Source organism: Moschus berezovskii, chromosome 9 (assembly GCF_049115385.1).
Source record: "Moschus berezovskii isolate FMDL1 chromosome 9, NW_MosBer_1.0, whole genome shotgun sequence".
Lineage (NCBI taxonomy): Eukaryota > Metazoa > Chordata > Mammalia > Artiodactyla > Moschidae > Moschus > Moschus berezovskii.
Window position 1 is genome coordinate 68,069,556 of NC_142468.1, and position 276,057 is coordinate 68,345,612.

Sequence of the window (276,057 nt, forward strand, 5' to 3'; positions counted from 1 at the left end):
GTTAAATAAACAGGGTGACGATATATAGCCTTGACATACTCCTTTCCCAGTATGGAACAGTCCATTGTTCCATGTCTGGTTCTAACTGTTGCTTCTTGACCTGCATACAGGTTTCTCAGGAGGCAGGTAAGGTGTTCTGGTATTCCCATGTCTTGTTGTGATCTACACAGTCAAAGGCTTTAGTGTAGTCAATGAAGCAGATGTTTTTTTTTTTCTAGAATTCTCTAGCTTTTTCTATAATCCAGCAGATGTTGGCAATTTGATCTCTGGTTCCTCTACCTTTCCTAAATCTAGCTTGTACATCTGAAAGTTCTTGGTTCACACACTGTTGAAGACTAGCTTGAAGAGTTTTGAGCATTACTTTGCTATCATGTGAAATGAGTGCAGTTGTGCAATAGTTTGAACATTTTTTGGCACTGCCATCGTGGTTATCCGGGTCATTAAGATCTTTCTGGTAGAGTTCTTCTGTGTATTCTTGCCATTTAAGATTATTTTTTTGCCACACTGCACAGCTCTGGGATCTTTCTTAGTTCCCTGACCAGGGATTGAACCCAGGCCCCGGCAGTAAAAGCACGGAGTCCTAACCACTGGACAATGAGGAAAGTCCCAATGCTTTCAATATTTTATTTTCCCCAACTAGAGTGTAAACTGGTACATATAGAACAATGGATAAAAGGCATTTAATTGTAACGCAAACCAGAAGAGCCAGTAACTTAAGCCCAATGCTGCTGATCTCTCCATTGCCTCTCTGGTTCGTAGGAGATACTTCCACATTCTGGAGTTCTCAAATTCCCCAAAGAGCATTACTGTTTATAACTTTGAAAGCCACCTGATGGCTAAATAAAAGCTTTGTAATGGAAACACATTCTAAAGAAAACATTCCTTAGGAAGAGCCAAAATGACAAGTTCCAGGAATGAGGGAGAAAAAGGAAAGAAATTCTCTTCATTATTGTGTAACTTGTTGGGATGCCATCCATAGTTTGCTTTTTAAGAAGCCAATAAAATAGCAAAATCTTGATAGAGGAAAGGAAATTCATGCTTAATTCTTCTTTCTGAGGAGAAGAACTTAAAAGAAATAAAATGAAGATATTACATGTATGAATAGCATGTACTCATACTTGCCTTTAAAAAGGAGATAACACTGAACCATTGATGTAAAGCTTCCTCTATGCAGTGTCTCACATAGTAGGCTTCATTTGTGCATTCGTTTTGGAGCCAGGCACTGGGCTGGTGTTGGGGAATCAGAGATAAAGGCACAGTCCCTACTCCCAAAGAACCTAGAGTCTAGTAGGAGAATATTATAATTGAAATAATAGTTATGTTTAAGGTATACCAGTGAATTGATGGTGGGGTTTGGGTTGGAGGAGGCAGAGTAGCCTTGGATAGGAGATAGCACTTGCCCTTGCAATTGTGTTGTGTGTCAAAGGGCTTCATAAGAGCTAGGGGAAGGGTGCATTTTGGCTAAGAAAACTACATGGAGTTCACTATTATAAGAGAGAAAAACATATAGGGTGTAATGGTGAGAGGTAAGTCTGGGAAATAGGGTCCATGCCTCTGTTAGGGTTTTTTGGTCATAAGCAAAAGAACTAACTGGGCTAATGTAAGCAAAAAGGATTTATTGGAAAGATGACTGGCTCATAGTATTGACGGGAAAGCTGGGAACTAGGCTTGGAAATAGGATTGGGGCAGCTGCAGAATTCTAGGCAGCAGGAACTACTCAACTGTCTGTCAGAGTGAGTGCCAATACATTTTTTTCTATCTCTGCGTAATTTGAATCAGGACTCAAAATCCTGAGAGGGTATAACTGACTTTATATCATAAATCCATCCATCCAGGGCACCTTGATTTATTTTTTTGCCAACATTGTCCACCGTGGGGAAAAGGTGATTTGCAAAAGGAAAGTGAGTGCCCTGAGGATTTGTCTTGTTGAGTTTATGTTTTATCCTATAGACTAAAGGAGATCATTGAAGAATTATGAATAAGAAACTAAGATGATCAGAAATGTAGATTTTAGATCATCCTGGTTTAAATTAGAGGATGGACTGAAAGGGGGCAAGAATAGTATGACGGAGACTTGTACACAAACTCTAGCATTGATTGGGGGAAATGTTGAATATTTGCATTTGATAGGGATATAGAAGTTGGTAAGCAGGCAGGAGGAGAAGGGGACAGAGAATGAGATGGCTGGATGGCATCACCGACTCGATGGACATGAGTTTGAGTGAACTCTGGGAGTTGGTGATGGACAGGGAGGCCTGGCGTGCTGTGATTCATGGGGTTGCAAAGAGTCGGACACGACTGAGCAACTGAACTGAACTGACTGAAGCTAATGAGGAATATGCTTTTGAAAAAGATATATAATAAGTAGAATGAACTGAAAGACCAATTGAATATGTGTAGCAATCAAGAAGAGTCTTGGCTGATTCCCAGGTTTCTGTTCTGAATATCTGTTTGAAAGTTGGTACCATTTATAGACAGAATCCATTGAGAGGGCAGTTAGAGGAATAGTGCTTCCATAGAAAGTTGGATTTTTTATACGTGTCCCATTTAGGATACATTGGAATTTTGAAATTGATATATCTAATAGGCAGTTGGATATATGGGGATAGAGAGCAGGAAAAAGATTTGTGCTAGAGAGCTTTGGAGGGTATTACTATGTAAATTGTCTTTGAAGTCATCGGACATGTACCATATTTTCTAGGCTTTGAGTATGGAATATAAAAGAAAAGGAATGAGAATCACATTCTAAAAGTAGGGTAAGGAGAACAAGATACTCACAGATACCAAGAAGGGGAAGACAAATAGGAAGAAAATTCATGTAAACCAGAAAATAACTCACTTGTGGTTTGATGAACCCTTATTGTAAACATATCAGTCACAAACTGTTTTTAGGAGCTTTACTAAGATATAATTGACATACCATACAATTCACCCATTTAAAGTATACAATTTAGGACATCCCTGGTGGTCCAGTAGTTAAGAATCTGCCTGCTAATGCGGGGGACCTTGTTCGATCCCTGGTCCAGGAAGACTCAGTATGCATGGGGCAGTTAAGTCCATCTGCTCCAGCTACTGAGCCCACACTCCAGAGTGAGCAAGAGGCAATGACTGAAGCCTGTGCACCCTAGAGCCGATGATCCACAGTGAGAGAAGCCACCACCGTTTCCTGTGCATGGAACTGGAGAAAGCCAGTGCGCAGCACAACCAAAAATAAGTAAATAAATAAATATTTTAAAAACGAAAGTATGCAGTTCAGTTTTTTAGTATATCCTCAGGGTTCTAATTTTAGAACATCTTCTCTCCCCTAAAAGAAACACCATACCTGTTAGTTGTTACTCCTCACCTCCCTCACACCTCTCCTCAGACCTAAGCAACCAACAGTCTATTTCATATAAATGGTATCATATACCATGTGTTATTTTGTGGCTGGCTTCTTTCACTTAGCATAAATTTTCAAGGGTCATGCATGTTGTAGCATGTACCAGTACCTCATTCCTTTTTGTTGCTGAATAACCCTGTGTTATATAGATATCCCATGTTTTATCTGTCTACTCATCAGTTGATGGATTTTTAGTTTTTTTCTACTTTTTGGCTATTAAGAATAAAACTGCTATGAACTTTCATGTGTAGGTTTTTGTATGGACATGTTTTCATTACCTAGGAGTGGTATTGCTGTATCATATGGTAACTATGGGACTCCCAGCTGGTTCCAGTGGTAAAGAATCCACCTGCCAATGCAGGAGACACAAGAGTCATGGGTTGAATCCATACACACCATCCATCCATCCATGGTAACTATACATTTGACTTTTTGAGGAACTGCCAAGCTGTTTTTCAAAGTGACTGTGCCATTAACCACAAATTATATTAAATATTTCTTTAGTTAATACTTTGGATTTATAATTACTTTTAGGAGATAGGCATTTGAATAGCTTACTAAAATAAGATGAACACCTTTGTAGAAATCACCCAGGTCACGCAATAGGACTTTGCCAGCCATCTTAGTATATCCTTCAGATGCCCCAAATCCATCACAGTTTCTAGCTTCTCTCTAAAAATAGCACCATTCTGATAATTGTATTATATATACAGAAGTTTCATAATAGTGATCCTAGAACCACTACCACCACCAAATTATGATTACTGAAAATATTTTCTGCCTGTATTGTCCTCATCCTCTGCACATTTTTTGATAATCATGTTATATCTACATTGTCGGATCATATAGCTGTTACATACTATAATTTATCTCTTATCTTCATTTAGTCTTAGTTCTACAAGGAGCTATGTAATTAATGTTTACCACTGGTTCTTACAGGGCTTCCCTGGTGGCTCAGAGGTTAAAGCATCTGCCTGCAATGTGGGAGACCTGGGTTCGATCCCTGGGTTGAGAAGATCCCCTGGAGAAGGAAATGGCAACCCACTCCAGGATTCTTGCGGGGAGAATCCCATGGATGGAGGAGCCTGGTGGGCTACAGTCCATGGGGTCGCAAAGAGTCAGACACGACTGAGTGACTTCACTTTCACTGGTTCTTATGTCAGTGACTCTCGAGTCATTTTGACTGTCTGAAGCTCTTCCTCTAGTAGAATCATTAGCAAAGATTCATGGGAGCAATAATGCCTGAGTTCCTGTTGTTGTTTAGTTTAAAAGTCGTGTCTGATTCTTTGGGACCCCATGGACTATAGCCCACCAAGCTCCTCTGTCCATAGGATTTTCTGGGCAAGAATACTAGAGTGGGCTGCCATCTCTTCTTCCAGGGGATCTTCCTTGACCTAGGGATCGAACCCTCATTTCTGGGTCTCCTGATGATGTAAAAAATCAGTTTTTCTGGATATAAAATCCTGGATTCATATATTCTTGTCTTGAGTGTCTTAAATATATACTCCATTTTCTTCTGGCACAAAATGTTGCTATTGAAGTCAATTATACTAGTCGAATATTATTTCGAAGTATGTCACGTGATGTTCTTGCCTAGATGCCCAAAGTATTTTTTTTTCTTTTTCTTTAAAGCCAAATACTTTTACTAGATTATATCTTGGTGTTGGTCACTCTGGATCATCATTTTCAGATACACTGTATGCTTTTCCAATGTGTAGTTTTAAGCTGATTCATTTGTTTTTTATTCTAGAAATGTTAGGGGAAGCATCTGATTGAAACCGCCCACCCTGGCCAGGCACCATAGTAACTATTTGCATGAGTTGTTTTATGACAGGAGGTCCTGGTACGGAACAGGGAACTAATAAGCCTCCACCAACCAGAAGAGCTCCAGAAAGGTTAAAAGGAGACACCTCTTGTCTGGACCACCTCCCAGAATCCTTCTCTTTGGCATCCATCTTGGCTGAACAAGGCGTGCACCACCGGGAAGGACTCTGAGTCAGAATGATTGGCTAAGGACAACCCAGAAACTAATCCCATCACCATAAAACCTGAATCTGCAAGTCATGTAGCAGAGCTGTTCTCCTGGATTCCCTTACCCTACTGCTGTCCACCCGGGTGCCCTTTCCCAATAAAATCTCTTGCTTCGTCAGCATGTGTCTCCTCAGACAATTCATTTCCAAGTGTTAGACAAGAGCCCAGAACAGAAATGCTACCTTGAGTAACATTGTTCATATTTATTCTCTTCCCTTGTTTTGCTTTTATTCTTAGAACTCTTCTTTTACCCATGTGTTGGATTTTATTTGCCTGTCTTCAATATTTGTCATTTCCTCTCAAATCTTTTTAATTTCTTCCTGTCTTTTTTATTTAAATAATGTTCCACCTTTTCATCCTCCTTTTCTTAAAATATCCCTTGTGTTGATTTTTTCCTGTATTGCATCTAGTTTAGTTTTTTTTTTTAATGATTTTTTTATGGTATTTCTTTTGGGGGCTTATATCACTTCATTTTTGAATATTTATAATTCTTGTGTTTTTTCATATATAATATGTTTAATGCCTTTTATCATTTTATGCATTGGTACATTAGAGTATTGATCTGTTTTTTGATTGTGTCCTTCTGGCATGATATCATTGGTATGTTATTCTGCTTCTTACTCTCTCTCTTTCTTTTTTTTTTTTTACAATAAATTTGTATGGGATTTGAGTGGCACACTTTTCTGTTGCCCTTATTTATGTAAAATTAGTTTTCCTAAAATTTTAGGAGGCTTGATTCAGTCGGTTTTTTGCCTTCACAGAGCTCCCTGTTTTGTTGTTTTTATATAATGTTAAATCTATGCTGGTTTGTTTTTTGAGATTTTCTGGCTCTTTTTTTCCTATCCCACTTTTATTTGGAGTTTCTCTTTCCTTCTTTTTTGTTTTACCTGCCCCGTTCAGTTTTGACTTCATTTCCAGCAATTTCTCTCCAGTGTGGGACTCTGTGCTAGGAAGGAGTCAGGGTTGTTTATTTTCTAGAATATGGGAGGCTGAACTTCTCCAGCCTATAACAGCTTCATACTGTGAGGTCCTTACACTCACTTGCTATTGGAATGGGCAAAACCCCTCTTGGTTTCAGACATTGTTTTCAAATTGGCCCTTACCACTTTCAGGTGAATACCTATTGGCTATTTTAAGGGTTTCTTCTTAAGTCTGTCAGATGCTCCATTGTTTCTCTCTTTTTTCTCTTATATGAATGCTAATGGCTCTTAGTGGTTTGTGTCCATCTGTTTGTAGTGTCACCTGCTGTATGTTTGAAATTTTCTTTAATAAAATGTTGGAGAAACATCACTGAACTCAGCAAGACAGCTAGGTCCACAGTTAGATACTTTGCTATAAATTTTGTTGTAAAAAATAAAAAAAAAATAAATTTTGTTGTAAATATTTTTCAAAGGCCTTGGGCTTTGTTGTCTAATTATTCTGTTTTTGTATGGGAATTGGGGAAGATATAAAAACTGAGCCACTGAGATTTCTCTGGTGATCCAGGAGTCAAGGATCTGCCTGCCAATGCAGGGGACACAGTTTTAATCCCTGGTTCAGGAACTAAGATCCCACATACTGCAAAGACAGCTAAGCCTGTGTGCAACAACTTCTGAAACCTAGGAGCCCTAGAGTCCATGCTTTACCCCAAGAGAAGCCACCACAATAAGAAGCCCACGGACTGCAACTGGAGAGTAGCCCCCACTTGCTGCAACTAGAGAAAGCCCAAGCACAGCAACGAAGAGCCTGTTCACCGTAACGAAGACCTCGTGCAGCCAAAAATAAATAGAAATAAATTTGAAAAACATTAAACAAATAAACAGAAACTATGCTAAAGCTGAAACTCCAATACTTTGGCCACCTCATGCGACGAGTTGACTCACTGGAAAAGAGTCTGATGCTGGGAGGGATTGGGGGTGGGAGGAGACGGGGACGACAGAGGATGAGATGGCTGGATGGCATCACCGACTCAATGGACATGAGTTTGAGTGAACTCCGGGAGTTGGTGATGGACAGGGAGGCCTGGCGTGCAGTGATTCATGGGGTCGCAAAGAGTCGGACACGACTGAGCAACTGAACTGAACTGAACTGATGCCACTATAATCACTGTTGCCATCTTCCCAGAATCTAGGTATATATGTGTATTTTCACTGAGAAGTGTAATCCTGTGGCTTCCTTCTTGGGGATATTCTCTCTCAGATCACTTGTTCTGAGGAAAGTCAGGTGCCATGTTGGGAGAACACTCAGGCAGTCTCGTAGAGAGGTCAACCTGGCAACAAACTGAGAACTCCACTCAATAGCCTGTGAGAGACTATGTCCTGCCAACAATCACATGAGTGAGTTTGGAAGTGCATCTTCCCCAGTCAGGCATTCAGGTGACTGCAGCCCGTGCCAGCCAATTGATTACAACCTCATGAGAAGCTCTGAACCATAACCATTCACCTAAACTGATCCTGGATTCCCAATCCTCAAAAACTATGAGATAACAAATATTTGCTGCTTTAGGCAGGTAATTTGGGGAATATTTTTTTACTCAGTAAGCAATAACAATTATGAACAAATGATCCCACTTTGTGGGCCTAGCTGTCTTACTGAGCTCAGTGACATTTCTCTAACATTTTATTAAAGAAAATTTCAAAATACAGCAAAATCAAAAGAGTTTACAGAGAACACCTATACCCACCACATAGATTTGATTACTGTTTTCCTGTGACTTTTAATGACATCATATAGAGCTTATAGGAAAACATTCTGTTGGTAATATTTCAAAATGTTTACAGAATTATGTACTCCAGGACCACCACTTTCCAAGGCAAAATGTTCCTCCTATTATTTCTTTTTATTTATGTATTCTTATTTTTAATTGAAATTTATTTTATTGAATTTTCCATCTGTTGATCCTCCCATCATGCCATGGTGAATAAATCTGTTCCCTTTCTGAAGTGGCAGCCCTTTGACTCTGGAGACAAGTGGTAAGACTTCTCTGAATCCCCCTGTCACCCAAGTCCATTTCTTGCCCTTTCCTTATTCTCCTGCTCTGTTTTTTCTCAGCTAGTTCTGGCTGATGGGAAGCTCTAGTAGAAGGTTGTAGGGTGAGAAGCAAAGACATTCATATCTCTATCTTTCTGCCCTGGGTGGTATCTCCAACATTGACTGCATCTGTTCCACGGCTTCTTTACCAGCCCAACAGACCTGCCATAGTTTCAGCTTCTACGAGGTGATCCTGACCCCAGTAATACCACTACTTCATTTAAAAATACATATATATAATTGTATTTATTTATTTATTTTTGGTTGTGCTGGTCTTTGTTGCTGTGTGGGCTTTTGTTCAGTTGCAGCGTGCGGACTTCTCATTGCTGTGGCTTCTCTTGTTGCGGAGCACAGGCTCTAGGGCGCACAGGCTTCAGTAGTTGTGGCGTGTGGGCTCAGTAGTTGTGGCGTGTGGGCTCAGTAGTTGTGGTTCCCAGGCTTTAAAGCACAGGCTCAATAATTGTGGCACACAGGCTTAGTTGCTCTGTGGCATGTGTGATCTTCCCAGATTGGGGATTAACCCATGTCTCCTGCGTTGGCAGGTAGATTCTTTACTGCTGAGCCACTAGGGAAGCCCACCTTCTTTTTGTTCCTCCAGTCTAGGTGTAGTAGAGTCTTCCTGCTGTTAATAATCTCCGGGACTGCCTCACCATCCACTCTTGGCTTATCTCCATTAGCTGTGTAATAAATTTCCTATATTAAATTCCCTCTGTTTCATATATTTAGAGTGCTTTCTGCTTTTCTGGTTAAATCCTGGCTGATATAGGGGCATACCACATAGTTTTTGAAATATATTCTAAGAGGGTACAAGCAATCATCTATGATTTCTCCCAGAGACAGGAAATTATATTTCATGGATTTGTGTGGTCATATCTGTGTCCTGCCACCCATGTAATGCCTGGAGGTATAAGAGAAACTTGTCTTCAGAGACGCAGTTGGAATTAGATGAGGAAAATTTGCAAGGATATTGCAATACCAAGAAAATGGTATTGAATATATTAATGAATTATAACTTTAGGAAGGGAAGTGGTCTTTGGAGTGATATCTAATAAATAAAATTAGACAAAACTTCATAACCAAGGAGGGATTAGAAAATTAAAGTCAGGCAGATGACCAAAAAGCTGAATGTCCATTGAAAATTTCCCTTCAGTAAGGACAGAAAAAGGCCCAGTCATGTTGAACTGTAAACAACAGTACTATCATATGACTCACTGCAAATGTTTAAAAAACAACATGGAAATCAAAGCATTGCCCATTAATAGTGCTTCTCATTATATTACATGGGTTAAATATTCTCTTTATTGTAATTTTTCTAAAATCTCAACAATGTATCATTTTATTTTCTTTCATCTCCATCTGTACTGCAGGTGCTGAATAAGTAATAGGAATTAGGGAAGAATGAGGAATAAATATATGAATTTCAAAAAATGTTCCTGGAAATCATCATGCAACAATGATCTCAACCTTAAATAAAATAGTGGAATAAATATTTAAAAAGAAAAAATGTGCAAGCCTTTAAAGGATGAAGGAATTCTGACTAATCAACAGCAGTGATTAATTATAAATAGTGGACATTGCCAGATTGGTGTGAGTGGTTTTCTGGGGGGTTTTTGGATTTTAAATTCCAGGAACAAAAAGAAAAGAAGTATTAGCTATTCTAGATTGGGCGGTCAGTAAAGTATTTTAAGATAGCATCTTGTGAAATCTCAATTACGAAATTAATTTATAGTGATTTCCAGGTGAGAGTGATAACTGGAAACTTTAAAAGAAGGTTTAGAGGAATAAATGAGCAATGGCAGGGAATTTTTTACAATTTTTTAAATTGTGAAATAAACATTTATATAATAGAAATGCATTGTTTAAAGAAAAATCTGAAATGAACACCCAGGTCAAGAATTAGCATATTACCAAGTAGCATAGAACCTTACCTTGTTTCCATTTTCCATTTCAACTCCCCATCCCCAGAGATAACTATTATTCTGACTTTTATGGCAATCATGTCCTTGCTTTTCTTGACAGTGTCACCCTCTAACTATGAATTCTCTATCAGGCAAGTAGCTTTACCTGTTTTTGAACTTTATATATATGAAATCACATTGGATATATTCTTTTGTATATGGTTTTTTTGGGGGGGAGGGGACTGTGGGATCTCAGTTTACTGACCAGGGACTAAGCCCCATGTCACTGCAGTGAAAGCACTGAATCCAAACCACTAGATCACCAGGGAACTCCCATGTATCTGGCTTCTTTTTACTCAATATTATTTTGTTGTTATATTCTGTGAGTGTATGTCTCATTTTCATTGCTATATGATATCCCATTTTGGTATATACTAGAATTTAGCTATCCCATTGTTGTATATTAATTTTGTTGTAGTAAACAACCCTTTAATTTCACTGGCTTACAATAACAAACACTTGTTTCTTGCTCTTGATAGTGTAAACTGTATCAGCTTTGGTTCTTTTCTGTGTGTTTTTTCATTCCAAGACACAGAATAAAGCAGCAAACTCTGTCTGCTGCTGCTGCTGCTAAGTCACTTCAGTCGTGTCCAACTCTGCGTGACCCCATAGACAGAAGCCCACCAGGCTCCCCCGTCCCTGGGATTCTCCAGGCAAGAACACTGGAGTGGGTTGCCATTTCCTTCTCCAATGTGTGAAAGTGAAAAGGGAAAGTGAAGTCACTCAGTCATGTCCGACCCTTAGCGATCCCACGGATTGAAGCCTACCAGGCTCCTCCGTCCATGGGATTTTCTAGGCAAGAGTACTGGAGTGGCTTGCCATTGCCTTCTCCGAAACTCTGTCTAAGACATGCCTTTTTGTGGAAGAGATAAAATCTATAGCTCTGAAAGAAACTCGTGGGTCTAATACATGTCTACTCTGCCCATAGTCTATTGGCCAAAGCATATCTCATGGCCAAACCAAAAATTAATTAGGTGATATGCATAACCCTTCCACAGGAGGCATGGAAGTCACATGGTGAGGAAAGATGTATAGTTTTCTAAATAGGAAATATGGTACAATTCATCACCACTATCTATGTTCTTGTATTTGGTTATCACAAACCGTCTTACTGTGAGTTTCCTTGTGTATGTAGCCTTGAACAATTGAGCATGAATTTCTTCAGGAATGGAATTGCTAGTTATGTGTATTTTCTTTTTTTTTTAGCTTTTTATTTTATATTGTAGTATAGTCAATTAGGAATGTTGTAATAGTTTCAAGTGGTCAGCAAAAGGACTCACTCAGTCATACATATACATGCATCCACTCTCCTCCAAACTCCCCTCCTATCCAAGCTGTCACATATCACTGAGCAGAGTTCCCTGTGTTAGACACTAGGACCTTGTAGGTTATCCATTTTAAGTATAGCATGTTGATCCCAAACTCCGTAACTATCCTTTCCCCCAGTCCTGCTCTGGAAACCATAGCCTTTTTCTCTAAGTCCATGAGTCTGTTTCCATTTTATAAATTAGGTTCGTTTGTATCATTGCTTTTTAGATTCTGCATGTAAGGGATGTCACACAGTATTTCTCCTCTGACTTACTTCACTCACTATGACAATCTCTAGGTCCATCCACATTGCAGCAAATGGCATTATTTCATTTTTTGTAAATGACTGAGTTATATTCCATGATATAAATATACTACATCTTCTTTATCCACTCCTCTGTCAATGAGCATTTAGGTTGCTTCCATGTCTTGGCTAGTATAAACAGTACTACAGTGAACGTTGGGGTGAATGTATCCTTTTGGACCATGTTTTTCTCTGGGTATATGCCTTAAACCTAATATTTATTTATTTTGGTAGCACCAGGTCTTAGTTGGTGGCACGCGGGATCCTCTTTCGTTGTGGCATGTGGAATCTTTAGTTACAGGGTGCAGAATCTTAATTGTGGTATGTGAACGCTTAGTGGTGCCATGGGGGATATAGTTCCCTGACCAGGGATCATACCCAGGCCCCTGCACTGGGGGCGCAGGGTGTTAGCCACTGGACACCAAGGAAACCCCTTGGTGTATATTTTCAACTTTACTACATATGCCTGTTTTTCAAAATGTTTTTACATACCAATCAACAGTGTACAAGAGTTCCAAATGTGCCACATCCTCACTAACTACAGGCAAAAGGTTTTGAATTTTAGGTAACCTATATTCTGGTGAGTAAATGGTAATAGCTCATTGTGATTTTAATTTGTGTTTTCCTAAATATTAAAGCCAAAGCCTTTGACTGTGTGGATCACAATAAACTGTGGAAAATTCTGAAAGAGATGGGAATACCAGACCACCAGACCTGCCTCTTGAGAAACCTGTATGCAGGTCAGGAAGCAACAGTTAGAACCGGACATGGAACAACAGACTGGTTCCAAATAGGAAAAGGAGTACGTCAAGGCTGTATATTGTCACCCTGCTTATTTAACTTATATGCAGAGTACATCATGAGGAACGCTGGACTGGAAGAAGCACAAGGTGGAATCAAGATTGCTGGGAGAAATATCAATAACTTCAGATATGCAGATGACACTACCCTTATGGCAGAAAGTGAAGAGGAACTCAAAAGCCTCTTGATGAAAGTGAAAGAGGAGAATGAAAAGGTTGGCTTGAAGCTCAACATTCAGAAAACAAAGATCATGGCATCTGGTCCCATCATTTCATGGGAAATAGATGGGGAAACAGTGGAAACAGTGTCAGACTTTATTTTTTTGGGCTCCAAAATCACTGCGGATGCTAATTGCAGCCATGAAATTAAGACGCTTACTCCTTGGAAGGAAAGTTATGACCAACCTAGACAGCATATTAAAAAGCAGAGACATTACTTTGCCAACCAAGGTCCGTCTAGTCAAGGCTATGGTTTTTCCTGTGGTCATGTATGGATGTGAGAGCTGGACTGTGAAGAAAGCTGATTGCCGAAGAATTGATGCTTTTGAACTGTGGTGTTGGAGAAGACTCTTGAGAGTCCCTTGGACTGCGAGGAGATCCAACCAATCCATTCTTCCAACCATGTTCATTGGAAGGACTGATGCTAAAGCTGAAACTCCAATACTTTGGCCACCTCGACGAGTTGACTCACTGGAAAAGACTCTGATGCTGGGAAGGATTGGGGGCAGGAGGAGAAGGGGATGACAGAGAATGAGATGGCTGGATGGCATCACCAACTTGATGGACATGGGTTTGAGTGAACTCCGGGAGTTGGTGATGGACAGGGAGGTCTGGCGTGCTGTGATTCATGGGGTCGCAAAGAGTCGGACACAACTGAGCAACTGAACTGAACTGAACTGAAATATTAAAGAAATTGAACACTGCTTTACACTCTAATTGACTAGGAATTTTTAAAGTGCCTATTCAGATCTTTTGCCCATTTTTCTCCCACTCTTGTTTCCTTTTTCACTTATCAAGGTATCCTTTGATGAGTAGAAATTTTTAACTTTGATGATGTCAAATATAAAATTTTCTTTCAGTTATGCTTCTTTTTCATGTTTAAGAACATTTATACTCCAAATTTCTAAAGATATTTCCATTGCTATGTTCTTTTTGTTTTGCTGCTCACATTTAGTTCTGTAATACACCTGGGATTGACTTTTAAATATGAGTATGGATCCAGTTTTACTGGTTTTTCTATACAGATTCCTGATTGTTTGGCACTATTTATTGATAAATTGCATTACCGTTGAAACCATACAACTCAGATTGGGACTTGAACCCATGGTATTTTAATTGAGATCACATACCTGGTCTCAGGATTTAATGAAGCCCAGGTTCTTGATGTCTCATCATGGAAAGAATTCAGTGAGAGACAAAGTGATAGGTAAGAAGTGGAGTTGTTTAGAGAGAAACACACTCCATAGAGTGTGGGCCATCTCAGAAGGCAGGAGGCCCCCAAGTATGGCATGGTTAGTTTTTTACAGGCTAATGAGTGGGAGAATTACTTTAATTATTTGGAGAAAGGAGCAGAGATTTCCAGGAATTGGGCCAAAGATTTCGCTCTTTGTTGGTCAGCCTCAGAGCTGTCATGACGTTGGTGGGTGTGTCAGGGTACTACAGTGAATATACGAGGCTCAAGGTCCACTGGAAGCCAAATATTCTGCCACCTTGGACCTAGTTGGTTCTAACCAGTATTTTTTAAAGTAATTTTATTTATTTATTTTTGAGGATGCTGGGTCTTCACTGCTGCATGGTCTTTTACCTAATTGCGGTGGGTGGGGGCCACTCTCTAGTTATGGTGTGTGGGCTTCTCCTTGCCGTGGTTATTCTTGTTGCAGAGCATGGGCTCTGGGGCGCATGGGCTTCAGTAGTTGCAGGTCATGAGCTCAGTAGTTGTGGTTCCAGGGCTCTAGACCAAAGACTCAATAGTGTGGCTCACTGGCTTAGTTGCTCCGCGGCAGGTGGGATCTTCCTGGATCAGGGATCGAACCCATGTGCCCTGCGTTGGCAAGTGGATTCTTTATCACTGAGTCACCAGAGAAGCCCCAGTTCTAACCAGTTTTTATCACGTCATATGGTTATGTCATTCTTTTAAATGTTGTACCCTGTGCTCTTCCCTCCTATTTCACTCCTACTATCAGATATCCAGCGTTGATACACTCTGGCATCCAGTGTCAATGTCTGCTGCAGAGTTCTCTCTTTTGTTGATTGAGTATATGTCAATAACACACTATCTTATTTATTATAGCTTTATAATAGATGTTGGTATTCCAAAACAACTCCTTTTTATTCTTCAAAAGAACCTTGGCTCTCTTTGGCTTTTTGTATATCCCTAAATTTGAACTGAACTGAACTGAACTGAAAAATGTTAAGCTTGTAAGTGCCACAAAATTTTTAAGAGTGTTGACTAGGGTTGCATTGAATCTATAAATTGCTTTAGGGAGAATTGACATTGTTACTAAATAATGAACTCTAAACCAGGAACTTGACATAGTTCTCTATTTATTTAGATTTTTTTTCAACACCTCTCTCTTTTATACTTTTTCCCATAGAAGTCTTACATATCTTTTATATCTAGAAGATTGTGTGGTGTATAAGAGGTACTTCATAAATGTTTGTTGAATAAATGAATAGGTAGATGGATAGAGACCACAGGTAGATTAGTAGTTGCCAGGGGCTGGAGGGAAGAAGAATGAGAGTGACCAATACTGGACACAGAGTTTCTGTGTAATGGAAATGTTCAGGATTTGGATAGTGGTGATGATTGCACAACCCTGTGACTATACTAAAACTCATTGAATTATACATTGTACAAGGGTGAATTTTGTATATAAATTATATCTAGAATTTTTAAAAAGGGGTCACAAAGGAGAGTAAGAGGAAACAGCTTCAGTGGAAACATGAGACATCAACGGTAATGTAAGGGGTATAAAGATGTTTGAGCTCTTTGATTCTGTAATCCTACTTTTAAAAATCAACTCTAAAAATTAAAAATGAAGTGTATACACATATGTTAACCACAGTGTTATTTGAACAGTGAAAAAATTTAGAAATAGCCTAGGGATTATGGGGCTGAAACAGTTTACCTTATTGGGCTTGAACCCATGTTCTGGGACTTGAATCCAGACAAAAGTCAGACTGGGACTTGAACCCATGTGCCTGGAACTCAGACTTAGCCAAAATCCTGCTTGTGACTCAATCCACAACCTTTTAATTAGAATAACTCACCTGATGTCTGGACTTCCTAATGGCCTGGGACATATCTTGGGCTTTTACTTATAGCTGTATAGTTAAGCAAGCCTACTTCATTCCAGGACATTCCAGTAGCTTTCTTGAGCTATCATTAACTTACAGTGGTCTCCCAAAGTTTCCTAGGTTTCCCTCTCTATCCGTAGTCCTCTACTGGGACTTCTACAACTACCTGTATAACTGTGCTATTCTATCCTTATCCAAAAGAGTTAAATAAATTATGATAAACCTACATGATGGAGAAGGCAATGGCAACCCACACCAGTACTCTTTCCTGGAAAATCCCATGGATGGAGGAGCCTGGTAGGCTGTAGTTCATGGGGTCAGGAAGAGTCGGACATGACTAAGTGACTTCACTTTCATGCATTGGAGAAGGAAATGGCAACCCACTCCAGTATTCTTGCCTGGAGAATCCCAGGGACGGGGGAGCCTGGTGGGCTGCTGTCTGTGGGGTCGCACAGAGTTGGACACAACTGAAGTAACTTAGCAACAGCAGCAGTAAACCTATATGATACATCATTAAAATATTTTTGAAGAATTTTTAATAATGTGGAAAAATACATATACTACATTATGTTTTAGAAAGCAATGATCAGAATTATAAATCAAATTGTTTTTAAAAATCTATAGTAGAGATTCCCTGGTGACTCAGTGGTAAAGGATCTGCCTGTCAGTGCAGGAGACCTGGGTTCGATCCCTGGTCCAGGAAGATCCCACATGCCTCAGAACAGCTAAGCCAGTGTGCCACAACTATTGAGCCTGTGCTCTAGACTCCAGGAACTGCAACTACTGAGCCCATGTACCACAACTGCTGAAGCCTGTGCACCCAAGAGCCCATGCTCTGCAACAAGAGAAGCCACTGCAATGAGAAGCCAGCACACTGTGACCATAGAGTAGCCCCTGCTTGCCACAACTAGAGAAAAAGCCAGCACAACATCAAAGACCCAGAACAGTTCAGTTCAGTCTTTCAGTTGTGTCTGACTCTGCGACCCCATGGACTGCAGCTTGCCAGGGTTCCCTCTCCTTCACCAAATCCCAGAGCTTGCTCAAACTCATGTCCATTGAGTCAGTGATGCCATCCAACCTCTGTCGCCCCCTTCTCCTCCTGCCTTCAGTCTTTCCCAGCATCATGGTCTTTTCCAGTGAGTCAGTTCTTCACATCAGGTGGCCAAAGTATTGGAGCTTCAGCACAGCCAAAAGTAAATAAATGAAATTATTTTTAAAAATCTATTGTAAAACAAGATAGGAAGAAGATGCACCCAAATACTATCAGTGGTCATCTCTGCATTGTAAGATTGCGGGTTTTTTGGGGGGAGAGTGTTGTGCATTGTGGCCTCTGAGATCCTAGTTCCTTGGCCAGGGACTGAACCTGTGAGCTTAGAGCTGAAGCTTGGAACCACCTGTAACTACTGAACCAGGAAATCCCATGATTTTAAGGTCTTTATCTAATTTTCTGTAACAAACACATAGTAATACTTTTTGAACCTGCAAAAGAGCAATGTGTACTGAAAAAAAAATCATGTATCTTGAAGGTAGATAGTGTTAAAAGCTGGAAGGAAGGGTACAATGTCAAATATGTGTTCTTAGTTCCCCACTTGATTCCATTCCAAGGAGTTCTTAAGTCATTGTTGAGTATGTGCCGGAGAGGGCTCTGGCTTGGAATTGCCGCTGTTGTCTTCTACATTTAGGATGTTTGTGATGGCTGAGTTGCTAATGTTTTTCAGGCTGGTATGTCTCATTTATCTGGGTTGATAGAACTGAGGTAGTTCTTGAGTGGGAGTGGTATAGTCTTACAGCATTTTTTCTAAAAAGTGATTTCCCTGAAGAAGAGAGAGAGCTGATAACTCCTACTCATCCTTCAACTCTTGCTCAGGTATTCTGTCCTTCAGGAAAACTCTGTCCCACCACCCACCCCAGACTGAGTTAGGTATGTCACTTAGCTCCCCATGCTTACCACTATCTTTGTATCCATTGCATTGAGTCATAATGATTGATTGGTTATGGAGTCTGTCTTTATCAAGCTATACTTTTTAAGGGAGAACCAAGCTTTGCTCAACTTCATACCCAGTCATCATGTACATGGTTAGTATTTGGTATGTTTGATGAATAAATGGGGATTGAATGCATGAATAATGAAGAGTCTGTACGAGATGGCAGGCTGGTGAGAGTGGAACAGGATGTGACAGGATATTCAGAGAGGGGATTTGGCAGGTGGTCACACTGGGGAGTTAAGGGAATGTGTATCAGATTTTAGAGGTGAGACTCTCGGACAGACCAAATGGCACACTGGGAAAGCCTCCCCTGTGTTGATACCTGCCAAGCGGGAATGACAGGGATTTCTATGGTGGAAAGATAGTTTCTCAAGCCAGTGTTTTCACAGTCACAGGGCTGCCACCATCACAACCACCGTGCGCTGATTTATAATAGAGATTTCTGGGCCTCCTCTCAAGCCCTTCTAGTTTCTGGTACTGGGTTCAAGGACGCTGCCTTTGAATAGCTCCCCAGGTGGTGTCCTAAAGTGTGGGTCATCTGGAATAGGTGACTGAGTGATAGAATCTGAACCCGCTGTAATAATTTGTTGTGCAAAACTGTGTAAAGCTCCTACCCATACAACAAACACTGGGACTTTACCCTCTCAGTGCTCAGGAAGTTTAGGATGAATATTGTCACCTTGCTTATTTAACTTATATGCAGAGTACATCATGAGGAACGCTGGGCTGGAAGAAGCACAAGCTAGAATCAAGATTGCCGGGAGAAATATCAATAACCTCAGATATGCAGATGACACTACCCTTATGGCAGAAAGTGAAGAGGAACTCGAAAGCCTCTTGATGAAAGTGAAAGAAGAGATGAAAAGGTTGGCTTGAAGCTCAACGTTCATAAAACAAAGATCATGGCATCTGGTCCCATCCTGAGAATACATGTACTTAAAAAGTAGGTGTAAGCCCAGCAAGCATAGGATCTATTTGGACATACCTAAGTGTCCAGTTTGACTGGGACTGAGAATTTTTTTCTCCAGCGATTGATGAAAATCGTCTTAGAAATCTCCAATTTGTTATATATTTTGGCCACTCTGTGCAGTGTGCTGAGTATTGTGAGAAATTAGACATAAGCTTTTATGTTTAACAGTCCTAGAGTTAGAAAAAAATGATGTGTGAAAATAATTGTTGCAGTGGCACAGCTCTCATATTCACCTGCTGGGACCTTCTAATAAGGACCTTAGAATAGGGGAGATCAGGATCGAGCAGTGGGTGCTTGATGAAGCACCATCATTGAGTCCAAAGAACATAATTTGGGGGTTGGTTTCTGAAGGTCCCAAAGTGAGGGGTCAGGACATGGTTGCAGGATTTCTCATCAGTGTCAGGCAGGAGGTGGATGGACCCCACCCCCACCCCAAAGCGATTGGAGACTCGCAGGACAGATAAGACAGGAGGCTGAGCTCTGCACAAACCACATATTTCTCATTCTCAAAGTCAGGAGACCTCCCCAACCACACACGTGCAGAAAGGCTCCTTAGAGGTCAAAGGAGAGTGATGCTAAGGCATGCTCTATCGATAGGCCTTTTCAGTAGAATCCATCTTGGCTAAGAGATGTGCATGCACACTTGGGAGGATCCAGATATATACCAAATATGGACTCTGAACCAGGCAAATCAAATTGATTGGCCAAGGAGACCCAAAAGAAATGCCCCATAAAAGTAATTCAAATTGCCACGTGGGCACAATTCAGGGGTTCTCCCTCTGAGTCTGCCCTTGTGTCTATCTACACATGATGCTTAGTCATTTCAGTTCAGTCACTCAGTTGTGTCCGACTCTTTGTGACCCCATGAATCACAGCACGCCAGGCTTCCCTGTCCATCACCAACTCCCGGAGCTCACTCAAACTCATGTCCATCAAGTCGGTGATGCCATCCAGCCATCTCATTCTCTGTCGTCCCTGTCTCCTCCTGCCCCCAGTCCCTCCCAGCATCAACATCTTTTCCAGTGATTGCAGCCATGAAATTAAAAGACGCTTACTCCTTGGAAGGAAAGTTATGACCAACCTAGATAGCATATTAAAAAGCAGAGACATTACTTTGCCAACAAAGGTCCATCTAGTCAAGGCCATGGTTTTTCCCATGGTCATGTATGGATGCTTAGTCACTAAGTCATGTCTAACTCTTTTGCAACCCCATGGACTGTAGCCTGCCAGGTTCCTCAGTCTATGGGGATTCTCCAGGCAAGAATACTGGAGTGGGTTGCCATACCCTCCTCCAGAGAATCTTGCCAACCCAGGGACTGAACCCTGGCCTTCTTCATTGGCAGGCAGATTCTTTATCACTGAGCTAACGTAAGTAGCCATAGGTGTAAGGTCGGACCCCGGTGGCCTTCTTGGCTTCCCCTTGCCGGTCCCTATCTTGGCTCCTTCTTCCCCTCTCCATCCCCCGCCGGAGGGAAAAAGTCCCGCCAAACCACTGAGGAATTTCTGACGTAATAACCCTCTGCCGAGATCTATCCCCCCCTTCCTGACCTCCAGAGTGACCAACCCGGTCTAGCTGATCACTCACAATCTCACATTCCCGAGCTTTACCTTATCTTAGGCCTGTCCAGGTTTTATGATACCACTTCCTGCCCTGAAGGCATAAAAATTGCACCCTGCCTTTGTTCCGGGCAAAACTCCTCGTGGCCATTCTTGCAGTCAGTGGGTTCTGCCCAGGAGCGCACTGCCAATAAAGCCTGTTACTCTCCCTTGGTGTCTGGGTTATTTCCTTACAGCTTGAGACGCCCGTTTCCGCGACCTTACAATAGGTAAATACAAACTTCTAATATTCACTCCCTCTGTTGGAGATTTGCTTAACATAGTGATAAATTATGCTTTCCTGTTACCTTTAGTTTCATCCTGGAATCTTGGCTCATTTTATCCTCTCTTGCAGTTGGCACATCATCAGTGCCAATTAGCTTGGCCTTGTATTTCACACCATCACCTTTGAATCTGGCCCAAAGATACTCATCTGTCTTTTTGGTGCCTTTCTTCTTTTCCTTCCCCTTTTCTTTATCCACACATACTATTTTTCCTCCTAATAAATACTTTGTTTCACTACTTTCTGTCTTTGTGGAAATTCTTTTCTGCAAAGCTGAAGGGCCAGGGCCTTGTCACTGACCACTGGTCTAGTGACTAGGATCTGGTGCTTTCACCACTTCAGTCCAGCCTCAATCTCTGGCCAGAAACCAAAAACCTGTTTCAGGCTGCTGAAGGCTGAGGCCACCTGAGATCAAGTGCAGATTTGAATCAGTGTAAGCAATACTGCAAGAAAGGGTGGTTTGAAACTGTGTAAGGGGTCAGAGCTTTCGCTGAGAAATAGGCTCCAGGGGCAGGCTGTAATCCTGGAAGGAAACTGGAGTGAGAACCAAAAACCTAGGGAGAAGTCTTTGTCTGGATTGCCCTTGGCGGGGTAAACAAGAAGACTCAATTCAGTGTTCCTGCAGACATCCAAGACTGTTCACGCCAGGCTGAGGCCAGAAGACACATCCTCATTAGAAGAAAAGAAACAGAAATCGTGCCAGGCAAGATCTTCATTGGAGCTGATGGGACAACATCTGCAAGAGCAGGCTCTCAGTGCCTACAGATGTCTGAGACAGGGGCTGGAACAAGCAGGAAGCAGTTCATGAAAGAGTACAATTTCTGCATCAGACAGGTATAGATCCAATTGGATGAATTAACAAGAGAGAAAGGGGAAACAAAAGTTTCATGGAGGAGTGAGAATTTGAAAAGAATTTGAGAAATCAATGCGAAGTATGAGAAATGAAACTTACTGGTCTAAGTTAACAAGGTCACATCTGGATCCCTTCTCATGATTCAAATTATGTAAGCAATTCATCAAAATTGTAGCCTAGTGACAGTTATTTTCACTATTTGTATGCAGTTGAATCCTAGATTTTTTTCAAAAACCTGAAACCAAGCTGGAACCTTTGAGGGGCCCTGGGTACATATCCTCTCTATGTTCCCCATTTCTTGTTTGTAGGGAATAGGCTTCAGCCCCCTAGACCTTCCCTGAGTTCCAGAGGGCAAATTCAAACAGTTGCTAATCAGGGAAGTGAAGGAATGCCGAAACAAAGGAGGAGCAGTCAAGAAACAATGTGTGCTCAGTGGCTAAATCCTGTCCAACTCTTTGTGACCCCAGGGACTGTTACCAACAAGGTTCAGACTCTGTCCATGGGATTTCCTAGGCAAGAATACTGGAGTGGGTTGCCATTTCCTTCCCCATGGGCTCTTCCTGACCCAGGGATGGAACCCATGTCTCCTTCATTGGCAGGTGTATTCTTTACCACTGAGCCACCTGGGAACTCCAAGAGTTCATACAGGGAATCGAAAGAGGGTGAAAATCCTTTTGGGTTTGCAGTAGCTGGAACATTAACAGAACAGGCTGAGATTTCAGCAACATAATTTGCCCCCCTTCCCCCTTGGTACTTTATCTAGGTCATCACAACAGTCTTCTGTTAATTCTAATATGCTGCTTCATAACTGCAAGCTGCACAGCCCGAAGTCCTGTAATTCTTGTCATTGCATATGGGACAAGTCCTGTAAGAGTCAGTAGGCTTAAAAAAAAAAAAGAAGAGAGATGACAGAAAGGACAAACTCCCACCCACTTTACTGGGAGAAATGGGGAAAATGTCAAGTGATATTATATGTCACTACTGTCAATGAACATGGTCATTTGTGCCCACACTTTCTCTTATTCATATTAGTATTGGCCTTTAGGCAGGCATATGTCCCAAAGTGATTCTTGGCTTTGCTTTTACTACAAATATTTTCAAGTATTTACTCAATTAGTGATCCTTCTAGGTGTGTTTACTTCATATATCTTAATTCTCTTAATGGAACACAGAAGAACACAAAATAAGTCAGTGACTTACCAGGTAAGAAGACTCGGCAAGTTTTACTTGTTTCTTCTTCTGGAGAAGTTATGTTAAAATTTAAGCAACCACAAAACTGGAAAAGGACTTCTATCTAGGATATATAAGGAATTCTCAAACTCAATAGCATAAATCAACTATACTTCAATTTAGGGCAAGGTCCTGTTTCCTCAGGAAAGAATATACATAATAATATGTTTGAGTTTTTCAGGAGCTGAGGCCCCCATCCAGGTGGAGGATGATAACACCACCCTGTTACGTCACCTCTAACCAATCAGAAGAAAACCACGTAGACACACCCTGCAGCCCTCAAATTTTGCCCATAAAAACTCTTGCCTGAAAATCATTGAGGAGTTTGCGTTTTTTGAACCTGATCACCCATTCTCCTTGCTTGGTCCTGCAATAAAATTTTCTCTGCTCCAGATTCTTTGAAATGTTTATTTGGCTTCACTGTGTGACACAAACTTGTGTTCGACAACAATTTTTGAATATATACCATTTTATTTTAGTGACTTTTTTTCCTGGTATAGAGACAGGAAAGAAGGGAGCAGGGCACAACAGTTAAAAGAATGACACAGCTATTGAGGATATGACAAAAATTGGTTAGCACCAACTAGGCCCAAGATGGCAGAAGATTCGACTTCCAGTGGCCCTTGAGCCTCATTATATCCTATTGCAATATATTAGCATGCTAAATGACTCACCCAAAGGTGCCATGACAGTTTCAAGGCTGTCCATAAAAGGCCAAAAATGTAGGTGGTACCCAATTCCTAGAAATTACCATCCCTTCCCTGAAAATAGTTGGAATAATCCTCCCACGCATTACTGTAGAAATTACCCAGCCCATAAGAACTAACAACCCCAAATGCCAAGGCTTGCTCTGTCTAAGAGAGATTGCATTCTGCCTACAGAATGTGTATCTCTCTAAATAAATTTGCTTTCACTTTACTCTGGCTTGCTTGAATTCTTTCCTACATGAAGTCAAGGACCCTCACTTGGCAGCCCATCCCAGGAACTAATCCCAGACCTGGGAAGTGACCATCATCTTGTTACCCCTTCTCCTGTAACATAATCTTACTATACGTACACAAATAGCTCAGTTGGTAAAGAATCTGCTTGCAATTCAGGAGACCCCAGTTTGATTCCTGGGTCAGGATGATCCCCTGGAGAAGGGATAGGCTTCCCACTCCAGTGTCCTTGGGCTTCCCTTGTGGCTCAGCTGGTAAAGAATCTGCCCACAGTGCGGAAGACCTGGGTTCAATCCCTGGGTTGGGAAGATTCCCCTGGAGAAGGGAAAGGCTACCCACTCCAGTATTCTGGCATGGAGAATTCCATGGACAGTCTATGGGGTTGCAAAGAGTGGGACACAACTGAATGACTTTCACACTCACACTACATCCACACCCAGATTCTACAATTGTCACCTTATTTTTTGATGGTTTTCAGAGGAAGTTAAACACAACAGAACACTTCACCCCAAACACTTAAACACCCGTAATATTAAATGTGCCTGACTCCATATTAGGTGCTAGGGGTAAAGAGCATGCCTGCCAATGCAGGAGACTTCAGGGATGCAGGTTTGACCCCTGGATGGGGAAGATCCCCTGGAAGAGGGCATAGCAACCCACTCTAGTATTCTTGCTTGGAGAATCCCATGGACAGAAGAGCCTGGTGGCCTACAGCCCATGGAGTCTCAAAGAATCAGATATGACTGAAGTGACTTAGCACACACATAATCATCCTATTAACCACCCTGTAGCATCCTAACAAGTCTTCTAACGCCACCATTCCAGTAGGAATTTTCTCTCCTCCATCCTCTGGAAGCAACATCTGTTCTTTTTCTGTCATAGTTAGTTTTGCCTATCCTGGAAACTCACGTAAGCATATCATACAGCATGTACTCTTTTCTGTAATGCCTCTTTCATCTAGTGTAATGTTTTTGAGATTTATCCATGTCGTCCCATATAATTTGGTCTTTTTTGTTGAAGAATAGCATTTCATTCTATGTTTATACAATAGCTTATTTTTCTTTGGTTTGAATGTTTTTTATTCAATTATACATAATGTCAGATGATAGAAAAGTTACAAGAAGAGCTCAAAGAATTCTAGATATTCTTCATTCGGCTTCTCCAAATGTTAGCATTTCCCTACACTTATTTTATCATCTCTTTCACTCTCTCTACTTCTTTTCTCAATCATGTTGAGTCGCAGACATGACATCCCTTTACTCTGGAATACTTCAGTGTATATCACCTAATAACAAAAAAGAAATTCTCTCATGTAACCAGAGTACATTTAACAAAATCAGGAGATGAGAGTGATATAGCACTATTTTATAAGCTAAAGACTGTGTTCAAATTTTGCCACTGTTTCAATAATATCCTAGCATGAGAAAATCTAAAAATGTCCATTGCATTCACTGTCATGTCTTTTTAGTCTTCTTTATTCTGGAACAATTCCCAAATCTTTCTTCATATTTCATGACAATGACATTTTGAAGAATATAGGCAAGTTATTTTTAAATTGGGTTTTTATTTTGAGATAATTCTAGAGTTGCATGCACTTGTAAAGCATAATGCAAAGAGATCTCATATATCCTTCACCCATCTTCTCCAATGGTAACATCTTGCCAAACTACAGCACAATAACAGAACCAATACATTGACACTGATAAGTCAAGATTCATAACATTTCCATCTCCAGAAGGATCCCTCATGTTGCTCTTTTTGAGCCTCCCCCTTTTTTTCCCATCCCTAGTCAAGGCTATGGTTTTTTCAGTGGTCACGTATGGATGTGAGAGTTGGACTGTGAAGAAAGCTGATCACCGAAGAATTGATGCTTTTGAACTGTGGTGTTGGAGAAGACTCTTGAGAGTCCCTTGGACTACAAGGAGATCCAACCAGTTCATTCTAAAGGAGATCAATCCTGGGTGTTCATTGGAGGGACTGATGCTAAAGCTGAAACTCCAATACTTTGGCCACATCATGCGAAGAGTTGACTCACTGGAAAAGACTCTGATGCTGGGAAAGATTGGGGGCGGGAGGAGAAGGGGACGACAGAGAGTGAGATGGCTGGATGGCATCACCGACTCGATGGACATGAGTTTGAGTGAACCCCGGGATTTGGCGATGGACAGGGAGGCCTGGCGTGCTGTGATTCATGGGGTCGCAAAGAGTCGGACACGACTGAGCAACTGAACTGAACTGAACTGAACCCTCCTTAACCCTGATAAGTAGTAATCTGTTCTCCATTTCCATAATTTCATCATTTCAATGACGTTCGATAAAAAGAACTATGTACTATGCAACCTTTCGAATGGGCTTTTTTCTTTCACCATAGTTCTCTGGAGAGTCATCCATGGTGTGGATATACTATGGTGTGTTCAATCATTTACCTGTTGACAGACATCTGGGCTGTTTCCAGTTTTTTCACTATTATGAATAAAGGTGCTCTAAACATTCCTGTTCAGGTTTTTACATGAATGTAAGTCTTTATTTCTCTGGGATAAATGCCCAGGAGAGAAACTGCTGGGTCACATGGCAATTACATATTTAGTTTTTGAAGAACTACCAGATTGTTTTCTACAGTGGCTGTACAATTTTGCATTCCAGCAGCAATGCATGAGTAATCCAAATCACCAATAACACTTTGTACATACTGTCTGTATTTTTTTATTTTAGGAGTGTGAGTAGGGTGAGGTGGTACTTCATTGTGATTTTATTTTGCACTTCCCTAATGGCTAATGCGGAGAAGGCAATGGCAAGCCACTCCAGTACTCTTGCCTAGAAAATCCCATGGATGGAGGAGCCTGGTGGGCTGCAGTCCGTGGGGTCACTAAGGGTCGGATACGACTGAGCGACTTCACTTTCACTTTTCACTTTCACACATTGGAGAAGGAAATGGCAACCCACTCCAGTGTTCTTGCCTGGTGGGCTTCCGTCAATGGGGTCACACAGAGTCAGACACGACTGAAGTGACTTAGCAGCAGCAGCAGCAGCAATGGCTAATGATGTTGAACATCGTTTCATATGTTCATTTGCCATTTGTATATCTTCTTGGTTGAAATGTCTCATCATGTCTTTTGTCCATGGATTGTTTGCTTTCGGATTGTTTCCTTTTTACTGTGGAGTTTGCTTTTGTTGGAGGAAGAGCTAGCATTGTTTTCTTTTGACTGGTAGATGTTTAGGATGATCCAGTCAAGGAAGAGCCCTTATTACAATGTGAATGAAACCCAAATCCTTTGCATACTGATGCAGACACTGATGGCATGCACATATTTCTGGATCAAGCCTGTAGGTTTAGGGAGCGTGGGCAGCAAGAGTGAGAACCTTGACTGAATTTTCATGTGTGACTTCAGTAGAACTGCTGCCAACACATCTTGTTTTCATGGATGCAACAAGGCAAAAGGCTATTGGTCAGTTTTGAGAATTTTTTATATGTTCTAGATACTTGTATTTGTTGGATATGTGGTTTGTAAGTATTTTCTTCCAGTGAAGCATGCCTTTTCATCCTCCTGACATGGTCTTTCATAAAGCAAAACTTTTTTCATTCTGATGAAGTAAAATTTATCAGTTTATTTTAGGGATAACATTTTTTTTTAATTTTAGGGATAACAATTTTAAAGTCTAAAAACTTTGTTTTATTTTATATCCCAAAGATTGTCTGCTATATTTTTCCTAAAAGTTGTTTAGTTTTATAGTTTACATTTGTGTCCATGATGGATGGACTTTATGTTAATTCTTCATGTGACATGAAACTTAGGTCAAGGCTTGTTTTTCTACCTGTGGATATCTAGTTAACTGTAACACCATTTGTTGAAAAGGTTTCTTCTTCCATTGATTTACTTTTGCAATTCAGATGGAGTCTGTGATCTTGAATTAGGCAATGCTTGCCCAGGTATCACTCCAAAAGCACAAGCAACAAAAGAAAAAATGTGTAGTAATTGAACTTTATAAAAATTAATATCTTTTGTGCATCATAGGATACAATGCTAGATTTACACCCAAGTATTTCTTTCTCTTTTTTTTTTTTTGAGTGACTTAAATGGTGTTGTATTTTAATGTCAGTGTCCACATGTTTATTGCTAGTATATAAAAATACAATTGATTTGTTTATGGTTATCTGGAGACCTTGATGACCTCACATGTTGGTTCTTAGATTTCTTTCTTTTTCTTTTTTTTTAGTAAATTCTTTGGTTTTTCTTTGTAGATAGTCATGTCATCTCCAAATGGGACAATTTTATGTCTTCCTTTCCAGTTGGAATAACTTTTATTTTCTCGCCTTATTGCATTTCTTGAACTTCTAGCACTCTGTTGTTTCTCGTATTTCCTCTTTATATATTTAGAACATCAGACAGTGATTGTCTTAGCACATTTGTGCTTCCATAACAAAATACCATAGACTGAGTGGCTTATAAACTATAAACAACAGAAATTTATTTCTCACAGTTCTGGAAGCAGAAAGTCCAAGATCAGGGTTTCTCTGTTTGAGTTTCTCTGATACTCTTTCATGATTAGATTAGGGTTACACTACTTTATCCATAGTTCCACAGAAGTGCATCATAGCAGAAGGCACATGCTTTCAATTAGTATTATTACCACTGATGTTAACTTTGTTAGCTTTGATCAGTTGGTTAAGGTGATATTTCCCAGGCTTTTCTACTATGAAGTTACTTTTTTACTTTTTATAGTTAATAAGTATTTTGTAGGAAGATATTTTAAGACTGTGTAAAGAGTCTGACTAGTCAAGGCAATGGTTTTTCCCGTGGTCATGTATGGATGTGAGAGTTGGACTGTGAAGAAGGCTGACCGCCGAAGAATCGATGCTTTTGAACTGTGGTGCTGGAAAAGACTCTTGAGAGTCCCTTATACTGCAAGGAGATCCAACCAGTCCATTCTAGAGGAGATCAATCCTGGGTGTTCATTGGAGGGACTGATGTTAAAGCTGAAACTGCAATACTTTGGCCACATCATGCGACGAGTTGACTCACTGGAAAAGACTCTGATGCTGGGAAAGGTTGGGGGTGGGAGGAGAAGGGGACGACAGAGAATGAGATGGCTGGATGGCATCACCGACTCTGTGGACATGAGTTTGAGTGTACTCCGGGAGTTGGTGATGGATAGGGAGGCCTGGCGTGCTGTGATTCATGGGGTCGCGGAGAGTCGGACACGACTGAGCGACTGAACTGAACTGAACTGAAAGAGTCTGACTTAGCAACTGAACAACAACAAAATATCTTCTTATTCTTCAAACTTTCACCAGCCAGTTTGAGCATCATATATTGCCTGAATCAATTATGATGACTTAAAAATTTTTTTATTAAAATAGTTGATTTAAAATGTGTTCATTTCCAAAAAATACATTAGTTTCAGGTATACAGTAAAGTGATTTAGTTATACATATATACGAATATATAAATATACATATATTCTTTTTTACATTTTTTTTCCTTTATAGGTTATTACAAGATACTGATTATAGTTCCCTGTACTCTACAGCAGGTCCTTGTTGGTTGTCTATTTTATGTACAGTAGCTTGTAATTATAGGTTTCAAGTGATGCTTTTCCTGTATTTAACCAGTATTTCCCATACTGACCTTAAGTTACCTCCTATTTCCCTGTGATATATCTTTATTCAAAGACAACATGACTGTCTATGTAGAAAATCCCAAAGAATCTACCAAAAAGCTACAGATCTGTAAGTGAATATTACAGTGTTGTAGGAAGACAAGATTTCTGTATAAAAATCTATCATATTTCTATAAAATAGCAACAAGCAAACAGAAATTAAAATGCTAAAAATATCATTTACAAGAGCAAAAAACCCATGAAATACTTAGGGGTGAAACTAAGTAATATGTACAAGATTGGTATTAATATTTTGAAATTACAATTGATGACATAAAGAAGACAAATAAATGGACAGACATACTTTGCTTATGTATTGGAAGAGTGAATATTGTTAAGCTATTAATTCTTCTCAAGTTTATCTGTGAATTCAACATAAATACTATCAGGGTTCCAGTAGCCTTTTTGGATAGAAATTGGTAAGCTGATTCTAAAATTTACATGAAAAAACAAAGGATCTAGAATATTGTACAAACAATTGGAAATCCATATGTTAAAAAAAATGAACCTTGACGCTTGCCTTGTAACAGATCAAAACAAACAATCTGATATTAAAAATGGGCAGAGGAGCTGAATAGACATTATTCCAAAGAAGACATACAAATGATCAATAGGTTCATGAAAAGGTGCTCATCATCAGTAATCATCAGGAAAATATAAATCAAAATCTTGTTTTATATGTTAAAATGATTATTATAAAACAGACAAGAGCTAACAAGTCCTGGTGAAGATGTGGAGAAAAGGGAATATTTATGCACTATTGGTGGGATTAGAAATTGGTACTGCCACTATGAAGGAGCTTCAAACACTTCAAAGCAGAATTACTATATTATCAGTAATCACACTTCTGAGTATTCCCAAAGAAAATGAAAACGAGATCTTGAAGAGATACCTGCATTCCCATGTTCATTGTGGCATTATTCATAATAGTTAAGATATGGAAACAACCTAATTTTGTTTGTCTGATACTTCCTCTTAGTTAGCTTAATAGTCAAGTTATGAGCAGGGAAAACTTTAAATGCCTTGAACCTATAATTCAGACTTTTTCAAAGGGCTGTGTGTGTGTTTGAGGGGCATGCCTTCAGTGTTATAGATTGCTTTTTTGGTCTTAAATACTGTCACTGGCAAACCCGATTAACAATTCCGAGGGAATAAAAATAGAATCTGGATAATAAAATAAATTTTTTTTTCCTCTTTGTGCTTAGTCTAGTCTTGCTCATTGGTTGCCACATGCCTTCATAAATGGAACATATACCTGGATGAGCCCTCCTTTTCCACTGGAGACCTACCTCAAAGGAAGTCCTGCCAGGTTGTTGGATATTGGTTGGAAATTAGTCACACAAATACCATAAGATTCAACCCAAATAAGATTTCTGGTTCAGGAAATTTGGAATCAGTGCCGAACTGTTAATGGATTCCTTGAAAGACAAAATTGGCGGCATCCAATGGGGCAGACTGTGATGTGACTGGGGGTCCCCCTTGAATTTATAATAGCCTGTGCTTAAGATAGTCCTTCCCCAGTCAGAATATCCCACAGGTTAGACAGGACTGCCTCAAGAGCCAGAGTCGTTTAGGCATGTTAGTTCTTAACCTACTTGGTCTATTAGGAAGTGGCACAGCTATCTGAGTCAAGGGTCTTCTCTTTTCTCCTTTCAACCAAAAAGAAGGAGTTTTAGACTTCACACCATGTGAGTGCTAAAAGCACGAGGGAGTTCCATGGGGTGCTCAGCAGGTCACTAAAGCATCTGGTATTCTGTGCTGATACCAGGAGGAGAACTTGTGGAACCTCAGTTGATAATCACCCAAGATTCGCCTGCCAAGCAGAGGGGCCATGTAGGCAGTGAGTGTTTCTTGTCTGGCCAGCAGCTCACAGGTCTTCCAGGTACTGGAGTTCTTGGTCTTACAAAAGGCTCCCAGGGCTCCCCTGCCTACTTCAGAGAAACTCACACCATGCAGCAGGGATTAAAAAAAAAAAAATCTCAATCATAATAAGATAAAGGAAATCATTAGAAGCCAACAAAACCTTTCATCATTCCTAGAGTGCCCCAGGGAATATCACCAAATCTGTACTACTACTGGTCCTGGGTGATTAGAAAGGAATGCAATCCTGGTCCTGTTTAATTTCCCAAAGTGACCTAGACATGAAGTGAAAACTTCAGAAAGTGGAAGCAGAACCAGATAGCCCTCCCTGCCTCTCCCCTCAGCAAGGTTACCTACCAGGTGTTTAATAACCAAGTTATAGAGGAGGAAATGTCAGAGGATAAAAGGGCCTGGGGGTATCAGCAAAGGCCTCAGTTCAGTTCAGTTTAGTTCAGTCGCTCAGTCGTGTCCGACTCTTTGCGACTCCATGAATCACAGCACGCCAGGCCTCCCTGTCCATCACCAACTCCCGAAGTTCACTCAAACCCATGTCCATCAAGTTGGTGATGCCATCCAGCCATCTCATTCTCTGTTGCCCCCGTCTCCTCCTGCCCCCAGTCCCTCCCAGCATCAGAGTCTTTTCCAGTGAGTCAACTCGTCACATGAGGTGGCCAAAGTATTGGAGTTTCAGCTTTAGCATCAGTCCCTCCAATGAACACCCAGGATTGATCTCCTTTAGAATGAACTGGTTGGATCTCCTTGTAGTCCAAGGGACTCTCAAGAGTCTTCTCCAACACCACAGTTCAAAAGCATCAATTCTTCGGTGATCAGCTTTCTTCACAGTCCAACTCTCTCATCCATACATGACCACTGGAAAAACCATAGCCTTGACTAGATGGACCTTTGTTGACAAAGTAATGTCTCTGCTTTTTAATATACTATCTAGGTTGGTCATAACTTTCTTTCCAAGGAGTAAGCGTCTTTTAATTTTATGGCTGCAATCAGCATCCGCAGTGATTTTGGAGCCCCCAAAAATAAAGTCTGACACTGTTTCCACTGTTTCCCCATCTTTTTCCCATGAAGTTATAGAATGGGCATTCACAGAACCATTAGAATATAAACTGCATGCACAGATTCTCACCCATTCCTTTCTATATGTTCCTGAATGCCCTGTACCCCTGTATATCATACAAACATTCAGGCTACTATCCACCTAATGGGAGACAAGCTGGAGATTAGTGTTTCCCTAGACCAAGGCACAAAGAGATAATGGTAATTGCTGAGGAAAACCTTACCTAGGCAGAACAAGTGGACCTCCTAGGAGTAAATCCCGAGGTTTGCGCCCACGGATAGGGGTGTGGGTAGGCTAGTTGTAGGAGCCAGTCCTGTGATTGTCCATCTAAAACCTGGATATACATTGTCCCAGATTTAGCTCAAATATCACAAACTAGGGTGACCTATCTAGGCTTCATTCTCACAGGTCAGAGAAGCCTACTCCAGAAAAGAAGTCATTTGCAGCCTCACCTACCCTAAAACTGGAAGATAGCTTAGGAGTTTCCTTAGGATGGCTGGGTTTTGCCACATCTGGATCCCTAAATATGGTCTAATATCTAGGCCTCTATATGAAAAGTTGAAAGGAAAGAATGATCCCTTTGAATGGGATTGAAACTGTGTAACTCAGACTGGGATTCGAACCTTAATTCCCTTGAATGGAACAACTCAAGTATGCTCTCCAGGTAGAAGAAACCATGAAAGCTCTCATGGAATATAGTAACCAAGAACTGTTCCTTCCCACCAGCACCTAGGTGTATCTAAAAACCCTCAAGATCAGCTCCCTCCTAAGTAGAATGGACCCCACTTGGTGATTCTGAGAGAGGAGGGAAAGTGGCTGGATACAACTGCTAGATAAATGAAGAATGGGTGCAGCCGTTAGGATGCAATAAAAACTGGCTGGAACCAAAGTGACTTCGAGAATATTTCTGTCATTGATCTTTAGCTCATTATGCCTTCATTGTAATACTAAAAATCACTCCCCCTTTTATTCCTTGACAGTTTCAAGGTAGACCATAAAAGGCCAAAAGTGGATAGTGGCCCAGTCTGCTAGACAGCCCATTGTGTGTGTGTGTTCTGCTGCTCATTCGTGTCCAACTCTTTGTGACCCTATGGATTGTAGCCCACCAGGTTTCTCTCTCCATGGAATTCTCCAGGCAAGAATACTGGAGTCGGTTGCTATGCTCTCCTCCAGGGGATCTTGCCAGTCCAGGGATTGAACCCACATCTCTTGCATTGGCAAGTAAATTTCTTTACCACTGAACCACCTGGGAAGTCCTAGATAGCCCATCACTGGCATGAATTCAGTGTCTCCTTGGGCCTCACATTCCAGACTTGGTTCTCATTGACTGACTCCTTCTTCTCACTAACTTTCTCTCAAATTTACAAGTTGGATCTTGAAGAAAGAAAACAAAAAACCACAGACATTAGGGAAAAGATGGAACACATAAATGCTCCCTTCTGGTTAATGTCCCCATCCTCTTTGAACTCTGCTCCAATTTGTTTTTACGATCCCAGAGATGGAGTTTGGTAGGGCAAAGGGTACTGTGGAAAGTGTGTTGTTGATGAAATGCAACGTAGTGTCGCCTTGAGGTGAGGTGAGACTGATCACTCTGGTGAGAGAAGAGCCTGAAACCCAAAGAGGACTTCTAAGAGTTGACTGTGATGGAGAGGATGCTGGAAAATTGCCTGAATGTTTCATGCTTTTCATAGGATGAGTGAACCTGTGAAGAACCAGCTGGATTTGCCCTTCTGGGAGTAAGGGGTTTGCTTTCTCTGAGACTTGCTTTGAGCACATGTCAAAGGGAAATAAGTACGTGGAAATTCTTCTAAACCCTGCCCAATATGCTTCTGACATGGAGAAAGAAAATAGGCTGGTTGTAGAAACAACCTAGCTGCCCTGGTTGCTCAGCGGTAAGGAATTTGCTTGCCAATGCAAGAGAGGTTTGATGCCTGGGTAAGGAAGATCCCCTGGAGAAGGAAATGGCAACCCTCTCCAGTATTCTTGCCTGGAAAATCCCATGGACAGAAGAGCCTGGTGAGCTACAGTCCATGGTGTCTCAAAGAGTCGGACACAACTTAGCAACTAAACAACTGCAGCAACAACAGAAACAACCTAGAACTTGTAATTGGGTTTGTCTCTTGCTTGAAATCTTGAGAGTACAAATGAAATTATAGAACAGAAGCAGAGTCACAGATGTAGAAAACAAACCTATGGTTACCAGGGGATAAGAGGTGGGGGGAAGGATAAATTGGGAGATTAGGACTGACATGTACACGCTGCTGCTGCTGCTGCTAAGTCACTTCAGTTGTGTCCGACTCTGTGTGACCCCATAGACGGCAGCTCACCAGGCTCCTCCATCCCTGGGATTCTCCAGGCAAGAATAGTGGAGTGGGTTGCCATTTCCATCTCCAATGCATGAAAGTGAAAAGTTAAAGTGAAGTCGCTCAGTTGTGTCCGACCCTCAGCAACCCCATGGACTGCAGCCTTCCAGGCTCCTCCATCCATGGGATTTTCCAGGCAAGAGTACTGGAGTGGGGTGCCATTGCCTTCTCCGATGTACACGCTACTACATATAAAATGATAACTATACCTGCTGTATAGCCCAGGGAGCTCTACTCAATACTCTGTAATGGCCTACATGGGGAAAAAAATCCTAAAAAAACAACCAAAAAATGAGCAGAGAGTAGATGTATATACACGTGTAACTGATTCACTTTGCTGTACAGCTAAAACTAACACAACGTTGTCAATCAACTATATTCCAGTAAAAAAAACAAAAAAGCAAAAACCCAAGAGTCCTCTCTTCTCCTTCAGAGTCCATTGTGCATGCATGGTTCAGCTCCAGCCTTCTTTGTCATGTCACTTCTAGTGCTGGCATGAAGTCAAACTGGTTTCTCCCTTTTTTTCGATCTGACACACAACAGTCCCCAGGCATTCATTGCCTGCACTGGCAAAGAGAAGAGATGATGAGTAACTATTCATTCTATCCCTGACATCTGTCTGGATATGGTCTAGACTTATGGGGTATGAATTAGATTAGGATAGGTGTGGAACATGTACAGGTACTCAGGATTGCTAGGGACCAACTAAGGAATACTCTTCTGGTCTCACAGGACCTTTAGATTTGGGTTAGAACCAGAATGGCCTCTGGGCTGTCCTATTATACAAATCATAACCATGCTGGGATTATTCTGAACAGTTAAAATATGGACACATCCACTATCAGACTAATTTAAGAACACCTCTAGTTGTTTTACTTATTTTTTAACTGAAGGATAATTGCTTTACAGAATTTTGTTTTCTGTCAAACATCAAAATGAATCAGCCATAGTTATACATATATCCCCTCCCTCTTGAACCTCTCTCCCATCTCCCTCCCCGTCCCACCCCTCTAGGTCGACACAGAGCCCTGTTTGAGTTCCCTGAGACATACAGCAAATGCCCATTGGCCGTCTATTTCACATATGGTGATGTAAGTTTCCATACAGCTCACCCTCTCCTTCCCTCTCTCCGTGTCCATAAGTCTGTTCTCTATGTCTGTCTCTCCACTGCTGCCTTGAGGGTAAATTCATCAGTACCATCTTTCTAGATTCCACATATGTGTGTTAGTACACGATATTTATCTTTCTCTTTCTGAGTCACTTCACTCTATATAATAGGTTCTAGGTTCATTCACCTCATTAGAACTGACTCAAAGGTGTTTCTTTTTATGGTCGAATAATATTCACCGGGAGTTGGTGATGGACAGGGAGGCCTGGCGTGCTGTGATTCATGGGGTCGCGGAGAGTCGGACACGACTGAGCAACTGAACTGAACTGAACTGAACTGAATATTCCATTGTGTGTATGTACCACAACTTCTTTATCCGTTCATCTGTCGATGGACATCTGGGTTGCTTCCATGTTCTAGCTATTGTAAACAGTGCCATAACGAACACTGGGGTACACGTGTCTCTTTCAGTTTTGGTCTTCTCAGGGTGTGTGCCTAGGAGTGGGATTGCTGGGTCATATGGAGGACACCTCTAGCTTTTTGTTGTTGTTGTTGTTCTGCATTAAGCGTTGTCCAGGAAAAAAAAGAGGGCCTTTGAGGATGTTGCTGGGGAGATCTGGTCTCTAAGTTCTTCATGCTGCTCCTTTTCTGTTTTACAGCTTTCTTGAGATATGTTCACATACTCATCAATTTAAAGTGTGCAATTTAGCAGTTTTAATATATTCACAGCTATATGCAATTACCACCACAATCTATTTTATTTATTTATTTATGGCTGTGCAGCATGGTCTGCAGGATCTTCATTCCCCAACCAGAGACTGAACCTCTGCAGGGGAAGTGCAGAGTCTTAACCACTGGACTGCCAGGGAAATCCCTACAATCAATTTTAGAATATTTTTATCACCTCAAAAAAGAAACCCCATACACTTTAGCTATTATTGTCTCTTCCTACAACCTCCCCTGCCCTAAGCAACCACTGATCTACATTCTGTCTCTTGAGCTTTGCCTATTCTGGACATTTCACATGCATAGAATCATGTAATATGTGGCTTTTTGTGACTGACTTCTTTTACTCAGTGTAATGCTTTCAAGGTTCATCCATGTTGCAGCATGCATCAGTACTTCATTCCTTTTTATTACTGAATAATATTGCATTGTGTGAATATCCATTTGTATACCCCTTCATTGGTTAATAGGCATTTAGGTACACTTTGACTGTTAGGAATAATGTTGCTATGAACATTTGTATACAAGTTTTGATATGTTTTCATACGTGTCTATACCTAGCAGTGGAATGCTGGATCAAATGGTAGTAATGTACTTAACTTTTTGAAGAACTGCCAGACTGTTTCTACAGTGGCTACACCATTTCACACTGTTTTTGTCCTTTATTTCTAGTGTTCCACTTACCTACCCACATGGTGGTTTTCATAGTCTTCTGACTTCAAGGTAGAAACTGAGACTATCAAATCAGATAAGATATTTGAAAGCACAAGCCACCTGAAATATATTACTGGCATCAGAACTATCCACTGCACCTACCTTTAAGGCACTATTAAAAATTATCTTTCTATAGATATTTAAATATATCCTCATAATAATCTAATTCTCCCTGTTACATCTTTCCTATTATAAAATAACTACAAAGGAGAAAAGACGCTAAACATATAAAGCTATTTATAAAATTTTCTATAGGCCATGTTTTATCACTCTTGGCTAAATTTATTTATTCCTTTTTACATCCTCCTTCTTGCCAGGCTTCTGACTCTAGCACCAACTTAAAAGGGATCTGTTGTCATTATCATTAAATATATTGAATTTGTTTGGTACTTTGACTGTTTTACATATATCTTAAAATTCCAGCGTGCCCTAAGGAGATAAAAATCTATGCATTGTACCTCAGAGCTTTTCACCACAATGCTCTGGATTTCTTTCACATGTCTTGAGTCAAATCCTGGATTTACTAATTGACTAGATTTGTGATTTCAGACAATCTCTTTTAAGTTCTTTTTTTCATACTATCACCTTTACAGTATCATATGAGATCATGAATGTGAATGGAATATATAACATTAGTACCAGATATATGTGGAGGTTTTCTTAATCAGTTTAGCTATGCATGTCTTATCTGTAGATATTAAATGCTGAGAAACTTGCTGTGAAAGATACTATTTACAGTTAGAAGTTATTTGCTGTTTCCCTCAACTTGGCCAGATTGCCTTTCTAGAAAGAAAGTATCTTTAGTAACAAGCTTCTCTAATTAATTCTTTATACTTCTCAAAGATCCTCCAACAACTGCTTTGTTTTCCTTCTCAGAGGACTTGAGTTTCCTGCTGACATTCATTCTACAACTGTCAGGACATTTCATTCTCCATTCTGAACAAGACTCTCATCCAGTATGATTTTGGCTGCTCCATGCTTACCATGTGATAAAACTCATTTCACTATTTCATTTGGGATAGTTCCTGCATCAAATATTTCTAAGTGTTCACTACCAATCATCACAGATAGTGACTGCAGCCATGAAATTAAAAGATGCTTGCTCCTTGGAAGAAAAGCTATGACAAACCAGTTATGGCCAATAACCATCAGTTTCTGGCCCTTGCTTTAATGTTTCAAGTGTGTACATTACAGATACCAGGCAGGATGCCCTTGTTCTTCACTTTACTGTTTTCCCTGGAATTCTTGTTAGCAGTCAGGATGGTGGGAAGTATCCCTTTTCTGGATGGAGCTGATGGTTGGTGGGGGCAGTTTCATGGTTATTATTGCTCATATGGTTGCCTTTCTTTTTCTGCTACATCTGAGAAGTGGTTGAGTTTAGACTTCCAGCTCTTCCCAAGTGAAGTCCCTCTGTGTCTCCTGTGATTTCAAGTTAGGTAATGAATTTGAAAAGAGTATGTCTGTTTGTAAAAATTAATTAATTTTTGGCTGCACTGGGTCTTCATTGCTGCAAGTGGACTTTGTTAGTTTTGGAGAGTGGGGGGTTACTCTCTCGAGTTGTCCTGTGCGGGCTTCTCATTGCGGTGGCTTCTCTTATTGCGGAGCACAGGCTCTAGAGCACAGGGTTCAGTAGTTGTGGCCTAAGGGCTTAGATGCCCCATGGCATGTGGAATCTTATCAGACCAGGGATTGAACCCCTGTCTCCTGCATTGGCAGGTGGATTCTTAACCACTGGACTACAGTCCAGAGTGTGTCTTAAAATAGTTTTGTACTCTCATGTAAGTTCCTGCATATCCCTAATTTTGTCACGATCGGAATCTATGAACTAGTGGACTAATTGCTGTGGTTATAAAAAAAATTCTCCAAAGTGAAAAAGAAAACCAGAACATTGTGATTCCAAAGTCAATGGAAGACTCTTTCAATAATGGAGATGAATATAGTTGAAAAGGTAAATGGAATTAAAAAGTATTTAACTTTTAATTTGAACTGTTAGGCTTATAGAGAATGTGGAAAAAAGATTTTCTGTATCAAGATTGCCAGGAGAAATATCAATAACCTGAGATATGCAAATGACACTACCCTTATGGCAGAAAGCGAAGAACTAAAGAGCCACTTGATGAAAGTGAAAGAGGAGAGTGAAAAAGTTGGCTTAAAGCTCAACATTCAGAAAATGAAGATCATGGCATCCAGTCCCATCACTTCATGGCAGATAGATTGGGAAACAGTGACAGACTATTTTTTTTGGTTCCAAAATCACTGCAGATGGTGACTGCAGCCCTGAAATTAAAAGACCCTAACCCCTTGGAAGAAAAGTTATGACCAACCTAGATAGCATATTAAAAAGCAGAGACATTACTTTGCCAACAAAGGTCCATCTAGTTAAGGCTATGGTTTTTCCAGTGGTCGTGTATGGATGTGAGAGTTGGACTATAAAGAAAGCTGAGAGCCAAAGAATTGATGCTTTTAAACTGTGGTGTTGGAGAAGACTCTTGAGAGTCCCTTGGACTACAAGGAGATCCAACCAGTCCATCCTAAAGGAAATCAGCCCTGATACACATTGGAAGGACTGATGTTAAAGCTGAAACTCCAATACTTTGGCCACCTGATGTGAAGAACTGACTCATTTGAAAAGACCCTGATGCTCGGAAAGATTGAAGGCGGGAGGAGAAGGGGACTACAGAGGATGAGATGGTTGGATGGCATCACCAACTCAATGGACATGAGTTTGAGTAAACTCCGGGAGTTAGTGATGGACAGGGAGGCCTGGTGTGCTGCAGTCCATGGGGTTGCAAAGAGCTGGACATGACTGAGCAACTGAACTGAACATTAGCACAGTAATCAAAACAAGGGAATGAACATTAGTACAACATTAGGAACTAAATTAGAGACCTTATACACGTGTCAACAGTTTTCCCACCAATGTCCCTTTTTCTTTACAGGATACCATATTACATTTAGTTGTTATTTCTTCCTATTCCCTAGCAGTCTATAATTGCCCTGAGATCTTTCCTTGTCTTTCATGATCTTGACAGTTTCAAAGAGTATTGAGGAATTATTTTTTGGAACATCCCCCAATTTCAATTTGTCTAATGTTGTTTTCATGATTGAATGAGATTATACATTTTCAGCAAGAATACCAAAGAAATGATCAATGATCAGGACTTAGCACTTCCATTGCAGGGGCCAGAGTTTAATCTCTGGTCAGGAACTAGGATCCCAGAAGTTGTCCAGTGAGGCCAGAAAAAAAAAGAATCCAAGACTACTTGATTGGAAAAAACTGAACTTTAATGTGAAAGTCATAGATGAAAGATTAGAGTTGTATATCAAAAGTTCTAGGACAGAATGGGGAGGGCGGGTAGAATAATGCTATCCCCCCAAGGATATCCACCAAACATGTGAATAAATTAAATAGAATGTGATCAACTATGAGCATGCATGCTCAGTCATGTCTGGCTCTTTGTGACCCCATGGACTGTAGTCTGCCAGGCTCCACTGTCCATGGGATTCTCCAGGCAAGAATACTGGAATGGGTTGCCATTTCCTTCTCCAGGGGATCTTCCCCACCCAGGGATCGAACCCACGTCTCTTGCATCTACTGCATTGTCAGGCGGGTCCTTTACCACTACTGCCACCTGAATATATTAGGTTATAGATAAAGGGGAATTAAGGTTGCAGGTGAGCTAAAGGTTGCTAATCAGTTGATTTTAAAATAGGAAGATTGGAGAAGGAAATGGCAACCCACTCCAGTGTTCTTGCCTGGAGAATCCCAGGGATGGTGGAGCCTGGTGGGCTGCCGTCTATGGGGTCGCACAGAGTCGGACACAACTGAAGTGACTAGCCAGTAGAAGTACCATTTTCTAGATTCCACATATATGCATTAATACACAATACTTCTTTTCCTTTTTCTGACTTACTTCACTCTGTATGACAGATTCAAGATCCAGTTTATACCCCATTTGATGGTGGGGTATATCAAAACCAGAAGACCTTGGCTGGTGAACTTTTTAAGCTTAAGAATAGAAAAACTTAAGAATTACTACCAAAAAATGAATCAGTATCAATTTTTTAAAGTAAGAGTGTAGAGCAGTGATATTTTCTTCAGCATATGATCCTAATATACTTGAAACTGAAGAGAAACTTCATATCCTATGCCTTTATTTGTTTAGATCTTATAATTCATCAAGTGGGTTTTTAATGTTTTTAATTTTCGACATTAAGTCTCAAAAATCATATTGAAATTTTTAGAGATATTTTCACGAACACTCCATCTTTTCCTCAAGTCATTACTTCAAGTTTTAAAATAAAATCCTTCTAGGTAAAAGAAAAAAAAATAAAATAAAATAGGAAGATTATCCTAGATTATCCGAGTGACTCTGTTGTAATCACAGGGATCCTTAAAGGGTTAACACTTGGTCTGATGTGACACGAGAAGGACCCAAACTGTCATTTCTGCCTTGAGATAAAAAGAAGGGCGGCAGAACCCAAGGAATGAAAGTAGCCTCTGGAAGTTGGAAAAGGAAACAAATTCTTTTCAGGAGCTTCCAGAAAGTAAGGCAGCCCAGCCAACACCTCGATTTTGGTCCAGTTTGAGACTGTCAGACTTCTGACTTACAGAATGTAGGCTAATAAATTTGTGTTAAGCCACTATTCGGAAAAGGCAATGGCAACCCACTCCAGTACTCTTGCCTGGGAAATCCCATGGACGGAGGAGCCTAGTGAGCTACAGTCCATGTGGTCCCGAGGAGTCGGACACCACTGAGCGACTTCACTTTCACTTTTCACTTTCATGCACTGGAGAAGGAAATGGCAACCCACGCCAGTATTCTTGCCTGGAGAATCCCAGGGACGGCAGAGCCTAGTGGACTGCCGTCTATGGGGTTGCACAATCGGACACAACTGAGGTGACTTGGCAGCAGCAGCAGCAAGCCACTATTCTGTAGTAATTTGTTAGCTCAGACAAAACAAACTGACTACTTACATCTGAACTTTAAGGGACTCTATATCTTGGTCCCTCCCTAGTTTACTGACTTCCCCCCCTTTATTCTTTTCCTTTTGATTTTGGCTCCAGTCAGCTGGTTGTTACTTAAATATTATCCCAGTCGATTTTAGGTGTTTATGTTTCTGGGTATGTGAAACATAGGGTTCTAAATAAATTTTGTTCTTATACAAAATTGCCACTCCCCTGTTAATCCTGAAACCTTGTTCCCATTCTCCCCTTCTCCCCACCCTTCTCATACAGGATATAATTCACTTTAACTTCTGGTGTATTCCCGGGATCCTCCCCCTGACAAATGAGCAAGTGTTGACTCCTCTCTCTGACAAATGAGTATTTGTGTGTGTTCTTACATCCCCTTGTCTCTTTCACAAAGGGTGTACTTTTTAAAAAATATTTATTAATCTGCATCTTGTCTTAGTTGCATACATGGGATCTTCGTTGCTCCACTACATGCAGGATTTTAGCTTCCCCAAAAGGGACTGAATCCTTCTGCATTGCAAGGATTCTTAACCAGTGGACCACCAGGAAAGTCCCCAGAAAGTGTGTACTTTTTCCTTTAAGCAAATTTAACTTTTCAAAGTCCAGCGAATTTGGCACAAGAAGGCTACCTATGACTTTAAGCAAATGTTTTGTTTAAATGCTAAGGGCCAGAATTAAATGAATTAAAACGAGACATGAGGGAAATGAAACAGAATAGTTTACTTTCAGTAAATTCTTCTAATCCTTACCTGCAATTAGACTGTACACTAGGTACTTCTCATCACAGATGCTGGTAACCGAGTTGCATTAATTTTAGTAAATGTGGGCAGCAGAGAGTGCCAACTGTTGAATTGGCACAGACAGGTCAATTACTCCCTTTCCGGAGGCTCATTGGGTAGGTGTTAGAATACTGAGACATTTCTGATGACGGGTCTGTGTATTCCCAGATGCTTGAATCCTAAAGCCTTCACTTAGGTACCTTGCCCAACTGTGCCACAGCATCGCAGTTTTGGTCGCTGAGCCCAAACTGGAGCCCCAAACTGTGTTAAGAGTGGTCCTACAGAGCAGGGCCTTCCCCACAATATACAACCCTGCCCAAAGGGGCCAAAAACAATGTAAAATATCACACCTGAACCTATACCTTTCCTCAAGTGAACTGAGAAGTGTTTGGTAGCCATTAACAAACTAATCACAAATACCCTCCCACTTCCATCTGCAGCAACAAACATTCCCAGGATCCCGGGCCGTTTGGACTGACGTTACTTCCGGGAAAAGTAACCTTTCTTTGGCGGTTGCAGATCAGAGAGGTCTCGCGACATTTGCTCCCGCGAGATCTGCTTGCTCACTCTAGCGATGACATCCTCCTCCTCCTCCCCGCCGCCTTTCGGCAATCTTCGCCAGTCCCAGCCCCGACCAATCTGCCCTCAGATGGCATGGATCAGGGTCTTCCCCCGAACCCCGGTCCGCGCGGGGCGTCAGGCGGCAGCGGCGGGGTGCGAGCTGCACGAGGCCGACAGCAGCGGCACTGCGGACGGCCACGGGCTGGCGACGAGCAGTGAGCGTGGGCGGGGCGGGGGTAAGACTACTGAGTAGCGGCTCGATTGTTCTGGCCTGGCTATGGCGCCTCTCCTCCCCCCCGCCATGGCTCCCCGTGTCCCTGCTCCGCTCCTCTCAGTGAGTGAAAGTGGCCGCCGCCGCCGCCGGCCCAGCGCCCGCAGCCGCCTCAGCGCCGCCGCCATCTTGGGGTCCCAGGAGCCGCCGAAGGAGCGAGCTAGGAGCGTCCACGCCCAACGTAGTCACCGTCCCACGGCCTCAGAGAGCGAACCGCGGCTCCACCGTCGGCGGGGCGACCCCCCCCTCCGGACCCCGCCCGCACCCCGCCCCCCCTCCGCCGCCGCCGCGGCGGCGGGGCCCGGCGGCCCGAGGTGAGGCGACTAGACGTGGGCGGACGAACGGAGGGGGGGTTGTGTAGGCCCCGTTGCGCCCCTCTCTGTGGGCGACGACTGGGCCGCGTCTTAAAGGGGCCGTCGCCCCCGGCCCTGGGATTTGTTGGGGTTAGTAGGGAGGATGGGTGTGGACACTCCTCGCAGGGTTGGGACCTCAGGGATCTGGGCCTTGTTCTTACTCTCTCCTACCTCGGGAGACCCGGGGTCACGCGGTGACCTCGGCCAGCCGAGAAAGCCCGTGGGGCGCCCACACGTGAGGAGTGTGTTAGACCAGGTGCACGTGGGACCCGGTGGGGCGGTGTCGGCTAACACGTGTGTGGGTTTGGGGGTGGGGTGGGGCAGGGCGGGGGCTGGTTGGGCTCGAGTGGGAACCCGGTGTGGACTGCTCTATTTGTCCTTTTAAACACATGAGCTCTAAGGGCTTGATAGTGTGTCAGTTTATGGAAGCGAGTTGGGATCTGGGTGAATGGTCCGTTTTGCTTGTTGGTGTTGGCTGGGTGCAGCCTAACACGTGCGCACACTTAGGAGTGTGTAGGTGTCACCCCTTCTAGGCTTTTTGGCCTTTGTAGGGCGTCTAGGCAAGTGTCATCCAATTTGACGTTCCTTCTTGAGGTCGCTGTTGAAAACTCCTACTTCCGTAATCAGCGAGGGTGGAAGCCCCCTACAGTTTAGGAGTGAGAGGTTCTAGGAAGGCACTCACTATTTTAGTTTTAACAGCCAGCTCTGCCGAATTCTTTGATTCAAACCCTGTCTAGTTGTATGTTCGTGTACTTAACTTGTTGGTAGAATGGAAGAAGACGTGAGGTGGTTGACTTTGCTAAGATCTCAGGTACCCAGCTTACTTTTCCAGTCAATGACTTTCAAGATTTCCTTTCCCAAAGGGAATTTTCATTGTGGTTTACAAGTGGCGGCTTTTTGTTAATCATTTTTAAGGTAACACCTTTAGTGAGATATAGTTCACAGACCAAAAAGCTCCGCCTTTTAAAGTGTACAATTCCATGATTTTTAGCATACGAATTGAATTGTATAGCTAGCACAGTGAGTGCACTGCCTAACTGATCACTCCAAAAAGAAGCCCCCTTAACAGTTACTCCCTTCTCTTCACCCAGCCCCTAGCAGTCACTAATCTCTTTTCTGTTTTTGTAGATTTGCCTACTCTGGATATTTTATATAAACAGAATCATACAATATGTGTCCTTTTGTGGCTGTCTTCTTTCACTTAACCATGTTTTCAAGGCTCTTTCATGTTATAGCATGTATCAGGACTTTGTTTCTTCTTGTTGCCAATTAGCGTTCCAATTCTGGTTGTGTTTTATTCTTGAAATTCTCAAGCTCTTCCTATAATACATTTTACTTAGTTATTATATATGGTAAAAGTCGCATACTTAACTAGATTCTAAAATAATTTTTAAGAGTTAAATTCCATTGTTTTAGTTTACTATGTTTTATTCCTCTACAATTTGTTTCAGAAGAATCCAAATCAATTTTTAAAGGTCTGTTTTTTAATAGGAAAAAACTAATGTAAAGAACACAAATATGATTAGAAATTTTATGACTAATAAAAACATTTTGAGTACATCAAGGTACAAATGTGATTCAGTCTCAGCTACAGACCCTAAAACTGTGGTGTTATAATTTCACTTAGTGAAAGTTTGTCATGATACTACCAAGGGAAGGTATCATTAAACAGTTTTTGACTGCCGTTAACTTGTGTAGACATAGGACTAGGGAAGGACTAATAGGCATCTTTTCTGCCCACAAGGTTAAAACTGGCTTGGGGATAACATAAAGTTCATACAAAATACAAATGCTGGGATACATTGAGTTTTAGAGTGGGTAAGATTTAGATAAGATTGGTAGGAATTGGATAAGATTAATAGGAAACTCTGAATTTGTGTAGGAAAATAAGTGAAGTTGGTGACAGGTTTGCTTCTTAAGCACAAGGATTTTGATACACTAGGTCGTAGCCCGTACAAGACTGAGAAGAGCATAGTTGTTAATACTTACCAAATACCTTATATGGGCACTGATCTAATCAGCAGGGCTCCTGTTCTACCTCATACCGTCACCTTGGCAGTTAGGATTTCAGCATATGAGTTGGGAGAGTGAAGGGACCTAAATCTTTGAACCATGGCTGTGCTTTAAATGAGAAATTTCAGTTGTAGAAGCACTGGCTTCGCTTGCTAATTGTAGTTCAGTAGGTTTGCTTAGAGTTGAAAAGTTGGTCACAAAGAAGTTTAATGCCTGGGTTTTTAAGTACATCAGAGAGATTTCCATATGTGTTAGGTCAGAAGTAGGGTATCAGTAATAGCCAACGTCATTGACAAATTAGATGTGGAAAAAATCACTAGGACTAAATGCTGTCCTTTTTTTTCTTTAAAATTTGGCACACATCTTGTGGTATTTTAGTTCCCCAGCCAGGAACTGAACCTGAGCCCTTGGCTGTGAAAGCAGAGTCCTAACCACTGGACCGCTAGGGAATTCCCCATATTTTAAACTGTCTAAAAGACAATGAATAAACTGTGTGACATGCCTTTGTAAACCTTCATTACCAAGGTTTGGTAACTGTGTGATGGTGTCGGAACAGTATCCTTACATTATTTATGTGCTTTGAACCCCTTTTTAGTCTAAAGAAACCGGTGAACCCCTTCTCAGAATTTGATTTTTCAAATGTATAAAATATAGTTCACGTTATAACAATTAGTGATTGTCCTGCTCATACCGCTGTGGTATGCTTCAGGAACTACATTCAGAATTGAAGAAGATGTTAGTTTCAGTTATAGGTTAGTGAAAATAAGGATGTACCTTTTTTTCCATCCAACTTCTTGGACCCTAGTTTAAAGAACCTTTGCTCTAGAGAGTCCAACATGTAGCTAAGTCTTTTTATATGCATCAAACCAGTGTTTTTTTTTTTTTTTTTTAAGAAGTAGAAGGATTGTTGGCTCAAATTTGCATTCACATGAACAGGACTTTTGAGGGGAAAAGCGAGTGATAATTTAGCTGAAGAGAAACCTGGCTGTATAATAGAAAGACACTGGTTTTGAACTTAAAAAGACTTGGGTTTGAGTCCCACTTAGCACTGAATAAGTCAGCGAACTTTTTGTTTCAGTTCTCCATATTTGTAAAACAGGTACAATAATTTTCACTTCTGAGATTAAATGACATATCAACTATAAGACAGCATATCGAGAAATGTTAGTTTAGTTTCACCTTTGAAGAACATATCAAAAACTTTAACATACGTTTAGTTTTGATTTGGAAGAGGAAACTTATGCAGTAGGAAAGAACATGTATGGCATACAGGGTTTTCTCAGGGTATTCATGTTTAGTGTTCACCTTTTTGTACTGGTATTAAAATGATTCATATTTCTTATAAATATAAACAGATAAGCTGCCTTTGCGTTTGCATGTGACAGCTACCTTTTCTGGCAAGAAGTTAGTTAACTGAGGAGGATAAACTGGGTAAATCTTTGATTCCTTGTTCATGATCAGAAAAATGGCTAGTGAACATCAATATGGTAAAAAGAATGCTAGGCCAAGTGGTCAGTTTTATCTCTGAGATTGTTGTCTAAATATTACCAGAAAGGCTGTCAACGAATTTGTCACTCCTGGAACTTTGTTGTTGATCCGGTGGTTTAAGACTTCATGCTTCACTGCAGGAGGCACAGGTTCAATTCTTGGGGAGCTAAGATCCCACATGTCTTATGGTGTGTCTAATAAATAAATAAATAAATGTTTTAAAAAGTCACTCCTCAGGTATGAAAAATAAAATTTAGAAACGGACTGTATTTGTATTATCTTGGTAGAAAACCACAGTGTATTCACTCTTAAATTATTACACCTCAAAGGAGAACAAATTAAGCAGGAGGGAAGTTTCCAGTATAAATATTGAAGGCAACAGTGAGGCTTTCATATAAAGATAAATTTGATTTCACAATGGAGTGATGAAGACTGAGGTGGACTGTCATTAAATTGTTAATCTGGAAAATTAGAACTAGCTTGAAAGATGAATATTGTTAGATAGGTGTATAATGAGTGGTTTGTTTATGAAACTTAATAACACAGAAAGTGGTTAAAACTCATGAACAGACCAGACCCAATTTGAATATTACAAAGCCGGAGAGTTTTCCATCTCTAGTTCATTTCAGGTCAACAACTATTTAATGATACTTGAACCTAATGGTTTATGAAACTCCTTATTTTGTTCATTCATTCACTCAATATTTATTTATTGAACACATACTGAATGTGCTTTGATCCGCCCAACAGTGATTTGTTGAGCATCTGCCACACTCAGGGACAGTGGTAAGACTCTGTTGGGCATGTACAAATTAATTAATCCAATTGTATGTATATATATTGGAGAAGGAAATGGCAACTCACTCCAGTCTTCTTGCCTGGGAAATCCCATGGACGGAGGATCCTGGTGGGCTACAGTCCATGGGGTCGCAAAAGAATTGTACTTGACTTAGTTTCTGAACAACAACATGTTTATGTATGGAGAGTACAGAGAGGCTCTGCAAAGAGAAACAGAATTGTGCACACTCTTAGAATGCCATTTTTTGTTTGTTGTTTAGTCACTAAGCCATGTCTGACTCTTTTGCAACCCTGTGGACTATAGCCTTCCAGGCTCCTCTGTCCCTGGGATTTCCCAAGTAAGAATACTGGAGTGGGTTGCTATTTCCTTCTCCAGAGGATCTTCTTGACCCAGGGATTGAACTCACATCTTCTGCATTGGCAGGTGGATTCTTTACCACTAGTCACCAGGGAAGCCCTAGGGTGCCATGGATAAGTGTAAAAGTATAAACCTAAATGTTTCTCTTGAGGTGCTGATATAAATTACTAGTACTTAGGTTTTTTTGTTTGTTTTAATATAGTGAAACATTCTTTTCATTTGTTTAAAGGTCCTAATCTGCCTTGTTAACAGAAGCATTGTCATCCAGTGGCCTTGTAGTATAGCCAGACCCCTTTTAGATGCTAGAGCCAGATGACCTGGGTTCAAATTTTAGCTCTCTTATTAACTGTGTTGCCTCTGGAAAGCGGTTTAAGCCTCAGTTTATTCATCTTTTAAATTAAGATAATGGAAATACCTACTTCACTCACTCACTTGCTCACAGAGACCTAAAAATTCTTACAGTGGAATCTGACAAAGGGTGCGCTCAACAAGCGTTAGCTATAATTGTAAGTACCATTTTGTTTTGACAGTTTAATCTAGAGTTTGTTTTAGTTTGTAAAGTATTGAAGTCAGAAACTTGTATTATGAATAGAAAATATCTCAAGTCTTTTTTTAGGTAACAGGTAAAAATACATCAGTAAAGAAAATCATTAAAATGCATTAACCTTGTGTTTATGTAATGAATACCAGTAGATAGAAATATCTTTCTATTTAAAATCATAGCTCAAAGAGATGATGTTTTACAACATTAGACTTTTTAGTTCAGGGTCTAAAATATTTCTGTCCAGGTTGTCATTCTAACGTTAGTAATAATTTGCCTTTTTTTAGAATCATTCTTAGAAAATAATTAAGCCAGACTCTACAGTAGGGATTGGGAAAAGTTTTCTGTAAAGGGTCAAATAATAAATCTTAGGCTTTGCTGGTCATGTTTTCTCTGTCTCAGCTACTCTTGTCTGCTATTGTATTGTGAAAGCAGTCATAGTCACTATGTAAATGACTGAGTGGGACTATTTTCCAGTAAAACTTTATGGGCACTGAAATTGTAATTTCATATAATTTTCATGTGTCCTGAATTTTCCCCAGTTACTTCAAGACTTAAAAACCATTCTTATCTGTCAGGATTTATAAAAATGGTCAGCAGGCTGAGTTTGACATGCAGGGCATGCCAACTCCTGTTCTAGAGTCTTGGCTGTGTAACTCTCTGGCTAAGTGATCTTGTGCTAGTTAATATTAAGCCTTTAATTCCATCATTTCAATAGGGATAATACATAAAAGTATTTACTTTATATATAGAGTTGTTAGAAATAAATGAAATGATCCATATGAAATGCTTAGCATCATCCCTGACACAAAGTGTTTAATAAATGCTATAAATTATTGTCATCTAGTTGAAACTCCCTCATTTTACACTGAGACTCTTGGGACCCCTAAAGGATAGCTATTACTGTTAAAGTCTGTATGGCTTGTCAGTAGCATTAAACTTAAAAAACTTGACTTCACCTTCTCTTTCTGCTGAACCATGCTGCTTCCATAGAGGATTGTAATATCATTTGATTCATTTAAAATACTGCCTGATAAAATTATTCTGTTGGCTATAGTAGTGGTGGATGCATGACTTTATGCATTTGCCAAACTCGCAGGGCCTTTATAGCACAGAGTAAACTTCAATATGTCCAAATTAAGCGAAAATCATTTTGGAGGTTGAAGAATTCCAGGAAGGAATGCAGATTGTGAAAAGAGAATGTAATAATAATATAAATGTATGAAACCACTTTATTAAAATTAGGAGGAGGGACATGCTAACCTAAGTAACCTTGAAAATGAGTGGACTCTTAAGACAAGGAACTGCATATGAGCACTGTAATCTAATTGTTACAGTTATGTTCTGTGAGATTACCACTTAATTGTGGTACTGAAATTGAGGCTGCAATTGAACAATTAAGTAAATGGATGGTGGGAGACAGACTACTTACTGTCGAGTAAGAATTTACAGATAATCAAGGGGAGGAGGCTAGAATAATCCTTGTGGTGATGGATTAAAGTTGGAGTCATCAGTATGAATCCGTTTAGCTTGATACAGATACAGGTGGTTGCATATACAAATTTTTAGAGGCACATACATAACATGGGTTTATATACACACAGGTATATTTCTGTGCTCTGTGCAGAGAAGGTTAAAAACCTAGGAGCACACCTAGTACCCACATCTTGTTTTCTTAAACCATTATGTAGTAAAAGGAACTGGAGCTCCTTGGAGAAATAGCTAACTCTAGGTTTGATACAGGAAATCTACAAGATGAGCCTGGAGCATCTTGTGCCAGAAGGTAAGGAAGTACTACAGCTCCCACCACCACCATTGCACCTTGATGAGGATATGTCAGAGGAGCACAGGGACCAGTGGCCAAAACTCAACGATTTGAGCAGCAAAATAAAGCAGCATTGGATTATAACCCATAACATAAAATCAATATTGATGACTCTCTATTGATCTAAATAAATGATTGAATAAATGAATATACTGCTTGGAATACTTCATGAGCATGGCTTTATGCCCTTGGAGCCTCTGCTTGTTGGAGGTCTTCTGACAATATTGGAATAGTTAAATATGTGGGAGTTTGGAGTCAGACTTGTTGGATTCCAGTCCTAGCTCTGTTACTTTTGGCTCTGTGACCTTAGGGGAGACCTTAAGCTTAACTTTTTTTTTTGTCTGTAAAATAAGGGTTATAGTGTTGTCTGTGTCATAAAAGAATTAAATATGTGAATGTATATATGAAGTGCATATGCAAATAAAATGGCATCTGGTTCTCAATAGATTGTGTGTACATAGTCTTATTGCATTTGATGCAACAAAATAAAAAATTTGAATTCTCAGTTGGAATCCCTTGTGATGAAGTTCCCTCACCCCCAGGCTTCTTGAATAGTTAAAAAAGTGTTTATTGGACACCTAGTTTGGTGTAAACATACTTGCCTTGTTTATAATATCTGTGTATATTATAAAATGAAGATAATGTAAGTAATTATATTTGGTGTTAATAAAAATATCGCGTCTTAAGTGACTGAAATACAGTTGAAAAGCAAAAGCTGTTTAGTATACAGTTCACCTCATGCTTGTTTACAGATGGTTCACTGCCAGGATGAATTACCTGAACTTTGATTTCTCAGACTTCCTTTGGTGAAGACAGTTTTACACAGCTTCTCTGTTACCACCCACATGCTTACTGTGTTCACCCCCAAAATGAAAACTGACTTTTAGTATAGGAAAACTGATAGAAAAGTCAATTTTACAATATTGGCTGGTTATGAATGTCTCTTACCTTTTTTCTCAATAATAAACTCTGACCATTACTTTTGTAATAATGGACAGTTAACTATATGGAACGGATAACTAAGTTATCGCAGCTCTTTGTGAGAATATCTGTTTTTCGCAAATATCTATCAAGTAAGCTAATGTTAACTTTCTTTTGAAAAGAAATAAACTGAATTGCTCAAGATTTTGGGCCTGTGGATTCAGTTCTTTAATTTCCCTTTTACTGTTACATATATTTCTCAGCTGTCTCACTCCCTGAAAAAGGTAAGTGTTTTCATGAATTTACCTGTGAAAGTTGTTAAAGTCACTAATTCTTCAGTAAGAGGAATCTTTTAGCTTTGTTTTCAAAGTTTTAATTTGATAAATTGTCATTAATTTAGATTGGGTTCTTTTCACCAGAAGACTTGTGAAATATACTAGGGACCTCTAACATAGCCTAACATAGAACAGTTTTTTTTTAAATTACCATGTGAAAGGTCCACAGGCTACCGCAGGAAGCATTTCCTCCCTTTTGGATTTTTTTGATTTAGATTCTAATTAATTCTTAATCAATGGGGATTAAACTTGTTTGACCAGATGTCATGTCTGTAGTGTATACTACAGAACTCCCTATAGGCAGTTGTGCTAGCAATTTATTTCTTTTATTATTTTGATAAAATGCAGTTTGTTCCCTGTCTTGATGAAGATGCTATTCTAGGAAGCTGAAATGATTCTTTACCTAGAAGAAAGCAAACGCATTGTAATTGACGTCATCCTTGGAAACATACTTCATTTTGGTATATATTCTGATTTTATTGGGGAAGAAAAGTAGGGAAAGGTAAACATGGAAAGTACCTTTTCTTTCTCACAATATTCCTATAAGATAAACAAAATATTTTCTCTTTGCTATTTTAGAACTGTCTGGAAGGGCCATACTTTTTTAGCCAGGAGTTCTTCATTCCATTTAAAGTGCAGATGTAGGGAGTTCTCTGGTGATCCATTGGTTAGGAGGTTAGGACTCTGCGTTTTCATTGTGGTGGCCCAAGGATGATTCCTCGTTGAGGAACTCAGATTCCGCAAGACAAGTAGCAAGAACCATCCCCTCTGCAGTCCCCCCCCCCCAAAAAAAAAACAACAAATCCATGCAGGTGTAATTTTTGACTCTCAAACTTTGATTTGGGGAAACCCTAGGTTTATTATCTCTATGCTCGTATAGTACAAACTGTTCCTTTGGTTGAGCAGGTGCTTTCTGGCCTTCCTGTCAGCCTATGTAGAGGGCTCTGTCAGCCTGTGCTCTTTGAGGACAAGGTTTTTCCCTCCTGTTCAATTCTGGGACATAGTGGCTTCTTTAACTTTTTAGTGCATGTTCAGTGGTTTGAATGGAAAGTTTAGGTTCAACTAGAATATTTAAAGAGTACCTAATGATTTATTTTCCTCTTAACTTGCCATGTGTAAAGTGACCAAATACTGTTCAAATGTGGGTACTTTTGGAAGTGAGGAGAGAATGTTGGTAATTATGTTTCAGACAACAGGCATAAAATTGAACTGTCATGGGCAGACCCACTCATAGGCTCACTCTTGTCTCTCTGTTTTATCATGGCAGAGTCTGTGGTAAAGAATTGGGTGGTGAAGAATTGGGGTTTTTGAGTCACTGGTGATACATCTGAGTTCTAATTCTAGCTCGGGCAAGTTATTAAACCTAACTAAAATGAGAATACAGCTTAAATTACCATGAGGATTAAATGAGCTAGTATTATTAAAGCACCTGGGACAGAAAAGCCCGTCACGCCAGTGTGCTCTTGTTCAGTGATAGGTCCCTTGTCCTCCTCTCATCACCTCAGAACAAGAGTTGTACTTCCAACTGAGGCTGGCTTTGAAAGTTTTTTTAATGGTTAAGGTTATGTGAAACATTTCAGTGAATGCAGAAATGTTTTTTGGCTGAGCCATTGAGTTTATTTTTTGTTACAGTTGTATAATTATGGTGGGCAGGAAATAAATGCCGGAGAGTCGGACACGACTGAGTGACTGAACTGAACTGAGAACCTAATTACTCTTACTCTTTCAAAGCATTCATGAGAAAAAATTTTACCCCGATTATTTTTTGTATAATTCTTAATGATATTTTAATAGATTTTAATAGTTTATAAAATATAAACTATATAATATTTAATAGTAATGGAAACAAGGTGCTGGTAATCTTTATTTCAGCTAAATGGAATGATACAAAGACATTTTATTGGTTAGGGAAAAGGTGATTTAAATGAGAATTTTATTAAATTTCTTGTCAGTATATTGTACAGATTATGTATTTTGGAATTTGGTTTATTTTCCCATATTTTTTATATTCTGCAAATTTAATCCATTTTAATTGTTTGTGAATTTTTAAAAAGGAAACTAAAGAAAAGCAGTTTTTGTTGTACTTTGTGCATTAGTACAAGGATCTACACTGTAAACCAAAGAGGGGAGTATTCAGGTACTAAACTTCCAACTATTTCTGATATTGCATATGATTTCTTACTTAGTAAACAACAGATAATAAGGTAATACAGAAAGACCTAGGGTAAAGAACAATCACAATGATAGCATATCCAACTAAGAGAATCCAACTAAGAGAAATGGCAGTTACTTAGTTGGCCGATTTACGTATACAGTGAATTGTTGCTGCCTGTAAAATATTGGAGAGTTAGGGAAGATATTTGGAGAAGGCAATGGCAAGCCACTCCAGTACTCTTGCCTGGAAAATCCCATGGGTGGAGGAGCCTGGTAAGCTGCAGTCCGTGGGGTCGCTAGGGGTCGGACACGACTGAGCGACTTCACTTTCACTTTTCCCTTTCACACATTGGAGAAGGAAATGGCAGCCCACTCCAGTGTTCTTGCCTGGAGAATCCCAGGGACGGGGTAGCCTGGTCGGCTTCCGTCTATGGGGTCACACAGAGTCCGACACGACTGAAGTGACTTAGCAGCAGCAGCAGGGAACATATTTTAACAGTAGGGAATACTGGTTAAGCATAGCAAATGTTAATGGGAACTTTTAGTATCTGTGTTACCTGGTACTGGAGAAATACAAAAAGTACTTTAAGGGCAGTGGCTAGAAATTGAATCCTAATCTGAAGAGCAAAAGGGAAAGTGTAATGAGGATCTTCTGGAGTAATTCTGAGTGGCCTTGGAACCCAGCAGACTTATATGAGAATCCTGGTAAGACTTGTGTTAGAGGGAATTTGCACCTTTATTTGGTGTGGATATGGCAAAGAGGGCCTCTGCGACTTATTACATATAGTTTGCAGTAATACCTTTTCTCTGCAGACTGATTTTTTTTTTTAATACTGTTACAAACTGATAAAGAATGAAACCAAGCAAAGAAGGACTAACTAGTTTTTTTAAATGCAGAAGTTTTTAATTTTGATGAAGTCAGTTTATCAATATTTTCTTTTCCTGTGTGCCCTATCTGTTAAATTTTTACCTACTCCAAAATCACAAGGATATGTTTTTATGTTTTTTTAGAAGCTTTACCATTTTAACTTTTAAGTCTGACTTGTCTCTCACATCACTTTTGTGTATGATGTGAAGTGTAGGTGTTGGAAGTTCAGTATCTCCTCTATATAGATCTCCAGTTGTTCCAGTACCATTTGTCAAAAAAAGCCTTCCTTTCCCTATTGAATTGTTTAGTGCCTTTGTCAAGAACAGTGTGACTGTGTAAGTATGGATCTCTTTCTGAACTCTATTCTGTACCGTTGATTTGTCTATCCTCTGCCAATGCAGCACCATCTGATTACACTGATTTCAAGACTCACTGAAAGTTTCAGTGAACTCCCAACTTTAGCCATCTTTTCTAAACTTGTTTGGACTATTCTGCATCCTTTATATTTCCATGTAAAGTTTAGACTGAGCTTGTCAGTGTCTTCAAAAACTGGGATTTGATTGAGAAATCTATAGATGAATTAGAGAATGTACATGCAGGATGTTATAGTAATACATATATCTGACAAAAGAATTATATCTGTGATATATCAAGGACTTATATAACTCAGTGATAAAAAGACTGAAATTTTCTGAAATGTGGTTGAAAAACTTGAACAGACATTTCACAAAGGAATTTATACAAATGGCCATTAAGTGTATGAAAAGGTACTCAACTTTATCAGTCATTAGGGATGTACAAATTAAAACCACAGTGAGATGATATTATAATACAAAGTGTTGACAAAGATGGGAAGCACCTAGAACTTACTCATTGTTGGGGGGTGGGGAGTATAAAATAGTAGAACAACTTTGAAAAGTTGTGTGGTGGTTTCTTTTAAGAATAAACATACCTACCTATAACCTAGCAATTCCATTCCTCAAAATTTACCCCAAGAGAAATGAAAACCCAAATATCCATCAACAAGTGAATAGATAAATTGTGAGTATATTCATTTTTGTAATGGAGTCTGATTCAGCAACAAAAAGGAATTGTATGTAGTAACTGTATGTAGTAACATGGATGAATCTCAAAAACATACTCAACCTCAAAGAATTCAGATACAAAAGTATATATACAGTATTTGTTATTGTCCGACTCTTTGTGACCCCATGCAGTCTGATTCACTTTATATAATAAATTTCTAGTCTTACAGTGGTTCAAGGTGAGGACTTAGGCGTCAGATTGTTTGGCTTCAAATCCACATTCACTATTAAAAGTGGTATGAACTTGAGCAAGTTACTTAACGTGTAAGCCTTTGGTTCCTTATCTGTAAGTGGGATAATGATAGTAATAATCTTTTTAAACAGAATTGTCCGGTAGGTTCTGTGTGCTCGAGGTATTATACTACTGTTAGAATTTTGTAAGACCCCTCCATATGATATTTAAATGTGTATAGTGTTGCAAATAATTTTTGCTTATTTTTAAACTTTTTTTATGTGCAAAATTGGCACATTGTAACATTGAGATATAATTTCTGGTTGATAAAAGTCACCATTATATGTAGTTTTAGTGTATTCATTGGTTTTAATATATTCACAGAGTTGGCAGTAGTCACCTCAGTGTCAGAACCTTTTCATCAGCCCCCAAAGAAACCTCTGTTTATTAGCAGTCACATTCCATTTCCCACTTGTTTTTTAGTCACTTGGTAGTATCTGACTCTTTTGAGACCCCATGGACTGTATCCCGTCAGGCTGCTCTATCCATGGAAAAAGGCAGGCAAGAATACTGGAGCGCGTTGCCATTTCCTTCTCCAGGGCATCTTCCCGAGCCAGGGATTGAACTTGTGTCTCTTGTGCCTGCTGCTTTGGCTGTGAATTCTTTACCACTGAGCCACCAGAGAAGCCCCTACTTAACCCTGTCCCACACAACCACTGATCATTTTTTGTTTCCTGTAGAGCTGCCGTTCTGGATACCTCGTAAATTAATCAAACAATATAAGGGCTTTGTTGACCTGCTTGTTTACTTAGTATAATGTTTTTAAAGTTCATGTGTGTTAAAATGTCTGTTAGTAATTATTCCAACTCTTTCTAATGCCAAAAAATATTCCATTGCATGGATATACCACATTATATTTATCCATTCATCAGTTGATGGACATTAGTGTTGTTTCCACCTTTTGGCTGTTGTGAATATTACTATGAAGGTTCAAGTCTTAACTTTTTTTGCAGACGTATATTTTCGTTTCTCTTGGGTATACCTAGAAGTGGATTTGCTGGGACAAAGGTAAACATGTTCAACTACTTGAAAAACTATTAGACATTTCCTAAATGGCTGCACCATTTTACATTCCCACCAGCAGTGTACGAAGGTTCCAGTTTCTGTATATCTTTGCCAACACTTGTTACTGTCTTTTCTATTATAATCATCCTAGTGGGTTTTATTGTGGATTTACCTTGTATTTTCCTGATCTCTAATGATGTTGAATCATCTTTTCATGTACTTTTAGCCATTGAAATATCCCCTTGGGAGGAATATTTATTCACATCCTTTTCCCATTTTTAATTAATTTAAAAAAATTGTTTTGGGGTTTGCCAAACAGCATGGGGGATATTACTAGTTTCCTGACCAGGCATGGAACCTGCCTTCGCTGCACTGGAAGCGCAGAGTCTTAACCACTGGACTGCCAGGAAAGTCCCCTTTATCCATTTTTAATTTGAGTACCTTTTTATTACTGTGTTTTAAGAGCTTTGTAAACTATTCTGGATGTCAGTCAGTTCCTTTGTAAACTATTCTGGATGTCAATCAGTTCCATGATTTGTAAGTTTCTTCTCCTATTAGTGAATTTTCAGTTTCTCGATAGTGTCCTTGAAAGCACTAAAGATGCTAAGTCCACTTTATCTGTTTTTCCTTTTGTTACTGTCGCTCTTGGTATATTATCTAAGAAACTGTTACCTCATCCAAGGTCATGAGGACTTTTTCGAACTTTTTCTTCTAAGAGTTTTATACTTTTAGCTCTTAAATTCAGGTTTGTAATCTCTCTTAATTTTTTGTGTGTAGTGTAAGGAGGAGCCCCAACTTCATTCTTTTGTATGTTGCTGTACAGTTGTCATTGCGCCGTTTGTTCAAAAGGCTGGTCTTTCCCCCACTGGATTATCTTGACACCCTTGTTGGACATCAGTTGACTCTTAAGTGTAAGGGTTTATTTCTGGACTCTCAGTTGTTCCATTGATCTATGTTTCTGACCTTATGTCAGCACCATATACCTTAATAACTACTTCAGCTGTGTGGATAATTTTAAAATCAAAATGTGAATTCTCCAACTTTGTCATTTTAAAGATTATTTTGGCTGTCCTAGGTCCCTTACATTTCCATTTGAATTTTATTTTATTTTTTATTTACTTTTTTGGCTACACTGTGGCTTACAGGATCTTAGTTCCCTGACCAGCAATGAAACCTGGACCACAGCAGTGGTCCTAACCATAGCAGTGTTGAGTCCTAACCACTGGATTACTAGGGAATTCCCTGAATTTTAGAATCAGCTTGTCTGTTTCTTCAAAAAAGGCAGCTTGGATTTTTTATAGGAATTAAATTTAATCTGTGGATTGTTGAGATGTTAAAAATGTTAAATCATTTGATCCATGAACTGTGGGATATTGTCTTTTTTTTAGTTCTTTTAATTTCTTTCAACAGTGTCTTGCAGTTCTTTGGTTAAGTGTTTGTTCTTTTTGATGATAATGTAAGTGCCTTTTTCTTGGTTTTTCTTTCAGATTGTTTGTTGCCAGTATATAAAAATATAATTGATTTTTGTATATTGATCTTGTATCCTACAAGATAACTGAGCTTGTTTATTAGTTCTGATAATTTTTTAGAGCATTCCTTAGTGTTATCTATTCTATGTACAAGATCATGTCATCTGTAAATATAGTTTTACTTCTTTCTTTTCAATCTGGGTGCCTGCCATCACTCTCTCCCTTCCTTCCTTCCTTTTCCTAATTGCCCTAGCTAGAATTTTCAGTCCAGTTTTGAATAGAGGTTGTGAAAGCAGACAACCATGTCTTGTTCCTGATCTTAAGGGGAAGCATTGTCTTTCACTATTTGGTATGGTGTTAGCTCTGTTTCGTGTTAGTGTCCTTTGTCAGGTTGAGGGAGTCCCCCCGCGTTTTTTTTTTAAAGTTTTTTATATTTTGGCAGCACTGTGTGACCTGTGGGATCTCAGTTTTCCAGTCAGTGATGGAACCTCTGCCCCCTGCAGTGGAAGCATGGAGTCTTAAACACGGCTGCCAGTAGTTAAGACTGTTCCTAGTTTGTTGACTGTTTTATTTTGAAATGGTGTTGGATTTTGTCAAATCAGTTTTCTGTTTCTGTTGAGATGATCAAATCGGTTTTGTGCTTTAATGAGGTGTAACACATTGATTTGCAGGTATGACACCAACTTTGCATTCCTAGGATAAATTCTACTTTAGTAATAGTGTGCAATTCTTTTTATATGTTGTTGGATTTCGTGTATGATGCAGTTAACCCTTGAAAAACATGGGTTTGAAGTGCATGGACTCGCTTATATATGGATTGTTTTCAATAACTGCATACTGCACCATCTGTGGTTGGTTGAATCCATAGATGCAGAACTGTGGATATGGAACTTTAGGTACAGAACTGCATGATATGTGAATTTTCAACTGCAAGGAGGGTCAGTGCCCCCAAATCCCCATGTTGTTGAGTATTCAGCTGTATTTTGTGGAGGATTTTGTATCTATATTAAAAGGGTTATTAGTCTATATAGTCTTTCCTTGGTATCCATGGGGGATTGATCCCAGGATGGCCCCTACAAATACCAGAATTTGTGGAAGTTAAGGTCGCTTCTATAAAATGATATAGACAGCCCTCCATATCCGTGGGCTCTGTATCTGGAATATAGAGGGCTGACTGTAGTTTTCTTGTTATATCTTTGCCTGGTTTTAAAATCAAGGTAATGCAGATGTCATAGAGTTTCGTTTCTGTTATCTGGAAGAGTTTGTGAAAGACTGGTATTAATTCTACTTTAAATGTTTCGTAAAATTCACTGGTGGGGCCATTTGGCCTGGGTTTTTCTTTGTGGTTGGAAGCATTAAATTTTAGGTGATTGTATTCATCACACTTTTCGTTTTTTATTCATTAGATCATACAGAAGGATCCATATCCTGAACCCTGCTGTTTCCTCATTCAGAGTTATCAGTTCAGTTCAGTAAAGAAAACTGTCTGACTCTTTGCGACCCCATGGACTGCAGCATGCCAGGCCTCCCTGTCCATCACCAACTCACAGAGTTTACTCAAACTCATGTCCATCGAGTCGGTGATGCCATCCAACCATCTCATCCTCTGTCATCCCCTTCCCCTCCCGCCTTCAATCTTTCCCAGCATCAGGGTCTTTTCCAGTGAGTCAGCTCTTTACATCAGGTGGCCAAAATATTGGAGTTTCAGCTTTAGCATCTGTCCTTCCAGTGAACACTCAGGACTGATTTCCTTTAGGATGGACTGGTTGGATCTCCTTGTAGTCCAAGGGACTCTCAAGAGTCTTCTCCAACACCACAGTTCAAAAGCATCAATTATTTGGCACTCAGCTTTCTTTATAGTCCAACTTTCATATCCATACATGACTACTGGAAAAACCATAACCTTGACTAGATGGACCTTTGTCAGCAAAGTAATGTCTCTGCTTTTTAATATGCTGTCTAGGTTTGTCATAACTTTCCTTCCAAGAAGTAAGCATCTTTTAATTTCATGGCAGCAGTTACCATCTGCAGTGATTTTGGAGCCCCCAAAAGTAAAATCTGCCACTGTTTCCCCACCTATTTGGCATGAAGTGAGGGGACCGGATGCCATGATCTTAGTTTTGTGAATGTTGAGCTTTAAGCCAACTTTTTCACTCTCCTCTTTCACTTTCATCAAGAAGCTCTTTAGTTCTTCTTCACTTTCTGCCATAAGGGTGGTGTCATCTGCATATTTGAGGTTATTGATATTTCTTCCAGCAATCTTGATTCCAGCTTGTGCTTCTTCCAGCCCAGCGTTCCTCATGATGTACTCTGCATATAAGTTAAATAAACAGGGTGACAACGTGCAGCTTTGACGTACTCCTTTTCCTAGTTGGAACCAGTCTGTTGTTCCATGTCCACTTCTAACTGTTGCTTCCTGACCTGCATACAGATTTCTCAAGAGGCAGGTCAGGTGGTCTGGTATTCCCATCTCTTTCAGAATTTTCCACAGTTTATTGTGATCCACACAGTCAAAGGCTTTGGCATAGTCAGTAAAGCAGAAATTGATGTTTTTCTATTGCCTTTTCGATGATCCAGCGGATGTTGGCAATTTGATCTCTGGTGCCTCTGCTTTTTCTAAAACCAGCTTGAACATCTGGGAGTTCACGGTTCATGTATTGCTGAAGCCTGACTTGGAGAATTTTGAGCATCACTTTATTAGGGTGTGAGAAGAGTGCAGTTGTGCAGTAGTTTGAGCATTCTTTGGCATTGCCTTTCTTTGGGACTGGAATGAAAACTGACCTTTCCCAGTCCTGTGGCCACTGTTGAGTTTTCCAAATTTGCTGGTATATTGAGTGCAGCACTTTCACAGCATCATCTTTTAGGATTTGAAATAGCCCGAATGGAATTATATCACCTCCACTAGCTTTGTTCATAGTGATGCTTCTTAAGGCCCACTTGACTTCCCATTCCAGAACGTCTGGCTGTAGATTGGGGATCACACCATTGTGATTATTTGGGTCGTGAAGATCTTTTTTGTACAGTTCTTCTGTGTATTCTTGCCCCCTCTTCTTAATATCTTCTGCTTCTGTTAGGTCCATACCATTTCTGTCCTTTATTGATCCCATCTTTGCATGTAATGTTCCCTTGGTATCTCTGATTTTCTTGAAGAGACCTCTAGTCTTTCCCATTCTATTTTCCTCTATTTCTTTGCACTGATCACCGAGCAAGGCTTTCTTATCTCTCCTTGCTATTCTTTGGAACTCTTCATTCAAATGAGTATATCTTTCCTTTTCTCCTTTTGCTTTTCACTTCTCTTCTTTTCACAGCTCTTTCTAAGGCCTCCTCAGAGAGCAGTTTTGCTTTTTTGCATTTTTTTTTCTTGGGGATGGTCTTGATCCCTGTCTCCTGTACAGTGTCACGAACTTCCATCTATAGTTCATCAGCCTCTCTATCAGATCTAGTCCCTTGAATCTATTGGTCACTTCCACTGTATAATCGTAAAGGATTTGATTTAGGTCATACCTGAATGGTTTAGTGGTCTTCCCTGCTTTCTTCAGTGTAAGTCTGAATTTGGCAATAAGGAGTTCATGATCTGAGCCACAGTCAGCTCCTGGTCTTGTTTTTCTGACTCTATAGAGCTTCTCCATCTTTGTCTGCAAAGAATATAATCAATCTAATTTCGGTGTTGACCATCTGGTGATGTCCATGTGTAGAGTCTTCTCTTGTGTTGTTGTATTTCAGAGTTAGAGATATTTGTAAATCATGTGCAGATTCCTTGTTTAGCATTTAACATAGTCTGATACTCATAAGTCCATTGCAGTTTATCTGTACATCTCTTAAATAACTTCCCATGTGTGCTTTTTATTGTGGTTATTTATATTCTAGCTTTACATTCTCTGTTAGACTAAATTCTCTGAAGGAAATATCTTTTTCTACACTGAATTCAGCAATTGAATAGCTGAGTGAGTGAAATGTGACTTTAATATTCATGTGAAAATAACATCTCCATTCTTTTTTGGTCTATTTCTATCTTTAAAAATATTACGAAGTTTATTTATTTGGCCTGATCCTGCTATTTGTGCCATAGCCCTGCAGATTATTCATGTAGCCTGTGGCTCTGAACTCAGTAAATCACATTCAGTCATAATAGGTTTGGGTTACAGATAGCCTGAGTTATGGAGGAGTGCAGGTGGGAAATCCAGTTGTTCTGTTACCTTAATATTTGGCCTTTTAGAGCTTTAACCTATAACCTGCTATAAACTGTCTTCATTACTTAAAATGCTTTAAAACTATAGTTTTCACAAGAGCTGTACTTTAATTCAGCCTTTTCTGTACTAATACAGATAAATTTAGGAATTATTTCTTTTTAAAAATTTATTTATTTTTAACTGGAGGAGGATTGCTTTATAGTATTGTGTTGGTTTCTGCCATATATCAACATGAATCAGCCGTAGGTATATGTACGTTCCCCTCCCTCTTGAGCCTCCCTCCCACCAGGAATTACTTCTTAAAGGCAGTTATGATTGAACTGTCTTTAGATATCTGACTAAATCAGTGATTCTCAATCTGGTCTTCTTTTAAATATTTTGATGAGTGATTTTGCCATAAAATTGTGAAATAAATTGAGAATTCCTCTTGGAAAGAGACTAAGCACATTAGCATATTGGAAATGTGAAGAATCTTAAGTCTGACTTTAATGCATTAATATTCTTAGTGAAAGTGAAAGTCGCTCATTCCTGTCCAACTCTTTGCGACCCCATGGACTACACAGTCCATGGAATTCTCCAGGCCAGAATACTGGAGTTGGGCAGCCGTTCCCTTCTCCAGGGGATCTTCCCAACCCATGGATTGAACCCAGGTCTTCCACATTGCAGGTGGATTTTTTTACCAGCTGAGCCACCAGGGAAACCCAGGAATGCTGGAGTGGGTAGCCTATCCCTTCTCCAGCAGATCTTCCTGACCTAGGAATCGAACCAGGGTCTTCTGCATTGCAGGAGGATTCTTTACCAGCTGAGCTACCAGGGAAACCCGAAATTTTTAATATCTGTGGTCATTTATTAATATCGAGCTAGTACTCAGAGAAGCGAACTTTGGGCAATGATTCTCTAAATGACTGGTGTGAAACTAACTTGGGTCAATATTTATAAAGAGAAATCAGGGGTGGAGGATATTATGGAAGGTCTAAATGTTTAGGTCTTATGACAAATACTTAATAGCCAGAATTGTAATTGTAGTATTTTATGAGGTGGTTGTGATATCACTGGAAAAGACTCTGATGCTGGGAAAGGTTGGGGGCGGGAGGAGAAGGGGACGACGGAGAATGAGATGGCTGGATGGCATCACCGACTCTGTGGACATGAGTTTGAGTGTACTCCGGGAGTTGGTGATGGACAGGGAGGCCTGGCATGCTGTGGTTCATGGGGTCGCGGAGAGTCGGACACGACTGAGTGACTGAACTGAACTGAACTGAACTGTGATATAGGATGTTATTACCATTGCTGTTAAGAAATAAAGATTAGAACTCACCCCTTTCCCTTAAAAAAACAAAATTTAAACTAAAAACTTTTTCTTAGATTAGGCTACCATTGAACAGAGCCTGTTAGCTCACCCCTATTCAGAAATAGGATGGCTTTCCCTGTTAGGTCTTTCATTTGGGGGAGGATGGAAATTCTCAGCTAAGAATTGGCAGTTGGTGCAGGTATCCTTCAGCTTCTTGTCTAGAAGTAAGGCCTTGATTTCTTCTATCCCCATATTTATCTAAGCTTGCCTGAGAGACAAATTTTATGGAAGATTCCCTGAAGGGTATTCAGTTCATGCATTCTCCTGTTGTTGTTCAACAAATAATGAATGATTGAATCCATTCTGCTTAAGTTTCTGTTACCTGACTTTTTTAATCTTTTGATGTATTCTTTAAACTTTTATCCGCAAGTCTTGTGTCCAGGATGGATGTGGAGGCCTATGGTCATTGACTACAGATTGTCTTTATATAGAAAGTAACATTAGAACTAGAGTTTTGTAGCCTTGAGATTTAAGACTGTGTTTTGACAAGCAAATTGATATGGTCATTTTTAAATATCAGAACCAAGTAGATTCATTAGATAGGGATTCTTTGCCCAAATAGTTTAGCAAGTTTATTTAGTAAGGGAGCTAAGGCATACATGTGTATGTACAGTTAGTCAACTGTAAGATCATGTAAGTGCCATCCTTTCTGTAAATAACCATATAGATGTTCAAAGAAGAGGAAAGTTTTAGCTAAGAATAATCTGTAAGTGTTTCCTGGAATAGGGTATCTCATTTTGTCTTTGAGAGATTTCATCTCAACTTGGTGAGACTTATTTTACAGAGATGTTATTTATAGGATAAGGGCAAGGCAGTATCCATAAAGGCATAGCAATGATTAGAGAATGCAAAGCAGTCAGCCTAGGACCATACATGAACATAGGTAGGTAAGTCTGATGTATGTGGGTTTGATGTGAAGGCGGATACTTTACCATGGGTATCAAGCTTTATTTGAGAACTAAAGGGTGATCACAGTCCAAGTTGCAGGGTAATCAGGATTAAAGAGCCGGAGTTCACGGTATGGACCAGGTCACTCAGTGGTGAATTGCTCTGACATCATGTATTAATAGTTCTTTCATCCTTTGAAATTGCAGTGAGAGCCTGTGGTTACGTGAATCTTAAAAGGCGCTCTTCACATGAAGATGGGGATGGATCTGACAGGAAGTTTAGAAGCATTTTCAGGGTGTTCTTCATTTGTATATGCTACTGCATTTTCTACTTAACAGTGATTAAAACGGTAAATTTTGTGTATATTTTATGACAAAATCTAATCAAGCACTTTAAAAATATTAATTTATCATCATAAAACTTCTTGTGAAGAACTTCATACACCTCCTCCTTCAGTCTTGTGGAAATAAGAGAGTGCTATTTCACGTTTGCTGTTTCAGCTGTCAGTGGTGATACGCTATAAAGGTGATTCTGGGAGAATCAGATGGTAGGATTGGGGTGTCCCAAGGGGGCACGTTGAGCATTGTAAGACCATAAAAATAACTGATCTTTCCTGTACTTAAGGTTTTGAGTTCATGTTTACTATTCAGCCTAGATACTAAGGAATTATTTAAGAAATAGTTCCTTTTGAATCACCTAGTATTTCTTTGTAGTCATACCTTCACAGTCCCTTAATTAAGATCATTTTTTATTATCAGGCAAATTAAGTAAAGCATAATATCAATTATTTTGTAATAAAACCTTAGGAGGGAACCAAGCAGCAATTTTTTCTTTTTATATGGAACTATAAGCAGAAGATATTAAGAAGAGGTGGCAAGAATACACAGAAGAACTGTACAGAAAAGATCTTCAGGACCAAGATAGTCGTGATGGTGTGATCACTCACCTAGAGCCAGACATTTGGAATGTGAAGTCAAGTGGGCCTTAGGAAGCATCACTACGAACAAAGCTAGTGGAGGTGATGGAATTCCAGTTGAGCTATTTCAAATCCTGAAAGAGGATGCTGTGAAAGTGCTATACTCAATATGCCAGCAAATTTGGAAAACTCAGCAGTGGCCACAGGACTGGAAAAGGTCAGTCTTCATTCCAATCCCAAAGAAAGGCAATGCCAAAGAATGCTCAAACTCCTGCACATTTGCATTCATCTCACCCTAGTAAAGTCATGCTCAAAATTCTCCAAGCCAGGCTTCAGCAATACGTGAACCGTGAACTTCCAGATGTTCAAGCAGGTTAGAAAAGGCAGAGGCACCAGAGATCAAATTGCCAACATCCGCTGGATCATGGAGAAAGCCAGAGAGTTCCAGAAAAACATCAATTTCTGCTTCATTGACTATGCCAAAGCCTTTGACTGTGTGGATCACAATAAACTGTGGAACATTCTTAAAAAGATGGGAATATCAGACCACCTGATCTGCCTTTTGCGAAATCTGTTTGCAGGTCAGGAAGCAACAGTTAGAACTGGACATGGAACAACAGACTGGTTCCAAATAGGAAAAGGAGTACGTCAAGGTTGTATATTGTCACCCTGCTTATTTAACTTATACACAGAGTACATCATGAGGAATGCTGGGCTGGAAGAAGCACAAGCTGGAATCAGGATTGCTGGGAGAAATATCAATAACCTCAGATATGCAGATGACACCACCCTTATTGCAGAAAGTGAAGAGGAACTCAAAAGCCTCTTGATGAAAGTGAAAGAGGAGAGTGAAAAAGTTGGCTTGAAGCTCAACATTCAGAAAACTAAGATCATGGCATCTGGTCCCATCACTTCATGGGAAATAGATGGGGAAACAGTGGAAATAGTGTCAGACTTTATTTTTTGGGTTCCAAAATTACTGCGGATACTGATTACAGCCATGAAATTAAAAGATGCTTACTCCTTGGAAGGAAAGTTATGACCAACCTAGACAGCATATTAAAAAGCAGAGACATTACTTTGCCAACCAAGGTCCGTCTAATCAAGGCTATAGTTTTTCCAGTGGCCATGTATGGATGTGAGAGTTGGACTGTGAAGAAAGCTGATCGCCGAATAATTGATGCTTTTGAACTGTGGTGCTGGAGAAGACTCTTGAGAGTCCCTTGGACTGCAAGGAGATCCAACCAGTCCATTCTAAAGGAGATCAATCCTGGGTGTTCATTGGAAGGACTGATGCTAAAGCTGAAACTCCAATACTTTGGCCACCTCATGCGAAGAGTTGACTCACTGGAAAAGACCCTGATGCTGGGAGGGATTGGGGGCGGGAGGAGAAGGGAACGACAGAGAACGAGATGGCTGGATGGCATCACCGACTTGACGGACATGAGTTTGAGTGAACTGCGGGAGTTGGTGATGGACAGGGAGGCCTGGCGTGCTGTGATTCATGGGGTCACAAAGAGTCGGATATGACTGAGCGACTGAACTGAACTGATAGATGATTAATCATACTGTGTTAGTTTCAGGTGTACAGAAAAATGGTTCAGTAACACAATAAATCCTTTTGTTTATTTTAATGCAGTGATGTGTATCTTTTTTTCAGTACTTCTAACTTATTACCCTCCCTCTTTCCCCTTTGGTAACCATAAGTTTGTTTTCTCTGTCTGTGAGTCTGTTCCTGTTTTGTAAATAAGTTCATTTGTATTATTTTTTAAATTCCATGTATGTGATGTCATAATGTTACTTGTCTTTCTCTGTTTGCCTTCACTTAGTATGATACTCTCTAGGTCCATCCATGTTGCTGCAATGTATATACCACATCATCTTTATCCATTCATCTGTTGCTTTCATGTCTTGGCTGTTATGAATAGTGCTATGAACATTGGAGTGCATTTATCTTATTGAATTAGAATTTTCATCTCTTTTGGGTATATACCCAAGAGTGGTATTGCTGGATCATATGGTAACTGCATGTTGTTTTCCATAGCAGATAAACCAGTTTATTATATTCCTACCAGCAGAGTAGAAGTATTCCCTTTCCTCCATACCCTCTTCAGCATTTATTACTTGTGGACTTTTTGAGAGTGACCGTTCTTATGGGTGTGAGGTGATACCTCATTGTAGTTTTGATTTGCATTTCCCTGATAGTTAGCATTGTTGAGCATATTTTCACATGCCTGTTGGCCATCTATATGTCTTCTTTGGAAAAATGACTGTCTAGGTCTTCCAAGTAGCAGCTTGATGTGCTTTAATTTATATGTATATTAAATGTGTTTTATTATTATCTAAAACGGGATGACAGAGAATGAGATGGCTGGATGGCATCACTGACTCGATGGACATGAGTTTGAGTGAACTCCGGGAGTTGGTGATGGACAGGGAGGCCTGGCGTGCTGTGATTCATGGGGTCGCAAAGAGTCGGACACGACTGGGTGACTGAACTGAACTGAAGATAGTTTTGCTTTATTTTTTTAAATAGTTTTTTTTGTTGTTCTTGTTACTTTTTTAATTTGGCTATGCTGGATCTTAGTCACAGCATGTGGGATCTAGTTTCCTCATCCGGGTTTGAACCTGGACCCCCTGCACTGGGAATGCAGAATCTTAGCCATTAGACAGCTGAGGAAATCCCTTGCTTTATTTTGTTTATTTGTTTTTATTTTTAGTTGCACTGCATCCTTGTTACTGTACACAGGCTTTCTCTAATTGTGGCGAGAGGGGGCTACTTTTTGTTGCAGTACACAGGCTTCTCATTGCAGAGGCTTCTCTTTTGTTGTAGAACATGGGCTTCAGTAGTTGCAGCATGTGGGCTCAATAGTTGTGGCCCATGGGCTTAGTTGCTCTGCAGCATATAGAATCTTCCCCCAGGCCAGGAATAAAATGCCTGTCCTCTGCATTGGCAGGTGAATTCTTATCTACTGTACCGCCAGGGAAGTCCCTTTGCTTATAAACACCAAGTTTCTTTGAAATCATTTGGAATTGGTACATGTTAGGCCTCATTTGAAAAGTAGAATGTATTGAAATCTTTTATTTTAAAAAAAGAATTTTTATTTAAAAGTTTTTTATAAAGACTTTGATATAAAGTATTTTAAGGATTTTTAACATTGTTTACTTTGTTACTAAGGCTGATATTTTATATACCTTGAAATTCACCTTGTTTAAGTTACAATTCAATGATTTTTAGCAAAATTATAGAATTGTGCAACCATCACTACAGTGTTGGTTTAAAACATTTCCAACTTGCCTGAAAAAAGATCTCTAGTATCCATTTGTAGTCACTCCCCTTTTACACCTCCAGCAAACCACTGTCCTACCTTGTGTATCTATAGATTTGTTTTTCTGGGTATTTTATATAAATGGAATCTTACAGTGTGTGGTCTTTGGTGTCTCCCTTTTATTTAACGAAATTTTGAGGCTCCTTCATGTTATTGCACATATGAATTGTTTATTCCTTTTTATTGCTGATTAGTATTCCATTGTCCAGGCCACATTTTGTTTATCCATTTGCTATCTGATAGACATTTAGATTATTTCAGTTTTTGACTATTATAAATAATGTTGCTGTGAACATGCACATAAAAGGCTTTGAATGGTGGATGTGTGTTCTTATTTCTTTTGAATAGATAGCAAAGAGTGGAATTGCTAGATCACCTGGTAGCTCTGTATTCATATTTTCAAGCAACTGCCTAACTTTTCAGTAGTGGCTATAATATTTTACATTTTCACCAGCAATGTATGAGGGTTTCAGTTTCTCCACATCTTCCCTAGCAGTTATTATCCTTTTACCAGAATCGTTCTAGTGGGTGTAAATGGTATCCCTCTGTAATTTTAATTTGCCGTTTTTGAGGTTGAGCATCTCCATGTTCTGTTAATCATTTGTAAAATATCTGTTCATATTTTTTACTTAGCTTATTTAGTTGCCAGAGTTCTTTATAAAGACATATCTGAAATTATGAGTTTTTTTTTTTTTTTGTAGAACGAAGTTTTATTGTTTGAGGTTTTACACCTGGATCTCTGAACCATTTTGAATTTGTTTTTTGCATGGTATGAGGTAAATGGTTTAAATTCAGTTTTTTGTATGTGTTACATATTCAGTTGTCCAGCACAGTTTGTTGAAAGGACTATCCTTTCCCCCGTTGAAATTGCCTTGGCACCTTCATTGAAAATTAATTGTCGTAAATATGAGGTTTATTTCTGGATTTTTCAGATCTATTTCATTGGTCTGTGTGGTTATCCTTATACCAATATCACACTGTCCTAATGACTGTAGCTTTCTTTTTTTTTTTTGACTGTAGCTTTCTTATAAATACATTTAAAATCAGGCAGTATAAATCACTCAGTCCTGTTCTTTTTCAGAATTATTTTGACTATTCTAGGTTCTTTGAGTTTCTGTATCAATTTAAGAAGCAGCTTGTCAATTTCTGGGGGTGGGGGGCGGGGAGGAGAAAAGACTGCTGGGATTTTGATAGGGATGCGGAGAGTTGACTCACTGGAAAAGACTCTGATGTTGGGAGGGACTGGGGGCAGGAGAAGGGGATGACAGGGAATGAGATGGCTGGATGACATCACCGACTTGATGGACATGAGTTTGGGTGAACTCCGGGAGTTGGTAATGGACAGGGAGGCCTGGCGTACTGTGATTCATGGAGTCTCTAAGAGTCGGACACGACTGAGCGACTGAACTGAACTGAACTGATGTTAAATCTGTAGCACGATCGGGAGAATTTTTAACATTCTCTTAGAAAATGAAGGGAGTATGAGACAAAGATTATATTAGGAAAAATTTTAAAATCTATAATAAAAATAAAAAGGCCCCTTCTCTGGTGGCTAAGTGGTAAAAAATTTGCCTTCAATGCAGGAGACCTGGCTTCGATCCCTGGGTTGGGAAGATCTCCTGGAGAAGGGAATGGTAACCCACTCCAATATTCTTTTCTGGAGAATCACATCGACAGAGGAGCCTGGCAGGCTACAGTCCATGGGGTCACAAAGAGTCCGACATGACTGAGTGACTAATGCTTCATAATAAAAAGGGAAGACAACTCAAGATAAAGATATTTTGGTTTCCTTTAAAGATTATACCTGAATTTATTGGATTATCAACTTTACAAAATAATTTACTGTTAATATTTGTTGAGTACTCACTGTGTAGCAGATGGTGGGCTAATTGCTCTGTATTGTCCCATTATTTAATCCTGGCTCAACCCCATAACTCTTTAAGGAGACCCAGTTATAAGGTAGAAGGTGTTACATGAAAGCCAGTTGGGGGAAAGTTGTCATGTTGATTCTCTAATGAAATGTCCTGATTCTAACATTCTCCTTAACAGCATAAGGTAGCAAAGAAAATGCTCGGGTTTCTCACTCTCGCTTTTATTCTCTTTGTTCCAGTTTTTAAAATTATCTCTATATATTTAATGGCATATTTATAAGAGAGTGTATAATACTTTGCCAGTGAATCTAATCCCTTGTAAATGGATTACAATTACTACCTCACATATATGTATGAATGTAAATACAAAATGAAAAAAGGAAGTAGCTGTTGGGAATTGTGATGCTAACAAGTGCTCCTCTATGAGATGTACAACAGTGAATTTATGGTACAGATTTGGATAGTTGTGAGTAGTTATTAATTGTAGGGTGAAAGAGAATTGAGTGTAAATTTAAGGCACTGCTTCAGAAAAGTATCATGAATTTTCGTTATGACAGATGACAGTATTTCTGTATTTTGATTTTTTTTCATCCTTTTAACTTCTGCCTTTGTATTAGGAGGCAGTGCCTTATCATCTGTAGACTTATATTCTGGTTTCTCTTCACATTGATAGCAAGCAGGCAAAATAAAGGGAGAGGGAATAGCATTTCATCTTTTTACTACTTATCTCCTTTCTGCAGCCGTGCAGTCGGAAACCCTTGTGCATGAAGACAGATTTGTTCTATGGCCTCGGAGTTGGGTGCCGGGGACGATGGCGGCTGCACTGAGCTGGCAAAGCCCCTCTACCTTCAATACCTGGAGAGGGCCCTCCGATTGGACCATTTTCTGCGACAAACATCAGCTATCTTCAACAGGAATATTTCTAGGTATGGTATTCCATCTTCCCAATGTCATGTTTTACCACATTTCTGATTCCCGTTATTCCTGTAGATTTCAGGGTTAAAATAGCTTCCTGGTTTTAGAATGTTTGATTTTTTTTTTCCTTCTTTCTTTCAAATAAAATACAGTAACCTTAACCAAAGGATCAATTTCTTCTGTAAAGTGTTTAGTCTACTCACCATAAATTATAATATTTTGCTGGGTCAGTTTTTATTGTGGATTCATCATTCTTTAATTTGTAGTGATGAAAGTGAAGATGGACTGGATGACAGTAATCCTCTATTGCCCCAGTCTGGGGATCCCTTGATACAAGTTAAGGAAGAACCTCCAAATTCATTGCTTGGTGAGACTTCTGGAGCAAGCAATTCTGAAATGTTAAACACATACTCATTGAATGGAGTTCTACAGTCAGGTCAGTGTGGTATGAGATCCCTTTTGAACTATCAGTTCTCTTGGGGCAGTTGTCCTTTCTTTTTTTTTTATTCTTTGTGTTTCTTTACACAGAATCAAAATTTGACAAAGGGAATTTATATAACTTCTCTAAGTTGAAGAAAAGCAGAAAGTGGCTAAAGGTAAGAGAGAAGGTAGAACATTTATAATTTAAATAACCAAATAAAATTACAAATAGAAAAGTAACTGATTAATTTCGGTACACTGGCAGAGATTTTCCTAGACATGAGTCTTTTATTCTGGGTGGTGGTTTAAGAGATTATAAAGAAAAGTCTAGAGGACTCAGCAAAGTTCATTTTAACAAAGGGCTGTGCTAAGCATGGCAGTAGAGAAATAGATAAGATCCTTGCCTTTACTGGCTTGTAACCACAATTTATTTTTTATTAGTACCTGAGTAGTTAGTTCATTCAGCAGATGTTGATTGAGGCATCCTGCCTTGGGCAACATTATTGTACATAGATACATAGAGTTCCTACCCTGAGTAGCTTACATTCTAATGGAGGGAGTAAGCCTGTACATCAGTAAATAGTTTCTTTAAAGAGGTAACATTTTAGTTGAATGATCAGAGAGAACTCTGTAAAGGTTTAAGATAAAAGCATTTCAGTAAGAAGGAACACTGGCAGAAGTCCTGAAAGAGGAAGCAAGTTGGTATGTTTGGGGAAGTAAAGAAGGCTGATACAGCTGGAGCACAGTAAGAGGATAGTAGAAGCTGAGGTTAGATTCTCATGTTGGGCCTTGTACACTGTGTTGAGGAATTTGTATCTTAACTCTTGTTACAGTGGTAAGCAATTGGAGTATTTGTAAGCAAGGGAGTGACATAATCTCATTTACAGTCTTACAAGATTACTGTCATTAGCTCGATTCAATTAAGGATAGCCTTTCTTCTAATGAAACTAATTATTTCTCTGTTTTATACTTTTCTTGTGAAGAGTTCAATGAAGTTTAAAGTTATCCTTTCATTTTTATCACCAGGGCATTTAAAAGACTCAGTAAAGTCCTAATTTGCTTCATATCAGTGAGGTTTTAAACTGTTGGGAGTACAGTAACCTCTATGCTTCGCCGTCACATTTTTAAAAATCAAGATGTAATTCACATGCCATTAAATATTCCCATTTATAATTTAATAATTTTGAGTACATTCATAAAGTTATTGCAGCCATCACCACTGTCTAATTCAAGAGCATTTCATCACTCCAGAAAGAAATTCTGCTCATTAGCAGTTAGTTACTCATTCTCTACTTTCCCCAGCCCTTCACAACCATTAATCTGTTTTCTGTCTCTTTGGATTTGCCTATTCTAGACATTTCATATAAACAGAAACATTAAATGTGGCCTTTTTTGTCTGGCTTCTTTTACTTAGCATACTGTTTTCAAGGTTCCTTCATGTTGTGGCACATGTCAGTACTCCTTTCTTCATTTCAGTTGCCAAATAATACTTTGTTATATGGATAATACCACGTTTTGTTTATCCATTCTTCAGTTAATGGATTTTGGGGTTGTTTCTTCTTTATCAGCCATCACAACTAGCATTCTCTATTCCCTTTTATGCTATACTAGTGTTGTAGCTTTTGTTCAGTTTTTTTGTCTTGGAATTTGACATCTAATTAAAGTATCTTATGTGTAGTTTATGTACTAAGTGAAATTTAGCCTTGTTGCTTTTGATAGCATTTCTCATGTTTTAGTGCCTTTTACTTGGGGATCAGTAGGTTTAATTGATATCTTTTTGTTTTTCAGTTGAATTGGTAAAGAATAGTATAAGGGAAACTAGAATGATTATCCTCCAGCTGTTTTTGTCATTTTGAAAACTGGAAAAAAAAATCCTTAGATTATGAAAGTAATTGTTTCATATCAGAGATTCCATTTCCATTTCCGCCCTTTTTCAGAGCATTCTGCTGAGTGATGAATCCAGTGAGGCAGATTCTCATAGTGAAGACAATGATGAAGGAGAAGAAGAAGAAGATGATGACGAAGAGGAAGAACTCAGTCTCAGCAGAGAAGATCTTCATAATATGTTGCGACTGCACAAATATAAGAAACTTCACCAGAATAAGTATAGTAAAGAGAAGGAGGTAAAGAGTTCCAGGAGAAATCTCAGGTTTTCATGCTGGGCTTTTACTCTCTGGTTTATATTAATTGTAACTGTATCTTTGTAACTTTATATTTAGATGGTGCTTTAGTTGTTCTAATAATTGAAAAACATTTCACATGCCAAAAAAGTTCAGTCTTTTAATGTACACTGTTCAGTTGTTCTTGGTATATTCTAGAATTTGTAACTGTCATCTCTATCTAATTTCAGAGTATTTTCTCCAGAAAGAAGTCTCATTCCCCTTAGTTCTTGCTCCTTATTCTGGTTTTTTTTTTTTTTTTTTTTTAATAGTTTTGGCTGTACCTTGTAGCTTAAGGAATCTCAGTTCCCTGAAAAGAGATTGACCTGGATCACAGAATGAAAGCCTGGAATCTTAACCACTTGGCCACTAGGGAGCTCCCCTCTCATTCTCTTCATTCCGCTCTGCTTCAGGCAGCTATCAATCCACCATTTCTCTATAAATTGCCTAGCCTAGACATTTTGTACAAATGGTACATGTAGTGCTTTATGTCCAGCTTCTCTCACTTAGCATAATGTTTTCAGAGTTCATTCATGTTGTAGCATGTATTATTAGTACTTCATTCCTTTTTATTACCAAATAATATTCTATTGTATGGACATACTATATTTTATTTATCCATGCATCATTTGATGAACTAATTGGATTGCTTCTACTTTTTGAGCTTTATGGACCATAGCTATGAATATTGAGTTGTTTTACTTTTTGGCTCTTATGAGTAATACTGCCATGAAGATTTGTGTATAGGTTTTCTGTGTGAGCATATGTTTTATTTCTCTTGAGCATATGCCAAGGAAAAGAATCACTGGGTCATATGGTAACACTGTGCTTTTGGGGCAACTGTCAGGCTGTTTTCCAAGGCAGCTGCACCATTTAAAATTCTTATGGTTGCTTTTTTAGTGCAGTTGTTTTTTTGAAGGTGTTTCTATCTTGGAAAAACTCCCTTTCTTCACATAATAGCATTAGATTGATGATTTAAGTGGCAACTATTTGAATGCTGTTATCATGCCTTCTGATTTTTGTCAGAAGTCTTAACACTTTGTACATAATGAGCCAAAGTTAGTTTAGAAAGCTTTGAATAATATGTTAAAAGTTATAAACCTGTAGAAGTGACAGATAGTAAGATATATGACTTCTGACTTAGACAAGGAGTTCCCTCTTAAAGTACAGTGCTAAGGCAGTTGGTATTCAAAATATTGGAGAAGGAAATGGCAACCCACTCCAGTATTCTTACCTAGAGAATCCTGTGGACAGAGGAGCCTGGGGGCTACTGTCCATAGGGTTGCACAGAGTTGGACACGACTGAAGCGACTTAACATGCATGCATACATTGGAGAAGGAAATGGCAACCCACTCCAGTGTTCTTGCCTGGAGAATCCCAGGGACAGAGGAGCCTGGTGGGCTGCCGTCTATGGGGTCGCACAGAGTCGGACACGACTAAAACAACTTAGCAGCAGCAGCAGCATTCAAAATATTTGTTTTGTTTTGTTTTTTTTTAATTGAAGTAAAATGCACATGTGAAAAAGTTCAGATTTTAAGTTTACAGTTCGATGAGTTGTTTTAATAGACCTTGTAGTAGTTCTTCACGACACTCTTCTATGCCAGGTTCAGTCCTTGAACAATTCATTTGGCTATCATTCAGGAAAGAGATTCAACAATAGACTACCTAATTTTATTTATTTATCTTCATATTTACCCATTGAGCTTTGGAGGTCAATTTAAATGAAATGTTTGAAAAGATTAATTACTCTTTGGAGAGAAGAAAGTAGATTATTTGTATGTTTGAATTCTGGTAACAAAAACACTATGTATAATGTTGTCAGACTCTTAGTGAGAAATGAAGAGAGAAGACTTCAAACAATGAAGAATTGGATGACTGGGGACTATTCAAACCAAATATAAAACTAAGAGCTGGGAAAGCAGGTGTTAGGAATCTTAGTAAATCTAAGGACCTATTGGTAATAGAAATATGTTTGTTTCTTGTTGATGAATTCAAGAGGAGACCTTTCTGCAATGACAGATATATGTCAGGACGAAGTAAATACTCTGGTGGAGACTCAGAATTATGAAGAATTTTTGTTTGTTTTTTAAGTTATTTCAACAACTTGCTGTGTGCATAGCCAGTGAAACCATTTTGTTTTGAAGTTAAGGAAATAATTCCCTTTGATGTATTAGATCTTCATTGGTCTCTTTGTGGGAAGAATACTATGGTTTTTCCTCTGGAACGGCTTTTTTTTAATAGAGATGATTTGAAGACTGAGCTATAAGAGAGACGGGCCCTTCTAAGCATCATTTCTTTGCCTGTTTTAGTTGCAGCAATACCAATACTACAGTGCAGGGCTGCTCTCCACCTATGACCCTTTCTATGAGCAGCAGCGGCACCTTCTAGGACCCAAAAAAAAGAAATTCAAGGAAGAAAAAAAACTTAAAGGTAAGCATATTGACTTGCCTTCTACCTTTACTCATTCTTTGTTTCAGGTACATTTGGACTTTGAACATAATCCATGTAGTAGAAATTTGCTTCATCTGAAAAACCTTAGCCTCCTTTATCTCATTACTGGTTTTAAGTATTACAAAACTTATTTTGTATTTGGTTTGTGGTCTTTTCTAGAATTATGAAGACAGGAGAACTATAGATTCTTTGCCAGAGGTTTAAGCTGATTAATTTATTCCTTTCTTTTCTTCTACATATTCTCTAGTGAAAATATTCTGGGAGAGGAAGAAGTTGGTTACACAGGGAGGTATGAGGAGTAACCGGAAGTATTTGAAATAAGTTATAATCGTTGCTGTATGTAGTGATTTAAAATAGATCACCTCCTGATCTTCAGAAGTGTTTGTTAGCATGTTTGCCAGGAAATTTCTTTTCCTCTCTTGAGTTCCAAGCATCTGGAAATCAGGAAGCATATAGGAAAGGAAAGTTTTAGACTCTCTGTACTATGCAGGTTTTATTCCCCTAAAACGCTATTCAGAAAAACTCTTCTTAGTCTTCTTCCCTTGTTTCTTCCACATCTTCCTTGTTTTCCTCTCTGTAGTCTCTCATCCTTCTTCCCTTCCCTTTCAAGCTAGGTTTTTCTTTCATGTATAACTTTCTTCTCACAGATCTTAGTGTCATATCAGCAAATGCATTATTTCTTTCTCTGTTATTTTTTTTTAGTCACCTCACATTGCCACCAAATAGAAATGTTTCCTTCCTTCTGATATTACTTGAGCTCATGATAATTCATAAGCCTCCCTTCCTATTGTTGGGTTCAAAAGAATTCAGTTCTGAACATTCTCTTATTTCTCATTCATGTAAACAGAGGGAGTATCCAGTGTTCTTTTCCAAGGTATTGTGATCTTCTTCTTGGAATATTCATGGGCCTGGATAGATGAAGGGATAAACATTGCCAGTCTAAGTGGAATGAGAAAAGAACCTTGATTTTTCTTAAAGTGATATGGTGGTTTTATGTTCTCCTGTGGAAGAGAAAAAAAGCAACCGAGAGTCTGTTCCTTTGCAGCTAAGTTGAAAAAAGTGAAGAAGAAAAGGCGAAGAGATGAAGAACTTTCCTCTGAAGAATCCCCTCGTCGCCACCACCACCAGACCAAAGTCTTTGCCAAGTTCTCTCATGATGCACCTCCTCCTGGCACCAAGAAGAAGCACTTATCCATTGAGCAGCTTAATGCCCGTCGCAGGAAAGTGTGGCTCAGCATTGTGAAAAAGGAACTACCAAAGGTAAGTCAGTGCCTCCAGGTAGGATTTTCTCTGCCTGCCCTCCAAAAAGAAGCTGGGAGAGCTGGAATCTTTCACAGGTTCAGGAAGAAACTATTGGAATCAGGAGAATCCTGGATAGTTCTCTCTTTGGTTAATTGATTTTCTAGAATTTGATCAGGATTCACAAGAAACTGTTGTGTTATGCTCTTTTGCCAAAAAAATGGAGAGAGACCTCTTTGAGGAAGGAATGCAGTTTTCTTACATAAAACAATAGAGATTTGACAGCAAATTTTAAAGTGATAATACAGGAGATTAAAACAAAATGATGGAGATGTGTTTTCTAGACACCGTAAACATTTGGATGTTACTGAATAATCACAGGTATTAGAAAAAAATGTGAATGATTAGGAAAAACAAGTATAAGCATTCATTTTGCTCTTTTAATTTGTTTAAATGTTTTAGTTTGATTTACTAATTTCAAACTTAAAAGTTGCAGAAATAATGCAAGGAATGTCTCTATTCCTTTACTTAGATTCACCAGTGGTTTGCATTTTATTCAGTTAATTGCTTCATTATAAATTGAGTACAATCTTAATTGAAATATTAACAGGATATTTCATGAGTTTAGAAGCTGATTCTAAACTCTATGGAAAAAGTCAGTATGCAAGAATTGCTAGAGAAACAGTAAAAAACCTTTCCAGGCGTTGAAACATACTATAAAATCTCTGCAATTAAAATAGAGTGATATTGACACATGAATAGGCAGATAGACTAGTGGTACATTTAATAAGTGGTGCTGGACAACTAGATAGCCATTTCAAAAAAAAGGTAAAATTAGGTCTGTCTCACACATATACTCTAAATGGTTTTGGGATGTCAGTGTAAAAAAATGAAATCATACAAATATTAGAATAAAATGATTGCATTTCTGTCTAATTTTTGTGTAGGAAAGAGTTTATAATTCAACATCCAGAGATAATATAAGAAAATACTCTTAAATTTGACCACATAAAAATAAGCTTTTGCCTGACAAAAGACAGCTGACAAATTGTGAGACATTATTTACATTGAATACTATAGTTACAAGGCTATTGTCTCTAACACAGAAAGAACTTAAAAATTGAGGGGGAAAATTACCACAGATTCAGTTCAAAGTATCTCATAATTGGGGTAATACAAATGAAAAACCACTTAGATACCCTAGACAGAAATAAAACTATTTGTCACCTATCACACTGGCAAAAATTTTAAAATACAACAATTCATTCTATTAAGGAGCCTCTGGGCAAATAGTTGCTCTCATGCATTACTGCTAGGAATACAAATTAGAACTGTATTAGGGGGAAAGTTGGCAACACCTACTAATCTACAGATGCATTTACCTTTCAAATCAGTACTTCCACTTCTAGGAATCTACCTTAAAGTAACCACACAAAAATACATGTAAACGAGGTTATTCATTGTAGCATTATTTGTAATTGCAAAATAATGAAAACAGTCTAAATGTCCATATATGGGCTTGAATTAAACGATGACAGGTCTACTCAGTGGATTATCATACTGCTGTTAAAAATAAAGAATGAGGAAGACCTCTCTGAGCTGATGTAAAGTAATTTCTAGGGCATACAGTTAAATGAAAGAGGCAAAACATAAAAAGGTAAATACACCCTTCATGTGAGAACACGGGGAATGTAAGAAAATGCACAAATACCTGTTCAAAAGAAATTCAAGGATGAACCAGAAATTAAAGTGATTGACTCCTTATAAAGGGCAGGTGGGAAAAGGATAGAAAGAACGGAAGGAATGGGAACAGGGTAGCAGGGATGAGGAGGAAGAAATCTTTGAGCATATCTTGTACAAGGCTGATTTTCAGAACCATACTAATGTTTTACATGTCTCTGACATACTTCAAAATAAAATATCAAACCAGTCAGGATGTGGCAGGAGACAGAGGTTAGGGGGATGTGTGGGCAAAATGGAATAAAAATAGGAAAAATATGCTTAACTGTATTAGAAATGAGTAATACAATCAAGTTACAGGGAGTGTGGAATAAGCAACTCATATAAGTAACTGAGGGAAGTAGTATTTTGATCAGATATGAAAGGGTAAGGACTGAAGGAACTATCCGTAAATGCCATGATTGACATAGAAAAAGTGTTTCTCCCAGAGGTCTAGGTTAACAGTTTTGAAACTACTTTATGTGTATATTAGCATTGAACAAATAAGTAAATATATTGTAGGTGAGAGCCAGTTTTTCATTGCTGGAGAAATAAATTAAAAGTAAGGAAGAAGGGGAAAGTTAAAATGAAACCCATGAAATTTGATTGGAATCAGAGGTGTCAGTATAAATTCATGGTTTTATACACATAGCCAGATACAGAGATATACTTGGGTGTGTATGTATGTTTTTTTTTTCTGCCTCTAGTAGCAGTGACACCCTAGTAACAATGAGGATACCTGGCAACCAGGTCTTGGTTTCTAAACAACTTTTATTCTCTAGTAAAAGGAGTCAGGGCTCCTTAAAGAAGTACCATATTCCAGAACTCAGCAGGGAGAATACAAAATGAACCTAGGGAATTTTTTCTGGTCCAGCGGTTAGAACTTGGTGCGTCAATCCCTGGTTGGGATACTAAGTTTCCACAAGCCACACAGCACAGCCTTTCCCCCCGCACCCCCCACCAAAAAAAAACAACTAGCATAATGAACCTTAAAACACTTTTAAGTTCCGCTAGAAAGTAAGGAAGTTCTGAAAAAAGCTGGAGGGGAAGGAGGGGTTTGTCAAAAGAACACAGGAACAAACTTGAGGGACCACTTCATGGCCAAAGTTAGAATAATTTGAGCAACAAAATAATAATGATACTGAATTTTAATCCATAGAATAAAAGAAATATTTATCAGCCCATACTTCATAAATACCTGAGTAGACAGAGGTGTAGATGGAGCATCTCTACCTTTCAGTATGAAATTCAGTTAATAAATATAGAAGAAAAGAAGAAAATAAAATTATCCTTACACAGATACCACAGTAATACTTGTTGTAGACTAGATGCATTTATGAATGCTAAAATTAGAGGGCAGAAGAGAAGAAAGAATTCATATAGCCTAAAACTGGCAGAGTGCACCTTATCAAAATGACCAAAGTAAATATCACGAGTAATATAAATTTTCATACCATGAACTCCTTGATGTGGTGCACTGGGAGGAATACATTATCAATGCCTCATTTCTCTGCTTTTCTTGCTGAAGTGCATAATGTCATTCCAGTCGTGAGGAAACACCAGAAAACCACACACTTTGCAGAATAACTGTGCTTTTCAAAAGTGTCAAGGACATGAAAGAGAAAGATTGAGGAAATGTTACATCCAGGAACAGATTAAGTAGAAGAGCAACTAAATGAATGCATTGTGGGATCCTGTTCTAGGATCTTGAAACAGAAAGGTGATATTAGTGCAGAAATTCTTGGCATTCAGATAAGACCTGCAATTTAGTCAATACTTGGCTGGTGTTTATTTCCTTAATAATTGTACTATGATTATATAAGTTGCTAAAATTAGGGAAAGCGGGGGTGGGGAGTAGTAAGGGAACTCTATTTTTTTGCACCTTTTCCATAACTCTAAAGTTAGTTCAGTTCCCTCACACTGTTTACAAAAATAAACTCGAATTAAAGACCTGAGAAGATCTGATAAGATATGAAACTATGAAACTCCTAGAAGAAAACATAGGCAGAACAACCTTTGACATAAATTGTAGCAATATTTTTTTGGATCTGTCTCTTAAGGCAAAAGAAATAAAAGCAAAAATAAACAAATGGGACCTAATTAAACTTAAAAGCATTTGCACAGCAAAAGAAACCATTGACAGAATGAAAAGAAAACCTACAAAATGGGAGAAAATATTTACAAATGATGACTGGCAGAAGGTTAATATCCAAACTATATTCACAACTCAGTATAAAAACATAGTAGTTTGAACCTGTTAATCGCATATCACTATCTTGTTCCCTCTCTTCGCTCTTCTTACTAGTAACCACTAGTTTGTTCTCTACATCTACGACACTGTTTTTGTTTTACTGTATTCATTTGTTTATATTTTAGATTCCACATAAAAGTAGAATTTATTCCGCATAGAGTAATTGTCTTGCTCTATTTCACTAAGCATAATACTGTCTAGGTCCATGCATGTTGTTGCAAGTGGCGCACGTTCATCTGTTGTTGGACACTTAGGTTGCTTCCATATCTTGGCTATTGTAAATAGTTCTGCTATGAACATTGGGGTGCATGTATCTTTTTGAATCAGTTAATATTTTTATTAAATAATTGATGTATTTGTTTTCCCTGGATATGTACCCAGGAGAGGGATTGCTGGATGATGTGCTAGCTCTGTTTTTAGTTTTTGAGAAATCTCCATGCTGTTTTTCATTGCAACTCTACCAGTTTATATTCCCACCAACAGTGTGCCTTTTCTCCACATTCTTTCCAACATTTGTTATTTGTGGTCCTCTTGATAGTGACCATTCTGACAGGTGTGAGATGCTATTTCCTTTTTGTTTTGATTTGCATTTCTCTGATGACTATTGATGTTGAGCATCTTTTCATGTGCCCTATTGACTTGGTATGAACATTCTTAACGGGAAAAGTTTAGAAAAACTTATTTCATGTATTTCATACCTGGTAAAGAGCTTTCAGATGATAAGGAATTCAGTGAGTATTTTAGGTTTTTATCTTTAGAATGGCAATAGCTGCTTTAGAGAAAGTTTTTGATAAAAGCCCTAAAAAATTCTTTAATCAGACAGTCTGAGGTGGGATTATTATAGAAATGACTTTCAGGCCCTTTGTGTAACTTTAAGCCTATTGTTTCTTTATAGTTAGGAGGAGAGTTCTTTAATAATCAGAGAGCTGCTAGGCTCTGTCTCTTCTTTTCACATCAAATAAATGGGCTGTCATGGGAAATCAGGTTTCTTTATTGCAGATGGTTGTTTGTTTTTTTTTAGTTGAAGTGGAAGATATAATAAGCAGCTTGAGACTTGGTTGTGGGCTGCTGAGTCATCTTGTATTAGGTCTACCTTGGAATTTATGTTGAAGAAGATGAGGTCAAGTGGTGGTGGAAATTAAGGTGTAGTGGCAGTGGGTGTTCCTTGGCTGGAGGTGGGACTGGAGTCACAACTGAGAGGCTAGTTCACCGTTCTCCTAGTGATTTCTGTATGTGAGTGCCCTGCTGTCTCAGCTTCTTTGCAGATGGGCCTTAGAAAGCAATGTCCTAATCAGGGTGGTGCTAGAGTTAGTATATATTGTTACATTTTCCTAGTTCAAGCCTTAAATATAACTTAAATTCTTCCCAGAAACAGTATACAGAAGATTCAATCTAAGGCAGACGGGACCAGCTTATTCTTTTTAACACTGCTTTAGGACTTTATGTGTGGTTCTGAGTTGGTATGTTTGGATAACTCTTGGAAGTGATGTGTCTTTTTTAACTGAAAAAGTAATGTACTTTGAATATGCTTGGTTTGACCTTTTTTAAATCTTCATGGAGATCAATAAATGACAGTGCCGGTCTATACAATCTTTTTTTCAAAAAGGAATCCTAATTGAAATATTATTTTAAATATTTTAGGCCAACAAGCAGAAAGCTTCAGCTCGTAACCTGTTTCTCACCAATAGCCGCAAGGTAAGATTATAGTTTTATATTTCCCATTTTATGTTTTGCTGAAATGTGTTCTTGTTATTTAGATCTGTGTTTGCTATTCTTGTCTCTTGTGACCTGTTGATAATTAATAGTACTTGAGAGAGTTTCTAAATGTTTTCAGTCTATTTTAGAAATAAAATTGCTCTTCCTTGCCTTTCTGGTTTTCGTAACTTTTTGGGTAAGACCATAGGCCACTCTTAAGTCCTTGGTCAAACCATGGCATCATCCTGTGCTCAGACTCTTCATCTAAGAAATGGTGGTATTAATACTTTGCCATAGACGGAATTAATACAATTTTGTCACTGACTCAATTGACATGAGTTTGAGCAAACTCTGGGAAATAGTGAAGGACAGGGAAGCCTGGCATGCTGCAGTCCATGGGGTCGCAAAGAGTTGGACTGAACTGAGCAACAGCAACAACAGCACAACTTTGTTTGAGTGTTGTGAGAATTAGATGAGGTAACCTTACTAGTTGTGTGTCCCTGGGCTACTCACTCATCCTCATTTTCTCATCTATATATATAAAATACCAACTTCATAGGGTTTTTATGGAGAATGAATTAGTTACATTAAACTTAGAATGGTGCCTGCTGCTGCTGTTGCTTCTAGCATATAATAAATATTGACAGCTCTTTTTCTTTTTTTTTAAGTTTTTTGGCCACACCATGTAGCTTGTGGGATTTTGGTTCCCCGAGCAGGAATTGAACCCCCAGTGCCCTTGACAGTGAGAGCTTGGAGTCCTAACCACTGGGATGTCAGGGAATTCCCAACAGCTCTTATTAGTAATGTGTTTAATAATACTTCAAAACTTCCTAGAACATTGTAGGTTACTATATATTTTTTTCGTCTTCTAAGGTCTGTAGATTTCTCACAGACCTGGGACTAGCTCACACTCCTATGCAGGGACGTTAATCAGATTGGAGGAGAAAAAGATACAGCCATGGGAGGACGATATATGCACTGGGCAGGTTGAGGGATGCTGTGGTTTAGAGTCCAGGGAGAACTAGCCCCAGTGTTGGGTCCTCCTCCATTGTGATAATATGTTGTCATCTGCAGCTCGCCCACCAATGCATGAAGGAGGTGCGTCGAGCTGCCTTGCAGGCCCAAAAAAACTGTAAGGAGACTTTACCTCGTGCCCGCCGCCTCACCAAGGAAATGCTTCTATACTGGAAGAAGTATGAGAAAGTGGAGAAGGAACACCGCAAACGTGCAGAGAAGGAAGCCTTGGAGCAGCGGAAGTTGGATGAAGAAATGCGGGAGGTAGGGCAATAGCATGAAAGTTTGAAAACCGTAATTGCTGCAGCCATATTGAGAGATTGTTTTACATTTTGTAAGTTATAAATCTAACCAATGAAACCATCCAAAAAATATTTTAAGACGTAACTTTGAGGATAGTGATTTTAGTCCAGTAAATCAGTTGTTTTTATTTTTTAGTAAGGTCTTCTCCCTGGCCTTCACCTCTCTTTTGTGTTAATTTCCTATATTCTTTGTAGCCTTATTCTTTTATTTCTGGAGGACATGTGCCCCCCCCCCCCAAATTAAAGGAAGGAATGAAAGCAAAAGAGAACAGCTTATAGTTTAGCTTGGCTTGGTTTCAGGTGCTAGCTGTAATTTCAATTTGTTGGAAGATCAGGACTGATTGCAGTTTTCTGAGACCCATTCTCCTACCTGCTTTTCTGTTTTAACTTGCAGTCAGTTCTCTTGCTAAGCTTGATATCAAGTGAGCATATTATTTAGGTAAGCAAGAGGAGAGATTAAGAAGACAAAGCCTTTGTGATGCCATTGGTAAACCCATTGGGATGAGTGGAAGGACAGTTGAGGTCTGGAGAAGGAAAGGAATTGGAGGATTGGATATTTTCTTTCAGGTGTAAGTAGTACTCCTGTCAAAACAGCTGTGGAGGCCCTTTTGAGTTTTGCGTCTTCCCTCCTGTCTCATGCCTTTGATGGGCAATATAGATTTTGCCCAGTTTTCTTAAGTCCCTGGGCAATGTGTATTTTTACTTGAAAGGCAAACATGTTTTGAGTTAGTAAACTTTTGATGCTGTCGGAAATACTTGCTCACTGAGTTTAGAGGCATTTGAGTTAGTCATAGATCTTGAAATTTTGAAAGTGACTTGGCTTATAATCTAGGTTTGTGAGACATTGTCTCAACATGTTGGTAACTAACTGATGAAAGTTTCATCTGATTATATTGACTTCCATCTTTTTCTCTGAGTTTCTGAATTAAGACATTTTTTGATGGATCCTTATTCCCTTAATTTGCCTTCTTTATTTAAACACATAGTATTTTACTTCCTTTCAGTACAAGGGAATGTTGCTTTTTTGTTTTAATTTAGAAAGGTTTTCTTGACAGTAGTTTAGCTTTAGAACATGAAAATCCATATACTTTATGAAAAGAAATCTTTTTTCTCTCAAATTTTTTTCCCTAATCTGAATCTGGCTAAAGTGTTTAAAAAAACAACCCTAAGGAGGTCTGGTTTTATGTCGCATACTTTGGGACTTATTTCCTTCCTTGGCCATGTTCCTTATTTTAGTAGTTTTTCTTTTGTACAGGTGGATCAAAGATAACTCAAGTATACTTCATAGGAATTTTACTATAAAATAGTTCATGCAAAATAATGACCCTTTGATGTAATTCAGTCTTTTGGATCATTTGCTTACTCATTTTACTGTTTATCTTGAAGAATGATTTTTACTGACGTAATGATTATTTTTCTTACTAGGTAATTTCAGAGGCACTTTGAATTTATCCTTCTCATTTTTTTTTAATTATGTGTTTGAGATATTGTATTTAGTCTATATTCATGTTTTGTAGCTATCGTTATCACAGACGAACAATGGGTTGTTTTGGGCAGTGTTTTCTTTTTTTCATAGGCTTCTTAGTCTCAGATACTGCCTGCAGAATAATTTATAGCTCTTGGTCACTTTTTTTGACTTTCGATGTTAAGAGTCTTGGACACACATGTTTTTAAAAATAAAGCTGTACACGTGTATTTGTCACCAAAGTTATTAGATAACATGTCGTTTGAATTTAGTTGGTATCGTAGTGCTGTTAAAGAAAAGTAAAGGAATAAAGAATTAAGCATTTTAGACAGCAGCTTAGTGGAAAAAAAGATTTCATTTTGTGAAGGAGAGCAAAACATAGGTTATTTTTAGGCTATAAGTGAAGATTATTCCTGGCTTTTAGTGCCACTGTCTTGATTATAAATAAAATTTTTTCATTAACAATTTTTCCCTTTCTAAAGGTAAAATATTTTTAAAGGGGTTGTTTGCAGATTATGTATAGCTTTAGTGAATGCTGTCGACTACCCTTGTATGTGATTGATGATCTGACTCTTTTCACTTTAAACTTTTTTCCTTTTAGGCTAAGAGGCAACAGCGAAAACTGAACTTCCTGATCACTCAGACAGAGTTGTATGCCCATTTCATGAGTCGTAAACGAGACATGGGTCATGATGGGATCCAGGAAGAAATCTTAAGGAAACTGGAAGATAGTTCTGCACAGAGACAAATTGACATTGGCGGAGGGGTGGTAGTTAACATCACACAGGAGGATTATGGTGAGTCCTGATCAGAAATTAGAGAAAGGAGATACCCCACATTTTTTCATATCTCAGGTTATATTCATTATTAATTCTTGTAGGTTTTGTCTTGTTCAATAAGTAGTTTGATCAAAAGGGAACTTTATTTTAATTGGAGTAGGGAAAGTATGAATGTTTCTATAAAATAAGCATATAAAAAACCTTTATTGAAGAATTTAAAGAGGAAAAATTGTGGTTATTTGATCTTGCAAATTTGGGAAGATTTTGTGTTTTGATTTGTTAATAGAAATAAAAGATATTTTATCAGAAGAATGCCATGTCTTTGTCTCTCACATAGCAGGATTCTTGGTGATATAAGTAAAACATGAAAAGAGACTATTTCGATACTTTTGTGACCACACAGAGAGGGAGGAATTGGTATAAAGTTTGAGAGGAATTTCACAGAGAATAGTGCTCAAGATCATGTTGAGTAAGAGAAAATGAGAGTGCTTCAGATTATCTTGGGATTTAAACATTCTCTATTATTTTCTTTTAGAATAATTTCACCCAGTATAAATATATTACAATTTTGAATCCTCATTGTCTTGCTTTTCCTGACTTTAGCATTGCTTCGTGCATGAAATGCAGGATTGGGAAACTGGAGCTCAGTCTCCTGGTGGCTTTTGTGAGCTGACTTTGGCTCCTGGAGACCATGGGAGCCCCCTGCCTCCATTACCACTTCCAGGTCCTTACCTCAAGTAACTAGATCCTTTTCTTCTCCCTCACCTTCTTTGAATTTAGGGATAAGCGAAATGTGGAGTCAGGGATCCACATATGGTAGTGTAAATTGCATCCTTGAAAGAGGTCATTAATGAGGTGTTATAATCAAAGTTTTTCCCGTTTCAGATAGTAACCATTTCAAAGCCCAAGCCCTGAAGAATGCTGAAAATGCTTATCATATTCATCAGGCTCGGGTGAGTCTTAGAAATGAATTGTTGGGTCCTGGAAATACCCTTACAGCTTTTCACTTAGGTAGTCTTCCTTTAAGCTTAATCATATTTTCGATTAAAAACGTTGTTGAATGTGTGTGTATGTATAAGACTGTATTGGATGGTGATTGTAGCTCTATTTACTTTAGAATAATAGTAGGAATACTTGAGGGAAGATGGGAAACAAGCTTTCACTTTTCTAAGCTTTAAAAATGTGTTGACTAAAGCTAAGAGAGTTTTTCTGTTTTTTTTCCTATTGTCCTCTCCAGTAAGTATGTATAATACCAAGTGAAGTGCATGAGTATTTTAGTGAAAAATACCGCATTCTTGATTGTTAAGAAAGCTATATCATGCCTTAAAAATGCTAAGTTAGCACATTCTTTCACTTTGGTAATAACTTGCTTATTCATGATACAGTGACATGAAATCAGAAAGAAACTACAGTTAAATTAAGTAAACATTAATTAAACACAATTAAGTAAACACCATTTAATACACTGCATAGGAGCCCCTGTGTCACTTTGACAGAATCCAAGTCAAGGATAGAGACAAACTCAGGCTATTCCTCACAAACCCTGACCAATCAAATAGATTTATATCACATTTTTAATAAATTCATTGATGAAGCAAGTAATTACGTAATATGGCTTAGTGCCTGTCTATCAAAAGCGTATTCCTAGTACAACTGTTAAATTAATTTTGAAATAGTAGTAATATACTTTAATGTACGGTTGACCATTAAGTAACCGGGAGTTCGTGGTGCCAACACACCGTGAAGTCAAAAATCTTTGTGTGACTTTACAGTCAGCCTGCCGTGTCTATTGATCCACATCCACAGATTTAACCAATGGCAGGATCATGTAGTACTCTTGTACATATTTAGTGGAAAAAGTGTTCATGTCAGTTGACCTACATAGTTCAAACCCTTGTTGTTCAAGAGTCAGTTATATCATGCTTTATATATAATATGATATATTACATTATATTATCAGAAAGTTTGTTCCAGCCAGCACAAGATAGATACATTGGCATTATGAATTTCATTTTATTTTCTTCTTATATTTTTCTTCTAATATACTTTTATTTTCCAGACAAGGTCATTCGATGAAGATGCAAAAGAAAGTCGAGCAGCTGCCCTGCGGGCAGCAAACAAGTCTGGCACTGGGTTTGGGGAGAGTTATAGCCTGGCAAACCCATCTATCCGGGCTGGTGAGGATATTCCACAGCCTACAATTTTTAATGGCAAATTAAAAGGTTATCAGCTGAAAGGCATGAATTGGTTGGCAAATCTCTATGAACAGGTGAATTTTAGAATTATGTGCTACCCCCTCTGTTTTGTTTGTAAATTATATATTGTGAAACGAGCACAGGATGATGTTTTAGATTTCATCCTTTAAAAAAAAAAAAGCTTTGTCTTTTGGCAGGAATCAGAAAGATGTCTCTATTTCTAACCTGGAAACTTTATTGGGAAATGTTTGTATCTTGCATAAAATTTGTCTTAAGTGGTCTTAATAAACCTGATTGCCTTTGTACCTGGATTAGATTAGCTGAAAAACTGGGTTTGCCCCATTTGTCTCATGTATCATGATTCAGAGTTGTAGCTTGGAACTGACAAAAGGAATCATTACAGTAGTGAGTAATAGTGCTGAAACTGGGTATCTCTAGTCACTTTTGTTTGAACAGGTCTGACATTTGGGTAGTTCTTTTTGGCAGTAATGCAGCGTGAGAAAAAACTCTGTTTTTTTTTTCCAGGGTATTAATGGCATTCTTGCAGATGAAATGGGCCTTGGTAAAACAGTACAGAGCATTGCCCTCCTGGCCCATCTGGCTGAGGTGGGTAGATGCATGCAGTCTTTTCATCTTCCTCTCTCTCAGTCCTAGGGCTATTTTCTACTGAGCCATTATCAAGCACTATGCTAGATTCTGTAGCATACCACGACATTAGGTCTTGGTCCTTGCCTCCAAAGCCTTTACACCATGATGCAGTGTGGCGAAGCTTTCTAGTTTTCAAGAATATTAGGACAGGTTTTGAGCATATGTGTTTTCACTCCCTATCTCCTGCTTCTGTTGAGAACCACCAGTTTAGTGACAAAAACACTGTAGTTAGTTAGATCAGAAGACCTGGTTTCACATCTAGGCTCTATGCTTACTAGCAGTGTTAATTTGGACAGTTCACTTAGTTTCATTTGACTTCCCTTTAACTCTCTGAGGTTTAGTTTCCATTTCTGCAAAGTGGGGCTCATACCTACCTTACAGGAATTCTGTAAGAATTAAATGAGAAAAAAATGTGTGAAGTCATTTTGAAAAAAGCAAAATGCTCTATTCCAATTATAGTAATATTGTTGTGATCATCTAGTATGAGGAAAAGCAACACTTAAAAGTTAGTATGTCATAAGTGCTTTGTGAATGATACAAATTAGGTCCTGTAAGAGGTGGGAGGAGTGGGAGTAATTGCTTGCTATTTTTTTCTCAAGATGTTACTAGCAACTTCCTTGTTTGTGTTACTGTAAAATAGAATATTATTTTTCTTAACATATGATATTATCATTATTATTGAGTGTACAGGTATGAGAAATGGGAACCATTTCTCTTGTTACAATGCATTGCCTATTACACTATTCTTGTTGTTAATTATAATTTTGAGTTAAATTTCTTCAGTTTTCCTACAATTAGCTGACACAGATTTTCTCTTTCAGAGAGAGAACATTTGGGGACCTTTCTTAATAATTTCGCCTGCATCCACACTTAACAATTGGCACCAGGAGTTTACTAGATTTGTTCCTAAATTTAAGGTAAAAATCAATAATAATTTTCTTTTTAAAATAAACATTCTGACTCCATATTTGCTGCCTTCCTTAGTTACTCATAATATCTTTTAATTCTTGCATTTTTTTCAAATAACCTTGCATACACTTCATATTGAAGTTACTGATGGGAACGATTAGAGACCATGTTGCATTCTTCTTTTTTATGAGAAAGATGAAGTCTAGTTTGAGTGATTTTGCTGCATTGGCCACATGAATTGTAGCTCCTAGCTATACTGCCATAATAGAAAGTATCTATGTTGCTGACTTAATGTAGGTTTTGATAAATCATAATCAATTCTCTTGACACTCCAAAGCCACCTCTTTGGTATTGGTCCAGGTTATAATGCCTAGTGTAACAATGTGAAAGTTGATTTTAACTAATGTAGAGGTAAAGAATTGAGATTGATATAGAAAGTGATCAGCAAGGAAATATGTTACATCAAATATGGACAAGATTTAATTATGCAAGGTTGTTGGGATGTAAGAAAGAATGGATAGGATTTATTATCTTATTTGCAAGTAAAAAGAAGGAAAAGTTAAATACTTGTTTTATCTCTAAAGGAATATAATGATAATGAAGTTGCATGTTAAGGAGGATTTTATGGAGATTATGTATCAAGAGATATTGACATGATCTCTGATCTTGGGTCTCCATAATAAACAGGGGTTCCATGCAATTTAAGAGGGCATGGGAGCTGTTTTTCTGGCTTATGCTTTGTGAGGAATAGGGACATGTCTGAGATATTCTACTTTGGGGCACCTTTGTGTCTGTGGCCCCACCTTTGTGGCTGAATTAATAGACCTAAGAACTGGTTTTTTTTTTGTACAGTTCTTCTGTGTATTCTTGCCACCTCTTCTTAATATCTTCTGCTTCTGTTAGGTCCATACCATTTCTGTCCTTTATCGAGCCCATCTTTGCATGAAATGTTCCCTTGGAATCTCTAATTTTCTTGAAGAGATCTCTTGTTTTTCCTATTCTGTTGTTTTCCTCTATTTCATTGCATTGATCACTGAGGAAGGCTTTCTTATCTCTCCTTGCTATTCTTTGGAACTCTGCATTCAGATGCTTATATCTTTCCTTTTCTCCTTTGCTTTTCGCTTCTCTTCTTTTCACAGCTATTTGTAAGGTCTCCTCAGACAGCCATTTTGCTTTTTTGCATTTCTTTTCCATGGGGATGGTCTTGGTTCCTCTCTCCTGTACAATGTCACGAACCTCCATCCAGAGTTCATCAGGCACTCTATCTATCAGATCTAGTCCCTTAAATCTATTTCTCACTTCCACTGTATAATCATAAGGGATTTGATTTAGGTCATATCTGAATGGTCTAGTGGTTTTCCCTACTTTCTTCAATTTAAGTCTGAATTTGGCAATAAGGAGTTCATGATCTGAGCCACAGTCAGCTCCTGGTCTTGTTTTTGCTAACTGTATAGAGCTTCTCCATCTTTGGCTGCAAAGAATATAATCAATCTGATTTTGGTGTTGACCATCTGGTAATGTCCATGTGTAGAGTCTTCTCTTGTGTTGTTGGAAGAGGGTGTTTGCTATGACCAGTGCATTCTCTTGGCAAAACTCTATTAGCCTTTGCCCTGCTTCATTTCGTGCTCCAAGGCCAAATTTGCCTGTTACTCCAGGTGTTTCTTGACTTCCTACTTTTGCATTCCAGTCCCCTGGAATGAAAAGGACATCTTTTTTGGGTGTTAGTTCTAAAAGGACTGTGAAGAAAGCTGATCGCCGAAGAATTGATGCTTTTGAACTGTGGTGTTGGAGAAGACTCTTGAGAGTCCCTTGTACTGTAAGGAGATCCAACCAGTCCATTCTAAAGGAGATCAATCCTGGGTGTTCATTGGAAGGACTGATGCTAAAGCTGAAACTCCAATACTTTGGCCACCTCATGCGACCAGTTGACTCACTGGAAAAGACTCTGATGCTACGAAAGGTTGGGGGCGGGAGGAGAAAGGGACGACAGAAAATGAGATGGCTGGATGGCATCACCAACTCTGTGGACATGAGTTTGAGAACTCCGGGAGTTGGTGATGGACAGGGAGGCCTGGCATGCTGTGATTGATGGGGTCGCGGAGAGTCGGACACGACTGAGCAACTGAACTGAACTGAAGTACAAGGCATATTATGTATATGGTTTTTAGCTTGGCCAACTCATTCTAAGGAGGTGAGGTCATTCTAAGGTAATTTGTTGAGTATTTTCTCTATAGAGTGTTTTCACATTGAATATGGAGCGCCTCATGTTTTTTTCTGCTCTTTTGTTGTTGCATGGTAAACAGTTAGGAGGTCAAAAAGTTAAGTCTTAAAATTTTCTTCGAAACCACCTTCAATATTTCCTTCACAGGCCAATAGATGGCGGCAATGTAGTACTCCTTAACGTAATTGGTACCTCTCCTTTGACTTTATACCAGTGCCTGAAATTGAGTTTTCATTTGCATGTTGAGCTTCCTTTTGAAGCTCTGGTTTAGGGGTCAGTAAAATAGGACTTCTGGGCCAGCTGAAAGTGTGCAGTTGAGTAGTATTAAGTACATTTGTTGTGATAATCACTGCTGTCTGGTTGCAGAATTTTATCATCCCAAACAGAAATCTCTTTCCCTATTTCCCTTTCCCTCTAGTCCCTGTCTACCACACATTTTCTTATGTCTCTGAATTTGCTTATTCTGAATATTTTGTATACCTGGAATGTGGCCTTTTATGTGGCTTCTTTTCACTCGGCAGTTTTTTCAAGGTGTTCGTCATGTTGTGCACTTCATTCCTTTTTCTGATTGAATAATATTTAGTCATAATATATATTATAGTGAGTATAATACAGTGAATTTCTGGGTATACTGTATTTTGTTTATCCATTCATCTGTTGATGGATATTTTGATTGTTTCTTTTTGGCTATTGTTAATAATACTGCTGTAAACATTCATGTACAGGTTTCTGTTTGAACAGTTGTCCTCTTTTCAGTTCTTTTGGGTATAACCTAGGGGTGGGAATGCTATCACTTTTTATTTAATTTATTGAGGAATTCACCTCCTGTTCTTTGGTACAGCTTACGAGCTAAGAATAGTTTTTTTTACTTTTTAAAATTGTTGCTTATAAAAGAACAATATTTCATTGCAAATGAAAAATGAAATTAAAGTGCACATATATTATGTTTGATACATATATTACATAAATATTAAATTTGATTATTTGTGGCAGCATTGACATCACAACGGCAGAGTTGAGTAGTTGTGGCAGAGACTGGCATACAAAGCTAAAATTACTATCTGGCTATTTATAGAAAAAGTTTGATGACATTTGGTCTATTAATTCATCGTTTCTATTGCCATTATTCCTTTAAATTGTTAGAAGTAGACATTACTCAAGTTTAAGGTCTGGTTACATTCAAAATATACTTATATCTATTATGATAACATCTAAAAGTGCTGGAGAAGATTCTTGAGAGTCTCTTGGACTGCAAGGAGATCCAACCAGTCCATTCTAAAGGAGATCAATCCTGGGTGTTCATTGGAAGGACTGATGCTAAAGCTGAAACTCCAATACTTTGGCCACCTCATGCGACGAGTTGACTCACTGGAAAAGAGTCTGATGCTAGGAGGGATTGGGGGTGGGAGGAGAAGGGGACGACAGAGAATGAGATGGCTGGATGGCATCAGCGACTCGATGGACATGAGTTTGAGTGAACTCCGGGAGTTGGTGATGGACAGGGAGGCCTGGCGTGCTGTGATTCATGGGGTCGCAAAGAGTCGGACACGACTGAGCGACTGAACTGAACTGAAAAGTTCATTTTATTTGGCAACTGTCTAAGTAACACTGGTTTTGTGGTTCTAGTATGATTAGTGCCTGTGACCTCCCTCCTTTTCCTCACAAAGTAGGATTTACACTTTTTTTCTTGACTAATGTACCACTTTTCATTCCTAAAATTGATTATTCAATATGTTTTCTATTACATTTATTTCTACTCTTTTTTATTCTTTTCTTACTTTTTTGGGTAAACTTCTTTATCTTTCTGTCATTTTGAGATGGAGCTTAAATGGTTTATTTTCAGCTTTTTCTAATGTTTATTCAAGGATATTGTTTTCTTAGCATGACCATAGCCATCCAAAGGTTTGAGGTGTCACGTTTTTATTATCTTAACATTCAAAATACTTTCCAGTTTCTCCTTCAAGTTCTTATTTGATTCATGAGTTACTTAAAAGTGTTTTACTTATTTTCTTAACAAAGGATGATTTTCTAGATATCTTTTTGTTATTTATAGCTTAAATCCACTGATGAGAAAATATGCTTTCTATTATTAATTTAACCCTTTGAAATTTGTTGAGCTTTGCTTTTATGGCTCAGCACATGGGCAGTTTTTATAAATGTTCCTATGTGTATTTGAAAATAGTTTTTCTGCACTTGTTAAGTACATTGCTGTATATATGTTAATTAGGTCAAGTTTGTTAACTTGTTGTTTACTGTTACATCTTTACTGATTTTTTTTTTATCTGCCTGTCCTATTACTGACTGAAAGAGGTGTATTAATATTGACAGCAGTTATGGATTTATACATTTTTGTTTTCTTTGTCTGTTTTTGCTTTGAGGCAATGAGATGTACACAGATTTACAATTTTATCTTCCTGGTGAATGAACTTTTTATTAATATGAAATTCTTCCTTTAAGAAGGAAAATCTTAAAATCTACTTTCTTTGATATTCACTAACCAAACACTTTTTTGGTTAGTGTTTGCCTGCCCTCTTTTTTCTTTTAACTATTCTGAATCTTTATATTTAACATGTATTTCTTTTATTTGGAATATCTGTGCTTACTTTTAATGTAATTATTGATATGCTGCATTTAAATCTGTTGCCTCTTTGCTTTCTTCTTTCACCCGTTTAACTTTCCTTTTTTCCCTTTGAGTCCTTTTGAATTGATTGTATTTTATCCTTTTTTTCTTTCCTTTATTTATTATTTTAAAATATTATTTATTGGGACTTCCTTAGTGGTCCAGTGGTTGAGACTCTGCCTGACAATGAAGGGGACATGGGTTCAATCCTTTATGTAGGAAGATTCCACATGCTCCAGGGCAACTGAGCCCTGAGAAGCCCGTGAACCACAACTGGAGAAAGCCCATCTGTAGTAAGGAAGACCTTGCACAGCCAAAAATAAATAATATTTTAAAAATAATAAAGTATTATTTATTTGGCTGCATTGAGTCTTAGTTGCAGACCGAGGGATCTTTGTTGGATCATGCAGGATCTTTTGTTGTGGCGCATGGACTCTCTAGCTGTGGTCTGCAGGCTCAGTAGTTGTGGAGCACAGGCCTCTTGGCTCCACAGTGTGTGGGATTTTAGTTTCCCAACCAGGGACTGAACCAAGTTCCCTGCATTGCAAGGTGGATTCTTAGCCACTGGACTACTGGGGAAGTAGTAGTATTTCTTCTCCCTTTTAAACTTGCTGATTATATATTCATTCTGTTATTCAGTAGATTCCCAGGAAAATACAACATGCATGCTTAACTTTCTCAAAAAAAAAAAAAAAATACAAGTTAATACTGTTAATACTTTTCAGATAGTAGAAAGACCTTAGTATAGTACTGTAACTATACTCCCCTTCTGTAGACTTAACACAGTTGTTTTTGTATATATTTTATATTTTAAACGCCAGAAGACATTTTACTATTACTTATACTTTTGAAATGATTTAGAATTATTCATATTATTCACATTCATTTCTCATTGATCTTCATCCCTTCCTGCATATTTGTCCTTCCATCTCTGAGATTTTTCAAAAGAACAAAACATACCAAGCTATGGATTAAAGAAGCACTTTGAATCCCATAACAATAAAAAGAATGAGAGTTACATCTAGGTACATCACAGAAGTGCTGAGTTTTGCATTCTTTTGTTTCTCTGTGCTTTGGTCTGGATGTTGCCTTCTGACGTCTCTTGTAGCTCACTAATTTTCTCTTCAACTGATTCAGTCTATTGAACTCATCATTTAATTCTTAATTCTAGTTATTTTTTCAGTTCTAGAAATTCCCTTTGGTTCTTTTGTAATTTCTAGTGTAACACTGAAGTTCTAAATCTCTTCTTAATTCTGTGAACAAACAAGCATTTGTTTAAAAGTTTGTTTCTAAAATTTTTGTTTTGGTTTTGTTTTAATGCCAAATATATAGGAAAAATTTTGGAGATAATTGTAGGCTCTGGATGTTATTTTCTTCTTCCAGAGAGAGGATTAATGTGTATTTGGGGTTTTGTTGTGGATTTTTTTGCCTACAGTAATTTTTTTCTGGGACACTAATAATCCAAAGCCCCATTAATCTAAGTCAGGAGTTGGGATGAATTGAAGCCAGGTTTCAAAATCTGATAAAGCAGGTGTATGTATAGTTTACCTTCACTACCAGTGTGTATATATCTTTTCATCCCAACTTAAGGCCAGGGAGGTGGGTAGTTATCAGAAACCTTCCTCCTTGAACTACAGTTCTTTGTTTGTGGGTCCTGTGTCCCTTTAAAAAAAGAAAAACAACTTCTCAGTTTCTTAGTGTCTCAACTAGAACTTTTGGGAAGGATCAGCACTCTCTGGGGGAACATGTACAATGCCAGGCTTTCCTGTCTTTTCTAGATCTGGGCTCTATAATTCTTCACTGCCTAAGTAGCTCTCTGGTGCTGTCAAATAGTTGTTTTGTATTTGTGTTTTAACTGGGTCAGTAGAAAGAGTGCTAGTCCAACTCCTAGTGCAGTAATGTCAGAAGAGGAATTCCTATATTCATTCTGTTAAGTTTTTTAAAAAAGCCTTTCTGAATAATGTATTGGTGATGATGAAAGTGAAAGTGTTAGTCACTCAGTCATGTCCAACTCTGCAACCTCATGGACTGTAGCCCCCCCTGCCAGGCTCCTCTGTCCATGGAATTCTCCAGGCAAGAATACTGGAAAGGGTAGCCATTCTGTTCTCCAGGGGATCCTCCTGACCCAGAGATTGAACCTAGGTCTCCTGAATTATAGGCAGCTTCTTTACCATCTGAGCCACCAAAGAAGCCTATATTTGTGATGATACTTCTAAGATTATCAGTAGAAACTAATATACATATTGGTCCTTTTTCCAGGTGCTACCATATTGGGGAAATCCTCATGACAGAAAAGTGATCAGGAGGTTCTGGAGTCAGGTAACTTTCAGCTTACTGTAAGCATACGCACATACACATATACATATTCACACATATATGCAGTCATTATTTCTCCAGTTGATTTGAATAATTTCTCTTACATAAAATCTTACATGTTTCTATGCAGATGTAATTTTTTTTCTTTTACAATGTTTTTCCTGTTATAAACATTCTGCCAGGATTAAGAACTTTTCTCTTTAATAAGCTGAAAACTACTTTTTAACAAGGTTTGTGATTAAGGTGACTACTTTAAAAACAATTATGGTTTAATTCACTACACATCTCCTACATGGGAGAAATATATCTTTAGGGCTATCTTAAACTTCTTGGCCTTAGGAAATACAGTCCATTCCTCATTGTCTTATTATGAATTGTTTAGGTTTCTCTTTTCACCCTTGCCCTCTTATATTTACAGAAGACCCTCTACACTCAGGATGCCCCCTTCCATGTGGTTATCACCAGTTACCAGCTGGTAGTACAGGATGTAAAGTATTTCCAGCGAGTCAAGTGGCAGTACATGGTATTGGATGAGGCTCAGGCACTCAAGAGTAGTTCCAGGTAATGCAAGTAATAGAAATAAAGTCTGTGGACTGAGGACATACAGATACGTGTGTGATATACGCACATAAGAATGAAGATCAGAGAGAATTCAAAATGTGGTATCTCCATAAACCATGTATTTGACCAGAAGGCATACATTCTTATTTTGCATGGAATATAAATATTAATGTTTAGAGTGTGAGGATTTTTCTCAGCTTCTTCCTCCCCACTCAATAATTATGGCATTTTAACTGATTTTTGTTCTTTAAGAAAATTTTCTGTGGAGGAAGGGGTATCTGCCCTTTGCTTGAGGGATTACTTTACAGATCTTAGTAGGAAGCAGAATGTTAAATTCGGTGGATTATAGCTTCTTCTATTTTGTGCAGGTTATCCTAGTCCCTGGATGGTTATTAGACTCCCAAGAATCCTTTAATTGGAAGTTACATGTTTAAAATGTTCTAATACGTTTAAGCTCCCAAACTGAATAGTAAATGAGTGCTTGGCTGTGAAGTGTTACTCAGTGGTATTAGACCTTGAGTTTGATGGATTTTATTAACTCTTGGTGAATTCGTAGGACTTTCTTAGAAGTCCATGTTAACTGGCAGAATAGTATTTTCCATGGACCTTTCCATTCTCTGAAGAGCATAATTTCCTGTTGCACACTTTTGAAGTAGGGCATGTTTGTGACCAGGAGCAATAGATTCACTTTGTATTTTCTTCTCACATCCTTTCTCATTTTCCATTGTTCCCTCCAAACTCACACTAGAAGCATATAGAATAATAATTTCAAAACTTTCTACTATGCGTGTTCAGTCGCTTAGTTGTGTCTGACTCTTTGCAACCCCATAAATTTTAGCCCACCAGGCTCCTCTGTGCATGGGATTTCCCAGGCAGGAATACAGAAATGGGTTGCCATTTCCTCCTTTAGGGGATCTTCCCAACCCAAGGATCGAACCTGTGACTCCTGGGTCTCCTCCATTGGCAGGCAGATTCTTTACCACTAGTGCCACCAGTTATATGGTTTGTATCAACAAAACTGACTAAAGATAGTGAAGGACTTTATCAAGCCTGAACGGATCCTACTCTGCCTATTTGGGCTTCCCTGCTGGCTCAGATCATAAAGAATCTGCCCGCAGTGTAGAAGACCTGGGTTCGATCCCTGGGTTGGGAAGATCCCCTGGAGAAGGGAATGGCTACTCACTCCAGTATTCTTGCCTGGAGAATTCCATGGACAGAGAAGCTTGCCAGGCTATAGTCTATGGGGTTGCAAACAATTGAACGACTAACACTTTCACTTTCACTGCCTATTTGAGGATGTTTTAAAATTTTAATACCTTAATATCATGTTTTCAGTATAGAGAAGTCAATTCCTTTGAAATTTCCTATCTTCAGCTTTGTTGAATGATATTTTTCAGTTGTGTTTATTGTTGATAGCTTGATTCTGAATGTTTGTTATTTTTTGAAAAGCATTTCTAGAAATAAGGGTTCTCAGCAGGGCGAATAAAGATTTCCTGCTAACTTGGAATTTACTGCTCATTTTATTGGACAGTGTTCGTTGGAAGATACTCTTGCAGTTTCAGTGTCGGAATCGGCTTTTGTTAACTGGGACCCCCATTCAGAACACCATGGCAGAGGTAGGCACTAGTAACAGATTGGAATTCTTTACCCAGGCCCACCCAGAGTGTTACAGCTATATACAACTTATAATCCCCATGTAAAAGGAAGAGTTTGCCCTATGTGGTTTTTTATGGGGCGGTGCAGAGGAGGCATCATTACTGTTTTCTTATTTTCTGGCGCAAGGCAAGTAAATTTCTTTATTCTTTGGTACTTAATATAATAGATAATGATCACATTAAGAATGCTACTCATCTAATGCAGAGATATTTTTATACTAGAATGAAAAGGTAATATTCTTTAACACTGAGAGGAGCTAAAATTCTTTCTTGTCATCTAAAATAGGAATCAGAAAACTTTCTATAAAGAATCTATTAGTAAATATTTAGACTTTATGGGCCATATAGTCACCACACAGTTATTCAGCCTTCCATTGTAATGTGAAAGCAGTCATAGATGATACATAAAAGAATAGGTATGACTATGTTCCACTATAAAGTTTAATTTATAAAAGTAGATGGCAGATCAGACTTGGCACCACAAGTCATAATTTACCGATCCCTGATCTAGAGTTATTATTAGCAAGTTTTGCTACCTCAGACTGTGTTCAGTTGTGGAATGGATCTTTGTATAAATTTTAAAACTGTCTCACTGCAAAATCTGAGCAGGACTTTGAGACTTTGAGTGTGAAATTAATTGAAAAATACCACATTTTGCTACGGTGCCTTGTTAAAGTTGGTTGATGAGACATGTGCTTATACACTTTCACTTAGTCACACATACACATGCACCTAGACACAGATAGACAAATCTGCAAGCTCACTTTCTCTCTCTCTCTCAACTCATTATGTCTTCACATCCTGTCATTTCGTTGCTCTGTAGCTGTTTTACTTTTCATTTGTTTCCAGCTCTGGGCTCTGTTGCATTTCATTATGCCAACGTTATTTGATTCACATGAGGAATTTAATGAATGGTTTTCCAAGGACATTGAGAGCCATGCCGAAAACAAATCTGCCATAGATGAGAGTGAGTACTTTTATGAAAAGTCCTTAAGTAATTTCTTATACTACATGTTGTTAATATGCCGACACACTTTGAAAAATGATTTTGAGGCAACACTGGGAGTCCCATATAGCTTGCATTCAGTTCAGTTCAGTTGCTCAGTCGTGTCCGACTCTCCGCGACCCCATGAATCACAGCACGCCAGGCCTCCCTATCCATCACCAACCTCCTGAGTTCACTCAAACTCATGTCCACAGAGTCGGTGATACCATCCAGCCATCTCATTCTCGGTCGTCCCCTTCTCCTCCCGCCCCCAACCTTTCCCAGCTTAGAACCCTATTGTTGATAAAATGTTCTTAAAACATTTTGAAGGTGAATTCTGATAAAAATAGAGTCATCCTTATTGGTCTGAGTAAATGATAGGAAAACACATTTGCCCAATTGACTACAGGAAGATGCCAGAGGTGTTTAGTGAGAGGTGATCATGATATTTCTTTTGTTTGTGTTAAATTGATATAATGTATTATTTGCTTGGGGGTCTCCTGCCATTTCAGATCAACTCTCTCGCTTACACATGATATTGAAGCCATTTATGCTGAGGAGAATCAAGAAAGATGTGGAAAATGAATTGTCTGACAAGGTAAGGAAAGTTGATCTTGTGAGTTTAGGACTTATTAAACACCAACTTAAGATTCCAAGGTAAAAAAAATTCCTTGGTAAATGTTTAGTTGTGTAATTAGTTTGAGAGAAAACCTTTAAACTTGGGAGGGTCAACAGAGACTTAAGATGAGTCAAATAATCAAGGCAAGTAATAGTTTTTTTCTTTTTTGTTTTATACTATTTATTATGGAGAATTTGAAATATTATAAAAGAATAGTATGATGAATCCTCCATATAACCTAAATGATCAACCCATGACCATTCTTCACCCCTTTAGATTATTCTGAAGCAGATCTTGAATGTCTTTTGTTTCATTTATAAATATTTTCATATGTATCTCTAAAAGATTTGGTGTTTTTTAAAATACATAATCACATATCATTATCATCTCTACAAAGAAAGAAGTTACTTCACTGTAGTGTCACCTTCCCAGTCAGTGCTCAGATATCCCCAGTTGTCTTTGTGTATGCTTTTTTCTTTCTTTCTTTCTCTTTTAAAGTGTTCACTTTTTGAGGTCAGGATCCAAACAAGGTCCATATATAGTGTTTGGGTGATATGTCCCTTAGATATCTTTTAGTCCCACCCTTCTTTTTTCCCTTTTGCAATTCTTTGTTAGAGAAACTGTCCCGAGTTTTCCACAAACTGAATTTTGCTAAATGCATCGTTGTGGTATTCTCTGACATGTTCCTTCCTCTGTCTCCTGTATTTCTGCAGACTGAGAGGTAGGTTTAGAAGTTTAATGTGCTTTGAGTTGTATTACTTATTCTCATAAAGTCTATAATTATGGTTCATAAGTATCTTTTTTGAATTTTTACCCGACCTCTGTAATTTTCTGTTATCGCTTGTGAATCCTCCCAATATTCTCCTTTCGTCTTTTTTTTTTTCTCCCAGTTCTTACTCCTTTAGAGTATTTTCCTGCCTCACATAGATTACACCTATTTCTCACAGTTCTCCTGTCTGTATAAAAGGCATCTTTCCAGGTTCTTGATAACATCAGGTGGTTCTCACTGTCCCTGCCAGAGGCTGGATCAGTTTGAAATTTAGTAACTTATAGGATTGTGGTGGTGACATACACCTTCAAAGAGAGGGAAAGAAGTGTATCTTTGTTTTATTCCTTTAAAGAAATGGCCATTTTGTGAAACTGGCTGATTTTGCCTAAATAGAAGTATCATGCAGATGTACCTGATAGAAAATACTTCATTAAAAAATAATAGATCTTTGAGGCTTTTATATCAGAAAAAGCTTAAAAATAAAGCAGCATCATAATGTCTCTTATTTAGTGGTTATTAATGAGGTGATCAGAAGATGTGTGGTTCTTAGCTACTGCATGTATTATAACTTTCTTAAACATTAGCAATGTTTCTAATTTGTGAAACTGCAATACTTTGGCCACCTCATGCAACGAGTTGACTCACTGGAAAAGACTCTGATGCTGGGAAAGGTTGGGGGCGGGTGGAGAAGGGGACGACGGAGAATGAGATGGCTGGATGGCATCACCGACTCTGTGGACATGAGTTTGAGTGTACTCCGGGAGTTGGTGATGGACAGGGAGGCCTGGCGTGCTGTGATTCATGGGGTCGCGGAGAGTCGGACACGACTGAGCGACTGAACTGAACTGAACTGAACTGATGTTATTGAACTATTACTGTCTGTGAGCAACTGATAATGTAGAGATGCAGCTTCTAGGTTCTATTCAGATTTCCAAGGGAGATGAATATATAAATAGCTGGTACTGTATCATAGGATATACAGTGATGATCTATGTGAAGTATAATGGGAACACAGAAAGGGGATAGTTCTGTTAGGGAAGGTTAGAGAAGGCATCAAAGCAGAGATGACATGTGAGCTAGATCTGGAATGAGTTGGCTTTTACTAGGAAATATGGTGGGAAGTGGATGCTAAGCAACAAGAATGAACACAAAGGTAGGTCAGTATTCAAATAGGCAGCATGTGTGGCAAACATTATTCAGACTGTTGTTGCTAAGAAATACAGGAGAACACGATGAGATTGGGACAATACAGTGAGTTAGACTATGGGAGGCCTCTGCCTACAGTAGAATTTTTAATATTTTACCATAGGCAGTAACTTACATTGAAGGTTTTCCAGCACTTGGGTACTTTAAAGATTTGCATGGAAGGTTTCTTGGAACCAGGAGAGACTAGAGGCAGGAAGCTCCCATAGTTATAGCAGTCTAAGTTAGATATGGTGAGATTCTGTGGTATGTCAGGGTGGTTAGAGAATAATTTCCAGGTTGAGTTGAGGGACTTAGAAAATGATAGAACCTGGGGTATGAAAGAGAAGAGATCAGAGCTCACTTTTTGAGGTTTCTTTTTGCGCAGCTTAGTAAATGACAATGCTGTTAATCAAGTAAATTGTGAATGAGAAATTTTTTTCCTGATACGTCACAAATGCAATTGCCGCAGACTGTTTGAGTGATACTATTTTAGTAGGTAGTTGGAAATATGGGGCTTAGGGGTGTTTGGAAATAAATTTTTGCAAGTTACTGTGATTGATGGTAGTTGGTACTATTAGAAATGGAAGAGGTTGCCCATGGACAGCATGTAGAGAGAGTGACAAGGGAAGAGGATCAAGAAAAGCTCATATTTTGGATAGTTAGGCACATCATAGGTTTATAGAGATACTGAGTTTCTTGAGATATGGATACTGTTTTCTTGCCAATCATAATCTGCCTTGCATGAGTTTCCAAGTTTATGGTAATACTGAACTTTCTTATAAACTGTTCTTCAAAATATAAATGTCCTTATTGATTTTTAGATTGAGATTCTGATGTATTGCCAACTGACCAGCCGACAGAAACTGTTGTATCAGGCACTGAAGAACAAAATTTCCATTGAGGATTTATTGCAGTCTTCTATGGGCTCTACCCAGCAAGCACAGACAACCACCAGCAGCCTCATGAATCTGGTCATGCAGTTTAGGAAGGTAAGAGCTTAGGTCAGCCGCCCTAGAGTTGTCTTTATTAACCCACTTCAAGGAAGAGGCACTATCTAGCCTTGATGCCAAATAAACAAAGGCTGTTAAAGAATGAAAATGGGAATGTATATATTCATAAAAGTAAACATGCAGGGTTTAGGATTCCCCCGTTGCTTCATAGTGATGTCTGCTCATAACATTATTTTCTTTATCATTTCCCTCTCTCTTAGGTATGTAATCACCCAGAATTATTTGAACGACAAGAAACTTGGTCTCCATTTCATATTTCCCTAAAGCCATACCAGATTTCAAAGTTTATCTACCGTCATGGACAGATCAGGGTCTTCAACCATTCACGAGACAGGTGAGCACATATCAATATCTTTTTGCTCTAAGAGTGCTTTTGTAATTTGGGGTTTTGTGGCTTAATAAACTTAATTGAGAGTGAGTTCCACAACAGTGATGGATTTAAGCAATGGATGGACTACTGTTTGTTGAGGGGTCTTGTGATAGGGTCTGTGTACTATCAAGAGTTTAACTGGATGACCTGAAAGGCCCTAACTACTTGCAGTTCCCTTTCTGAATGAGGAATGTTCACCTGTGTGCAAATATGTACTTGTCCCAACAGAGATCAACAAATATCTGCCTAAGTATTGAAATTGCTTTGTAGTGTCTTGTTTCACACTTGGAATAGCACTTGTGGAAAAACTGATTCTATTTCAAATTAACCAAATTTACCTTTTTCCCAGAATCAGCAATGACAGATTTGGTGTTTTTTTTTAAAAAAAAAAAAATGAAGTGTTGTTAATGGTAATATGCTGGAAACCACTTCCATTCAGAAAATAGGTGTATAGGTCCATTCTGCACCTCTGCATGCAGAATCACTCAGAAAATAATAATTTTATTTTGAAAATTTAACAATTGCTTTTGAATTTTTTAAACAAATTCCCAAAAGAGCCTTGTGTACACCTGCACTTAAGAACCATAGATTTAGAAAGCTCCTTCTGTATAGAAACTATATAAACAATATTATCAAAATAATCAACAACATCTAGCCTAACACTACTGAAACGGAGACAGATTTCTTGGGTTTAATTTTAGAATTCTTTGTCTGTGATAGCTCCAGGCTAATACTTTACATGGGCAAGGGGATTAACAGAACAGAGTTGTCGTGGTTTTGTTTAATATAGTGTATGGCAACTTGCAGTGCTGGAACTGTGTTTCTGGAAATGTGAAATAAAATGAGACCGCTTTGAACCTGTATTATCATCTACTACCTTTAGTAAATATTTAGTATTTTATATGGTATCATTTTTGCCTGGCAACAAAATCCTCAAAAGTAGAAACAGTTTTAAACCTTCAAAGATTCTTTTAGTTTGGAACCTCCAGTTTAGTTAACTTCCTGATATTTATATTTGGGTTTGGATTTATTTTATTTTACTTACTTTACAGGTGGTTAAGGGTTCTTCTTTCTCCATTTGCACCAGACTATATCCAACAGTCTCTCTTTCACAGAAAAGGTAGGTGTTTTGGTCTTTGAGAAGGAAAGCATGCCAAGGATTTATTAGGATGTTCTTTGTTTTGCTGAGTTGGAACTAATAGTGGCTTTGCCTGAATGCTAGGGTTTTGTTTATAATCTTGATAAGATTTAAGTAAGTTAGTTGTCTTCATCTGTAGATGCTAGTAGGCTTTGTGGTTAAAACAGAAAGCATAAAAAAAATTTTTTTTTAATTTCTTTCCTTTTGAATTGACCTTCCATCTTTATTTTATATCTGTCTCTTAAAAATTTCTTACACCCTTGAATAAAGGTGTGATAGAGACAGTGCAGGCTCTTGTTAGTTTGATTCTTTAGGTCCCTCCTGCTTAGTCCAAGGAAAGGAGGCTGCTCAACTTTGAGCATTGTCCACAGTATTGAGGCAGAAGTTCAGAATTTTTCACCTCTGTGCTTTCCTTTTTTTCTCCTTTTCCTGGCACAATAAAAAGAGAAAGGCAGTTAGCCAAGGATCCGAAACCCCAGAGCTAACTGATGAGCCAACTCCACTCTGGCCCATATATGTCATATCTCATACATGCCTCTTTTACTTGTGATTGTGGTACAAAAATATGACACTCTGTCTTCTGTCAAAGTGGCTGTGTTGGAACCTTTAGAATAGTTTTAAATTCTTAAGTCAAAATTCAGCAGTTCAGCAGGTTTTAGTTGAGTGTTGTCTCTTGGTTTTCTGTTGGGTTTCACTTTGTTCTTTGATATTCCAGGTGTTAATGAAGAAAGCTGTTTCTCTTTCCTTCGCTTTATTGATGTATCTCCAGCTGAAATGGCAAACCTCATGCTTCAGGGACTTTTAGCCAGGTGAGAAGTTTGTTCATTGTTTGATGAGAGAACAATTGAGAATAAATAGGGGCAAATGTTGAATACTGTGAAATTAAATATTTAGTATTATAAGATCTTACAGAGCCTTTCATTCTTTTTGTATTAAGAATTAAAGTTTTATAAGGAAATCATAACTCTCTTTTGAGAATTTAATAATTGTACAATGCTTCATGCTATACCTTAAATAAAAACTGTTTAGGTTCTTCTCCCAAATGCTACCAGAAGGTCTTCAAGTCTTAATTTCTAGGTGGAAATTTGTTTTATTTGTTTCTTCAGGGCAAATGATGGCTGATGATTCCTTTTCTTAGTAGGGATTGTTGTATAACCTGCCTTATGTGTTCTGGAAAACTTAGTTCTCTGTTCTTATTCTTTGGAATAATGGCTTTTACTTAATGTACTGCTTTGTATTATATTTGTATAAAAAATAATGACCTCATTAGGAGAGGCTTATCACCTTTATAACAGGATGTTTTTATGAGAGGTTTTGCAATAAGAGTTGAATATTCCTTAACGCTAAGAGGAGCTTTACGGAGGGTTTTCATTTTCATAGTAGCAAACCCAATTCATGCCAAAGATAGAATTCATAGAACGAAAGTATGAAGCGACTTTGAAAGAACTGTGTCTAAAATGCCCAAGATTGACAGAAGAGACAGTTAATGAGAGACAAGGTTCCTCGCTGCTATGAACTACCCTCAAACCTCCATGGAGCACTGAATAAGCATGTCTGCTGTGGTTTGTTTCAGATGGTTAGCTCTTTTCCTGTCTCTGAAAGCCTCCTACAGGCTCCATCAGCTGCGCTCCTGGGGAGACCCGGAAGGGGAGAGCCAGGAGAAATATCTGAGAAACAAGGATTTCCTTCTTGGGGTTAATTTTCCACTCTCCTTTCCCAACCTTTCCAGCTGCCCTTTGTTAAAGGTAAGCAATTATTTCAGCATCAGTTATCTGTGTAGTACTCCCCTTTTCTTTCAGTCAATAAAAGTAATGAGGTAAAAGATGACCTGAGGCATCCAAAAAAGTTCCCAGAGGAGTGAAAGCAGTGTATTGTTACAACTTATTACATATAACTTAATAGGTATTTTATGTGTGTGTACAGTATATGTGTATTTATATTTTAATATATAGTTTATACATAATTTTACTGGGAAGTACACATATTTTAAAGTACACATTTAAAATATGTGTGAATTTACACTTGTGTATTCATTTGTGTAACAACTACCTAGGTTAAGGTATAGAATATTCCCAGCACCCAGAAGTCTCTCTCATACTTCCTCCCATTTGAAACCTCAAATTCAGAACAGACCACCAAAAAGAAGATATTCTTTTTTAATGCTGTGAAGTGGTCCATTGCCTGTTTCTGAGCACAGTTCATTAGTCTAATGCTGGTGGATATTTAGGTTGGTTCCAGTTTGGGGTTATTATGAATAAAAGTGCTGTACATATTCATTTTGATGAATGCAAGCACTAATTTCCTTGGCGTTTATATCCAGGAGTGGGATTGTTGTATCATCACACATGTGTATGTTTAGATTTAGTACCCATTGCCAATGAAGGTGAAAGAGGAAAGTGGAAAAACTGGCTTAAAACTCAACATTCAAAACACTAGGATCATGCCTCCATCACTTCATGGCAAATAAGTGGAAGCGGTGACAAAATTTATTTTCTTAGGCTCCAGAATCACTGCAGATGATGATTGCAGCCATGAAATTAAAACACTTGCTCCTTGGAAAGAAAGCTGTGACAAACCTAGACAGTATATTAAAAAGCAAAGATATCACTTTGCCGGCAAAGGTTCTTACAGTCAGAGCTCTGGCTTTTCCACTAGTCTTGTGAGAGTTGGACCATAAAGAAGGCTGAGCACCAAAGAATTGATGCTTTTGAAATATGGTACTGGAGAAGACTCTTGAATCTTGGATTGCAAGGAGATGAAACCAGTCGTTCCTAAAGGAAATCAACTCTGAATATTCATTGGAAGGACTGATGTTGAAGCTGAAGCTCCAGTTTTTTACCACCTGATGCAAAGATATGATTGATTGGAAAAGACCCTGAAGCTGGGAAAGATTGAAGGCAAAAGGAGAAGAGGGTGGCAGATGATGAGATGGATGGATAGCATCACTGACTCAGTGGGTGTGAATTTGAGCAAACTCAAGGAGATAGTGAAGGACAGGGAAGCGTGGCATACTGGAGTCCATGGGGTCGCGAAGAGCGAGACACAACTTAGTGACTGAACAACAATCCACTGCCAAATATTTTTCCAAAATGGTATTACAAAGTTAAACTCCCACCAGCAGTGTGAGAGATTTACTGTTCATCTTCCTTGCCTACTCCTGGTACTGTCAGTTCATTTTTTGAATTTGTGATTTTCAGTTTCATCTCCATGGAAAATGATGTTGAACACTTTTTCATATAATTGTTCACCTTTATATAGTAGGTAAGGGGGAAAGTGATAGGTGATAGGTGCAGGTTCAGATCATGTGGGACCTTATAAGTTAATGCTGAGGATCTGTGTTTTATTCTGAATGAAGTGGATAACGCTGGAGAATTTTGAGAAGCGATTTGTATGTTTATATTTTATAGTTCTTCAACAAGATTAAAAGTTAGAAAGGTAGAAATTTTCTTGTATCCTCTAGAAAATGTAAGGGGTCGTCAGTCACACAGGCGACTGCTACAGAATGTAGGATGTTCTTTGGCTGCATCTAGTATTTGCCCCCTGTCCACTGAAGAACCCATGTGGTTTCTTTTTCTTCTGTTTCCCAGTTTCTTTCTCAAGTGTTTGCTCCATGTACCTTTTTGGACTCAAGATAAGATCAGTAATGCAGAAGGAAACTAAAATTGGGTTCCAATTCTGTTTGGAATAATATAGTCAGTGGTATCAGGGTGACTTCCTTCTAGTAAATACAGCTATGTTTGGTAGACAGTTGCTTAACCTCTTATAGACTGATTTCCTTACATTTGATACTATGTATTGCTACAGATACAATTTTTTACTCGTTTTATTTTTGATACAGAAAGCACTATTGCCTCTGGGAGTTTGTTGTGCCCTATTATGTCAATGCTTCAATCTTACCTAACACTGAAAGAGATGCATCAGTTATTTGTGTTGTTTGCTTTCTGAAAATAGAGTAATGTGTTCAGAGTACCTGTTCCGTGCTGTCCTTCAATCAGTTAATTTCTTGAGAAATTTGGATATGGGCAGAATGCTTTATGTGAAATTGGTTTTTCCAAAGTTAGATTTACTTTTATTTCGTGTTGTAGGTAGACATGTGCTTTTGTTGTAGCTTAGCATGTAGAACCGAGTTACTGAGCCACAGGTAGCTGAAAGCTAATCATGGATGTGTAGAAATGCTCTTCTCCTTTGGCTCTCATCATCCTTATCTCCAACATACGTATGTTGAAATATCAACCAGGCCGTGTATCTTGCCAGAGTTGGTTGATGTATCTTTTCTAAGAAATACTTGCTTTCAACTAAGTAGAATGATCTTTACATGATATCTAGCCTTAAAGGTTAGACTGGGTTCTGATTGCAGAATCATTTTGTTGAAGCTCCATGTGTAACAATGAATAAAGCCCATTATAACTGTGGCTTTTTCAGTCTGGCCGTGACTCACAAGAATATTTTATACCACTTGTAGTTACGTAAGAATCAAGACTAGATGAACAGAATCACCATGTAGAAAGATTCTGAATCATTCTGTGTAATAGTAAGGAAAGAAACTGACATTTTGGGGCTAAGGAAGGGTCTTACTTTCTGAATGTGAAAGAGACCATCAGAAATTACTCAGAGAGCAGTACGCATATTTCATTGCAGAGTTACTCTGACATGTAGTTTATGATCAGCTACTACTGATGACTGTCTTGGTATATTTTGGCATGTACCTGTTATATTCCTCCTATTCAAAAATCATATAAATAAAGTTAAGTAATTTTGCAAAAAAGCCAAAAAACCTGATTCAAACCTGAGCAGATAGTTTATTATGGAAACTCTCCCCCAAGAGTGGCTTTGTTAGAATATGCCTCTCGCCACTGTCATACTGCTTCTCACACTGATTTCTCCAAACCAAGTTTTTCTTATTCAAGAAATATTTTTTTAGAGAACATGACATTGCCTGCTTTGCAAGAAGAGTAGAGAAGGAAATTTTGAATACTTAATTCTTTAAAACAGATTTCTAGAGTTTATTAGTTAAGAGTATAGAGTAAAAGCTAAAACTTAAGATGCATGACATTTTAGCATACATACATACATATATGAAAAACACACTTCCTCTAATCCTGCCAATTTACAGTTTTTTTTACAAAAAATGAGTCTTTTTTTGGAGTGGGGGGAAGGTAACTTGTCAAGTATGGACAACAGTAGTAAGACTTCAGTGTAATAATTATCTGTCTTGATAATGTTTGGATTTGTTGATAGGATTTAAATACAAGGTCTTGGATTCTTTTTATTTATTTGTGGATGCATCAGGTCTTAGTTGTCATATGTGGGATCTATCGTTGTGGTGCATGGACTTCTCCCTAGTTGTGGCACGAGGGCTTAGTTGCCCCACAGCATGTGAGATCTTAGTTCCCCAACCAGCGATCAAGCCCATGTCCCCTACATTGAAAGGGGATTCTTAACCACCACAGGGAAGTCCCCTGTCTTGAATTCTTTTTGTCTGTTGTTTGTGTGTGATAAATTCATCATGTATGTGCTTTTGTGCCTTTTGTCATTGAGATCTACGAAAAAATTCTGGCATTATTAATACAATTTACAGATCCTCTGAAAGATCCCTTTGCTTATACAGGGATGCTATTACTGTGGAATCAGAGAGAAAAATTTTATTTCCACAGGAAGCAAATTTATAACTGCTTACTAGTTTCAATATATGTCCTGAAAATATGACTTGAAAGGTATTTGCTGTCATTCCTGTGGTGAATTAGAACTTCAGGAAGGACAAGAAAAGTCTTGAAAGGTTAGAAAAAGACTGACATATAATTGTGGGTCATTAAAGCTTGAGAGGGGAGGAAATACCCTAGTCAATGATTAGAGAGTTAAAATTTTTTTTCTAATGATATTAATTAATAACCATTTGAATTCATGAATCTAAGAAGTAGCTAAGTTGATTCTGAAAATATGACTGTTTGCTTTCCATTAGTAGATAACAGGCCCAGGTGATTAGAAAAACAGGAAGAAATAATAGGTATAATATATTAAAAATTTTAACCTTTCTCTTGTTGCCTTGGCTATCCTAGAGATATTAACATACATATGGGAAAGTGCACAAGTTGTGTGACATTGTCTTGTGTGCTCATTCTAGTCCATCTATGTTATAGTCTCTCACTGTGGCTTGAAATTACATTTCCCTTGTGAATAATGATATTGAATACCTTTTCTAATGCTCATTGGCCATTTGGATAGCCTCCTTGGTGAAATGCTTCTTAAGACACTTGCTTATTTTTCTTTGTACTACCTATTACTTACTTTTTCACTCTCAGTACTGTCTTCTGTTGAATTGTTAGCATTTTTTGTATCTCGTGCAAGAAATCTTTGTCTTTATTGAGGTCATGAAGATTATTCTGTTTTTCTCCAAAAATTTTTTTGATTTACCATTCAAATCTGCAAGAAAGTGTGTTTTTAGTGTATGTTATGGGTTGTCATTTCTTTTTACTTATAGCTATCTATATCCACTTGACCCAGCTTCTTTTGTTGAAAAGACCATCCTTGTTGCACTACAGCTTCACTTTTGTCAGACAGGTGGCTGTATATGTGTAGGCCTGTTTCTCATCATGTTCTATTCTGTTAGTCCTTTAGTCTATCCTTGACCAGTACCAGTTATCTTAATAATTCTAGCTCCATGATAAGACTTGAAACTGGTAGCACAGGTCCTCTTTTTTTTTCTTCAGTATTGCCTTTACCGTTTTTGGCCCTTTGCATTTTCATGTAAATTTAGAATCAGCTCATCTGTTTAAGTTTAAACTCTTTCCAGCAACACTACTAGCCTCATGTGTCTTGATTATGCCCCCCTGTTATTAAAACATTTTTATCCATTTTGCCAGTACCTGTGTATTATTTCATTTAAAATGATATACAAATAACATATTAATATTATTTACATTGTGAAGCTTGCTGTAATTTCTCTGGAGACCACTGACCTAGACAGCAAAAGATGCCTAATTGAGTAAGAAATGTTAATAGAGGAGAGAACTGTTTACAGGAGAAAGTATTCCTTTTTTTGTTCCCCACACACTCTTTACCCTTTCTCTCCTGCTGTTTTCACTTGCTTGATCCCAAGGGCCAATGAGATTGAACATTCAAATGTGTCCATTATTTGTATGTGTTATCAGAAGAGCTTGTTGATTGAAAGAATCTCCAGGGGTGGAGTGTGATCTTAGCTTAAGGTTGGGTTTTTCTGATGCTCCTTCAGTGTAAGCCTTCCCCCAATGGCAGTCTACTCCTCCAAAGAGAAAGTACTGTAATTCATGTGGTTTTTGAACCTGTCACGCTTCAGTGCCTATTGTGTGTGGGGTGTGTTAACAATCATAGTCTCTTATTATCTAGCCTGAAAAATCATTCATGCATATAGTAAAAAGACATGCACAAAATTAAAAGGACTTTAGAAATAAAAAATGAGTCAAGATCAGCGTTGAAGACATAATTACACTGCCAAAATAATAGTAGATGACTAGTGGTAAAGTTCAGGATGGAAGATCACTTTAGGTTAAAACAGACAAAAAAAAACTCTTTTATAGCAATAGTATTGTTTAAAATTAGATCTTGAATGGTAGAGACCTAGATAGGAGGAAGAATATTCCAAGTTAAAGATTTGAGCCAAAATAAAGAGCAGTGGTGAGAAAAAAGGCTGGATAAGTGAGTCACCTTTCTTCCAAAGAAATCTTTGAATGCCAGTCTGTTGGGATGTAGATGTTAAACCAGGAGTTTCAACCTTTTTTGGCTCACCTTCTCCAGTAGATGCTACAGTTGTAATCCTGGGGGGATAAAGTTTTGGTGGCTACTATCAAGCTTTGGGAAGGAATAATCTGGTAGTTGGTTTTAGGAAGGCTGTTAAATCACTCATCATTACAGCTCATCAGTGGTGATCTCTGCCACTGGTATTTGATGACTAATCTTAAGATTATGACAACAGGAAAGATTGGACATGGGGATCTGTGATGAGGAGAGTATTAAAGTAAAGTTCCAGGTGAACACTTAAGAGTGAGATTAGGAACTCTTTGATGTTATGAGTGCAGGTAGAATAGAGAAGGCCCAGGTGCAGGGATTTCCAAGGAGAGAGATTCTGATTAGGAAGTGGGTAATGAAGGATGACAATTAAAAAGAATAGGAAGACCTTTCAGGAGAGACCGTTGGGTTAAAGCTGAGGTTTATAAGAGAAAGGAGACTCAGATTTGAAGACGAAAAAGGAAGAAGGCAGTTAAAAGGGAAATCAAACATGATTGATCAAAGATGATTGATAAAGGATGCAAAAGTGATTAATTGTCCTTTTAAATGGTAGAGATCCATTGTTCAGGTAGGTGCTCTTTAATTAATAGAAAGCTACTTCTCAAACACAAAGAATATTTTACAAGATCCAGAAAGACTGAAACCAAGCTGAACATTAAAAAAAAAATGCTATTAAATAATTTTGCCATTTTTGGTGGACTTCCCTGTTGGTCCAGTGGTTATGTCTCCATCTTCCAATGGAGGGGGTGAATCCCTGGTTGGAGAACTAAGGTCCACATGCCAAGTGGCATAGCCAAAGGAAAAAATCCCTCAATTTTGTCTTTTTTTTTTTAAATTTATTTGGCTGTGCTCGGTCATAGTTGCAGCACTTGGGATCTTCGATCTTTGTTGCAAGTGTGGGAGCCTTAGCTGCAGCATGTGAACTTTTTGCTGTGGCATGTGGGATCTAGTTCCCCGACCAGAGATTGAACTCAGGCCCCCTGCATTGGGAGCTCAGAGTCTTAGCCAGTGGACCACGAGGATGTTTTTTTTTTCCCCTTTGGAATTGTGTATGTTTTCTTATCTGAGGGAATGTCCTCCAACTTAAAATTAGAAGTATAATCTTCCTCTCTATTTAAAATAAAATTTTCTGAAGAGTTCTAACTTTCCTTGGGAAATATGGGTGGCATTGGTAACTTGTTTGGTCATGCATTGAGTTTATTGTACATTGGTTATTTTTGCCATGCATTTGAGCTGAGATCTAGAGGCATTTCTTGGGAGTAAGAAATATACCAGCAGCTGCTGCTGTTACTAAGTCACTTCAGTCATGTCCGACTCTGTGTGACCCCATAGACAGCAGCCCACCAGGCTCCCTGTCCCTGGGATCTCCAGGCAAGAATACTGGAGTGGGTTGCCATTTCCTTCTCCAATGCATGAAAGTGAAAAGTGAAAGTGAAGTTGCTCAATCGTGTCCAACTTGTAGTGACCCCATGGACTGCAGCCTACCAGGCTCCTCCGTCCTTGGGATTTTCCAGGCAAGAGTACTGGAGTGAGGTGCCTTTGCCTTCTCCATATACCAGCAAAAAGAAGCTAATTTTTAGACATCTCAAAGAGTAATTGCAAAAAGGGTGTCAATTATGGATATTACCCCAGTAGTATTAATAGTTATCTATACCTATAAAACAAATTACCCAAAAACCTAGCAGCATAAAACAGTGAACATTTTTAATATCTCATAGTTTCTGTTGGTCGTAAACTTGGGAGCAGCTTAGGTAGGTGGTTCCGACTCAGAAAATTTTATGAAGTTGCACTCATTATATCAGCTACGGTTGTAGTTACCTGAAAGATTGACTGGAGCCATAGTACCAGCTCACTTATATGCCTGGTATTTTGGTGCCCACTTTGGCTGGAGGACTCGTTCCGTTCCGTTCAGTCACTCAGTCGTGTCCGACTCTTTGCGACCCTGTGGACTGTAGCCTACCAGGCTTCTCCGTCCATGGGATTCTCCAGGCAAGAATACTGGAGTGGGTTACCATTTCCTTCTCCAGGGGATCTTCCCGACCCAGGGATCAAACCCCGGTCTCCCGCATTGGAGGCAGACGCTTTAACCTCTGAGCCACCAGGGAAGCCCCCTAGAGTGAGTGATTCAGGAGAGAGTATGAAGGAGCCTCAGTGCCTTTTATATTGGTTACTTCAATACCAAGTTTGTTTTGGTATTCTCTATTGGGAGATTTTGGCTTAGGCGATAGATGAGTTCTGACTGTGATACTATGAAAGTTCTTAAATTGGAAGGGATGCTGGCATCATCACTCCCTGCTCTCTATGTTACCTGTCTGTTCACAGTTTTGTTAGCCACAGCAAATGTCAGCTGGGGAACCGTTAATACAGTACAATATATGCCATTTACCTTCAGCCCAAAATTCATTGCTCATAAGCCCTAACTCTTTGTGAACAATTTTTTTTCATTGCAGGCTCTGTTCTTTTATCTTGCATTTTCATTTGATTTGCCTACTTAGTTCTGATTATGAACTTTGATTATTTGGAAACATAATGCTGTAGAGATGCTATTTCTCCAGCTCCTTTGTTTTGCTTTCTTTTGTGATACTATGAAGTAGGGTGGCCTTGTTTTATATGCATAGTAAATGCAAATTTGTTTCAGTGTTTTGATGGGAAAACATGAATCCTGATTCCATGTTCAAAATGAGTCGTAAAAGTAAAGTTGGGGATTATTCTCAAGCAAACAAACCTGAGAGAAGAGACAAAGGGAAATGCTAAAATTGAAAGTGAGTGCCAGGATACTTTATCTTAAACTATTCCAATAATAACTTTTTTATAATTTTTATTTTTGGCTGTACTGGGTCTTCATTGCTGTGCAGACTTTTCTCTAGTTGCAGAGAGTGGGGACTGCTCTCTAGTTGAGGTGCATAGACTTCTTATCACAGTAGCTTCTCTTGTTGCAGAGCACGGGCTCTAGGATGTCTGGACTTCAGTAGTTGTGGCTTCTAGGCTCTAGAGCACAGGCTCAGTAATTGTGGTGCACAGGCTTAGTAGCACCATGGCACATGGGATCCTCCTGGATCAGGGCTCAAACCCCTGTCTCCTGTATTAGCAGGCGGACTCTCCACCACTGAGCCACCAAGGAAGCCTTCAAGTAATAATTTTGAATAAAATTCCTTTGGAGCTATCAGATTAATTTTGAATTAATTTTTTCCATATTCACTTTTATCCTCTTATTGCAGAAAACCCTTGATTTTTTTCTCTTCTGTGCCTTCATGTATTTTATGTTATGAATAGTAGTAGGTATTGTTCCAGCCGCCTGTCTCCTAAATATAGCTTCCTATCATCGGATCAAGGTGAACACTTTTTTCTTATTCCTCTGAGGATGAAGTTAATGAATGTTAACTTACCTACATGTTGTCATCTTTTTCTTGGTAGTCTATCTTTAAATCACATATTACCTAAGTTATATTCAGCAGTATAATCCAATTCTCCCATCTTTCTTGCCACTTGTGGATGTGACTGAATCTTAACAGTTGGAAGCTCTTTTTTCCCCACTGAATATACCTATAAAACTCTTCTTCTTACCCAGCAGTGAATGTTAAATTTGAATCCTGTGTTATAGAGTTCAAAGAAGTACCATTCTCATAATACTGGCTTTGGGGGCGGTATACAAAAACATCAAGGAACTAAAAACTAGGCTAAGGACACGAATCAGATGACACTTTAGGAGTATTTCGAACAATGTTAGGGCCTTTTAAAATCTCTTACTTGATGTAAGTGCTTTTCTGATTATCCTTTTCTTGTGATGCTTGTGATACAGAAGCCACTAACCCTCATTGTTCTCTACCCTGCTTTACTGGTGATGAGATCAAGAAGGAATAGTATTTAGCTCAAAACTTCTGTGAGTTCATTCTCACATACCTCCCTCCCCATTGTGGGCTCTCACCGGAGCTCCTTTCTTGTACGGTTTTGTAAGGGTTAGAGTGCAAGTCTCATACACATGAATCTTTTTTTTTTTTTCTTTTTAATCTTATTTTGCTTTGAAGACTAAAGACAAAAACCAGAATCTGTAGGAGAAATACCATTGAGCCATCTTTCAGGGAGGCGGAACAGATTGTATACTATATCCAGTTAAATAATATGTTAAAAATGGAAATTGGCAGAAAGGGTACAGTGTCGATTTCATTTCCCATCCCAGTCTCTGTGAAACTGTTGTCATGGTAATGGTCTGCTTAGGTATTACATGAGTTAACTGGCTCACTACAGCTCTAGTGAGCCAGCTAACTCATAGAAATTGAGGGCATTTCAGATTTTGCAGTTTAAAATATACAAAAGAATCTAAACGTAAAGAGTTGTTTTCGAAAAAGTGATTTTTTTTTTAAGTTTTAAACATTGTGCTCTATTAAATGCTTAGAGAGCTTTTGAATGGCTGTTGATGAAGAATCTCCCAAACAGGAAGTTTCCAAAAACTCCTCCGCTAGATGTTATTTTGCAACTGCAGTATCTATATCATTTCCTGAAATCATGAGAGCTGCCAGCACCCCTTGTGGAAAGCTCTGGAAAACCATTGTTTTCAGAGTTTTTCTGTATTTCCATCTGTGAAAATAGAATCCATGTAATCTTAGCAATTGGTCTATAAACACTGTGCCCTTTGATTTTAAGTGAGAAATTTCTCTATATATGAGTTTGATTTGTTCTTTAAGAGCAAAAGCAGAAAATTAATTTCTAAGTAATGAAGACCTAACATTAGCGTAAGTACTCTTTAATTCTAAATAAGACATGGAAAACAAATATGGCCCCTTGTTCAGTGGGCAAGTCTGTATCAGAGGGGGAAATGCAGATAATGGTGTGTTCTCTGCTACACTGTGGCATGAAGCGTGCCACTGTGGGGCCCGTCATACTGCTCTGTGATTTTCGCTTGAGACTTGCTTGGCGCCAGAAGACTAACGAAGCCTGCCTTCACTTGTGTGCATGTTATGGTGCTGGCAGCAAGACACACAATTCCCAGTGCCCACGGAGTAATGAGATAGTCCAGGACATGAGGAAGGGACAACAGAAGAGCAAAACCTGTGACCATTTTATTGCCAAGTCACATCTCATTGTGTGGCATTCTTTTTTTCTAATCTGTTTCAGGCCAAAATAGACTAAAAAAAGTAATAAACCTTTTTTTCTGTACCACCCACCCACCCATATCCCACAAAGTAGTGTCTAAAGTATCCTTTATGTTCTTCTGTATTAAGCACTAAATTTTTCTGTGTCTAGCGGTACCTAGCCCTTCATGTCATTGTGTGAAGGAAATGAGGCAGTATGGTACCAAGGACCACCTGTACTGGGGAAGTTGTAATAAAGTCAGATTAAGAGAAAATAATCTAGAAAAATATAGATGCGTGAAATGTACTTGGAGTAGTCAGGGTTTCTCAAAAGCTAAGGCTTGTGTATGTTGAGCATTTTAAACTAGTGAATTATTTTTTAAATCTGGGATTGGCTGTAGATCACCTTGATTTAGTGACGCCAAATGAGAATCCCATCTTAACCTAGCTAAGACAAATGAACACATCCTAATTTAGGAATGACCACCCCAGAAATAAATTATCATTAGACTTTTTTCTAGAAAGGTATCACAAGCAAAATAGTGTGTTTAAAAGACTCCCTGTAGTGACTGTTGTATCCCTTTCTTATTAATAGGTACAGTGCTGAAGAGAAAATAATTGAAGGAAATAGTCATTCATCTCTTACCTGTTGGATTTTGCCATTTAAGAATACTGAAAATGAGGTTGACTGAGATTCTTGACTGAGATACTGTTTAGATGCTGGTCTTTACAAGTTAGTAAAGAATTCAAAAGTCTTTAGGCCCGCCACTGCTGCCATCTCAGCCACCTGGGTGGTAGTGGACACCGCAGCTAGCAGCCTTGAAATACTACAGATGAGCAGCAGTTGCTAGGCTTGTGTTATCTTCACCCCCAGAGGGGCAAAAAATGTTAACTAATAATCAGAAGTGAACTTCCAAAAAACAAGAAAATTGGCTATATATACGTGTGTGTGTGTGTATTCTTTTTTTAAAAAAAAACTTCAACTATGTGTCAGCAATAGGGTTTTTGTTTTTTTGTTTTTTGTAATTGATCCTAGCTTGTTAGTGTTCAGTATTGAAAGAGCAGAGTGACACCTGGTCTATTAATCTTCATAATGATCCTCAGGCATTCAGATGATAATGGAGATAAATAAGTAGAAAGGTGGATAAATCCTCAGTGCAGATGCAAGCTAAATAAAGACAATACAAATATTATTGAAAAATGATATCAGAAGATTAACATTATTTCCTGGTTAATGATTGGACCTCAACATCTGGAGAAAATTACCAAACCTGTCAAAGCTACATGAGTCCAGCATCATAATAAAGGGTTGTAAAGACTTACGAACTGTGTGATTAGAAGTCACTAAAGGCATCCCAACCCTGCAAGAAGCAGTTAAAGCCTTTCAGTTTGTTCATGACTGTTATTTAGAAAATGCTGATTGCTTCTTTAAGGTAGGTTATGATGCACCTGTCTTACTAGACACTTGAGATGGCATCTTTCAGACTGTGATCCTGAAGAACCCATGTACTTTAGGAGAAGATAGGTACAAAGAGGCTTTGAGGAGATTTGGTACTGGACACTTGGTACTGGGATTATAACTGTTATTCTCCGGCAGTGGGTCCTGGTTACTGTTCTTCTTGCAGTTTTTTGTATTATCTTCATTCATAAGGTTATTTGTATACTAACTTGCCTTGAGAAACCAGTAAGACAGATAAATAATCAAGAACAAAGATCCAAAGATAAAGTGTCTAACATTGAACTGAAGAAAGAACTGCATCTACAGTATACTGTAACCCCACTGACTGCTTCTTTGTATGTGAATATTCCATACTTAAAAATCTTTCATATGAATGACTGCAAACTGAAGCTTTAACATGAGCTTTAAGTCTCTTAAAATGAGTTCATTCAGTAATGTAAGTAAAGGATTTAATTTTTTAAATGGTAGTTAGAGAAACTAAAGAGATACTGTTCCTTGTTCCTGACCACTTGTATTGATGTCTCCAAATAAATAGAACATCTAACCTTGCTAGAACTATACAGCATTGTTGGTACACGCATGAAATACTAAACTCATCTGCCTAAAAGAATTTGGGAGGAAATATTGTTGGTCATCATTTTTAACTCAAAATATGGGTGTGTATTGACAGTTTAGCAATGAACCAATTTTCCCCTGAGATACACAAAATGTTGTTTTGTCTAATGAAAACTTTGCTGTAACTATTTATAATAAACACTATTCACTTCCAGAAAAAGGTAGAATTAGAGATGGCATTTACTTAAAGTACACTGATAAAAGCACATTTTGAAATTAGCATGAACCTTGACTGTGACTTTTTTTCATTTTTGGTTACATTAAACAATTGTCAATAGCACTAATTTGCATCTTTGTTTTGTAGTCTCTGGTTTTCAGCAGCCACTGTCAAGCAGTGAGTGGCTACTCAGACCAGGTCATCCATCAGCGGAGATCAGCTACCTCCTCGCTTCGTTGCTGCCTGCTCACTGAGCTGCCATCTTTTTTGTGTGTGGCCAGTCCACGAGTAAGTGCCACAGTAGAGAAGCAATAAAATAGGTGGTGTTTAAAGAAATAAACCAGTTTTCAGGGGGTCCACATCTTAACAAGAATGCTCAGTATTTAGAAAGAGGATCTGTGGTCCCAGCTTTCCTAAGACAGTGTCCCTCACTTTGCATTGTGTTGGTTTGAGAACCGCTGTACGGCAGCTAGAAGTGGCTTCTCTCTCTGATGTCGTCTGTGCAGTTCCTCTTGTTTAGTCCAGGCTTCTAAACTACCATGGGAGCAGGCCATCTGTCAGGGGGACCGCCACCCAGTAGCAGGGACAGGGACCGTGGAATATTTGAAAAGGAGAGGGAGCCATTTGTCACCTGTGTGAAGGTTTTTGAAGGTTTTTCAGAGGCTGGGGCCAGATTGGGAGGGAGATTTGATCTGGCTTTATCGCCTTGGTATAGACTCCATATAACAAAGGGAAACCTAACACTCCAGCATCAAGAAACTTCTTAGCTTTCTTCAGCAGCCCTGCCTGGACTGTGCTTCATAAGTATGTTCCCTCTGAAAAGTGACTTGTGCCATGTCTTCCATTCAGTAGTTGTAGTCTTAACTTGTAGATTGGGAGTAATTTCTATTGTGGCTTCAACTTTAAACAGCTGTTAGATCCTTCTAATACCCTGTTTATCAAAACAGGGCCCTCTGGTGATAGCTGACAGTGCCCCTGCAAAGGCTCTCCTAGAACACTGCAGCTGTGTACTTTGCTTACATCTTCCACTCTTTCATGTCTTCCTGATCAGAGCCAGGCAGAAGCTCTCTTACAACCACAAAGAAATACATGAAGGGAGAGGGGCAAAGTACAGATGTGGCCAGACTGCTGTTAGAGCAAAAACTAGCTTCTGTCTTTCCAGCTTGTTTCCATTTGCTTTAAGGGGCAGCTTTCAGTTAGCCCAGGACACACTAAGAGGTTGACTTTTCTTACCCTTCTGTGTTTTTATCTTGTTTTCACCACTTGTCCTAGCAAGACTACTGTTTTCACAGTTCCATTCAAAGAAGAAGAAGACTTTAAATCTTCTTTGTGATGTTTCTCTACAACTGTTTATATAAGCTTACATCCTTACTTTATTAAGTTATCAAAGGTCAGAATCTGGCATAGGGTCCAAAGAAAGATGACAGGTAGAAATGAGATGATAGTACTGAGGCCCTTTGATTCCTGCCTGCCTGAATTTCTTTGCTGATCCTGTGCTACACAAACGTGATTCTCTTCCTATGATCAGTTTTGTGTGATTTATATTGATATCCAGAAAGTATTTGGGTTTTGTATGTACCCACTTCTTCCAAAACATTCTTGGTATTTGAAGCTTAAGTTGATGTAGGGAAAAGCACTTTTTCTAGGCAACATTTAAAGCCAAGTGCTTCCATAGAAAGCAGCCTTCAGGCTTCATAGTTGTGTAGTTGTTTCCTTTTTTCCCTTCTAATCTGTAATGTATACAGAGAGACCTATAAGAGGAAGTCTGGATTTTTGAGAGAGAATTGTCAGGACATTTTTACTTCTCTTATTCCCCATGTTTTATGGAGCCAATAAAGAGTGAACTGCCCTGGACTGTAATTGCATTTATGAACATAAAATTTTTGGAGCTCTGTAGCCAACCACTCTGAAGAATAACCCCACTTTCCTGACATATTTACACATAAAAATTCCCACTGTTCTACTTAAGTATCATTTCTGAGGAGGCTGAAGTCTGAACTATCATGTCTGTTACTGATATTTCCCTAAAAAGCAGTAGTACCTTGAAGAAGACTATAATCATGTAAAGGTGTGGGGGCAAGCAGGAAGCAAGAGAAAGCTTCTCTCATCTAGCTGAAGGGTTCCTCTCCAGCACCCTTTCCTTTTCTGCCCTTCTCCCCATCCTTGTTAGTAGAGTTTCTTCAGGAGCTTCTGCTAATCTGAAATGGGAGTAATCACACCATAATTACAAGGACGGGAAGAAAAGTTTTTAACATGTCTGAATGTTTTATACGTGTCTTCAGATCAGGCCCGGGGTGTGAGTAAGGCGATATTTCATGAGATACTTTAATTATATGATTTCTAACCTATCTCTCGGAGAAGGCAATGGCAAGCCACTCCAGTACTCTTGCCTAGAAAATCCCATGGATGGAGGAGCCTGGTAGGCTGCAGTCCGTGGGGTCGCTAGGGGTCGGACACGACTGAGCGACTTTACTTTCACTTTTCCCTTTCACACATTGGAGAAGGAAATGGCAACCCACTCCAGTGTTCTTGCCTAGAGAATCCCAGGGACGGGGGAGCCTGGTGGGCTTCCGTCTATGGGGTCACACAGAGTCGGACACGACTGAAGTGACTTAGCAGCAGCAGCAGCAACCTATCTCTGGTGGAGAGAAACTGATTTCCTTTGAAGCCTCAACCCTGGCCTTGAGTTAAGACAAATTAATTTCCATGGCACATGCTATGAAAACTTTAGGGTCAGTTCAGGAAGAACTGTGTCACTAAGGAAGGAATTATCATTAGCTGAGGAAATCATTCTGCAAGGTTAATAAACTAAGACCCTGGGAATTCATCATACCAAAAAACTAAAGTGCTTGGAGCGGTCACGCTTCTTAGAGCTAGAGCAGGAATCTACATGTCCTCAGGAAGGACGCGCTGAATGCTTGAGGAGGCAGCCCCTAAAGATACTAGAGTTTAGGAAGTTAATGAAGCAAGCAACAGGGGTCAGCTCATGTGAGACGAAAGGGAGTGTGCATTTCCATTTGTGGGGAGGCAGGAATGGTATGTCATACTTCAACTACCCTGCTTCTGAGCAGTCGGGATGGCTGTTTGGGGTGGGCAGAATCTGTGGAGGTGGGCTGTTTAGGATAGAGCTGACTTGGAAGGCATGATTTAAGTAAAAATGGACATGTTTGCCTCCTTTTGGACCTTGTGGGTTCACTGCTTTGTACCTAAAGCATGACATTCTGTGATTCTGTATATGTCTTGATTCAGGGCTCCTTCCAAGTAAGCTTAACAAAACATTAAAAAATATTTCACTACAAGCTGTGCGTTCAGAACCTCCTAGTTTTTAATCCTGAATTTGGAAGGCTATCAGCAAAATGAAATTGGAAAATAGGCGAACATTTATAGTTAAAAAAGTTGTTTTCTTTTTAAACTGTAAAAGAGTGACTAGAAATGAGTCCAGACGGGAAAAACATTCTTTCCTGTGTCACTGTTTTCACCTTGTTGCTTCATGATTTTCTAGCTTTTGATTTTTCATCTCAAGAACATGGGCCCAAAGTTTTTATATAATTCCAATGTATGTTCTGCTTTTCTTAAAAAAAGATAGTGAGGGAGAAGGGGGAGGAAGGAAAGGATTGGGAGTTTGGGATTAGCAGATGCAAATTATTTTATACATAGGATGGATAAAATACAGCAAGGGCCAACTGTATAGCACAGGAGCTGTATTCAGTATCCTGTGATAAACCATAATGGAAAAGAATATATATATGTATAACTGAATCACTTTGCTATATAGCAGAAATTAATAAAACATTATAAATCAACTATACTTCAGTGAAATTTAAAGAAAATTAAAGTGGTCATCTTTGAGTGTAAAATTTTTAATCATCTGCTTTGTGTTTTCAGTCTTTATTTGCCTATGTTCAACTTTCAGTGGGAAAAAATGAGTAACTTGAAAGCAAGAGAACAAACTCCTTTTGGAGTGGGTAAATGTGATATAAAATTACCAAAACGTATTCTTAGCACTGTCTAGGTAAATTGATTTATGCCTGCTGCGCCTTTTTAGGTTTTAGGGGCTTCCCTGGTAGCTCAGCCAGCTGGTAAAGAATCTGCCTGCTTTGTGGGAGACCTGGGTTCGATCCCTGGTTTGGGAAGATCCCCTGGAGAAGGGAATGGCTACCCTTCCACTCCAGTATTCTGGCCTGAAGAATTCCATGGATTGTATAGTCCATGGGATTGTAAAGAATTGGACACAACCAGGCGACTTTCGCTTCATACTTTGAGGTTTTGGAGCACAGTCTTAGCTGGCTACCCACTGTAGTTTTGCATCTGGACCATAGATGGCACTGCTTCCTAGCAAACTCAGTTTAGCTTCATCTGCAAGCCAGAGTAGTGTACTCTTTGGTAAATTGGTAAATGATGTTCTTTCTCCAGTTTTGGTATCCTCTGGTTTCCACCAGGGCTTCCCTGGTGGCTCATATGGTAAAGAATCTGCCGGCAGTGTGAGAGACATGGGTTCGATCCCTGGGTCAGGAAGATCCCCTGGAGAAGGGCATGGCAGCCCACTCTAGTATTCTTGCTTGGAGAATCCCATGGACAGAGGAGCCTGGCGGTCTACGGTCCATAGGGTCGCAAAAAGTCGGCCACGACTGAACGACTAACACTAGTATTACTAGTTTCCAGCAGAGTTAGTGGCCCCATAGTTAAGCTATCTGTTTATCTGCTCCAGGGCAGTATTTCTCAAGGTTTGGCTTTGTTGTTGTTCAGTTGCTAAGTCGTGCCTCTTTGCGACCCTATAAACTGCAGCATGCCAGGCTTCCCTGTCCTTCACCATCTCCTGGAGTTTGCTCAAACGCATGTCCATTGAGTCGGTGAATGCTGTCCAACCATTTTTTCTGTTGCCCCCTTCTCCTCCTGCCACGAACAATATGAGATGCTTGGGTGCGTGTCAAAAACCTAGAACTAGTGACTCCTTCCTTAAACCTGGATCAAAATCTGCAGATTAGATAAGCTCCCAAGAAGGTTCTTTAGACAACCATTGCCCTAAATATTGATGAGCATAAAAATAGAAAAGTTAGTAGCAAGGTAGATTTTCATAAATGTCTAACTTCTAAAAAATAATGGAAACAATAAGACTTTATAACTAGATATAGTACATTATGTTCTGATTTCTCCCATCTTTCTGCCCTTGTTCCTTCTAGCCACATTCTTCCTATCTCTTGGTCTAGCTCCATGACTCTTCTGAGCAATTTTCTGCTAATAATGAGACTTTAGCCTTTTTATCAACCTGGGCTTACACATAATCAAAACCTCCAAATTTTAACAAAAGGTAACCTTAGACTTCTTATGATGATTCACAGACAATTGAATGCATAGTTGCTTATTAGAGTGGGAATAGACTCAGGTCATTAAAAAAGAATTAAAGTCGAAGTTTTTAAATTGACAGACTTCTTTTCAGCATTTGAATATAGGTGCATCTTGTGGTGAGATAAAAATTTTTGCAAAGCCTCTGCCCTAGCCCAGAAATGAGTTCACTACTCTCTGGCAACTGCTTTCTCCATTCCCTACCACCTAGTGCTCCCCACAGCTTATCTCCTGAAAGAAAGAGTCTGTTATCTTCCATTGGGTTTGTCAGTCAGCAGCCTGGTCAGGGAAGAGGAAAAACAAATGTTGATAAACTTGGGCGTTGTGCCACAGAAGCGTTGAAGACAGCTTCCGATGCGCCAGGGGGATACTCTTCAGTTCTTTAATGATGGCTGTCTCACACTCCCTTTGTGGCCTCACCACACTGTGTATGACTTATAGAACTTTGCCAGAAGCACTGTCTGGCAGTGAAGGGAGATGGCAGAGTGACTCTCTCTGTAGAATTACTCCTGACCTAGTATCCCAATTATCTGCAAACTCCAGCAATCTCTGGATCCTTAGTTTGTTGCAGGTTCATGTTATGGAGATTGGCCTTTTACCTGGGGAATCTCACTAAGTCAGTTATTAAGTTTTTCAGAGCAGGGAAGTTAAAACCACTACCTAAGAATTATCCACATAAGTCTAATTTCAAAGTCAAAGTTCCCAAAGGGCTTAGTGCGTGTGGAAAATGTGAAAGAACCATCTCACGTCAATCTTTCCCTGCAGGTCACCGCAGTGCCATTGGATTCTTACTGCAATGACCGAAGTGCAGAATATGAGCGGCGAGTGCTGAAGGAAGGAGGGAGTCTGGCTGCCAAGCAGTGTTTGTTGAATGGGGCCCCTGAACTGGCGGCAGACTGGCTGAATCGACGGTCCCAGTTCTTTCCAGAACCAGCTGGAGGACTATGGAGCATTAGGCCTCAGAATGGCTGGTCTTTTATCAGAATTCCAGGTGAGTTCTCCTTTCTCTTGGCATATGTTCATGGCTTTGGCAAGGGAAGAACCAGGGTGTTAACTTCATGCAGTGCTTTCAAATATTTGGAATTCAAGAGTTCTTGGTGTTTCTGTTTCCTCTTTTACCCTTAGTGACTATAGGTAAGAATACTTAAGTAATTGAGTAATTGACTTGACTGGAAAGAGAAATCTATTTTAGATTTCTGCCTAAATACTCTCTTTTGACAAGAGAAAGGAATACCACTCTTTGGTGGCCAGGAGCCGGGGTTGGGGTGGGGATGGGGCTGCGGTGCAGGGAGTGTAGGAAAATAAATTTGTTTGGTAAGAAAGGCTTTAGGTCGAGTGAGTACAGTTGTCTTGTGCCCTTGCCAGTGGAATGAATGAGAATGTCGTCACTCGCAGAAAGCCTAGTTTAAGTAGCATAAACAGTGTTCTGCACGAAGCACTAGAGATCTGAATGATAACCAGAAGAAAAACAGTGTTTTGTGCCAAAGTGCTAGCGGATTCCCAGACCTCCTAGGGTCAAGGTCGAGGGTTGAAAGGAAACTAGGTTTTCATCTTCGCTTTAGTGAGACTACTTTTAAGGAAACTGAATACAGGATTCATAGGCTTATGTTCTTTGTTACACCTGCTGGCACACTGAAGTAGTAGCTTAAAGCTTCCACGTTTGTTTCAGTTGTCCAACTTCTCTGCCACTTTTGATTGTGTTCGTCTTACAGGCATATGAAGGAAGTAAACTAGAGTTAAGTGTTCAAAAGAGAGGTTCTGCTGTTTCTAATAGGTAACTGGGTTCTAGGCTTTAAGGCCTGGCTTTTCCATTTAATGTTAACTTTGTCAAGTGTTGAGGGACTTCGGGTCAACCTGTTAGTTGCTTTGGGGGTGCTTTGAACTGGAAGATACCATTTTGTGTATACAAGAGCAATATTTATATGACTTCATATCTGACTTAAATTAGATGAAAGCAGTGGGTGCAGGTCTATTGTTGGAAAATAAGGGGAAGCTCAGGTGTAAAGCAGGCCTGGATGGTAGTAGGAATAGAGGAATAGAATCCAGCAGGTTTGGAAACCACAGAGTCCCAGGCAGAAGATGGGCACAGGTGTTGAAAGAAACAAGATAACACCTTATTTCTTCTTTCTCCCTTCTTCATTCTGACTCCCAAGTTCCCAGTACACAAGGAGAAGGCTTATTGCTGGCGCTGTGGGAATCTCTTGTGGCTTTTCCTGTTCTTTGAAAGAAAAATGGACCTTGTTTAAATAGCAGGAAGTGTCTGAGTTCTTTTCGCATCGATAAAAAGCACCAGCCTCACTGGCTGTTTACTGTGAGAACCAACCAGCTCCTCACTGACCCCATTGTGCTCAGTAGACTTGCTGGGCAGGGCAGTGAGGGGTGGAGGGGGTCACTGGAACCTGTATTTTATCTCTCCTTCCTCTATACTTTTACATTTTCTGTTTCCCTGGGAAGGGTTGGTTTCATTATATTCCTTGCAAGACTGATCAAAAATCTCCTGGATTTCACACCTTGAATGTGTCTCTGTGTTTCACGAAGAGAAATGTGTACAGTCCCTTCAAAAGTCTCCTCTCCTTGGAGAGAGGAGATTGTCTTTTATCTATTATTCTAATTTTACTGCCATTGGATACATTCATTTTGTCGGTGACCCAACATGTTATACTGTGGTCAGTAAGAGCTTGTGTTTAAGTGAAAATACTGTAAGGTTGCATTGCAGGATTGTAGGAAGGATTGCAAGATGGTAGCGTAGGTCTGTTCATCTCACCATTTTTTTGAGCTTCGGTTTTAAAGAAGGGGCTGGGCCCAGGTTTGACTTGACAGAATCAGCCTAATTTCTTGGGAATTGTGCTCTTCTTGACTCTATGCCCTGCTTAGCTACAGGTGGTATTCTTGTCCAGGGCAACTTTGGTAGCTCCTGAAAATTGAGTAATGGATGTCAGGCCCAGGAGGCACTGGTATGTGCCATGGAAGGAAACTTTTTCTGCTTAAGTGTTTTAAGGGTGTTGCTGGTCACTTTCTTTTTAGATCTTTTCCTTCAGGCAAGTCCAAAGAAATCAATCCATCCACTTCCATCTCCCCTGCCTAAGCAGTAATAAGCTAACAATAGGTACAGCTTTTTGCTTCTTTTAGGTTCATCAGAGTTCTCTTCTAAGTGTATGTACATCTTCATCTTTGAGTTTTCCTAATCCTAGCATTGGTGCGTTCTGCTTAGCAAAGTAAATTAGATGTGAGAAGCAGGAATGTGTGAAAATCATCGAATCGTGATTTTGAGATTAATTGAAACTTCTCAAAATTCACACACAAGACAGATTTGTATATGCTTAAATATTTGTCTTGAGGGAGTATATGCGAGTGGAAAGAGGAGATAAGCAAGCTGCAGAAATCTGATGCTCTTAGCTTGCCCGCTCTTACTCAGTGACTGAAAAATATATGGGTTTCTTTTTATTCCCCTTCCTGTGCTTTTAATGAGAAACAAGGAAACTTATTGTCTGAAGCTGATTGGTACCTCTGTGGGGAATGTTTAGGAGCTATCAAAATTGAGGGACCCCAGGGAACCCAATTAAAAGAGAAGGGTAATTGTGACAAGGAGAAACCCTTGGAGTTGTTATGAAAGCATTGCCTGCCTGATCAGACTGGGATTTTATACAGGCCTCCTTGTCTGGTGCCAGCAAGAGGGCTTAGCAGTCGGTTCTGTCCCAGCTGCAGTCATTTGATTGTGTTGGTCAGGAGACCAACAAAAAGGAGAGCATTTCAATAATCTAAACAGGACCAAACAAAGAGACTGAACAAAGGTGTGTGCCACAACGTCAGGGAGTGGGGGTAGGGAGAGAAATGTGGCCTGGCAATGTTCCGAAGGTGGGAAAAGGCAGGCTGTAGTGCAGAGGAGTAAACATCCAGGAACTGTGGCTTTGTAGCAGAAACAGAGTGGCTGATGATTTGTTGTGATGCTGTCAGCACATCCGTTCTCATTGAGTTTATACAATCAGTTGTGCACTTGGCAGATAGTGGCGAGAACAGAGAAATGACCATTGAAAACTTTTGGATTGCTCTCAACAGTGAGCTTCTGTAGTGCAGAGGAAAAAAACCATGGGTTCAAACCTAGAAACTAAAAGTAGACAGTATGTTTTTCTTAACAATTTTCTTGCTTTACTTTTAGTAGTTGTATATGTGATGTTTCTAGCCTTTCTGTCTCCCTTCTTATGTCCCACAACCACTTCCAAATATACTCTTACCTCTCTCATCCCCCTGTTTCATCTCTTCCCCTCCTAATATCAGCAATTGTTAGGGCATGTTTATGGACCAGTCTGCAAACAGGAAACTCTACTTCCTGAAATGTGATGGGAGTTGAATGATACTGAATGGATAAGATGAAAATTTCTGAGTTAAGTGTTCTCTAAAGATCTCTGACTGAAATGCCTTTTTTTTTTTAATGGAAGGAGGAAGGAGAAAGGCACTAATATGAGAGAAGCTTCCATTTCACAGAAACCCAGAGTCTTTCTGAAGAAGCTGAATAAGCCCTAGTGCCTTTATTAAATTATAGCTTAGGATAATGGTATTTACCAGCCAACCTATTTTAAATCATCTGAAAGAGAGTGTTTTTTATATTTTTGTTTTGCTTTTTAGTGTATTTCTTGGTGTTTAAGTGTCTTTAGGGGCAGGTAAGAACTTTATTTTCTTGGACCCCAAAATCACTGCAGATGGTGACTGCAGCCATGAGATTAAAAGACGCTTGCTCCTTGGAATACAAGCTATGACCTAGACAGCATAGGCATTACTTTGCTGACAAAGGTCCATCTAGTCAAAGCTATGATTTTTCCAGTAGTCACATATGGATGTGAGAGTTGGACCATAAAGAATGCTGAGTGACAAAGAATTGATGCTTTTGAACTGTGGTGTTGGAGAAGACTCTTGAGAGTCCCTTGGACTGCAGAGAGATCCAACCAGTCCATCCTAAAGGAAATCAGTCCTGAGTGCTCATTGGAAGGTCTGATGCTGAAGCTGAAACTCCAGTACTTTGGCTACCTGATACAAAGAGCCAACTCATTGGAAAAGACTCTGATGCTGGGCAAGATTGAAGGCAGGAGGAGAAGGGGACGACAGAGGATGAGGTGGTTGGATGGCATGAGTTTGAGCAAGCTCCAGGACTTGGTGATGGACAGGGCAACCTGGCATGCTATAGTCCATGGGGTCGCAAAAAGTCAGACTGAACTGAACTGAACTGAACTGAAGAGCAGCCCTTGTTTCTCTACATTCTCATGCCTTCAGGAGGTAAACTTTAATTTAGCCATAGAACTGGCAGAAAGAGATACCTAGAGATAGGATGAACAAAGGAAAAACAAATTCCTCAGGTCACTTACAGCACGTATGGCATGGATGTTACTCTTAGATGTCCACATGACCTGCTGTCTCTTGAATAAGAATGTGGAACAGGGAAATTTTCAGGTACCTTAGCTGCTTAGCAGATGTCTTACTGGGAACTGTCCGTTGGGAAGGGGCCTCCCTCCCTCCTTCAGGATGTTTCTTCCCAGAACACTACTGGGTATGATTTTAAAGCACTTTACATTCTTCTCTAGAGTACTTTCCTGCTCTCCTGATGGACAAGCATCCTGGTTGTAGTAATTTTGGCTGCATACAGCTTTGCAGTGAGTGATTTTGCTGCTTCAATTAAATACAGTTTTCCACTTCCCCCTTTTCTTCTCCCTAGGCAAGGAGAGCCTCATCACTGACAGTGGAAAGCTGTATGCCCTTGATGTCCTGCTGACTCGGCTCAAGTCTCAAGGACATAGGGTCCTTATCTACTCCCAGATGACCAGGATGATAGACCTGCTGGAGGTAGGAGAAAGAATTGTGGGGACTAGGACACTTTGGCATTTAACTTGCAAGAATCAGACGTGCATGACTAACGTCAGTGCTGCTTAATGGAAACACCAAACTTGTCTTCATGCTTTTACCATCTGTAAAGGCAGAGGAAGCAACTCCTGGCGGAGATGAAAGTGTGTAAAGGACTTCTTCCTCCTTCTTTATAGAGATGAAGTAGAATCCCCTCTTTCCTCCCTTTACTAGGGAAGAAATTCCCTAATTTTCAAGTAGATCAGAGCCTAGGAATTTCTTGAAAAGTCCTCTGAAATTCCATATGGAAAACAAGATTTGGAATTAGTTCTCTATTAGAGAGCAGCTCTTCTACCTGAGTTAGTGTTGTAGTTCTCAACCTGATGATATTTTGCAGTCTTCTGGGGGAACTTTAACAAATATGAATGTCTGGTCCCATCCTCAGAGATTCTTATATAAAAAGTTGGGAACAAAGCCTAGGCATCAGGATATTTAAAAGCTCCCAGGGTGCTTCTAATATATAACCGAAGTTGGCAACCATTGGATTATGGTGAGAGAGATAGCTCTGTCTTATTTTGCAGGACAGATTTTGTTTCGTTACCTCTGGCTTGACATTTGCTCTGCGTTCTTATTGCTGAAGTAGTGGCTTATTATTTGAGGGAGAGAAAGTCATGGACATATAAACAGAGGAGTGAAAATGAGATATTGATCACAGACCACTAGAGTTAGTCTTTAGTGCAAAAAAATTCGGAAAATCATCCGTCAAGAGACTAAAGCACCTGGATGTCAATAGTATATGTTCTCATGTTTTTTTCATGTGTTTTAACTATCTAAGGCTTTAAATTTTAACCCTGCTACTCCAGAGACCAGTTGGTAGTAAATAAGTAGAAACTGGACCATGATTATCCCTATCTAGAAATAAGAGAGTTAGAGCTTCTATCAATATAGAAGGAAAGAAGGGTAGCAGCAATAGGAAGAATTTTAGGTTCTTCAGAAGCCAAGGCAGGCTCGCTGAATTTTACAGTGAGTTTATCTGAATTCAATGGCAGGCTCTTACATAAGCAGGCAACTTCTTTTAGCAAGAGACATAACAAATGATATTCAAGGTCAATTTAATCACTGAGTTTTATGTTTAATAAAAAGTATTTAGCCTCTAGAATGCTGTCAACAAGCAAAAGTTTCTGGTTTGTATTGTCAGTAGGTCATCTATTTCTTTGTTTTTATTATTAATTTTTATTGGAGTATAGTTACTTTACAATGTTGTGATAGTTTCTGCTATACAACAAAATGAGTCAGTCGTACATATGCATATATATGCATATATGCCCTCCCTTTTGGACTTCCACCACAGTGCTTTAAGTAGAGTTCCCTGTGCTGTACAGTATGTTCTCAGGAGTTATCTATTTTGTATATAGTATCAATAGTGTATATGTGTCAATCCCAGTCTCCCAGTTCCTCCCACTCCCCTCCCTTTCCCCCTTGGTATCCATACATTTGTTCTGAAAGTCTGTGCCTGAATCCTTAATATTCTGCTCAAACTAAATGATGCCAAAACAATATGAGTAACTTTCCTTTGGTGGGACTTTTTTTAGATATAATGTTCTTGCCTTTTCCTGAAGGGTCAGGAAAGTATAGATGAAGTAGTAATATTTCACTGATTGGAATTATAGAAAAAAGCAACATGCGAAGGATTTTGTGAGGGAGTCATTGATCTTGTTTCCCCAAGGCTATATCAATATAAAGTCTTAAAAGCTGGTTCACATTAAAGGGAAGTTCTAGGAAAAAGGGAGTGCCACCAAAAAGTAAGCTAACTCTGGTAGATGAAGGTGAGTGTGGGTAGGTTAAGTTTGACAGAGTGCTGCATTTTAGTCCCTTACTCTGTATATTGCACATTTCTAGGTATTCATAAATATTACTTATTACTAAGATAAGTAATTCAAAGTATATTAAGATGAGTTTTGTTCAGGATGAGTGCTCTAAACCCTATTCACCAGGGTCCCTCTGTCTCTATGATCCAGCAGGATTTTTAGAGGGGATGGACTATATGGGTAGGCTTAGCAAATACTGGCAGCTTGAGAACCTTCTCTAAATGTAGTTGCATCATTCTGTGGGGAATTATAAATTAGGGAAAAGCCAATTCAAAGCCTGAATTTCACAACTGCTAACATTCTTTAGCCATGTGTATAACATGCATCTAGGATGCTAAAGCCAGCAAGTTTTGCAGCTGTTTGTACTGAAACATTAAAGTGGAACTGTTGTCTAGTTTCCTTACCACTGTACTATTCCTATTACTACTGTACTATTTTCCTTCAACATTAAATTTAAAAGTTTCTCTTTTTTTTCAGTCTATTTGTTTTAATACTGTTTACTCAAATGAATCACATTTTGTATGCCAAGAGGTTAGTCCTCCAAATCTATTTTATGGGCATAGAATTACAGTGCCCACAGTGTTTAATACATGTCTAATCATTCATAGTCGGATGGCATCACCGACTCGATGGACATGAGTTTGGGTAAACTCCAGGAGTTGGTGATGGACAGGGAGGACTGGCTGTGATTCATGGGGTCGCGAAGAGTCAGACACGACTGAGCGACTGAACTGAACTGAACTGAATCATTCATAGAAGTGTAAATGTGCTGTGGATCTTGGGACAGTGCAAGATTAGGTTTATTTTTCATTCTTTTCAGAGTATTATGGGTTTTTCAGTCACTTTCATGATGAAAGCTTTCACTGTAAACTTTCATTAGAGCCATGTTCCATTTTAAAACATGACCGAGTATTAAAAAGAAAAAGCACCTTCACCTTGGCCTTGAGTCTTCATTCTCATGGTGTTGTGGGTTTTTTTTACTTGTTTGTACTTTTTAGAGTAAAAAAAAGTTTTCAGGATTATATTTTTCCCTGGACATCTTGCATCTTATATATCAAAGAGGGAAGAAAAACTTAAAGTAGAGTAGAAATTAGAGCTCACATGGGGCTGTTGACGCTCTGCTGTGTAGCTGTGGAGTATGTTAGCATGTCTTTTACCCAGAAGCCTTTTTGGGTTTTTTGTTCTGTCCTTTAACCATGGCTTTGTGTTTGTTTCTGGGATTCAGAAGAACTGAAAGATAGTAAAAATTCACATACTTTTATATGGCCAGGTTTCCATTTTGTGAAAAATACTAGATCAAGGCACTTTGTATTTGCTCAGTATTTTCTAAAGTGATTGATAGCCTCCTCTTGGGCAAAAATCTGATTTTAATTTAAATTTCTAGTAAATGTATCAGATCTTCCAAATAGAATTCTGTTTTCAGAAATATTTTATCTTTTCCCATGGTATCCAAATAGTATTTCTGGATAAGGGATTTAAAAAGGAAAGTAATTTCCAGGGCCAAGAACTTTTAGTGTGCCATGGGTAGAAGTTAAGGACATAAATAGAGGAAGGTATGGCAGGTCCCTAAATGTTATGTTATTAGTTTATTTTGTATTTACTGAGTCACATATAGGATCTTGACTGACGCGGCTACTATGGACACAGGCATAGCCCTTGTCCAGTTGGGATGGTGGCGTCCAGCTGGATGTCAGAACTTTCCCCACCACCACCATTTTACCCTGGTCTGCGACACTCCCCTTCACTCCCCATGGTTTAGTACTTGCAGAGAGCTTTAACTCACTACAGATGACTCTCGTTATCTCTGCATCATCTGAGATTCATTCCTATTGCATCAAGCAGCTGAGTCTGTAGTTTAAGGAAATAAGTCTCAATATTTTCTATGCAATACAGGAGTACTTGGAAAGGGTCAGCCAACTGGTGCTGTGTGTGTTGTGATTATTAAGTACTGAAACCCAGACAAATCTTGCACTGCACCAATATATGAAAATAATACAACACAGAATTAAATCCAGATAATCCATAGCTAATGATGATATTTGAGACACTGGGGTCGTATAAGTTGCCTAGTCAGCAAGTACCTCACTGGGGAAGGATTCATCCCAAACAGACATTCTGTCATTTATGTGCTGATTTTCTTAGAACTCCAAATAACCTTTGGGAACTATGGTTCTGAACATACAGAGGAACTGAATATTTTATAACTGCTCCATGGAATGAAAAGCAAATTGAGGTCACTGTGAACTCGCATTTTCATTAGGTCTTAGAAATGATAGGAAGAAATTTGTGTTTGCAACCACACTATATTTTTCCTGTTTAGTTCATTTCTTTTTCATGCCATTTCTTTTTATGAGGGAGGTATTGTGCCAGACAGAGGTAAACACCAGTTAAATGCGGTCTTTGACTTCAAGAGATGTGTCGAGTGAAGAATTTATATATATGTACATCACACAAATAGCTGTCAGGTGTATCCTGATCCTAATGCCAAAAATAAAGCATGACCAGAGACTCACTGGAAAAGACTCTGATGCTGGGAGGAGAAGGGGACGACAGAGAATGAGATGGCTGGATGGCATCACTGACTCGATGGACATGAGTTTGGGTGAACTCCGGGAGTTGGTGATGGACAGGGAGGCCTGGCGTGCTGTGATTCATGGGGTCGTGGAGAGTCGGATATGACTGAGCGACTGAACGGAAACTGAGAGCTGAAGATAGCAGAAGGGGTACATTTATTTCTAATTTGGTCACTTCAGGAAGGCTTCCCATACAATGACATAAAACTGAACTTAAATAGAATTTCAACCGTGAGAAAGAAGGGCATTTTCAGAGTAAGGAAGCCACATGTAAAAAGGCATGGAGGTTGGAGGGTACATGACATTGTGTGGGTTGGGAAAGGGGGGGTTAGTTCAGTGTAAGTGGAGCATATCATATAGAAGAAAGGGGAATAACAAGTAAGGTGAATGCAGATTATGGTGGGTCCTTCAGTGCCTTGTGATCAGGTCTTGGTCCATAGGGCTTTGTATTAGATAAGGATAACTGCTATATTTCACTCACTTGGTACGATTTGCTTGGACAAAAGAGAAATTGTAGACGTTGAGAGAAGTCTCACTTTTTGCTGGTGATAAACCTCAAGGATGGGAGGGGGCATGTCTAGAAAAATAAAGTTATACTAGGTCTGCAGGTTTGTGGGTCATACTGACTTTCCTTCAGATTGTTTTATGACAGTGAAATTGGGTTAAAATGAACACCAGAGACAACTTTGAAATAAAAAAGAAGTCTCAGAATGGAAAGTTTGTTGTAGGGATATGTATACATTTGCCTTTATTTTTTCAAGTGCCCAGTTAACTCTTTCTTTATGTTGATGATGGATGAGAGTTATACAGAGCGTTATGGGGCTTCTCCCGCCCCTTTTTTCCTCTAGTGGTAATGAACTTCTCTTCTGTCTGGAAGCAGTAGGTAGAAGGATTAAGCTAAAGGCTCTGGATCCAATCTATTTGAATTCTCATCTTAGCTCCATTACCTACTGCCTGTGTCACTTTAGAGATCTTACTTAACATCTGTTAAATATAGGATTGACAATAATAACACCTATCTGAAACAGCCTTTCTAGATAAGCAAAACCAGGTAAAATACCCAGAATAGTGATTGTTATTTAGTAAATGTTCAGTAAATGCAAACCATCATCGTTATCACTACTACTTCAAGGTGAACCTAGACCCTTTGTATTACATCGCTGGTGTGAATGTTTGCTTTTATTTAGTGTACTTTAAAGGATTGAGAGGCATTTCTGAAACTATTTTGAGTTTTGCTAATACCTCTGTTCACATGCTCCTGCTTAAAAAGTAGGACTTAGGAATGTGTTCCAGAACTGACCTTTCCTCTCAATTTGTATTCTAAGAAAGTGGTTTTCCAACAGATGGGGTTGGGTACAGGAAAGGACACTTAAAGTGTAGACATTAAATAGTGGGGCCCTGGACTCCATACCCTTCTTTGTTAACTAATAAAATTTTTTTTAATCTATTTTATATTAGAGGAGTTCCATATAAGATTTTTCTTGAAAAAAGTGTTCCAGTGCCTTAGAAATAGCATAAGGGAACAGTGTGGATGTACTTACAAGTCACACCTGTTAAATGCAAATTCTGATTTATTGGCTATATGGGGCATGGCCCTCAGTTCCGCATTTCTAACACACTTCATGTGTTGCTCATCTGAGGGGCATGCTGAGATAATGATTCTGAGGGACCCTGCTCTGCCTTTGTCCTGGAGTGGTGGTTCTCAGCTCTGGATATAACATCTTTGGATGTTTTATATCAGCAGGCATCTTTGGAACTTTTAAAAAATAAACCAGTCTAGGCCCTAATTCAAACCTACAGAGTCAAAATTCCTGGAGTGGGACACAGGAGTTTTAATCCTGGTTGAACGTCAGTCCTCAGATGGCAGGAGTAACTCTTGTCCATAACCCCTTTGGTTTCTTCAGTAATTTTTTAAAATAGTATCTACGAGAACTATATAGGTCTAAAGACTTCCTAAATGTTAAAGCCATAATTTATATTTTATTAATTCAAGGAGAATTTGAGCTTACTTGTGTTCATATTTGTTTAATTAGGGGAGAGTACTAAATTATGAGACTTTTGGGAGAGGAAGCTCTACATTTGGTTTCTGTCTTCTGTTTGCTGCTTTTGGTCGGGAGGGGCGGAGGACAGCATGTGGGATCTTAGTTCTCTGATCATGGATTGAACCCTCACCCCCTACATGGAAAGCACAGAGTCTTAATCACTGGACTTCCAGAGAAGTGCCTCTTTTTGCTGCTTTAAGTGGAGCAAAAGGAATTCTTGGTTTACAAGTTTCCAAGAAATTCAGTCATACTGATGGATCATTTTTTTAGCCTTTCCTAAATAACCCAAGTAGACTTGAGTAAGAGAATGCCCTTGGTTTCTCCACATTGCCAAAGGTCAGGAAGAAGTGGGTAGTGGTCGTCCTGTCACGTAAGTTCTTAGCGTTGGACTGCTAACATGACTTGGTTCCTACACAACACAGTAAAGTCATCCAGCAAGCGGAAGTCATCCAGCTGTGGTCCTCAGGCATGGGAGTGAATTACAGAGATTTGAGGGGTGAATGGGAATCCTGTGCCATCCTTAAAAGATATTTAACTGCAAAACTCAGAAAATAGTTACTAATTAATCAACTCTTAGCTGCTGGCTTTGAAAAGAATATATTAAGCAAAGCACTTAAGATGGATCTTTTTTTTTTTTTTTTTAAAGATGGATCTTAGGAGACCTTTTGATACAGAGATTGTTAAGTGGGGATAGATTTTTTTAAATTTATTTTTAATTGGCAAATAATTGCTTTACAATACTCTGGGGTTTTTTTAAAATAGATTTTTAAATTAAATTTTCAAAAGTTCTGTGACTTCTATCAAATCATTTGTTAGAATTCATCTTGAATATTTGATTAAATTAAGTATCTTTTTCCAGCAGCCTAGAGTTCTAGAGAGATGTCTAAGGTAGCTTTGGGGCTGCCTAGCTCACAAACTAGGTAGTTTGGGGGTTTCTAGCTCACAAGCCAAAATTTGTGAATGAAAGAAATATTGAGTTACTTTTTTTTAGCTCAGTCTTTTAGATGTTTTTCTGTAGTGTGAGAATATAGCTATTCCTCTATTCTGCTTTTAACTGCTGTTTCCATGTCTATGTACTTGTTTTGAAGCTATTTACTGAAATAGGAGCTAGACTCATCTAAGCCTTCTGAAATGCCAGTATTCCCCTGGGTTAGAGAGCAGAGGCTTAAAGCAGCAAATGGGAAAGATTCACTTCCGTTGCCTCACTTCCGTTGCCTCAGTAACAAGCTGTCTGTGATCAGTGTTGGTTTGGTTATGGTCTAGGATTAATATCTCTGGTGGTGTTCTGACCTTGATATATAAATGATGTGTACAGCAAGATCTTCAGGAAGATTCATTCATCACTGCTGTTATTAAAGTTTAGAAGTTCTGGTTCAAAAAGCAAAAGAGTGCCTGTGCAGGAAGTCCACTTTTTGGTTAAAATTCAAATCTGTGGGCTCTCTCTCTATAATCTAGATATTTTGTTGTTCTGGATGGCCACATCTGATGGAATAGCTGCCCAGGTATAGTGAACCTCTAAAGACCATTGTCATGTGCTGTTATTTTTCATCTTCTTTCCTGAATTCCTCCTTATCCAAAACATCCCCTACTACTCTTTTGCCATTAACCCATTCCCATCATAGGACTATGCCACTAAATGTGAAACTTCCTTTGACTGAATATTTTCTGCCCCTCTTTGATTACCAAAGTCCTTAAAGAATCCCCTGGCAACAGAAACAAATAGTGAAAAAAAGAAGAATAAAAAATACATACATATCAGCTTGCTCTAAGAGTGCTGCTGCATTACACTACATCATCCATACCAGACTATAACAACCTTGCATACTGAAGTACCCAGCCAGGTATAAGAGCTGCATAATGAGAGTATTACAATAAAAGAGCATTTGGCCACAGAAAGTTATTTAGCATATATAGCTCCCAAATGGAGAAACGATTAGTCTTTTTCAATAGGAAAAAAATTTTTTTGAACTGAAAAAAAACTGTTTCATGGTGTTTCTTATAAATCAGCAGTTATATTAGCTTTTGATACTAGTCCCTCAGTGAGTGTACTTCTTGAAATGCAATCCATATGATTGGATAAAGAAAGAGGAAATCATTACATCATCTGTAAGAAGAATTGCAGCTTCCAAGAATGAATATATATTTTCCCTCCATTGCATCTCTTGAAATACCTTCTCCGTTCTTAAAAGTTGTAATTCTTCTTCCAGATGACACCAAGAACATTCTCAGCCATGGAAAGTTACCTTGTTGCTTCAGTTCAGTTCAGTTGCTCAGTCGTGTCCGATTCTTTGTGGCCCCATGAATTGCAGCACGCCAGGCTTCCCTGTCCATCACCAACTCCCGGAGTTCACCAAAACTCATGTGCATCGAGTCGGTGATGCCATCCAACCATCTCATCCTCTGTCATTCCCCTTCTCCTGCCCCCAATCCCTCCTAGCATCAGGGTCTTTTCCAGTGAGCCAACTCGTCACATGAGGTGGCCAAAGTATTGGAGTTTCAGCCTCGGCATCAGTCCTTCCAGTGAACACCCAGGACTGGTCTCCTTTAGGATGGACTGGTTGGATCTCCTTGCAGTCCAAGGAACTCTCAAGAGTCTTCTCCAACACCTTAGGTCTCCCTTAACAGTAATGCATGCTGTGCTGAGAGAAGAGAGCTTAGGTTGTAAATTCAAGGATTTTGGTCAGCAAGAATTTGCTGGAGAGAAACCCATTGGGGTGAGTGCTACTTCCTGAAAGAAAACCAGATATTCCATAGCCGTGAGAGGCAGCTGGTTGGTGACTGAAAAGCCATTTTGGTTTAGAGATTTTATTTTGTTTCGCTTATTTGTTTTTTCACAGAATCTGCAAAAGTCTGCAGGAATAAGATTAGTCTAAGTTGAAATTGAGAGTGGTTGTAATCTTCAGGGTACCCTCTGTTTTTACACACTGATAGTAAGCTTTTTTACAAATCAGATTCCTGTACTTTTGAGATTGCTTTGTCTTCATTCTGGATAGAATGACTTACCCCCCATGGATAAGGTAGGTAGATGCTTGTGAGAATTAGAATGCAGTAATTTGCATCAAGCTTATTATATCTTTTTGCTCTGATTGGCAGGAATATATGGTTTATAGGAAGCATACCTACATGAGGCTTGATGGCTCATCTAAGATCTCAGAGAGACGGGACATGGTTGCTGATTTTCAAACCAGGTAATGTTAATAGAAATTACAAAAACTGTCATTTGATTTTTCCTCTAGTCGAAATGGTAACTTTCAAAGAAATACCAGTACATCTCAGATTGTTAAGCAATCATGATACAGTTCCTGCCATTTTAAGAGGTAGCTCCATCTCCTTATAATGGTTCAGATCTGGGTGGCTGTGAGAGAGGAAATGAATGGTTGGTAATTTCGGTATTCTAAATATTCTTTCTTACTGAATCAGCACCTGTTTCTTTGGGCAATAAAAGAAATAATTTCTGAGTATGAACCAGGATCCTTCTTATGTGAATAATATGTATGTTTTAAAAAAAAGTCCACAAGGCTATATTCATAAATGTTGACAGTGGCTATCTTTGGGTATTGACTTATAGTTGATTTTCATTTTGTTTTGCTTACCTGTTTCATTTTGTGTAAGTTTAAAGAAAAATACCTTCTTTTTTTCCTGCTTTGCCCCTAATATTTTAGTGGTACAGTGCACTCTGGCAAATTGCAATAGTGTGCAGTCTGTTCATCTGACAGCTCTCAGTTACAATACCTATCCTACCCAATAATAAGCCTGTGAAATTTCAAATACTGCCTGCTGGATGCTGATGGCATACAGAGCCATAATTATCCTAAGTGCAGGTTCTCATTGTAATAAGCAGAGTCTTGTTACTGCTCTCTCCAAGGAGAAAGCCAGGCTGTACTAGTGACAGGTCTCCTGCACTCAACCCTTAATTTTCCTTGAGAACTAAGGAATAGACTAGGTCTTAATGTTCTGTAAGTCAGAACCATTCTGAATTTTTGGCCTTTAATTGTGTAGTCTGTTACTATTTAGCTTTTGAATTCTTGGTAAGAAAATTAAGCACATAGCCACTTGTATTTAGGTTATAATTTTTAAATTTCTTTTATTTCAGTTTTAAAACATGTTTTACTTCAACATAAAACAAATCTGTAATTCAACATAGCATGCATGCCCTCTGAGAATTTTTGCTATTGCACAATCCTTTGTAATATAGCATGGGTAAGGAGGTGCATCCTGATGTTTTAGTTTACAGTGCATACTCAGACCAATAACTACTGAGTTGAAACTGCTTCTGAATTCAGGTGTCTGTTTGACCAACACTGGAGGGGAAGAACTTCTTTGGACCTGTTTTAGTTTGTTACCTAACAGAAGCTTTTGGCCAGTTTGTAAATTGATTATTTAAGTGAGACATGTATAAGCATAGTAATGCTTCCTAGCACTGCATATTGTTTTGTGCCTCCCCTCACCTCAGAAAAAGTTTACCAGCTGATCTTTATCTTTTCTTGATTTTGAAATAAAATGAAACACATTTCACTATGTCCTTATCTAGTCCAACGTTCAGAGCTCCAACTGATGAGAATCTTACATATGAGATCTATAGACTGTTTTCCCTGGGGTGCCTATATTCTCTCCAGGCGTATTTGTTAGTAGAAAAGTCATTAAGTAATTCGTCTTTCACCTACTACTGTTTGTGGTATTTTCCCTGACTAATATGTTTGATATTGTACATTTGAGAATCTCCTTTATAGAAAAGCTTTTTTTATTTTCAAGTGTAACAGTTGTGGCCATTGTGTATTATATGAAATGCTTATTGAGGAAAATTTGAGATTATTTGATAAAGTAAAAATCACCCACAGTCTCATCACTGTTAACATTTTGGTTTATCCCTCTAGTCTTTGTTATGTGTGTGTAATTATATTTACATGTTGATACCATGTTGTACAGATGATTGTGTGTCCTCATTTCTTCCACTTAACAATATTTCATAAAGATCTTCATATATCATCAAAAAAGTCATTATAGTCATTATTTTTAATGACCTATATTCCATTACATTGGATGTACCATCTTTCTGTTGTTAAAATGTTGAATATGTTTGTTTATAAAGCTTTGTCATCATTTTAGATTATTGTCTTAGTATGGATTCAAACAAGAGAGATTACTGAGTGAAGGGATATGAGTGTAAGACTGTACATATTTTCATATTACTTTGTAGAAAATTCTGCTGATGTCGATAACCAGCCAGAGCTGTAATGTGTTGACCTGTAAACAATTTGGGCTGCTGAGTTGTAGAGCTACAACTTTTCTTCTAGCTGATCCAGTTCCCTAAGTGGGGGGTTTCATGAGGGAAAAATCAGTAGATGTGTCTATTTTACTACTTTTAAAGTCTCTTACTTGTGATTACTTGGGCAATCCCAGTAGCTTAGCTTTAAAAGAAGGGTATTTTCACCATTAAATTATACTAGATCTACTTAGTAAATACTTTGTTTTTTAAACTTTCCTGGAAAGCTGTACTTGAGTGTCCAAATTCTGCAACTAAGAATTACTTATGGAGCAATGAGTTTTATTTAGACTCAACATGAGTAACAATCATTTTAACACTTGCATCTAATAGGCAAAATGAAAAAACAGACTTCGGTCTTCTTCCCTTCCTACGTGATGAGCTAGATGATTAGGATTGTGGCTAGGAAATAATCTCTCTCTCATGTATAGAATCTGAACTGAATAGATTCTGAATCAGAATCTATGCTGATCAGAAGCCTGTGAGACAGATCCCTCCAAATGGGATCTCAACTTAGAAAAGTTCTCAACTTATAAATTTGAAAGGATAGAGAAAAAAAACAGGTGTTTTTGAAAACAAAAAAGCATCCTTGCCAAATATTTTCATTGTTATTAATGAAAAGACATCAAAAGAAAAAATTGTAGTTTTCAACTGGAAAGCCCTGTGGCTCAGAGGTCAGCCAGAGTAAACAAGAACTCCTATAAAAAGCCATTTACATTCCCTTCATACAAGATTGATTTATGAGGGGTCCTTCCAGGAAAGAGTCTGACTGAGACTAAAGACTGTTTGGCCAGGATGTCCTGACTGGACAACATTCAGAGCATGTGACTAGTACGTGATCCTAGACTAAGCCATTCACAAGGGCCTTGCTCCGGGGTGCCTTGGCCTTTTGCTTCCCTTCCTCCTACCGCATGACATTTCCCAAATGGACTGGAAAATATGAGAAAAAGTAAGAGCGTAGTGTGGATTTTTTCCTTCTTGGTGAGAATATAAATAAAGCTCCAGGGTCTTTAATTCTAACTCTTTTCCAGTCATCATCAAGTCTTTCCCAAAGTCAGCTAGATACCCAGCACTATTTCAGTATTTTGGTGCAAAGTGGCCTTAACTAAAGAAGAATTAGAGTGAGATTTAGGCATGTCTTTGCTACATGATTTCATAGGCTCCTTCACAGACCACCCTGAAGCCTGGTCTCCAAGGTCCATTTCAATAGAGACCCTGAGTTGAGATTCCTTTTTAGCCCCATAGAGGGCACCTGAACTATCATGTTGCCTTCTGGGATTTTATTTTCTTCCTTTTAGTCAGCTTCCAAAACATTAATTTACATTATCAACGCTAGATTTATTAAGTAGAAATGAACTTCTCAGCAGTTCAATTTAGATGTTTTGGTTTACATATGATCCAGCAGTGTGATCCAGGATGGACACTAATTTCTTTGACTTTTAATAATCTAAGAATCCCATAATCCTTATTTTTCCATTAGAGTATGATGAAATTACATTGAGTACAGCTAAACATTGCTGCTTACCATCTCCTCATCACTAAAAGGTATCTTCTAGATACATAGGTAACATCCTCAGTAAAGCATTTTCCACCATTAATATCTCTAAATTTTGTTACTAATTTATTTTTAACTAGATTCCTTTCTCTAGTGTGTTTTCTGTATATAGTCCCTTTTTGTGAAGAATTGCCACATCTGGGGACTTATGTCTCTGGCTGTGCAGGCTATGGAAATGACCCATCTTTCTGCCTCTATTCTTTTTTATAGATCTCAGCTGCCTTCTATCTCTATCCTTGTCACATCCCATTCCCCCATCCCCACATCAACAAAAAGTCCTGGCTGTCAGGTGATTCCATCAGCTCTAACACAGATATCAGAGGGAAGCTTCTCACTCCTGCCTCTGTACCCGCCAGAGCAGGAGAGAGAGATGCATGGGATTGAGCAGTCTTCTTAAGGCCAAAGTGGAGTAGATTCTCCTGTAGAGATTAGCATGGCCCTGGAAAGCTACATCAGTGTTTATTTGAAGCATTATTGTGGTTAAATATTCTCCTATGGGCTAGGAGGTATCAAGCTTGCATTTACATCATCCCGTATCTAGGAGGGAATGTGTTTGTAAACTGGCAGATGCCTTTTAACTTTTTGGTTTGCCCTTTATGATTTAACTGTGAAAGATGACATCATATAAATTAAATTATGAAATATTAGACTTTATGATAAAATTCAAGGATAAATGAGCACAACTTCCAGTACTTTTGGAATCATGCCCTACAAGAGACCTCCAAACATGATCTGTTATCCATGCCTGCCTCTAGGAAAGCTGTGTTTAATTGAATGCAAATTAATGGACAGATTTCTACTAGGACGTACCCAGCCTAGGGATTTACCAGGATACTTATTTCAGAGTAGTTCCTTCACTGGTATTCATGTTTGCCATTGATAGGTCATCATTTAGTCACTTCAGCTATATTCAGAGCATCCTCATTTTACAGTGCAGGAAACAGACCTTTAGCAGTCAAGTGACTTTACCAAGGAATGAGAGCATCCTGATGTCAGTTTGTTTTTCCTCTTAAACTGGAACCCACAGAATAAAATTCATCTTACATTGAGATTTAATACATATCTACCATGTCAGAAAATCAGAAACAATACTTATCCTTATGACCTGTGATATAATATTTTCTAATCTGTTCTTTTTATTTCTGTAATTTATGTGTACCAGACCCACCAAACTGATTTCATGACCAATGATAGGTATGACCTGCAATTTGAATAACACTGGTAATGAATTTCTAGTTTTATTCCTCATTATAGTCATGAAGAAAAGGGATCAGCAGCTTGATTTAGAGGGCTGTAAAGTTTGTTCACCAGTATTATGCAATCCCTTTCCTGTAGAAATGTTCTGGAAAATAACCTCAGGTGACAGAAACATGAAAATGCAAGATAGTCTTAAATATATTCATGTTATCTGCAAGAACTGGGCTTGAACTGAGCCCCTAATTGCATATGTGTACTCAGATAAATCTTCTAGTCAAAGTCTGTCCTTTCTGATCTGGCATGGCCTTTGTTCCTAAAAGATATTCAGTGAATATTTACTGCCTGAAAGAGTGACAGGCTTGCCACGTGCCAGGTTTCTTTTTCAGCTTTTCCTCTTAAAATATCTCTCCCTCCCTGTCTTCTGCAGGAATGACATTTTTGTGTTTCTACTAAGTACACGAGCTGGAGGACTGGGTATCAATCTAACTGCCGCAGATACCGTAAGTAACAAGCTAAAAATATACTAGATATGTAGTTTTTCTACTGTAAATATGTTGTTTGGTTGATACTATCCTTTATTTATCACAGACTTTTTGTTTGCCTCTTGTTGTGTTAAAAGGAAGTAGTTGCATTTGGCCTGGAACATTTTAGCTTTCCTTTTTAGACATTTTTTCTATTCTCTTATTCGAAGTTTCTTACACATTCATTCAACACAGACTTAGTAAAAGTATTCTGTGTGTCTGATACTATTCTAAACACTTGGACTGTGTTAGGGAACTCAACCAACAAGATTTGTTTGTTTTAGGAGCTATAACTGAACAAATCAGAAAGGGTTGTTTTATGACACTTACGTATTATTCCATCATAGGAAAAACTCGTATTTTTATATCCTAAACTTCTAAACATGGTTGGAGAACAATGAAATTGGTGATTTAAAAAGTAAAAACAATTTCAGTAACCTTGAGACATAAAAATGCATAATTGGGAAATTGTTTTGTAGACGGCATGACTCTACAAATACCATTTAATGTGGTCTTTGTGGTACCTCTGTGAAATACAGAGCATCAGAATCCCCACAAATAGGAGGAAGATGCAAACTCTGGAGGGTCATGGAGAAATGAAGTCCACAGGTGAAGAAGCTTGGATAAGTTCACAGCAGTAGATCTGAACTAGACCCCCTGTTTCCCAGGTTCCACTTCTAGACTGTCCATTCTTTCTCCTTGTTAACTGCTGCACTATAGAATTGCTTGCCTTCAAGAACGAAAACCAGAATCCATAACATCACCGAGTAGAGTATCAGCCACAGGACTCGGCTGTACTTTCCTCAGCATCTAAAATTCAGCCGGTTAACCTTGTTGGAACTGGGTTCCAGGGCCTCGGGCCTGCTGGAGGCGCAACTGGGTCAGTTCTGTAACTTACCTGTACATCATCAGCCTCAGCCACCTGAGAGAAGGTGGTCAGTGGTGGTGGTGTTGTTCTGGGGAGTCCTCTGATGAGGTAGCTCACTTGGTGCCGTGTTAGCAGAAATTTGCCTTTCCCTTTGCCCCTTAGGTCTCTGCTCTAGTTTTTACATCTACTGGCTCAATTAATCGTAGTCTTTTTTTTTTTCTGATTAATTACTTTGGTTGTAAATTTGTCGGTGTTAGAGGGCAGGTTCCGTAAATTCTGGATTCCTTCAAATTAGAGAAATGAGACGTGGGTTTGAATCCCAGCTCTGCTATTCACTATGTGAACGTGAAGCAGTTGCTTGACTGCTCTAAGCCATAGTTTCCTCCTCAATAGAATGAATATAATAATCCTTCCTTCTCCTGTAGTTGTGAAGTGTTGCCTAGAAAGCATGTGTGCCCAGTGCCTGCACATTAATAGCCCTCAGGGATCCTGTGGCCCTTGTAGCTCCTAATGAGAGAGCCAGGTCCAGGACTTTGTTATTTATACTGGGCTGCAAATAGCCTTCCTTTCCCTTAGGTCTTGTCTGCCTGGCTCTGTGCTCAGCTCTGCTACTGTGGGAAAGCTGGGTATGGGAGTCCAGGGAAGGCTTTGGATTCCCAGGGTGGGTAAAAAAAATTCACACATGATGTGGATTGAAGGGCCAGAGCTGGGGCCTGGGAGCCTCCGAGGAGGAAGAGAGATGAATGGGGAGGTTGTACTCCAGAACCCTGCACTGGTTCAGCATTGCTGTGTCCTGGAGGCGTGGCTGGAAGAGGGTGGAAACTCTTAGAGTCTTCCCAGGGGCAGGAGCTTCTTCTCCGGCACCTTTGTCCCCTCCAGGGTTGGTAGGTAAGCCTCTCCTGGAAGAGTGCTCTGTCACTGCACAGCCCCCCAAAAACTGAGCCTGAGTTTATCTCTGGGTCTCCCGCTTCCCCCTTCCTGCCCTGGGGAAGCCTTGATCTCCACATCCCAACTGCAGTTATCCTCAGAGAGTCACAGGTACTTGGGTGAGAATGCCAAAGCATGTCTCTCTTGCCACACTAGGTTCTTCCCTCATACCAAGAAGTGCCTAATGGGGCAGGCCAGGTGCAGATTGGAGGATTTGGAGACGAGTAACTTGGTTCTTGATCACTGATCACTGAGGAAGGCTTTCTTATCTCTCCTTGCTACTCTTTGGAACTCTGCATTCAGATGCTTATATCTTTCCTTTTCTCCTTTGCTTTTCGCTCCTCTTCTTTTCACAGCTATTTGTAAGGCCTCCTCAGACAGCCATTTTGCTTTTTTGCATTTCTTTTCCATGGGGATGGTCTTGGTCCCTGTCTCCTGTACAATGTCATGAACCTCCGTCCAGAATTCATCAGGCACTCTATCAGATCTAGACCCTTAAATCTATTTCTTCCACTGTATAATCATAAGGGATTTGATTGAGGTCATATCTGAATGGTCTCGTGGTTTTTCCTACTTTCTTCAATTTCAGTCTGAATTTGGCAGTAAGGAGTTCATGATCTGAGCCACAGTCAGCTCCTGGTCTTGTTTTTGCTAACTGTATAGAGCTTCTCCATCTTTGGCTGCAAAGAATATAATCAATCTGATTTCGGTGTTGACCATCTGGTGATGTCCATGTGTAGAGTCTTCTCTTGTGTTGTTGGAAGAGGGTGTTTGCTATGACCAGTGCGTTCTCTTGGCAAAACTCTATTAGCCTTTGCCCTGCTTCATTTCGTGCTCCAAGGCCAAATTTGCCTGTTACTCCAGGTGTTTCCTGACTTCCTACTTTTGCATTCCAGTCCCCTATAATGAAAAGGACATCTTTTTTGGGTGTTAGTTCTAAAAGGTCTTGTAGGTCTTCATAGAACCATTCAACTTCGGCTTCTTCAGCATTACTGGTTGGGGCATAGACTTGAATTACTGTAATATTGAATGGTTTGGCTTGGAAACGAACAGAAATCATTCTGTCGTTATTAAGATTGCATCCAAGTACTGCATTTCGGATTCTTTTGTTGACCATGATGGCTACTCCATTTCTTCTAAGGGATTCCTGCCCACAGTAGTAGATATAATGGTCATCTGAGTTAAATTCACCCATTCCAGTCCATTTTAGTTCACTGATTCCTAGAATGTCGACGTTCACTCTTGCCATCTCCTGTTTGACCACTTCCAATTTGCCTTGATTCATGGATCTAACATTCCAGGTTCCTATGCAATATTGCTCTTTACAGCATCAGACCTTGCTTCTATCACCAGTCACATCCACAACTGGGTATTTGTTTCGCTTTGGCTCCATCCCTTCATTCTTTCTGGAGTTATTTCTCCACTGATCTCCAGCAGCATACTGGGCACCTACCGACCTGGGGAATGCCTCATTCAGTATCCTATCATGGAAAACAACAGAATAGGAAAAACAAGAGATCTTTTCAAGAAAATTAGAGATATCAAGGGAACATTTCATGCAAAGATGGGCTCGATCAAGGACAGAAATGGTATGGACCTAACAGAAGAAGAAGATATTAAGAAGAGGTGGCAAGAATACACAGAAGAACTGTATGAAAAAGAGCTTCATGACGAAGATAATCACAGTGGCGTGATCACTCACCTGGAGCCAAACATCTTGGAATATGAAGTCAAGTGGGCCTTAGAGAGCATCACTACAAACAAAGCTAGTGGAGGTGATGGAATTACAATTGAGCTATTTCAAATCCTGAAAGATGATGCTGTGAAAGTGCTGCACTCAATATGCCAGCAAATTTGGAAAACTCAGCAATGGCCACAGAACTGGAAAAGGTCAGTCTTCATTCCAATCCCAAAGAAAGGGAATGCCAAAGAATGCTCAAACTACCACACAATTGCACTCATCTCACACGCTAGCAAAGTCATGCTCAAAATTCTCCAAGCCAGGCTTCAGCAATATGTGAACCGTGAACTTCCAGATGTTCAAGCAGGTTTTAGAAAGGGCAGAGGAACCAGAGATCAAATTGCCAACATCCGCTGGATCATGGAGAAAGCCAGAGAGTTCCAGAAGAACATCTATTTCTGCTTCATTGACTATGCCAAAGCCTTTGACTGTGTGGATCACAATAAACTGTGGAACATTCTGAAAGAGATGGGAATACCAGACCACCTGACCTGCCTCTTGAGAAACCTGTATGCAGGTCAGGAAGCAATAGTTAGAACTGGACATGGAACAACAGACTGGTTCCAAATAGGAAAAGGAGTACGTCAAGGTTGTATATTGTCACCTTGCTTATTTAATTTATATGCAGAGTACATCATGAGGAACGCTGGGCTGGAAGAAGCACAAGCTGGAATCAAGATTGCTGGGAGAAATATCAATAACCTCAGACATGTGGATGACACCACCCTTTAGCAGAAAGTGAAGAGGAACTCAAAAGCCTTTTGATGAAAGTGAAAGAGGAGAGTGAAAAGGTTGGCTTGAAGCTCAACATTCAGAAAACAAAGATCATGGCATCTGGTCCCATCACTTCATGGGAAATAGATGGGGAAACAGTGGAAACAGTGTCAGACTTTATTTTTTTGGACTCCAAAATCACTGCAGATGCTGATTGCGGCCAGGAAATTACTCCTTGGAAGGAAAGTTATGACCAACCTAGATAGCATATTAAAAAGCAGAGACATTACTTTGCCAACCAAGGTCCGTCTAGTCAAGGCTATGGTTTTTCCCGTGGTCATGTATGGATGTGAGAGTTGGACTGTGAAGAAAGCTGATCGCCGAAGAATTGATGCTTTGAACTGTGGTGCTGGAGAAGACTCTTGAGAGTCCCTTGGACTGCAAGGAGATCCAACCAGTCCATTCTAAAGGAGATCAATCCAGGGTGTTCATTGGAAGGACTGATACTAAAGCTGAAACTCCAATACTTTGGCCACCTCATGCGTTGAGTTGACTCACTGGAAAAGAGTCTGATGCTGGGAAGGATTGAGGGTGGGAGGAGATGGGGACGACCGAGAATGAGATGGCTGGATGGCATCACCGACTCGATGGACATGAGTTTGAGTGAACTCCGGGAGTTGGTGATGGACAGGGAGGCCTGGCGTGCTATGATTCATGAGGTCGCAAAGAGTCGGACACGACTGAGCAACTGAACTGAACTGAACTGAACTTGGTTCTTGGATGGGTGTTGAGACACTGTTTAGTGTGTGGGTGGATCCCAGTTATTACATTTTTCTAATCCCCATGCTCCTCTACCCTCTCCCCTCCACATCCCAGGCTATTCTCCAACTGGCCAAAGCCAATGCATATTTGAAATAGAGGATTGAGCTCGTAGGAACTGATCCAGACACAGATTCAGTTCAGCGAAGTGTTAAGTTCTCTCCCAGGTTAAAGGGGATCCTCTGACCATGGCCTAGGAGTTGACAGCAGTGGGCCCAATTAGTCTTACTCTTAATGTGAGTACAAGATTGATCACTTTCTCCTAGCTGATCTTTTGGACACCAGTCTCAGCCCCCTAGCCCCATACCTCCTCAATTTGTTTATACCCTTCTTTATCAACCATGCTAATCCCTTGCTTAAAACTCTTCAGGGAGTCTTTGTCATCTACAAGATAAAGTGTAAGCTCTTTTACACATACAAGGCCCTTCACTTTGTGGCCTTTATCTCCCTTTCCAGCCTAATTGCCGGACTACTGCTCTTTCCATAATTTATATTCCAGAAACAATGATTGACTTGATTCCTGAACCTCCCATACTGTATCATGTGCGTGCCCAATCACTTCAGTTACATCCGACTCTGTGCAACCCCATGGACTCACTGGAAAAGTCCGCCAGACTCCTCTCTCCATAGGATTCTCCAGGCAAGAGTACTAGAGTGGGTTGCCATGCCCTTCTCCAGGGGATCTTCCCAACCCAGGGATTGACCTGTGTCTCCTTCATTGGCAGGCGGGTTCTTTACCACTAGCGCCGCCTAACAGCGGAGCCTAAACAGCTCCCTCATCATAGCTCTTTCTTCTTGGCACACCTCTTTTTCCGCCTGGTGAACTTCTGATTGTTTTCAAAACCCCATTCATGATCAGGGGTTGCTGTTTTATATGGACTGATAAATCTCTGATATGGTGACATTTGCACCAAGATCTGAAGAAAGTGAGAAAAGCAAGCCAGTTATGAATGTGGCCTAAAACAAGAGCATTCCAGGGAAAGGAGATAAGTGCAAAGTCCTGAGGTGAGAACACGCTTGGCATAATCGAAATGAAGCGAAGACCTTTGTAGGGGGAACAGAATGAAGGTGGGCAGTGGTGTCAAATGAGTGACAGAAGCAGATTGTGTGGGACTTCATGGGCCATGGTTAGGATTTTGAGGTGAGAGGCTACTGGAAGGATTTCAACAGAGAAAATGTGTCCTTCTGGCTTCAGGGGTTGTGGAGTAGGGAAGCCCATAGGGAGAAAGGTGGAAGCAGGAAGTTCAGTTAGGAATTAGACATAAGGCAGTGGTGACTTGGGCAAGGATTGAAGTAGTGGAGGTGATGAGAGATATTTGGAATCTGCGTGTATCAATATTTTGAAGGCACAGCCAGTGAGATTGGATGTGGATCACGTGGGTCAAGGAGAAGTCCAAGGCGTTCAGTGTGAGGAGCTAGGTGATGGAGGTACCAGCTACTGGTTAAGGGAAAGTGCAGAGAGGAATGGGTTTGAGAAAGGAACTCAAGAGTTTGATTTGGGGTGCATTAAGTTCAAGGTTCTTAGCAGACACTAAGTAGCAGTGTCATGCAGGCAGTAGAGTGTGTTTTTTAGGAAAAAGATTGAGGCTCAAGATATATTTTGGAGTCACCAGGTCATAGGTAATGTTTAAGGCCATGAGGCTGGATGAGGTCATCTGGGGAGACCTAGCATTGGTTCATTTGATTAAACTATCTTTCCCTTCTCAGCCTGCCTATCTCAGGTTTGATATATGGTTTCTTAAGGAATGGTTCACCTAGTCAGTCATTGGAATAACCAAAAAATAAGCAGGTTTGAGGGGGCAGAGCTGCATCATGCTTCTGGTGTTGTGGGTTTTTTGTGCAGGCTTCCCTTGTTGTGGACCACGGACTCTAGGCAGAGATTCAGTAGTTGGGGCTTGTGGACTCTTGAGCATGTGGCCTCAGTAATTGTGGTGCATGGGCTTAGTTGCTCCATGGCATGTGGAATCTTCCCGGACCAGGAATCGAACCTGTATCCCCTGCATTGGCAGGCAGATTCCCATCCACTGAGCCACCAGGGAAGCCCCATGCTTCTAGTTTTCACAGCTTGTCTTACACAAGTGAACTACTCCTACCAGTCAGGAAGAACCAAACCTAACCCTAATCCCACAACCAGAGGAGTAGAAATAGGTATTCTCTTTACATTCTGGGACATAGAGGCTCTGAATATTCTGAGTCTCCAACTCTGAAATAGTTAACACTTAATTTTGAGGGGAAGGCTAAGGGGACTCACAAATTAGAACCTCTTAGAATACTCAGTGGAGAAGGAAATGACAACCCACTCCAGTGTTCTTGCCTGGAGAATCCCAGGGACGGGAGAGCTGTGAGGGCTGCCGTCTATGGGGTCGCACAGAGTCGGACACGACTGAAGCAACTTAGCAGCAGCAGCAGCAGAATACTCAGGGGAAAAATAAATGGAACCACACGATTGAAATGAGTTGCTAGGTAATGGTTTGTGTGGAGTCAGGTTATTCTCACTGTGTGTATTATTAGAGAAACAATAAGTTTAACTGCTTGCCTGGCATTTTTACTTTGCCCTGAGATTATTTAGCTTCGGAAGATCCCCAGAACCATTTATGGACAAGGAAAGGTTAGTCACCCTAAAATGTCAGGAAAAACTTAATGTTTTATGATTGAGAATGCATATATAAACATGTATTTGTAAACAGTGAGACTCTGACTCACTGTGTTGATAAAAACATGATTTTAGCATGAAATTAATGGCAGCTGTCCCTTACTGTCTGCCTTGTTCTTTGTGTATTCTTCCTAAAGTAGGAATGTCTTTGCATTTGACATTGTTTAGTAAGGGATTGTTATAAACTGCACTGTTGGTTTTGTTTTTGTGTCGGACTGTTTTAAATGTTTGTGTAGAAGGAGATTGAGGAGCTTTTGTCCCATAGCAGCAAGCAGTGTGAGAAGTCTTATGTCCCATGAGACACCATGGGACAGCTTTCCGCCCTCCCAAGGAACTGAACTTCTAACGCGTTCTCCACCCATTCCCTCCAAGTGTTGGTCCAGCTGTTTCCAGTTGTTCCTCTCAATTTTTCCGTTTTCAGTCCCTCAGACCCTGAAACTCTCTGTCTTTGACTTAGAAAGCCAAGAGCATCCCACCCATCTCGGCTCTCACCTTCTTCCTTTGCTTCCCCTTCCCAGTGCCTTCCCAGCTTGCAGTTTACAACTTCATAAAAGTGCTGACAATTAGTATATTTCCCCTTAGTCATTGCTGGGCCACGCATTGTGGATTGATTGGCTCTGATCTTTCCTAGTTAAGTCAGTTGTTGTATTCTTAATTGTTGCTTGTTTCGCTCTAGAATGTCACTGAGCTCCATAAAGACGGGTGTCATAACTGTCCTACTCAGATGGACATCGTGTCCCCTGAGTTTATGTCATGGTTGATTTAGTGTTTATTTTTTATTGCTGAGGTAGATAATAACCATACATCTCATCTGGTGTTTATATCTCTTATTCTTGTCTTAACTTGCTAGCTTATATGTGTTTCATATTATTTTTCTGTCTTTTTCTAGATAGAATTATTTTTTTCTTTTTAAACATCAACAGCTTATTAGATAGGGCTAAGTAGAATCTTATTTTATTCTCTCTTCCTCACCAGTTCTTTACCTCTTAATCCATTTGAATGATAAAAGCCACTAAATTGGGGAAAGAGGAGACTTGAAAGTTAAATTGCAAACCTATCTCCTTAGGCTCCAATCTTCTTACTGTTGATGACCTCAAAAGAACCCAAGTTGAGTCAGGTTTGGTTGCCACTGAGACTTCTAGGAAAAATGTAAATATGGAGGAAACACTTATGAAATGATTCATAATACAGGGTTTCCCATTATGAGTTCATGCTGAACTATTCATTGCCTTAGGCTTGGACTACTGAAGGTACTGTCTTTTGGGTGTGGCATCAACTCTCATTTTCCACATATGCAGTCATGTTAGGTATGTTGGGCAAACAGTTGCCCCCACCCCAGTTCAGCTGGAGGTCTCACTTTCATTAACTCTGTCCTCTCTTCCTTTGTTCTCCCTGAAAGTTTAAACTGAATTTTGTAGAATTTTGCCTATCCTGTTGAAGTTCCAAAATGTCTTGTGGTCAGGTTTTCTGTATTTCTCTAACAAGTGACAAACGTTGTATACTTCCAAATCCTAGATCTGTGGACACTGGCTTAACAATAAGCTTTCATAATGATTTTCTTTCTTTGGCAGGCAGTTTGTCATTTCTTTTTCCTCAAGGATTCTAACTTGCACTAAAAGTTGAGGGGTTATACCTCATATGAGAGCAAGACAAAAGGAACGCCATAAGAAAGAGCCAGTGGGGGTTCTTATTATGAGAGGCAAGAACATTAAAAATGCTGATGCCTTTTATCCATCTTCACATCAAGTGAGTTCTGCAGAAAATGGCAGAAGAATTGCTTCCATTATTAAATGAGAAAATAAATTACTTAGGACTAGTGTTAAGCAATGGAAAAAGCATCTAGAGGAACAGTGTCAAGAGACATGAATTACTCTTTTTGCTTACATTTTAGCGCTTTTTCTAGTTTTGATCACATCTTAGAGATTCTAGTATCAATTGACTAGTATTTGTAGCATTCTGCTTTGTTCTGGTGGATGGTGTCTGTCCTCAAATAACACTAGGCAGGAAAATTTGTATAATACATAATACATATGAAATTATTGAATACCTTTAGAAAGTAGTGACTACGTCGGAGCTTGGACCAGGATAGGCAATGCAACATTTTGCTAATAGTGCAGGTTGTCAAAGGAGACTGTTAAGACTATGAGCTCAGACTGCTGCTGCTGCTGCTAAGTCACTTCAGTCGTGTCCGACTCTGTGTGACCCCATAGACGGAGGCCCACCAGGCTCCCCTGTCCCTGGGATTCTCCAGGCAAGAACACTGGAGTGGGTTGCCATTTCCTTCAGACTAGTCTTCCTAATTTATGAGATGAAGGAAATACATCAGGTTTTTATGAAAATTTAGTGAGCTATGTATGCACATCTGTTTTAAGTGCTTAACAGGTTTCGACCATTGTAATTTCTAATAGGAATTCATAAGTAATAGGAAGAAGAAACATTGTTACAGGCAAGAGAAATCAGGGAGGTCTAAGTCAGAAAATCAGCTTGAGCAAGAAGTGGTACAGTCAAAATAATATAAGTGAAGGATACTAGAGAGAACTATCTGATGAAAGGAAAGGGGTGTGTTTATATTAGGAAAGAATAAAAGTGAAGTTGTCTTAGTATATAGCAGGACCTGATTATTGAGGGGAGTTTGGACTTGGTGTGTTACAGCATCATTGACAGAGGGATGGAGTGGCCTCCAGTGATACCCAAAGTAAACTGAAGAAAGAGACTGTGATCTCAGAAGCCTGCTGATCTTGAAGCATCAGTGAGCCAGATGTGTAGGTGGTGAGGGCCTGGCCCAGGAGAAGGGCAGTGGGAGAGTAAGAATGGGTTTGTTTCTGAAGAAGTCCTGGCTAGATTTGGTGACTTGGTTGAATGTAGAGGAGGATGTATGAGAGATGAGGGTCACTTTCAACTGGCTTTCTTTTAAGAGATCCACTGTATTGATAGTAGCTTCAGGACTGAAGGTCCAAGATTCTGTTGGTTTTAGGATCACCTGTGGGTCAGGGGAGTAGGGAGTACATTTTGTTCTTTGTGTTTGTGGTTTAGCAAACTAGAAGTAGCTTCCAGAGAACCCTTTAAACATTTCTTGCCTGAAATTCAAGAGACAGGAAATGACCCTGTTAGTGGGAACCTGAGAATGCCAGGAAAGCCATGCCTGTCTCTTACCAAGATAGGCTTAGGGTTAAAAAAAACTTCACATCCCAGGCCCACTGCTTATTTAGTCTGTGTGATCTTGGATAAAGTCTCTAAGTTCCCTGAGTCTCAATTTCCTCATCTATTTATATAAAATAGTGACTAAATCATAGTGGTAGTGGAATTTAAGTGAGTTAATACACATAAAACATCTAGTACAGTGATTGACAAATAGTTAGCCCTGGATGTTGTGTTAATATTGTTGCCACTCCCTCTTTTTAAATGAAAACCCTGAAAAAAGTCTTTGCCTAGAGAGGTGAAGGAATGGCTTGGTTTTATGAGTAGATATCTGTTCATCTTTATATCACAGAAAAAAATCTGGTATCAAACTATTGAAATAGATGAATGGCTGGGTTGCTGTCAGAATTTCTGGTGTTGCCCTGAGAGTGCCTCAGTCTTTGCTGTATTCTTGTCCTGCCTACACAGGTGATTTTTTATGATAGCGATTGGAACCCCACTGTGGACCAGCAGGCCATGGACAGGGCCCACCGCTTAGGGCAGACAAAACAGGTTACTGTCTACCGACTCATCTGTAAGGGCACCATTGAAGAACGCATTCTGCAGCGAGCCAAGGAGAAGAGTGAGGTAAGCAGAAGGCAAAGGAAGTACTGTGGTGGTAGAGAAAACAGTTCAGCCACAGTGACTGACCGAGACGAAGACTCTCGGCTTTCGTTGGTCATGAAAGCCCTGAAATTTATTGTGGCTAGAAGATAAAATGAAGTCCTGTACAAAAGCAGCGTGTACTGGCCTGGCCACTCCTCACTCCTTGTCTTCTGGAATGGCGTCTACACACTGTATTCACCCGTCATTCATTTGATGAAGACCCCAGTTGTGGCCCTCGTGTTTGACATAGTTTCACGTTCATGGGAAGGAAAAATGGCCTTTGCGCCTGTCCTAGTATTCTCGGTGTGATCGGCCTCTGAGCTGTATGCTTAATTTGCTAGTTTCTAAAGAAATTATCATTTTTGGTTCTTTTCCTTCTTGATTCAATATTATTGGATCTTACAGCTATCAACAGTTTCAAGCAAAGAAGTTCTCATTGTCCTTTCTGTTGGCACAAATGACCTGAATGAGCCAGTCACATGAATGGAAAAAAAAAAAAAGGAAATCCAGGGGCCTCACCAGAATTACAGATTGAGAAACATGTTTCTTTTTTTTTTGGATATTTTTCATAAGGGAACAGATAACTATCAGTGATTTTTTTTTTTTTTTTTTGCTTTGGATTAGATTCAACGGATGGTGATTTCTGGTGGGAACTTCAAACCAGATACCTTGAAACCCAAAGAGGTGGTTAGTCTTCTTCTAGACGATGAAGAGTTGGAAAAGAAATGTACGTGCTCTAGACCTCTTATTAATGTGCTCTCCTTACAGAGATGATTCCTCTGGTTCCACATATCTGAAAATGAAAGGGCCCTTGACTGTGTCCCAAGGGTAGGCAAAGCCAGACTGTGTTTGGGGAGAAACACTTTTTTGGTTAATAATTTATTTTAAAGCTCATACAAGGATGTGTTGTGGAGTATAAGGAAATAATTGTATTTTTAGAGTAATATGACTTCAAATAAATGTGTACAGGAAGGCTATCTCCTAGATTTCCTCAGCAGTAATGAATTTACTCTCTTCTGTCCAGAAAAATATTTTTGTGAAATTATGGAAAAGTTGGAAAAGCACACTGCCATATGTAATATTCAGACCCTTCTTCCAGTATTTCTGGCTTTTGAGAAGCCAGAAAGTGGGTTTCAGACTTAACCTTGTAAACTTCTGCAGGCATGGACAGCATCACATCAGATAATGTGATGAAGCACCTTTCTTAGGTGCTCACGTGTGCCACTGCCTTCTGAAAACGTTGCAGTACTCTGTAACCATACTCGATCTGTGCACTGCACAGATATTAAAAGGCTGAAAAGAAAAGGAAAAAGGAAAGGCATGGCAAGACCCATGACAATGAGACTGAATCATGGTTTGAACCCCAAAACTGTTTAGAATCCAAGGAACTCTATTTGTTCTCCAAGTTAGGAAACCACCAGTTATCTGCCTGCCTTAGATGAATAGAAGTCATACCTTGAATCATAAATATCAGAGAATAAGGCCACCTTAGTTTCAGAGAATAAGGATCAGGATTGCCACAGGTGCTTCATTAGGTCTTAAAATTTTCTTGATAGTGAGACTCCGGCAAGAAGAGAAACGGCAACAGGAGGAAACCAACCGAGTTAAAGAACGCAAGCGCAAGCGGGAAAAGTATGCAGAAAAGGTATGTCAAGTTGGGTTGGTAGACTGGGGCTGATGGGGGTGCTGAGTGGTCCCTCCAGAAAATGTATACCTCCAAAGCATGTAGAATTCATGCTTGTCATCTTGGTTGCTGCTTGGTATCCAGCTACATCTGTGTGTGTTATGCAACAGTTCTATCCTGACTGACAATCAAGCAGGAGAAATGCAGCCTTGGTAGGGTTGTACTCCCCACACAGACATAATTATGTTATGTGGGTCTGTGGTCACATGTAATTGTAGGAACTTTTTGTTGGGACTTTTTTTAAAAGCTTAAGTCCAAATGTGAGTAAGATGAATGTTAGATTATTAGATTCTGCAGAATCTTAAAAAGGGCCTAAGAGATCATTCGATCCAGTCCTTCTGCCGTAATTCTTCTAGTATTATCTACTACTGGAAAATTAAATCACTGTCTGTCTATTCATCTCTTTCTCCAATTCATGCCAGGGATTTGGGCTGAGCTGTTTTGTTTTTTTTTTTGTATCCCTCCTGACATTTCCTTCTTGAGCCCACCAGGCTAGCTGCCACATGGGCTGTAGTTCCCCTCCATTTCTTCCTGTCTTGCTGTTTCTGTACATGTGCCAGTAATCCTTATCATAACCTAGTCTTTGTTGTTGTTTACTCCCTAAGTCATGTCCGACTCTGCAAACCCATGGACTGTAGCCCAGCAGGCTCCTTTGTCCATGGGATTTCCCAGGCAAGAATACTGGAGTAGGTTGCCATTTTCTTCTCCAGGGGGTCTTCCCGATGCAAGGATTGAACCCAGGTCTCCTACATTGCAGGCAGATTCTCTTTACCGTCTGATCCACCAGGGAAGCCCCAAAGACGTACCATATTAACCCTAATATAGGTCTAGATACAAATGCTGTTAGGTGCAGTGGATGAATGTGATTCCCAGAATTTTCTAAGCATACTCTGATGCCACATCTCTAACCTGTGACAAAGCCCTACTGAACTTGGCTCTAGCACTGTTTGGTGTAACCCAGTCACTCAGTGCTTAAGCATTTTCATGTAAATTGAGGAGATAATGAAAAACCACTTCAATATTCCTTGTGTATGAGAAGAACCTTCATTCCCTTTATGCATATTTAAAAACAAGGCAGAGTAAAAACAGATGTGCAAAAATAAACTAAGAGCAGGGGCCCTCCTGCTTGTGGGGCTGCATTAGTTCTGCCTGATAAGTGCTGCAAGGCTGTGCTGGAAGCTGACCGACCCTCGCCCTGTTCAGATTCTGTTTGGCACAGCTCCATTCAGTGTGACTGGCCTTTCAACTCTGTATTATTGTGGTAGAATATGCATAAACTTGTACTAAGTGATTCCTTTCCTCCTTCCTTAGGATTTTTTTTTCTTTTTTAATATTATGCTAATTGAATAAAGTGAAACTTAGACGTTTACAGAGAGTCAAATATCTGTCATCACTTTCTTCTCCAACCCCACTTTTCCCTCAGTGCTTAGCCTCATGTTTTTTTCTGTATTTCTTGATTTGTGTGTTCCCAGAAGAAAAAAGAAGATGAATTGGATGGCAAAAGGAGAAAGGAGGGTATGAACCTGGTGATCCCATTTGTTCCTTCAGCTGATAACTCCAACCTCTCTGCGGATGGGGATGACTCCTTCATCAGCGTGGACTCAGCCATGCCCAGCCCTTTCAGTGAGGTGAGGCTCCTTTTATTAGTGATGCCTTCATCGCAGCAATGGGGGCTGTGTCCTTACTGGGTAGTTTTTGCTTTTTGGGGGATTTGCCTGCCTTGCAAAGGGGGTTTCACAAGGAATCCATCAGGAGAAAAGCAAATGAAGGTGAACTGCCTTCTCCAGAGCCACAGTAGGAGGTCTGAATCTCAGGAGTGATGCCAGGGAGGAGAGGGAATGGTTGGGAGGCCTGGGAAGCACGTGCTTACTTAGGCACGGGAGCCGAAGGCACTGAGAGGAGTGGTGATCATGACCCTTCCGTCTCTAGATCTCCATCAGCAGTGAGCTGCACACTGGCTCCATTCCCCCCGACGAGAGCAGCAGTGACATGCTGGTCATTGTGGACGACCCCGCTTCCTCAGCCCCTCAGTCCCGAGCCACCAACTCTCCTGCTTCCATAACAGGCTCTGTCTCAGACACTGTGAACGGTGAGTGGTGCAGCTGTTCCTACCACTTGGGCGAGGTCCTGGTTCCTTCTCAGATAATGGCATTTTCTGCCTTCTTTAAAGAAGAGTGGAGTAGAGCAGAAAGCATTTGAAGTCTCATTGTTTTACTAGCCTATTCAAGGGAAAGGGAGAATGAGAAGGCTTAGGGAAAGCACAATAAGAACTTCATAAAGATTTCGAACTTCTTTGTTTTCTAGTTATTCCTGTCCTTCATATTTCACCCTTATTTTTGCTAGTTTTTTTACAGTTAGCTTTTCTGGGCCTTTCCTCACTTCATTCTATGGGGCCCAGTGTTGTTGCTATTTTTTGAGTCTCTCTAGGTTTGCAACTTGAGAGTAAAAGTCAATTCCCCAGGCAGGAGAACATTGGAATGTGCAGGTGAATCACAGGTAGCACATCCCTGGAGTTCATTTAGTAGTGATCTAGTTTAAAGAAAAATCAGGAGTAACGGCACCACTCATAGAGAATGAAAAGCAACTTGAGGTGTCAGGCCGTTGTAGCTACTCAAAGTTCTTACTAATGCTGTGTGACAGTGTGGCTCAGCCATTAAATTGGGACATAGACCTCCCTAGGAGTCCTGAAACAAACACCCCGAAAGCCATCTTCTGTGTCCAGGAGAAGATTCTCATCACATATAAGAAATTGACTTTTTTTTCCCCTCTTGGCCAATTTGTTCCCACAGGGATTTCCATTCAGGAAATGCCAGCCGCAGGACGTGGCCATTCAGCCCGAAGCCGAGGCCGCCCTAAAGGTTCGGGAAGCACAGCCAAAGGAGCCGCGAAGGGCCGGAGCCGGAAGTCCACTGCAGGCAGTGCTGCCGCCATGGCAGGAGCCAAAGCAGGGGCTGCTGCAGCCTCCGCCGCTGCCTATGCTGCATACGGGTACAACGTGTCTAAAGGTGCGGGGGCCTCAGGGACTAAGGGGCCATTCTGGCTGGGGCTAGTCTGGTGGGCTGCTGAGCATTCTGCCAGGTAGAGCAGGCAGAACACCCCTGGGCCCCAAGCCCTTTCCCAGAGCCCATGTTGGAGTCCGCCTCAGCACCAAGTGGTCCTGACACTCCCTGTGCTCTTGTGACTTAGTGTAGGGCTGCCTTCAGAGTGGAAGTAACTGAAAACAAAAAGGTGAATTTCTTGACCATGTTGCTTTAAACATTTCTTCTGCTTTGAGAACTGATTTTTTCCCCCAGACTCACATTTTAATAATTACATTTCTGTAGTGCAGACTAGCATAGTTAACAGTTAGCCAGTAGCTCAGTTGGTAAAGAATCCACCTGCAATGCAGGAGACCCCAGTTTGTTTCCTGGGTCAGGAATATCTGCTGGAGAAGGGATAGGCTACCCACTCCAATATTCTTGGGCTTCCCTTTTGGCTCAGCTGGTAAAGAATCCCCCTGTAATGTGGGAGATCTGGGTTGGGAAGATCCCCTAGAGAAGGGAAAGGCTACCCATTCCAGTATTCTGGCCTGAAGAATTTCATGGACTATAGTCCACAGGGTTGCAAAGAGTTGGACACAACTGAGCAACTTTCAGTTTTGTGAGTCACCACCTTAGGATTAAACACCTGCTGTAGGGACTTCCCTAGTGGTCCAGTGGTTAGGTCTCTGCTCTCACTGCTGAGAGCCTGGGTTCAGATCCCACCAAGAGCTCACAGACCACGCTGTGCCAAACACACACACACAAAACCCAACACCTGTGTGCATGGGAGTATAACACATGGACCCCGCACCTGAATATATAATAAAAATGAGACAAGGAAGCCATACATGGAGTGTGTTTAGCAGCAATACAAGGCAGTATGTTAGCATTGAGTGAAAGAAGAGGAAAGGCCTTAATTGTGGTTGTAGATCAGAAGGAGGAAGAACTGTGGACTTGATGACTAAGTTTCCAGACTCAGAAGGAAAGAGAAGGTTGATGAAGGATTTATACTGGTGACAGAGGGTTTAACAACCTAGGCATATTGAAGGTCACCAAGCAGGTAAGTCAGACTGTGCTGAAAAGGACCTGTAGGAGTCAAGATTGGAAAGACCTGATGGGCAGAAGCTTATCAGACGTGTGACCACGGGCTCTCAGTGGTGAGAAGGGCAGCACTTGGCATTCAGGCATTGCCAGAACACGTGCTTAAAATTTAGGGTGTTGCAGCAAGTAAGAGCATTATTGAATAGAAGTTCTCAATAAGTGTTCGTTTACCTCCCCTTTCTCCTCCTTTCTCCTTTGTTCAACAACTGTGAAGTATAATAGCCTAGCCCTGTGTTTCTTAAATTTTTGCCAGCTCATCACATCCTTGGAAAACAGCAGTCCTGGCAGCAGTTAAGGCTGTCATGGCAGAGTTTCACCCCCACGTGGGGCAAAACATGAAACTCATCAGGCTTTCTTCTAGAGGCAACGGGGGCAGAGTGTCACAAGAAACATTGATAGTGCTTGGTGACTGGGCATGGAAAGCAAGGGATTCGGTCATTGACTGCAGCCCCACTGTGGGTGAGAGTATTCACGAGTCTGCTTACCAAGCACTTAGAATTCTTTTTTAGGAATGTTAGAAAGAGTTGCTGTGCAGGAGATTTGAACCAGCTCCTTGAAAGCAGTGGGGCTTAGAGAGCAGGGTGGCTGTATGCAACGCAAGAACTGTGTGTGTGGACATAGGACAGAGTGGGCAGCCATGTGCCCTCAGCTCAGATGGACTGGGGAGTAGAGGACATCTTCCGAAATTCAGAAGGAAGCAGCTCCCAAGTGCTGCCCCAGGAAGGAAGCAGGAATGCATAAGAAAACACATCAGTGCCTGTAAGTCACAGCTCTTCCTGTAGCCGTGGCTTCCCAAAGGGTAGTGTGTGCTCCGTTCTCGAGTGCCTGGGTGACATCTGCTCCCTGTAGATGCAGTAATGTGGAGAGGGCTGGGCAGGTATTGGTTTTCTCTTACAGGAAAAACAGTTGACAGTAAGAAGAAGTGGTAAGGGGTTCCCCACAACCTCACCTCCAGACCTGACTCCAGGAACCAGGGTCAGGCACTGAGGCAGCTCAGGTGGGACGGGTGCTTACACTCCTCTTGCCTCTCTTTCTCTCCCCGCAGGAATCTCCGCCAGCAGTCCTCTGCAGACGTCCCTCGTTCGGCCTGCTGGCCTTGCTGACTTTGGACCTTCAAGCGCCTCTTCTCCCTTAAGCTCCCCTTTAGGCAAAGGAAATAATGTTCCTGGGACTCCCAAGAGCCTCCACTTGACCAGCAGCCTAGCCCCAGACTCCCTGGTCCGGAAACAGGGCAAAGGCACCAACCCCTCGGGAGGACGGTAACCACCTGGCCTTCCAGCTTCCTTCAACCACACCGGGGGCTCACGTCCTGGCCTGCAGGTGGTCTTTGGATAGCTTGCCCAGTGCAGCATCTTCCATCCCAAGCCACGGGGCAGCAAGGACAATTGCAACAAGGGAAAGACCAGCAAGCAGCTGGTGTGAGCACTTGGATCATCCATGTCTCAAGAGGAATGCTCTGGGGTTGCCTGTAGGAAAAAGGCCCAGGGACAGGGATCAGACCCACAGCCTCTCAAAGGACCTTATAGGCAAGTCTTAAACCTCACACTGGGGAAGGGCTGACAGAGACCCCATTTCGATGCTCAGGCGCATAGTCTCGATCCCCATTCCACTCTTCAGCTCTGGCCATGTCCCTTGCAAAGGCTCTACAAGTGCTGTGAAGAGCCTTCCACGGTGGAGACTTCTCTTAGGGCTGTGATTTCCTGGGGGGCTCGGAAGGGAGGAAATCATGTAGTCTGACGTTCTCAGTCATTGAACAACCCAAGTCTCCAAACCCATTCACCAGAGTGTTACGGCTGAGGAGAGCCACAAGTGCAGGACAAGGTGGTGGCTGTGAGGATGACACACGGCTAGAGGCAGGATGCGTGGGGGCAGTTGTTTCCCAGCATTTCCGCTCCTGCCCTGCATGGTTCGCATTAGAGAACCTTCAGGTCCCACCAGCAACAGTAGCCGCAGCTCCCACCCCAGGACTCCCAGAAGCCAGTAAGAGACCAGGAGCCACCTCAATCAGCAGGACAGCCTCACTGCCCCTTTGCAGGCTCCCTTTGCCCCTCCTGAATGCACAGTCTCCCCACCCTTGCCCTTCAGCCCCCTGCTTGGCTGTATGCACTGTCTGTATTGCACTGAGAAAGGAAGGGACGGTGGAGTGAGATGGAGAGGATGGAGCAAGGGCAGGCTCAGCACCCACCTCCCAGCCCGACCCCGCCAGCCCAAGCTCGCTTCCCTTCAGGAGCGGCAAAGGGGTGGTGTTCACATGGGAGGTGTTTCTGCCTACCCACAGCCTGATGTCCCTGGTGGAGCAGGTGCTTCTGGGCGGGTCCGCCTCTAATTTGCACACCTGAAAATCGCGGAATTGAGTTTAGATAGATTGATTTTTTAAACTTTTTTTTTTTTTTGAGTAGGGGTGGTAGGGGAATCATTTAATTTAAATCATTAAGATTCCCCTGCCCAAACCCAGACTCCTGTGTACAGATGCTATTTAGAGGGAATCAGAAAAATGCCAAGCCTTTTTTCTCTTTGAATGTGCTGTCTATTTTTATAACTGAACCTGTACATATGTATAAAGAGAGACACATCTTTCTTTTACTAACTGGAGAAAAATCTTAAATAAAATGGAGTGAGATAATTTTATGTAAATTGAGGTGTCTGTGGTCTTTGCAGCTGCCTCTCCTTGGGTCCATCGTAGGGCTCCTGCGGGGGAGTGGCAGGATGAAGAGGAAGCAGAACCCCAACATCATGATTGTTCTTGTCAGAGAGGTGGTCAGTGGGATGAGGAGTGCCCTGTAGGCATTGATGGGCATAGGAATGTGCCTCCAGCCATCAGAGCGGTGACTTGACCAAGTGCCTGACAGGCCAGGGCCCTCAGGGTATGGACTCCTTATGACTAGACCTCGCCTCCAGGACTTCAATGTAGGCGGCTTGACCTGGTCCACCATTAGGCATTTACACAGTGGCAATCTGAAAACTGACAGATTCTTTCTTCAAAAACAACAAGTAAGAGGTTGTCCTGGCAGTGTATTATACGTAAAATCCCCAACTAATAGGAACTTGATGGTCCCAGTTTCTAGAAATTTGTATACAAATATGTGTATATAAACCCCAGAAATCTGCCCCATATGCAGTTCCAGTACCCACTATCAGTTAAGCTGGAAGAAATACTGAGGAACTGTGAAATGAACGCAGTGTTCTCAGAGTTAGCTGTCGTAAGAATCATGAAAGAAGTAAAATATGTTACTAGGGATTCCAGAGACATCCAGGCTTTGAAAACTTAGCTCTGATCAGTTGGGAAGAGTGAGCCTCCAGCCTGTGCTAGCAGTGTTTCTCTGATGAGCTAAATAAAACACTGATATACTCTTGCGTCACATCAAGCAGGGCTTGTGCTGTTCCGAGTGTGCTGGCTGTGTTCCGAGTGAGCCTTGGCTTACCCTGCACACCCTTGATAGGGGCAGGCTGGCTCCTGAGCATCTGCTGCTCCCTGGTCACAAGGGTAAGCCTTTTCCTTCTTTTGTTGATCTTAAGTAGCACTATCATATATGCTTTGTCTTGTTTTTGTTGCTGGTAAACTTGACCATGGCCTTGCACAGAGCAGACCAGTGTCAGTTTTCCAATTAGCCATACCCTATTGTCGTCACCACTGTAGCTTCTGGTCAACAAGCCCACTAGGGTGGATCCTCTCCAGTTCTCATTACCTAGCCTGCCCCTCAGTGACAAGACTGTTCAAACTGCACCAAGGTCAACGGTGGTCACTTCTCTAGAGACCTGACAACTCAGATCCTTGCATAGCTTCACCCAGATGTGGATAGGCTAGATAATGTCTCCTGAAAAGCTCTGGACCAGAGCTCTCCAGTCTTCTCTTTCTCCAGACACACTGCCATGCTCCCCTGTTAACGTATTTTCAATCCAGTCCCTGAAGCAGCAGCTAACATGTCATATTGAAGGATGCTCATGGCCTTGATGTTTCTCTCCCCTATCCCTCCCTCACCTGAGGGTTCATAGATGGAGCTTGAATCTTAAAAGTGAAGGCTTCAAACTCATTAACAACTTGAGTCCGTCCCCAACTTACCTACTTTCTAAACACTTGTCCGCCTCCCACGTTAGAGCCCAGCTCTCACCTATGAACCCAAAGAACCAGTCCCTAAACACAGAAGAGGGCTGGTGAGGTATCCTACCTGCTAGAGGCATCCCTCCGGAAGGCCTGGAACACAGGCCATCCTTTCCACTGGAGTCCTCTCTCCACGTGAGCCAGTTGTGGGGCCTTAGGTAAGTGGATTTTAAGATTGTGAGTCCCTATGAACAGCCCTGGAATTGTGGAGTCTGCGCTGGGCTTTCTAGCACAGTCTCCATGCAGGAGTCTCTGGAAACCCCCTGGACCTAGAGTTTTAGAGATCCTCAGATGTGCCTCAAGGGCTTTTGTGAGTGATGGGCTAAAAGGGATGTGGGCCCTCCGAATTAAACAGCAGCTCTTCTTTTACTCCCAGGTTAAGATTTTGTGTGGCGTTAAAGGGAAAAAAAAGCTTGGTTTTTTGTTTTTTTTTTTTAAACCCCTGGAACATTAATAAGTGATAATTATTTAAGTAATACTTATCAAACTTTAATATACATATGAATCACCTTTCATCCTCATGAAATGCATATTTAATTTCAAAAGGTCTGAGATGAGACCTGAAACTGAATCTCTAACATACCTCAGGTGATGGCTGCTTTGCCTTGGACCACACCTGGAATAACAAGGCCTTGGCCCCCCTCCAGCCCTGTCAGAATAAACTCTGATCTCTGCTTGTACGCCCCACCCCAGCCAGGAAGCCCTGTGCAGGAAATACACCTTATATTTTATATTACTCAATCCACCTGAGAAAATGAAAAACTAGCATTTCCAGGAAAATTAGGTCCCATACCTGTTTTCTCACTTTTTTTGCCTTTAAATCTATCAATTCATGATTTTCTCCATGGCCTTTCTGTCCTGGGTAGACCTCTGTTAAACACGTTAGGTATGAGGGAAGGTCCCTGATCTGCTGCTGCCCTTTCCTGTGTAGTCATCACCAAGCTGTAGCTTTTTTCGTTGCTGGAAAGTCTGTGATCCCTGGGCCCACTCTTTTCAGCCACATCCAGTTAGCTTTCTCAGCTAATTCCTAAGCCATTCTCAGGGGCATGGAGAAATTTGCCAGGTCTCTCCTGCTTCTCTGAGTCTGCCAGAGTGTGGTGAAGCCGTGCAGTTTGGGAGGCAGCCCTGGTCGGTGCTGGCTGCCCCAGCCAGCCACCTTCATGGTGCTTTCAGACTACTTGGCTATGGAGAGCTAGCAGAACACAGGGCTTCTCATTGTCTTAAAACCGTGCACCCTGGGGCTTGCTGTATGGTAGCAAATGGTGCTGCTAGAGAGGCATCTACCTGGAGGGGAGGTCCCTGCATGGAAGTTCCTAAGGACTCTAGGGTGGCAGGAGCTTGAGCTATGTCAGCCCTCAAAAGAATAACCCCTTCTGTCATCCTGGAAGTGTCCGGGGCAAACAGTGCCATGGATTACAGAGATCCCAGCCCCAGGGGACAGTCCCAGGGCTGGGTGTAGGGGGAGGTAGAAGGAAAGGAAAAGAGGAGGGATGACGTGCCTGAGACCCACTTCCTGGGTGCTTGTGGAAGCTGGGTGCCTCCCTTATCACCAGGCCCCTGAACTCTTCCTGTGCTCCTGTTTCGTCCTTGCTTCAGGTCCTGGGGCTCAGTCACTGCCCATTCTCATTCCAGTTTCCCTCCTTGACCACCAGCTGCAGGGGGTGCCCTCTTGGTTCTCTCCTGTTGTGTGCACGCGTGCTAAATCACTTCAGTCGTGTCCAACTCTTTGCAACCCCATGGACTGTAGCCCACCAGGCTGCTCTGTCCTTGGGATTTCCCAGGCAAGAATACAGGAGTAGGTTGCCTTGCTGCCAAAAATGAGCATCTTGCTTCCTTTTATAGTAAAGTTTTTCTTGCTCATCAAAACAAAGACAGCAGGTAAAAGCAGAACCAGACATTGGGAATTACAAAGCTCAGGATACATTTCACGGTTCTAAGTCCCTGGTCTTCAGTTCTTGGCACCTTGGCTGAGAGAAACATAGATTCCTGAGCATGAGACTCTCTCTTAGAGAGGGAAGAGTGTCTCCCCAAAGGCCCAGGAACGGGCTCTAGGGAGCACCCCTGCAGGGCCTGTGCCTCTCTACTCTCCTGCCCCTTGGGATTTTGAGGTCCTGGGACCCAAGGGCCAAGAATGAATGCCTGGGCCAAGGGATGAGGTGACCTCTCTGGGTCTAGTCTGGACTGGAAGTTAGACTGCACAGCCTCTGAAGGGAAAAGGAAGCAGGGGCATAGAGGGTGACAGCTGCAGGAGATGATGGGGAGCTTTCTAAGCCCCCATCCCCACCCCACCCCCTACCACCAGCCCAGCTGTTGGTCCTGAGAGCCGCGCTCTGGGGGAACGTCCAGGGACACTCAACACCTCACACCCTGCACCAGCACCACACCACCCTAAATCCCATCCTGAATCAGGCTTACCTGTGGGCTGTTCCTTCACATTTCCCCGGTGAGAGGGCCTAGAAGACGCCAGGCAGCTTCATACCTTGCAACCATGAAAGTCACTTGCCCAGGAAAGTCTGAGGAGGGAGGGCAGTGGAGGCTGTGAGGGACTGAGGGGTGATCCAATCAATGGATTAGAAGGGCCATGCGGTTTCAGAGGTCGCAGTTTGTCCTCAGCCCGTGGATGTGGAAAAGGCAGCAGGATCCTTGTAATGCAGAACCTGAATAGCTTGGTCTTTCAGAAAGCTGATGTGTAACCGTTTAAAGCACCAGAATTTATCTTGTTTAGGGCTTCCCAGATGGCTCAGTGGTAAAGAATCTGCCTGCAGTGTAGGAGCCGCGGGGAGGCTAGGGTTCAATCCCTGGGTTGGAAAGATCCTCTGGAGGAGGCCATGGCAACCCCTTCCATTATTCTTGCCTGGAGAATCCCATAGAGGAGTCTGGTGGGCTACAGTCTAGGGGGTCTCAAAAGGTCAGACATAACTGGAGAAACTTAGCATGCACGCACAGGACTCTTTTTAAGAGATTTTATGAATACCACAGCTTAACTTTTCTGAACATATCTTAACCCTTCCTGAAGACCTGGGTCACAGAAGCATCTGGTGCCCTTCACTGTGACTGCTGTGTGCCCGACACTAAACCACGCTGGCAGCTACACTGGTATGCTGTTCAAGTCTGCTTTGAACAGGACCTGTGCCCCTTAAGTGTCTTTGTGCCAATATCTAACTTACCTCCCTTTTCAGAGTTACCTTTTCCAAATTGAAGGCTAGAAGCCATTTAACCTAGCTCAGAACTTCTGAACCAGGGAAAAGTAAGTACCCTGAAGGAGGAACTGCCCAGTTTCCTGGGGATAAAGACATTGAGTTTCAGTGCATGCCCGTGGCTTCTGCTGGGCTCTAGTACATTAGTTCTGGATAAACCCAGTATTCTAGGTTGGCTATTCTGGTTTGAATCAGTTTGTTAAAGGTTGTAGATTTTTTTATCTCTCTTTTAAAAAACCAAAACAAAAAAAAGCTGATTAACTTAAATACCTAGGACAGCTCTGCCAAGGAAGAGCTAGAGGTAATGCAAACAAATGTAGTCTATCATTAGGTTCAGTCAGAGCAAGAAAAATTACCTGGGTGATCTCAAAGGCCAGTGTAATTGAACCTGATCTCCTGATCTCCATTCCCCCATGCTTCATCTTTATGGGAAAAGTCTGGTCATCCCTAGGGACTGTTCAATTACAGCTCTCCATGGGTTGGGCCATAAATTCTCTGAGCAAATAAGGTCATCGTTTATATTGGTTAAGACAGCATACCATCTATAAGAAAGATCCAGAAATGCAATTCCTAAATAAGATATAAATCCATATCAGTTCAGTTCAGTTCTTTCACTCAGTCCTATCTGACTCTTTGCAACCCCATGGACTGAAGCACGCCAGGCTTTCCTGTCCATCACCGAGTCCCGGAGCTGGCTCAGACTCATGTCCATCGAGTTGGTAATGCCAACCATCTCATCATCTATCATCCCCTTCTGCCTTCAATCTTTTCCAGCACCAGGGTCTTTTCTAATGAGTTGGTTCTGCACACCAGGGGGCCAAAGTATTGGCGCTTCAGTTTCAGTCCTTCCAATGAATATTCAGGACTGATTTCCTTTAGGATTGTCTTGTTTGATCTTGAATCCACAAGATGGCAGAGTAGAAGGACGTGCGGTCATCTTCTCCTGTGAGAACTCCAAAATTGCAACTAACCACTGAACAACCATCAACAGGAGAATGTTGGGTACCCCACTTCCAAGGGCAAAGGAGAAACCCCAACAAGATGGTAGGAAGGATGAAATCGCATTTAGAATCAAACCCCATACCCACCAGAGATGCTCGGAGGGCTCAAACAAAGTCTTATGTGCACCAGGATCCACAGACCCCACAAGAGACTGAGCCAGACTTGCCTTTAAGTGTCTAGGAGTCTCCGGCAGAAGCACGGGTCTACAGTGGTCTGCCGTGGTGTCAGAGGCACTGAATACAACAGTCCTGGCATCAATCCTTTTGAAAGAGGTCACCATTACTGCCATCACTCCTAACATTGTTTTGCCTCAGGCCAAACTACATGGAAGGAACACAGCCCCACCTATCAACACAAAATTGGATTAAAGATTTACTGAGCATGGCCCTGCCCATCAGAGCAAGACCCAGATTCCCCCACTGTCAGTAGGAAGCTTCCACAAGTCTCTTATCCTTATCCATCAGAGAGCAAACAGAGTGGAAACCACAATTACAGAAGATTAACCAAACTGATCACTTGGATCAGAGGCTTGTCTAACTCAGTGAAACTATGAGCCACGCCGTGTAGGGCCACCCATATGGACGGGTCATGGTGGAGAGTTCTGACAAAATGTGGTCCACTGGAGAAGGGAATGACAAACCACTTCAATATTCTTGCCTTGAGAACTCCATGAACAGTATGAAAAGGTAAATCCGTATATCTCTCCCTTAAGAATTTGAGTATATTCTACACATTTCAGGACTTCCTTCAGGGGTCAGATGGTAAAAAATTTGCCTGCAATGCAGGAGACCCAGGTTTGATCCCTGAGTTGGGAAGATCCTCTGGAGAAGAGCATAGCAACCCAGTATTCTTGCCTGAGAATCCCATGGACAGAGGAGCCTGATGGGCTTCTGTCCATGGGGTCGCACAGAGTCGGATGTAACCGAGTGACTAATACTTTCACTACACATTTAAGGTCCCAGTTTCTCTTCATCCTTTTTCTCTGCCATCTCCATGCTCTGTCCTCATCCACATGGTTAGTGCTGGTTTGCAGAAATATAGGAAGAGGAAAGTCTTGGGACGAGGTGCCCCTACTGTCTTAAAAGTTAGATACTTAATTGAACTTCTCCTGTGATCCTTAATTGCACTTGGTGGCCCAATCGTTAAGAATCTGCCTGCTAACACAGGGGACTCCAGCTTGATCCCTGGTCTGGGACGACTCCATATGCTGTGCAGCAACTAAGCCTGTGCATTACAGCTGCTGAGACCCTGCTCTAGAGCCCTGAGCCACGACTACTGAGCCCTCAAGCTGCTACTTACTGAAGCCCTCAAACCCTAGAGCCTACACTCTGCACTACAACTAAAGGGTGGCCCCCACTCGCTGCAACTTCATGCGCAGCAACCAAGTCCTAGTGTAGCCAAAAGTAAAATAAATAAAATTTAAAAATATATAGAGAGTTTACAGTGTAAACACATTTCATAGACTTTCCAAATAAAAAAAAGAAGATGGAGCCAAAAACATAAGAGGAAAAATTTTAGGCTGAAAAGCACGAAACTGCTTTTTAATCTACAAATATGGTAATTTCATATGTTTCAACCTATTTATATATAATAATGTTATTTTATGATTTTTGAGGTATTTTTCTTTTTCTGTTCTAAATATTCACTTATGTGCTTAATTTTGTATACTTTTTCTTAAAAGGGGCTTTCCCAAATTGTATAAGCTTTAGGCTTCACATACCCAGTTCCAGGGTAGGAATGAAAAGGGATAGGGCCTTGTGTAGGACAGTTTGACAATTTGTGTCAGGAATTTTAGAAATAGCCATGCCTTTGGCCCAGCCATTCTACTTTTAGGGGTCTATTTTCAGAAATAATCAAGTGTGATGTAGGGCAGAGCTTTGAACCTTAGGGAAATGGAGCAGGAACCCAGAGAATTTGTCAAAATTTCCCTTCCTCACAACTTTTGAGTTTCACCAATAACTCCTTGGCTTAAGACCATTCTGTATGCAATTAAAACAAAGGGCTTGTGGCAGCATAATAGAATTTAGCAAAAAAATTGGAAACCACCCAAATGGAAATGACATAGAATTGGTTAAATAAATTTTGTACATCACTATGTTGAACTAGGTGACCATTAAAAATCATATCTTCTAGGATATCTGATGACATAGGAAAAACTCTTACAATTCAATCTTAGGTTGAAAAAATAGGACACAAAATAGATGAAGTTTAGGTTTTTATGTATATATGTAAGTTTTTTAATAGAGGAGGAAGAAGAACTAGAAGAAAATAAACTTTCTTGGATGGTGGAATTATGAATGAATTTTAACTCTTCATACCATTCTGTATTTTCCAAACCTCCTAATATGAGTATGTGTTATTTTTTATACAGTTATTATAAGTGCTTTAATAAAAGAAGTAGGTTTTTAAGGGAAACTTAGAAAAAACTCAAAAGCCAAATGAAAGTAAGATATTTCCCATAGTGAAAATTTTCTTACAGTGTGTCTTCCAATTTCAGTTCAGTTCTCCTGATAAAATGGTAACAAGGTAAACACACCTTAGTGTTTTCAAGGGGACTTCAGAGAAGCTGAATTTCAGGGAAAAGCATGGACTAGACATTCAGATATTGGAGAAGGACATGGCAACCCACTCCAGTGTTCTTGCCTGGAGAATCCCAGGGATGGAGGAGCCTGGTGGGCTGCCGTCTATGGGGTCGCACAGAGTCGGACACGACTGAAGCGACTTAGCAGCAGCAGCAGCAGCAGCAGACATTCAGACACCATGGGGAGATATTTTCAGGCAGGTATGGCTTTTCATATCTCTCATATTAGATTCTGCGTATCAATATCTGCTCTGGGTTTACAAAACAGGTGTTCTGGTTTACCTGGGTGTGGGACCAGCTTTTCCTCTGGGGTAGAAAAGGGAGCTCTCTGCATCGCCCATCACCCAAATCAGTGCTCTTAACCTCTGAGAGGATATCCAGGGCCTCTGTGCTCAGGACTTCTTTTACAGCTCTGCATTTTATTATATACTTATTTATGGATAAGTAATTATTTGTACAGTTCAAAATCAAAAACATACAAAAGGGCATAAGAATAAAAAGTCTCCCTTCCATCCCATCCCCTGGCCCCCAGCTTCCCTCCTGGGAGGCAAACTGTGTTGACAGTTCCTGGTGATTCCTTCCAGACATATTTCTATGCTTTTTAAATACATGATTGTATTCATACTATGTATCTCTTTTTTTCCACTTAACTTTATACAGCAATGTTAAGAAAGTACTGCAAAAAGAGTAAAATGTTTTCTGAACAGTAATAAATATTCTTCCTAAACATTCATAATGACTGCAAATACGCCATGGAAGGGAGATGGGCCATTTGGTTGTCTTACTGCTGGAAAATTTGGATTTTCTCCCCATTAGTCCCAGAGGGACCATCCAAATGAAACCATCTTCCTGGGTTCAGCCAGCAATTGCATTTGGTTTGGGCCCTGATTAGCCTTTGGCTCTCTGGGGACACAGAATTCTGGGGTCAGGAGGAAGCCCAGGGCCCAACCCAGAGGGACAAGCGGGTGGTCCCTGGCCTTCAGGGGCTGGCTGTGTGGTCCAGGCCAGCAGAGGAGATATGTTTAGCTGGGCCAGATGCTGCTGGCTGTGTCATGACCCAGGAGGACTGAGCTATTGGTAAACAAACCACCACAGCCCAGCCCTCCTCTCCCCTCCCCTTCCCCACTTGCTGGCAGTGCCATGAGAGGTGGAGGCGGGCCCTCACCAGGGAGACGGCGCACACAGAGGGGCCACTGCAAGACACCCGGCGGAATTGTATGGCCTTGTCTCACGGCCCCAAGTTTGTTTTCTCCCTCATTTCCCCTCCTGCCTTTCTTCCCGCACCCTCCCCAACACAGCAAAGTGGGGCAGCCCAGGGAACACCCCCCTTCTTCCTATGCCTCCAAACCCTTTTCCCTCTGCCCGTCAACCTGACTTGTCCTCAGTGCTCTGCTAGGAACAGGGAGGTGCCAGCTCTGGCCCTTGTGGAGCTGACACTCTAGTGAGTAACTAATTAGGTGTTGGTGGAAAATGACAATGTTAAATAATAACCAACATTCACAAGTTGTTTTAAAGTGTGTAAGGGTCTTCCACCTGATATCACATCTAATCCCAAGAAGCCGAGAGATATGATTATCATTCCTGCTTTAAAGAAACTGCAACTCAGAGATGCTAAATAACCTGGCCCAGGACCCACAGGGTACATGGAGCCTGGTTCTTGAACTCAGTCCCTCCTCCTGCAAGCCCATGTCTTTCCTGTAAAAGAGGAGACCCTGGAGCGGGGTGGGAGCCGGTTTCTCATGCAGCTCTTCATTTTACATTTGAGGAAACGAAGACCCAGAGAGAAGAAAAGTGCCTGGTCTAAGGCACAAGGCTTAAAACAGGACTGGAAACTCTGGACCCCAGCCCAGTTCTCTTCCTTTACATCTAAACAGCGATTCAATGTCCTGACCAGGGTATAAGGCCCTGGCATATCTGGGGTCGAGGATAATCACTGCAGGTCTGTCTCCTCCTGTCCCCTGCACCCCCACTGGCCCAGCTGTATCTGCTGCATTGTTCCTTTTGTGAAGATAGAGCCCAGAACGGCCTCCCCAGACCCCATCCTTCCCTTGCCAGGGTGTGCTTCTTACTGAGGGCGTGGACTTTCATTCAGCAAACAAGGTGAGCACCTACTCTGTGCAGGCTCTGGGAAGCACGTCAAGGGCACACAGTCCACTGGGGAGGCCTACAAGGAGCACAGTGCCATCAAATGTGCAACATAAAAAGCACAGGTATCAGATGCGCGTCAGGGCCCCAAAGCCAGGCCACGATGGACAGGTAGAGAAGGTTCAGAGAAGGCTTCCCAGAGAAGGGACATCTCAGTTGAGTCCTCAGGTCTGAGTGATGAGTGAGCCAGGCCAGAGCCGGCAGGGATGAGGCTTTAATGGAGAGTGGATTGCAGAGTGAGAAGGCAGCCTGTGCCTTGCAGGCGTGTGGCAGGCATGTCAGGTCTATTCAGTGTGTGTCACACCTCTCAGGGCAGCAAGCAACCTGTGAGCAGGAAGTGGGTCTCCCTTCCCGCGGAAACCCCCATGAATGAGGACCTGCTCCCGTGGATGGATGACTCAAGCACCCCGCATGAGCAGCTTTCACACCACGGATTCCACATCCTTCCAGCCAGAGCCACCCTGCTGACCTGGCATGGACATGATGGCCTGCCTGGCAGGAGTCTTTGACCGTGGGGGTAGGGGGGTGGGGGAGGAGACAGGTGGGTACATTACTACTGTTCCCTCCTCCCTGAGTCACCAACACCCTCAGGTCGTTCCCAGGAGGGCCCAGCTCCCCCCCTGTGGGGACAGGAAGCACCAACCCAGGAGACAAGGACAAACAGCCCTCCAGCTTGGGGCCCAGAGCAGAAAGGACGGCAAGAGCTCGGACCCTGCCCTTGACCTGCTTGCAAAGGGCGGCCCTTCCCCTGGTGTGTGTTTAGGGCCTGACCTCTCTCCGACTGACTGAAGGGGAGAGAGGGGCGGCCCAGGGTGGGTCAGTGCTGCCCCAATCAAGCACACGCTGGTCTGCTCAAGCCGAGCAGAGCTGGTGCGCCCTGGCCCCAGCAGCTCCCTGTCCCACACTCCTGGGCCATGTACAAAAACATTCACTTTGAATACTAGTCCTAGGAGGCAGCTTGGCCCTCACCGTGGTGTTCACGGGGCCTTTCCCTCCAAGGGGAAGCGTGACACTGTGCTCAGAAGGGGTGTCTCATTAAACCCCACTCCCCATAGGTCCCCTGAGTTTCCGTGGGGCCCAGAGCTGTGCTACATGCAGAGTGACATTCAGCTCCCGCCCTGGGGAAGGGGGATGGGCGGGGCCTAGTGGGGACATCTCTGCAAGCAGATCACCTCCCTGTGGGTGAGGTCCTGGGCACGAGGTGGGGCCCCAGCCAGCCCCAGCCCAGGTCAGCAGCAGCTTCTGCAGGCACGATGCTGGCGCTGAGTTCCGAAGGCTGTGAGAAGGTTGGGCAAAGTGTCGCATGGGCAAAGTAGTAGAAGCAAAGGCATGGTGACCAGAAATAGCACAAGGTGGGAGGAGACAGCAAGCAGGAGCAGGATGGAGGGCCGGGGTGGGGACGCTTACCCCGAGGGACACAACGCGCTATGGGAATTCATCCATGGGCAGAGTGGTAGTCAGAGTTACATTTGAAATCGTGTAGAAGATGAATATCCAGGAGGGCACCGAACTGGGGACATGGATCAGTTTGGAGGGCATGACAGTCGTCTGGGGAAAGAGGCAAGTGTTAGGGCGGGAGTGGGAGGGCTGGGAGGGCGGGACAGGGCACCCTTAGGTGGGTGAGGACAGCAGCAGGTTTGAGAAAGGAGACTGGGCCCACGCTTAAGGGTGACAGAGGGGGGTGCTCACCCCGGATCTCTACCTTCCTGGGGGGGTGGTAGTGGGGGAGGAGGGTCGACCCTGAGGAGTGTTTGCAGGGCAGGGACCCTGATCAAGTGGGAGGGTGTGGGTGCCCCCGGTGCCCTCTCCTTCCTGGAGGGGCAGGGCTGGTGACAGTGACACAGGCCTTCAGGGTGTGTCAGCTCTCCCTCACGCCCACGGAATGCCCCGGGCGACCCTGAACCAGGAAGCACAGGCCTGGCGGGACTCTCCAAGGGCACCCGGAAAGGGCAGAGAAAAGTAGTGCCCTCACGCCCCTGGGCAGGGGCCAAGGATCCAGGGACAGGGCGAGGAGGCAGGGGACAGGGGTGGTCAGGGGCTTTGGTCAACTGCCTCTGACAGGCGCCAGATAAAGCAGCCCTGCTCAAGGACATCCCTGGAGGGTCAGGGGTTAAGGCTGGGTGCTTCCATTGCGGGGGACATGGGCTCAGGCCCTGGTGGGGAATTAAGATCCTGCATGGCTAAAAATCAGAACTAAACAAAACAAAAAAACCCCACAACGACAGCAAAAAAACTGCTGGGTCCCAGTTCCCACAGCCACCATGCAATTTAAACTACCCAAACCTGGACGTTCCTGAGAGGGAAATTAATAACTACCTCGGGACAACAGGAGCAAACTAGGCCTGTTGACTGTCTACCGGGCACTCTGGGATGTGTGGTCATCCCAGAGGTGGGGCAGGAGGCTGGCGTTCATGCTCCCACCCAGGCCCACAGTGACACTCTCCTTGTGACCTGTCCCCCCAACCTGGCCCCAGAGCTCCCTGACCCTCAGACCCGGGCCCGGGGGAAGACAAGGTGTCCCCCATTTGAGGTCCAGCTCTTTTTGCATCTCTGCCATCACTGTCTTCAGAGGAATGACAGCCCTAAGAGGAACAATCTCCCTCCTGGGACCCAGTGAGGGGGCCACCTGGAGAACCCTCAGAGCCTATCAGCCCTAGAAGGGTGCCTGTAGGCTGGAGTTGTGTTTGTTCACGTGCCCTTGTATTGCCCAGAAAAGCCCTGGGATCCCGTCTCCTCCTTCCTGCTTATCCCCCGTTTCAACTGGCTGCCAGGAGGTGTCCCCACATTCCCTGCTCCTGGATTTAGTTCAGCCCTCCCCAGCCCCTGCCCGCCTCACGGCCTTCCCCTGCCACAAGCACAAGCCTCCTTAAGCCCAGACCTGAACACAACACTTGTCTGCTTGACAAGCAGACAAAACAAAAAGAACAAAAACAAACAAAGACCTTTCTGTGGGAGGAAAAACAAAAACATCACCACAGAGCTCTACTTTCCTTCAAGATAAAGTCCAACACTTCCTCCAAGGATGGACTCTAAGGTAGCTTGCCACCTTGTCCCCAACACCCACAGGCTTCCTCCTCGCGGTTCCTCCCTCGTTTGCTGATGCCATCCCCACAAACCTGGAGTGGATTCCAGCAGCTTCCTTAAGGCCCTCCCTGACCCGGCGGCCTCTGCCCCATTCCCTGAGCTCGGAGTTGCCCCAGCCTAGGTGTAGGGAGACTCTGCTATTCTGTCTCCCGCAGCTGGAGGTCCAGGGCCCCTCAGCCTGCTGTAGACAAGATAAAGTGCGAGTGAACTGACTGATCCTTCCTACTCATCCCCTGTTCTCCAGAAGGATGCCCTTGAGGGATGATGGACAAAATGATTATTTCTCTGTGTGTGCATTCAGTCGCTGAGTCGTGTCGGACTCTTTGAGACCCTATGGGACTCTTTGCGATCCTATGGACTATAGCCTGCCAGGCTCCTCTGTCCATGGGATTCTCCAGGTAAGAATACTGGAGTGGGTTGCCATTTCCTTCTCCAGGGGATCTTCCAAGGGATGGAACCCATGTCTCCTAAGTCTCCTGCACTGCAGGCATATTCTTTGCCACTGAGCCCTGATTTCCGAGATCCCTGCTAACTCCTGAATCTCAGAATGCCAGCGGTCTATGGTTGGGCACCCATCCCGCTTAAATCCCTTCAATTAAAAAAGAAAATAAAAAGATAAATAAAAATGGCCCACGGATTCCTGGGAGTTCTCAAAACCCTCTCAGGAGGTCTGTGAGGTCAAAACGATTTTCACAACACTGCTGCTGCTGCTGCTAAGTCACTTCAGTCGTGTCCGACTCTGTGTGACCCCATAGACGGAAGCCCACCAGGCTCCCCCGTCCCTGGGATTCTCCAGGCAAGAACACTGGAGTGGGTTGCCATTTCCTTCTCCAATGTGTGAAAGTGAAAAGTGAAAGTGAAGTTGCTCAGTCGTGTCCGACCCTCAGCGACCCCACGGACTGCAGCCCACCAGGCTCCTCCATCCATGGGATTTTCCAGACAAGAGCACTGGAGTGGCTTGCCATTGCCTTCTCCTCCTAATACACTAAACGTTGTCAATTGCTATATCGCACATCAACAGAAGCTCTTGGGGTCCTCAGACTTCCATGCCTTCTCCATACTCTCAGTCACCCTCATCTTCTCTCTTAAGAGCCAACTTTCTGGGGTGCTGTCTACTTCCCTCCTACTGGCTTCTCAGCCCCACCTTGGGTTCCCCACCACTGACACCACCGAGAACCCCCTGGCATTTCACCCAGTGGGCATTCCTCTGGTCTCATTTCCCTTGACATCGCAGCAGTGTGACCCTGGCTCTCCTCCTGCCTCTCCAGCTGCTTGCTCCCAACCCTTCTTGCTTTGCTCACCCTACCAGGGCCAGAGGCCTCAGGGTTGGCCTGGGGCTTGTTCTCTCTTCTCTCTGCTCCCATGGCTTCAAGCACTGTCTTGATGGGTGGAGCTCCCAAATCTCTACCTCCAACCCATGTGACTTTCCTGAGTCCCAGCCCCACATATCCAGCTGCCAGGGGAACACCCATGTGCATACCACTGCCCCACAGGTGCCCCCAAGGCAAACATCCGGGCAGATCTCCACCCTCAGCCTTTCCAAGACTGCCACTGCACCGAGAACCCTGGCCCTCTACTCTCTCATCAACCAGCCACATGCAGTCCTGCTGGCCTATCTAAATGGCTCTTGAATCTGTCCTCCTGTCTTTTCCCACTGCACCCCACAGCTCCAGCCACCTTCCTCCTCCAGTCTGACACAGCAGCCAGTGTTCCTTTTTAAGTAGCCTCTTCCCCACTCAGAACCCACAGGGGGCCCCCACTAACCCAGGAGGAATTCCGCCTCCACAGCACAGCTCACCAGAGCAGCCAGTGAAATGAGGTCTTGCCACCCATCCTGCCCCATGCCCTCTTCCCCACCGCACTGCCCCAGCAGGGCTGATCTTGCACCCCTCTGGTACAAGCTGTTCCGTGCCTCTGTTTGCTAGAGACTCCTTCTCAACCTCATAATTTCTCCTCCAGAAAGCCTTCCCTGACCTCCCCTCGACCTCAGGGTCAAGAGCCCTTTCTACACCAAGTGCCCTGTCCCATCATGACACATTTCAGGCTGGTCACCATTCAGAGGTCTTTGAGGAGTAGGATTTCTTCTCTGTTTTATCTCCAGTGTCTAAATTGGTGCATGGCATGTAGCAGCACCTTAGTAAATACTTGATGAATGAATGACTTGAAGTATATGAGACCATGTGCAGCAGGCAAGTGACCTTCCCCACCCCTACACCCATTCATATAGAGCACGCTCTGATGTGAGTGTCCAGACTGGCTGTCTGGCCCTGCCCTGCCACGAGGCAGCTGCCCAGGGTTCCCTGCCTCCTGTCACCTCCTCCTTTTGTGCTGTCCTGACCGAGCTCCCAGAAGAACCTGGCTGGACTCCACACTTTTCCCATCAATGGCCAAGACACGAGGCTGCCAAGACATGGGCAACCTTCCCAGGCACAACGGCTGCCCAGCTTGGTTGGAGCTGACCCTGCTGGGGACACCGAGACCAAACCAGGGCACCAGCCGTAACAAGAGTGGCGGCAACACCCACCACACAGCATCCCGGGGTAAACAGAGGCTTAGAGGTAGATGCTTTTCTGGAGGTCACTGAGCAAGTGATGGAAAGGCTGGGTTACAGCCAGGCTCTTCTGCTGCAAAAGCCGTATCTGGCCCCTGCACCCATTCTACAGGTCCAGGAGTAAAGGGTGAATCCACTGAGGGGCCATTCGCAGCTGAGGAGCCCAGGGCCAGGCTGAGATCTTGGGGTCTGGGACTTGCACCTGGGGGTGGGGGTGAGGGGAGGGCTGGGGAGGAGGGCTGGGGGAGGGAAGAGTAGCCAGAGGCAGGCAGATGGCAAACAAACAGTAGACCAGGGGGTGCCCTGCCACTCCTCCCTTTTGGATTTGAGTCCTGGCAGGTCAGGGTGACAGGGAAGGCACAGCCCACACCAAGGCCCAGGAGGCAAGAACAAGCTCCTGGACCTCAGAAGTCAAGGGCCACCAGGTCCTCCAGGCCTGCACTGTCAGCACCGTCTCACAAGTTGTCATCACCTTGCCCTTTAGGCCCTTTAAACCCACATGTCTCCTTCAGCAGGAAGCCAGAGGCCTAGCCTCCCTGTCAAGAAGAGGCAGCAGCTGACCCTGCAACTGGAGAAAGACCTGATGTGAACCTGTCCACCTCTTCAGAGCAGCTGGGGGGAGATGCAGGCTACCAGGCCACTGGCAAGGACTACGCACAGGGCTGCCAAGTGGAATGGCCTAGGCAGAATCTGCATGCCTTGGGGGGCATTCTTTGTGTGCACTAAGAACCCCGCAGTCCTGCCTGCTCAGCAGTCCCTCTCTGGGACAGCCATGGGGGATGAAGAGGGAGCCCTTCCCCCTCTAATGAGTCTTTTGGGGCCACACCCCACCCACTCATCCCAAACCCCCATCTGAAGAAAGAGCCATATTCGAGCACAGCACAGATAATGAGGTCAGTTTATGGATTACAGTATGGGACAGACTGGGAAGGGACCGAGGCCTACCTACAGTGATAAGCTTCCCAGGAACAGACCGACAGACAGAAGTAGCCCAGACAGACAGACAGAGGAACAGGGAAACAAAGCCAAATGGGGAAGAGGACTTGGCTCAGCCTCAGCAGCTGTGTCTGGGCTCCAGAGCCAGCCTGCCCTGGGGCCCTGGAGGATGAACAGGCTGCAGGGCCTCAGATCCTATAGGGCTCCCTCTCCTCACTCCCTTCTACACCCTCACCAGCAGGCTGGGACCCTTGGCAGGTGGTGTTTCTGGGCTGGGGAATGATTGGTCTGGAGGGGGCAGGCAGACAGTCAAGGCTCTTGGAGGCTCCCTGGGAAGATGGAGGCCTGGGTAGTATAGGGACAGTAGCAGCACTGGGGGGATTCCAGCCAGGCACCAGGCACCTGGGGTGGGGCACTGCTCAGCAGTTCCCCTGTATCTAGGGCAGGCCCCCCACCCTGCCCACCACACCAACATGGTGCAATAAATAAAGTTTCAAGTAGTAAGTCGGTGTCAAGCAGGACATCTGGGGGCTGGTGGACAGGCAGGGGCTTAAGAGAGGCCCCTGTCGGCCCACCAAGTCCTCTCAGTGAGCTCCAGCTGTATCAAGTCTGTCTGTGTGCATTGGAGTGGGGACCTGGCCCCCGTGTCCACGTAGGCACTCCCTGCAGGGGCTCAGCCCCTCAGACCAGTGCCAGAGCCTGCTCAGTGGGACAGAAGCAGGGCAGCATGGTGCCTACAGCGTCCACGATGGCGGCCAGGTGCTCGTCCTGAGCCTGGGGCCCACAGAGCTGCATGAAGTCCGCCAGGCGCAGCAAGTACTCAAGGTTGTGCCCAGAGAAGCCTCGGCAGGCCAAGATCTGTGTAGCGATGGCCTCCTCGGGGGCAGGACCCAGGTAGCCAGGGTTCTGCGGGGTGGCCACATAGGCCAATGCCTTGAGTGGTTGGTCAGGGGTATCTTGAGGGTAGAAGGTGACCTCCTTCGTATCATAGCCGCCGAGCACCGCCTCCCGCACGTTCAGGTACTTCAGGGCCTCGTTCACCTGCTCGCCTTGCACCTGGTATGCCACACCCCAAGTGCAGCCCTGGGAGAAAATATGGGTACCGAAGTCAGTCACGAAGCTCCTTCTGATCCCACCCAGGACTGTGCAGACTGCTGATGAGCCCTCTAGCATCAATACAGCAAACCCTCACCCTCCCGTAATCAGGGTTGAGAAGGCAGACTAGCCCCAGGGAGAACAAAAATTCGACTCAGAGTTCAGTCTGAGAAACAATGGCATCACCTGTAGGCTTGTTAGGAATGCGTTTCAGGCCATTCTAAATCTTACATTAAAATCCATGTTTTAACAAGATCCTCAGGTGATTCTTGTGAGAAGCACTTATCAAGACTTAACCTTCCTCTCAGCCAGAGGGGTATCTATCTAATTTCGCCTGCGGCGAAGGGTCCATGAACTCTGCCTGTCTGCACCCCTCCATGCTGGATCTCTTTCTTGACTCTGGCACTTACCTCACGATCTTCAAGGAGAGTCACCACACGACCAGGCTAGGGACGGAAGAGAGATTTTGAAAAAGAAAACAAGTTAGAAATGAGTTCGGCCATCACGGGTAGAGAAAATCCTTAGTAACCCTTCTATCCCAGGCCTCAGATAGCCCCACTCTTGGGGAGTGGGGGCGGGGGGGCGCGGGAGTGGAGGGAGTGATGCATGTATGTAAGAGAAGTAAACACAGGCAGTGGCCCATATTGGTCATCAGAAATACTCATCAACACAGTGATCCACAGGATCAGACTAGAGGCATCACACTGACCCACTAGGCACACAAATTTAAGTCACAACGCCCTGCAAGGTTCTCCCATTTCCCCCATCAGGACGGAGTCACTGTCAGCCCAGATAGGCCTGGATACTCCAGGGCACCAGCGCAGCGCCCACTATCCTGCCCCAACCCCCGTCATTCACCCAGGCAGGGTCGGATGCTCACCATCTTGTCACTGCCGCGATGGAAGGTGTCTCCCTGCCAGAAGCGGCGGCTGTAGCCGCGCACGAAGCCCACACGGCTGTCGCTGTAGGCGAAGTCGGGCCTCCACACCAGGGAGCCGTACCCAAAAATCCACAACGCTTGGGCATCGTCGTCTTCGGAGAGGGGTTGTGAGGAGGTCGGAGAGGCGGGAGGAGAGTTCTGGGCTGCAGGCTCCTGCTTCATGGTGCCGGGCACAGGGACGGGCCCGGGCGGCCTCCGGGGCTGGTCTCCGGCGCGGGCACGGAACGACCGACCGACGCGCACACCTGGCCTGGCACCGCTTGGTCGCTCCAGCTGCGTGGCCCCGTCCCAGGCGCTCTTTAAACCCTCCGGCCGGGAAGCCCCACCCCTCGCAGCCAGGTTTAGCGTTTATTGGGGCGGGGCAAATTCCCTTTTGGCCAATCACCTTCTTATTTTCCCGTCCAGTTAACCGCGCCGCCCTCTGAGTGGATAACTACGTGGCCTGCCCCGGGCCTAGAGCGCCCGCTGATTGGTTCGACTCCACCTCTGTAGCAAACCTGGCAGGAGTGATGCAACGGCGGAGGAGGTTTTCCCAGATCAGGCATGCAGCAAGGGCGCTTCAGATTGCGTCAGGCGGCCGGCAGTGGGCACGGACGCAGGCACTGGTTGTCTCCCTGGCAGCCCCTTTATGCCTTGGCCCCTTCAAGAACCATGGTGGGCGGGTCCCGGGAGGATGCCTCTCAAGTACTCCTGCAGTGCACCTGGCCGAGTCACTGCCACCCCAGGCAGCACGGATTCATTACCAGGGTCAGTGCAGGACACGTCCAGAACGAGAGCTCTGGGCGGCGTGAACGCGCATCTCTGGGGCTTCGCCTGGGAGCACGTACTCTAGAGGAGAAGCTATCGGAGGCACCTCCGCATTCCGCATAAGTGCCTCATGCTACTGGCGCGCGTGAGCAAATGGAGAAACTGAGTCACGGGACTGACAAGGGGTTCTGCAGAAGCTGCGAGACTGAGTCAGACCGGGCGGCCAGGGCTTGCGGGCATCACGTGGGGGCTACGCCCCTGGCCAGGTGTGAGACGCTCCAAGCCCAAAATAAGGTCTGTGAAAAGCCGGTCAGAGCGCTTGGAACGGCAGTCAGGCGGTGGTGGCCGGACCTGCGGAGAGAAGCCATAAAGCCAGCAAAGCCAGGCCAATCCTGTCCCAAGGCGATGGGTTTAGTTTTGTTCGGACAGGAGATTTTTGGCAACAGTGGTTGGGTTAATTTTAGGCACGGAGGTTCTGGAAGATGAAGACAAGGAGGGCCCAGGTGAAGTCCCCAGAGGACCGTAAGCAGCTACCAGCCTTCGCCCTTGGCTACTGGCTTCACGACCTAGGGAATGTCTGCAGGCGGCCTGGGGTTGACCCCCTAAGCAGCGGCCAGGGTCAAAGGGAAACAGAGAAACAGAAGGTCTGCACTTGGCAGAACTGGCTGCAAAGGACTGCTGCCGAGGTCGGGGAACTGCTGATGATGGGCAGGGTGAGTCCTCTGGCAGGCAAAGGGGGCAAAGCAATTAGATGGTTAAACTAAAAATGATCTGCACACCGAAGGTGCCTAAGATAAAATCTCCAGTAGGAATGTACTGTGGTGTGTATAGTATGAAGCTAGATCTTTAAAAACAAAATATACATTAATATTAGTAAAAGAAATAATATGGAATAATATATTTAAATGGTTAGCGGAGACTGTCACCAGAGGAGGATATTCATATTAAATGTAAATATTTATGGAAAAGTTTGGATTTTCGAGGAACGTGAATTACTTTTCCAACTGGGGAAAAAAATACAGACGAATGGTTGTTTCTGGTGTTTCCTTTCTCCTTCCCTCCATTTCCCATGTACACCCTCCTCTTCTCTCTATCCTGTCTTCTCTGGTCCATATGAGCACCACCTTTGCTGCTCAGGGAATATCCCCACTCCATCTATCTCCTTTGGTAGTTGGGTGGAAGGTGAAAATCTGATACTAATACATTGCTGAAAGTATCTAAATTGATACAAACAACCGTTTGAAAGCAGCTTCATGATACAAATCAAGAATCGTAAAATAGCCTGCCCTTTGACCCATTACTTCAACTCCAGGAAATTATTAAAAATATGGGGAAACCCATATTCCTCAAGGTTTTTCAATGCATTGTTCCTTATTATAGCAAAAGCAAAAGAAGTAAAGCTACTTAAATAGCTAAATGTTCAAGTAAATTATGGTCAATCCATAGGTGGAGACATGCACACACAGAAAATGACTTAAAATCCTGCAATAGATGATTAGTTACATAAATTTGATATAGACATGAAATTAAATCTGTGCGGTCATTGGGAACAATTATGTATGACTACACTTATGTAATTAAGTGAAAAGCAGGTTATAAAATAACCTAAAATAACTTTCTTAACTTAAAAAGTCTATATGTGTTCATTTCCGTAGGAAAAAATCTAGAAGAACATAAAAATGCTCAGTAATTATCTCTTAGTAGTAGGACTACTGAGATTTGCACTTCCCTTTTTATACCAATTGAGGTTGAGAATTTCTCAAGAGAACATAAATTACTTATGTTTAGAAAAAGAAGTTTAAAATAGGAAAACAATGTAGTAAAAATTCTTATGATTGCATAGTAAGGCAAAAATAGGAACTATTACATACACTATAATTAAAACTATTAAAACAACAAAAACAAGATTCATGAGGAAAAAGATGGGGACACCATATACTAATGTTGGATGGATTGGGGTATTAAGAGTATAGGTGTTTCTGTTCTCTATTTTGCAAGGCTTATGAAATGTAACTTTTAACAATGCAAAGTTACTTTTAAAGAGTAGTTAATGGTTCTCTGATATCGCATATCAGAATCACGTGGGCAATATCATCATGATGCCCACTCTCCTAAACTCTCCATGACTTCCTCCTAAAAGCCCCAGGCTTTAATAACTCCTTTGAAGAGTTCATCAGTGACCAGCTCTTGCTCCACACAGAGTTAGTCACTACCTCCTCTGTGCTCCCAGACCCCTTACCTCAGTTCTGTCCCTTCCACTTCATGCTTATAACAGAAACATGTGTCAAGTGCTTATCTTGAGCTAGGCAGTTTGCTAAGTGATTTTGTTCTGCCGCTTTGTGAGGCAAATATCATTTCACAGATGAGCAGTCTGGAACATAGGAAAGTTAGGTAACCTGCTACAGTGACACAGCAGCAAGTCGTATAGCCTGGGGCCCAAGGCAGGCAGTCCAACCCCAGAGCCTCCTTGTTAATGAGCTTTTGACACCCTGCCTCCTACGAACTTGAGAGCTCCCAGAGAGCAGACGTCATTTTTGAAGGTCCAGGAGAACCAGCACAGTCCTGGCTCATGGAAGGTTCTCCCCACACAAAAGTTGGCCCAGAGGTCTTGACCACCTTCCCAGGAAATTGTCTCGCCTGTTTCTATTCCTTGCTTATCCTTGCCAATATCTGTCTCTTTCCCTCCCAGTGGGACACTCCCAGGCAGTAAACTGCCCACCTCATCCAGTTCCTCTCCAACACTGGCAGCAACCGTCCCATCTTTCCTCCTAAAATCCCCTCAGGGTGGGGCTACAGACGTCATAGCCACAGAGATGCCAGCTCACAACAGCTGATGAGAGAGTATTGCCTCCACCTTGCAGAGTCGCACATGATTGGCACATGATGCATACATGGTGGCTTCCTTCTCTGAACCTTTCCCAAATTAATCCTTCCTTATTGTTCCTTCAAGCGGTCACTTCTAATTTCCTTCTCCTCATTCCAGTCACTGTAATCAACACCTGGTGTTAGTGGGCACCATTATCTGAAACAAGGGAAGGCTGTACCTTAGGAGCCCGGGGATTGTGCAAATTTATTATGCTAAATGATGAAGTTGCTTTATGAAGCTGCTGATTCCAGAGGAATGAAAAGTCTTCCCATACATGAGCTCTAATACTAGCTTATCCAGATTTGAGCCTAATTCCACCATTTGCCATCTGGGTGACCACAGGCACTATATATATATGCCATGAAATTAGAAAACACTCCTTGGAAGAAAAGTTATGACCAACCTAGACTGCATATTAAAAAGCAGAGACATTACTTTGCCAACAAAGATTCATCTAGTCAAAGCTATGGTTTTTCCAGTAGTCACGTATGGATGTGAGAGCTGGACTATAAAGATCTGAGCACCGAAGAACTGATGCTTTTGAACTGTGGTGTTGGAGAAGACTCTTGAGGGTCTTTTGGACAGCTAGGAGATCCAATCAGTCCATCCTAAAGGAAATCAGTCCTGATATTTATCAGAAGGACTGATGCTAAAGCTGAAACTCCAATACTTTGGCCACCTGATGTGAAGAACTGACTCATTTGAAAAGACCCTGATGCTGGGAAAGATTGAAGGTGGGAGAAGGGGACGACAGAGGATGAAATGGTTGGATGGCATCACCAACTCAATGAACATGAGTTTGAGTAAACTCCAGGAGTTGGTGATGGACAGAGAGGCCTGGTGTGCTGCAGTCCCCAGGGTCGCAAAGAGTCAGACACGACTGAGTGACTGAACTGAACTGAACTGATATATATATCACACATCTTCTTAAACTAGCCATCTGTTGATCAGCAATTGGGTTGTTTCCATGTCTTGGCTATTGTATATAGTGCTACTATTTACATGGGGGTGCATGTATCCTTTCAAAAGAGAGTTTTTGTTTTTTCCAGATATATGCCTGGGAATGAGATGGCTGGATCATATGGTAGCTCTAATTTTAGTTTTGTAAGGAACCTCCGTATTGTTTTCCATCGTGCCTGCACCAATTTACTTCCCCATCAATAGTGTAAAAGTGTTCCTTTTACTCCACACCCTCTCCAGCCTTTATTATTTATAGACTTTTTGATGATGGCCATTCTGACCAGCATGAGATGACACCTTATTGTAGTTTTGCTTTGCATTTCTCTAACAATTAGTGATGTTGAGCATCTTCTTGTGTGCTGGTTGGCCATTTGTGTATCTTCTTTGGAGAAAGATATATTTAGATCTTCTGCCCTTTTATTGATTAAGTTCTCTTTTCATTTTGTTGATGTTTTCCCTTGCTATGCAAATGCTTTTAAGTTTGCTTGCTGCTGCTGCTGCTAAGTTGCTTCAGTCATATCCAACTCTGTGTGACCCCATAGACGGAAGCCCACCAGGCTCCCCCGTCCCTGGGATTCTCCAGGCAAGAACACTGGAGTGGGTTGCCATTTCCTTCTCCAATGCATGAAAGTTAAAAGTGAAAGAGAAGTTGCTCAGTCGTGTCCGACTCTTCGCGACCCCATGGACTGCAGCCTACCAGGCTCCTCCGCCCATGGGATTTTCCAGGCAAGAGTACTGGAGTGGGGTGCCATTGCCTTCTCCATAAGTTTCCTTAGGACCCATTTATGTTTGCTTTTATTTCTTTTAGCCTTGGGAAAATATTCCTATGATTTATGTCCAAAATGCTTTGCCTGTGTTCTCTTCTAGGAGTTTTATGATGTCTTGTTTTATATTTAAGTCTTTAAACCATTTAGAGGTTATTCATGTGTATGGTGTGAGGGAGTGTTCTAATTTCCTTGGTTGTTGTTGTACAGCATTTCCAACACCACTCACTGAAAAGACTGTCTTTTCTCCATTGTATATTCTTGCCTCTTTTGTCATACATTAATTTATTGTAGGTATATGGCTTTATTTCTGACCTTTCTTTTCTGTTCCATTGATCTTCATATCTGTTTTTGTGCCAGTTCTATGCTGTTTTGATTACTGTAGCTTTGTAGTATTTTCTGAAGCCTGGGAGGGTTATGCATCCCGCTGTGTTCTTTTTCCTCAGGATTGCTTTAGCAGTTGCTTTGTGGTTCCATATAGATTTTAGGATTATTAATTCTAGTTCTGTGAAAAATATCATGGGTATTTTGATTAGGATTGCATTAAATCTGTATATTTCTATAAGTAGTATGGCCATTTTAACAATATTAATTCTTCCAATCCAAGCACATGGGATATCTTTCCATTTCTTTGAACCATCTTTAATTTCCTTTATCAATGTTTTAAAGTTTTCAGCATTTAGGTCTTTAACCTCCTTGATTAAGTTTATCCCTAGGTATTTCTTTTGGACACAATTTTACACAAGATTTTTTTTTTTTTTTTGCTTTCTCTTTCTGATATTTCATCGTTAGTGTAAATAAATCCAAGCATGCTATTAACAGAATAGTTTCTTGAGTGAACAGGGAGATTATCTTTGTGTGCTTGGGGGAGGCGGGGTAATGCTTAAATAAATGAATGAATGAATGAATAAATAATCCACATTCTACTAGGGGCTGTGTCTCCTGCAAACCAATGAGAGAAAAATGTATCCTCAGGTCCTTGGCCTGCGTGCTCCCAACAACTCTCAGGCAGGGTGGGGAGGAGGAGCTGAAATCCTAGACACAGTCCACCTCAGAAGAGGGAGAGAAGTGGAGGAGACAGCTGTTCTGCTGGTTATACCAACTGAATCCAAAGCCAAGGGAAGCAAGGCCATTGGTGCCCAGCCCACAAAATCAGGGACTATAAGGGGTCATTCATGCCCTGGCAGAGGGGTGCATGGGTAAGTGGGAAAACCTGGCTCTCTGCCCATTTCTAGTTGCCAAGGAGGGGGGAAGACACAGCTGATAGGATACCCTGGGAGATTCAGACGTGGGGCTTAGTCCTGGAAGGGGAGGGGCCAGGGCTCCAGCAGAGGACTGGGATGGTGGGGTCTCTCTTCCAAGGAAAAAGAAAGGTGTAGTTTGTGGGGGCAGGAAGCGATTGGCTCCAGGGCTGAGGAGAACAACAGTGGGGACCACTTCAGTGGAGTGACAGTGCTGCAAAGAGGGGAGACCATGGGGTCAGAAGCAAACATCAGAAATGCTGGGGTGTGGCGGCACCAGGCTTTAGAAGTGAACCTAGAAAAGCAGCCCTATGCAAAATGGGCCTGACTGTGAAAGCAGACTCTGAGAGCCAAGGAAGTAAAGCCTTAAATGACAGCAGCTGGGACAACAACCTGAGGGGCCTACTGCAAGGGGGCAGGAGATCCCAGGACATTTTGGTTCTCTTTTATCAGAGAGCTAGCAGAGGAAGCACTGAGGGAAGGGAGTCACTGATGGAAGTGAAACTGAACATCCTACAGTAGTAGGATGGGCCTAGCCCAAATATCTGCCGCTACGGGAAAGGGAAAGCAGTCCTAGGACAGGTCAAGGGCACACACCTTTTGCTAACCACCAGACCTGCTTTGCCTCCAGCATGAGTCAGGAGGAGGGATCACTGGAAACAGACAGTTCGCCCTGCCTGGCAGGGTTTTGGCTCTGCCCTGCAGGGGGTGCCATGACACAGGACAGCCATGGCCCAGGGCTAAATCCAGACTCCTGAGATGCTAGTTACCCTGGCTCTGATTGTAGCTGCAGTTGGCTTTTTCTGGACCCTGCGTCATGGCCTGAAAGGGTCTTTGGGGATGAAGGGAACATGCTGAGCCCACTCTTGGCCAGAATACTAGCAAGTGCAGAGCTAAAAGCCACTTGTGGTAGATCTCCAAGGGGAACAGGACTCTAGAGGACTTGGGGTCCTGCCGTCACTTCCCACAGCCCAGGTCTCTCTTCCGTTACTCCCCACGTCAGAGGAGGTTGACCTAGACTAGTGATGCTCCTTAAAGACAGGGACACAAAGAGAAGAAATGGTGGAGGCAACCTGGCATCTCAGCTGCCTCCTTGGTCCAGGGCTACTGCTGGGATTATCCAACCAGATTCCAATCTCCTCTCTAGCACCTCTCCTCCATCCTGTGGACTGGGATGGTGAAAGCTCCCAAAGTGGTTTGCTGGCATAAATTTTAAAAAGATTAACCTACCTGGGAGAAATATCAATAAGCTCAGATATGCAGATGACACCACCCTTATGGCAGAAAGCAAAGAAGAACTCAAGAGCCTCTTGATGAAAGTGAAAGAGGAGAGTGAAAAAGTTGGCTTGAAGCTCAACATTCAGAAAACTAAGATCATGGCATCTGGTCCCATCACTTCATGGGAAATAGATGGGGAAACAGTGTCAGACTTTATTTTGGGGGGCTCCAAAATCACTGCAGATGGTGATTGCAGCCATGTAATTAAAAGACATTTACTCCTTGGAAGGAAAGTTATGACCAACATAGACAGCATATTAAAAAGCAGAGACATTACTTTGCCAACAAAGGTCCATCTAGTCAAGGCTATGGTTTTTCCAGTGGTCATGTATGGATGTGAGACTTGGACTGTGAATAAAGCTGAGTGACGAAGAATTGATGCTTTTGAACTGTGGTGTTGGAAAAGACTCTTGAGAGTCCCTTGGACTGCAAGGAGATCCAACCAGTCCATTCTAAAGGAGATCAGTCCTGGGTGTTCATTGGAAGGACTGATGCTGAAGCTGAAACTCCAATACTTTGGCCACCTCATGTGAAGAGCTGACTCATTGGAAAAGACCCTGATGCTGGGAGGGATTGGGGGCAGGAGGAGAAGGGGACGACAGAGAATGAGATGGCTGGATGGTGTCACCAACTCGATGGACATGAGTTTGGGTAGACTCCAGGAGTTGGTGATGGACAGGGAGGCCTGGCGTGCTGTGATTCATAGGGTCACAAAGAGTTGGACAGGACTGAGCAACTGAACTGAACTGAACCTACCTGGGGCGGTGGGGGAGGGGGGAACGGACTTGTTGCTCACAAATATTTTCATACACTAACTCATTTCAGTGGAAGTGAGAAATAGATTTAAGGGACTAGATCTGATAGATAGAGTGCCTGGTGAACTCTGGACGGAGGTTCATGACATTGTACAGGAGACAGGGACCAAGACCATCCCCATGGAAAAGAAATGCAAAAAAGCAAAATGGTTGTCTGAGGAGGCCTTACAAATAGCTGTGAAAAGAAGAGAAGCAAAAAGCAAAGGAGAAAAGGAAAGATATAAGCATCTGAATGCAGAGTTCCAAAGAATAGCAAGGAGAGATAAGAAAGCCTTCCTCAGTGATCAATGCAAAGAAATAGAGGAAAACAACAGAATAGGAAAAACAAGAGATCTCTTCAAGAAAATTAGAGATTCCAAGGGAACATTTCATGGAAAGATGGGCTCGATAAAGGACAGAAATGGTATGGACCTAACAGAAGCAGAAGATATTAAGAAGAGGTGGCAAGAATACACAGAAGAACTGTAAAAAAAAGATCTTCACGACCAGGATAGTCACAATAATGTGATCACTGACCTAGAGCCAGACATCTTGGAATGTGAAGTCAAGTGGGCCTTAGAAAGCATCACTACGAACAAAGCTAGTGGAGGTGATGGAATTCCAGTTGAGCTATTTCAAATCTTGAAAGATGATGCTGTGAAAGTGCTGCACTCAATATGCCAGCAAATTTGGAAAACTCAGCAGTGGCCACAGGACTGGAAAAGGTCAGTCTTCATTCCAATCCCAAAGAAAGGCAATGCCAAAGAATGCTCAAACTACTGCACAATTGCACTCATCTCACACGCAGTACTCTTGCCTAGAAAATCCCATGGATGGAGGAGCCTGGTAGGCTTCAGTCCGTGGGGTCACTAAGAGTTGGACACGACTTCACTTTCACTTTTCACTTTCATGCATTGGAGAAGGAAATGGCAACCCACTCCAGTGTTCTTGCTTGGAGAATCCCGGGGACGGGGGAGCCTGGTGGGCTTCCGTCTATGGGGTCACACAGAGTCGGACACGACTGAAGTGACTTAGCAGCAGCAGCAGCACATGCTAGTAAAGTCATGCTCAAAATTCTCCAAGCCAGGCTTCAGCAGTATGTGAACCGTGAACTCCCAGATGTTCAAGCAGGTTTTAGAAAAGGCAAAGGCACCAGAGATCAAATTGCTAACATCCGCTGGATCATGGAGAAAGCAAGAGAGTTCCAGAAAAATATCTATTTCTGCTTCACTGACTATGCCAAAGCCTTTGACTGTGGAATAAACTGTGGAAAATTCTGAAAGAGATGGGAATACCAGACCACCAGACCTGACTCTTGAGAAACCTGTATTCAGGTCAGGAAGCAACAGTCAGAACTGTACATGGAACAACAGCCTGGTTCCAAATAGGAAAAGGAGTATGTCAAGGCTGTATATTGTCACCTTGCTTATTTAACTTATATGCAGAGTACATCATGAGGAACACTGGGCTGGAAGAAGCACAAACTGGAATCAAGATTGCTGGGAGAAATATCAATAACCTCAGATATGCAGATGACACTACCCTTATGGCAGAAAGTGAAGAGGAACTCAAAAGCCTCTTGATGAAAGTAAAAGAGGAGAGTGAAAAGGTTGGCTTGAAGCTCAACATTCAGAAAACAAAGATCATGGCATCTGGTCCCATCACTTCATGGGAAATAGATGGAAAAACAGTGGAAACAGTGTCAAACTTTATTTTTTTGGGCTCCAAAATCACTGCAGATGCTGACTGTAGCCATGAAATTAAAAGACGCTTGCTCCTTGGAAGGAAAGTTATGACCAACCTTGATAGTATATTAAAAAGCAGAGACATTACTTTGCCAACCAAGGTCCGTCTAGTCAAGGCAATGGTTTTTCCCGTGGTCATGGACGGATGTGAGAGTTGGACTGTGAAGAAAGCTGATCGCCGAAGAATTGATGCTTTTGAACTGTGGTGTTGGAGAAGACTCTTGAGAGTCCCTTGTACTGCGGGGAGATCCAACCAGTCCATTCTAAAGGAGATCAATCCTGGGTGTTCATTGGAAGAACTGATGCTAAAGCTGAAACTGCAATACTTTGGCCACCTCATGCGACGAGTTGACTCACTGGAGAAGACTCTGGGAGTCTTTTCTGATGCTGGGAAAGGTTGGGGGTGGGAGGAGAAGAGGACGACCGAGAATGAGATGGCTGGATGGCATCACCGACTCTGTGGACATGAGTTTGAGTGAACTCCGGGAGTTGGTGATGGACAGGGAGGCCTGGCATACTGTGATTCATGGGGTCGCGGAGAGTCGGACACGACTGAGTGAACTGAACTGAACTCATTTCAACCTCATAATAATGTACACAAGGTATTGCGATTCTCTGAGGGTTAAAAATAATTAACTAGACGCCTAACTTCCTAGGTACAGACCATGTTTTATCGCCAATGCCTGGCATATAAAAGGTACTCAATTAGTGTGGAAGGAATGAAGAAATGCATGGATTGTCCCAGGTCACCTGACAATGACAGGTGGTCCTGGAAGGAGCTTCAACCTCCCAGTTCAAACCTGGTGTCCTTTCTGGCCGGTCCCGTTTCCTTCCACTGAAGATGCGGGCAGGGATGGGCCAGAGGGCAGTAAGGAGGGGAGGGCGCTGGTTGCGAAAACAACTCAAGAGTTTGGGGATGGGCTCGCTTCTCAGCACAGCTGAAGCATAGTTAGGGGACAGCATCGCGCTGAGTTTTCTCCAGTCTACTCTCTCTGCTTAGGGGGCTGAGGCCTGGAGGGAGCTCTGCGCGACAAAGACGACACAAACTCGCTTCGGGCTGCCCCCTCCTCCGGCTCGTCCTGGTGACCTCCAGGACTGACCCTGAGCCTTGCGAAGCGACCGCGGGCCCGGTCCAGGTGCGGCCCTGCGGCCGCTCAGCGCCCCCTGCTGTCGGGCAACGGGGCCCAGGCAGTCCCGCCCGATGGCCCGCCGGCGACACCGGCTTCCCGCGGCCGCGGCCCGGCGCGGGCTCCCTGGCCGGGGGCGGGACTCGGGGCTGCAGGAGGCGGAGCCGAGCGGGCGGGGAGTCTCCGAGAAACTCGCGGCCTTCGGCGGCTTCCCGGCCCGGGAAGTGAGCCGGGGTCGGGAGGCCGCAAACAGGAAGTCGGGCTGTAACAAAGAGCTCGAGGGAGCGGGGGGCGCGAAGCCGCAGGACCTCCAGGGCGCCCGGGGCGGCAGGTGCGCCCGCGCCGCACCTGCCCCTTCCGCCGCCGCTCGCGCTCCGGGCCGGCCGGGCTCCAGCAGTGCCGCGCGCCCTGAGCGCGAGGGAGGGCGCGGCCGCTTGGGGTAGGCCACTGGGACCTCCCAGGCGCATCCTCTCCCCGGGAAGGGACACTCACAGTTCCCTGAGTGAATCACTTCCATCCCTTCCCGGAATGCAGCTGGCCACGTGGGGCGGAGGGCTGGGTCGTCATCCTTTGGCCCGCCGGAGAGAGTGGCAAGGAGGAGGACCCCTGTGGGTCCTCGTAAGGAGTGGAGCAGCCGCACAACCTGAGTTGTCTAGTGGCCTCATCTAGCCGGGGACGGGGCGGGGGAGAGGGGAAAGGAGGGCGAGGTAAGAGCCACTGTCCTTTTTTTCTATCCCCTGACCAATCTGGCTCTGAGGCAGGAGAGGGAACCCTAGCTGAACCACCCTTCTTCACAGCCTCTCCCTACCTCACCTTCCACGGTGATATCCAGGTGGTTACTAGCCAGTAAGCCCTGGAAAAGCCACTGTCCTCAGAACTGGAAGTCACCGTGGGTTAGGCTTTCCTTTAGACGGGGCACTGCCTCCAGGCTAAGGAACTGCTATGCTGTGAATTCTCTTGCGAAATTCCAGTACAGATTAAGCATGGGTGTTTTGATAAGCCAAGAAGAACACCTCACAGTGAGTCCACAGCTATCATCTGGCTTTGTGTCCGCCAAGCCTGGGGCCTCTCCTGAACACTCCATCAGGAAAAAACGTGGGTACCTTACCTATGAGAAGGGGCCAAACCCTCAGGGAGTGACCTGGACATCCCAGAGAAAGAAGGGCTTCCACTGTGGCCTGTTCACACCCCAAGTGCCTGGCGCATGTCAGTAGAGGTGGAGCCTGGCACAAGCTACGGGGTGAAGCTGCCCAGACTAAGTGCATGAAGAGATCCTCTTTCCCCAGAAAGCTGGCTCGGTATCAGATCGGGTGAGTGGGTTTGACCAGCCAGCTCCCCTTCAGGACTCTCTTCTCTGAGGACCTGGCAGCCCGTGCAGCCCAGCACAACACCGTGGTGTGGACGTGCAAGCCCGCGGGTGTCCTACCTGTCCCCCACATGGGAGCCTCGTCATCTCGCCTTCGTGTCCCAGCCCAGTTCCCCCCGCCCCCCCAGGGCCCGGGAGCTGCTTTCCTGTTTCATTTTGGGCAGGAAGAGTGAGGTCGTGTTGTTCTTCCCCCTGCTGCCGGCTCAGGCTGTGGGAACGGTTCCCTGAATGCTTTCCTGTTTGATACCCTGTGTGTGCAGTGAGGGGAACAGAGAGAGGTGGTGAGGCGTGGAGCGTGTGCACTAGGGTGAGTGTGGACGATCTTGCTCCCTTGCGTCAGGCATAAGTACCCAGATTAGGGGTGAGTATGCTGTGTCAGGGAGAAGGAGGACAAGGGAAGCAAGAAGCGCTGCATGTACTTGGTCTCCACTGGGAGCATCTGCTGGGTCTATTCTGCTTTACTGGACAGACTGAGAGCCAGGAGCATCTGCTCAGCTTTTTGTCAGTGGCTCATTTTTCATCACTTGCTCTCCAAGGGATATGTTTGTGGCTGTAGAGAGAAGACTGTGGCACCCTAGGGACCATCTTGAGCCTTAGAGGAAGCTAGCCATGAAGTCAAGACTGAAAGTCCGTCGAAAAAAATAGTGCCTCAGCCAGAGAAACCCAGACTCAGGGAAGCCTCCCTCCTCTTCCTCATCCCCTCTACAGCCTTCAGGAAACTCTAGCAGCTCCGGGCAGAACAGGCACAGTGCACCAGCTCTCTTGCCCAGCTGCAAGGACAGACCCAAGGCAAATCCCCTGGCACAAAGACCAGTGCCTGGCCAAGGCTTAAAAAAAGAGCAGGGTGCCAGTCCATCTAAAACCCTGCAGCAGCAGGAAGAAGGGCCCAGACATTATCGTGGTTCAGAGACCCCGTGCTCTGACAAGAGACTCCTTTTGAAAAGAGGAAGACTGGCTGGATTGTCTCCTTCCCCTGAATTCCTGTATCTCCCAGGCTGACTAGGGTGTCCATAAGCCTTTTCAGACTAAGAGAGAAAAGAGGGGTACAATCAGTTCAGGGGGCATATCCCCCAAGGAATGGTACGAGCAAGAGGGGGTTGCAACCAACCTCAAGCCATCAGGCAGAGAAGGCTAGCCCAGGCTGGGGACTAGATGGGTGAAGCCAGGTTCCCCAAGGACTAGAAGAGGACGAGGGCCCGGGGCACAGCAGGCCAATCCCAAGTGCATGCACAGGTCCCAGGAGTTCTGTGGGGGAGGTGGGGGGAAGCCGGCAGAAATATGAGAAGGGGAGTCAGAAGGATTCCCACTCTGTCATCACAAAGACAGGACCCAAGAAGTAATAAACTCCTGTACACATCTGTTCCATATTATAAATACACATTATATACAAAATAATGTTATAAAATGTAGAAAGGTCAGTGCTTCTGATTCTTAAATTATTGAAATACTAGACTCCAAAATAAACTACAAAAAAAAAATAAAAACTCATATTATTGATTTCTGAAGATCGGCTTCAAGGGTAGTCCGGCGGCAGTAGTAGGTGTGGGCAGAGCCCAGGCTCGGGGCCGTTGGAATGGGCTTCAAGGAGGGAAGGATCTGGGTGTCCACAGCACCCAATTTCTCCCTCACCAGAATTTCCATCATCTCTGCCTGGAGCTCCCCAGTTAGGCCTGGTGCCCCTGGCTGGGAAGAGGGGCAGGCCCTCCCCCATCAGCTCACAGGAGCCTGAGGCATCCGGGGCCAGAGGCCGTGGAAGCCAGGGAAGGCTTACCAATATCCTTACCCAGAGAGCCCGGGCCAGGGAGAGGATGGGGTGGTGTCAGGAGCAAGGCCCACATGCAGTCGTTGGAAGCATGGGGCAGAAAGTGCTCCTCCTCTCTGCTCTGGGAGCTCACCTCACCTGCAGGGACACTCCTGCCAAGAGCTGCACCAGGTGGCTTCCTGGCTGGCGGATGGCCCTGCCCTTACTGGCCTCCTCTCTCCTCTCTGATTTGGACCCAGCTGTTGCCATGAAGCCTGGGCCAAGGCACTTTTGGAAACACAGATGCCAGTGGAAGCCAGAGCATCTCCAGGCCCCATGGGACCACTGCCCCTCCCTCTGGAAAATAGGCTGGAGCCCCAAGGAGCCCTTGAAGGCCGCTGCTGGCAGGGCGGATCCAAGTGGCACCTCTCCTCTCCTCTGTTCCCCTGGCTGGTGCGGCTGCCAATCTGATGCCAGACAGACACCCAAAGATGTGGAAGGGTACTGCATCTCTCGGCAGGTTCACAGTCTGTCCAGTTCAGGCCATTCCCTCTTCCTCCTGAGAGCAGCACGTTGCATACTAAAAATGTCCCATCCAGGATGCAATGTAAACAATGCAGAAGGAAGGTCCAGCTGCTGGGGTGGAGCTGGGATGTCCTGGGGAGGCTCCTGCCTTATACCTGGGGGGCATGTGGAAAGGAGGAAAGTGGGTTACCCTGGGGTGCCAGCACTCCCTCCATTGCTGCCCTGGGCCTCCCTGGGAGAAGCCAGTGAGGCAGGTGGGGTAAAGTGGAGGTGGGGGACAGCCCTCCTGGTCTTCCGGCCCAACACACACCCATGGCTGGAAGTCTGTGCCCATGAGGGGGCCAGTGAAGGAAGCCAGTGAGGAGGGGCAGGAGGGGCCCAAGGCAACCACCCTCACCCACCAGCAGCTGGGAAGCAGCTCCCGGGAACTGGCCAGGTGCCACGGCTGCCCAGCCCAGCACTAACACAGCAGGAAGAGACCAGGCTGGCTCACCACTGCGGCTCCTATTTCACACCCTCTGTGGCAACGAGGCCAACAGAGATCCAAGAGCCACTGATCCAGGCCTGCCAAGGAGGGGTTCTGACCCACTCTTCAGGAGCGGCCCCTGGGGTCAAGAGTAACTGGGCCACTTTCTCATTCCCTAGAGGCGGGAGGCCACATGCTAGAAGAGAAGGCGGGCCCATCACTCACCTCTGTGGCAATGACACATTCATTCCTCTCTTCTGATATCAAACACACAGACTGGTACATGGAGTCCCTGGGGGAGCATATGGCTGATATCCGACACTCTGGCTTTTCACTGAGGGAACACAAGACAGGCCGGTGAGGGAGAGATGAGCAGAGGGCTGGAGGAGGTGAGGCGCTAAGCTGGACCCTGGAGAGCCAAAGGGAACTGGCCAAGGTGGCTCTGGGAGAAGACACAGGGATTAGGGATACCCAGTGCTAGCCTGGTAGGCAGTTGGGAACAGGCCTTGAGAGAGCCACAGAGGTCTCAGGCCCGGAAAAGGCCAGTGTGCCACTGGAGGCAAGCCATGCTGGGGGAAACTTGGAGTTGCAAGTGACATAGTGTGGACTTTTGACATTTGTGAATGAATGAATTAGTGAATGGGAAGGAGGGATAAAAGGAGCCTGGAAGAAATCCTATTGGATTTGTCACCTATCAGCAGCAAGAGCCCCTATTTGCTTAAAAACAGTCAAGGGCCTGGGGCCAGCCTCCCACCTGTCCTGGGGGAGCCCAGGCAGGACCGTAGGTGTTTCCCCAGGAAGCCCCTGGGCCTCCAGGTACTGCTTACCTGTGTAACCGCAGTGGCGCCTTCTCCCCTAAGCTCTTGTCACTGTGGGAATACTTCCCGGGCAGGAACCCCCGCCCCAGGAGCCCTGGGGCCAGATTATAGTCCAACGTGTGGTTCTGCTGTTTGCCACAGTTGGACTTGTCCAGGCCACAGTCTACTTCCAGCTCCTTCTTCTGGTTTGTGTTCTTGAGCTGGGCGGTAGGGATCAGGTTGTCCTTTTGGAAGTCCGACAAATTGTTCATAGCCTCCCTGCTGCCGCCGTCGGGCCGCCTCAGCCGCAGCTGCCGCACCGCCACTGCCACCATGCACAGCAACACCAGCACCACCACCAGCCCCACGCCCAGGGACACAGCCACCCAGGGGAAGCTGGGGGGCATGCTCATGGGGAACTCGCAGCGGCTGCCCACGAAGCCATAGGGGCAGTTGCAGACGAAGTTGTCAGGAGGGAGGCCAGGGTAGCACGTGGCGCCATTGAAGCAGGGTCCCGAGGCACAGGCTTCGGCAGGCATCCGCACCTCGCAGCGCCGGCCAGAGAAGCCGGCTGGACAGGTGCACACGAACCCATTCTCCAGGTCGTGGCACGTGCCACCATGGACACAAGGGCTGCGGGCACAGTCGCTGATGTTGATCTCACAGTGGGCGCCAGTGAATCCAGGACGGCAGCGGCACATGCGGTTCGGACCTCGGTTCAGGCACTGGCCCCCTATGGGTACACACAGGCTACAAGTCAGCCATCTCCAGGGAACCCCCCTGGAGCAGAGGGTGCCCCATCCCAGGAACCAGCTCCCAGCTCAGGTCCTCCTGCCTCCAGAGCACAGCCAGCATGTACAGATCCTGCTATAGAGTTCTTTGCAGGAAGAGTCAGGAGACCCCGAGTTAAGGATGACCCTGGTCCTCTACGCCTCAGCAGGCTCATGTATAAAAACCACTGGCTGCTTATAGAGCTTTACAGTAGAATCAAGCAGATACGCTTGGGTTTGAATCTCAGCAGTCTCTCTCTAACTAAGGATCTGGCACCTGTTCCTTTATTTTATTTCTAAGCCTCAGTTTCCTCATACGTTAAATTGGAGAAGAATGCTATAGGCTGTCTTTTGAAGGTTAGGTAAAATAATGCATGAAGACACAAGCCCGTGCCTGGTGTATAGTAAATGCTCAAATAAATTATTGTTTCACTTAAGCATCACAACCACATCAAAGACAGAGGGCAGGTAGTACATTTTCCCACTTGGTGATGAAGAAACTGTGGCTCCAGGGAGTTAACTAGTGACTAGTCAGAGAGGAGATTCCATCTCAACCCTTCCGGTCCCTCTCCAGCCTTCTCCCCAGCACAGTGCTGTCTGTCTGTCTCCCAGATGGTCACCAGCGGACCGAGGAGACAAAGACCAAAGACGACATACTTGGTGCCCCCCAAAATGCTGAACATTCCAGACACCTTAAGGTTCTGGGTTCCCCATAGCCATGGGGCAAGATGAGGCCTCCATGTGCCGATCCCTCACCTGCTAGCCACCTTCAAAGAGGGACATGAGGACTTCAAAGTCCCTTTCTCTAGCCAGGACTTCTTGGGGAGGGTCAGAAGCCACCCCAGCCAGGTCAGGACATGGGAATAGGAATGGAAGCCAGGCAATGTGCATATTGCTTCCTCTCCAATGGCCTGCACCCACTGCTAACCTGCTCTTCTTCCAAAGCCACCCAGATGATCAAACAAGTTCTTCAGCATCCAGAGCAGATGCAGATCCATCTCAGCCTGCCCGGAGTGACACACAAGGCCTCTCTCCTCCTCTTGTGACCCTCCCTCACCAGAAAGTTCTCTCGGCCCTAGGGCCGATCCATCAGGTTAGCAAGGCAACAGGACGCACCATTGGCACATGGGTTGCTGGTACACCTGTCCACTTTCTTCTCACAGTTGGAGCCAGTAAAGTTGGGGGGGCATTCACAGGCATAGCTGGTCCCCTGGTTGCGCTCCCGACAGGAGCCCCCATTGAAGCAAGGGGAGTCAGCACAACTCAAGGTGCTGTGTTCGCAGTGCAGGCCATAGTAGCCCGGGGGACACAGGCAGTGGTAGCCGTCCTCCTGGTCCTGGAATGAGAACAGAAAGGGGCCAAAGTCAAACCCTGGGGAGCAGGGATTCATGGCTGGGACCTAGCTCCCACCTGCCCATAGTGCCTGCCCATGGCTGCACACTCACTGGCCGCCTGGGGTGGGGATGCCCGGGTACCACCTGGCCAGAGCTCTGCTTTCTGGGCTGGCCTAGGCCTCACCTTACAGCTGCCTCCGTTGCGACAGGGGTTGCTATCACACTCGCTGAGCTCCAGCTCGCAGTCTACGCCAGTGTAGCCTGGGCGACAGGTGCAGGTATAGCTCCGCTGCCCACTGTTGGAGCATGTTGCCCCATTCTTGCACGGGGAATGGTGGGTGCAGTAGTTGAGATCTGTGGAGACAGGAACCAACTGAGCAGAGCCAAAAAATGGTCTCCACCTCCAGGCTCCATGGAGTACAAGTTCACTGTCTTCAACCCAAGTCTTCCTTTGGGTTGAATACCCTTCTTCTTCCCCCAGTGAAATCATGTATATCGAAGCACCTAGAACAACATCTGAGGAGTACAATCAATCAAAGTTGAAAAAACACAGTTGGACACCTGCCTGCAGGGAAGCTCACAAACACATAAAGGTAAGGAAGAGGAGGGGACAGCAAGGCCACATATTGAGGAGGAAGTCAGAAAAGGCTTCATGGAAGAGGGGCAGCAGAGGCAAGCCTGGAAGAGGGCTGCAATTTTAACAGGTGGAAAGAGTAGAGGGAAGGCTAGAGCCACCATAGGTGGTTACCAGGCATTTTTAAAAGTGGAATGTGTTACGGGGGTATTTTGAAATATAAGTCTTTGTTTTCTTATTCGGGGAGGACGGGGAGGGAGAACCAGACAGTGCAAATACAGGGACTATAAGGGCTATGTTTGAATAAGACGAGTATATGGCTGTGTCACCTGGGAGCAAATGTGGGAGAGGAAAGAGACAAGGCAGGAACCAGGTGTGTGTGTGTGTGTGTGTTCGAGGGGCGTGGAGGGGGGACAGAGTGACACACACAGGCACAGAGAATACAGGGGCTGAATTCCAAGCCCCTTGTTGCAGCGAGTCAGGGCCCAGGCAAGTTCTTCCTATCCTGGCACGCGTCCTGCCCACCCTACCCAGGCCTGTGCTGGTGTCTCCATGGCAGCAGCCACCCCATTTGACCCTGAAAATGGGAGGAACGCGCTGCAGCTGGCTATAAGGATGAAGGAGAAAAGGCTCCCTCCCCCACCACCGAGGCTGGCAGACCCCCGTACAGCCAGAAGAGTGACCGGCCCCCCAAACACCAGGAAGACTGTGGGCTCAGGCAGCTGCCTGGCAAGTGCTACTGGGGAGAACAAGGGAGGCTGTTTCTGCCCCATCGAGAAGGCGGTTAGATGTCACTCCGCCCAGAGGTCCCCCGCACCCACAGCCTCGGGGCAGCCCGTGGGCACACCCCACCAGACAGCTGTTTAGGGGAGAGCTGCTCAAACAGCCCTGGCAGGTAAGCAAACACTTAGGGGGTTAATAGGTAACTACAAGGTAGAAAGAGGAACTGACCCTGGCACCCCCCTCTCTGGCCTTGTTGGAATTTATGAGGCCACCTTCAGGCTGCCAACTTGTCACCCTCCTGGCTTCTCCAGCCACCCTCTTTCCCTAGCACCCGAGGAAGAAGGACCCACCAGCTCATGTTAAGCCAGTTGTTAAGATCCTTCCAAGTCCCAAGTTCCTTGAAGGATAATGAGAAAGTTCATCAGTCATCAAGTAGGAAAGGTCCAGGTGACAGCTCTGGTTTCCACCCCCAGCCCATCCCCTCTTTCTGCCCTGCCCTGACTCACCTTGGTCACAGAACAGGCCTCCCCAGCCCTCATCACAAGTGCATTGCCAGGGGGTGCTGCAGGTGCCATGGCGACAGCCATTGTGGGGGATGCATTCATTGCACAGGCGGCCCTGCCAGCCCGGGCGGCAGCTGTAGAACAAAAGACAAGCTGGGGGTGAGGTGAGGGCCTGGCCAGGGGGCGGCTCCCCGCTCACAGCTTCCGGTCCCCTACTCACATGCACTCTGCAGGCTTGCTGCAGTAGCCATTCTGTTCATGACAGCCAGAAAGACAGATAGCTGAGGAAAGAAAACAGGGCTGGGTGAGGGCGGGATGCCAATGACTCTGAAGTGCTATTCTCCCTCTCCTGCCCTGGGGGTGCCCCCAGCTCTCCTGGGCTTACTTCCCACTCCTGGCCTCCCAAGGGAGCCATGGATGACTTAAAGAGAAATAATGGCACAGGGAAGGAGAATCCAGTGCAATAACGGGGTCTTTGTGGACTTAGCATGATGGGGAGGAATGCTAAGAAGAGAGAGGGCAGAGTCCAAGCCCGTCCTAAGCATCCCCAGCTGTTCCTGAGGCCCAGTTAGTGGACAGCCCAGACCGCTCTCCAAGGGAGGCAGACTGCAGAAGAAAAGATGCCACTGTGTTTGTTCCGGGGACCCCCCTCCAGGCAGGTGGGAGCTTGGCTGCTTACGCTGTTCGCAGTACTCCCCTGTCCAGCCGGGCAGGCAAGACAGGCTGCCATCTGGCTGACACACGTAGTGGCCGAAGTGGTCATTGCGCTTCTTGCATAGACGTGAGCAGCTGTCCCCATAGTAGTTGTCACTGCAGATGACCCGGTAAGAGTAGCGCAGCCTTGTGAGAGGGCTGGTCTGCTCATCCAGTAACCAGTTCTGGCCCACAGCTAGGGAGCCCTGGATGGCGATCTTGCTGATGAGTGCGTCTGGTGGCAAGGCCTCTGAAGGGGCAGAGGGCCGGGTCAAGGAAGGGAAGCCAGTCCCCAAGAGTGCCAGCAACTGCTGGATCAAACCAGTTATCCAGATGACCCCCACCTGCCAGCAAGCCCAAGCCAGAGGAACCCAAGGGTCCCACTGCTCAGCTGCTCTGTATGTGCACGTGCAGAGGGCCTGATACCATTCAAAAAGGGGACAATAGAAGGATGTTAAGATATCCCAGTGTTCTGGAGGCAGATAGGCAGGGGAAAGAGGAAAAGAGGTCAAAATGAGGGGATAAAAGAAAAAAAAAAGAAAAGTTCTCCAGGCCTTTGAGGACCCTGGGAGCAAAGGGTCCTCTGGTGCCCATTCAGGGGTTCTGCCCTCAAAGATGGGTAATGCTTTTCTTTTTCCTTTTCAAAGTGAGAATTGTTGTGCTGCTGAAATATCCTTTTCCTCTGTGTCAGAACAACATCCCAAAGCCATTATTCCCTTTCCAAAGGAGCGGAATTCGCGAAAGGTGTAAAATACAGGAAGGGGCCCGTCAGCGGCGCTGGCAGCTTCGGCCTTTCTCACCGCCGTGCTCCCCGCGTTCCCACGCCAAAAATAACCCGCAGGAAACGCAATTGTGCTCAGAGTCCAGGCAGCGGGCGGAATCCGAGCGTCCAGCGCGGGGCGCAGCTCCCGGCCTGGCTGAGCGTCCTGCCCCCCACCCCCAACCCTGCACTTCCCCCGCCTATTACAGATTAACTCTTTCCGCGCTGCGCCGTGTCGCCCCCCTGTGGCCGCGAAGCGAGCTACTCACCTGGCCGCAGGTCATCTCCTGGTGCGTGCCAAGCTTCAATAATGAGTGAGAAGGTACCCTGGGAACAGAAAGGAGGGGCGGGGGAAGACAGAGCGATGGCGAGATGAACAGGGGATGGTGGGGGTGCCTTTCGGCAGCCGGTTTAATTAATCTAATTGCAGGATACAGTTACAGCACCCGGGTCAACATAACGGGTCTGTGCTCGGCAGCGCGCGCGAGCCCGGAAGGCGAGAGAATCCCAGGTAGGAGGAGAGTTGAAGGAAGGGGGAATGTACGGGGGAGTCTTTCGGAGGTGAGGAATAGCCGGGGTGGCAGGTGATGAAAATCGCATCCCAAGATCTAGGAGAAGATCGGAGTAGAACTGGGAAGAGATAGACTGGTGAGAGCCTACAGGAGGGTGAGGTCCCAGTAAAGAGTCGGAAAGAAGGATCAGAAAAGAGTGCCCCCCCCGTTTTTTGGGAGGGAGTGAGGAAATCTAGAGAGGGTTTGTTCCCAGGGAGCCCCCTTCTCTCGTGACCTCCCAGTGCGCCCAACGCTGTACTCACCGGCCAGGTGAAATTGAAGGGGAGTTGGAGAGGGTTGCGTCCCCCGCCGCTACTGTCGTCTCCGACGGCGAAGGAGTTGGTGCCCAGCACAGGCGTGGAGACGCTGCCGAAAGTGCAGGGCCCGGGAGAGACGACCGCCTGGAAATGCTTAAGGCAGACGCGGAAGAAGGTTCGGCAGCCGGGTTCGCACGGCCGCCCGCTGGCTAGTACGCCTCGCTCGTTGGCAAACTCCTGCAGCTGCAACTGGAAGACTCCGGAGCCGGCCGCGGGCTATTGCACAGGGACCAAGAGAAGGAAGAAGAGGAGCGGTCAGCTCGGTGGACGCCCGGGGCTCAGGCCCCGGGCGCGGTGGGAGGGAGTGGTGGGGACGTTACCTGCTGCCAAAGTGCCACCAGCAGCAGTAGCGCCCAGCCCGAGGCGCGACGGGACGCGACTGCCATCCCCTGGGGCGTCGCTCTCTCCACCCGCGGGCCAGGAAGCTTTCCCGCGCGTCCCACTGCCGGAGGGGTCCCTGAAAAGCCAGGCTCCGCTCGGGGCTTTCCTTCCGCCTCTCCTTCGCGCTAACTGCGCTCCAACTGTCGCGGTAGGTAATCCAGGTGAGGGCGGCTGGGTGGCAGCCGCTCTGAGGACGTGTCCTCGGCTTAATCCTGGTGCTGTAAGCAGGCTAGTGTCCGGGTACGCGGCACCGAGGCGGCTTGAGCTGCGGCTCTTGGCCTCGCGTTCACTGACCGCGCTCAGCGCCGCTACTGAAACCTGCGCTCTCCCGAGCTTTCCTTATATATATTGGCTCCTCTCTTCACCCGCCTGTCACTCAGACTCGTGGTCACTCTCCCCTCCCCTCCGGCCTCTAGCCGCTACAGTCCCAGCGCCGCCTGGAGGGGCCTCCGCCCCCGCCTTCCCCCCTCCCCGCCAGCCAGTCAGGCACAGGTCCCCGCCCCTCTGGGCCGCTCTCACTCAGCCCCTGGGTCCCCCAGCTCAGAGCCTGCCGAGGTGACCAGTTCTCCGCAACTGCGGGATTACAGGAGGAGACACTGGCCTCGGGAGGACTAGGAGAAGGAAAAGGGGAATGGGGCGAAAGATGAGCTAGTGGTTCCCGGATGGTAGTGGGGGCGGAGACACTGGGGAGTCCCCGTGGGCGGTGTGTCCACGGCTGGCGTTAGTTACCTGCAGCCCTCGAGCAGGTAAATGGAACTTAAGCTCAGAAAGCGAAACCAGCGCTGAAGGACTCGGATCTCCTTTACCCTCCCGGCGCTTCGGGAGCCCTGACGTCGTCGGCCTCCAACCTGTGAGCGTCCATCGGCCCCCCGCACCCTACCACCACCCTGCGCTGCAGGGAAGCCGGCGGACTCATTAACATCTCTGTGGCCAATGCAGACTAGGCGAGCGTCCAAGGCTCGGGGGCTCGGTTCCTCCACCTGGTGGGCATCTCCCTCCCCAGTTGCAGGGGGCGTGTCCAGCGCGTGCCTCCTCCCTTCTGCTTCCCGCCTGGGCTCGGCGCGTGCCAGTCCCAAGACGCGTGGTCCCCGTGCTGGGGGTAAGGGGGCGTGGCCCCCAACACAGAGGAAGGGGGGCGCGTCCTCAGCTGTATGGTAATAAGGGTCTGGTTCCGCCTTCAGCGCCTCTTCTCACCTGGGTTTAGCTTCAGATCCAGAGCCTACCTTCTCCCCCCACCCCAACAGCCTCAAGCCCCGGCCCCCGCGTCCTGTCGCTCCGTTGGGGCAGGGAGGAACTCTCCTGGCTCCAGAGTTGGTTCAAGCCACCAGAGTCCAGGTGAGGGGCCTAGGTCCGGCAGACCCGGGTCCTCTCCTCTTTGGGTGACATGTAGGTTGGAACTGGAAGCGCTCGGACTCGTTTGAGTTTCAGGCGACTTCCCCCGTGTTGCCTTAGCGTCTTCCCTGAGTGGCCCCACTTCTCAGAGCGGCGGCAGTGCAGCTGCTTTCCCGGAACCGGCTTGATCCCCGGAGGCTTTAGACCCCGGAGGGCCGGCTTCTTCCAGTGTCGGGGGGTGCAGGAGAGCTCTCCCTCTGCGACGCTGAGGGCGGCGGGGCCCTGCGGCTTCAGCTGTCAGCGCGCCCGCGCAGCTATGGCTGTAGTCGGGCGATAAGATCGATGCGGGGGGAGCAGGGACGCGGCGCGGGCCCGGGGGAGTCTTGGGGGGGCACGGCGCAGAGCCCAACAGCTGCCTAGATCGAGTATGATCTGATTTTTTTTTTTTTAACTTGAGGGTGGTAGTCAGGATTGGGGGACAAGGATGAGAAACAAGAGGTTGGGAGCGTGGGTTGGGGGAGGGGCGAGGTGAGGAGACGGGCTCCGGGGTCCCCCACGCACGGCCACCCCTCCCAGCCACCATCTGGCGCGAGCGGGTTGGCGTGGGGAACCGAGGTGGGGCGGGGGCGGCAGATGGGCCCAGGCTGCGCTCCAGAGTTAATGTAGGTTATGGACAGGCGGAGTCCCCAGGCCCGAGGGAGGGGGAGCCCGGGGTTGGCCTCCCAGCGATCTTGACAAGTGGGTTCTCCGCCCATACCCTACGGGTCCCTTAGTCCTGCCTAGGGTGCCAAAGAGTGCCCTTCACTTTCCTCTGAGGTGGTATCCAGCCCTGTCTAGTTCTATCCTTTTCAACCCAAAAATCCTGGCGCGAGAGTTCATTAATAAGAAAAACAAACAAACAAAATCAAAAACCTGGCTCCTTTTCTGGCTCTGGCTCTAGCCTGACACTCAAGGGAAATATCCAGTCCCACTGGAGACATCTTGCTCAGTATTGGAAGAACTGAAACATTCTCCATCCCTCTACACATCCGGAATAATGTGCCTAAAAGCACTTTGCAAACAGTCAAGGACCAAACACAAACATCATCATTATCCTCAGAGTCAAGAATTCTTGCAAGGGATCCAAGAAATAGAAATCCCCTGACCTGTAGAGGAAAGGGTTAAATTATTTGCCCCATCAAAAGGCATTCAGGAAGCACCTATTTGCTAAAGGGTGCTGTCCCAGAAGTTCATTTACTCCCCTAGGACTCTAGGATGTGGTCTTTGGCCCTAAATACCCACTCCAGTTTGCTGGGGTCCAGCTTTGCTCACATTTGCTGAGCAGGAGAGGGTCGCTTTGTGGGCCAGAAATAGAAATGTGAAGACTTCACAACTGGAGCTCCTCCACTTTCCTCCCACTTGTGACTTGTGGCCCAAAACGTGTCCTAGGGGCTCCCAGGAGCTAAGGGCTGTGAAGTGTCAGAGGATGAAAATCACAGTGGGGTGGGACCCACGAGGACGTGTGTGGACGCTGCTCCTGTGCAGAGGCTGGGCCACGCTCTGGAGAGGGGGCATGGAAGCAAGGTCCCAGGGACCTGGGCTTCCTCGAACTGACTGGGGGCCTTCGAGGGTCCACAGCTCCTCATCCCCACCAGCATCCACAACACTGCCCAACGTCTGGAGCCCAAGGAGGGTCGAGGCCTGGCTTCAGGCAAGGCCACAGCCTCCACTCCAGGAAACTTTAGCTTCTGCTGTCCTCTCCATTTGGCCGCTGTACACAGTGACCCCAACAGGCAAGACCCGCACCTGGGGCCCAGAGGAGACAAAGTTGTCTTGAAGCCCTGCCCCCAAGCTGACCCCCAGTGATTAGGGTGCGACTGGGACCGAGTAGAGCCTCAGGCCCCCTCCCCTACTCGGTAGCCTTCGCGCCCCCACCCGGTGGGAGGCGGCGGAGCGTTGTCCCGGCTTTCAGCGCCGGCTTGCACACACACCCCCGGGATAGCCTTCTCTGCTGGAAGACCTGCGCTCAGGTAGGAGCGCGATAGGGGGACAGCGCCCGCCGAGGGGGTCCAGGGGAGCTAGTCTGGCTTGGGCGGGGCGCTTAAGCCTTGAGGGGCGCCGCTGCGGTCGCTGCGGAGAAGGGGCCACGTGCAGGGAGCGGCGGCCGGGGAGCTGCACAGAAGGCGGGGAGATTTGCAAACTGTTGCTGCCACATGGCTGCTCCATTCGATCCATTCACATTGAAATGAGGCCGGCGCGTGCCTCATCTGCCGCAGGGCGCTGCCACGCGTCAGCCCGGCCCGCCGCGTGCCAACTGGGGCAGTGGGGCTGGCAGGGCCTGGCAGCCGTGGGGGCGCAGCCCGAGCCCCGAGGCCAGGCGGCGGGTGGGGGAGGGGGGCCGAGCTACCCTAGCCGCTCAGGCGCCGCAGTTTCGCGGACCTTGGCCCTGCAGTTGGGAGCGAGCCGACGTGAAAAGACCAGGACCGACGGGTTTCAGAGGGGGGCCGGGATCGATGCCGCCGCTCCCCGCAGATGCGCCCCAGCAGCGCTACTCTCCATCTGCCGCTGCTCGCACCTGCCGGTCAATAAATCGATTTTACAATTTAATGCAGCAGCTTCCCGCCCGCCTGGGACAGATGCCGCCGCAGAACCACCTCCGCCCTCGCCCCTCCCCTCGAGGGGCGCCAGCGGTTAGGGCCGGGATTCCCGCTCGGCAGGCGGCGCCCCGCCGGGCCTCGGTCACCTCTCTCCGGAGTCCCTACAAGGAACTGCCTGCTCTGGGTCTTTCCCGCGGGACAGAGCGGGTTTCCCATAGGACAGGCCTGAAGCTGGTGGAGGAGAGAGAAAGATGATGACTTGGTGGTGGCCTTCAAGACTCATCTGGGGGCTTCTCAGGGGGGAAGACAATGCAGTGGCTGATGAGAAGATGTGAGAGCCCCTGTGAGGAGGAGGAAGGGGCAGCACTTGGGACTCCTGTGCTGAGAGCCACTGGGCTCTGAAGAATCTCCATGACAGAGCCCAGGAGGGGTGAGGTGGAGTGGGGCCTCTCCTCGACCTCGGCCTGAGTAGGGTGAATAAGCCTGACAGGGACCTGACTTTTGGCACTTCTCAACCACACGGTCTTGGGCTTGTAATTTAACTATGGCTCTACACCTTAGTTTTCCTATTTGTGCAATGGGATTAAAGGATGGGAGGGCAACTGATTATGCATTTGCAAATGAGTTCCAGGAGAAAAGAACAGAAAAAAAGAGAGAGCTGAAGGCAGTTATAAAGGATGAGACAAAGGAGCAGAGGGTGGAAACAAAGAGAGGAAAGCTACGTGGGGCATGGAAAGGAGACTGCACAACCTCCACTGGAAAAGGCCCTGTGCAGGTCTTTTCTGAGAAGAGGATGAGAAGGTTCTCAACTGAAAGGAGAAGTCTGGAGCTTAGAGAATGGGTTTAGATAGAGACGGTTTGGAAGAACCAATTGCCCATGACCACATGACCCTCCAGCCAGGGCCCAACAGAGGTCTCAAGCTCGCACCCTTCCTCCTTCACAGTGGGGTTTCAGAGGAGAGGCATTAGGAGGAGAAGTCAACTTCTGAACAGCCCTGGTTATTGAGGGGTCTCAGCCCTCCATGCATCAGCAAGAGGGCACACAGACCGGGCTGGGCTGTCCACTGGTTTATGGCTCATGACTGATGACCCAGTTGTCCCAGGAAAAGGATGTCCAAGTGGGTGAGGCCATTACACATGAGTCAGAGTGCCCGCTCTGGCTCCCCATAAGATCAGGAGGGCTTCCCACCTTCTCTCTGCCAGGCTCCCAGAAGCCTGCAGGCCCGGGCTAGCCCCATTCTCTGTCTCTTTTACCTTCTTGGAAGACTGGGGCAGATGGTGCCTAGGGCTGGGGCAACTGGTCTGGACTGAGCCCTCTCCTCAACAAGAACAGCTTTGGCCTGAAGAGACAATGGGCCCAAGAGGGAAGCAGCTGAGGGTCTGTCCCTGACCTGGGAAGCCTCTTCTGACTATGTAGGAAGGAAGCATTCCCTAGGCCTCCTGTGTGCTAGTTAGAAGGAAAGAGGGAGAGAGAGGAAGGCAGGTTAGAGACCTGCTGGCTGGAAGCAAGGGCCTTCATTGGTGGTGACCTGGCAGCTGCCCCAGCTTCATTTGCCAAACCCAGGGGAAGCCTGGAGAGCTAGGGCCAGGAGCCATGCTGCGGGTATTTCCAGCCACAGAGGAGCCGTGGGTTTATGGCAGCCTCCACGGCAACTTTCCCAGAGCCCCTGGCTTCCCCTTCCCTAGCTCCTTCCTGTCCCCACCCTACAAATTAGGAGGGAGGCCCCGAGGAAGAGAGGGAAGGCTCAGGAGGCTGCTTCGTGGAGACCCTCAGGCTGCAAGCCTTGCCCAGCCTGCCCTTGCCTCCTGCTGGGTCTCTCAGGACAGAGGGGACTCTGAGAGGGGTCACAGGGCTAGAGAACAGAGGGCACGGGGCAAAGGCATTGCTGAGAACAGGGAACCTTCTGCCAACATGCTGAAGGACAGGGTGGGATGGGGAGCAGAGCCTGAGTTGAAGGTAAAGGTTCAGGAGCCCCCTCAGCCCTTTATCTGGGACCAGTTTCTCTGCCCCAAGGATTTTCTTCCCTCTCACTCACTAGCTTCCGCCCTGACTGTGCTAGCCTCCACTGTCCTCTGCTCTCGTCCCCTCCCCAGCATACAGCTCACCTGTCCCTGAAACCTCTCTTTTCAGTAAACGTTGACAGGTGGGAAGCTCTCACCAGCCCCACCCGCCTGCTCAGCCCTCACTCTCCTCTCCTGGCTCTGGCCTCCCTTTAGCATCAAGGCCCAACGTTGCACCTGACCCCTCCGTGTCCTTGCGTGCACTTCACCTTGCTCTGCTGAGCAACAACTCATCTCCTGGAAGAAACTCTGACCTCTCTTCATTTCTCCACATGACCTCTGATCTCTGGTCCCAGCCTCCACCCAGGACTTGAAACAAGGAAGAGGTAGGTGCTGGGGTCACAGCTCTCCCTCTCTGCAGCCCCAGAGCCTGGGAGTGGGGACTCCTCAGATGGGCCAGGGTCCCCTCCAGCCTCCCTGGGGGGGAAGGTCGGGCTAGAACCAGGAAGTGCTGTGCTTCACATACTCTCACGCACAGAAAAAGAAGCCAGGGACAGGTGCCAGCTCCGTGAACATCGGCCTGAGCAGGTCCCTGAGGAACAGCTCCCTGAGGAAGGCAATCTGACTGCCATGGTCAAGTAGGTGATGGGTCTTAAGCAGAGAATGGTGAACAACTGACTCCGTCTCCCACCACAGTCAGAATGAGAGGAAATGGGCTTCAATTGTGGCAGGAAGGATTTAGGTTAGACATATGGGAGAACTTCCTGTGACAATGTCTACACTATGTATCCCAGTCATTAATCCATGCGGAACTCTCCCCTGGAGTTGATGAGAAATGCATGTTGATGCTGCTAATGAGTAACTTGTCCTGCCTGTGATTAGTAAAGAACCTCCAACCCAGAGGATTTTCCTTATGTCCAGGAAGAAGTCCAGGGAGGCCTGAGAGGCAGTAGGACCTGGGCCTTCTCTCAGCCCTGAGGGGTTTTTGGACAGTGTTAGGCCACTGTGAGTCAATGTCCTTTGCCTCTCCTGCCCCCGGTCTTCTGGCTGCTGCTGCTGTCAGATCCAGCCCTGTGGAGCTGTCCAGCCACCTGAACTTTGCAGCAAAGGGGCAGGCTTACTTTAAGGTCTGGGAACTCACAGAGAATTTCCAGAGCAATGGTGAATACCTAGGCTCTCCAGCACCAGGGGCTTCAGCACCAGCCTTAGCTATTTCTGTAAGTTTAGAAATAGACAGGATTTAGCTTGGTTCTGTGCCCATTCACCCAACTCTCATGAGTCCCGCTCAGGTGGCATGAACATTTCCACTGCTGGAGTCATTCTGCACTGAGATCCCTGTGTGTGTCGCCCCGTGGCTATGGTTGACCCCCTTGTCTCTTGCTTCCCTTCCTCTCCTAAGAGGCTTGATCCCCTATCCCCATTACCGCCACCCTTCTCCAGGTAAGGAGGAAGCTGGGAAGACCAGGGATGGGTCTATCAAGTGGCCATCGAAAGAATGCAGGCAAAAGACCTGTTCCATTTGCGGCATGGCTCTGTGCACCCCCATAATGAGTTTTCCCAGGTCAGGGCCTATGCATGTGCATACATGTACACTCAGAGTTTGGTCCATCAGTCAACCAGTTGTGAGTGAGGTTGACAGTGTGCCTAGCACTGCGCTATGGTCAGTGAGGCTAAAAGGAACATCAGGTTCAGCTGCTAATGCCCATGGGACATGCAGATAATATTGAGGGTCCTGAAAAGGAATGTAATATCCTGAAGAACCAGGGTTCAAGGAGGCATGGGGGATCCCAAGATCAAGGGAGGCTTTCTGGGTGGATGAGGGGAACACACTGAACCTGGAAAAAAGAGCTGGACATAGAAAAGGAGAAGAGAGTGTATTCCTGCCAAGGAGAGCAGAGGGAGGAAAAGGATCAGGGTGGAAACGAAGTAGGTATAGCTGGAGTGGACTTTGTATGTGGAGGGTTGGATGTGACGTTAGACGGAATATGGAGATCTGTCAGACAGATTAATTCAGCCTTGATCGATGGGCTTTCGAATTGTGGTGCTGGAGAAGACTTGAGAGTCCCTTGGAGAGCAAGAGATCAAACCAGTCAACACTAAAGGAAGTGAACCCTGAATATTTATTGGAAAGACTGATGCTGACGCTGAGGCTCCAATACTTTGGCCACCTGATGTGAAGAACCAACTCATTAGAAAAGCCCCTGATGCTATGAAACATTGAAGGCAGGAGGAGAAGAGACGACAGAGGATGAGATGGTTGGATGGCATTACTAACTCAGTGGACGTTGGAGTTTGAGCAAGCTCCAGGAGATAGTGAAGGACAGGGAAGCCTGCTGAACTGAATAAAACGTGCTGCAGTTCATGGGGTTGCAAACAGCCGGACGCGACTTAGCAACTGAACAACAACGACAGGGAACCTTTGGGTTCTTGAGCCAAGGAGGGTATTCAGCCACTATCTGGCAGTGGTGCGCAGGTGGTCTGGAATAGGGAGGTGCAGAGGGAGGGCCAGAGACAGCTACGAGCCTTTCTGCATCTGTGACTGGTGGCCAGGTGGACACCAATGCCTGGGTCCTGTCCTTGAGATGTCTGGGCACCTGAGGTTGCCAGACTCCTGATGACCTACTGGGAGAGGCCCCACACTTTCCTCGCCAGCAGCTGCTCTCTCCTTCCACCCAACCTTAGACAGAGCCCTGTAAACATGAGCAGCCTCAGGGCATCCCTGACTCCTGTACTGAGCATGGGCACCGCTTTACCTATGCCACCTCTCGCACCCATCCCTCCCCCTTTCCTCCTTTTCCCCTCAGAAGCCTGAGGCCCTTCCTGGAAGTCTGCCTGAAAGAGGGTAAAGGGTTGGGTCAAGCCTGGGTTCATCCATCTTCAGGCCTGAAACCCACTGAAGGAATCTACAGGTGTCTCAAGGGAATGAGCTATCTAGAAACTCAGGATGAGGTGAGCTCTCAAGGGCACCTAGGTCCCCTCATACTCTACACTCCTGTGCTTGAATACCTCTAGAGACAGGACCCTCACCAGGCTGATCCTGCTCCTTAGGAGGTTCTGGTTATAGAAAGTACATCCTCTGGTTGATCCAAAAGTCCTGCTGTGATCAGAGACTGGTGGTGTGGGAGAGCTCTGTTTGGGCCTTGTTGAGGGGCTTCTGGAGTGGCACTGCAAATGGGAGGGTCCACCAGCCTCTTGGGTCTAAGGTGGCTCTGCTGGGTCTTGAGGGCCCCTCTCTGCGCCTGCCTGGTGCCCTGGGCTGGGGCAGTTTAACCGTGAGAAGTGCCAGTCAATTCCCAGCTCAGCTCCGGAGGTGGGGCAGCAAGGGTGAGGCCAGGCCAGCCCCGTCAGCCTTGTCAGCCTCACCGGGAGGCCAGGCTAGGGTCAGGCTGTCGCAAAGGCCGGCCCTCCCCAGGCTGAGATCATCACCCTCCGGCCTCCATGGCAGCCCCCACCCCCAGCTGAGCTCACTGCCCTGGCCCGCTGGGGGACATTGTTGTCTCCTGGGCCCCTCCCCCGGGCTCAATGAGCTGTTTGTTGGCATGTCCGGCACGGGCAAGGGGAGGGCGGGCACGGGGAGCCCGCACACAATGGGGATTCCGTCCATTCTGAGGTGGCTGCGGGAACCAGGCTGGCTTTGTCCCTGGGACCCTCATTCCCACCATTTAGTGGAGCCGGAACTCCAGGCGGAAGGCCCCGTATAAGAACAACAATGTCGTCACCCCGTCTGTGGGAGAGGGCACTGGGGGCCAGGCCTCTTGGGGCCCACGGGACCCACAGTTCAGGGCAGCCTGAGGAGCACTCGGGACAGGTCTCAGGGCTGAGGTTGTGCCTCAAATCTGAGGGAGACTCAGGAGGCGAGTGACCCCCTACCGCCACCACACGCCCTGCTGGTACATCTGCAGCCCACAAGCGTGCAAGGGGCTTCCTTGGCACCTCTAGCTGTCTGCAGCTCCTCCCTGTGCAAAGATGAGTGCTAAGTGCAGAAGGGGGCGAATGCACCCTGTACGCCCCATTTGGGTGATGTGCTGTAGAGGTGCTGAGCTCAAGGCAGCCTGACCCACAGGCCTTTCTGCATGCAACTTGGGCAAAGACCTTTGCTCAAAGCTGGGCTCAGGCCCATTTCCGAGCCTCTAACTCGGCGGCCCTGGCCCTTCGGAAGCGGCGCTGGCTGTTCAGACAACAAGTGTTTATTTTCCAGGGTGAGGGGAACAGGACGTCACCGCGTTTCCCTCCTGCCTGGTGCTGCAGTGGTTCTCACAGTCTGGGCACTGGTGACATCACCAGCCTTTCCTCCTTGGTCCTGGCCTCCTTGCCTCTCCCTCCCCCCACCGCATGCTCTGGCCAGGCTACACCGTTCTGAAGCTCCTGCTTCCGGCGAGGGCACTTCTGAGCAGGTCCTCATGGAAGGCATGAAGGTGGCCGGAAAATTACTGGGTCAGCCCCTCTCACTGCTCTTGGCATTCAGGCCAAGCCTGGGGATAGCCCCTTCTTGCTCACCCTCACCAGAGCACTTGGTGTCCCACCGGGCACACTCCTAGAGTGATGCTGGCCCTTTAAGGGTCTTGGGAAGCCAGAACAACAGGAAATCCAAACGGCCTCATTAGGCAGCTCAGAGCTCAGCACAGTAATTAGTGCCCTGAAAACAAAACAAGGAAAAGCAGGTGGTGCTGCCTCCCCCCCAATCTCGGCTGCCCCCGGCGTGGCCTGTTAGTACCCAAAGCTAGGCAGCTGGGACTGGAGCCCCTCCCTTCCAAGCCCCCTCACCCCACGCTCCTGAAGCCTGCTGCGTGCTGCCCAGGCCAAGGGTCAGAGCCTTAGCTTCTGGGGAGCAGGCAGTGGCTTCTTGGCCAATCATTTCCCCCTGGGGGAGGATGAAGCCCCAGGGACCTGCACTGGGGCTTCCCCTTTCCTGAGGCCAGGTGGCCACTTGTCCACAGCATTTTCCACCTGTTTGGAAAGAGCTGTGATGAAGGTTAGGAGCCAGGGTGGTCTTCTCCAGGAGGAAAAGGGAGACCCCTGGGAATCCCAGGCCAAGAAAGGAGAATCCTGGTCTGTGGTCCAGCCTTTCAAGATCTCTGGTGATTCTGCAGGTGGGCAAGACAGCTTGGACAGAGGGAATGGTAACCTACTGGCCCTGTGGACAGACCTTGAGGACCTGTAAGCCCCTCACCTGGTAAAAGGCTGGTCAGAAGCAAAAAAAGACCCTAGTGAATTCTCTTCAGTCAGGCCCCAGGCCCCAGCTCATTCTACCCTCCATTCTCCCCCATCTGATGCCACTGGAACCCCACCTTGTCCCAGACCCCTGAGATATCTTGTTTTATGTGTACTGCTAGGGGAGGTTAGCAGCAGCAGCAGCAGCTTGGGGAGGTACATACTGTGCTCCACTTAAGAAACAAATAGTCATTCAACAAACATTTCTGGAGTGTTCAAAATGCTCCATGCACTGTGCTGGTGGGGAATTCACGAGAAGGTTTCAAGGAATTTAGATGGTAGTTACCTTGTGGTAGCTCATTACAGTCCCTCCCTCTGTTTTGAGAAAGCCTTTGAGAGGAGGGGCTGTGGTTCTCTGTGTGTACACATCCCCTTGTAGACGAAGCTCTTAGGAGACTGGGACATGCTTATGAACATTTAAAAATGAACCAAGAAAATAAATAAAACAAAAATCAGAAATAGTCTGACTTTAGAGTAAGTTCAGTATTTGGCATGGCACAGCAGCAGCACTCTGGCAGGGCCCCCCAGTTGCTGGGGAAAGTCACAAAGGCTCAGAGCAGAGATCTCCCTGAGGACCCCAATTTTTGTGCAGAGCAAGGGCTAAGGGCATTGTGGGGGAAGGAACCTCCGGTCATCCTGAGAACAAAACTGGAGATGACCCTGGGAGGTAGAGAGGAGCTGTGCTGGGCTTGCCTGAGCTGCAGGCTGTAGGGGGTGGGGTAGGGGTGGGGGATGCTGGGTGGGAGAGCTGGGCAGGTTGAGTATGGACCGTGGCCAGCCTATGGCCACTGAATAGGGCTGTAATTAAGCTGTGGGTAGGTTTCTGGTCACACTCCTGTTGGCTGAGAACAAAGGCCCCAGGCGTCATTGCCCAGGGGGAAGGAGAAGGAGCAGAGGGAGGGGGCGGGGTAATCCAGAACCTGCTATTGGGTTGGGCAGCTGGCCTCCAGCTGGTCAGGGAACTCTGTGGGCACCTCTGGAGCCACCGGCAAGGTGGTAAATTCGGAGGGGCTTGAATCCTGTGAGGCCAGTGCTGATGCTAGAGGTGAAGGGGATCAGCCAGCAAGTGACCAAAGGGTCACAGGTTCATGGAGCAGGGGTTCTCACCCCTGACTGTACATAAGAATCACCTGAGCTGCTCCCTAGAGGTTCTGATGTAATTGATCTGGGACGAGGCCTAGGAGGCACTGGTATTTTCCAAAAGATTCCTAAGTGACCCAGAGTGCAGCCAGAGTTGAGAACTATCACTTGTTGGGAGCACAGGGCCCTGTTTTAAATCCTAGGGCTTCACCTCCCCCTCCCTCGAGCCCATAGCGATCAGAGGTCTTGCCTACTGGACCAAACAGTGCAGGTGCCCTGGGCCGAGAGGGAAATGGACAACAGAGTCTCCTAGGCCTGGCGGTGGGGCCTTTGGGAAAGTCCTCCTCTTCTTGAAACCCCCTCCCCCAGTGGAAAGTTACCCAGGGAAGCGGCTCTGGGCAGACAAGGCAAGATGGCTGGGGAGGTGCACTCGGGGGGTTCCCATGGCCTCTTCGGGCCCCCAGGAAAGGACCCTCCTACCTCACCCCCAGCCCCCCAGACAACACCAGGAGAACAGGCAGGGGAGCAGGAGGGAAGAGAGATAGACTCAGAGCACCTGAGCTGATGGAGCCCGACCCGGTTCAGGGACGTGCGCTGGTCCTGAATCATTTCCCGGATATAGCTCAACAGACCAGACTTAAAGGTTTTGGGGGGAAATCTTTTTTCCAAGTTCCTCGATCTGTCATCCTACTCCCCAACCCCCCCTGCCCCCCCTCCTCGCCCCGCTGGCCGGATAGGCCTGGACCAGTGTCCTCTCTCAGTTCCCCCTCAGCCTGCCAGCTCGGGCTTCTCCACTGAGCTCCCTGGACATTGTTTCCCACCTCAGGAAGTCTCTGATGCCCTGCGCTGGATTTTGTTTTCCTTGTTATCGGGACAACTAATATTTTTTCCTGTGCGGAAAAAAAAAAGAGATTTTCCCAAGCAGATTACAGCTGTCAGTGGCGGGGGGAGGGTGCTGGAGGTTGAGCCCTCCCTTCACCCTCCCTCTCTGCCACCCTTCCAGGGCAGGGCTTTTGAACCGAGGAGGAAGTGCTGGCCCAAGAGCCGGCCAGGCCAGCTGGAGCCAGTGACAACTCTCGCCTTGGGAGAAAAGTCGGGCCTCTATCTTCTGCCTGAGGGGCCCCTGCTCCCTGCTAAGAGGGCTGATCCATGGTCTGGGTCACATGCCCAAGGGCAGGGAGAGGGTCTGGGGCCTGCCTTGCCTCTAGTGGGTCAGGAAGAGCAGGCCACCCCGCAGTGCCCAGGGGGCAAGTTCTGTCTGAATGAATGGCACATCCTAGGCACGCAGTCATATGTGTGGATATACAACACACACACACATCCTGGGCTTCTGTATTCTTCCTAAGTAAATGCTCACTTTCTACATGAGGTGCTATGGTTCTCGGGAGAGGCCGTCTGGGCTTTTGGGGCTGGGAGCCTTAGCATAACCAGGATTGCAGCAATAAGGCCTTACCTAAGATGACAAAGTTTCTTTTAAGGTTCACAACAACAAACAGAAGGGCTTTAGATGTAGGTTACTCTATTGTTTGTGGTTTGCAAATGTAATAAGAAAACACCGCCCCCACCCAGCCCTGCACACTCCCGCAAGGTGGATGGTCAGCTCTGAAAGGGACCCTTCTATCTCTGTGTGATAGGCTCCACAGTGGGCTGTGTGCAGGGGTGAGCAAGGCTCTCTGTCCAGGGGGTAGAGGAAATAGGAGAATTTCTATTGAGATTAATTGTTTATCTAAAAAATAAGTTGAACTTTAATAATATTTAAAATGTGTTTTGACTGTACTATATAACCTATACAGAGATATTCATAATCTATTTGGAGACCACCACTCTGGGAGATCAGTGAGAGCTTTCAGACTGGGTGGGGGAAGGGAACTGTGGAGGAGGGGCTGGTGAGCTCTGGGTGCAGAACCATTTGGGCCAGGTCGGATGCCCAGACGTCACCAGCATTGTGGACTTTCCGGGCCATCACTGCCCGCTGTGGCCTCCCCTCTCCCTGCCCAACCTTTCAGGCCCCCTGTGTTCCCACTGGGTTCTAGGACCTTTGGCTGCCACACTTCCCACCAGGGAGAAAGTGGTCATGTGTGATGGTCCCTACACCCCAGGCTGGCTGAAGTGCTTCTGGGGTCCCTCTAGCTGCCCTGTATGCTGTGTCACCCCAAGAGAAAAGTCCCTGGCGGGAGGCGGCCCTCTGCCGGGAGGCTGTTTCCTCAACTGGCCAAGGTAAGAAGTGGGGGATTTCCAGCCCTGTCCATGGGCTGACTTAGTGCTGGGGGCTCCTCTCCTTTCTCATGCAGCCCAGGCCCCGGTGAAGACAGAAACCCCAGAGTTGGGCCCAGTTGTAGGCCAAGGGGTGTGGGAGCAGCAGAGTCTAAGCCCGCAAGTCTGCCCAGCTGCGACTCCCTGTTCCATAATGAGCCAAGTCCAAGGCAGAACCCCAGGGCCACACCTGGGGCCAACAGGGACCTAGTCCTGGAAGACCCCGGCAGGCCTCTTGGTGGGGAGTAGGACCTGGAAATCCAGAGCCACACTTACTCATGGTCCTGTGGGAAATGACTCAAATCAATGAATGCCCCTGCCTAACCCCAGCCTGCCCTGGTTCTGGTGGTCAGGGGAGTGGCAGGTCTGTATTTTTCCCTTTTCGGCTCTACTAACTGGCTGGTCCTTCCAAGGACGCTGGAGAATCAAAGGAGCCAATGTGAGCCCCTTGGGAGCTGGGAACCAGGACCCTCACATCCCAGACATCTTGCCCCAAAAGCTTGACCCCAGGAAAGGGGAGCCATACCCTAACAGCGTCCCCTGTCTTCCTGCACTGTGGTCATCTGAGTGGGGAGAGTGAGTGTGATCCTGGGAGCTGATGGGAGAGAGAATTAGGCAGATTTGGTGACCTGGTGATGGTGGTACACACAGATGCCCCAGCTCCAACGTCAGGTCACTTAGGCCCAAGTAATGGCTTAGGAAACAGCTCGACTCTTCCTCCACTTTCACGAAGATTCTCTCCTGCCGCAGACACTTGTGAGTTTCACTTCACTGCCTGGCTTGTATGTGTTTGCTGCATGTATTCATACCCAAGCTTGCAGGTTACTGTGACTAAGGCATGTGAGGTGGCGGAAGAGACAGGGACTCGTGCAAGGTCCCTGAGCATGAGAGCATCTGAGAGGTGAAATAATAAATCCAGATATCATCAATGCGGGCTGGCAACACACCATGATAATGTACATGCATTATCACCAATCTAAACACCAACCAATCCTCTGAGGAAGGTATCATAAGCTCCATTTTACAAATCAATAAACTGAGTGGAATTGAGAGAAGCTAAATGATCAGGTCACACGGTAAGCAAATTTAGGCGAGGATTTGAACCCAGGTCAGTCCAAGGCTAAGCCAGAGGTCTCTGTCAGGCTCTCTCAACATGGTTCTCTTCAGTTATGCTCCATCTGCTCCTTGTCTCTGAGGCTCTGGCTGCCCTAGTCTGAGGTGACCCACTCTCCCCCTCCCTCCCTCCCCTTTGGTCAAGGTGGCCAAGCAGAGCCTGTTCAAGGCTGTGTGGAGCCCAGATGCTGAGCCCAGACCTTCATACGTCTAGCCTGTGCCCATTTCAGAGAGGGTCTGGCTGGCCCTGGGCGGGATCAGTTAGGGCAGAGCTGGGGCAGCTGTTTACAGTAAACAGAAAGCTCCCGAGGAAGGAAGGAGGGGAGGAGCTGGGGTCGTCATGGAGACGGGGAAGAGCAGCAGGGCCTTGCCGGGATCCACAGTTACTGGTAACGCATCCCTGCCCCTTCTAGAGCTGAGAGGGCCCATGGAAGGTCCAGACGGGCAGCCTAGGCAGGAGAAGCAGGGGCAGGTTGGGCCTCAGAGCCGTGCCTGCTGAGAACACACTCTCACCTCATTACATATTTCTACTTATTGCTAACAATAACAACCACTGTTTATTGAGCTTTTTTTAACAGCAGGCCTGACGCTAGGTCCTTGAGAGTATGTTTTCATATTTAAGCCTAAAAACAACCAGGAGACAGGCAGAATAACACTCTCTAATTGACAGAAGAGGAAATTGAGGTTCAGAAAGATGAAGCTGTTTGTCAAGATCACACAGCTTGTGACAGAGCAAAAATTTTTGGATCAAGAACTCTTTACCAAGGCAGATAGGAGATGAGCTAGCAAGCGAAGCTCTGAGACTCTCAGCTGGTGGGGAAACTGAGTCCCTTGGGTACCAAGGGGACTTTCCCAGGCTTCTGGCATTAGTCAAAGAGATGGCTGGGGACAGAACTAGTGTGTTCCAGCCCTAACCACTAGACCACACGGCTTCTCCATGCCTGAGCTGGGAAGGTCCAAAGAGAAACTCCCTTTCCAGCCCCAGCCCAGACTGTACATTCTCCCCCAGCTATCAGGCTGCCCCTGTGGAGGCCAGGGCTAGCCAGGGTGCTGTGGGGGATGCTGGGGGGTTTCTGCCCACACATATGGTTTCCAGATTCCAGGGGATGAAAAGGAGGCCCTTGGGGGCGGAAATGGGGGATGTGTGATGACAAATTTAGACTGATTGCTTTAAAAAAAAAAAAAAAAGAGGCCGAGAAACCCTAAAAAATAAAAGCAAAAAGTCCGCTAGAAAAACCAAAGGGAATTATTTGATTGCAGAGCCAAGTGCCGTGAGGTAGAACATGGTTTAAAGTGGAACAGTACCAAGTCTCCTGACTGTGCTCAGAGGGTGACAGGGAGGAAGAGGAGTTCTGTCTGCTGTTTCTGGCTTCACCCCCTGGACTTTGGGACAAGACTAAAGTCGGGCCTGGCTAAAGTCGGATGTCTGGAGTTCAGGAGCACTTGTTGGGGGGGCTCCCCTGTAAAGATTGGGCCTTTCCAATGCCAAGGATCCTGGCTTGTGGCCAGGGGTCCCCACTGGCTCACAGAGCGAGTTGCCCTAGGGGAGGCTCCAGCTGGTCTGTACTGAGAGCATGTAAAAAGATGAACTGTAAGGTGGGGGTCTGGGGTGTCTCTGAGTCCCAGCCTTAAAGGGAAATCGCCAGGAACAGAAGGTAAAGAGAAGACAGCTGCCTGGAATTCTGGCCTGCAGCAGGCCCCAAAGGTCAAAGGTCAAGGGGGGACAAGGGGGACTTCCTGAGGCTCTCTGGGGAGTGCCAGCCAGCCAGGCTGTTGTGCAAGCTCTGGGCTGGACCAGAAGGGCAAGCTGGCAGAAGAGCCGTGCCTGCCCTAGTCCTCTCAGCCTCTCCTATCTGTTCCCTGGAGCTGGAGTAGTGCCCTCTCTCCTCCAGATCAGACCCCGCCCCCCAACAGCACCCCGTCCCACCTCACTGGCCACACTCTATATGCTTGAGGGCGTCCCCTCTCATACTCATCCTGAATCTCTCCTCCCCAGAACCACCATCTTTTGAGAAGCAGAAAAATCTCAAGTAAGCGTCTTTCTTCCAATTCCACTCCGATTTCTGACATGATCAGAAGGGTTTGTGAGGGGAGAGCCATGAGAGGGGGGTCACAGGCTCTCAGCTCTAGAGGAACAGGCACAGAGGAGAGTGGAGGTGAAGCAAGCGTCAGGGGTGTGTGGGCGCCGGGCCCTGGGTTAACCACAGATGTGCTGCCCTGCTCTCCCTAGGCTCACGTGAGCCTCTCAAGGTCTCTTATGTTTGAGTTTAGCAGGTGAAGAAATTGAGATTCTGAGGGTGTGATTAAACTGACAGCTGGTAAATAGCAGAGCAGAGACTTGCACTTGCTCTTTCCAGATCGCCTCTTTGTCTCTCAGCTCAGCCCACCTGACTGGAGATGGAGAGCGAGCACAATAAAGGGTCTAGGACCGTATCTTGCCTGGAGAATCCCAGGGACGGCAGAGCCTGGTCGGCTGCCGTCTATGGGGTCGCACAGAGTTGGACACGACTGAAGTGACGCAGCAGCAGCAGGACCATATCTGGCTCCCAGAAGGTGTGGGATCGTTACTGACTGATGCTGAATCTCCTGGAGAAGGGACTGGATCCTGGATGGAGCCTGGTGTATCACAGATTTCTCCTCTTAGATTCAGCATCTGCAAGAACAGGAGGTGGGGTTGCCAGCTCAGTGGTTTTCCAACTTGCATTCTGGGCATCCTGGCATCTCATAGAAATTGGGATGGGGGAGAAAGGACAGTGAGTAAAGATGTTCCCTGCCTTCTTCCAGCCCAGCTCCCATCAGGGAAGCTCAGCATATCAATATAAGGTAGTGGACATCCATAAGGGACACTTTTATTTGAATAAGGGTCCCACAGCACTCTGTGACCTCTACCTGAGGTCTCTGCAACTCTGACCTTCTGGGAGCCGTGATCAAGGCAGTTTCAGGTCCTGGGCTGGGGAGAGAAGCCAGAGGATCTAGTGAGGGAAATGCAGGAAACCATGTCTGGGCTCCTAGCCCTATGGCAGGAAGCAGGTTAAGGTCAGAGCCATGAGATCAGGCCTCAGCAGAGGAGGTGAGCTAGAGATACATGGCACTTGCCTCTCCACCCGGGAAACACAAATAGACCTTTGGCCACAGCAGCCTGGAAACCAGAAGTAGCACCCATCTTCCTGGGGGCCAAACCTATGTCCCTTTCTCCTTTTCTTCCAGGCCTGCTTGGGCTTGTTCTCAGTGGACATCAATTGTGGTCGCCAGCCTAGGGCCACCCTAACCTCCCATGACCTCTTGGCTCCTGCTGCTCAGTTCACAGGCTACTTCAAGGTGAAAGCTGAGAAAAGGCAAAGCTGCTCACGGAGAGGAAAGCCCCTAATAGAGGGCATTCAGTGGGCAAGGCTAATCACCTTGAAAGAAGGACCCTACTTGGTGCTCCTTTATGAGCCAGCCCTAGACAAAGCTGTCCCTGTGCCTCCGTTTTCCATTTTGGAAGCTGGGCATAAGAATGGTATCCCTCTCCTGGTGGCTTCAGCATGTATAGCTCCCAGCATGTACAGTCTCCATGCTCTAGGTGAAGGAGGACGCAGAGGGTGGCCCTAGAACTAGAACTATCTAGCATCCTCCTTCTGTCCCACTGCTCATCCTGGGCCTGCCTCTGACCACCATTCACCATCAACCTGCTGCAGGGCCCAGCCTCTCTCCATGTAAGCAAAGCTTGCCAGCAGGGTCCTTTGTGGGGTTGCTCCCCTGTGGCACTGCCTAGGGGCCCCACCATGGGGCAACAGATGGACCTATGGTCTCTACAGAACAATGGTGGGGGAGGGGCCCTGGCATCGCCTGCCCCAAACAGGAAGCGCTGCATGAGCTTCAAAGAACTGGCAGGGCCAAGGGGCTGAGTGGCTGGAGCCGGTGCCAGGACCGGCGGCTGCCTGAAGAGATGCCTGCCAGGCTCGGGATGCCCAGCCTGCAGTGGGGGTGGGGCTGCAGTGGCAAGGGCAGGCAGCTGGGTCTTGGCCGAGGACGCTTTGCACCCTCCGTGCAGCAGCCTCTGACCTGGAAGCAAGCTGAGGGAAGGGCGCTCGCACTCAAGGCTGTTTCCCGGCTCTGCTGCCACCCGCCCGCGGGACTGCAGGTTCTTTCCCAGACCACAGTGGGTCTGGCCCTCCAGCAAGTAACCGTGAGGGGCAGGGCTGGCACTAAGCCTGCCGCCCACTCCCTGCCTCCTGCTCCCAGCTGCACTGCTCAGAGCCTTTTCCTCTCCACTTCCTGTTCACACAGGGGGGGGCGGGAAGTGGAGGGAGGAAGCTGGGGGGAGGCGTGTAGGGGGGACCCATTGAATAAAAGGAATTAACCGTTTCCCTCCTCTGACCTCTGGGAATTTCCGCCTGTGAAAGTGTCTCGAAGAATCTGCAGAGTTGAGGGAGCAGGGAGGAGGTGTGCCCCTCTTGGCCCCCTCCCCCGGTGTCAGTGGTGGGGCCAGATAACTCCCTCTGGGCCCCCTAACCTTTTGTTTCCCTGGCGCCAGGGGGGCAGCGCCAAGGGCAGCCTGGAGCCTGGTGGCCCCCTCCCAACTAATAGGGTTAGTGTGTCCGGCCTGCGACGCGAGCTGGGCGCAGCGGGGCAGGAGGGGGCTGAGCAGGAACTGCTGGGAGTCGGTGGTCCCTGGGGAATGAGCTCACACCCGGGCTGTCCGGGCTCTGAGCCCTGTGCCCTCCCTGCCAGGGTTGGCTTTGGCCAGGAGAAGGGCGGTGGGCAGTCGGCCGAGCATCAGACGTGGGGCGGGCACACCCTCGGGGGCCACTCCCCCTGGGGCAGAGGAAAGGAGCTGGTGGGTTAGGGAAGCCAGTAGACAGCGCCCCCTAGTGCCCGCTGCTGACTCGGCCAGGCGCCCCCCCCCACCCCCCGCCAGCGCCCCACAAGGGCCCTCTCAAGGGCGGGCCTCAGGAAGCACCTGCTCCCCAGGACCAGTGGCCGCCCTGCATCTCCCCCAGGTGGCTTCCTTGTTTACAGGCCTCCTGCCCTGATCCCAGCGTCACTGCCTGTGGCCACTCCTCCTATTTCCAGTGACCGCTCCAGAAGCAGCTCATTCATCTTGGCCCCTGCCCACGCAGCTGCTCCCTCACCCCACCCCACCCCCTCCTGGTCCTCCCCCCAGGCTTAAGGCCAAGGCCCTGAGGGCCTGCTCTCTTCCCTCCACTCCAGGCCTTGCTTGGTTTCCAGGGATCTAAGAGCTGTGGCTTCCCGTTGCCCTGACTCAACGGAACCCCATTCTGTCGGTGCCAGAGAAGATTGGGGCCTTTTTCCAGGAAAGAGGAAGCAGCCTAGGACCAGATGGGCAGGCTTAAGAGAGGACAGAAGGGGCAGGGGTGTCCCAGGCTGTCTTAGCCAAGTCTTCTGAGAGGAGGGAACAGTAGGGCAGCGTTTGCTCAACTAACATGTTATTAGGCACCCATTATGTGCAAAGACAGAAGCCCCAAGCTGTTCCAAGTAAGCAAGAGACCAGGCCAGTGGCAGGCCAAGATTTACCTAGTATTGACAGCGGGGAGCAATACCCTGAGCCCTGGACTGGGCATGTCTAGGTGTGAGGGGAACCTTAGGCCACATGGAGAGGAAGGGAGCAGGAGGCCCCCCAAATCTTCCGGGGACACCGGACAGGGAACAGGATTAGGATGGGACCCTACACCCATTTGTTTCCTCTTTTGCTCAGGGGGAAGATGGGGAGGCTCATCAATGGACAGCTTCTGGCCCTATCCCTTGGCAGGGGCCATGAACAAACCCTGTCGTTCTAGTGGTTGGGGAAGAATCAGCAGGACAAGATTCTCCAAGGACTGCACAGGATAAAAATTTTGGGAGTGGATTAGGCTCCTCGGAAGAGAGAAGCCTGCCATCACTAGCCAGGCGACTTGACCCCAGCCTGATTCCAGGAACACTCACTAGTTATTTTGTCTCAGTCTGGGCAGCTGACCGACCACACCCATAAAGCTGGGCAGTGGACTGTGAACAACAGTCCATGGAGCAAAGGGTGCTCAGCTGATGTCACAGGAAGGCCCTGCTTCAGGACGTCCTGGGGCTTAGCCTCAAGCTACAACTAAAGCAGCATAAGTTGGGGGGATGGGTAGGTCATAGGAGCTAGACGGAGAGAAAACATCTGCCAAATGTTATGGATGGCAGCAACGGCAGTCTCACCTCCATGGTGGACCTCTGCATTACAGTTAAGGGACTTCCCTGGTGGTCCGGTGGTTAAGACTCCATGAAAAAGTGAAACAAACAACAACGAAAAACCAGTGTTATGATTAAATGCCAAATAGCGGTAGGGCAGTATTAAAATTGGGCAGAAGTTGAGAAGGCAGGGTTCCAGGCTGGTGAAGAGACAGGCAAGCAAAATCTAGCATGTGTAAGAGTCAGTGGAGGGAGGAACAATGAGGGGCTTAGATTTATGATTAGGCATTGAGATTAGCAGAAAAATCCTGGGACAACCAGGGAGGGAACAGACCAAGCAAGCACTAGTGAAGAAAGTGACTTGAGAAGTCAGCGCCCCCAGGTACCTGAGTGTGGAGAGTTCTGTGGGGAGCAGCACCATCTGCTGGCCAAAAGGAAGAACAGACCCTGCTCCTAGACTGGAGAGTGCTGTGCTTAGTTGCTCAGTTGAGACTCTCTGCAAACTCATGGAGTGTAGTCCGCCAGGCTCCTCTGTCCATGGGATTCTCCAGGCAAGAATACTGGAGTGGGTTGCCATGCCCTCCTCCAGGGGATCTTCCAGACCCAGGGATCGAACCCAGGTCTCCTGCATCGCAGGCAGATTCTTTACCATCTGAGCCAGCAGGGAACCCCATGAATACTAGAGTGGGTAGACTATCCTTTCTCCAGGAGATCTTCCTGACCTAGGAATCGAACTGGGGCCTCTTGCATTGCAGGCAGATTCTTTACCAGCTGAGTTACCAGGGAAGCCCAGACTTGGGAGGGTAGGCCTTAGAGCCCAACCCAAGTTTGGAGTCAGAAAGAACAGAGTGAAGGCAAAGAATCAAAAAATCATCCTGTCACATCTCCAGGAGGAGCAAGGGCCAAGGCTTGAAAGTGTGCAGGGCCTTGGCAGCTTCCTGTGGCACCCCAGCCCTTCTTGCAGATCACTCACACGCCGCTCTACCCAGCATCAACACAAAGGCACCAACTCCAGAGTACCAGGGCAATGCAGACAGTTTAATGCTCTCCACCATCTCCCACTGTCCTCCAGGAGGCTCTCTGACCCAGGGCAACCCTCACACTGGAGCCCCAGACAGTGTGTGCACAAGAGTAGGCCCACTGTCAGCCCCACATCTCACCCCAACCCATGCCCAGGGCTTGGGGGGCTTGTCTTTTCACCTGTGGGACCAAGAAGCAGACAGAAGAGTGCTTCTGAGAGAGACAAGCCATAGCGAAAAGGAAGGTCAGGAGGTAATGCTCCAGAAGAACAGGTGTGTGGAGGCTGAAAAGAGCTGCTAGACGCAGGGGGACAGTGATGGGGTCAGAACTCTGACTTCTCCAGGCCATGGCCCTCTACTGGGAAGCAGGCTTACGGCCTGGGCCAAACAGCAGCTCTAAGGCAGCTCTGAAGACCAGCACAGGCAGCCGGCAGAAAGCATCACAGCTGACACCTGAGGGCAACAGGGATAGCTGCACTCCCCCCACCACCGTCCCAGCCCAGCAGCCTCCAGGAGACTGAGCACAGATGATGCTGTGGCTTTCCCAAGAAGGGACAGACCCCCGACCGCCTGCCCGCCTATCGGGGTTGACATCTTCCTACAACCAGCTGAGGTGCTCCTCCTCGTAGCGCTGGGGGTCAATGAAGGGCCGGTCAATAGAGCGGATCATCAGCTCTCCACAGTACACGCACTCAGCGGCCACGAGTTCATCCAGGTCAGCCTTGAGCTGTTCCCGACTGGGCCCCCCGGCAGCAGTGCCCCCCTCAGCCTCCTTAGCCCGGGCAGAGCCCTTGGCAGGGGGTGGAGCAGCTCCCAGCTTTCGTTGTAGCTCCTCGAGCCGGGCCTGCTTGTAGGCCGGCAGGCCGGGCCGCACAGCCTGCAGCAGGCAGTCTGCATGGAACATGTGGCCGCAGAGGAAGAGGTAAAAGGGGCGGTTGAGCAGGGGGAAGTCGCAGGTGGCACATTTGTCCTGGGGCTCTACGGTGCCATAGCGGCCCCGCAGCTCCTGCAGGTCTCTCCGGATGCGCTGGGCACTGGCTGTGGCCTCTTCCATCTCTCGCTGTAGCTCTTGGATGTGGTGATTGTAGGCCTTCAGTGAGCTGCAGATGGCCTCCTTGAAGTGGTCAATGGTGACGAAGTCAGGAAAGAAAGGCAGCACGTCTTCAATCTTGAGCAGGGGGCAGCTGGCCAGGCAGGCCATGGCCGTCTGCACGTCTTCCTCCTCCTGCACCACGTGCCGCGCAATCTTCAGCCACAGCTTCTTGCGCAGCTCCTCGTCTTCCTCAGGAAGGTCAGCACACTGCTTGGCCAGGTCCACGTCCACCTGTAAGGAAGCTGAGACTGTTAGGGTCAAGTCCCCTCCCCACCCAGGACAGAGCCTGTGGGAAAGACAGATGCCCGAGAGAACGGATGCCCAGCACTCCTGGCAACAAGAAAGATTGGGCTTCTGGGGGCTGAGAGAGGGGCTACTGAAACAGGAAGGAACCTGAAACAGGAAGGCCCGTCAGTAACGGGCCTGTCCCTGTCAGAGCTACGCAAATGCTACTTATTGATGGTGGGCCTGCAGTATTAGTGAAGTTAAAAATCACCTGGGGAAATACCTAAAATACAAATTTTTGGGCCCTCACCCAGACATTCTGATTCAGTAAGTCTTGGATTCAAACCCAGGAATTTGATTTTTTTTTCTTTTTCTTTTGACTGCAATGCATGGCTGGCAGGATCTTAGTTCCCTGACCAGGGATTGAATCCGCGCCCTCGGCAGTGAAAAGGCACAGTACTAACCACTGCACAACCAGGAAATTCCCTCAAATTTTAAATAGCACTTTATACAATCCAAAGTAGGTGATAATTCATGATCTGTGCAATGCAACTCAGCACCTTCCCATTCTGCAACTGTGGCTAGCATGTATGCAGAACTTACCTGCGAGGGAAGTGCTTATTATATTATCCCTATTTTGCAGCTGAATAACCTGACGCAAAAAGAGGTTCAGAAACCAGTCTGAGGTTACACAGCTTAGTACAAGGCAGAACCAGAATTCAAACCCTAACTTCTGAGTTGTGTTCTTCACCTCTATACAACAGCTCCTCTGTGGGAGAGGCCAGCACCCCTTAGCCACGGTCCCACCCCCCAACTTTCAGCATGTCATGCTTTCTAGTCTTCTCTCCCAGATGGGGTCAAGGATCACCAGCTCACCTGCAGGGCCAGGTCCACAGCCTCCTCATACAGCTCCAGGACCTTGTAGACGTGGACACAAGCACGGTGGTGGCCGTGCTCAGCGCAGAGCCGTAGCGCATACTTGAGATCATAATGCACGCGGTGCGGGCTGGCCCCGGCCTGCTCCAGGTAGGCCAGCAGTGAGGCTGGTTGGCCCCGGGCATAGAGCGACAGCAGGTAATTGTGAATGGCCTGCTCGGTCTCGCCCAGCACGTTCACGCAGAATTCCATGTAGCGGATGGCTTGGCTCACCTGCTGGGCCTCACCACCTTGGCTATAGTTCACCAGGGCAGGAATGAGCTGCCGGGCATCCAGCCGGCTGCCCATCTCAATCCAGGCGTCCACCAGCTGGCGAGGGATGTGACGGATGAGGATGGGTGAGAACTTGTAGAAGAGCTGGGGGTCACGGTGGCGGGCCAGCACGGCCAAGGCCTCCTCGTAGGCCTCATGCTGGCAGTGGTAGGCAACGACGCGCTCGTAATCCTGCATGATCACAGCGAAGTACACCATGTGCTCCGTGTCCCCGTGGCTGGCCAACAGCTCGTGGATGGAGGCCCGGCTGGCGAAGAGCCACTCCTTGTGGCGAGGGCTACTGAGGAAGGAGCGGAAGCGCTCTCGGGTTTCCCGGTAGAGGTTCAGGGCGTCGGGGTCACCCTGCAGGGCCCCGAGCCGGCTCAAGTAGAGCTCCGTCAGCCAGGCGGTCAGCAGGGTTGCCTGGGTTCGCTCAGAAGGCTTCAAACTGGCCAGTTTTCGCTGCAGGAACTCGGCCAGCGCCTCCTCCTGTCGGGCCTCCAAGAACTTAAGGGCGATCTCTTCAAAGTAGCTCTGAGTCAGGGCATAGCAGCGGGCGCTCTCCAGGTAGCGACGCTGGCGGAAGCAGAAGTCAGCCTCCCGGGCCAGGACTGTGTCCAGGCAGTCAGGCCGCTCTCGACAATACTCCTTGGCCAGGTCGAAGCGGTTCATGTCTAGGTAGGTGCGCCAGACATCCCGTGCCTCCCGCTGTACGTGGTAGCGGAAGACAGCCCGCTCGGTGTGGGCCCACAGGTGGCCCGTGGAAGAGTCCTTCACCATGTGCTTCAGCGGCCCGAACTTCTCCAGGAAGTGGTCCCGCAGCACCACCTGCCCCGTCAGCGTGCACACCGCCTCCACCCGGTCTGCCAGCAGCAGCAGGAAGTGGAACTGGGTCAGGACGATGGCCAGGGGTGGGCTGGCCCCAGGACCCACGCCCTCTGGGTACTCCCAGACCCGCTCCTCGCTCAGCAGCGAGTCCGGACGTCCGCAGTCCAACGATCCATACAACACGCCATCTCCCATCATCCAGGCGAAGGCCCGGGGCGCAGAGCGCAACTTGGGGGTGTAGAAGGCCAGCTCGCTGTAGCCCAGACTGCTGGGGAACTCACGGAATGGGGGTGGGTGGTCAGCGTAGGCAGCAAAAAGCCCCGAGAAACCCTGGGCTTCAGCTCCCTCCGCCACTCGGCCTATAAACTGGAAGAGGCGCTGCCGAGTGGTGGCGATGACAAAACCGCGCCCTTCAGGGCCCCGCTCAGCCTCAAGGGAGCACACAGGTGCTGGGCCCCCTTCTTCATTTAGAACGTACAATGGACGGAAGTAGAGATCCGGGGCAGGGCCAAAAAGCCCACCCTCGCTGGCCGAAAGCTCTGCTTCGAAGATCTGCCCTTGGGCGGTGCCGACCAGGATGGGGCCCGTGCTGCTCTCGGTGCCCAGGGCCTTATTCCAGCCCACACTCTCCACCAGCTGCCCCTTCCAGCGTGCCAGGGGCCGAACCTTCTGTCCATTACGATTCACATAGAGGACCTCAGTGCTGCTCAGAGCAATCAGCAGATGAGAGCCTGGAGGGGGGCAAAGCATGGCACCCTAGAGGATGCTGCCTACCCGCCCTCAGGTACCACCCACCCTGGCAGTGACCCACCCTCAACAGTCCCCTCCCCCACCTCAGAACTCTATCGCCACTCACCAGTAGGGTCCAGGAACATCTTGTGAACTTTGGCATCATCCTTGCGCCCCAGCTCCACATGGTTGGGTTCATTGGCTTTGCCCAAGTCAATGCTGTCGAGACAAGAGTCAGAGCATGACTCCAGAGGAGAGCAGAGCCTTTTTATGAATCACAGACCTCTTTATAATCAGATGAAAGGCACAACCTTTCCTCCCTGAAATCTACACAGACACATAAAATTCTGAATACAATCCCAAGGGAACTCTGAAACACATATGGGGTCCTCCTTCAGAACCCTCAGCTCTGAGAATCTACTTCATTTTGAGAAGTCACTAAGCAGAAGTCTTTTGTTTCTGCTCAACACACCCCCAGTGCCTCCAGGAAGATGGGCAGGGACATCCCAGAATTCTGGGGTAAAAAGGGAACCACCAATAGTAGCTAATGGTTATTGAGCACTTTCTAGATACCCAGCACCATGCTAAGAGCTTGAGCTAGTATGACCTCAATTAATCTTCACAATAATCTTGAGGGGTATTCCCTTAAGGTTATTCCCTATTTTAAGGTATTTCCCTTATTAAAACCTTTTCAAATGATACACTCATTCTAATCAAAGAATCAATGCAAAATTGTATGAAGGGGAACTTCCCTGGCGGTCCAGTGGTTAAGAATCCGCCCTGCAAAGCAGGGAATGAGGGTTTGATACTCTTGCCTAGAAAATCCCATGGACGGAGGAGCCTGGTAGGCTGCAGTCCATGGGGTTGCTAGGAGTCAGACATGACTGAGTGACTTCACTTTCACACACTGGAGAAGGAAATGGCAGCCCACTCCAGTGTTCTTGCCTGGAGAATCCCAGGGATGGCGGAGCCTGGTCGGCTGCCGTCTATGGGGTCGCACAGTCGGACACGACTGAAGTGACTTAGCAGCAGCAGCAGGGAACTAAGATCCCACAAACCTCAGGGCAACTGAGCCTAAGACCCGCATTGAATATCCCATGTGCCACAACTAAGACCCCACACAATCAAATTTAAAAACAAAAAGTAAGTATGTATGAAGAAAAAGTTAATGACTTTCCTTCTAAATTCCTGTTATTCCCAGCAGAAAAAACTGATATTAATATCTGTCTCCATGTTCACAACATAAAGTTATTTTATCACTGTTTTTATAATTTATACCTTACTTTTCTCAATGATATTTCATGAACATTCCACCGGGTCAATAGATACAGCTTTCATTGTTTTAATAACTGCATAATATTTCCTTTTATGGCTGAATCATAACTTAATCGTTTTCCTACTGATGGGCATTCAGTTTGGGTCTAGTTTTTCCTACCAGTAACATGGTTGCAATCAACATCCTTATATATATACCTTTCAAACTGCTAGTTTTCTTTCTATGATTTGAATTCCCCAAAGTGGGACTGTCAGGAAAGTCACAGATACTTTAAAGTTTAACAGACATTTCTTTTCCAAAAGGTGGTGGCAATTTATACTCTTTTCAGTAATATACGAGTCCATCTCTGTATATCTTCACCAGCATCATACATTGACATTTTAAACTCTTGCTAATCTTATGAGTTAAAAATAATAGTATCTTAGTTGTTTTATTTTTTTCAATTTTTTTGCCATACCGCACAACATGAGGGATTTTAGTTCCCCAATCAGGGATTGAACCTACGTCCCCTGAATTGGAAGCACAGAGCCTTAGTCACCAGACCACCAGGGAAGTCCCTTACTGTTATTTTAATTAGCATTTCCCACAGGTTTAAAATATTTTCAGATGTTTACTGGAAATCTGGAGTTCCTCTTCTGCGAACTGCTTGTTTATATTGTTTACCTTTCCTTTTCTACTGAACTGTCTTTTTCTTATTAATTTGAAAGGGTTTTTTAAGGAACAGGAATTTAAATCTTTAGTCATATATGGAAAAACATTATTTTCCCACCATCTTTTGTCCTGACCTGCTTCATGTGCTTTTCTATTTTTACTTTGTCATAACAGCAATTACTACATAGTCAAATCTATCTTTTCCTTTGTGGATTCTGGATTTTCTAGCTTGAGTAAGAAGGTCTCCCTTAAGCCCAAGAACTTAGAAATTTATTAAATATTCTTTAATATTCACACTGCTTATTTTTTATATTTAAATAATTATTCTACTTAGAATTCATTTTTGTGATACAGAGATTTAGCTCTGTTTCATCTCAGACGGTTATTCTGAATAGAACCTTTTGTCATGTATTATTTTCATTTACTTGAGATATTTCCAGTTTTATTGAGATATTTTATTTCTGCTGCTACTGCTAAGTCACTTCAGTCGTGTCCGACTCTGTGCGACCCCATAGACGGAAGCCCACCAGGCTCCCCCGTCCCTGGGATTCTCCAGGCAAGAACACTGGAGTGGGTTGCCATTTCCTTCTCCGATGTGTGAAAGTGAAAAGTGAAAGTGAAGTCGCTCAGTCATGTCTGACCCCTAGCGACCCCACGGACTACAGCCAACCAGGCTCCTCCATCCGTGGGATTTTCTAGGCAAGAGTACTGGAGTGGCTTGCCATTGCCTTCTCCGATTTTATTTCTACTTATAGTGAATTTATTTCAGAACTCTAGACAGTTCCACTTATCTACATGACTAACTTTGTGGGTTGGTACTGTTTATAACGGGCTTCCTTGGTGGCTCAGTGGTAAAGAATTTGCCCGCAATACAGGAGACCCTGGAGAAGGAAATAGCAACCTACTCTAGTATTTTTGCCTGGGAAATCTCATGGACAGAGAAGCCTGGTGGGCTACAGTCCATGGGGTCACAAAGAGTTGGACATGACTTGGTGACTAAACACACACACACACAGTCTGTAACAGATCAAGGGACATGTTCAGAGAGACCAGGTGACTTGCTCAAGATTCCATTGCTGTAAGTGGCAGAGCTGAGCTCTGAGTCCAGGTTTACTACACTATATCAGTTCTCTCTGTGAAAGGATAGGCTATTTCCCAAAAATTCCAAATCACTGTTTCACCTGCCCATGGAAGAAAGACCTGGTCAGTCAACAGTTCCAAAATACCACCAATCCATTTCCTACATTCCTAAACCTTCTGGGTCTTCATTTACCGGAGTAGTGTATCCTTGCCGAGGCTCATGCAGAGCTGATTGCAAGAGACGACAAGACTGGTGATGCGCTCGGAAGGGGTAAAGTCAATGCGCTGCTTCGTGAAGATGGGTGCTTCCTTCTCTAGCTGAGCATTCACATATCCTAGGCAAGGAGCAAAGGAAAGGTTAACTATGAAACAGAGGAAGGGCAAGAAGAGGCAGATTGCTCCTCTCCACCTTCCCAACATATTCCTACCCCAGGATGTTGGTTCAGTTCAGTCACTTTAAATACCAATATATCAAGCACTTTACTAATCACCTCTACATTAGTCCTAGGCTACATTATAGGTTCTGGGCTCTTCCCACACCTCTGAAAGTATTAAGGGACTGATTCTTTGAACACTTGCTGCTGCTAAGTCACTTCAGTTGTGTCCAACTCTGTGCGACCCCAGAGATGGCAGCCCACCAGGCTCCCCCGTCCCTGGGATTCTCCAGGCAAGAGTACTGGAGTGGGTTGCCAATGCCTTCTCCCCTTTGAACCCTTAGGATGCTATTAAACCACTATGTACCTGCTCCTGGTGGTAATGAGGGAAAGTTTGAGTGTTCTCCCGTATCAGTCTTTGGCCAAGCAATCCCAGCTCAACTAAAGTTGTCTAGTTCCACTTTCTTCTCTCCTCCCTGCCCACGCAATAATGCTCTCAATGAGTCTCCAGAAGAATGAGGACAGAGGGATCCCTGAGAAACCCTTCCAATCAGTTGGTTAACAAACTGCTGGCACTTTCTCTCTAGCCTTTACTTTCATTTCTCTATCACCACTCAAAATATTCCTTCACTTCAGATGCCTCTGCCAACTCTGTACTACTTTCTACAAAAACTTCCCCTCACCATCCAGCTGCAAACAGCTCTACCAAAAGCTTAAGATACTTCATTTCCCCCTGTTCAGTGACAGAGTTCCCTCTAGGCTCATCCCTCCTTCCCCTACAGCACTCCCCTTTCACCAGTTCTTTACTCTTTCTCTTACCTCCAGAAGGGCACTGATGGGAAAAACACTGAATCAGATGAAGCCTATTCTCATCTGAACCTATTCTCAGTTTTCCCAACTGCTGCCCTCTAAGCAAGTCACTTCCTTATCTGAGTCCCAGTTCCCTCTTAGAAGGACTCTAGTGGCATGGCCTAGATCACGCGGCTGTGCTTGCTGCTCTTTCAAACTTCGACCATCCACCGCCTGGAGGCCATGAGAAACTGAGGAGAACCAAGGGCCTAGATCCAGACTGCAGGTCCAGGAGGTGAACCCGAGCTCCTGGAGCCACCCCCTCCGCTCCTCCCATGCAGATGCCAGGAGAGCCGAGAGGTGCAGCGGCGCCCTCACTTCCCTTACCCGAGTGGGGAATGCCCACGCTGGGGCAGCCAGGCTGCAAGACGGTCGAGCGGGACAAGGAGTCCTCGTATTCATCCAGGATAGACGCCATGGTGCCCGGCCTCTGGGTCCTCCGTCCCAGGGATTACAACAGGGCTCCCCCCAGGGATCCCCGTCTCCCCGGATTGGAAGCTGCGACTCCCCAACCTCGACAGGAATCTGACAGATCCTGGCAATCCGCCACCGCCAACTCCTTCTCTTTAAAATCCTGAGAATCTTTTCACTCTCTCCTTATAGAGCGAGAAGATCGGAGAGCCCGCCTCCTTGAATTTGGCGCAGTCCTGCACCCAACTCACGCCCCCAAGAGAGCACCGGTTCCCCTTAGCCGATCTCAGGTGATCCCAACCTCGCCCGAGCACCTCAGCTGACTCCCGCCCCTGGGACGCACGCCTATAACGTAACTTCCGGGTTCTCAGAGGCCCACGTTTGCTGGCGCAGGAACGTCGCGGAGCCGGCCCTTGGGAGGTGGGGCGAGGGTTGCGGTGGGCGGGGCGGGGTGGCGGTAGGGGCGGGGTCGGCTGGCGGGAGGGCGGGGCTATGGCCTAGCTGGCTCTCCAGCGGAGTGCTCCGATCTCTGCTGGGGAGAGTCCGAGCTGGTGGTGGTGGTTTAGTCACTAAACCATGTTCGACTCTTGCGACCCCATGGACTGTATGTAGCCCGCCAGACTCCTCTGTCCATGGGATTCTCCAGGCAAGGATACTAGAGTGGGTTGCCATTTCCTTCTCCAGGTGATCTTCCTGACCCAGGGATTGAACCTAGGTCTCCTGCACTGCAGGCAGTTTCTTTACCGACTGAGCTACTCAGGAAGCCCCTAGGTGGGGGACGGACCCCGCTGAACACAAGCCCCACCCTCCTGAACTCTGCTGCAGTTCTAGACTTTGACACCAGGAGGCAATCCTGGCTTTCTCAATCGCCTTCCCAGACCCGCCCAGCGCAATCCAGCCTCAGCCTCTGAGAAGGTCCCCAGCATTTTTGACGCCCAGGCTTCCCTCCCGCAGATCACTCAGCCTCTCTGGTCAGCTCCCGCTCGCACGTTTAAAAATAGTCCATTGCCCTAGGTCCCCAGTGAAGGAAAAGGCAACCCACTCCAGTACTTTTGCCTGGAGAATTCCATGGACAGAGGAGCCTAGAGGGCTGCAGTCCATGAGGTCGCAGAGTCGGACACGACTAAGCGACTAACACACACACTAGGTCCCAGGAGAACATTCCTTTCTTCAATCTAAATGCCACCTAAATCCTGCCTTCACATGGCACAGGCAAGCAGTCCTGGCCTCTCTTCTCCCACATCCAGGGACCCACCAGTTTCCAGAAAGTGGCAGAGATGGTGGCTCGGCCAGTAGGAAGCTATGTGCTACTCAGTCTCTTCTCTAGTTCTTAGTGGCTCCTCCGTGTTGAGCACTTACTCTCTGCCTGGCCTTGAGTTAGGTGCTGGGGTCACAGAGATAAGTACAACAACTGTCATGGAAGAGCATAATCCAGAGGGGCGATTGGCCCATAAATAGGTAGTTAATGCTGATTGTGAGGTGAAAGTCGCTCTTGTCCTACTCTTTGTGACCCCATGGACTGTAGCCTGTCAGTCTCCTCTGTCCAGGGAATTCTCCAGGCCAGAATACTTGAGTGGTTATAGCTGTTCCTTTCTCCAGGGGGTCTTCCCAACCCAGGTATTAAACCCAGGTCTCCCGCATTGCAGGCGGATTCTTTACAGTCTGAGCCACCAGGGAAGCCCTAGTTAATGCTAGAAAAACAATTTATGATTTGTTCAGCAGCGCACTCATTCCACAAATAAGCAGTCAAGCGCGCGCATGTACACACACACACACACACACACACACATACACTGTTCCTGGCTCTGGGGACACCACACAGAACAGAAAAAAGTCTGCCCTCCAGATGTGTACAAGGGACATGGCTACAGCGCTGTTGAAGCACAAATGCCTGAAAAGCCTGGCTGGAACAAGGGATGAGGGATGTTGGAGGCGGACAGGGAGTTCAGAGCAATGAAACAGCGAGGGTTTGGGTGTAAAACTCTTGGTTTCCTTCTTCCACCTGCCTGGGCAACCCAGAAAGAATCTGTTCCTTTCTTTGGGCTCACGGGCTATGCTACCTTGCTAAAGTGGAAGACTATCTAGGCAGGGTTACCAATGCCCTAGCTTTAACCTACAGACCCCGATTAATGACCAAGAACCCCCTGTTTATTCTCAAAAACGTCCAGATATGCACCGTACATGGTGCGGTTATTCTTCTCTTGCTAAACTTTCCTGGTGGGCGCAGAGGACTGGACCCTCATCAGCCCTCACCGAAGGTTCTGTGGGCCTGGAGTGTCCCTGACTGGTTCACGGCCCAACATATTAAATAACTTCCCGGAGATCCCGGGCCGGCCTCTCCCACCTGAAACCTGCGGCCGCGACGCCAAGGGCGCTGAGCAGCAGGTTAGGTCCCAGGAGGGAAGGTACCCAAGCTACGGCTTAGGGAGGTTTCCGCCCGGAGAAAAGTGATCCCAGTGTGTAAGGCTCCACCCTAGATCACCTGCCGGCTGCATTTTGGGAAACACAGATAGGTCCAGACGAAGGTCAAATAACCAGAAAAGGTACATTTCCTGAGTACCTACAGATGCGCCAAAAGCCACACTAAGTTCCTAATATTCAGTGTTATTTCATCTTACCTCACACTAATGCTATAAAATAGTCACTGCTCTTTTCCCCACGTTAGGAAAGCGGAAACTGAAATTCAGCATGGTGAAGCATTTTGTCCAAGGTCATGTGGCCAGCAAGTGAGGAAACCAGGAAGCAATATTCAAATGCAAGCAAATACTTAAGAGTTTACCACCACACCGTCCATGACCCCAGAACAAGCTGAGGGAAGGGTGACACAGCTGAATCCTCAGGTCTGAACTGTGCAGAGAGAGTGTGCCCCCTGCATGGAGCTGGTGTCTCAAAGAAACAGAGTTTTTCCAGCCACCTCACTGTCCCCAGAGCCTCCCTCTCAGTTCCACTGCTCTCTGGGATGTATGGGGTGGAGCCTAAGTGGGCCTACACACTCAATACGACTCCCTGTTGAGCTGATTACCACAGTTTTCCCCCGTGTACTGGGTCTTCAACCTTAGGCTGGACTTTTTGAGTAAGAGTCAGAGACCAGCCTTCTTATTCACTCGGTAGCTGTGACACTGTGTACATCTGATGCTCTTAGCATTGATCTTCGCATCTACAGAAATAGGTATAATGATACCTAGTAGGTCTGTGTGGAAGAGTAAATGAGGTGATCTAGGTGAAAGCTCATTGTGATAACACAATGTTCAACGTAGAGTACGTGCTCAATAAACTCTAAATGTGGCTTTAACCTGAGAGTCTCTCAAGTCCACCTCCTCCAAGAAGTCTCCCTCAGAACTACTATGGATTTCCTTGTATTGACCTCTACTGGCACCTATTTATGAAGCATGGGCATTTGGCTTTGATGTAACGGATGCTGATTGTGGCTGCTGCTGCTGCTGCTGCTAAGTCGCTTCAGCCGTGTCCGACTCTGTGCGACCCCATAGACGGCAGCCCACCAGGCTCCCCCGTCCCTGGGATTCTCCAGGCAAGAACACTGGAGTGGGTTGCCATTTCCTTCTCCAATGCATGAAAGTGAAAAGTGAAAGTGAAGTCACTCAGTCATGTCGGACTCTTCGCGACCCCATGGACTGCAGCCTACCAGGCTCCTCCATCCATGGGATTGTGGGGAATGCCTCAAATATTCCTGAGTACCTGAATACAGAAATGCCTTAGGGAACTTACAGCTGGAGATGCAGATCCACTCATTCCTACCCAAAAAACCGCTGTGGGAAACTTCCCTGGTGGTCCAGTGGCTAAGACACAGAGCTTCCAATGCAAGGGGCCCAGGTTCGATCCCTGGGCAGGGAAGTAGATCCCACATTCTACAGCTAAGAGTTCTTGTGGCTCAACTAAAAGATCCTGCATGCTGCAACTAAGACATGGTGCAACCAAATAAATAAATACTAAGAAAAGAAATATGGTAGTTGCCATGAAACAGGTAAGGGCTGACTGCTGGGCCAAGGATAGAGAGGATTGGTGTATGAAAACCAGTGAATCTGAGCTAAGACTTGAAGTGCATGTGTGATTTCCAAGGGCCAAAAAGGGAAAGCAGCAGGTGGATCTGCAAAGACCTGCAAATAGTGTGATGCTGGCAGGGAGGTGGGGGAGGTAGGGGGTGGCTGAGGAGCACTGGGAGTAGGGCAGTGGGTGAAATGGGACTGGTGGTGGCCAGATTGTGAAAGCTATTGAATGGGCCATCAGAAGGTTTTGGCTGGGGATGAAACCACCTGATGTGGGTTCTGGAAAGATGGGTGGTGGCTTGGGTAGAGTCCACATCAGAGAGGATGAGCTCTGAGGCAGAAACAGAGGAGAAGTGGAGAGGGCCCAGCCTGGAAAAGAGAGAGTAGACTGGGAAGACGTTTCTGAGGAAGGGGCACTGGGCTTAGTGTCAGGTTAGGCACTGGGGGGAGGGGAGCCAGCAAGGAAGAGTGCAGGACTGCTGCTGGGAGACCTAGCAGATGGTCCAGTGACAACTTTGTCTGGGAGGAGGACGAGCTGGGTTGGGGTGGGGCAGAGGTCACATGATTGAGCTCAATCTGGATGACTGCATTTGAGGCCCCTGCAGGGCATTTACTCCAAGAGACCCAGCACCTGTGGGACATTCCCTTACTCACTAATAAATATTTATTAAACAATTGCATGAATGAGTTTTCTCATGCTTTAGTTTCTACGTTTGTTAAAGGAGAAAAATCTACCTTGCAGTGTTTTGTGTTAAAATTAGTGAACCAATATTGATATATTATTATTCATTGACATCCATACTTTATTCAGATTTCCTTAATTTTTAACCAAATAACCTTTCTGTTCCAGTACCCCCATTCAGCAGATGACCTTGCATTTCTTTTATAATGACTTTTTAATGTTTATTTTTATTTATTTGGGTGTGCTGGGTCTTTTTTTTTCACTAGGGTCATTTTTCAGCTCTAAAATTATCTGATTTTATTTCTAAGAATATGTTTCAGTTATATCTAATTGTCTTTAAGATTCCAGGCACTTTTCATGTTTGAACTGTGGACCTGTTTGCTTCTCTATCTTCAATCTTTATGAATTATCTGACTTTAAAATTGCTGCCCACTTCTGTCCTGTTTAGTCTGAACCCCAATGGACAGCCCCCTCTTCTCCACAGTGTTCAGATGCGCAGCCAGGAGATGACTCTTGACTCCTCCATGGGCAGGCTCTCAGTCCTGCCCCAGGATTCTGTGGCATTTCCCTACTCTAATCTTTCACCTACTTTCTTAGGTAATTTCACATCTTTCTGTCTTCCTTGACACCATTCAAACCTTTCCCCTCCTCCTAACTCTCAGCTAATAAATCTGTGTCCTATCTTCCTGAGAAGAAAGAAGCAGGAGAGGATTTATATAAGATCCATTGCCTCGTCTACCCACTTATCTGCTCCTTTGCCTTTGTTTTTTTTAAGTTGGAGGATAATTGCTTTACAATATTGTGCTGGTTTCTGCCATACATCAGCATGAATCGGCCATAGGTATGCCTATGTCCCCTCCCTCTTGAACCTCCCACCCACCTCCCTGTGTCGGGTCTTACTTGCTGCACGCGGGATCTTCAATCTTTGTTGCATCATGCAGGATCTTTTAGTTGTGGCTTGTGGGATCTAGTTCCCCAACCAGGGATCAAACCCAGGTCCCCAGCATTGGGAGCACAGAGTCTTAGCCAGTGGACCACTAGGAAAGTCCCTGACCTTGTATTTAGTTATCATTTCTCCTTAGGCTCCTCTTGACTGTGGCAGTTTTTTCAGACTTTCCTTGTTTTAGGTGACCTTGACAATTTTGAGGAACACTGGGCAGGTAGAATGCTCTCTATTGGAATTTGTCTGTTATCTTTTTTTCATGATTAGACTGGGGTTGTTGGGTTTTAAGAGGTAAAGGAACATTATCATCACCTCATATCAAGGGTGCATACCATCAACACTGCTTATCACTGTTGATGTTGATCCCTGACTGAGATTTGTCAGGTTTCTCCACTGTGCAGTTGCTTTTATCCTCCTTTCTAGACTGTACCCTTTGGATGGAAGTCACTATACACAGCCTACACCTAATGAGTGGAGATTTTTGCTTCCTTGGGGGTTAAGTATTTATATAAATGGTTTGGAATTCTTCTACATGGAAAATTTAGGAATTTATTTATAAATTTAACTTTTATTTTAATAATATATTTGAATTGTTGTACATTTTTTCCCAACTGTCTAAGTGGGAAATTAAGGCATCCTAGGTCAGCGGTCCTCAAACTGGGGTTCACAGGTCCTTATGGGGTATGGAAGTCTCTCCCAAGGAGACCACACCAAGTAGTTTTATGAGAATCAGTGCCCAGAGCATCTGTGGCTAAAAGTGACCAGCAGGAGAGAAGGTGCCTGGGAGCAAGGTCACGTCCCCTTCCACCTCTGCTGCTCCTGACTCTTCAGAAGAAAAGCGCACCACACAACCACCTGGGTGGTGAAACAGAAACCCCATCCCTTGGTACATTGCTTCAGAGCTTAAAAAATCTGCAGGGAGCCCAGAAGACAGAACTCTGGAATTGTTGGTTCTTCCACAAAGAGAATAAAGATAAGAAAACTTTGAATAGGACTTTCCTGGTGGTCCTATGGTTAAGAATCTGCCTTCTAATGCCGTGGACATGGGTTCAATCCTGGGTCAGGGACCTAACCTCTGACATGCTGTGAGGCAGCTAAGCCCCTGTGCCTCAACTAGTGAGGCCAGGCACCTGGAGAGAAGAGCGTGCACCTCTATGAAGAGCCCACGTGCTGCAACTAAGACCCGACACAGCCAAAAATAATAAATAACTATTGTGAAAGGAGATGTGTGTAAACAAGGTTTCCCTGCATTTACATTAAACAAAACAAAACAGTAAGAGAACTGATGATGAATTTTGTCACGTTCAAGCATTCTATCCATGAATACATAAACTAATTGAAAGCAACCCCCCAAAAAGCCTGATGCATTTCATCAAAGATGTATTCCTAGTATAATTTTACTTTTCATGTATAACTTTATCAAAATGTGTAATATATTTGTGCTTTGATGTTGAATGATTGTAATGATAATCTAATTCAAATTTAAAAGAAAACAAGTAAAGACTTAGAGCCTCACAGTCACAAGATATATAACATAATGTTAAAAAACATATATATACTAATTACACCCAGTTAGGATACAATACCAATAAAACTTCCAATCATAGCATACATGAGGGGAAGACTGAAATATTGAAAGAGAAAATGAATAACATAGATTTTCCAACTGTTAAAGTAGAGCTTGTTTACATTATTCTTTGTGTGTGTAGGGCTTCCCTGGTGGCTCAGAGGTTAAAGCATCTGCCCCCAATGTGGGAGACCCGGGTTCGATCCCTGGGTCGGGAAGATCCCCTGGAGAAGGCAATGGCAGCCCACTCCAGTATTCTAGCCTGGAGAATCCCAGGGACAGAGAAGCCTGGAAGGCTACAGTCCACAGGGTCGCAAAGAGTCAGATACAACTGAGCGACTTCACTTTTCTTGTGTGTGTGTGTGTGTGTGTGTGTGTAGCATGCTGCTGCTACTGCTGCTGCTAAGTCACTTCAGTCGTGTCCGACTCTGTGTGACCCCATAGACGGAAGCCCACCAGGCTCCCCCATCCCTGGGATTCTCCAGGCAAGAACACTGGAGTGGGTTGCCATTTCCTTCTCCAATGTGTGAAAGTGAAAAGTGAAAGTGAAGTCGCTCAGTCGTGTCCGACCCTTAGCGACCCCACAGACTGCAGCCTACCAGGCTCCTCCATCCATGGGATTTTCTAGGCAAGAGTACTGGAGTGGCTTGCCATTGTGTGTCACATAGTTTTATTAAAGTGAAAAAGGGACAGAGAAAGCTTCTGACATAGACATCAGAAGGGGGATGGAGAGTGCCCCCCACATTATTTTAAATGGATGTGGTAGGATATTAAACGAGTTTGGTATTTTAGTTTCCAATGTGTGTATGTAAAAGAGTGAGGTCATAGTTTTATTTAAATGTCTATATTCACAGTGTACTAGAAGTGGCATTCTCTGCAGCTTCTTGGTCTTAAGGTGAAAAGTTTTGGTTGTCAGTACCTTGATTTTGGGGGCTTCCCAGGTGGCACTAGTAGTAAAGAACCTGCCTGCCAATGCAGGAGACATAACAGATAGGGGTTTGATCCCTGGCTCAGGAAGATCCCTTGAAAGAGGACACGGCAACCCACTTCAGTATTCTTGCCTGGAGAGTCAGAGGACAGAGGAGCCTGGTAGGCTGCAGCCCATAAGGTCGCAAAGAGTCAGACACTACTGAAGCGACTTAACACGCAGGCACCTATAGTTTTATTCATTTTTAGGGAGTTTGGGAGTCTTAGAGGGGAGGTAGATGCTTTGTCCCAGCACCACCTTGCCAGATGCCACTCCCAGGCTGGCTGTTTCTCTCCCTACCATCACCCTCCCTCACTGTTTCTCCAGAAGCTCTTCTTCTCACTATGTGGAACCTAACTCAGTCAGATGCTGCTGACGAGTCGCTTGGCCCCTCTGAACGCCTCTCATTTCCTCAACTGTAAGTGGTGAAGGTAGAACTAGACTGTCTCTTAACAGTCTGTGGTTCTCTGAAAGCCAAACCCTTCTCACAAGTCCGTTTGGAGACACTTGGGGACAGCTCCCAGGGAATAATGGTTTTCACAGCACTGCCTCCAAGCCGGTTTCTATGCTTCTTATCTATCCCTTAGTCTAGGATACATTTTAAAAGATTCCTCAGCCAGGAAGCCTTCTCTGATTATGTGAAACCAAATAAAATCTAACAACCAGTCCTCATCCTGCCTCCAATCTTTTAGGTTATAAGACCTGACACACTGTAAGTACTTGGGAAGTGCCTGCTGTATTAATGCATGACTTCACACATTAATGTGTATTTACATGCATACCATCACACTACACATGTCTATGTATTCACCCACATGTCCTCTTGCAGAAACTGTTTTCAAACTTAAAAATAATGAGATCTTTGTATTAAGAATAAAAATAATAACACAACAAAAACAGTAAAATCCAAATTCAAAAAGACCACTAATATGAAATGTTGTGAGACTGTGAAGCAACTGGAACTCATTGCTGGTGGGAATATAAAATGGTGCGACTGTTCATAGTCACTTAACATGCACTGACTTTATGACTCAGCAGTTCCATACCTGGGTATTTACCTGAGAGAAAGAAAAGATGTACCCACTTAAAAATTTGGACCAAATGTTTATAGCAGCTTTATTCATAATAGCCCCAAACTGGAAACAACTCAAATGTCTATCAATAAGAGAGTACACAAATAGTAGTACATCCATTCAATACTATTCAGAATTAAAAAAGAAAAAATTATCCTTACACAGGGGGCTTCCCTAGTAGCTTGGTGGTAAAGAATCAGCCTGCAGTTCAGGAGATGCGTGTTCCATCCCTGGGTCAGGAAGATCCCCTGGAGAAAGAAATGGCAACCCACTTTAGTATTCTTGCCTGGAAAATCCCATGGACAGAGGAACCTGGCAGGCTACAGTCCATGGAATCTCAAAAGAATCATACACGACTTAGTGACTAAATGACAATAACCCTTACATACAACAGCATGAATGAATCTCAAAAGCATGCTGAGTTTTAAGAGGTGAGACATAAGAGAGTAGACAGAGCCTGATTCTGTTTATTTAAAATTATAATAGGAAAAATAAAACTATCAACAGAAAACTGTTCAGTGTTTGCTTGGGAACTGGCATGGGGCGGAGGATTGACTCGAAAGAAGCAAGAAGGAACTTTACAGGGGAAATGGGAATGTTTTGTATCTTGATTGTGGTGGTGGTGAATACATTGGTTGAAACTCCTTAAACTATACAGTTAAAATGAGTGTATCTTAGATGTAAATGATATCTCAATAGAGTTGATTGTTATACCAAATGTTATTTTATTTTTTAATAATTTTATATATTTTTATTACTTATTTTGGGCTGTGCAGGATCTTTGTTGCCATGTGAGCTTTTCTCTAGCTGCAGAGAGTGTGGGCTACTCTTCATTGCAATGCTATTCTCCGTTGTGATGCACAGACTTCTCATTGTGGTGGCTTCTTGTGTTGTGGAGCATGGGCACTATGCGAGCTTCATGGTTGTGGCTTGTGGGCTCAGGAGATGTGGCTCCTGGACTCTAGAGCACAGGCTCAATAGTTGTGGAGCTCAGGCTAAGTTGCTCCTCAGCATGTGGGATTTTCTTGGATTAGGGATCAAACCCGTGTCTCCTGCATTGGCAGGCAGATTCTTTACCACTGAGCCACCAGGGAAGCCCTGCAATAGGAAATTTTAAAAAGATCTCTGCCCAAATGTCAGAATGGATATTAGAGTTTATAAGACAAAAGCTAACATGTGTTGTAGCCCAATCTTATTTTTCTTTACATTTAAAAAAAAACTGAATTATAGTTGGTTTACAATATTGTGTTAGTTTTAGGTGGATAGCAAAGTGATTCAGTTATATATTTTTTCATATATTTCTGAAGGTAATCTTCAGATTATCTTCCATTATAGGTTACTGCAAGATATTCAATATATTTCCCTATGTTATACAAGTCTTTGTTGCTTATCTATTTTAGGCATAGTAGTTTGTATCTGTTAATACCATATTCCTAATTTATCCCTCCCCGCACCTTCCCTTTTCATAATTGTAAGCCTGTTTTCTGTATCTGTGTCTGTTTAGTATATAGATTCATTTGTACTATTTTTTAGATTCTGCGTATAAGTGATACCATATAATATTTGTCTGACTTGCTTCACCAAGTATAATATTCTCTAGGTCCATCGATGCTGCTGCAAATGGCAATGTTTCATTTTTTATGGCTGAGTAATATTCCATTCTGTGTGTGATGACTATATCTATATATTGTGTTTTCCTAAACCGTGTCTCTTGATGGGATAGCCCATCATCCTTAAGGTGTGGACTGAAAAGTAGGTGGTGGTGGAGCAACAAATGGGGCTCTGCAATCCTGGCTGTATCTTAGCTGTGAGGCCTTGGGCAAGTCATGTAACTTCTATGAAGACTCAGTTTCCCCACCTGTAAAGTAAAGATAATAACAATATCAGTATATTAGAATGATGACTTTTTGTGTTCCCTCTCTGGGTCACAGAAGACAAAATTCTGAACCTATCTGTTTTTAAAATGAATTAATATTTATTATATATTTTTGGCTGTGCCAGTTCTTCACTGCTGCTGCCTGAGGGCTTTCTCTGGCTGAGGTGAGCTGAGCTTCTCTAGTTGCGGTGTTCAAGCTTCTCATTACAGTGGCTTCTCTTGTTCCAGAGCACAGGCTTCAGTAGCTGGGGTACGTGGGCTCTAGAGCCTGGGCTCAGTCATTGTGGCCCAGGGCCTTAGTGGTTCCCAGGCACGTGGGATCTTCCCATACCAGGGATTTAAACTGTGTTCTCTGCATTGACAGGTGGATTCTTAACCACTGGACCACCCGGGAAGTCCCCGAACCTATCTAATCTGACAAATGTGTATTGTTCACTCTTAGGCAGGGCTGTGACTTCATCTGAAAAAAACTTGACCTGACCCAAGGGAAGAGAATTATAATACTAGTTCACCCTTGTAGGGTACTCTCTCTGACAACACTATTCCAAGCATTCTCTATAATTCATTTAATCTCCACAACATTCTATGAGGCAGGCACTATCTTAATCCCATTTTACAGACAAGCAAACTGAGGCCCAGAAAAAAAGGCAACAGCTAGTAAGGGATACAACCTGGATACCAATCCAAGTGCTTTGACCCAGAATCTGTGCTCTTAACTGTCAAGTTAACTTATCTCTTGTTGACAAAAGCATAATTTGTGATAAAGGCAGGGAAAAGACCTTGATTTAGAAAATGCTAATTTTATGTTGGTGTGGAAAATTCTGCTCTGTTTCTAGTTTCAATTGCTGTGGTTTAGCTAAAGAGCAGTCTACCTTACTAACAGGGTTAGGGAGACCAACCCTCATGGTTTTAGAGCTGAAAGTTCTGTATCCTGGGGAGGTATCCCTAGGTCTAGCTGTTCCCTGGTGAAATAACCCTGAAGGAAAAGAAAAGCTGTGATGTGACCTGGATTGGGCTCTCGCCTCCCTTCCCAACTCATTTCTCACCTCTCACTTCCTTGGTGAGCTGAGCTAGTTTTAGTTACAAAATGGACCAGAGTCTTTCCCTTCTGGGCCGGATTCCTGCTATTCCTTCAGGCTGTTTCCAAGCCCTCTTTGCTTGGTTCACACTCAATCCAAACCCAACCAGACTAATGAAATTTGGCAGGTACACACCTATGTGGTCACGCCAGTGGTTAAAATATCTACTTCCCTGAGTGTGTCTCTCACCATCACTCCTTCCCAGGAGCCAGCCATTAAAGATTTAATCTCCGGCACACTAGAGATTTTCTAAAAAGCTGCTCCAGCCCAAGGACCAGCATCTCTCTGTGGGCCAAACCAGTTGTTAAATAAGGTAAATGCCATCCTTGGTTCAAACTATATAAAATGCAGTTTATATAAGCAATGCCAAGGAGAGGATTTGGATATCATTATTAACTGAATGCTTCTTTATTGGGTCCTCTTTTTTGTAAAGCTGCTAATATTCATCTTGATCATCAAAGGAAAACACATGCTCTAGGGTTAACCCCAGAAAGTTGAGCGGACCTTGGTGGTCTCAGGCCCCAATTTCTATCCAAGGAGACTTTGGGCCAGCAGAGCTAGTCTTTGAGGAGAAGCAAGTCAGGATTGGCTGAGCCATCTGGACAAGTGCTTGTGACATCAAGGAACATGGGGCTAGTCTCTATCATTTGGCAAATCATGCCTCACCATTCATTTATTCATCCCACAAAGAGTTAACAAGCTCCTCTTAAATGGGATGCCACTGTGCTAGGGCAATGAGAGCCAGAAGTTGGATGAGACCCTCCTTGTCCCCGATCCTGTGTATAAGACATGCACACAGGAAACACGGAGTGTTCTCAAAATGAGTGAGACAGACCTTGAGTTCAGAGAAGGAGGGTTGACATAGGATAAAGCAAGGTGGAGGAACACATGAACCCTGACTTGCTCATCGCTGTGCACTGAGCACTTTCCACAGTGCTTACCCCACAGTGGGTTTGAAAAGAACCTCGTGGAATGAAGGGATGAATGAGAACATACTCATAATTCATGATCCTGACATTCCGACATTGTTGACATGTTGGTGTGTTTCCTTTTTTTCTAAATATACAATGAATGTGTATTTTTTAAAATATTTATTTGGCTCTTCTCAGTTTTAGTTGTGGCATGTGAGATCTAGTTCACTGACCAGGGATCAAACCTGGGCCCTATGTGTTGGGAACTTGGATTCTTAGCCACTGGACCACCAGGGAAGTCCCTGAATGTGTATTTTTTAATTTCAGGTTTTTTTTTGCATAAAATGACATGTTCATTGTAGAAAAGGGAGATAAAATGATGATAAAGCAACATAATATTAATAGCTAACTTGTGCTTAGTGTTCATTACATATCAGGCAAAATCAGCTTCCCAGACAGTGGCAACTGCTCTCTACATTTTGGTCTATGTCCTTCTTATAGGACTTTTTAATTCTAACTGTACACCTAAAAAAAACACTTGGCTAAAACTGTTTATGTAATTCTGTATCATTTTACATTATTTTTAAAAACACTTTCCTACATCATTGGAAGTTCTCTTAAGGATTATTTTAGTGGCTGTTTATCCCATCCTGGGAGTGTACTGTAATCAGAAGCTGTGGATGACAGCAGAGATTCATATACTATCTGTCAGTGAATAGGGATTCACTGTAGCGTTTTGAGTGGGAGAGTAACAGAATGAACTTGTTGTCTTAGGAAGCTTAAGTGCACTAGAAATGAGCAAAATAAAGTCAGGGAGACAGGCAGGAGATGATTCTTTGGGCCAGGGATGCCAAAAGGAAGAGGAGTGTCAAGTACTTCACAAAAAGGACTGAAGATGGAGAGGAAAGAGTCCAAGCACATTGTGAGGTTTGAAGACTAGTTGGCTCCAACTCTTTCCAATTCATTGAGAGAATTGCGTTAGCGTTTTCAGAAATGAGGAAGTTAGGAGGAGAGCTCTATTAATGAAATGAGAGAAGAGTACTTTTATATGAACGTTTTTAGCTGGAACTCCTGCAGGAGGTTAAAAACAAACGAACAAAAATACTGGGCAGGGCTTGAGTGCAAAGTCTAGGCATAAGTGAGAGGTTTGAGGAGGTAGAAGCAGTGGGATCGAGTGGGTAGAGATGAGGCGGAGAGAAAGGCAGGGAGAATAGACTAAGGCTGGATGTTGGGAGAAGGGCAGGGCTGGGCAGAAGCCAAGGAGGTAGCCAGATCCTTGGGACGGATGGCATGGAGAGGCTGGAGGGTAGATGAACAAAATCTGTTCCCCTGGTACCAGGAGACTAACTCAGCCCAGGCCACTGAATTTTGCTCCTGACCCCTCCCAGGATGCAGCACAGGGAGTAGAGAAAAATCCAATTATTGTCTTATCATCAGTATGTTGGTAAATAAGTAGTTTTTCCCAGGTTTATTAAGTGTTGGATATAAAATTCTTTTTCTTGCATCCTCTTTTTATTTCAAAGCTTTCTGACCTACTCATTGAGTCTCTGGACTCCTTCTGAGCAGCAGGCCTGATTCAGAAGTCTCAGAGTGGAGTATGCAGAGGATATAGAAAAAGATTACAAGAGGCACGTTTCACTGACAAAGGGCCTCAGCACTGAACTTTTTGGGTAAATTCTTCTTTTTTTGCTAATCGTTTTTTCAACAATAGGAGAATCCTGGTGGTGGGTATGGGTAGATTTCTTTTGGTTTATTGAGTTGAGGTTTTGCTGGAGGTATTCCAATGTATGCAGTAATTTTAAATAAGATCAGGGCTTAACAGAAATGCCTAGGAATTTGACCATACCTGCTGCTGCTGCTGCTAAGTCGCTTCAGTCGTGTCCAACTCTGTGTGACCCCATAGACGGCAGCCCACCAGGCTCTCCCATCCCTGGGATTCTCCAGGCAGGAATACTGGAGCAGGTTGCCATTTCCATCTTCAATGCACAAAAGTGAAAAGTGAAAGTGAAGTCACTCAGTCGTGTCTGACTCTTAGCGACCCCATGGACTGAAACCTGCCAGGCTCCTCTGTCCATGCGATTTTCCAGGCAAAGAATACCGAAGTGGGGTGCCATTGCCTTCTGGTGAATCTATTGATTGCTAGTTTGGGGATGGTCTGCCACTTAAGAGCCTCTTTGATCTTGAGGCTAATTTCCTAACTTTGCTGGGTCCCTGTATACTCCCCCCACATCCCTCAAACCGCTCAGCAATCGCACTTGGATATCTTATGAGACAGAGCAAACTAAAGAAGCTTCACAAGTCTAAAGCTCCATACACCTTGTATTGGACACTTTGGAAACAAAACGTTATGACTGCCATGATTCAATGTCAGGACCGCGTTTCAGTTTCTTTGTTTTTCCACTAAATAAAACTATTTTATTAATCTTACACTCTGCCTGCTGCTGCTGCTAAGTCGCTTCAGTCGTATCTGACTCTGTGTGACCCCATAGATAGCAGTCCACCAGGCTCCTCTGTCCCTGGGATTCTCCAGGCAAGAACAGTGGAGTGGGTTCCCATTTCCTGCTCCAATGCATGAAAGTGAAAAGTGAAAGTGAAGTTGCTCAGTCGTGTCGGACTCTTCACGACCCCATGGACTTCAGCCCACCAGGCTCCTCAGTCCATGGGATTTTCCAGGCAAGAGTACTGGAGTGGGCTGCCATTGCCTTCTCCACATTCTGCCTAAGCTAGCTAATTTTTTTTTTTTAACTTAAGGCTTAGGTTTTTTTTTTTTTAATGTAGTTGACTTAAAATATTAAATTAGTTTCAGATGTACTGCATGGTGATTTGACATTTGCATACATTATGAGATGATCACCATAAGTCTGGTAACCATCTGTCACCACACAAAGTTATTACAATATTATTGACCATACACCTTATGCTGTGCTGTATATTACATCCTCATGGTTTATTTTATAACTTGTGGTTTGTACCTCTTAATCTCCTAAGTATTTCACCCCCATCCTCCTTCCTTCTGGCACCTACCTGTTTGTTCTCTGTAGAACTCATAGATGAGTCTGTTTTTATTTTTATTTTTTTTTGTCTTTTAAACATTTTAATTAAATTTTTTTAGGCTGTGCCACACAGCATCTGAGATCTTAGTCCCAAACCCCCTGCAGTGGAAAGGTAGAGTCTTAACCACTGAATTGCCTGAGAAGTCTCTAATTGTTTTGTTTTTTAGAGTCTACACGTAAGTCAGGTCATAGAGTATTTGTCTTTGTCAGATTTAGTGAACTAGATCCATCCATGTTGTAACAAATGGCAGCATTTCACTTTTTATGGCTGAGTAATATTCCTTGGTACATGTATACAACATCTTTTTCCATTCATCTATTGATGGACACTTAGTTGTTTCTTGGCTATTGTAAATAATGTTACAGTGAATACTGGAGTACATATATCTTTTTGAATTACTGTTTTTTGTTTTCTTCAGATAAATACCCAGAAGTGAAATTGCTGGATCATATGGTAGCTCTTCTTTACTGTCTGAGCCACCAGGGAAGCAGAAATGCAGGAGACCTGAGTTTGATCCCTGGGCCAGGAAGATTCCCTGGAGAAGGGAATAGCTACCTGCTCCAGTATTCTCGCCTGGAGCATTCCATGGACAGGGGAGCCTGGCAGTTTACAGTCCATGAGGTCGCAAAGAGTTGGATATGACCGAGTGGCTAACACCTGGTAGTTCTATTTTTAATTTTTTGAGGAAACTTCATACTCTTTTCCATAGTGACTGCATCAATTTACAGTCCCACCAATAATGTGCAAGTGTTCTCTTTTCTCCACATTCTCACCAACACATTGTTCTTTTTGATGATAGCCATTCTCACAGTTGTGCTTTTAATTTGCATTTCCCTGATGATGACTGATACTGAGCATCTTTTCATGTGCCTGTTGGCCATCTGTGTGTCTTGATTAGAAAAACATCTATCCAGGTCCTCTGCCCAATTTTAAATCAGGTGTTTTGTTGTTGTTGTTGAACTGTATGAGTTCTTTGTGTATTTTGGATATAGTTTCAATATAGTCCCTTTATTGAATATATTGCTTGCAAATATCTTCCCCATTCAGTAGGCTGTCTTTTTGTTTTGTTGATAGTTTCTTTCAACGTGCAAAATCTTTTTAGTTTGATGTAGTCCTATTTTCTTATTTTTGCTTTTATTTCCCTTTCTAGGAGACAGATCCCCCCAAAAAATATTGCTAAGATCGATGTCAGAGAGCATACTGCTTACGTATTCTTCTAGTTTTATGGTTTCAGGCCTTACATTTAAGTCTTAATTCATTTTGAGTTTATTTTGGGATATGGTGTGAGAAAGTAGTCCAGGTTTGATTCTTTTGCATGTAGCTGTCCAGTGTCACCAACAGCATTTGTTGAAGAGACTGTCTTTCCCCCATTCTATATTCTTGCCTCCTTTATTGTAGATTAATTGATCATATTAGCGTGGGTTTATTTCTGGGTTCTATATTCTGTTCCATTGATCTGTGTGTCTTTTTTTGTGCCAATACCATAGTTTTAAAATTAGGGGGTTTTGTTTTGTTTTTTTTTTAGTAAACTTTAGAACAGTTTAGACTTATAGAAAGATCAAGAAGGTAACACAGAGTTTCCCTGTCTTTCACACTCAGGTTCCCCTATTATAAATATTTTACATTATATTGTACATATTTTCCAGTAGTCATGTATGGATGTGAGAGTTGGACTATAAAGAAAGCTGAGCACCGAAGAATTGATACTGTGGTGTTGGAGAAGACTTTTGAGAGTCCCTTAGACTGCAAGGAGTTCCAGCTAGTCCATCCTAAAGGAGATCAGTCCTGAGTATTCATGGGAAGGACCATGTTGAAGCTGAAACTTCAATACTTTGGCCACCTGAGGTGAAGAACTGACTCATTTGAAAAGACCCTGATGCTGGGAAAGATTGAAGGCGGGAGGAGAAGGGGATGACAGAGGATGAGATGGTTGGATGGCATCACCGACTCAATGGACATGAGTCTGAGTAAATTCTGGGAGTTGGTGATGGACAGGGAGGCCTGGAGTGCTGCAGTCCATGGGGTCTCAGTCGAACACAACTGAGTGACTGAACTGAACTGATTGTACATTTGTCACAATTAATGAACCAGAATTAGTCCATTATTATTAACTCAGGTTTACATTTTATTCAGAATTCCTTAGTTTTAACCTAATGTCCTCTTTCTCTTCCAAACTCCCACCCAGAATACCACATTACATTTAGTTGTCATGTCTCCTTGGGCTCCTCTTGTCTGGGGCTGTTTTCCAGACTTTTCTTGTTTGATGACCTTGACAGTTTTGAGAAGCACTGGACCACCTTTTGGTAGAGTGTCTCTCAGTTGGAACTTTTCCTATGTTTTTCTCATGGTTAGACTGGAATTCTTGAGAGGAAGGCCACAGAGGTAAAATGTCATTCTCTTTGCATCACATCAAAGTTACATACCATCAACTTGACTTATCAATGTTGATCTTAATCTTGGTCACCTGCTTCAGGTAGTGTTTGCCTGGATTTTCCACTGTAAAGTTGTTTTCTCCCCTACCCATTTCAGTCTTTGCAAGGAAGTCACTATGCATGGCCCACAAGAGTGGTGGTTTACTCTCTTCTTTAAGGGTAGAGTATCTACATACAGTATTTGGGATCATTCACGAGAAATTTGTATATCATCCCCCATTTATATCAGAATAGATATGCTATTTATTTTATATTTTGGGTTATAATCCAATACTTGTTTATTTCGTTGCTCAGACTGTCCCAGATTTGGCCTGTGGAAGCTCTTTCAGTTGGCTCCTGTGTCCTCTAACGTATCTCCAGCTTCCTGCTGCTTTGTTTGTTTGGCACTTCCTTACTTTCTGTACTACAAAATGTTCCAGGCTCATCTTGTATATTTCCTGCTCCAGTCCTAAATTCGATTATCCCTCCAAGGAGAAAGTCAAGGCAACGTTTTAATCTTAGCAAAAGTGTATCTGACTGGAAGTTGGGACAATTTCTCAGGTAGACAGGAATAAGACTCAGGTCACCCTCAGGAGGGGACTTTCCCAGCAGCAGCAACCAGAATTGCAAGTCTTTAGTGAGAAATAGATGACTCACCAGCTCCCCAGGTTGTCTCCTCCTTCCCCCTCTTGCTGACAAGACTGTCCCTAAACCAGCTCAGACAGAGAGACCCAGGTTAGAAAGTGTCCCCACCCACAGGACCAGCAAAGAATAGCCTGTTGCAGGCCAAGTGGGGTTTAACCATGACCAGCTGATACCTCCCCCATTTGTATTATTTATATTCCCTTCTACCTGCAGAAAGAATTAAACATGATTACTCTCAAATTTACAGCTACAATAAAACTATTTTAAATAATAGTTTGAGTAAAAGGATAAGAGCATTGTAAAGAAGAGTGTGTGTGTAGTAATTTTGTCCCAGACACCCAGACTAGGACAATTTCCCTAGGTTCCCTGAATCACAGATTGCTAGCACCAGAAATAAATATTTAAAAAATAAATATGAAATAAAGAAGCTTCATCTAGCTTGTTATAGCTGAGATGGAGCAAGTGATTTCTCAGGAATTACACAGCTAATGAGTTGAAGAAGTAGGAATACGGGGGCAGGACTCTTTATGTCTAAGTCTTTTCAAATCCCCATTCTTGCCTCCCTTTCCAGGAGAGCAAAAAGAATAGCTTTCAGACCTTCTGGGTGACATAGTGTGAAGGCAGCACTTTCAGGCTTCTTTCACTTGCCTGATGTCTTATGTGGATGTGTCTGAGAAGTCATAGGGGCTATAATTAGGAGTTATTCGCATCCACAGATACTTGGAGGTAAGGAATGTAGGATGCAGACACTGGTATATAGAAGTGAATCCTGGGGATCCTACCATTTCCTCACAGTCAACTTTTTAATGGTTAAATTGTCAACTTTCTAGTTGTTGTCCTCAATATTTGATCAACAGTTGGTGGGTGGGGTAAGGAATAAAAATCAGAAATCTTTAAACTTTTTTCAAGAGAGTTTGAGATTTGGACTTAGGGATTTTTATACTACTGACTGCTTGAAAAATACAATTCTTTCTTTTCTTCAGTTTTCACTGACCTACTCCCAACACTCTCCCTTCAACAACTCGTGAAGGAGGTGTTTTTAATGATCTTTATATAGGCTGAGATCTTTGTACAGGCTTGGAATTCAGAGAAAGGATTCTGGGTCTGGTGTCACTTGGTGTGGCTGCAATAAAGAGATGAAATTAGCATCAGGCTATTCTTCACTTGCTCTCTTGGTGACCTTCCTAGGGCTACATGAGATATCATGTCTCTATCTATAAACACCTTCTAGGGCAAGGACAATGGGTGGCCCAGGACAGAATCAGCAAACAGGTAATTATTATGTGCTTTTGATGATGATGAAGATAATATTAGAGACTTTGGGGATTTAGAGAATATTCAATTGGAGAATTGTCGTTGAAGATCCTCCCCAGCTAGCTTCTCCAGCATCCCGAGATCCTTTAAAGGAGCAGAGTGAAGGTGTTTAAAGCCTGCATTCAGGCTGAATCTACAGGAAGCTTTTCCATGGAAGAGGTACAATACATTCTTGCCTGCCGTGTTCCCTCTTGAGTTTATCTTCTGCCTCTTCATGATCTCTTTATTTTTAAAAAGTAATTCATTAATAAAATTATTATCCAGACTTTTTAATACTCAAACATGTCTTTTTTTTGTTTGTTTTAATTTGAATAAATGTTTAATTTGAACATGTTGCATTATGTGTTCTGCAATTTGCGTATTCTTCCTAACAATAAATCCTGGATATCTGTCTGCCAGGATACCGAGATCTGCCTCATACGGGCAATTGTTTGTTCTCGAACTTGGGTGATTCCCTGAGCGTCAGTTCTCGGCCTGCGTCTCTACCTCCTGGTGTTAGAGACTGCCTGGCCTCTTGGGGCGTGCTGTAGAGCCAGGTCCTGGAGGAGGCTCGGAGGGTGGGCGGGGCCCGAGGCCGCCTGTGGTATGCAGATGAGGTGGGCGGGGTGCACATATACCCACGGGTAGCGGTTGAGCTGAGGCTCCGCGGATTCAGTCAGAGGTAACCTACGGAACGTGCTTGACCGATCACAGCGGAGCCTGGTCCCCGGCTGTCCCCGGAGCGGGCCATGCCCCCGCGGGAGCTGAGCGAAGCCGAGTCGTCCCCGCTCCGATCCCCGACCCCTCCCCCGGGACGGGGCAGCGCGTCCCCCGAGCTGGGCATAAAGTGCGTGCTAGTGGGCGACGGCGCGGTGGGCAAGAGCAGCCTCATCGTCAGCTACACCTGCAATGGGTACCCCGCGCGCTACCGGCCCACAGCGCTGGACACCTTCTCCGGTACGTTCAAACGGCCGCGGCGGCCGCATGGCTGGGGCTGAGGTTGTGCACTCGGGGGCTGCGGCTGGAGCCGAGGAACGAGTGCCCCGAAGCCCCCGGGGAGGCTGGCGGGAGCAGGCCCCGAGGTGGCGCTGCTGAGGCTTGGTGGGATCCAGGACGCTCTTTCTTTTTCATTTATCTTCGGCTGTGCTGGGTCTTCGTTGCTGCGCGAGTTTTTCTCTAGTTGCGGCGAGCGGGGACTACTGTTGCTTGTAGTTCGCTGCTTCTCACTGCGGGCGGCTTCACTTGTTGCGGAGCACCGGCTCTAGAGCGTCCCGGCTTCAGTAGTTACTGCATGTTTAGTTTCGGTTCCCGGGCTCAATAGTTGTGGTCATGGGCTCAGTTGCTCTGAGGCAAGTGGGATCTTCCTGGACCAGGGCTCGAACCCGTGTCTCCTGCATTGGCAGGTGGATTCTTTACCACTGAGCCACCAGGGAAGCCTCTTTTTCTTTTCTTTATTAGAGTATAATTTCTTTACAATGTTGTGTTTCTGCTCTGCAAGGAAGTGAATCAGCTATATGTTTACCTATGCCTCCCTCTTGAACACTCCCCTCCCGGCATACCACCCATCACAGAGCACAGAGCTGAGCTCTCTGGGCTGTATTGTAGGTTCCCACTAGCTATCTGTTTTATACCCCGTAGTGGGTTTACATCAAACCTAATCTCAAAACGCTCTTTCTAACTCAGTCTTTCCCCTGCCTCTCCCCTGCAGTTCAAGTCCTGGTTGATGGAGCCCCGGTGCGCATTGAGCTCTGGGACACAGCGGGACAGGTGAGAAGTAGGAGCATCCTCTACTGGTCTGGGGTGAGGTGGGTTGGAGGCTGGGAGGATCCCGGGTCCATCAGGAATGGAGAAGACCTTGGGCCCTTAGTTATGAGTCTCAGTCTCTAAACCCAGGTGACAAGGGATTCCCTGTGTCCTGTGGCAGGGAATAATGGCCTGGACTTTCCATCCTAGGAAGACTTTGACCGCCTTCGCTCCCTCTGCTACCCGGATACAGATGTCTTCCTGGCCTGCTTCAGTGTGGTACAGCCCAGCTCCTTCCAAAACATCACAGAGAAATGGCTGCCGGAGATTCGTACTCACAATCCCCAGGCACCCGTGCTGCTGGTGGGTACCCAGGCCGACCTGAGGGATGATGTCAATGTACTGATTCAGCTGGACCAGGGGGGCCGGGAGGGCCCGGTGCCTCAACCCCAGGCTCAGGGTCTGGCCGAGAAGATCCGGGCCTGCTGCTACCTGGAGTGCTCTGCCTTGACGCAGAAGAACTTGAAGGAGGTGTTTGACTCGGCCATTCTTAGTGCCATTGAGCACAAAGCCCGGCTGGAGAAGAAACTGAATGCCAAAGGTGTACGCACCCTCTCCCGCTGCCGCTGGAAGAAGTTCTTCTGTTTTGTTTGAACAGCTGTGGCAGCAAAATGATCAGTAGGCCAATGGCCACAGACTTCTAGAACCTGAGACATGGGGCCTTTGAGGGGCTCTGCTGGCAGGGCCAGGCCACCCCCATGGGACTCAGTTCCCGTCTGAATGCTGTGGAGCTATGGGCCTTTAACTGCCCGCTCTTATATGCCAGGGTAAGCCTAGGGCCTGGAGAAGGGAAGGCTCTGACTTGGATTTCTGTGGTCAAGGCTGGCAGAGAAATCCTAGTACTTTGATTTTCGTGGGATGATCCTGACAGCGTCAGCTGCCTCCAAGCAGTTTGGGATCCAATTCCCAGTTTCTTATTATGGGCCCTCAAGCCAGCCTGGCTGAATTAGTACCCCTTGTGGTGGTCCCCACCCCTTCCTTGGCCCAGGGGTGAGGAAGAGCCTGAGGAACAGCTGGGCATCTCGGAAGGCTGGAAGGTGTCCAGCCCTGATTCGGAGAGTTTAGAATGAATTGAGTAAGACAGAGGTCTGTGGGAGATTGAGAAGGAGCAGAAAGTACAGCCTTGGAGCCTTAGGACTAGAGACAGGCTGGGAAGAAGACCGATCAGAGGGCTCCTCTTGGAATGAAGAAGAGAAAGGAGAGAAGTGGGGCAACTGAGGAGCAAGGCTGACACTTGGGCTGTCCTCAAAGCCTCAAGGCCAGGGAGGGCGGGGCTGGTGCCTTAGAAGAACTGGGTCTCAGGGCTCCCTAGGCACTGCCCAAACTGGCTGGACCAGGAGTGGGGCAGGAAGTGAGAGGCAAGGCCCAGCAAGAGGAGGGGGAGGAGCTGCAAATCGGAGCCTAAAGGAAGAAGGGGCTTTCTCCAAAGTCATAGCCTAGAAGACAGGGCAATGTGGAATCTGCAAATAAAGCCTTAAGTTACTGAAGCTGCTGTCTCTGTGTCTTTTTCTGGAGAGGTCAGCATGTTGGTCCCTCAAGACCCAACAGTTTGGATAGAGACAGCTTGGGTACCAAAAGACTGAGGCTAGGTTGAAAGGTGAGGGCTGGTCTAGATGGGACAGTGATGGGAACTGGCCTGCGGGGAGGGGTTTGGGGCACCCCGTTTGGGGCTTAGCTGGTTCCCAGGAGAGCTAGCGTGGGAAGCAGCCTGGAAACGGGTTTCCCCAGGTGTCAGCGCCAGAGCTGCTTTCCCATGACCTCACCGGGCGGGTGGTGCCCCTCCCTACTGGAGCACAGTGCTCAGCCCCGGGCTCTGGGGCAATCCTGAGCCCTCTAACCTTCCTGCTCTGATCCTTCCAACAGTCTACCGTGCCCCAGGATTTCAGATTGGGGAGGGCTCTCTGGTTCAGACTCCAAACACAAAGGGACCCCCATACAACTTAAACCTCAACCACTGGCCAAACTTCTTGGACTTGTGTTGGTTGAACTCAGTCTTCAGACTTAGCAGTCAAAGGTTACATAAGGACCTAGTGAAGGTCAGGATGCCAGTGTCAACAATTTATATTGCTGTTGTTTTCTTTTTTTGGCCTCTTCTGTGCAGGTTGTGGGATCTTAGTTCCCCAACCAGGGATTGAACCTGCCCTCTGCAGTGAGAGTGAAGTGTCCTAACCAGTGGGCCACAAGGGAACTCTGGTCAACAATTTAAATAGAAGTTTGGTCCCAGAAATCCTTTGAGAGTGAAGGTTCATTGATTGAGGACTTGGAGAGGAGCAGGGATTCAGAGAACATTCCCTGGACTTGAAGCTGGAAGGACATTTAACAGGTGAATTTGGAGTGGGAGGGGCACCACTTTACCTGTAAGGAAAAGGAGGCTCAGAGAAAAAAGGTAATACCCCAAGTAATATACTATTAAAGTGGCCATAAGAGCACTTTGCAAACTCTAGAGTTGGTACATGGTAAGTGTTGTTCGTGTGGAGAGGTATTTCTAAGGCACACCTGGGACACTTGCTAGGCAACTAATGGGCCAGGTGAGCCCTCTGTCCCAGCCCGGCTCCCTCTACGGGAAGTTGTGTGTGTGTGAGAAAGAACGTGGCTGTGGGACAAAAATCCTAGCCAAGTGAAACCTCAGATAATCCCCAAGTTTAGTTTTGGCCAAGACTGTTCACCTTCTGCCCCACCTGGGTTCTTCCCCCAGAGCTCCAGCCACCTGTCTCCCTTTGCCCCTTGCCCCGTTAGGTGGATGGAGTCTTACCCCCCTGCTCCATGGCCAGCTGTTACCTCAACCCAGCCTGACACACTCCCTTTCCTGGGGGCAGAGACCCCGATTCAAGTTCAGGGACTGGCATCAATCATGACCTTAGTCGATTTTTTTTCTCCTTCTCTGTGCCTCAGTTTCCTCATTTGCAAAATGAAACACTCAAGTCTCTGGATTAGAGATTTTCAAACCGCTCCAAGGTGACTTAAAGTGCTATGGGTTGGGGGAGGAAGCCTAATCAAGTGATCTTTGGGGTCTCTCCCACCTCTAGCTTCTTCCCTAATACTCTGATGGTACTAGTATACCCGTGTCACTTTGTCTTCTCTCCTGCTGGGTCACTGAGCTTTGTCTGCCTCGAACCTGCATCTCTGCCACTGCTGCTTCCCTGCCACTGCTGCTTCCCACCCCGGTCCCTCTAATGCTGCTTCCTTTCTCCTGGCACTTCCCTGACTCAAGACTCTTACTAGATCTCAGTGCCTGCAATGAACTCCCAGCTTCTCATTTCAGCACTCAAGACCACAAATCTGACACCAATCTGGACAAGTCCAGATTGTCCCAGTGATCCCCACTCCCTGATCCCCAATCATGTTTTACTTCCGACTCCAAGTCTTTGCTTTTGCCAAACCCTCTAGAAAGTGCCCCCCAGATGTCCAGTTTCTCCTTTAACCATCTTCAATACTCATTTCTCCAGGACCTGTATCATTAATGTCTGTGCTGCTGTCTTGGCCCATTGAGGAGACACTAAATTGAGTCCTTTGCTCAGGCTACACCACCGCCCCCCACCCACCATCACCAGCTAAATGGAGAGGGAACAAGTCCCATCCATGCCCCTGTGTTCCCACAGCATCCTGGGCCCAGGCAACATTTGCTGCTGGGGCTTCCCTTGTGACTCCGATGGTAAAGAATCTGTCTGCAATGTGAGAGACTTGGGTTTGATCCTTGGGTTGGGAAGATCCCCTAGAGAAGGGAAAGGCTACCCACTCCAGTATTTTGGCCTGGAGAATTCCATGGGCTGTATAGTCCATGAGGTTGCAAAGAGTTGGATACAACTGAGCGACTTTCACTTTCAGTTTCATTAAGTGCTTGAGTTAAAAAGCCAAGCAGTGAGCCCTGCAGGAGATGCCCAGGATAAAGTTCATCTCTAGGTCTGTGTCCAGGGGCCTTCAGTTCAGTTCAGTTCAGTTGCTCAGTCGTGTCTGACTCTTTGCGACCCCATGAATCACAGCACGCCAGGCCTCCCTGTCCATCACCAACTCCCGGAGTTCACTCAAACTCATGTCCATCGAGTCGGTGATGCCATCCAGCCATCTCATTCTCTGTCGTCCCCGTCTCCTTCCACCCCCAATTCTTCCTAGCATCAGACTCTTTTCCAGGGACCTTACCACAGGCCTAAAAAGTAATGGAATGGCTTGGGATTTCCCTGGTGGTCCAGTGGTTAAGGCTCCTTGATGCCACTGCTGGGGGCCTGGGTTTGATCCCTCGTCAGGGGACTAGATCTCACATGCTACAGCTAGGAGATGATCCTGCATGCTACAATGAAGATCTTGCATGATGCAGCTAAGACCTGAATACAGTAGAGATAAATATTTTTTTAAAAGAGCGATGGCTTGCTGGAAAGGCCCTCTGAGGCGCTGGGGCCCATGCCTGTACAGAGCAAAGGGGATTTACCTCTTGTTCCAAACCCACCGTCTCACTCGCTATGTCTCTACAGTGTGATCTCTCTCTACTTTTCTGGGACTGTGTTTATCTCTTTATCTCTCTTTCATTTGCCCCTTTCCCCCTATTTTCTCTGCTCTTGAATCTAAAGGAACGTTGACTATATTAACTGGAAAGAAGTGTATGTTTCTTACATATACAGTCTTAAATTAGTGCTTATTGATGTAAAATTATTTTTAATATCTGTGGAACCAACCCTTAGTTGATGTTTTTAAATATCTATTTTATTTTTTCACAATAAATGCTTCGCTTACAGAAAAACTAGAAAATCCAAAGAACTAAAAGATTGAAATGTACTAATAGTCTTAATTCCCAAAGATAATCCGTAGTAACATTTTGATGTTACTTCCTTTTGGTTTTCTCTGTATATTTTTGAAATATTTCTTGTGATTATGCTAGATATAATTTTGTATTTTCTGTTTAAAATTTTTCTATGTTCTTATAAACTCTGATTAGAATCTGTAACCATTTATGTATGTTTCTTTACTATTTCACTCTGATAATAATTTCTTCAACTAGATCCCCATTTGGGTGCATTCAGGTTGTTTTCCTTTAAATATTTTTTTTCTCTTATAAATGAGATTAAACCCACAGTTGATTATTTTTTTCCACCATGGATTGGTGACCATCTGCAGAAAAAACATCCTTCATCTTTGGCTTGGAGACTGGGCCACCATATGATCATGAATAGGGCCTATGAGGGAGCTTGGGTTTCTTTGCCTGTTGACTTGTCAGAGGCTCTTTCTGTTGAAGCATGACTAGCAGATTGTGGGTGTTCAATAAATACTACATGATGACAAGGTATGTATATATGACATATTGGTGTTCATGTACATCCCTCTGCGTCCCTGTTTTTGCTCTTGTGTATTTCAAGTGGATATTACCTTTGTGCAGACCTCTGAACCCTTCCATGCATGTGCAAGTCTGTGTATCTACATGTGTAAATGTGGATGTCTGTCTTCATGTGAGATGTGTGTAGCTCCGCATGTGTACGTTTGTGTATCCACTTAATACCTGCCCTTAGGAGTGTGTATTATATACAATTCTATGTGTGTATCTGGCTGTATGTTGGGCTTCCCAGTTGATTCAGTAGTAAAGAATCCTCCTGCTGACTTGGACACCTGGGTTCAGTTCCTGGTTTGGGAGAATCCCCTGGAGGAGGGTATAGTAACCCTTGAGAATCCCCATGGACAGAAGAACCTGGTCAGCTACAGTCCAGGGGATTGCAAAGAGTCAGACATGACTGAATGATTTAGCACAGGTGCATGGGTGTGTTGGATGTGTGTTGGTCTCTGTGCCTGTGTGTACATCTATATTTGGGTCTTGTTTCTTCGGTCCTGTATGTCTATGTGTCTGTGTGTGCCCAGGCTCAATTCTGAGTGGGTCTCTGTGTGTGTGTGGGGGGGGTTCCTCCACGAGCATCTTTGTGCTGGGTGTGTGTGCTGGGCTGGTGTGTGAGTGCACACTTGAGGGATCTGGACCTTTCTCGCTTTCCCCCGGGTAGCAGAGCGCTGCCCAGGGCAGAGGTGACACACCCTCCGATCTCCTCATTCTCCTGGGAACCAGCTTGGGAGAGTGAGTGAGACCGAGAGCAGACTGCGTCAGGAGTACCGGCCCCTTTTGCAACCAGCCCAGGCCCCAGGCGGTAACCAGGCTCTCACAGGTCAGACCTGCCCACTGTGCCTGGCTGCCAGGAAACCCCGCTCCCAGCAGGGCTGCGCTGTCAGCGACCTCCCTGGGCCTGGGCCAATTCCTCTGGCGAGCGGAACTCAGTCAGCCAAGAGGACACATTAGTCACGCTGTGGCAACAGTAGGGAGTGACTTCCCAGGCCTGGGCAGTGCTGATTGTCCCAGGAAACCACTGTTTTCTGTCCCTGGCCTCAGCGATGCTTAGGCAGCCTGGTCTGCTCCAATATTGCCTTCCATTCTTACAACTGAACTTCCAGATGGGCTAGAGGGCTCTTATTAGCTCCGATTTTCAGACGAGACTGAAGCACAGAGCCACAGGGCCAAGATGGCGCTTGGACCTGGGCCCTGACCCTGCGCCCAGGCTTCTTTCTAGTGTGCTGCCTGGAGGCTCTGCCCCCTAGAAATAGACCTCTCAAAGGGCAGGGCTGGGAGGCATGGTTGATGCGACAGACAGATTAGGTTGTCCCAGGCTCAGAGTGGGACAGAGGGAGACAGGCTTGGACTGGAATGTGAGAAGGGATGTTGGCACTGAACCAGGCCTGCCCTCCTACTGGAATGTTCTCAATGCTTCCTCCACTGAACAGATTTGTCCCCTAACTGGAATGACTGTGGAATTCACTGTCAGACTCAGGATATTTCTGAGATTGAATGGGAACTCTATTAATAACCTGGGTGTATGGTCACCCTACTCATACCCTCTGGAAGGCAGAGTCAGTCACCAGTCTCCTTGCCTGATCAGCTTCTTGGCTTCCTTGATGCTTGCCTGTACCAGTCTGTACCAAACTCTCTGGCCCCTGGGCGGTGAGGGACAGCAGGGGGGCCTTTGGGCCAGGTGGGGCACAGTGATTCCCTGGGGCCCCTTGAAACTGGCAGAAAAGCGAGGAGCCCAGCCCCCAACCAGGGAAGCCTGATCCATTGTGTATTCGCTGTGGTCATGTTCCACTGCTTCTGCCCATCTTCTCTCCCTCCCCAGTATCCCATATCTGCTGGAGATGGCGAGATCATCCCCCTGGTGAGACAGGGACCCTCTATTCCCCAAGATATGTGTGTTTTTCTACCTATGGCACTGTTCCACCCCTGCCAACAAGCCACGTGTCCCACCAACCACGCCATCTCCCATGGGTTCTCCGGTTTCAGTTCTATCCCCAACTCGCTGGGCGACTTTGGCCAAATTACTGCCTTCTTCCTTGTCTGAGTTTCTCCCAGTTGTGAAGCAGGGTTAGTACTCTCTGCCCCTCACTGGCTCCCAGGGGACCTTCAGGGAGAAGCACGATAAGAGTGGGGAACTGATTTGGAAGAAGCTTTCCAGTGTGTGAAGCAGCAGTTCTGGCCTGTGTTTACATGGGTGTGTGTGGGCCTTGGGATCCTCCTGAGGCTTGGGAACAGCCCTGACTGCTCCTTGGCCTGGCTTCTTTTTCCCACTTCCAGAGAAATGACAGACACTTAGCTCAGGAGCCTGGGCATCTGTAGAAGATGAGACCTCAGAGCAAAAAGTTTGGGGCTCAGACTTCCTGGCCTATTCTGTCCCCAGACGCTGGCTATGTGACCATGGGCAAGTCACTGCCCATCTCTGGGCCTCAACAACTTGGCTCTGACAGCCTCCATCAGTCGTGTATTCAGGGGGCCCTAGAATCTGTAACCTGTAACCATAGTTTAGGGATTAGAAAGGATTTTGCCACCTAGTCCAAGTCCTTCACTTTTCATAGAGCACTATGGATTTTCTGGGGGCCACAGACTAGTCCTGGTTAACCTAAGATCATAAACTGGTTGCAAAGAGGATCGAACAGGAGAGGGTAAGTGGATCAGAGAAAATCTACTGGCAAGACAACTCCAAGTGGGTTGGTGAGTCAACAATGTAATCTTTTGTACTCCATCAGTGTTCGATCGTCCCCTGTCCTCTCAGCCTCTCTGTCCATGCCTGAAATCCAGCCTGGGCCTCTCCTCCCCTTCCCCACAATTTCATTCCAACTCTGCTCTCTGCCGCCTGCTAGGAGTCCACCTGGCTCCTCAACCATTCATGATGATCAGCTGGCAACTCATTTCCAGCATCCTCCTTTCCTGACCCTGGCAGGCTTTGAAACTCCTCACCTTTGGGCCTCTTTCTTCCTGGGTCTCCTGCTGCCCCTCCGACTGCTTCTCCTCAGCTTCCTTTTCCTCCAAGAGGCTCTGTCCTCACTTACTGCTCTCCCCTCTAGGTTTACTCTCTCTCCGTAAGTAGTCTCCTCCTTCCTCCCCTTCACCTTCACATGGCTTATTCTCTCCACCAGGCTCACACACTCACATCCAGGGTGCTGGGGGGCCTCACCAGGAGGCACCCACAGCTGGGACACAGAGCTAAGTGCATGGCCCAAAGACTACAAGACTCGTGTGTTTTTGCCTTATTCCTAGCCCTATCTTATGTTCCTTCTTAGGTTTCTTTTTTAATCTTGTTCCTTTGTACTCATCTCATGGTTTATAGACCCTTTTAAGTTGTCTTTAAATCTTTCCCCAGTAAGGCTAGGCAAAAGCAAACAAAAACTGAGATCAACAATAAGAGCCACAAAGACCCACAATAAGATCAACAAAACCGGTTTCCATCTGGTCCCTGACAGCCCCTCAGCTTCTGCCTGGTTCTCCTGAAGCTGCCTTCCTCCCCTGGGCCCTGTTTCTATTGGTGGCACTGCCAGATTCCTGGCACAGAAAACCTGAAGGCCCCGCTGACTCAGCTTCTCTGTCTGCATGAGCCAGTCAGTCACCAAGTCTCGGAGCTTCTCTCTCCTTTACCAGCCCCTCAGTCTCTATCCCATCTCGGAGACTGCTGATCTAATGATTTGTTTCTTGCTGAAACAGACCTCAATACCTCTTCAGAAACCATTGTTTTCTTAGTACAAAAGCAATAGATATTCATTGTAGAAAATTTTCAAAAACGCAAGTCAACAAAAAGAATGTGAAAACCACCTATAATTTTATCAACAAGAAAACACTGTAAGCATTTGGGTAAAAATCTTTTTCAGTTTTATGTAAACGAGTTTTTGGGGTTTTTTCAAGCTCTTCTCAGTTTCTTTCCCAGTGTATTTTCTTGGTCTTCCTGGTTCTGGGCTCAGCTGATGGAACCCCAGGAACTACTGCAGGTAGGGGAGGAGAGTACTGTGGGGGAGTTTCGGCCACCCCCGGGGCTGAAGTCAGCTTCTGGGTTTGCGGTTTCCAGGTGACACTCTTGACCGTGGGGGTGGGGGGTGGGGGTGGGCTGAGAAGTGCCTTCCCAGGCTTCAGTCTAGCTGAAGCCTGGGAAGGTGGGGAAGGGAGTGGTCTTGTGCAATAGGACAAACCACTCCTCATTCAGGGCTGTTTGTTTAAAGGGGCAGGGATGGGTTCCAGAGAAACAACCCTGGTTTGTTTTCTTTTTAAAAATTTATTTACTTATTGGCTGTGCTGGGTCTTCATTGTTGTGCAAGAACAACACACTAGTTGCCCTGAGTGGGGGCTCCTTTCCTGCAGTGTGTGGGCTCTTTCATTGCAGGGGCTCCTCTCGTTGCAGCGCACCCGTTCTAGAGAGCGGGCTCAGTAGCTGTGGCGCACGTGCTTAGTCGCCCCGTGGCACGGGGACTCTTCCCAGACCGGGGATCTAACCTGGGCCCCCTGCATTGGCAGATGGATTCCTAACCACTGGACCACCAGGAAAGTCCCCAGGAGCAGTACAGCTTTAGTCAGTGTTTATTTGGCTTCTCTGATAGCTCAGTTTTCAAAGAATCCACCTGCAATGCAGGAGACCCCAGTTTGATTCCTGGGTCGGGAAGATCCCCTGGAGGAGGGATAGGCTACCCACTCCAATATTCTTGTGCTTCCCTTGTGGCTCAGCTGGTAAAGAATCTGCCTGCAATGCTGAAGACCTGGGTTCAATCCCTGGGTTGGGAAGAGCCCCTGGAGAAGGGAAAGGCTGCCCACTCCAGTATTCTGGCGTAGAGAATTCCATGGACTGTATAGTCACAAAGATATGACTGAGTGACTTTCACCGCACCTCATGTGAGCTGCTAGGACCAGTAGGTTCTAGAGAAAACACGCCCATATGAGGGAAGGAGGATGGGTTATTAGGGATAAGACGCCCAAAGTTGAATGCCTGGAGGGTGGATGGGGGATGGGGGCAGTGAGTGTCTGAGGGTATCAAGAGGACCTGATACAGGTCCTAAATACAGGTGCCTAAATCACTGCAGGAATGTGGACCTCGATTGCCAGTGTCCTAAGTTTTCACAAGCTAGATACGTGTGCGTGTTTTCTAAATAAAGTTTTCCAATTCTTTACATGTAATAACTAATTAAAGAAATTAAACCACTGTTTGGGTCATAGCCCAACTGACTGCCAGCATGCAACCTTCCCAACTAGGCTTTTACTGCCTGTCTACCATGTACTTCACAAAGGTCACTCTGCCTAACTTACTTGGTGTGGCTTCCTCCTCCCTTCCCTCTCTCTGGGTTTCTACCTCTAATGATCAGTTCAGTTCAGTTCAGTTCAGTCGCTCAGTCGTGTCCGACTCTCCGCGACCCCATGAATCACAGCACGCCAGGCCTCCCTGTCCATCACCAACTCCCGGAGTTCACTCAAACTCATGTCCACAGAGTCGGTGATGCCATCCAGCCATCTCATTCTCTGTCGTCCCCTTCTCCTCCTGCCCCCAACCTTTCCCAGCATCAGAGTCTTTTCCAGTGAGTCAACTCGTCGCATGAGGTGGCCAAAGTATTGCAGTTTCAGCTTTAGCATCAGTCCCTCCAATGAACACCCAGGATTGATCTCCTTTAGAATGGACTGGTTGGATCTCCTTGCAGTATAAGGGACTCTCAAGAGTCTTCTCCAACACCACAGTTCAAAAGCATCGATTTTTCAGCGATCAGCCTTCTTCACAGTCCAACTCTCATATCCATACATGACCACGGGAAAAACCATTGCCTTGACTAGACGGACCTTGGTTGGCAAAGTAATGTCTCTGCTTTTTAATATACTATCAAGGTTGGTCATAACTTTCCTTCCAAGGAGCAAGCGTCTTTTAATTTCATGGCTGCAATCAGCATCTGCAGTGATTTTGGAGCCCAAAAAAACAAAGTCTGACACTGTTTCCACTGTTTTTCCATCTATTTCCCATGAAATGGTATTACCTCTAATGATATAGCCTGCTTATATGTCCACTTCTTTAAGTTCAGTTTGGGTTTCCCTTCCCTTGTCCCTCTGCTCAAATTCCCAAGTGCTCACCAATGTGATCTCTACCTACCAGCCTCCCAGCTTTTCCTCTTAGTGCTTGAGCCAAACTGAGCAGCTGGCTGGACCCCCGTCAGAAC

The 276,057-nt window shown here is 44.0% G+C and overlaps 5 protein-coding genes across 6 annotated transcripts; 2 read left to right on the forward strand and 3 right to left on the reverse strand.

Annotated features, from left to right (window-relative positions):
• The first annotated feature begins 43,825 nt into the window (after positions 1 to 43,825).
• INO80 (INO80 complex ATPase subunit) lies at positions 43,826 to 168,032 on the forward strand. Of its 2 annotated transcripts, none has more exons than XM_055437456.2 (36): positions 43,826 to 44,342; positions 72,759 to 72,944; positions 73,200 to 73,369; positions 73,462 to 73,529; positions 75,291 to 75,476; positions 77,823 to 77,943; positions 79,010 to 79,224; positions 84,815 to 84,868; positions 85,943 to 86,146; positions 88,251 to 88,446; positions 89,314 to 89,381; positions 90,488 to 90,697; positions 91,149 to 91,229; positions 92,093 to 92,188; positions 99,281 to 99,340; positions 99,756 to 99,898; positions 101,430 to 101,514; positions 102,403 to 102,520; positions 103,051 to 103,136; positions 105,933 to 106,100; positions 106,322 to 106,455; positions 107,544 to 107,611; positions 108,345 to 108,438; positions 109,203 to 109,374; positions 122,838 to 122,978; positions 128,799 to 129,024; positions 133,738 to 133,865; positions 143,439 to 143,533; positions 148,788 to 148,860; positions 160,210 to 160,368; positions 161,011 to 161,113; positions 161,943 to 162,031; positions 163,546 to 163,698; positions 164,000 to 164,159; positions 164,860 to 165,075; positions 167,237 to 168,032. In XM_055437456.2, exons 2-36 carry the CDS (start codon positions 72,802 to 72,804, stop codon positions 167,452 to 167,454), a joined length of 4,701 nt encoding a protein of 1,566 aa, XP_055293431.2. In that variant the 5' UTR covers positions 43,826 to 44,342; positions 72,759 to 72,801; the 3' UTR covers positions 167,455 to 168,032. The 2 variants fall into 2 exon arrangements, with proteins under 2 accessions (XP_055293431.2, XP_055293430.2); XM_055437455.2 differs by having other exon boundaries at positions 43,827 to 44,342; positions 163,543 to 163,698.
• Positions 168,033 to 185,731: 17,699 nt separating this feature from the next.
• Positions 185,732 to 188,106, reverse strand: CHAC1 (ChaC glutathione specific gamma-glutamylcyclotransferase 1). The gene is made up of 3 exons (XM_055436072.2): positions 187,762 to 188,106; positions 187,292 to 187,327; positions 185,732 to 186,869 (listed from the first exon to the last, which is right to left on the reverse strand). Exons 1-3 carry the CDS (start codon positions 187,981 to 187,983, stop codon positions 186,468 to 186,470), a joined length of 660 nt encoding a protein of 219 aa, XP_055292047.1. The 5' UTR covers positions 187,984 to 188,106; the 3' UTR covers positions 185,732 to 186,467.
• A 14,075-nt stretch (positions 188,107 to 202,181) lies between these two features.
• On the reverse strand, positions 202,182 to 211,156 carry DLL4 (delta like canonical Notch ligand 4). The gene is made up of 11 exons (XM_055436656.2): positions 210,784 to 211,156; positions 210,410 to 210,679; positions 209,865 to 209,922; positions 208,822 to 209,085; positions 208,363 to 208,423; positions 208,146 to 208,276; positions 206,527 to 206,696; positions 206,125 to 206,344; positions 204,269 to 204,971; positions 203,667 to 203,775; positions 202,182 to 203,130 (listed from the first exon to the last, which is right to left on the reverse strand). Exons 1-11 carry the CDS (start codon positions 210,847 to 210,849, stop codon positions 203,125 to 203,127), a joined length of 2,058 nt encoding a protein of 685 aa, XP_055292631.1. The 5' UTR covers positions 210,850 to 211,156; the 3' UTR covers positions 202,182 to 203,124.
• Positions 211,157 to 233,577: 22,421 nt separating this feature from the next.
• VPS18 (VPS18 core subunit of CORVET and HOPS complexes) lies at positions 233,578 to 242,619 on the reverse strand. The gene is made up of 5 exons (XM_055436756.2): positions 242,200 to 242,619; positions 240,843 to 240,984; positions 237,770 to 237,861; positions 235,774 to 237,644; positions 233,578 to 234,903 (listed from the first exon to the last, which is right to left on the reverse strand). The coding sequence occupies exons 1-5, from the start codon at positions 242,288 to 242,290 to the stop codon at positions 234,178 to 234,180; spliced, it is 2,922 nt and encodes a 973-aa protein (XP_055292731.1). The 5' UTR covers positions 242,291 to 242,619; the 3' UTR covers positions 233,578 to 234,177.
• A 20,825-nt stretch (positions 242,620 to 263,444) lies between these two features.
• RHOV (ras homolog family member V) lies at positions 263,445 to 266,078 on the forward strand. The gene is made up of 3 exons (XM_055436943.2): positions 263,445 to 263,745; positions 264,497 to 264,555; positions 264,742 to 266,078. Exons 1-3 carry the CDS (start codon positions 263,538 to 263,540, stop codon positions 265,183 to 265,185), a joined length of 711 nt encoding a protein of 236 aa, XP_055292918.1. The 5' UTR covers positions 263,445 to 263,537; the 3' UTR covers positions 265,186 to 266,078.
• Positions 266,079 to 276,057: the final 9,979 nt, after the last annotated feature.

Coding starts and splice junctions, on each gene's coding strand:
- CHAC1 (XM_055436072.2), bottom strand. CDS start 187,983: ATGAAGCAGGAGCCTGCAGCCCAGAACTCTCCTCCCGCCTCTCCGACC. Junction 187,328..187,761: donor ATCGCGGCAGTGACAAGATG/GTGAGCATCCGA, acceptor TTCCGTCCCTAG/CCTGGTCGTGTGGTGACTCT. Junction 186,870..187,291: donor CTCTCCTTGAAGATCGTGAG/GTAAGTGCCAGA, acceptor ATTTTCTCCCAG/GGCTGCACTTGGGGTGTGGC.
- DLL4 (XM_055436656.2), bottom strand. CDS start 210,849: ATGGCAGTCGCGTCCCGTCGCGCCTCGGGCTGGGCGCTACTGCTGCTG. Junction 209,086..209,864: donor AGGAGATGACCTGCGGCCAG/GTGAGTAGCTCG, acceptor CTGCCCCTTCAG/AGGCCTTGCCACCAGACGCA. Junction 204,972..206,124: donor CAGCAACCCATGTGCCAATG/GTGCGTCCTGTT, acceptor GTGTACCCATAG/GGGGCCAGTGCCTGAACCGA.
- VPS18 (XM_055436756.2), bottom strand. CDS start 242,290: ATGGCGTCTATCCTGGATGAATACGAGGACTCCTTGTCCCGCTCGACC. Junction 240,985..242,199: donor CGTGGGCATTCCCCACTCGG/GTAAGGGAAGTG, acceptor CTCCTTGCCTAG/GATATGTGAATGCTCAGCTA. Junction 234,904..235,773: donor CTGTGGACCTGGCCCTGCAG/GTGAGCTGGTGA, acceptor GCTTCCTTACAG/GTGGACGTGGACCTGGCCAA.
- RHOV (XM_055436943.2), top strand. CDS start 263,538: ATGCCCCCGCGGGAGCTGAGCGAAGCCGAGTCGTCCCCGCTCCGATCC. Junction 263,746..264,496: donor AGCGCTGGACACCTTCTCCG/GTACGTTCAAAC, acceptor TCTCCCCTGCAG/TTCAAGTCCTGGTTGATGGA. Junction 264,556..264,741: donor TCTGGGACACAGCGGGACAG/GTGAGAAGTAGG, acceptor TTTCCATCCTAG/GAAGACTTTGACCGCCTTCG.
- INO80 (XM_055437455.2), top strand. CDS start 72,802: ATGGCCTCGGAGTTGGGTGCCGGGGACGATGGCGGCTGCACTGAGCTG. Junction 86,147..88,250: donor TGGATGAAGAAATGCGGGAG/GTAGGGCAATAG, acceptor TTTTCCTTTTAG/GCTAAGAGGCAACAGCGAAA. Junction 129,025..133,737: donor GTCTTTTATCAGAATTCCAG/GTGAGTTCTCCT, acceptor TCTTCTCCCTAG/GCAAGGAGAGCCTCATCACT.